Source organism: Eleutherodactylus coqui, chromosome 6 (assembly GCF_035609145.1).
Source record: "Eleutherodactylus coqui strain aEleCoq1 chromosome 6, aEleCoq1.hap1, whole genome shotgun sequence".
NCBI lineage: Eukaryota > Metazoa > Chordata > Amphibia > Anura > Eleutherodactylidae > Eleutherodactylus > Eleutherodactylus coqui.
In genome coordinates this window covers 107,963,781-108,207,573 of record NC_089842.1, presented here as the reverse complement: position 1 = coordinate 108,207,573, position 243,793 = coordinate 107,963,781, and the positions used below count along the sequence as shown (strand labels likewise).

The following is a 243,793-nucleotide window of genomic DNA, read 5'->3' as shown; positions in this document are numbered from 1 at the left end:
CATGAACAAGGAATTTAGAATTTGCAGTACTATAGCAATCCTCCACGTAGAAGAGTGGTTGAAACTGCGCTGCGGGTCATAGAATAGTAAGAAAACAAAGTAAACACTATTCCAAAAATAGTAGAAAAATGGCTGACAAATGCCCCTTGACACAATATAAAGTAGATTTCTGTTCTTGCTAATACGGGTCACAGATTGATGACTTGCCGAGTGATCCTGCGCTACAAATCCAGCAATTATCCTATTTCCTGGTAGCAGATTTTTTGCTGTGCCAAGAGGGCGAACATTTAATGTGACAACAGTCGGCAATCAGCAGTTCTCTCCTCTTATTCATACGTCCAAGCCTTATAAATGAAAATAGAAAGGAGTATAAATAGAAAAATACATTTAAATTGTAAATAAACCACAATGAATAAGGTCTGGCCAAGCTCATTACTAGTAATCAGGCCGCATTGTCAGCTTAGCAGAGCTGAACAAGCACTCGTGAGATCCGTAACACAGACTATTTAAATATCAATAGATGTCATTAACATGAGAGGCGATCTGCGCATTTCATGATTGCACAGAACGCTCTTAATCACAGTTTCTTAAGTTTTCCCAACTTTTGGTTTGAAAATATTTTAAACACTTCCTAAATACTAACATATAAAGCAAGTCATGCTGCAAGTTTGCAGCTCCTGGTGGCCTAGTGGTTGAAGCTGAATGTTTAGTTGCACAATGGTGTAGTTGGCCTAGTTACATCCAGCCCACAGTTGCCTATTCTTTTTTGGCCCCGCTGCTAGTACTTAGTGATTTAGAATCCTGGTGGCCTAGTGTTTTTTTTTTCTCCACCAGTAATGGTTTAGTTATTCTGCATCCTATCGTTAGGCTAAGTGTTCAGGTGGTCTAGTGCTTTATAATCCAGCCCTATTGACCTTGCAGTTAAGAGTGCGGTTCCTGCTGGCCCCATAAATTTTCTACATATTCCATGTAATCTGTTTGCTTATTGTGCAATTAATCATAGCTTAATGATTTAGTATCTACTCCCTTGTGTTCCTGAGGATAGTTGTCCAGCTCCAAGTGGCTACTAAAACTCAGGCTAATAAGGAAGATGGAACAATACCTCTGCAACGCCACCTATTGGATGGCAGCATTCCTTCAAATCAATGTACGACTCTTTAAACAAGTCTTTAAAAACAGTGACTGGGAACAGGAAACCAAGCCAGAAACCATGGTATTGTTCCATCTTCCTTATTTGTATATACCATATTACCCAGGGGAGCATGCATGGCCTTATAAGTCTCCTCACCCCTTCTGGGTGCTCTCCTTAAGGAGAGATGGCACTCCTTCAGACCTAAAACTCAGGCGGTTACTGACTTCCAAAATTTATATTTCACTGGGTCATGGGCTTTGTTTAGATGCAATGATCCTTATGATCTGTAAAAGCTTATTTAGACGGGACGAATATGCCCGACACTCGTCCCCGCACATACTAGCTCTTGTGCTGCTGCACGGGAGCTAGTATCACTGGCTTACAGCGGGGCGGCTGGAAGAGATTTCTCTCCTTGCACTTCCCCGCTCCTCTCATTGACTTAACATAGCGGCTGTTATTTAAACTGAGCGATCAGTGATCAGCTCATCGTCCATCGTTTATGTTGCATAAATCTCCTGCAGCCTCCCCGCCCCCCTGCTGGCCGCTCTGTGAGTGAGGCAGCACTACTAGCTCTTGTGCAACAGCATGGGAGCGAGGACACACAGGGACGTGTGTTGGGCATCATTTGCCCGACATTCGTCCCATCTAAATGGACCCTTAGTGTAGTTGCTGTGAATCGATGTTGCCAAACACTATATACATGTACAGATATGTGGAGCCGACTCTGCAATGTGCCCTTCTGAATATGTTCACTGTGTTTAATAATATATATATTACACGCACACTCACACACCATAATCATTAGTCTCTCCAATTGAAAATAAAGGATTTATTGATAGGTATAAATTACATCTCTACATGTATATACAATAAATTAACATAAGCTGCTGGGCTCCAGGATAAAATGTACCGCCAGATATAGAGTTTGTCGGTCCCCATTTATGGACTGCTTTACTGGCAGCTACAAGTCGATATTACCTATTAGTACATAACAGAAGAACATAGAAGAACCAGCTGACGTAAGAGCGGTTGTCCAGTGTCCAGCAGTGAGCTTATTTACAAACACCTCGCCCCTGTCTGTATCACCACATCTTGGTGGGATAGTACGCCCCCTATATAAACAGGTTTTCCTAGAATAGCTTCCAGCTGAGGTCAGTGATCCTCCACCGTCTCCAAGTAACAGATACAGAGATGATCCTTACTCATGAGTAGCAAAGAGTCTTCTCCCAGTGGGTGCCAGGTCAGTGACAGTACATTAAACGTACCTGGAGAAAGGGACACAAGCACCAAAATAGTCAGCTTCTGAAAGTGAAGTTCAGTGACATGTATGTAGCGAAGTGTGAAGAGGCTGCAGTGCTTGCAGGAGAGCCGCAAACCCTTTCAATCAGCTGATCGCCATGGGCCCTGAGCGGTGGACCCGCATTGGTCAGGCACAGATGGCCAATCCTGAGGGTAGGCCATTAAATTTTTTAAAGGTTAGATAACCCCTTTAAATATGCATGTATAATGCCATAGGGGAATGGGTAAGCGGCTGCTAGAAATTTCTGAAGGCGCTTAGTCCCTGCAGAGGCAAAAAAAATTAAAAAGTGTGATAAAATGCAATATGCTGAAGTGTTTAAACCTCATTTCCCAGATGTAATGTAATGTTTATGACTCACTTTACTGTCAGTATGAAAAAACAGGCAGCATCTTCCAGACTACAGTGGCTGCTATCAGAGGAGAATAGATTGCAACAGAAAAAGGATTTTAGTTCTCACCAGTAATGGGGTTACCATTTGAAAGCACAGCCCCCTACCTTGGGCTATCCTATAGATCACCGTGCTGCTGTGTTTATCTTCTGCATGGCATCCTCGTTCCTGTGACAACCTCTACCTCCTCACATTGATTGGGCGATGATAGATAGGGTTAAATGACAGGTGGTGTCCCGATTGGAAGCCAGGGCCTCTCCTACTAGGTTGGGGGGGGGGGGGAATAATTAAGGCTTAATGAACCACCAGGTCAGTCATTAGCTCTAAGTCCACCATCAGGGCTGACGGTTCTGCTGCCCTTTAATTTATTATTTACTTTTGTGGCTTGGGGGATTCTACTCTGGGCTACTATGAACATACCCTTAGAGAATCTATCTACCTAGGGAGTGTTACCTTTAGGTTATACAGAATATTACATCTTATGTCAGCGTGTTCAGAACATACTATAGGTGTCTTTGTATTAGTTATGGAGGCCGTGATTAGCCAGTATTCTAGGATTAATTATTGCACCTAGGGTATTTATTATAGGAATATAGTGATTGATACAGTTCCTGATGAATTAAAATGTCCAAAGAAACATGTTGAACCTTGAACCAAAATCTATCATAAATAATATGTACTTCTAATTGAAACTAGGCATAAATCATTATCTGAATCGTTAATGCAAACCATAAACATGATCAATATCTAGACAAGAGCAGGAAAAGTTATATGTATCTTATTAAGCACTCAAACAGGCCGAATACATGCAGGACAAATGAGTGGACTCTTCATTTGAAGGTTCGAATTAAAAACGGAATTCTCAAACTGATTGGAGGCTTGCCCTTACATGTTGGTGAAGCAGTAAGTTAACTTGAATTCCGTGCTACTATACCCGATTCACAATTATGCACATAGAGAGAAACTGCAATTAGTGCCTTTTCCAAACAGGACCTGGTAAATTGCGCACTGATCAGCGCGGAATTTGCAATTTGTTATCACAAGTTCCATTTTTCTGCAATGTCCTCTATGTACTGCGCATATTTATGCGCGGAAAGGTGATGAGTGCCTGGAGTAGGCCTGCCACAGTTTGTTGTCCACTGTGGCTCGCCACCTCTTACCGACCATCCCATAGCCATTAATCCAGTGATCACGTGTGTACAGCACTCGTTTACAGCCCAGAATTTGACTTTGAATACTCTGCCTGTTGCTGTAGAGATGTCCCCGAAGGGGATTGTGATTCCACTATAGTGGTCCATTATCGGGAATACAGAATAGAGGTTTGTTAGTCTTTAACCCTGAGTTTTTAATTGAAACTTAATAAAGGTTATATTTTAGGGATCTACTCTGTGAAAATATACTAGACCCCCCTCTGCCTCACTGAATCTTCCCACCAATAACATTAAAAGCATATCCATTTGATTGGTCAGTGTTTCTCAACTCCAGTCCTCATGGAGCCCCAACAGGTCATGTTTTTAGGATATTCTATAGTAAGAACACCCGTGGCAATGTCTGACGATAATTACATCACTTGTGCAATACTGAGGAAATCCCAAAAACATGACCTGTTGGGGGTCCCCGACGACAGGAGAAACACTGGGATAGGTCATGAAGGTCTGAGTACTGGGGCCCCACTAGTATTCACCATACAGCATCTGGTTGGGAGCGGTGGTGTAATGGGATGTATGAAACTTAAAAGGCTGCTGCTCTCTACCAAACAACGCGGCACCTTCATTATCAGTATGAATGAGGGTCCAACTGTTGTGCCCTCAGACATTGGCTTAAGCATTTTATTGTTACTGGTGGGAAATCCACGGAATGTTGGATAATAATCAATATGGTTGCAATAACAGGTTGCGCTAGATTTGCCACCCAATTATACCAAACTGATGGTGATCCGTTTAGTTGTATCCAATCTTCGGTCACTTTATGGAACGATGTTCTCCACGCATTTGTGTCTTTTACAGCTTCTCTCAGTTCCGCGATTGACATGTTTGTGGTGGCCTTGATTGTATCTAGCCATCTTGCTCTTTGTCATCCTGATCTTCTCTTTCCACTGACTACCAAATATTACCAAAATACCAAACTAGTAACTTTCAAACCTGCCTATTTAGGAAGGGATATATTCTTTGCATAGTCTGGAAAACTCAGCAAAGTAATAGCAGCTATATTGGTTGGTGCCCAGCTTTCCCATAATAGACAGCTTGATGGGACGCCCTAACAAATTTGTAAACTAATATTTCCTTGTTTCTAAGCAGGATGTTCTGGCTCTATTGTATTGGCCTCGCTACGGTCAGCTGGCTACAAGATCTGGGTGAAGCTGGTCTGGGTGGTAGGTTTTGGCTTGTGGGCAGAGAGATCTGGGGGCTCGTTGCTGAAATGGACAGCGCCAATTGTGAGAGTCATCTATGTTTACACGAAGGGATCACTCACCTTCCACAGGGACTTGGACTGAAACGCAGCTGGTCGGAGACCACAGATACACTTTGCTATTTCCAGTGCATATGGCAAGCCGTGGTTGGACTGGGTCCCAATGAAAAGTGCGGACAGGCGATGTCTGCTCCAGCACCACTGATAACCTCATCTTCTGAATGTCCCATATCCACACACAGCACGGCATGTTATCTACGGGACATCAGTCAACACAAAAAAGTGTTTAATTAGAACCCTTCAGATAGTCTCAGGTACAGCCAGCGCCTCATTATAACACTGTAGCCCAATGCCTCCATCACACAGAAGCACCCTCTCAAAATGTAGGGGAGCTCTTACCTGTCCAGTCTATCGGGTTTCTAACACAGGAGATGTGGTGTGGCCCATCAGAAGACTGGAGCTAAGGCCTAGATTCATCTTGCATCCTTGGCAAGCTAACAGCTGAGCTATAACACGTCCCATGGCACAAGAGGGATCCATGTGCCCAATGACTGAATGCACTGCGTCAGCAGGAGCGGCTGCAGATGGGAGTTCTACAGCAATAACTGCACAGCAATTTTACTCGTTAGTTTCCATATTCATCAGTTTTATCTAACTGAAACTAATGAGTAAAAACACTTTGGAGCTGCTGTTGCTGTAAACTTCCATTTGCATACAGTGATGCCCGCCACTCAGTTGCTTACCTCCATGCACATACGCTACACTCCCCGAAATATGAAAAATTATTTTTTGGAATATATTTCCCCTCTCCGCAACAGGATGCTGGACGTAATCTACAGTCGCTTTTGTGTTCTATCCCTCCGTTTTGTGACCTGTGCTGAGTTAATGACATATACCTCTACACATATGAAATTTGTGTCCCATTTTCCATTGTCTATGTAGAGTAATTTTTCATGATTCTATAATATTTGTGCATAGTTTTGTTTTAATCTTGTAACGTTACATTTTTTGCTTACAATCCCATCAGGGGACTTAAAAAAAAAAAAAAGTCAACATAACATACTTCGTATATAAATGTTAAAGTGTTGTAACAGCAGCACCACATAAAATAACTCCACTATACTTAAGGAGTACTCGCCGTGCGCGCCCACATACTGTCATAGGTCTATATGACTGTTCATGTAAAATACACAAGCATCTGCTAGGGCATACCAAGGTAGGTACTACTGTCAGACAGAGCTAGGCTAAGTTGCGTTGTTGGGGCTGACAGGAATAAGACCATAGGAGCGTCAGGTGCAGAACAGCCAGGAACGGACTTTTCTTTCTGCCACACTCATTCTCCTGACCACGTTGGCACTGCTGTGGGGTTTGCATAATCAGGAATGACCATCATACACAGAACCCTGAAGAAAGGGGTTAATGCTGCACAATACGGTTACAGATTTCACCACTGCTACTCTTTTCAGATTTGGCAACAGAAATACTTTTAAGTTTTGAAAACTGTCAATAAACAAAAATATTTTGTACCATTTTTGGTGGCCAAGTATCGATTGTCAGGACTGAAGGCCAGCATCCCGATCCCAAGTTCTGGATTTGCACGGTCAGTGTCTGGTTTAATGGTGCGTAATGTCACTGGCCCCTCTACAAGCTCATCTGTGGAGAGAGTCAACCGCATTAGTGATATTACGCAGTGAGAAACATTCCAGACCAGCGGTATTCCAAGTTTGAAATACGAATAGTCTGGAAATATATCAATTACAATCATGCAGGAACCCAATATTCTCCATCATACAACTGATGGAACAGCTTGCAGTAATAAGTCACACGGGATGATTGATTATTGCCAGGCTTCTTTATGTCTTTTCAGCTGTAATAGCCTTAGGGATAGGTTTACACAGAGCAGAAATGCTGCACAGTGTCCACATCAAATTCCACAGCGGTGCGGATTTTGACTCAAAACCAGCTGCATTGCTGCGGTTAATTTCAGAAGATACAAGCACTCACCTCTGAAGTCTTCAGAGGCTGCGCTTCCTTCACCTGTCTGCCCAAACAAGGCGCAGCGCCGATGGTCAGGTGATGCAGAAGTGACAAGCAGTGTTGCACTCACTACAGGCCGCCAGGTGAAGGAAGCGCTGACAGACGAAGACTTTGGAAGGGAGTGCTGTATCTTCTGAAAGCTGCAGGTACAGATTCTGATACGGTTTTGGATGCGGTAATGCTGCGGAATTTCCGCTGTGCGACATCTAAACATAACCTTAAGAGAGGTTTTCAGAGCAAATACTTTTGATAACCTATCCTCAGGATAGGCCATCAGCAGTTGATTAGCTGGAATCCGGCACACGGGACCTTGACCAATCAGCTGTTCAGGTGCCCGCTGGGAACTGCAAAAACATACAGTAACATGCTGTAGGTTCTTAATAACCGCTGCACATTATCCTATAAGTGACAGAACGCTGAAATTAGCATATCCATCACTACTTTATGCTGCCCTAAGTGAGGACAGCACAAAGTACAGGACTGACTCCATTTAACGGTGTATGTATCTGTACCCGTTAACAATGGCAGGAGAGCTGGCAAAAAAAGATATTCCCAAATGAAAGAGCAATAATGGTAGAATTCACCTCCTAGGAGTTACTGTATAATCTGCTCACCACTTACATTTACTGTGGACAGTAAACAAACTACTGGGGGTCCCTCGTGGAGGAGGAAAGGTGAGCTGGCTAGGCTCAACACTTTGGCATTTATCCACTTCTCGGTAAACCATCTAGAAGGAAAACAAAAATGCAAAGGTAAGTTAAAAAAAAGTGTAAAGTAAAGAAAAACTTTATATGAATTTTAAATATTACATGCTAAAGTGTTCAGCAACTTCTAATGATTTGCAGTTCTAGAAACACTCCAGGTTGTTCATCAAAGTATCACAGACCTCTGCTGTGAAGAATCCAGTTCTATCCAGGCAGTGTATTCTGCACTTTTCTTTCAGCCTCAAGGTCACATGACCAGCACTCTGACAACACTCTGTGTCCTGCAGTTAATGTGGCAGATTTATAACAACTGTCTAAAAAACAAAACTGCCTTGCTCACAGCAGCTAATCACATCATAGTTCTCATATTATATTATGCTTCTGAAATTGAAAGCTGTACTGGGATTAGTTGCTGTGAGCAAGGCAATTTTTATTTATTTTTTTTAGACAGTTGTTATAAATCGGCCCCATTAACTGCAGGACAGAGAATGTTGTCAGAGTGCTGGTCATGTGACCTGAAGGTCAGAAGAAGAGTGCAGAATACCCAGCCCGGAGAGGACAGACTGGATTCTTCACAGCATAAGTCACTGATACTGTGATGGATAAACTGGACTGCTGCTTTGAGAATTTTCAATTCATGCATATAAGGAACATTTAAAAATCTTGCTGCCTTTGAGCTATCATATTGTAGTATACACTGGAAGCAATTATACATACAATAATTAGATGCTATCACTGACAGATGGGAGGAGCTAAACTGTTGTACGTTTCCAGTACAATTTACTTTCTCTTTTTTGCCAGTAGAAGAGCAAGTTTGGATGTGATTGGAGAAAACCTGTAATAACTCGAAATCTGTTTAAACATAGCAACCTTTTAACCTTATTTAAAATTAAATTCTAAAATAGTGCTGAAAGGGAAAAAATACATTTAACTCTCTACCAGGTTTCTTAAATATTCTGCAATGCCTACCCACAAAACTGACACGGAAGAAAGTTCTGTGCGTCTATTACAGTACAATGTGATTGTTCTCAGTAAGAGAAACCAAGTTATCCTGTAGGTATGATACCCTTTAATGATCAACAAAAACACATGATGTTATAGCGAGCTCTTAGATCTCTCAGGATTAGAGATGAGCGAGCACGCTCGGATAAAGCAGTTACTAGAGCGAGCATCGCTCTTCTCGAGTAACTGCTTACTGGTCCGAGCGTGCTCGGGGGGTGGCGGGGGTGAGCGGTGGGCGACGAGGGGTAGCGAGAGAGAGAAAGATCTCTGTCTCCCCCGCGCTACCCGACGCTCACCCCGCCCCCCCAAGCACGCTCAGACCAGAAAGCAGCTACTCGAGAAGAGCGGTGCTCGCTCGAGTAACTGCTTTATCCGAGCGTGCTCACTCATCTCTACTGATGACCTATCTTCAGGCATTGTGAAATAAATCTGGATGGGACATGTGTGTATGTGTATATATTATACATACATACACACACAAAAAGGCACAGATATAGCAAGACTGATTTGCACTTAAAAAAAAAATACCAGACAAGTAAATACTTTACCCCTTAGTGACCACACTTTTTTGCTTCTTCCCCCCCCCCCCCCCCCATTTTCGTTTATTTCCTCGCTCCCGTTTAAAAAGTAGTAACTCCTTTATTTATCCATCGACGTCGCTGTTTGAGGGCTTGTTTTTTATGGGACGAGTTGTATTTTTTAATGGTACTATTTAATGTACCATATAATGTACTGAAAACTTTTTAAAAATTCTAAGTGGAGAGAAATGGAAAAAAAATATGACATTCCACCATCTTTTAGTGCGTCTTGTTTCTACGGCGCACAAACTGCAACAAAAATGACATGATAACTTTATTCTATGGGTCAGTACGATTACTACGATACCAAATGTGTAGGTTTTTTTTTTTAGCCGTACTACTTGTATATTTTTTTAAAGATATTTAATTTTTTGAAATTATTTTCGGTCTCCAACTTCTGCGCACAATAACTTTTTTATTTTTCTGTTTATATAGTTGTGTGAGGGCTCATTTTGTGAGGTACGTCCTGCAGTTTCCGTTGGTACCATTTTGGAATACATAGGACTTTTTGATCGCTTTTTCTTAGATTTTTCTTGGCAACAGCGCATTTCTGGCGGGTTTTTTTCCAGACGACGTTCACCGTGCGCGGTAAATAATGCATTACTTTGTTAGATCGGACTTTTACAAATGCAGCGATACCAAATATGTATTTCTGTTTTATTATTTAGATTTTTTTTATAGTAAATATAGCAAAAGGGTTTTTTCTTTGCACTTTTATTACTTTAAAAAAAAGAAAAATAAATAAATAGTTAATAAAACTTTATTGTTCTTATTTTAACTTTTTTTTTCAGTCCTCCTGGGGGACCACGACTAGTGATGCTTAGATCGTTGATGCAGTATGATTTATTGTCATAGCATTACATCATACTGCATTCTGACAGGCAGCATATCAAGCCACCCCACGGGGATGGCTCGATAGGCATTCTGCCATGACAGCCCTGGGGTCTTTCAGAAGTACCCCGGCTGCCATGACACCCACACGGCTCTCCCAATCTCACCACAGGGGGGCCATACGGGACCCCCAAACACTGTTTGGGGGATTTAAATGCCGCTGTCAGATTTGACAGCATCATTTAAAGGGTTAATAGTCCCGGATCGGCCGTGCGGCCAAACAGGGCTGTTGCCCACATGTGTCAGCTGTAATAAATAACGTCATCTCCCTCCATACACGTCCTGCAACGGGGAGGACGTAAAAAGACTATAGCATGGTCACTAAGGGGTTAATTAGTCCCCTGGTAAGAAACGTGGCAGTTTTATGATTTCTACATTGGTGTTGGGGGGAGGGGAGTCACAGGCCTGTGTCACATCTCACCTTCAGACCGGCAAATGAGGAAGATGAAACAATACCTCTGCAGTGCCACCTGTTAGATGGCAGCATTCCTTCAAATCAATATAGGACTGTTTACCAAGTCTTTAAAACAATGATTGGGAATAGCACCCCTTCTGGGTGCTCTCCTTGGCGAGAGATAATGCCATTCCCCCAGGTGTCTCCACACACCTTTCATATTCTCCACTGATGCAAGAACTACGCTCCGAAGTTCATTCCATTATTGAGGGTATTAAAAATGGCCATAAATTTATACTCCCAAATTTTTCTGTGACGCTGTGACTTGAAGTTGCCCTTCAGTATGATAACTCTCATACGTTCCATGTTGTGTCTGTGACTAGAAAGATGTTGTGCCACAGGTAATTCAGCCTTTTCCTCTCTAATTGTGTGGCAATAAGATCTCATCCTGGCTGTCAGTTTTTAGCCCCCCAACAGGACATTCACTGGACAGGATCAGGTACACAACATTGGGCATGGAACATGTGAATGTCCCTGGGATCTTATAGTCCTGCTGTGTGTTGGGGATCCGTATCCTGTCCGCAGTCAGTATATGTGAGCAGGTCTTACAGCTCCTTACATTACAGGGATACATTCCTTGTGTCATAGGGCAATGCACTCCTGATTATAAAGTTCCTCAAGTTTGGACGTTGCCTGTAACACAAAAAGGGAGGGTCTGGGAATATGGTTTTCAGATGGTCATCCTTGTGTAGGGTATGATGGATTTCTTTGCAGTTTTCCTCAGTACTTCTAGCTGTAAATTTATAGTTCATTACTAGATGCACATGTTTGTTTTTTTTCCCTCCGTGTAGTGAAGTAGTTGATTCCTGGGTATCCTGGTGGCTCTGGTGAATTGGTCATCAATTGAGGTGGGACGGTAGCCGTGATTTAAAAATGTCTTTTTGAGATTGTGTAAATGTTCATCCCTGTCTGTTGGGTTGGAGCAGATCCAGTTGTATCTGTTGGCCTGGCTGTAGACTATGGACTTTTTAAATGTGCTTAGGATGAGAACTAAAGTATGTGGGCCGATGAATTGGTTTTCGGTATAGGGATGTCTGTATGGAGTTGTTAGAATTTTTTATGGTGGTGTCCAAAGAGTTGTTTTCGGTATACGAGTAGCTTAAGGTCACTTTTATGGTGGGGTGGAATGCATTGAATCTCTCATGGGATTTTATAAGTTCTTGTTCAGTGTTGGTCCAGATGATTATGATGTCATCAATGTAGCGGAAGTAGGCCAGTGGATTGCTGGAGCAGGAGGCCAGAAAGTCACTCTCCAGTTTTGCCATGGAAAGGTTGGCATATTGCGGTGCCATTTTACTGCCCATGGCAGTTCTGGTGAGTTGCAGGAATATCTCTTTGCCAAAGGAGAAATAATTATGTGTGAGGTTGAATCTTGTGTGAGTTGTAACACGGATTCAGAGGCGACCCCATTGGCCTCAAGGTGTGCCTGCCAGGCAGTCAGTCCATCTTTGTGTGGGATGTTAGAATATAAGGATTTCACATGCATTGTGGCTAGGATGGCATCATCAGGGAGGGGACCTCTGCTTGATAGTTTGTTCAGTAGGTCCATGGTGTCCTGCAAGTAGCTGGTTGTATTCCTCACCAGTGGTTTGAGGACACCTTCTACCCGGAAATTCCTTCAGTGAGGGTTCCCACACCTGAGATAATTGGCCTCCCTGGGTTGCCAGCTTTGTGTAGTTTGGTAAGCATATAGAATACTTTAACCCAAGAGTTCTCCAGTATCAAGTCCAAAGGTTTTGTGGAGCCCACAAACAGGTTTCTGATGACCCTTCTCAATTCCCCCACAAATTTTTGAGTCAGGTCTTGATCTGAGTACAATAATTTCCAAGCTGTGAATCTCCAGCTGTTATGAAACTACAACTGCCGGTATGCACTGCACTTGCCAGCAGGAGTAGTTTCTCACCTGATATAGAGCCATAGGTTGGAGATGACTGTTCTAGTAAAAGATGTTCCTATCCCAACATAGGTCACTAGTCATTCATCCCTTGCGTCCCAAAGGCTTAAAGGGGTTGTCCCGCGCCGAAACAGGTTTTTTTTTTTTTCAATAGCCCCCCCGTTTGGCGCGAGACAACCCCAATGCAGGGATAAAAAAAAAAAAAAAAGACCAGATAGTACTTACCCGAATTCCCGCGGTCCGGCGTCTTCATACTTACCTTGTGAAGATGGCCGCCGGGATCTTCACCCTTGGTGGACCGCAGGGCTTCTGTGCGGTCCATTGCCGATTCCAGCCTCCTGATTGGCTGGAATCGGCACACGTGACGGGGTGGAGCTACGAGGAGCCGCTCTCCGGCACGAGCGGCCCCATTCAGCAAAGGAGAAGACCGGACTGCGCAAGCGCGTCTAATCGGGCGATTAGACGCTGAATATTAGACGGCACCATGGAGACGGGGACGCCAGCAACGGAACAGGTAAGTGAATAACTTCTGTATGGCTCATAATTAATGCACGATGTATATTACAAAGTGCATTAATATGGCCATACAGAAGTGCTTACCCCCACTTTGTTTCGCGGGACAACCCCTTTAATGAGCCAGCATAATAGAAGTGTTCCCATGATACTTACAGTCTTTGTGTTGGAGATTGTAGCTGCATGCACCAGTTCTTTGATTGGTTTCCATGTCACATGGTTGAGGATTCGAACCTAATAAAGAAAAGCAAATTGATAAAGCATATACAACGGTAAACTAAAGGACTGTAAAGTTCACTTACATACCTTCTCATCATAGCTGCCAATGGTCAGAAACTGACTGCTGGGACTCCACGCGACTGATTTAATGCCCAATGACCACTCATAGGCAGAGTAACTGGACAGCAAGCGTCCATCTAGCGAGTATAGCAATACCTTGTACTAACAGAGAAGTGCAGGGTCATTATTAGATGGCACATGCTTATATTCTCCACATCAGAGGACTGGACAGTCACTCAGTATAAGAAAGGTCACCATACCTCTAGGCAAGTGTCCCATACAGCCAGCACACAGCCATTTGGAGCCCAGTCTATACCAGTCAAGTCCTGAGTATCAGTCTCAAAATGCTGCAATGAAACCAAGAAAGAGTTAAAACCCATAACCATATAGCTCAGCTGTATCTCCTAATCACGATCCCTAAAATACTTCCCCCCTATGTACAAGAATGTAACTACTATAATACTGCCACCTATCCCATGAACAGGTGCTATAATACTGCCCTCTTTAATTCTATACTACCATGTTTCCCCCGATTAGCCCTCCCCAAAAAATAAGCCCCATCTACACTACATGAAAGGAAAAAAAAATTACCCCTCAGGCGGTGTCCTGGTCCCTCACGCTGTGTTGCGCCACTCCTCGGCGCTGAGAAAGCAATCTCTTCCTGGTAACATGGGTTGAATACCCCGCCTCCAGCAAGAGATTGCTGTCATTGGCTCAGGACTGTGGTGTCAGCCAATCACAGCCATTCAACCCAGCGTGAGGGAGCAGGACGCCGCCTGTGAGCCAAGTATTAAGACACCCCCCCCCCCAAAAAAAAGACACTGTGCCTCTTTTGGGGCAAAAATAAATATAAGACAGTATAAGTATAAGTGACTACCGTAGTAATACTATTAAAATTTACAAGTCAAATAGAAGCTGTCACCACGAAACAGTACTATAAACTAAGCTAGGTGCCATTTGGTTAGGTTTTTTTTTTTTTAATAGTCACCAGCGGAGACAGAAGGAATGGGAGTAAATGGCTGTTAAAAAAAGAAAGATATACCCCCAGGCTCCCAGGCTCCCCGTCACCCCGCTGACCAGTGCTGTAACTTAGTTTATGATGTCGTTGGGTGGTGACCGGTTGTGTAAGTAGTTGTAGAGTACATTATTGTTTTCCTACAGGGCAAGAACAAGTATAGCATATATACAGTAGTGTGTAATAAAACCGTGCTACGGTTGTCAGCCTTTATTTTATGGTCCTGTTTGTGTGTCATGGCAGAACATCGCTCACTTGTGTGTGAAACTGAACCCTGAAGTTGACCGTGTCTGAAGAGCAATCCCATCCTTCTAAATACATGTTGTGACAGCTGGGAGAGAGATGTGTTCGCTGTCCTCAGCAGTCCCCGCCACCAATACGGGAATGTGGAGCTCCCAGCAGATAGTTAATGTAGACCTCATAGAGGCCATCCGCCGCTTCTATGGAGCACAACATATATGACCATTATCGACAAATAGCATGTCGCCTGATAATTGGCCAGTGTGAATATGTTGGCGAACAACAAATGGATGAGCGTGTGTTTGTTTGTCAGAGGATTGGATCTGTCATGTGGTCGGCAGCACATCTTCTCATGTAAACAGGGAGGTGTGCTGCCAAGTCTGGGAACGAGAGTTTCTCCCAATGCCAGTGTTCCTCTGTCAGTAGTAACAACAGTAATGAGCTCTGATCAACATTCGATTTGTTGATCGGCGCTTGCTATAACAGGCAAATTCTTGACTTGCGTAAAAGACCCCTTGCTTACTGGCATTCACTCCAGCAGAGGATCGCTACTATGAGAGTGAGGCCTCTTTCACACGGGCGACAGTGATATCGCTGTGTTTTCCCACGGCAATATCACGATTTGGTGGGCTTAGAAAGTCGTGCAACTTTTTGGCGCTCTTTTGTTGGGATTTTCTGGGAGGATGGGGGCTTGAAATATAAGCCCTACCTCAAAAATAAGCTCTAGCTGCATCAAAAAAAACCAAAAACAATACATCACCTAACAGGCGGTCTCCGCTCCGCTGCACTTCTGCTACGGCAGTTCCGAGGCACTTGTTTTTAGTCTTCAGCCAGCGCTTCCTGGTCGGAGGGGGGTGGGCAAAAATCTAACCTCCAGGAAGCGCTGGCTCTGATTTGTTCTCAAGCGCTGCGGCTCAGGCAATCACTGTAGCGCCCAATGAACCAATCACAGCCATTCAATGTGATCGCTGTGATTGGTGGATCGAGCGTTGTATTGATTGGTTCAGCCTATCAGAGCCAGCACACTGAAGGCGGGACTTTGAACCCTGACCAGAGAAAAGCTGTCTGAAGGCTACAAACAAGTGCCGCAGAATTGCCGGAGGAGAAGTGCGGTGGAGTGGACAGTGGCCGTTAGGTGATGTATGGTTTGTTTTTACTGCAGATAGGGTTTATTTTAGGGACAAACAGTAGGACTTCCTACAGTAAAAATTGCATCGCACCCCATGAAAAACGCAATTTTAGGCGATGCAACACAAAGGAAGGGTCTATAGGGAAACATGGTCTACAAAACATTGCAAATCATGGCGGTATAGAGCATGACATGATTTTTTATTCTCACAATGTAGCGGCCTACAAATCATCACTAATGTGAAGGAACCCATTGGAAAGCACGGGCTTCACATACATGCGACTTTTAGCGCTGTCACATCATGAGAAAAATCACGCAATTTTGTTGTCTGTGTGAAAGCGTCCTGAACAATTGTTAGTCCTTTGCAGCACATCTCTAGGTTTACATGGGAAGATGTGCTAACGAGGTACAGTCATTTTTATCCCGGCACGAAAGAGCCAATCAGTCGATGAACGTGGATTTGTTTGTTCATCAGCTGATCAAAGGCATATTGGCAAACAAAAGTTAGGGCAAACGTTCGTGCCATGCAAAAAGGGCCTTAAGGTTGGGTGCCATGCCAGTATATCAGGGTCTGAGTGCCATAAAAGTTCAGTGTTGTTGTATTATGATCCCAACCCCTATAAATGCTCCGAAGGTGCAAGAAACACCTACAAGTTTCAGTGCAACTCCGCCTCCAGCTGACCTGGTTGCTAAATCTACCAGTGGGAGTGGCTAGGAAAAAGAACTTTACGTATATTTATTTTTACGTTTTGAGCATGCTCAGTGCAGACCACATGCTCCGGCTCTTCATCAATGAAGGAGCATTTCTTGAGCACGTTTTCTAGTTGTTCATGGTTAATGGAGCACACCCCACAGAGCATACTTGGATTGTGCAGGCTATGCTCCATCCAAAAGCAGGGTTCAAAGAGGAGCATGAAGATGGCGCCGCCAAGTGCAAAAATGCTTCAGCAGTTTATCCCCGACAGACAGTCGTGCAGCATGGAAACGGATGCAAAAGCCACAAGGGCGTACCTGACAAGTATAAAGCTAGTTCAAAGACCAGTGTCACGCCGGTGTCAGTTCATTTATGCACACCTTTGCGTAATTGGCGCTGCGTATTTGGGCACTCATATGTTTCACTGTACTGTTTGTGCACGCAAATTGTGTGCAAAAAAAAATTATATATGAGAGGCGGAGCTAATTCCCAGAACTTTAGCCCCACCCCTGTCGCGCCTCCTCTCATTGCAAAAAGTGCAGAGGGGTGGAGAGGAGGCAGCCTCCTCCCCCTGCAGAGAGACACGCCGTATATCCGCTGGGCGTGAAAACCAGACCGATATATGGTCGTCTGAATGCACCCCAAGTGTGAGGATTATAATTTATGGTGAGATCTGGTGGTCTAGAATGGAGGGGAATGAAGGAGATCCTCCCTCTACAAGGTGTTCATGATTGCATCAGCTGGAGCATGAGCGCTCTGCACTCCAGCAGGTCACATGACTCACTAAGATATCACAGATCACTCTGGGAGTAATCCAACAATACTGAAATCAATACGACTTTTCTTTGCTGCCCATAGCAACGGATCAGCTTTCATTTCTTATTCTGCTCTTTAAAAAAAAAAAGGAAAGAAAGCTGCAATGTGATTGGTTGCTATGGACAAAGTTTTTCTTTTGACAGTTGCAAAAAAAACTCTATCCTAATAACGGGTGTTAGGGCCCTTTAACACAGGACAATTATAGTTCAGATTTGCGCTGGATCGTGAGAATCTAAATAGTAAACTGCCAGCGACTGAACAATAATAATTTGTTCGCTTTTTTACTTATTCGGTTTCTGGAAGCATAAAAATCAAATCGACAATCGACCTATTTACTGTGAATGTCGTCAGGTGGCGAAAGTGATCTTTGGCGTACTCCGCCTCCATTCACTCAGCAATCATCAATCCTGTGTGAAAGCGCAGGAGTGATAATCATCCTGTTTAAAAGGAACTAAAACAAATGGGCTAGAAATCCCCTTTTATATTATAAAGCTGAATATCAGCGTGGTAATAACGTGTCTGATAACTCATCTCCAATACAGACCCGGAGGAAGCCCTGGCAGATACAAGAACATAAGTCCAAGCAGATACCACTGTCACGTCAGGTCAGGTTCAAATAAATTAAGCAATAATTTTAGTAAATAAGGAAATATTACTGGCTATACACTGAATGGCCTGCAGGTGTCGCTGAGGTCAGTGAGTAAAATAGACACCATCATAAGGGTGCCTTAAAACTGGCGATGAATTCGCACGATTTCCCAGCGCTGCGATAAACTGCAAAATTATGAAGCTAATGGCTTCCAATGGCTCACTTCACATGTGAGATCTTTTAACACTTGCCATGCATGAAAACAAAATTGCCTTCATTGGGGCCGTGGCAGCAGCGCCGATCCCATTGAAAGCAATGGGAGCTGATCACAATCCTCTGTCGCTGTTGTCACAGCAGTGGCAGGGGATTCCTTCAGCCCCACGGGGAGTCCCATCATCACTGAACACTGTGACAGCAGCAGCAGGGTGTTCAGTGATGAGGGGACTCCCCAGCGATACGCGATCCTCCGCCACTGCTGTGACAACAGTGGCAGGGGATTCCTTCATTCCTGCGGGGAGTCCCCTCATCACTGAACATCCTGCTGCTGCTGTCACAGTGTTCAGTGATGAGGGAATTCCCCGCGGGGATGAGGAAATCCCCTGCCGCTGCTGTAACAGCAGTGGCAGAGGATTGCGATCTTCTCCCATTGGTTTCAATGGGGCCGGAGCCGCTGCCGGCTGGGGTTGGCCCCATTGGGGCCAATCAGAGGAGGTCGCTATCTTCTGCCACGGCTGTGACAGCCATGGTACGAGATTCCTTCAGCCCTGGTGGGATGGGAGGCTGTTTCCCTGCGAAAACGCCTCGCATCCAGGGCTTTTCAGAAGGATTGCGAGAGCGATATCAGGCCGCGAATCACAGCCAGATATCGCCCTCGCCAGTGTACAGAAGGCCTTAAACAGATGCATGTATGATAAAGCCTAGACTAATAACTGTTAAGTTGCGCGATTTTGTTGCGTTGCTACAAATCGCATGTATGTGAAGCCCATGCTTTCCTATGGGTTACTTCACACCTGCGATGTTCTGTAGCATGCAACATCCAGACACAAAAACCTTGCGGGTCCCCCTATATGCGCGCAACTCATGAGGTTTTCTAGCCCATGTTTCCCTATGGAGCCTTCCTCTCTGTTGCATCGCATCACATGAAAATGCGATTTTTATGCAGCGCGATGCAACTTTGACAATAGGAAATCCTAATGTCAAAGCCGTAACCCAAGCCCTAGCTGCAGGAACAAAAAAAAAAAAAAAAGTATACATTACCTTAAAAGCGCTGTCATCTCTGGCGCATCTTCTCCCCGGCACTATTCGCCTTCATCTTTTCTGGCCAGGGATTGAAAAATCGCCACCTTCTGGAAGCGCTGCCTCTGATTGGCTGACGCTTAGCCAAATCACAGCAGGCGCTCAATGAACTAATCACAACTACTCATCAAGTGTTGGCTCTGATTAGCCCTAAAAATCCTCGCATGTGGTGCTACAAAGTGATGCGACTTTGTAGTGCTACTAAATCACTGTATCACCGCAAGAAACCGCACCGACGCGATTTTGCTGCGATTTTCTTGCAGCAATGCCGTGTCGCCCGTGTGAACAAGGCCTAACTAGTGCCCCACTACATCCACTGAATACCCCCCAGTGCACAAGTTCCCAAATCTTCGGGTGAGCGGGCTCCAACAAATACACTAACAGTAAACTAGTGTATATGATTTAAAAAAAAAAAAAAACAACCTTATTAGAGATGAGCGAGCACCAAAATGCTCGAGTGCTTGTTACTCGAGTCGAACTTTCAGTGACAAGAGTAAGACACCACCCCATCCCCCCCCCCCCCCCCCCCCCGCACTGTCAGCATAACGATCGTTCTCCTCTGCCACAGCTGATTGGCTCAGCTCAGCTGTCATTCAGCTGAGAGCTGCGCTGAGCCAATCAGAGGCAGCTCATTCAGCAGGCGGGGATTTTAAATCCCCAGCTGCTGAATACTACAGAGAGCAGTTCATGAGAGCTGCCAGTTGGCCGTGGCTGAACTCCGTCTGCCGGGACCAGGTGAGTATGTATGTATGTATGTATGTATATATATTATTTTTTTTTCACACATTTCTGGATGAATTGCAGGGAAGGGCTTATATTTTTAAACCCTTCCCGAAAATTCATCCCACGCTCGCCGGAAGCCCATTGCTTTCAATGGAGCCGGCTGTATTGCCGGCCCCATTGAATTCAATGGTCAGTGCTCGTCTCGAGTACCCTAATACTCGAACGAGCATCAAGCTCGGACGAGTATGCTCGCTCATCTCTAAACCTTATATGAATCCTTAACGCCCCCCCTTAAGGACATGGCCTATTTTGGCGTCAAAGACGCAACGATTTTTGCGTGATTTTCAAAAGCCATAACATTTTTATTATTCTGTCGACATGGCTTTATGAGGGCTTGTTCTTTATGTGGCGAACTGTAGTTTTTATTGGGCCATTTTTGGGTGCATATAATGTATTGTAAAAGGGAGAGAAAACAGATCAATTCTGCCATTGTTTTTTGTGGGGTTTTTTACAGCGTTAATCATGCAGCATAAATGACGGAATAAAAATTTATTTTAGGTTTTTCCATTTTTCCGCAATAAAAACCTTTTTTTTTTAATTACTTCTGTCCTGCAATTCCTTATCGCTTGTTATAGCGATCCTAGGCACTGGCGATGCAGGATGCCTGTAGCTGGCGTCCTGTTGTTGTAACACGACAGCCCTCCACGATTACATGCGCGGTTCCTCTGTGAATCCTTTATATGCTGCGATCTACATAGATCGCGCAGGGAAGGAGTTAACAGCAGGGGTCGCATGCACCCCCGCTGTTGCAGCGGGAGGCCGGCTATTGGTGACAGCCGGCTCCCGCTTCTGGATAACGCAGGATCTCTTCTGATCTCCCACTATCCTCAGGGCGTAACTGTATCCTGTTGCGTTAAGTACCACTCTGCCAGGACGTACAGTTACGTTCTGTGGTGTTAAGGGGTTGCCCACTTACCAGACCACATCCATTCAATGGCACTTACTGTAGTAAAATAAACTGATCAGTACTTACCGCTACTTCCCCGCCAGGATCCGGCGCCGCAGACCTACCATGATCCTGTTGTCTGTTGAGATCACCAGAAGTCAGGTGACCACTGCAGGCAATTCGATGCTGCGGAGTCACCGTTTCTTTTTCCTGGCATTGGCACAGACATCTTGGGTGCCATGATGCCAGGAGAGCTGGACAGCGACATCAGCTGTCACAACAGACATTGGGACTTCAGCGCTGGATGCCGGCGGTGGTCGAGGGGCAAGTATTACACTCTCTTATTTTCTTACAGTGAGTGCTATTCAAGGGATGTTGTCTTCTAACCAGACTACCCATTTAATGTCTCCTCTTCTACCAAGTTGCAAATTTTATTTCAGCCATTTCTGGGAAAGTTGAGTGATGTCCAATATGACAATATAGTCTAAACAGGCAGTTCACCATTCAGGAGTCTGGGAAAGCTGAGGGACATCAACTGTGAAAGCTGCACTGGATGTCACCCGGCTTTCCCAGATGCAGAACAGCAGCAGCGAGGAGATGAACAAGTGTAGTGAATGAACCACTGTCTCTGAGCTGTGTAATTGGCTGAGGCTGGTAACTTACGGACACATATTACATAGCAGCAGTGACAAGTCATACGGCCAGAGCCGCTTCACCCCAATTAATGTAATTGGCCTTCCATAATGGCCCTCTATGATGAATGTGCGCGGGTGGATGGAAAGGATGCTGCTATGTTTAGACACCTTGCTGACTGCCAGGGAAGAATCCAGGAAAGTCCCCTGAAAGCAGCGTAGTAAATTCTACAAACTAAGTACTCAACATACGTAGGTATTAAATGAACAGACGGGCACACAGCATGTGGACGCAGGCATTTCTCACCCTTAGAAGGCGCCAGTCATTGCACACAAATATGCTAATGTAATCTTTGCAGTCCCGTCTCTCTGCCAGAGCCATGTGCTGCCCATTGCTGGTGAAGGCCATGCCTGCAAAAACAGACTGTGGTTAGCACCGGCCGCTTATGTTCACATCGACATCGAGTAATAAAGTTGGAACCATACAAAACAAGCTGTCCGTAAAAGTGAAGCAATATACATCAGGGCCATGTAATTGTTGATAGATTTAACCCTGGAAGCCAATGCAGTTCTCTCAGGACGGTGATTTATTCACTTGCTTATCAAAAAAAAAAAATTATTATTTGTATAACGCCAACTTATTCCACAGCGCTTTCAGGCAAGAGTCTGGAAAAGGCAAAAAAAAACAGTTTTTAAAAAGTTTTTTTTTCTCCTTAACCCTTTCCAATCCACTGTCTGACGTCTGAAGACATTCTGATTGAAGGCTGTACAGCTACGATGTCGGAAGACGACCTGCAGGGTATTCTTACTGTATATTACTGGCCGCTTTGTTATCAGGGACCTCTCCAGCATGTCCCATACCCTGCAGTACTGCCTCTAGCCAGCAGTCGACACCATAGTATAATGACAGACAGAGAAAGCCACCTAGGAAACCCTGAATCCAAAATTGGATTGCAAAGGGTTAATAAAGTGATGGCATATCACTAGGACACTGCCATCATTCTACAATTGGTGGGGGTCTGCCCAATCCTAAAAAGGATGAGGGCACATCACAGTGCAGCTCCAATAGAAACATACGGGAATGCAACACTACATGCTTTAACAGCCCACCATCAGAATAGGCCACTAGAGTCGGGATGTTCACATGCATATTCCCATTCACTGACCGCAGCTGTTGACCTTTCAAATGCAGCTCACAGTTCTGCCAGCGGCATTTAAATGCCCGATCAGCAGTCATAGCCCCCAAGTGGCGACCTTGTGACGATAGTGTGAGGTGTCATTCCATTGTCATGGCAGCCCAAAGCCTTCTGAAGAACCCCAGGGTTGCCATGAATGACTGCCCATCAAGACGTGCCTGTGGCATGTCTTCACAGACTGCCTGTCAGAATACAGTAGAATGCAATACTATGGTACTGCATTATACTATATGAAAAAAAAAAAATCACATGATTGCAAGTTCAAGTCCCATTAGGGGACTTATTAAAAAGAAAAAAAAGTAAAAGCACAAGTTAAAAAAATACATATACATTACGGCAAAAAATAAAGAGGATTAAAAAAAGTAGAAAAAAAAAAAACATTTCCCATCATTAAAGAAGAAAAAAAGTGTGGTATTGCCGCATCCATAAAAATCCATTCTATCGAAATACTGCAGGGGTGAAAGTGGATACAGTAAATCAGAGCACTAGATGGGCTGACTTACCCTTCTGACACGCTTTTGGATACTTGATGTATGACACAGACTTTGCACTAAGTGACCACAATGTTATTCTGAGCTGTGAAATAAAACATACAAGTGTTAAATCAGATCTGCACCAGCGGGGCGCACATGCAAGAATTACCAAAACCGACGCACTGTAGCTCTAGCCAAGGATGCTGGACTAATATTTGGAAAGCTTATGTGTTGATGAAGGATAGTCAACCACCAGAAAGCTCCATCTTCCACAAATGCCTATTGTTCTAACACATCCAAAATAAAAAAAATGTGTGTTTACAGCTCCTATGCAGACCTATATGTCGCCATAGCAACAGACCACAAATAAACCCTGTACAGTCTCATCCTGCAGTCACATTGTCATAATCTGTCACCTAATACTGGTTAACTTGCTGAATGTCTGTTAGTAAGAAGTAGGGGACAGAAAAAGGGAGTATCACTGCAGGATCAGACTACACTCTTGTAGTCCCGGTCAAGACACTGCTGGCATATCAGTCACCCGGACATGCCACCAATCTCTGACCAATGGGGCTACGATGAAGTAATCTGCATTGATTTCAATGGGAGCCATGCCTGCAGTTACAAGCGCTGGCCACTGTGTATTTGCGGCGCTGACAGCATGCGCCCGCTCAGCTAAATGGTCAGGGTCCCAAGCAAGAGCCCAGCTGATTAACTATTGATGACCTATCCTGAGGATAGGTCATCAGTAGTATTTTCCATAGAAAACTTCCGGACTTCAATCTGTCAATCGGAATAATCCCTGGATTACCGATCCGTAATCAGGGACTATAACAAGTAATACTGTTTAACTTAAGAAAGGCATCCAGACCCCTTTTAAACTCTTAATGAATTTGCCATCACAACGTCCTCCCTCAGAGAGTTCCATAGTCTCACTGCTCTTACAGTAAAGAACCCCTTTCTATGTCGGTATAGAAACCTTTTTTCCTCTAGACGCAGAGGGCGCCCCCTTATTACAGTCACAGTCCTGGGTATAAATAGATGATGGGAGAGATCTCTGTATTGACCTTTGATAAACACCCAGTTTTCAATTTAGTCATACATTTCCAGGAGGAATAACAGAGGAACAAAACAATGCACAGTTCTAAGAAAAGATGCCCTAGAGTTGATATATTATGGAGAATAAAAAGATTGACTGAAATGGACATGGCAGGAGAATGGACAGGTCCTCTTTACTGATGCAGGAGTATATAATATATATCTCTTGGGTGGATTGTTATGGGTTGGAAGTAAATAAAATAAATTACAGAATTGACAAGGAAGTTTGAGTTTCCATGTATGAAGGTTATGTAGAATGACTGCACATTCGGGAATGTACTGAGGGAACTATTCTCAGCTCTTTGGGGAGCTCATGTAAGCGCCCACACTCTGCGCCCACTCCATGTGACCTCAGCAGCTGCATTGCTAGGATGCCGAGATTTAGGACAGACATATTAGCCATCATTTCCTGCCCATAAGGGAGCGCCATGGAAAGTGAAAATGGGTCCAAGACTGTGGGAACCCTTAAAAGGTCCCCCTTCCTTGAAAAAAAAGATAGGCAATTTTTTTTTTTTTCCTTTTAACATGGGCAGCTTATGTTCACCCAACCCAGGTTCTCAGAGCTCCAGATCAACTGCTGAGGTCTGTGATTGGCGGGGTGAATAGGATGAGAGCGTATTGGCCACTTCATGTTTTTGGGTTTTTTGCTTAACATGGGTGGCTTAAGAAAAGAAAAAAATTAAAATTCTTGGAAAACTCCTTTAAAGAGATTTCAAGCATTGCTTTAAAAGACAGACGAGAACAAAATCAGAAGAGGATTGTGGATTTTCTCCCATTGTTTTCTATGAGGAAACCTCATATGGAGTGCACCTAGCAAGTGCAATGTGATGACATGCCTAAAGATAAGGCTGCGAAAGTGCGTCGAAAAAAGAAAAATCGCTCATGTGTATGATCCGATTCAAAAGAACTGGGTTCATATTCGTGCGAGATTTGTGCATCTTGCAGTCTTGTCCACAGGTCTGGCATTACATTTCACCAATATTCAGCAAATAAATAGATAATCTATGTCATGGTCAAGTGTGGCACGGACCCTATTCTCTGCACCTGCACGACCCCTATAAGATTTCTTTATTGCAACTGAACCAAAAGTAGTAAACTGAAAAAAATAAATGGCATCTGTTCAGAAAACCAAAAAACAAGTCCCCAAAACATCTTATCTCCCCCCTTCAAGTCAATGGTTAGCGGTCTGAAAATAAATGTTACAATATGTACACATCTTGTCATTTTGTGCATTATCCAATAAAGAAAACATAGATTTTTATATTCAAAATACTTTTACAAAAATAAATAAAATTTTAAAAAAGTTAAAAAAAATATACAAAATCTGTTGAAAAAAAAATCATTAAAACATAAGAGGGAAAATTTACCCAGAATCAAAAAGGATATTGAAGAGCTGAAAATTCCACCCAGCCCCATGAAATTCCAGGTACGGCGATATAATAACCATTGTCTCCTAAGGAGACTTCCAGCTGCTGTTTTAGAGGGAAAAAAAGCTGTAAAAGAAAGCCAATGAGCGTCTAAAATAAGAATGTCAAACAGCTGAGAAATATAAAAGTATTGAGACGGTAATGTGATGAACAGCCCCTGCCATTGATACAACACCACCGCGTCGACGCGCCTTTGACAGTCGGCGGCAGGTGTAAGTGCCGGGTGATTTTCACCGTACAAGAATCACTTCTCCAGAACCCGTCTTCTCAAGTGACTGTCAGATTGTGTCCCAGACTTGACTGGGTCACAGGGGCCCTTTACATAGCTGCGTCTGTCAGCACGGGATTTCAGTGGATTAGATCCCTGCACATTCCTCGACACAAAGCATCTCAGTCAATGCAAGCCCTTGGCAATTACAATGGCTTCTTATTCTTCGCCTCCTACACGTGGGGTACCAGTGATGTTTTGCACAGCAGGTTAATTACCGGCTTCTATGAGGGATGGAGAACGTCCAACTTCATTTCACGCTTAAATCGGTGGCTGTCACTAATACATTAACAGTAAGCGGGGTCTGCAGCGGGCATCGCATTGCCAACATCTGCTCCGTTATCTGGGGCAATTGCTCAATTTGCTGCATGACATACGGGCGCTTTAGCTTGTTAAATCATCAGATAGGAGGTGGTGGAAGAGTACACTAAAGAATATGCTCTCTTCACAAAGTACCCCTTTACCTGGGAAGGCTGGGTGATGCTAGGCACTAGGGAAAGGGTACAAGATAGAAGCCTTCGACACAACAAGAAACATGTAGACCCCCTCCCTTGATACAACTTTGAGGAGAGGTCATGCAAAAACTATTCCTATCCATTTGTAGAAGTAAAAAGGTCACTGAAACACCTTTTGGCGCCAGCCTAACCCCTCTTCTGGCACAAGGCACCCTAACCACTCAAGGGATGAGATTTGGAATGATTTTTTCCACCCTTGTATATGTACTTTGCCACCTGAATATACATAAACTGATTAAGTTGAGTTTATTCACATCTGTGTATTTTTAACACGATTTTCAGGCGTGTGAAAAGATATGCAGCACGTTCTATTTGGTGCGTATCATCCCCCCCCCCCCCCACCCAAAAAAAAAAAAAAATACACCATAGAAGTGAATGGGCTAGTGCAACTACTCAGTGAATAAGAAGAACCTGAGTATTAACTGCGTATTTGTGCATCACAACAATAGACCCTTCTGATTTTGTTATTGCACGATTAAAGACGCTGGGCATTTCAGTGCGCAAAAACACAGCAGAAGGTCCAAGATACGCAGGGAATAGGAGTCCGTGAATACACTGCGTATTCTGGGATCGAAAACTGTGTATGCTCGTGTGAATGAGCCCTAACATAGCAGCCAGTCAAATGAATGGAAAACTGTAATAAAAGTGAATACGCGTTACTCCAGAGCATTAGACACACTTCTAAGATGTTTATATCCTGCAATGAAACACAGGGACCATGGCTATGCTCATTCCTCATGGTACAACCTGACATGCCAACAGAGAGCCATGTTTATGCTGAGATTGGTGGGTCTTTGGCTACATTGACAGAACTCTCCCTATTTGTGTAGAGCCAATCTACCAATGCTGTGTGTGAAGAAGCAAGCAGAGAGCCAAATCCAAAACTTCTCCCTGTTCCCGACTCCCAAGTTTTTTAGGACTCCAATATTGATTACCTATTTAGGATAGGTCACCAAAACCAGATCAGTGGGAGTCCGCCACTTGGGACCCAGCCAATCAGCTCCTTGAAGAAGCCGGTGGCAACATGTTGATTAGTCATGTTGCCCGAGAGTACCACAGTACCATTAACCCTTTTCAATCCAATTTGTATCCTGGTTTTCCTAGAGGGCTTATTCTTTTTCTGCCGTTATACAATGGTGCGATATGCTGGCTAAAGCCAGTACTGCATGAGAGGCTGGCAATTTACAATAAGAGAACCCCGATGGACGCCTTCCAACTTTAGAGCTATACAGCCTTAAATTATAATGTCTTAAGAGATGACTGGCAGGGGTTCCAAGGACGGACCTCCACTGATCACACACTGATATCCCTCCCCAAGGATATGTCATCAATACTGGAAGTCCTGAAAAACTTTAAGCCATGTTTTCGCTGAAGCTCCCCAGTATTTCAGAATTAGGCATCTTCATTACAGAGTGCTACGTTTATCAGGATTTCATGCTGGTTCAGGTAGCAAGAATCTCATGGAAGGTTCCCTGGGAATGAAACCTGTCAGGTCCCTGATCATCTGCAGACTGCGGGCACTATAGTATAGAGGCATACCTGCTGATTTCAGCGCCTTTCACTAAAGCCAGGTGCACATACGCAGAATATGCTGTACCAATCTCCCATAGGAGGCCAAGATGCCACTCACACGACTTGCGAGAAAAATTGCAGCATGTTCTATCTTGGCGCGTATTACACACGCATACACGCCTAGATAGTACATGGCAATGGACGGCACGCAGCCAGTATGCAATGCGCATATCTCTCGCAGCCTGCATGCTGCAAGATACATTTGTGTGAGCACGGCCTTATATTGATCAGTTCAGCGGTGTTGAAAAACTAACATTTCAAAGTGTGCAGAGGGGAGTCCAATTCGACTCATTAATATATAATGCTCTCTCCGGCCTACTGCACTCCCTGCTGCTGATTGACAGGTCTCTCCATATCACTGTGCATAGTGTGAGTCCTGACAATAAGCTGCAGGGCATGGAGGAACACAGGATAAAGCAGCTACTAGTAAAACAGCTACCCACACTGCACACTTTCAGCAGAGCTGATCAGTATAAGTGACAGACCGGGTCCGTCATTACTGTAGGTCTGCAGCCTGAGACTATTTAGGGTGATTACAGGGGATGACTTGTCGGATGGTCGTCCCAGGGATAATCGTTCCTGTGCTTTTAGACAGGAGTGATCATCACTATTGAATGTAGGTGGAGTGGAGCCGGGGATCGTTCATTAGTGAAGGATTGCCTGTTTAAATGGGCCAATGCTTTGTTCAGTTTTCTGCATTCCGAAACTAAACGACAAACAAATTGTTGTTTGTTGTTCAGCTGCTCCATGCATTTACCCGCAATGGACCCGCTGTGTGCCCAGTCACTCAGTCAGTCTCTCTCTCTCTCTGCCAGCCAGCCACATACTGCTGTAGACGTGCGCACGCTGACACGTCACAGCAGGAAGTGGTAATGCAGGGATGGGCCATAACATTTTCTTGAACACGGCGTGGTACTCGCTCGAATAACGAGCACCATCAAGTATGCCAATACTCGAATGAGCATCAAGCTCGGATGAGAATGTTCGCTCACCTCCAATAGGAAAGAACAAAAAAAATAAATTTTTAGGTCTTATTCACATGGGCAAGGTTGATTTTGGTAAGTGAAAAAACGGACCCTTCCACTACGAGTGTGTGCATTTTACATCAGTTTTTACGTTTTAAACGTATTAGCGTTTTCCACGTGTAATCCATTTCTCATGTGCATGAATAAAAAAAAAAAAATGGAAGGTGGCTGAATCCATGTAATTTAAAGCAACCATTGAAGTCAATGTGTGGATAAAAACACAAACAATGCATTCCCTTCATTATTATACCCATTGACTTCAATAGTCGGTTCTGGACCGAGAATCGCACCAGAATAGGTCATGTTGCAATTTTTTCTTCTTTTATACGGATGCTTGTTCTGTGAAGAAAAAGAGAACACACACACACTTTACCGTGTCCGAGTTCTGCCCTTTAGCCCTATGGATTATTATTATTAAAGATCATTCGCTGTCAGATATTTAAATGGGTTTTTTGACTTGATGCAACATACAAATATACATTTTTTTTATATTTTATTTTTATTTATTTTTTCCTTTTTAAATCCCTCCCAATATTTAATTAAAGATAATACTTTGTAGTCAATGAAGGTTTACATCCAGATGTTGAGAGGAAAAAAAAAAAAAAAAGCAAAATCACCGTCCTGCTTAGGTTTTGCTACCACAATCATAGTGCTTGTTAGAAGAGAAAAAGGATATACTGTATATAGCCATCATGGAGGTAACATCACCGCTTTGGTCAGTGATCGGCTGCTGATGTGTAAACCGAGTGGAATCTTTAAGATATATTGCATATTTTGTTATTTCTGCCATCTTGAACCCAATTTCAAACCCCGCAACAAAACCGATTTATACTGCGTTACTGGAAATGTGACAAATGCTCACAAAAAAATTGGTTAATGTTGAAAAAAAAAAAAAAAGTTCTATCCATCTCTCAATAAAATGATCTACGGCCGCAAACAAGCAAACATAAGAGGCCATTAAACTTTAAAGACGTTCTGGCACTAGACATAGTGAGACTTGCCAAAATCTAACTGTATAAATCAATATACAAGTAGCTGTGCGTTTGAACAATTCGATTTGGGTTATAAATCTGTCAGGTTACTAAGGCGGCTCAGATCGAATGCTGAACCCAGAAGATCAGCTAAGACACACTGTCCTGACGAGTATCTTGTACCAGTGGACAGGTGCTCCTTTACAGCCCTGGCAATTAATGAGACATTGTCATCACCGGGTACGGCTCATCTAAAAATGTTGTCCTGGGTTATCCGAGGTGATTGCAAAACATTTCTATTGCACAACAGTAAGTTAAAAAAAGATCAGGGGGAATTAATGACTTTCATCACGGCTCTAGTCAACAAAGTCTTAATTAAAAGAAGGTTACTTGGATATAAAATCTATGCAGTATTGTGAAAGTTTTAGGCAGGTGTGGACAAAACGCTGCAAAGTAGGAATTCAAAAATAGAAGCGTTAATAGTCTATTTTTGTCTAAAAAAGGGGGGGGGGAAGTAAGAAAAAAAAAAAGGTACTCTAAATAAAATCAAGATTTGGTGTGAGCACTAGAGATGAGCGAGCACACTCGGTAAAGGCAGTTACTCGAGCAAGCATCGCTCTTCTTGAGTAATTGCATACTTGTCCGAGCAAATGCGGAGGGGGTGGCGGCGGGTGGGAGAGTGAGAGAGATCTCTCTCTCTCTCTCTCTCTCTCTCTCTCTCTCACCCGCCCCCCCCGCATTTGCTCGGACGAGTATGCAGTTACTCAGTTACTCGAGAAGAGCGATGCTCGCTTGAGTAACTGCCTTTACAGAGCGTGCTCGCTCATCTCTAGTGACCACTCTTTACCTTCAAAACCGCATCAGTTCTTCTAGGTACACTTGCACACAGTTTTTGAAGGGACATGACAGGGACGGTGTTCCAAACATCTTGGAAAACTAACCCCAGATCTTCTCTGGATGTTGGCTTGCTCAAATCCTTCTGTCTCTTTATGTAATCCCAGAGAGTGTCGATAATGATGAGATCAGGGCTTTGTGGGGCCGTATCATCACTTTCAGCACTCCCTGTTCTTTACTCTGAAGATACTTCTTAATGACACTGGCTGTATATTTGGGGCTTTTGCCCTGCTGCGGGATAAATTTGAAGCCAGACGCCTCCTTGATAGTATTGCATAATGGATAAGTATCTTCCTGTATTGCGCAGCATTGAGGACACCATTAATCTTCAACAAATGGAGTTTGGGAGTTGGTCAAGTGCAGCCCCAAACTTGCAAGGAACCATCACCACACTTGAGTGTTGCCTGCAGACACTATTGTACCGCTCCCTGCCCTTCCATGAACAAACTGCTATTTGCTAAAGCCAAAATATTTCAGATTTTGACGCAACAGTCCAGAGCAACTGCTGCCATTTTTCTGTGCCCCAGTTCCTATGCTTTTGTGCACAATTGAGTCACTTGGCCTTGTTTCTACACCAAAAGGTATGGGTGTTTGGCTGCAATTCTTCTATGTAGATGACTTTTGGTCAGACTTTTCCGACCAGTAGATGGATGTACCTGGGTCCCACTGGTTTTGTTCAGTTGATGGCACTGCTGGACATCTTCCAATTTTAAAGGGAAGCAAGCATGATAGGTCTCATCTGCTGTACCAGCTTTCCTTGGCCAATCTATAGTCCTCAGTGTTGCCCGTTAATTTGTGCTTCTGCCAAAGAGCTTGAACAGCACATCTTGAAACCCCAGTCTGCTTTGAAATCTTTGCCTGGAAGAGACCTTGCTGGTGTAGGAGAACTACCTTGTGAATTGTTGCTGTGTTCAGACTTGCCATGGTCTATGACTTATGACATGAAACGGTCTTCCACAACCTCACCTTTGCAACAGAGTTTTGCTGTTCCCCACACAGTTTTAAAGGGATATTCCAGTTATAAAGTAATTTTTAAATTTTTTTACCCATCCACTGGATGGGTGAAAACTGATATATCAGTAGGGGTTCAACCACTAGGACCTCAACTGATCCTAAAAAAGGTGGGACCCATGTCCTCTCTATTTCACTGTTGAAGATGCAGGCTCCCATTTCTATAGTGTAGTGGGGAAGTGGAGCCGCAGGTCGCACATGCACAGCAGCGGCTCCATTCCTCTCAATGGTGCAGATACATAGCGGAGCGTTGCACTCAGCTTTTTTCTGTCTCCCACGTAGAAATGACTATAGCAGCACCAGTCCAGTCATTTCTATGGGGCACACAGAGATAGAAGTGATAGCGTTGTGCTCAGCTATTTTAAAGACATTTTTCACACAGACCTACAACTTTTGCACAGTACTGTCGATCATACAGAAATCCTAGGGCCAATAGCAAAACTCAGAATGGGCCTCATTCAGAGCTCCACTAAACACACTGTACTTTAATTCCAGTTAACGTCCACCATTCTGTACTTAGTAAATAAATCTTGACATATGACATTAAAGGCTGCACGTAGCCACCACTATGGGGAGCTCTATGCATATGGATTTATAAACCTAGGATGAAACTAATAGATGCTGGATAAATCTGCACACAGCAATCTCTCCCAAGGGGCAGCTGCAGGGAGCTGGTCTCACTACCAACACAGGCCGTAACGAAGTTGTACATCTATAGCTAGAGACACATTTCAAAAGCTTTTTGGGGGGAGCTAGTGTGGAATTTCATAGAGTAAGCACCAGGGTCTCCTTCACATTAACAATCAAATGTCATGCTCTAGGGGGTGGTGTTAGCTTGGAGATTTCTGCAATTCGAAAGGATTCAGAGCTAGATAATGACCGTGATTGCATAAAATTAAAGGGCCACTCTAGGTAAAATATTTTCCATACCCGCACCCCTCACTTGATTACCTGTCACACTCTGTAGGTCTTTTCTGTGTATTGCAGTCTCCTGTCTGATGCTTATCTGGCACCACCTTATTGAGTTTTTTTGTTTCACTTTCACATCAGTTCCATGGTGCATCAGCACAGCGTTCGCTAGAGACCATTTCTGCCTGCTGGAGGGGACAGCCTAATTATCATTACTCAGCTAAATAACCTACAGATCATACTGTAAGTATAAAGTCAGTAGGATGAGCTGTGATCTCCTCTATTATAACTGTGTGATCATCATCAGTAATTGTGATAGAAGTGTCGGTGTCCCCCTCTAGGCAGTTTTTGTTCATCATTTTACATTCTTAAGCCAATGATGATTATTTTATATGCTGGCTGAAGCTGAATTAAAAAAAGGCAACAATTCTCGTTAATCGTTCAGTATAAATGTGAGCCAACAGCTAAACGATGATTGTTCACGTTTGTATGTTTAAAATATTGTTTTTTTTAACGATAACGGTTACGTCTAAACAGCATTAGTAAGTAGTTACCGGTAACACTCCATACCACCAGGCTCCTGTGCTTGCTTAAGCGACCCATCCCATCACTGTCTCACTCCCGAAGGCTTCTTTCCCACAAGCGTATATCGGCCGCCGTTTTCACGGCCAGCCAATATACACTACGTTGGGAGAGATTAAACTGGTGAACTGACACACAAATCAAACGTTTGTGCGCCCGTTCAGATGGCATGGTTCCCGTCGCATATACGCCGAGACTACCATGCAGTCACCCCCTTCCCCTCCCCATCGCAGGCTCACCTCTGCTCTCCTCCCCGCGCGTTCTTTGTAATGGGAGGGGCAGGGCTAAGCGCCGACCCGCCTCCTCCCATTGATGGCAAACGTTTGTGCGCCCGTTCAGATGGCATGGTTCCCGGCGCATATACGCCGAGACTACCATGCAGTCACCCCCTTCCCCTCCCCATCGCAGGCTCACCTCTGCTCTCCTCCCCGCGCGTTCTTTGTAATGGGAGGGGCAGGGCTAAGCGCCGACCCGCCTCCTCCCATTGATGGCTATGGACAAGGGGCGGGGAAAGGGCAGGAGCTTAGCTCCACCCACATCCCACCCCTTGTCCACAGCCAGCAATGGGAGGAGCTGGGACGACGCTTAGCTCCGCCACCGTCCCTAAACTCCCTCCCATCTCTGGCCGCTGTCATGGGCTCCCATAGGAGCCCATGCAGCGCCCGACGTATTCCGGCACAAAAGATTTTGGACCCGACATAAAAATGCCCGGCGCTATATTGGCCAGCCGGGTGCTTTTACGTCTCAGGAATACAGCTATGTAATCTGATGCATTGGAACCCAATGCATCAGATCACAGCATATATCAACTGGCTGTAAAAACGGACGGCTGATATACGCTCGTGGAAAAGAGTCCCTAATAGGATGCAAATTAATGGTATGTTATGACCCCATAAAAGAGCCTGCAAACGAGGAGTGAGAAAGTGATAACTACTGTACACTTGAAGAAACATCATGTATCGGGTTCCAGAGGTTTAAGGCACTAATTCCCTCTAATGTCTGCCTAAAGGAGCTACCATCTTAAGAGTCAGAGTCAAGTGTGGGATGATTCTTGGCTGTGCGGGAATTATCTTCTCATGTTTACATCTTCTTATAAATCACCCTTTACCCTCAAACGTCTTCCTGGGGACTTTAAGTCATCTGAATGAGGGCGTTCCATTAGTGCGGGGCAATAGCTCCCTGTGGACACTGGAGGGTAAGCATTCTGCAGGGACGGACATGGTCTCACCAGCTGTCTGTAAGCAGTTCAATTTGCAACCTGTTTACAGCTGGAGAGTAAATCTATCCTTACACAGATGCTATTTTGGCAAAACCTTAATGAAATCTTCTGGGGGTCGTTCTGAGTTCTGACGGCTGGTCAGAAATACATGCCACCCACACGAGCACGTGCTGCCAGGGATCTGCGGCCGGCCGGACAGGTAACTGATCACTGACGTGTCTGACAATTGGACTTCACTCCAGCAACTGGGAAATTCCTGACCACGGATAATGGCCCATAAATAACACAAAGGCCTAATATGAGAAGACATTAAGTTGAGTCTTTAACTCCTGAAGAACATGGCAATTTTTTTATTTTAACTCTCTATTAAATATCAACATACGTAGTGGTGTGAAGTCTTGTATTTAAGTAATAGGATTTTTTTTTTGTGGGATGTATTGTAGTTCAATCAAGCATCATTTTGAGATGCATATAAATTGGCATTTAATGTATATAAACTTGAAGTATTCCAACTGCAGACAGGTGTTAGATTAGTAGGGACTTGAACACTGGAAACAGTGATCGCTAGAAAAAAGGTAGAGTTGTCCTTCCCCCTCCCCCCGCACCAACATGGGGTACGTTTATCTAAGATTGGTGCCTCTAAAGGCCCTTTTAGACAACAATTATTGCTCAAAAGCCGTCTTTTGAGCAATAATCGTATCTAACTGCACGGACATCGTGATCGACCAGTCGCTGATCGTTTTCTTGCAGCATGCTGAAAGTGAACGATGAGCCTTACCAGGAGTTCACAGCGGGATACAGCTGATATTGTTTCAGCTGTATCCCGCTCCCTGAACAAGGTGGGGTATAAAGAACACAGCGGTCGAGCTGTGTTCTGCATACCCCACACGGAGCGCACAGCTGTATACCAGCTGAGCGCTCCATGAACAGCCGGGGTATGAAGAACACAACGCTCCAGCTGTGTTCTGCGTACCCTGCTCAGCTGTATAACAGCCGAGCACTCCGAGCAGAGAACAGCTGGATGCAGAAGACAAGCAGCATGTAAAACCCCACTTACTGAAATCTACGGCAGGTAAAACCCGCTGTAATTTTGTTTTAAGACAGTTTCTGAGTAAATTATAGTGAATTTAACAGGCTGCACCCCCTTCCACTAATCCCCGACATCTTTTTAAAAAATTCTCAAGGAAGTGTAAAATGCAGAAAAGTCGCCAATATTTAAGATGGCGGGACTTGCACAAAGATTTGCGAATTAATACCAAAATTCTGGCATACATTTTCCAGAGGAGCATGAATGGCCTTATAAGTCACCTCACGCACCTTCTAGGTGTTGTCCTTAAGGAGTAATGATACCCCTCTCGACTCATGGCAACAAGGAAATGTTAGAATGGCATGGTGGTCTAGCTTGCATACTGTTGCTCAATTCAAACAGTGGAGGAGGTCACCGAGGTCTGTGATTGGCTGCAACAGTTTGTAACTTCAGTATGTGAAGAAACGTAGTAGATATCAATGCAGTACGAAACCCCATTCACAAGTAACAGATTTTTCCGTTGTGAATGTGAGAGAATGCTGAGACTGTCCATTATACTTTGTATCTGCAGTTATTTACCACAGATTTTAGCCTCTGGGGTGCAAAAAAAGCAAAATCCACAACACATCCTCTGCAAAAACTTTATGTTGCATTTAGCCTGTACCACCGAATGCCTCCAATCCCCCAGGAAGTCAGAACTGGGGAGTCAAAGTTGTAAAGTTGGAGTCCGAATTAAATATACCGACCTCAACTTCAAAACAAAATAATTCTAGGTTAATATATAATATATGATGCCTAATGTTACCATTTTACTACATCATTTATTAATTATCATACATGAGTCATTTATGAGGGATTCGGAACTGGATTCAGAGTGTGAAGAATATACTGGAGTTGAGTCGGAAGCTTGGCTTACTAACAGCTCTGCAGGAACTTCACTGCAAACTTAAGGAGCTGTTGAAAAGTTCTGAACCATCAGATAAATTCCTGTTAATCCGGTATGGAACTTTATCATACAATTATCAAATTTCCAAGCCATATGCTTCCAGATTAAAGGCATTTTACGGCATGCACGCTCTTCTTATAGCCAGTGACATTTTCTACAACCTAATAGTTGGCCCAGAAGTAAAATTTTGATTCAGCGAGCAAAATGATCTTCTCGGGTTTCATAATTAGTGCAAATCCTGCTGTACAAGTCGCGGCACAACACGGGGGACGTCTCTCATCGCCGCTTAGTCTAAAGCTCCCAATATGCCACCAGAGAACCATCAAATTATAGGGAACAGAGCTGCGCAAAACAAAAGTAGTGATGACATGTGGGATCCTATGGAGCTACTGCACTCTCTCTGTCCTAACGGGGGCTGCTGTTTTCTATATCATATGGAGACACATGAAGGAAAAAAAAAAAATTTACTGCCTGCTGTCGCGCCGCCAGCTTCACCTTATGTGACCAGCAGGCTACATGTCAGCACCGGGGCCTAGTTACACTGCTCAGTGTACACATGCACCTAATTGATTCGGCTGAAACGTACTCAACATGTTCTTTCCCATCAACCCGAACAAGTGGCAGAATTCATACGTTTGGTGGATTTAGACCAATTAATTGTTTTATAGGATGGAAAATTGCTCTGAGGAGCAGACTAGCCAGTTGTTGATATACAAGACTTCCCAGGACCTGTTGTAAAAGAAGTAACCAAATGTAACACTTCATCTCTCCTAGGTTCTGGATGAACGTCCCCCGGAAAGTGAGAATCATGAGATATACTGCACAGTAGTAAAGAGGACCTTCAATGGGAATATTCCACTGCAGAAGGACAACTACAATGTGTCAGTGGCGGCAATGCTTTACCAGAATGATTTTCGTGTTGTCCTAGAGAAGTTGTAGGATATTAGCAAAGAATGTCTGCCTCCTTCAAGTAACAGAACCAATGTAGTCCACAGGACTTGGCTGATATTGCAGTTTGGCCATGATCACTTCAATGGTTCTGAGCTGCAATTCCAGATATAGCCAAAGGACATGGGTGCGCTATTTCTGGATACGATCCCGTTAAAGGGAACCTGGCACCTCCAAAACAGCACCATAAACTAAGTTATGGTGTTATTCAGGAAGGTGATGGGAAGCTGGGGATGTATTCTTTATACTCACCTAGTTCCCCATTCCTGCAGTGTCCCCCCGGTTAAGTCTGTGCACGGCCCAAAGATTATTTTTTTTAAAGGCTTGATAACTCCTTTGTGTACAGCATCATGTGAATGAGATCACAGCATGCATGTGTGAGCGAATAAACTATTACTAGTTCCATACAGGTTTCCAGAATGGTCTGTGTATGGACCAAACTGAGATGGATATGGTCTTCCAAAGCATGGTAGTCAAGCTCTTTAATTTTGGGGGTAATTAATTGTAAACATCTCTCTCAAATGATGCGGGTCTGAGTGCTAGACTGACCCCCGTCATGGTCTCAATGAATGGGCAAAAGCACACACTCTCCTCTGTTCTTTTTAAGCTCTTCTTAAAAGGGATTGTCCGAAGGAGTTATTCTGAATCCACAGAAGAGGGGATAACTTTCTGTTGGATGAGAGACCAACCTCTAGGATCTCCACATATTCCGAAGGCCCCTAAAGAAATGCTACAGTAATCATCGTGCACACTTTCACCTCATTCATTTTAGTAGGACTGTTGGAGATAAAGAACTTAAATTCAACCATCTCTGGTAGTCCCGATTTAATGAATGGAGTGACATCGCACCTGCACAACCACTGCTCCATTCCCTAAGGGCCTTCGGAACTCCCAGCAGTTGGACCGATTAAAGAGTTATTCCCTGTTCTGTGGGTAGAAGAGGATTTCTTGTGGTGAGACAGCCCTTTATAAGCCTTGTGTGGCGCAGAGTGTTAAGGCAGAAGTATGCAGTCTTGAGCTCTCACTCATGACCTCAAGGTTGCAAGTTCAATTCCTGTTTTGTTCAGGTAGCTGGCTAAGGTTATAAAATTACCTAAGTTTGCACTATACAAACAAGATTTTTTTTTTTTTTGTAATTTACGTGGCATAGAAAGTTTATAGAGGTGGATAAAAGGTGATCAAAGCTAAAGGAAAGAGAGATGGTACAATGCCTCTACAACACCACTTATTAGATGGCAGCATTGTTGCAAGTCAATTTCAGTACTTTTCGCAAGATAATAAGGGACAAAACCCCGAAACAGCATGTGTGAGTGGTTATCGTTTCCTTCTGGTGAAGACTCTGGCTTTGGGTTATATCCCCAGTAGAGATGAGCGAGCGTACTCGGCCACACCCCTTTTTCACCCGAGCGCCGCGATTTTCGAGTACTTCCGTACTCGGGCGAAAAGATTTGGGGGGCGCCGTGGGTGAGTGGGGGGGGTTGCAGCGGGGAGTGGGGGGGGGGGGAAGGAGAGAGAGGGCTCCCCCCTGTTCCCCGCTGCTACCCCCCGCTCCGCCACGCCTCCCCCTGCCCCTTGAATCTTTTCACCAGAGTACGGAAGTACTCGAAAATCGCGGTGCTTGATCGAGTAATTACTCAAAATGAGTATATTCGCTCATCTCTAATCCCCAGTCATTGTTACTAGGCCTGTTCCATCTCACATTTACATATTTAAATTTCCCAGAGGAGCATGCATGGCCTTACAAGTCTCCTCACACCTACTAGGTGCTCTCCCTAAGGAGAAACCAAACCCTTCCTGACAGAGCCAAAACAGCTCAGCAAGTTCACCACTGCCATCTCAACACCAAACAAAAGTTCTGACAAGTCAACAACCGTATGAAAGGGGTTTACTCACCGTAAGTAGTAATGGCATCTTGCTAAGATATACTAATACAAATACCTAAACCCACCTCAAACTGCACTGTTTTAGAAAAAAGGGGTAACTTCACTTTACTGAGTCATTGCCCATGGTGGAGACACTCCTTTAATGCTACCAAATAAATAATGAAGCTTTCTTCCAAGACTGGAGCATTACAAGTGCCCGGAGTGACGTCCTATAGGATGGGCTATTAAATAAGGAATAGCATAGCACTGAACTTCCGTCTCGGGAACTCGATATCTTTGAGCCCACTGGGATTTATTTTCAGAACGGGAGTGAGGGAGGCAGACATCAACATTTGATACCAAGTGGAGGAGGCATCAGCCCACGCTTACATGAAACTCTGTTGTGTTGAGAATGTGACGGCCATCTGGACTCCAGCAGGACGACACCAGCCCTGCCGACCCTTCGTCGATCTTACAGTGCCAGTCAGGCTGCTCCAGAGACCAGACCTGGGGGGAGAAGAAAGGGAGATACATTACAGTGTGGACTACGGGAAGGAGAACCTTGTGAAGGATGAAGGACTGGCGCTGGATCCCGCTGCAGAAGTAAGTGCTACGATAGTCGCAATAAGCTGCATTCCAAGCACCGGCAGCTGGAACATCCATTAATTCCGCATGGTAATTGTGCAGCATTCCAGGTCTAATTGATGCTAGTTTTTCTGTTGCTCTCCACATCATAACTTTATTGACCCTGACTCACATCGGAGACAGAAACATGCATTTCAGCCATTGATGGTATAAAAGTGTAAATCAAAAAATAGTTATTCTTTGTAAGCAGTCATGCTGATTGGTAAAAACTGATATTTTTGTAAAGGGATGGAAAAATCCTAGGAGTGTAGTGAGCACAGAAACTTACTACCCGTTTATGGGGCTACGGCCAGACTTGGTGTAAGAGAGTGGCAATTCTGCCGCAAAATTTCCGAAATTAGATTCATTCTATACATTGAAAGGGTGAAATATGCTGCAAAAGTCTGCAACTTTTCTTTTTAAGACGAGCATGCTGCGGATCCGAGAACCCGCAATATGTAGATATCTCTGTGCGAACTTTTCAGATGCGTGCGGTTTTGAAAACTCTTCCACATAAAGGGGCTATTTTCTATAGATTTCTATGGAAGTTCTTGTTGACAACTCATGAGACTGTACAGCATCTCCTGCGCTAAAGGGGTTTTCCCGCGTTACCTATGGATAATATATGCCCGATTGGCGTTATCTAGTAGTTAGGACCCCTGATGCCTAGAATAAAGGGGACATGGCACTGAAAAAAAGCACTGAGGCGCCTTCAATTTTTCCAAAACCATCAGTAGCAGCGGTGTTGGGAACTGCAACACTGTGCCATTCAAATCGAATATCGGTAAGGGCACGGTTTCGGGAAAGTAAGCTAAAAGGCCATAAGTGGGGGTCCCAGTGGTCAGACACTGACGGCTTATCTAATTTATAAAATAGCCATGCCTTTAACATGAGGCCCAACGAACATACAGATTACCAACTCGACAATAGATGTATGTTTGGAATCCTTCCTATTGCTCCAAAAATCTGATTTAGGCCACCTACACATGAGTAATATCGTGCTCGCCAGCATGCGTTTTTACATGGATGCGAGGCGTTTTACTGGAACAACACCATCCATCACTTCTGTGAAGTAGCGATCCTCCAGCGCAACTTTCAGGCGCATTAGATGATTGGCAAGTGTTTCCTATTGTTATCCATTGAAACATTACATCGCGCTCGCGTGCAATGCGTTATACAGTCCCATAGAAAACAATAGGTAATGCTTTCCAAGGAATGTGAAAACATAGAACACGCAGCGATTTATTTCCCACACTGCATTGTGGTGAGGGAAAACATTGCATATATATATATATTTCTTTTTTTTTTATATCACACACACTCCATTTGACAGAAAGAAGTTCATATTTGCGTGAGTCGTGTTTGTTTTTGACAATTAGCTCCCTTCACGCGAGCATATTGCGCTTGCAATAGAGAGTTCAACCCATTGATTTCAATAGGTTCATTCACATGCAGGTATTTTCATGCGCATTTTTGTCGAGTGTCAAAAAAAAAAAAATGCAGCATGCTGTATTTTTTTATGCATTTGCGCACCCAAAGTCCCCATCGAAGTCAATGGGGATGCGGAAATGAGTGTAAAATATGCTAGGAGATTGTGAAACACTGTGTAATTGCAGAGGAAAACACATCTGGAACTCATTAGACTAAGTAGCAACCATTGAGCCCGTTTGCAAATGAACATACCTTGCAGACGCAAAAAGCACAGTTAGATATCCTGAGTGTGCTCAAAAAGCAATGCTCATGCTGTAAACACACATACACCGGTGTGATGTTATTGATCAACAATCCAGGCCACACAATCATTTATACATCACATATCAAACTTCTTCTGTTCCTGGCGGGCATTACTCACCGCGGCCGGTACAAGTGCAGAATATTACGGCGCATAATAAAATGACTGCACATTACAGTGTAATCAGAGGCCAACTACTAGCCAATGAAAAAAATCCAACTATGTTCAAGATCTCTGCTTGTCATCAGTGAATGGAAATATGGATTTAAAAAAAGAAAAAACTACTCATCCATAAGCAGTGCAGCGAGATTTTTCAATCTGCAATATGTGAATTTCCAGTGTGGAGACGTTCTGGACTTGTTGTGGGTTTTCAGCATGGAGTTCAATGGGGAGGTCAAAATCTGCTGCAGTTTGCAAGCAGCGCAACAGCAAAATCCGCAAGTGTGGACTTTAAGAGCAATTTTTAACATATATTTTTTGCATAATCCACAGGAAAATCAGCAACGGCAAGGAGATTTGTGTGTTTTGAGATGCACAAATATGAACCCCATGCATGTCCTATTTTTTCACGTTCCTCAGAACGCATCGGCCATTGTTTTCAGTGGCGCAGTCGAACACATTGCATGCCGCGTGATGTGAGGTTTCCCACTGAAATAGATGGGAAACGCTTGCTGATCTTCCAGAGGGTGTAAAACAAGCGCCGGAAGATCGTAATTTCATAGAAGTGATACGAGGCGTTTTTGCATAAAACGCACGTTGACAAGCGCGATATCAGCCCAGGTTTCTTGGCCCAATATTGCTCTCTCCGCTTTGTAAGTAATCTTAGGTTATATTCAAACAGCGCAATTCACTGCAGTATTTTCTGTGTAAATTTTGCTTAAAAAAAAAATACATGTCAAAATCCGCAGTTTTAATGTGGTTTTCGGCGTAAATCCACACAAATTCAGGCAAATTCTAAGTATGCATGCGGAGTTCCAACATGGAAATGCAATTTTTCGCATCGGAATTCTACTCTCGCATTTTGCACTTAGTCAGGGCAAGTTCTATATGCGGATCCGTGCCAAAAAGACAGCTTTTAGAGGTGGAGCTCGCCATGGAAAATTCTGCCACGTGAAGATACCCGTAGTGTAACATATAGCTGTCTCAGCTGGACAGGATCAGGAGAGGTTTTCAGCTTGTGGATGTAATCTATGAATTCCATTCACTGCCAGCAAGCAGGTAACTTACATCAAATAGAATACCTATTGAGTAGCAGCAACTGGAAGGATATTCTGATTTGAACATAACTAAAAAGCCGCCATGTATCAAACTTTTTCAAAAGAGTGACCCTTTGGCAAACATGGCCATACCCTTAAGATAGCTGAATGCTCGCTACGGTTTCCGTACCCACCATACACATGCATGCTAGATTCGGCCAAGCGTGCATGTGTCCTCTGTAGGAAGAGAGGAATAAGCCGCGGCCGGACACCTCTGCTAACACTTTATCCCCATGAGAAAAAAAAAAAAGGAAAGATCAGGAAGGTTGAAATTCAACCAATTTATTGAAATTCTGCCCCAATATCTGCAGCTGGGGAAAAGTTCGGACACTTCCATGCATGTTAGATGCCTAGTCCACCAAATCTGCCTAATGTGTATGGTCACCTTGAGATAAGAGGACTACTGTGGTAGCTTTTCAGACTCTTGAAGTTGTCAGCAGAAAAGCCTTGAGACAGTCTTACGCAGTCATCAGTGGCCAAGAATCAACGGGCTGGTGTAAACGGATAACATGTCCTAACAGATGAGACAGTCTTATCACAAGTAGTTCTAAACAACTGTGCACATACACCCGCAATACTGCTCAGAATACAGTGCAACACGTTTGGAGGGTTGGTGCAGCTTTAACCTGTCAATAGCTATGAGCCCCATAAACTGCGTCATGGGGCTCAATAGTGTGAGAATAGGGAGCTCGGCTAGCTACGCTATGGAGCTCAAAAGGTGAGGGAACTTGGAGTCCAGGAAGAGCTTTCATACTCACCAGGTCAAAAGGTTTGGTACTGTGTTAGCCAGTAGAGCAAATGTGATGGTTTTCTCACTGCGAACAAAGTAAGTATGAAACACCGCTTCCTGGACTCCCAGATCCCTCACCTTTAAGCCCCGTATTTTATAAGGCACAAAGGTGAGGACAGGTTCCCTTTAAACACGCTAGAGGAGGTTGTCAGCCGACACCCCACTGCTTGTGAAAACAAGTAGGACTCAACTATCCAGGGAGCAAAGTGTCCCTTTATCTTCTGATCACAGACCATCTGCTCCCAATGCAGACACTATAGGGCTGGTTTCCCACATGGTGTATTCCCAGAGGAAAATCTCAGGATTTGGCCGCAGCAAAAAAAAAAAAAAAAAACACGAGAATTCCGCCGGGAAAGCGCCGCTTCAAAACCCACTGCACTTAAGCACGGGTTTTGGAGTGGCTTGGCCACACGCTTTTCTATTGCGGCCAGCGCTCCCATAGAGGGGAGCGCGGCCGCAACGGAAAAAAAAAAGAAGAATGGGCTTGCTGCGGTCGGGAAATCTGCTCCACAACACCGGCTTTGCCACAACGGATTTGCCACCCCATGTGGCAAACCCCAGGATTAGTGGCCGCAGGCAGATTTGCCACGGCGAAATTCCAGACGGAATTTCAGCGACAAATCTGCCATGCATGAACCCAGTCTAAGAGTCACTCAAGGATATAGTAAAGGCAAGACTTAGGCTGGATTCAGACAGGACGGAAATCCCGTGGAAATCTCACGGTTTGGCCGCACAGAAAAACGCAAGATTTCTGTGGGATAAGTGCTGCAGTTTGCCGCGGGTTTTGGAGTGGTTTGGCTACCAGCATTTTGTTGTGGATTTCTCTCCCCATAGAGAGGCATGAGGCCGCGGCAGGAAAAAAAAAGAAAACATTTTATATATAATAAATTCTGTGCCTCAGTACAGCTTTGCGACAACGGTTTGCAAAATCTCGTCCACATGGCTGGCTAATCCCGGGATTAGGAGCCATGGGTGGATTTGCCGCACAGAATTTCCACGGCAAATCCATCCTGTGTGAACCCAGCCTTATAGAAGAACTGTCACAAGATAAAGTCAGTGGGGCCGGCTGCATGACTCTGCAGCAACACTGCCTCTATCCCAGTTTTTGTTTCCCCCTCAATCAAGTCTGACATCCCAGGTCACCAAGTGAGCGATGGGGGACCGCCCACTTGACACACGAGTCGACTTGAAAGACCCCGCCTGAGTGAAAGGAAGCGAATAAGAAACAAGAGCAGGGGTAGGTAGTGAAACCGCAACTGCAGGGCCATGCAGCTAGCCCCACTGACTTATCCAATGACAGAACCTCTTTAAGGGCCACACTGCTTGTGAGAGCACTGCATCTCCATCATCCAAAAGGTCAACCTGATGCTTCCAAGAAGAAATATGGAGTCACACCCCCTTGTAGAGATACACCAAAAGGTCATGCTCCAGACACAATTTTTTTTTTTTTTTTTTAACTCTGGTTAAAGGCGATTTCAGATGTTGACAGCTAAAAGGGTATTCTGGAACTCTTTATTTTTTTTCTATTGAATGACCAACAGGTCATCAATAAATGATTGGTGGTGATCAGCCGCTCGGATGACCGCCGATCAGCTGATTCCGATGGCTGCTGTCACAGAAGTCAGCGAAGGAAGCAGACAGCACTGACCATAGTACAGTGGACTAAGTTGTTACTGCAGGCACAGCTCTTATGGAATACAACGGGAGCTGCTTCAGCAATACCAATCCGGGCCGCAGCGCTATGGGCAGTGCTGACAGCAGCCACGGGAATCAACAGGGATCCAAGCACCAGGTCCATGTCTTATTAATAGAAAAGATAAAGACCCAGAATACCCCGTTAAGCTTAATCAATGCATAAGGAAAAATTCTGCAACTTTGGAATAGCTCTCTCCATTTTCAGAAGCTCTGCTTGCTGTCAGTAAATGACAATGTTTTTGCTGACATCAAGCAGCAGAAAACCCATCCTGATCACATCCAAATGACACATTTCATTACGGCACACACTAGCCGTAAATGCAAATTGTGCCTGAGGGTCTCAGGTGCAACTCACATTGGACTGCACACTGACAGCACTCCGTTTGCTGTCTTGTACACAAGGACACAGTACGTTGGCATGTCCCATGTCTTGTTCATGAAACGGACAGGAATAGTACAAGCGACAAGATTTTCAGCCCCCATGTGTATAACACTAAAGGCTATAATGAGGTCTGTGCTATCTGTAGTATTACACAGACAGCAAAAAGCCCTATATAGAGCTGCGCTCATGCAAATCTGGTATGATCAAAAAAGGCTTTTCAGCATTTGGATGTAAAAAAAAAAAAAAAAAAATATTTATATGTATATATAATATTAATAATAAGTTCTAATTCACTGACAGCTTCCATAGATCTTGAAAGTGCTAAGGAACTAAATATCTCTACTCACAGTCAGTCAATAAGAACTTTCATTGCATCTGCGCTGGTCTTATGATGAACACAGTCCATTACAAGACAGAACCCCGATAACTGGCCTATGTTATCTGGACAGAATAAAGGGGGTGACCAGTCTAAGGCCTCATGTCCACTAGCTAAATGGAATTGCGGATTCTGCAGTGGATTTTGCCCATAGGGAATCATTGGCCATCCGCGATTAGAGATGAGCGAGCACCAAAATGCTCGGGTGCTCGTTACTCGAGTCGAACTTTCAGTGATGCTCGAGAGTTCGTTTCGAGTAACGAACCCCATTGAAGTCAATGGGGGACTCGAGCATTTTTGTATATGACTGGTGCTCCGCTAAGGTTTTCATTTGTGAAAATCTTAGCAAATCACCAAAGTCATGTAAAAAACACAGAAATGGATAAGGCAGGCGAGGAGCAACATGCAGGGCTGCATTTCGGGCTCCGAGGTCTCACTATTAAGCCACAATAGTGGCAAGAGTGAGACCCCCCCCCACACACACACACACACACTGTCAGCACAACGATCATTCTCCTCTGCCACAGCTGTAACAGCTGTGGCAGAGAAGAACGATGTTAGCCCATTGAATTCAATGGAGCCGGCAATACAGCCGACTCCATTGAAAGCAATGGGCTGCCGGCGAGCGCGGGATGAATTTTCGGGAAGGGCTTAAAAATATAAGCCCTTACCTGAAAAAGAAAGATTTTAGTGCAAAAAAGAATAAAAATGCAGGCATTCTCTTCAATGGAGCCGCTGCTGCTGCCGGCGACTCCATTGAAGACAATGGTCCGCTGGCACACCTGAATTCTTTTCCAGGGAAGGACTTTACATATAAGCCATTCCCTGGAAATGAATTAAAAGTGATTTAAAAAACAAAAAAAATAGATACTCACCTCCCTTCAGCTGCTGGGGCACAGCCACGTCTTCTCCTGCTGTCCCCTGCACTGTGGTGCTGAACTGCTGTCATTCAGCTGAGAGCTGCCCGAGCCAATCAGAGGCAGCATTCACTCACCCATTCATGAATGGGTATGAGTGAGATCTGCCTCTGATTGGTCAGGCTGTGACCAATCAGAGGCAGCTCATTCAGCAGGCGGGGATTTTAAATCCCCGGCTGCTGAATACTACTCACAGCTGTTCAGAGCAGTTCAGGAGAACTGCCAGCTGGCGGCAGCTGAACTCTGTCTGCCGGGACCAGGTGAGTATATATATATATTTTTTATTTTTACACATTTCTGGATGAATTGCAGGGAAGGGCTTATATATTTAAGCCCTTCCCGAAAATTCATTGTGCGATCGCCAGCAGCCCATTGCTTTCAATGGAGCCGGCTGTATTGCCAGCTCCATTGAGTTCAATGGGCTAACATCGTTCTGCCGGGACAAGGTGAGTATATTTTTTTTTTTTTACTTTTTACACATTTTAGGATGATTTTCAGGTAAGGGCTTATATTTTTAAGCCCTTCCTGAAAATTCATCCCGCGCTAGCCGGCAGCCCATTGCTTTCAATGGAGCCGGCTGTATTGCCGGCTCCATTGAATTCAATGGTCAGTGCTCGTTTAATCGAGACAAGCACCGCGTGGTGCTCGTCTCGAGTAACGAGCATCTCGAGCACCCTAATACTCGAACGAGCATCAAGCTTGGACGAGTATGCCCGCTCATCTCTATCTGCGATCCATTAAATTGATTTTTGCACCCGCAGATGGCATTTTAAAAGAATTGCGTTTTTCACGCGTGGGAGAAAAACGCGGCATGCTCCATTTTGGCGCGGATTCCGCGCAGATCGGCAACATTGCTATCACATTGATAGCAGTGTGTGCGGATACCTGCATGCAAAAAAAAAATGCCATTTAAAGCAAATCCGCAGCGGAAATCCGCGGCAGATTCTGGGCGGATTGTATTTTTCGGGTGGACATGAGGCCTTAGTTTTACAAGTTCTCCACCGTTTCCCCATTTCGGTGAAGCCAAGCCGTTTAATGCCCCTCTGGCCCCTACCAGCGCACCACTCCATTTTTATTATATGCAGTGGTTACAAATTGTGGAACAGGACAAGAGATGCCCATCCGCAACCTCTGATGAAAGCCACTATGCATGCACTCGTTTCCTCTGTGCTTGCACAGGGTCCTGACAGTCTGGAAACTAGTGCATGCGGGGTTTATCATCTAAACCCCTGCAATATCCACTGACAGCAGACACTGAATGGCTGCAAGTACAGATTGGGAATACTGAGGAAATGATGCAGAACACATCAGAAAGTTGCAGAACTTTCTTTATACCAATTATATATATCTATATCTCTTTCTTGCGCCCACTGGAGCAGGGAGAAGCAGCGCCGGCCATCCCCGAGCACAGAGGCAAGCGCTGTTGGTTGCGTATGAAGAGTTTTAGTGTCCCCCCAGCACACACCTGTACAATCCCCCTCTTGTACATGGCACACAGGATGAACATGGAGTCTGCGGACCACCCGACATGCTGGATCTGATCCAGGCAGGTGTAGAGCTGGAGGATCTGTAAGGTGTTCACATCGCGGATGACCAGTCTGTACTGCACACAGGAGGCCTGGGGACGAGAGAGCACAAACATCAGTAGCCATTGAACATGAAGGGAAACATTTTGGTTGACATTCAAAGGTTCAAAACCCATTCAGAGCAAATACTTCTCACCGCTGAGGATTTGCTACAATTACATGTAGACAACCCTCTGTGAGCTGAACGTAAATATCAGCAGTATAAGGGCATGAGCACACGTGGCATGAAATAGTGCAGCACAGTGCACTAGTAGGAGAATGCCACAAATACCGTCCCGCCACGACGCATCGGTGACGTGCCGTCCCGCTCACTGCAGAGCTTTCATTTCCGTTTTGAAAGGATCCTTTTATTTTTTTTGTTTATGAAATGGGTGGCAAGAAGGAAGGCAAGCGGTAGTTGGTGTTTTTTAATAAATCCAGTAGTCGGATCAATTTTTTTTAAAAAAAGACACTTTGTATCACTTGGTTTCTGTTTCCATCCATTTGTAACCGCCCCATTTCGCAGTCCTTTCTCTTTCTAACGTTCTGTGAGCTTGTTTAAAACACATTAATCAGATATCAAAACCAGAATGGAGTGGTTTTTGGATTTGTTTCCCTCGCCCATTGACTATAACAGAGGGGAGGTTTACTTGTTTTGGTTTGTTTGTTTTTTTTCACAGAAAATGCAAGGTCCTTAGATGGAACTGTTGTTTGCCACTCCGCTACTTTTCAGATGGAACTGCTAGATGGAAGAAAAAAAAGAGTGCAGATGTGAAAGAGCCCTAAAATGTAGCAGTCTGAAGTCCTATCTGTATAGTGCACAGAGGACTGTCTAAACTGGATGCAATTGTAGCAAACCCTCAGCTGTGAGAAGTATTAGGACTTTACAAATATTCAGCTTTTGGATTCACTGGCAGCAAGCAGGGGTCTTGAAAATGACAAACTGAAATGTAAAGTAATCTACAAAGTTGTATAATTTCCCATCAGTTATTTTGCTTTAACCAATTAACTTCCAGCTGTTATTTAGTGCCATGTACAGTGTGCATATGGGATGCCAAAGTAGCTTCAGGCTAAGGCCTCTTTCACACGGGCGACAGGGATATCGCATCTGTGTTCTGTGCAATGTCTCTGCGGGTTTTTTTGCAGTGACATCACGATTCTGTGGCGCTCTTTTGCCAGGATTTTCGGGGGTAGGGGGAGGGGGGCTGAAATATAAGCCTTACCCTGAAAATAGGCCCTAGCGGCATAAAAACCCAAAACATTACCTAACAGGCGCTGTCTGCTCCGCCACACTTCACCAGCAGTTCCGCCGCACTTGTCTCTAGTCTTCAACCGCAGCTACTTGGTCAAGGGGTTCAAACATCCCGCCTCCAAGAAGCACAGGCTCTGACTGGTTCTCCAGCACCGCAGCTCAGCCAATCACTGCAGCGCTCGATGAACCAATCACAGCCATTCAATGTGAACTGCGGCGGAGCGGACAGCGCCTCTTAGGTGATGTATTGTTTTGGGGTTTGTTAATGTAGCTTGGGCTTATTTTAGGGGAAACAGTAGGACTTCCTACTGTTTAAGTTGCACCGTGCGAAAACCGTGTTTTCATGCCGCGCGATGCAACACAAAGGAAGGCTCCATAGGGAAACATGGGGTACAAACAATGCAAATGCAACATTGAGCAACCCGTGATTTTTTTCCCGGCAATGTAGCAGCCTACAAAACATCACCAATGTGAGGGAACCCGTTGGAAAGCATTCACATACATGGGATTTGTAGCGCTGTCGCGTCACGTGGAGAAAAAGAAAACGCACGATTTTGTCACCCGGGTCACACAGGCAATTGTGATTTTTGTCCATGAAAGATTGAACATTTTTCACGTTTTTTCGGCAGTTCCCGGTTCTGTTTTGTAGTTCCCGTTGTAACATACGTTAAAAACTCATTGTACTCACATGCCATTGCAATGTGTTTTTTTTGGGGGGGGGGGGGGCTAACCCTTCCATGGCCAACTATGGCCCATCTTCGCACATATAGAACGAGCAGCAATTTTTCAAACTCAGCCTATCAGTCCAAGAGAACAATTGCTCGAGTGAATTACCCTTTACGGGTTCTTTTACTGCGCGACTTCTGTCCATCTCGGAATCAGACAGAAAAAAAAACCTAAACGTAGTGGCCTGTGTGAATACAGCCGTAACGCTCATTCACAGGGCCGTATGCGTAAGACGCGGCGTGTATTCAGCAGCCTTTTACTGCGGTGTGAGCCGGCTATTGTGCATGACAATGTATCTCCCGCACGCCCTCCTGCGCGGTGTCACCAGCTCCTGCTCTGTCGCTTAGCGCCTGGTATAAGGTTCTGCACATAGGCAGTGTATTGCATACGTACAGCGCTATATACGCACCCAAAGAGAACAATAGGGCGGTGCGTGCAAAATAGAAGATGCTGCATGTCTTATACGCAAGGGGGGGGGGGGGGGGCGAAAGACAATGTATCTGAATTGCTGTTACATACAGCGTACTATGTGTGTGTAATTTGCCCGTAGGCGTATCTTCTATATGTTGAATACAGGCGGATTAAATGATATTGGGGTTTTCAGACGGGCATTTTTTTAACATGTAAAGAAAATTTAAAAAAAAAAAAAATAATAATAGACCAAATCACATTTTAGTCTTCATCACGGACCAAAGCAGAAGTCATCCATTGGGCCTTCTTGCATTTTTTGGGGGCGCATGTAGAAACACAGGGAAACCGATTTGACAAACGTAAAGAATTGTGCACACGCCAAAACCGCAACTACACAGTGCGTTTACACGGATCAAAACTGCGTCCACCACTATGACTACTCGTAAGTGGATGTATACAGCAGCCCATCTGGGTCCCGCTAAGGGCAGCACTTAATGAACTACAATTCCCATGATCCTCGCGGCTGTCAGCAGTCATTGTAATCCAATTGTCCGGCCAACTGCACACCTAGCTGTGAATATACTACACAGGTCAAGCAACACAAGCCGAAACCTGATACACCTGTGCTGCCGGCAAACAGCCGTGGTACCACAAGTGCCAGCGTTCCACCTAGAGCATGCTGGGATATGTAGTTCGGCCGCAGCTGCACAGCGCACTCACCAAGTATTTCCCATTGGGGGAGAACTTGCACAGCTGGTTGGAAAGCTTGAACACTTCGGAGAAATTCATGATGCTCGCTCTCATCAGTTACACGGCAGCAGCCGGCTCCATGTCTAGAGCGGGGGGCGGAGCACGGTGACGTCACCGGCTACGGAAGGGACGTTAGTGGGCGTCCGAGTGCGTCTAGGGGAGGTATCAGCATTGTAAAAGGCGTGGCTACACAGGTTAGTCAAGGGAAACGTGAGGCAGACTTGTTTTGATTAACATAAAAATAGGCGTGGATAGAGGCGAGTTCTCTAGGGGGCGGGGCCACGCGCATAGATTGATACCAGAAACAACGAGGGGCGGGTCTAGCTCTCGGAGGCGGGCTGTAGAGGCGGGAATGTGGGCTGCGAGGAGAGGCGGGAAGTGGGGCGGGAGCGCGGCCCGGGCTTCTTCCCGGTGTCTCCTGTCACATCTGGGGCGGCAGTTTAGTTGCCACTAATTAACAGGACGACGCGGTGCAGAAGACGCGCAGAAATAAGTGTTTAGTAATGACGTAGCCGAGACTGGTGCGGTTGCGCGTGCTGCTGCCCCCTCGCCTGTCATTAACCCCTTAACGACCAGAGGCTGTCTAACACACCTAGTGGCTTTATGGCCGGCTGACAGAATCATTTTTGTTGCTTTTTTTTTTCTTGTGTGACAGAACAATTTTTTAAAACTTTTTTCACTGACATTTTTTTAAATATTTTTTTGATTTTTTTTTAGTGATAATGTGTACAAAAAGTAAAAATAAAAAGTTTTTGTCAACTTTTTTGGTTCGCCTAAAAAAAGTCTATTTGCATTAAATTAAAGTACAGCAGTGTGTTCGCCATGTTTTGTGTGGTGAGGGCGGACCGGCCTATATGTGCAGCGCATGCTTCTAAACAGGGTCACCATGCCACACAGTGCCCAGTTATAAGCACCATATAGTGCGCCCAACAATAGTGCCACATGTTGGTAAGTAGCACTTTCATACAGTTGCCTAAATAATGCTCTAAGGGCCCCCAACACCATACACTGCAGATATAGCACATGGTGTCACACGGTGCCTAGTTCCCTGAGGCCAGGCCACAGCTATATAATAATAGCCCTTACATAATAGACTATAGAATACCAATAAGAGCAGTGCTGTGAGCCCCACATAATGAATGATAGTAATCAATGTGAATCAGCCAATCCAAACAATCAATCAGGTTGTGAATCCAGCAGAAGTGTTGTGGAATATAGATATATGCCGCAGGGGGGTTGTAGTTCACCCGTAGTTTGCACAAGGAGGCAGGACCTTTTATGACGTCACCATCATATGATCAGGGGCGGAGCATGTAAGTCATTCACTCCAGATGAGTGAAACCGTCATGTGATCACGGGCGGAGCATAACGGTGATGTGATCACAGGTCCTTCATCTCCACTGCTGTGCTGCTTCTGATCACTGTTGCATGTGGTGAACAATGTATGTAGCAGTACTGTGTTTGTGACGTGCATGTAGCAGAGCTGTGTGTGTGTGACCTGCATGTAGCAGAGCTGTGTGATGCATTGTTCCACCAGAAACACTGGTACTATAATTTCCTATTAATTACTAGTTCCACCCTAACGAGCACCAATCAATAAGATTGACACTTTTTTAAAAGACCTTCACACAGGCTGACAAGCTGTGCGTTGCAGATAATCATTAATACAATAGCTTACCCCCAGTATAGCAGTATTGTCTGCAGCGCAGTATGTTCACACGGGCAGATGTGCTGCTGAAAACAATCATTTTTTACGTTGCAAAAAAGATGCTATTAGCTGATGAACAAATATTTGTGCTCATCAGCTGATGGGGTTCCAGCTTCACATGGCCTGATAATCAGACAAATAAACATTCCTACCAACATTGCTGCCTGATCATCCACTTGTGTAAATGTGCCTTTGGCCTACATCAGACCCATCGCAGGCGAAAATCACATCAATGAAGAACAGCCGCGATCGAGTCCCCAGTTTAATTAGCATTTTCTCGTCCATTCACATGAGTGAAAAATACGCTGCAGCGTGGAATTCCAGGAGGTAAACTCCTTACCCCTCCCCTTTTTTAGCTCCCATAGGAGTCTTATGGAGCTTCCAGCATTTTTCATCAAAAGATAGATCAAGACTAGAGATGAGCGAACGTACTCGGATAAGCACTACTCGTCCGAGTAATGTGCCTTATCCGAGTACCGCTGTACTCGTGCTGTAAGATTCGGGACGCGCTGCGGAGCCGGGAGCTGCAGGGGAGAGCGGGGAGGAACGGAGGGGAGATCTTTCTCTCCTTCTCTCCTGGCCGCTCTGCCCCGCTCCGACTCACCTGTCAGCAGCGGAGCGCCCCGAATCTTTCAGCACGAGTACAGCGGTACTCGGATAAGGCACATTACTCGGACGAGTAGTGCTTATCCGAGTACGTTCGCTCATCTCTAATCAAGACTCATCTTTTGACGCAGTGTTAAAAATCGCTGATCAAAATCTGATCGAGGACTTTTTTGCTGCCCAATCAGACCAATATCTAAATTGTTGTAAGACTGCCTTCACATTTACGAGAAAATTGCGTGATTTTTGAGTGATGAGAAAATGCTGATCCGTGAAATCCATGCTTTTCAATGACTTCACTTCCATTTGCGCTGTTTTCTATCATGTGATGCTGCACGATTTATAAATCGCTGCCTGCCCTATCTGTCTGTGTTTTGCAATTTTTTCTCGCCCATGTCTCCCTATGGAGCCTCCGATTAATTGCAACGCAGAAACTTGTGATGTTCGTGCGATGCGTTTTTAACATTAGCAACACCTGTTATTCTCTATCCTGCGGGAAAAACGCCGGCTGCTGCGATGCAGGATATTTTTCCAGGATAAAGCATCATGGATGCTCAAACATTGCATGAACAAAAATGCGATATTGCTGCGATTTTCTTGCGGCAATATTACGCTTGCCAGTGTGAAGGAGCCCTCAAGGCCAATTGATCTGATTGAAATCTATCTCATTTCCAGAGAACTGATCTGACATGCTTAAAAATATGTCTCCCAATCACAATGATTGGAGCGTGTAAACAGTATCTGAAAACTATCTGGAAGACAAGTCCATTACAGAGAATAGAAAGGTTTAAGGAAGATGAGAATGATTAACCTTACAATATCCGCGTGTAAATGGTCAACTCTGACGAATTTCATCATTTGTAAGATCAGTCAGAAATCTCTTCTATAAACCCAAAACTCCTTTCACAAATTTTGTAAACAAACTTTTCTATTTGCTGGGATCGATTGTTTTGTAGCCATAGACAATAATTATCAGCATATCGGATGAAAACATTCTAAGAACCCCTCTGCACATGACCAAAGGTCCACAGGGAACATTCGCAGTCGGATTTCAGTCGGTTTTTAGAGAAGGTTCATAGTTGAGCTACAGTAAATTTGCCCAAAAGATGGAATATCATAAAAGTTTTGAGTTGTTCTCAAATGTTTCTATTTATGTATTACTGTATACAATGCAGTAATAATCATCAGTTCAATCCCCATCATCAGGCTGCATTTACAAGGGCGAATGCGATATCACTACGTAAAACTCAGACCGATATCCTTCTCGTAAACCTGCGATTGTGATGCATTTTGTGAGAAAAACGTATCCTATAGTATCATTGCTCATGTGACTTTTACTTGCATTTTCACACATGAAAAAAACATATCACACTTGCACTCAGTGGGGTTTTTTGTCCACTATATCAAATCATGAACAATTCCTGAATAAAAATAGAGCATGCCATGTAAAAAAATCGTGTTTTCCATCCGATTTTTGGACCAAAAAAAAAAAAAAATCGGTCCAAAAATGAGACAGAAATAGCACCTATTCATTTTTTTTATTATGAGGAATAGTCTGAATAAAAAACATCACCTCATGTCCTATTCAGGTCTGATTTTCAGATGAAAATAGCACATGTCAATGTGAAGTGTTCAGCTCATCAGACAGCGCACAGAAAGGATGCCCCAAATCTTGGGTCCAACTTTTAAAATCCCTATGTACATGTATTTCTAGTATTTGTTTTCTCTGGGTATTCATTTTTTTTAAATTTTCTTGCATTTGTATCTATTTTGTTATTCGAGTATATTGTTATTTATTATCAGTGCATGATACATTTTATAACTGTTTGGAAGCTTTTGCTACAAAATGCAACCTCAAAGAGGTTAATGGGCTATAGAAGTAAACCTTTGTATGGCACTGACTAACATATATGTTTGTATGTATTATATACTGTATATGTTATATATTATATAACACATGCAGGTTTCTCATTTTATTACACAGCAAAAAATAGTATGCATATAGCCTGTGTGTGCCTATATTATAAATTTGTATACATAATATAAGAGAAATAAATGTAAATTTAGAATAAAATTGATACTATTAACATGTACAATGAAAATTGAAATACAAAACCATATGTAGCTATGTCAGATATCATTTTTGCTATAAAATGAAAAAATATATATATATTCTAAATTGCATATTTAAATTTAATAACCCAACTTCTATTAGTAAAGGAGAATACAAATATTATATTCAGTAATTCCATGGGATATTTAATGTATTACAACTACTAGAATTTTTTTTTGGCATAAATACGTTATTAAATATATTTAATGTTAAAAGCATTAATTGTTCAAAATATACCAGCCATACAGATACAAACAGACAGTTATTTAGAAACAAATTCATAGTTATATATCCATACACAATAGATAGATAGATAGATAGATAATCAGATATATAGATATGTGATGGTTGGATAGATAGATATTAAATAGATATGAGATAGATAGATAGATAGATATGTGATAGATAGATAGATATGAGATAGATAGATAGATATGAGATAGATAGATAGATATGAGATAGATAGATAGATAATCAGATATATAGATATGTGATGGTTGGATAGATAGATATTAAATAGATATGAGATAGATAGATATATATGTGATAGATAGATAGATATGAGATAGATAGATAGATAATCAGATATATAGATATGTGATGGTTGGATAGATAGATATTAAATAGATATGAGATAGATAGATAGATAGATAGATATGTGATAGATAGATAGATATGAGATAGATAGATAGATAGATATGAGATAGATAGATAGATAATCAGATATATAGATATGTGATGGTTGGATAGATAGATATTAAATAGATAGATATGTGATGGTTGGATAGATAGGTGGATAGATATGAGCTAGATAGATAGATACATAGATATCAGATATATAGATATGTGATGGTTGGATAGATATTAGATAGATCGATAGATGATAGATTGGACGAGAGAAGAATAATTTATAAACCAACATATTCTGAATAACAATAGTAATATAAAGATGACAATGCTGAAATGCCCGTATTTATCTGTGCTCCTTGATAATGATTCCCAGTTGTATCCACCTCAAGCAATGAAGCATTTGGTAGAAGTAGTAGGTGCAGATCGTGATGCCTTTCAGTGGACGGGATATCGGCAACTTTAGATCGAGCAATACTCAGGCAATGAATCAAACATATATATAGAGAGAGAGGGTTATAACGCTTCTTCACGCTATTCGCAGCCCGGCAGGCGTTAGTACATAACTGCATTGATAGTTGCCCAAATAAACACGAAATCGGCCGCCAGTTGCGATACAATCGGGAAAGTACCGCGATTCTCATGCGATTTTCTTTTGGGACAAAAATGATGAAGGCGACCTCGCAGAAACATATGATTGTGGAGGGCACAAGTCCCCGGTCTTCTCCGGGCTCCTGGAGAAGTTTGCAGCCAAGTTCTCTCCCGGGGCTCCAGGGTTTGCCCTCCCCCTGCTTGCCTTGGCTTTGCCCCTTTTCTGCCTTTACCTTCCCGCCTGGTATGAGCTGAGAGGCGCCTTGTGCCAGGTCCCCCTCCCCCTTTTTTGCTTCCTGGCAGCTCTGTCACCTTCATCCCTTGTCTCAACCCTGTAATCTGAGCAATCCCACCCACTCCAGTCACCTCCTATGCCGCGCATCTCATTCCCAAGCAAAGCTTGCAACGGCCAGACAGGTGTCACCTACTAAATGGAGACAAGAAGGGGTTAAAGGGACACTTTCTGGGGACTACACAAGCTCCCTGCAAGGGACAGCTGCCCAAGACCTGGACCCCTGGATAAGTGGAAAGAGTGTGGTGTTTTGGCTTCTTTTGCCCTGCAGATTTCCCCCCTGCCAAGCCACTTTCATGCCAGTGACACTGATCAGGCAGAGGATTGTGCAGGGCACCATAAGGACAGACTGGGATTTAAGGTACTGCACTGATGTTATATGTGATTATAAGGCATGCATCAATAATGGTCATGACTTGTACCAATGTCCTAGCATGAATCTGAATTTATGATCCTGGTATAGGACTGCTTATTGTTTTCTGTATAGCGTTTCCTTGGGTGCTGCTGAGTAGCAACTAATGTGCAAGAATTCCTCAGCTGATGATGGTTATCCTTTCGTGAGCTGTATTGAACCTGTAGATATTTCTGTATTATGGATATGTAGCCATATGAAGCCTGTCACATGTGAGGCACAAAACTGTGATGAATTATTTGATACACAGTACATACCAGAGTTGTGGAATTGTTTGTTTTGTTAGTTGTTACTTTTGTTTATGTTGTGGTGTGCAGAAAGTTGTTACTGCTTGATATATAAGAGGGTCTTAAAGTTGCAGCTCACCTTTCATTTATAGTGGTAGGTCATGCCAGCATGCTTTTGAAAAAGCAACTTGAGCCTCATAATTTCTGTAGGACAGATTGCTACTGTGTGTCAGTTTTTAATCATCAGAAGACACAAATATGAGCAGCCCAAAGAGTGTTAAAAGCTTCTCCGACGGGACCTTCGACACTGCCAGAATTAGCCCACAGGATGCACCGCAACACGTGGTGAATTTTGCACCAAATTGAAAGTGTCATATCTGCCTGCAATTCTGCATTCGCAGTTAAACCTGCAAATTTGGGTACGGAATTCTGCAGCTGCTTTGTCTCGCGGTGCGTCCTGGCAGAATAATTCCACCGCCGTGAAACATCCCTAAGAAAACATCTGAATGGAGACCCCGAGTCGTGACACTGTGGTGGAGGATGTGGTTGTGTTTGGTTTTTTATAACTGCAGTGTCTATGTGTATGCCAACAGCTATAGGGATCTCATTCAGAAGAATGAAAGTGCATTCACACAGCGCAGTTTGGATACAGTAAAAACTGCATAAAAAAATAATTTCAGAAAAAGTGTGTTTTTGCCATTATTTTCAAACCACACATTTTTTCCTAATGCGTGACTGCACTCTCAGGGACCTTTCACACAGAACAGAATTACTCTGCAACACATGGCGGAACTTGCCAGTCCGCAGCAAAATCCTTATCTCTAAGGGCTTCTTTAGATGGCCGTGATTTTGGAGCTTTTTGCGGCCATGAAAATCACGGCCGCAAAAAGTGATTTCAATGGTTTCGTTTTGACTAGCAGGATTCTCATGCGATATTACTACGCAGTAGAAAAAAAAGACCTTGCCCTATTGTTCTCGCACATATTTTTTCTACGTGCGAGAAAAGATAGGGCAGGACCTATCTACCTGCTTTTTTTTAAACTTGCATTCAATAGTGCAGAGTTTGAATAGTCAAAGAAGATTATTGGCTCATGTGCAAATACGCTCTGTAGCCACAAGTGTATTTGCACATGCACCCATGTGATTAAGCCCCAAATGTGGATTTTGATGCAGATTTGCAGGCGGAAAGAATGAAGCCATTTTCAATTCCACATCAAAATCTACATGCAAGAATACATTCACACTCCCAAAACTCACATGAGATTTGTGCGTTGCAAGACACACAAAACGTGTGCGAATATGAACTCCATTCTTTTGAATGGAGTCATACACATGACTGATGTTTTCCCTCACAGCGATGCTACAAGGTAAAAAATTGCTGCATGTCCTATTTCTTTAGCGTTCCTCGGAACACTTCGCCCATGGTTTTCAATGGGACCTTAAAGACATTGCATGGCTCTCGCATGCCACGTGATGTGCAAACGAGTGCGATGCGATGCTTCCCAGTGAAATCAATGAGGAACACTTGCGATCCGCTATCGCATGTGAAACACGAACGTGAAGATCGGAATTTCATAGAAGCGATGCGAGGTGTTTTTGCATGGAAAAAACATGTAACCACGCTCCCATTTATTGAAATGAGTAGTTGTGCAAATGCACAGGAAAATAAAGCATGCTGCATATTTCTTTGCGCAAACAGAATGCCTGCGCAAAATACACTTACATGAGCAAACCCATTGAATTCAATACACAAATATGTTCTTGTGAAATAAAAAAATAAAAGTAGAGAAGCAGGGAACGATTTGTTTTACGCACGTGAAAACCACTTGCAAAACAGACAAAAGTCACATGTGAAAAATCGCTAAAACTCTGAAGAATCGCAGAAAAAAAAACCGGACCAATTTCTTAATTAAAAACATGTATATAGTCTTAGGCTAAGTTCACAGGGGTGAAACAACATTCGCATAACGGGGAAAAACGAAACGACTGATTTCAATGGATTTCAGTGGTTTCATTTTCACTATCTCTTTTCTCAGCCATTAATACTACGGTCAAGAAAAGACAGGACTTGCCCTATCCTTCCTGCACACAGCGAATACTACGTGCGGGAAAGATAGGGCAGGATTTATTTGCCTGCGTTTTTTTTTCAAGCTCCTGCGCAATGGTGTGGAGTTTGAACGGCAGGAGGAAAAACCATTTTTAGGCGCAACTATGCTCCATACCAGCGAGTGTAGCTGTGCCTACGCCCGTATGAGACCGCCCTTGTTTCCACAGCAGAGAGATATACGGTGTCCTTGTCTGCAGGGGGAGGATGGAAGAGCCAGGAACAGGAACTGAGCTCCCGACCCTTCCCTGCCCCTCGCCACTATTTGCAATAGGAGGGGCTGGGCGGGGGTGGAGCTAAGCAGCGGTACTTAGCTCCACACCTGTCTTGCCCCCTCCTATTGCAAATAGTGGCGAGGGGCGGAGAGGGGGCAGGAGCTCAGTTCCTGCTCCTGGCTCTTCCATACTTCTCCCCCTGCAGACAAGGACACCGTATATCGGCCGGGCGTGAAAACCCAGCCGATATACGGTCGTCTAAATAAGCCCTTAGGCCGGGTTAACACAGGCGAGATTGTGATGTGAGATGTAGAAATCTCACACGAATATGAACCCCATTCCTTTGAATGGGGTCATACACATGAGCAATGTTTTCCCAAATCGGGTGCATGTCCTATCTTTGGGCATTCCCTGACAACACCTCACCCATTATTTTCAATGAGAAACACTTGCTGAAAGTGACACCAGAGGATCGCTGCTTCCTTGAAGTGATGGTAGAAGTTTTTGACACAAAAACAGCTCACGTTGGCGGAACATTGCACATTCCGAAGCGCGATATCGGGCCCACTATCGCGATTGGCTGTGTGAAATTAACCTTACGTTGTGTTCCCACATTCTGGCTTCTGGCTGAGACTCCGCCAGTGAAAGCGAATCTTGTCGATAAGGTTAGCAAAGTCCTGTGTTCCCTGTATGTGGGAACGCACTCTTAAATGCTCAAAGTTTTAGCAAAGTGAATGTCAAAAGCAACGTGCCGCGCTCCAATGAATTATTTGCCAGCCTTGTAACATTTTGCCTCCCAGTGCGTTTAATCCTAATGGGAAACACTTGGAGCTGAGTAAGAGCAAGTTGCATTTTGTTACTATGGTTGTCTCCATGGATGCTAATATAGCCAAGTGAGAGAGTAGGACACAGGTGAGGCCATGCCAAATACAAGGGCTTTAGGAACCGGCTCTACCAGTACTAACGACTGGCTGCAAAAACTCTGTCCTTCTATGGATGGTGCTACATGCTTGCTGTCACTGAATAGTTCTTCACTCTGTATAAGTCATACAAGTGTTAGTTTTACCATGAACCTCTGTACAGATTGCTGTAGCATAAATGCTGCTGTCTTCAGACAAATCTACTTCACTGGGCCTCATATTAAAACTGTTTAATAGTAAGACTGACCTTACTACCCACAGCAACCAATTGGAGCTCAGCTTTCATTTTATCAGGGCAGGTTGAGAAATGAAATCTAGGGTGTGATTGGTTGGCATAGGCAAGAAAGACAGTTAATGTTTAGACAGTTTTGGTAAATGAGACCCAATTGTTTCTTTTTTAATGCCTGTGTCATACTCCACCATCTCTATACCTTCATTAGGCATTACACAGTGGTGGTGTTCCTTTAAAGCATACTTGTCTTTTTCAGGTGTCTGTTCAGAATTAGCTGTTATGTATGTGTACATGAGGAGTAGCACGACTTGGGGCCTTTATATAATTTGTATTCTACATTTTTCGCCACTTTTCCCCTTTGCAGCCTATATCCTAATTTTTAGTTTTCCTTGAGCTACCGGTAGTGGATGGGTACTACTATGCGGAATCCAACCCTGGCAGGATTGGCATCTGCTCGTACCTGCTTGCTTTTCCTTCTTTCTGTACTGCAGATGGTCCACACGGCTCGCTGTCAGACATGCGCAGTACAGATTTTTTTTTTTTTAACTCCCGCTTATCCTGCGGACTTTGCGGCACATCTGCAATGTCAATTGCAGATAAGCCGCGGGTCGGACAGCTTCCATTGACTCCACAGGAAAATGGAGCATACTACGATTTTTTTTTTCCCTCTGCAAGCGGAAACCGCAATTGTTTTCCACTCATGTGCATGAAAAATCACTTTTTCATAGTATGCTATGGGCGGTATTTGCTGCAAAACCCAGTGGTGGACGCCCGCACCCGATTCCGCAGCAAAAATCCGCCCATGTGCAGACGGCCTTATTTTGACAAGACACAGTACAATAGTTACTGGAGACTAAGACCGCTCTCACACAAGCATTAACAAGTATTGCGCAGTAACAAAGCAAGGAAGCTGATGAGGTCACAGGTTTTCTTTCTCCCATGCGGGTGGCATAGTAACCTGCATAAAAACGCAGTATTTGGGCTTATTAAGATGGCCATATTTACGCAGGGATTTCAGCACGTAAAAAAAACAACAAATCGACCATAAAATGCAACCATGCTAGGAATAGCACCTACGCATCCGTTTTCGGTCGCCGGTTCTATACGTCGCGTTCAAAGATACGACTTGATATGCAGCAATATCCCATGGACTTGTACGGCAGCTGGAAAAAAGGGAGGAAGAGGGAGTTACCCTGCGTACGACACTGGGAAAAGAAGGCAGCTGTATTTAAGCATTTTTAGTCAAAACTTAAAGGATTTCTGCCAATCGCAGGTTTCTATTACTTCAGCGTATTATTTAATATTCACACAGCAGCTCCTGGGTGAACGGCATGAAATACGTGAATAAAGATCGTTACTCGATCGTGTCATATCTTCATTCATGCAATTATACGGGGCGAATGTAAAAACGCATGTGGTCGTGTGAAGGAGGCCCTACATGTACGATTGCGTGTTTACTTTTTTTTTCACGCACCCCATTCTTTTCAATGGGCTATGTAGTGCCTGAAATACACACTACAATGCTGTTGAATACGCTACACGAAAACGCTAGTGTGAGAGACGCCATTTAAATGCATGGAGCCTTAGTGCTGTGTATTACGTGCACGTGAAAAACAAGCATTATACATTGTAAAACACCCGCTTGTGTGATACAAGACGTGCTAGAACTGAGCGGTCAGATGCCATCATGGGTGGTCTAATTGTTTAACCCTTACCTGCAAATGGGAAATCCATTCTGACCTTTTCAATTGAGTATTTTTTACACGTTATGTGGTCGGCAATATAAAACAGCTGAGATAAAAATATGAATGTGTTCAATTAACAGCATAAAAGAAAGAGTAAATAAAACTGACCCCCATCAATCCCAAGAATCCCGTGTCCTCCCTATTCCACAGTTCAAGTTACAGTCCCCTTTTCCATAGTGTAGTGGGGACTGGAGCCGCTGGTTGCACATGCGTAGTAGCAGCTCCATTCCTCTGAGTGGCGCAGGCAGATAGCCGAGCGCTGCGCTCGACTGCCTATCTGCCCCACTGAGATGCATGAAACGACACAGCTCCATTCATTTCAATAGGGCAGGCAGAAATAGAAAAGTGCTATGCTTGACCATCTCTGTCTGCCCCACTCAAATGAATGGAGCGTGCCATTGAGAGGGGAAATTCTGCGAGGGGATCTCAGCCAAAAAAAAAACGCTGCAAAAACCTGCGGATTTTGACAAACCTTTTGAGGCTTTTCCGTGAATCCCACCTCCATATTGCGCTCACCACCATGTGAAATTCCTGTGAATGCGAGGCGTCTTCATGTGGGATGCAGGGATCTTCCGGATAGAAGAGATGCTGCCACTGGCCCCATTGAACACAATGGGCAGTGCAATGCGTGAGCATGTGGAAAGATAGAACGGGCTGCAATTTGTTGCGGTGCCATGCAGGAAAACCTCACTCATGTGTATGCCCCCATTCAAAAGATTTGTCTCGCAACGCACAAATCTTGCGCAATATTATCCCCCGTGTGAAGCTGGCCTTAGGCCAATTTTAGCCACATGTCCTTAGTAAGAATTAGTATTATGAATGTATGTTATCAGTATTTCATCACTGGCTGATCTGTATTTGCCTTTGTAGAAAATAATAGCAATGAATGCAAATACAGAGACAAAGATGGGCAAAGTAGGGCATGCTTCATTCTTAAAACACGGCTGTGAAAATTACGGACACGCGAATAAATACATAAATTTACATTAGACACATATTACATAATGGACCGAATATATAGTAAAATTACTCTCATCTGAAAGCAGCCATTAAAGGTTGTTCGGGTGTGGATGACAGAAGCTCGGCCCGCACAATACACAGTTGGAGATGGCTGTTACTGCAGTGAGAACACCAATCCCAGCTGTTAACCCCTTACATGCAACCACCAGTGTTGATTATTGCATCTAAAGGGTCCACGGAGGGAAGACGCCTGCTTTGTGATGTCATTGGCCCTCCACCATGTCATCGCAACCAGATGAGAGACAGTGGTATCTAAGTCTGTTCTGACCTGTCATCACTATGATTAGCGGTAATGCATTGTAGTACAGAAGTACTGCAATATATTATCAGTGCCATCATAGCATTGCAGGTTAAAATCCCCTACAAGGATGTAAAAAATACTAAAAGAGGTAAAAAAAATTTAAAAATAAAAAACCATGTTTGTCGTCACAACAATAATGAACCATGTAATGAATTGGACACCCTTTTTATCCTGCAAAGCAAATACTGCCACCCAAGTGATAAAAAAAACCATATGTACCCTAAAATGGTATTAATAAAAACTGCAGCTCATCATCCGAAAAACAAGTCCTCAGAAAGCTCCGTCGATGGAAATATAAAAAGGTCATGGGACTTTGGATGCAGCCATGCAAAAAAATAGGATTTTTATTGTGCAAAAAAACCTAAAAAAAGAAACTAATTTTGTTAGTTGAAATCGTTCCAACCCACAGAAAAGAATTATCATGTCATTTATGCTGCATGGACACCCCTGCAAAAAATAAAAAATAATGCCAGAATTGATGGGTACTTTTCTCCCTAAAATACAGCTTGTCATGCAAAAAACAGGCCCTCATACGACCATGTCAATGGAAAAATAAACAAATTATGGCTTTTGCAAAGCTGAGATGAAAATCCTCCGAAAACCATTGTACCCGTAACCCTTTCCAAGCCACTGTCTGACGTCTTCAGACATTCTGATTGAAGGCTATACAGCTCCAATGTCGGAAGACGACCGGGGTATTCTTACTGTATATTACTGGCCACTTTGCTGTCTGAGCCCTCTCCAGCATGTCACATACCGCAGCACTGGCTCTAGCCAGCAGATGGCGCCACTGTATAATGGCAGAAAGAGAAAAACCCCTAGGAAACCCTGAATGCAAAATTGGATGGCAAAGGGTTAAGTCCAAAATAGGTTAAAGGAGACCTGTTATCAACTCTGAGCCCCATAAATTCACTTCAATGGGACTTCACATTCAGTGCCAGCTGCAGCCACTGCGCGATGTGTGGAACTGTCTGCGTCCGGTACAGACAGCTTTGTACTGACTGGTCGAACCTAGGGATCAGCTGGTTGGCATGAATACCCGCAAATCTGCCACTGATGACCTACTAAAATTTCGGATAACACCTTTTTAAGGTAACTGCACTGCAGTTATGTGACCTTTGTCACAGACACTGAGCTGTGTACCCCTTTCTACTGCTCCAGAGAGGCTCACTTTCTTTGTATTGCAAGAGGAGCAGCAATCCTGTGTAATTGCTTGTGTTTTTCATAAACTCAGTCATAGAATTAAAAAAAACAAACTATGTTATATGGCTCAAAAATGAGGGAACGGGGAGTCGGTGTGCTGGGTTTATTACTCACAAGTACCCCGTTCAAGCACTCTGTCCGTGCAAAGTTGGTGCGCACACAGTGTGACTTTTCAGATGGCCCTGCGTACGGTACACACTCTCTATGGGAGAGCATGAAATGCAGAGATGGACTTCACAAGATTTGTTTGTAGCCTGTAACTGGAAGCATGTAAGCTCTACAAAATGGTAGTGCAATGTGACATAAATTTGTGTATTTCAGAAGTATATGATTTCCCAGTGACAACCTGTAATCCCATTTGTCCCCAGGAGAGAATGTGCCCTAATTTCCTGTGTACCAGTAAATACACTTATTTGTCTTCCTTGCACTATACCCATGGTACACGGGAACATCTTGTTCTGTATCTTTTACATCTTGAAATTCAATTCTCTTTGTTGGCGTGGCGGTGCATGGTGAAATTAATTGTGTATCTGGTGGTTCTCAGTGTGGAGGTAACATCCAGGGAATCGGTGCCAGGGGAGGCACATATGCACTGAAGCAGGTGTTCTGCTGTTTTCTCAACTCAGTCATTTTGTGAATGTTTCTATGGAAGACTAAGCAATAATATAGGCATGATTAAGTTTTCATATGTAAGAAGGAGTCCTTAAAGGGGTTGTCCGCATATTTGACAACCCCCACCACCACCTTTAATTGGGCTGTTTTGGGTAAAATAATCACCACTCTATAATTACCCTTCCGCCACAGCCGGGATCCAGCACTGCAGCCCCGCTGTGGTCCTGGTGTGTGCTGTGAGAGCTACCGTCACACTGAAGTCAGCTTACCGCTGCAGCCAATCACGGACTGTGGCATCACCACTCCATCTCCTGGCATCAGTGCAGCCTCTGATTGTCTGTAGCGGTCACCTGACTCGTATCACAATAAACGCTGGGACCACAGCGGGGCTACAGTGCTGGATCCTGGCAGAAGTGGAGGGATAAGTAGAACTTAATTTATTATGTTACTGCAAGCAGACCTATTAAAGGGTGGGTTGTCCAGTAACCGGACAGCTCCTTTAAAAGTTTACATACAGTATTTATAGTATTTTATCATGTAAAATCAAAATACACATTTACATTTTTACGAAACATTAACATCAATGCAGCAGGAAATATTCTTAAAAGGGTTCTCTGAAGCAAAACATTTTTCATACCAAGTCAGAGTGCTGGAAATACTTTAAAATAGCCATACTCTCCTCGCCGGATCCCCTGCCACTCCCATTCTGCCTGCGCCTGGTCCCCTGCTGGTATTCATTCCAGCTGCAACTAGCCAGTGATGACATCACCAACACCCGGGGCATGTGATCGCCTGCAGCCAGTCACCAGGTCACTTTGGCTTGTGATTAGCTTCAGCGCTCACATGTCCTGTTGTCAGAATGTCGTCACTGCTGCAGCAGGAAGTGAAGAGCAGTGACAAATTGGCATCATTGGAACATGAGAAGTGAGGGCTTGGGTGAGTTGAGCATTGCTATTTTTATGTCTTCCCACCATTCTGCCCTAGCTTGAATTTGGTTTTCACCCTGCATAATCCTAATGTGAAACATATCATTGCCATCATGCCTCAGTAGCATTCTCTTTACCTGGAGATAAACTTTCTCTTGTGCTTGGGTTACCCTCTGCTGAACACTCCTATTTTGTATGAGCTGCCAACAAGACTGCGGATAGGGAAGGGACAATTGCTCTGCGAATATTGCTGAATTTCCAAGTCCGTGTAATTCTTGTCTTGAGAAACTAAATTTCTGTACAAGCAAAAACCACTGTGATACTGCCACCATTTTTCAAAGATTTATCCACTATAATACTGCTAAAGAACATAACAGCTATAATACAGCCTCCTATGTACAGGAATATAACTACTATAATACTGCCTCCTATGTACAGGAATATAACTACTATAATACTGCCTCCTATGTACAGGAATATAACTACTATTAAACTGCCCCCTATGTACAAGAATATAACTACTCTAATACTGCTCCCTAAGTACAAGAATATAACTACTATAATACTGCCCCTATGTACAAGAATATAACTACTATAATACTACCCCCTATGTACAAGAATATAACTACTATAATACTGTCCCCTATGTACAAGAATATAACTACTATAATACTGTCCTCTATGTACAAGAATATAACTACTATAATACTGCTCCCTATGTACAAGAATATAACTACTATAATACTGCCTCCTATGTACAAGAATATAACTACTATAATACTACCCCCTATGTACAAGAATATAACTACTATAATACTGCCCCCTATGTACAAGAATATAACTTCTATAATACTGTCCTCTATGTACAAGAATATAATTACTATAATACTGCCCCCTATGTACAAGAATATAATTACTATAATACTGCTCCCTATGTACAAGTAGATAACTACTATAATACTGTCCCTATGTACAAGTAGATAACTACTATAATACTGCTCCCTATGTACAAGAATATAACTACTATAATACTGTCTGCTATGCACAAGAATATACCTACTATAATACTGCCCTCCTATGTACAAGAATATAACTACTATAATACTGCCTCCTATGTAGAAGAATATAACTACTATAATACTGCTCCCTATATACAAGAATATAACTACTATAATACTGCTCCCTATGTACAAGAATATAACTACTATAATACTGCCCCCTATGTACAAGAATATAACTACTATAATACCGCCTCCTATGTACAAGAATATAACTACTATAATACTGCCCCCTATGTACAAGAATATAACTACTATAATACTGCCCCTATGTACAAGAATATAACTACTATAATACTGTTCGCTATGCACAAGAATATACCTACTATAATACTGCCTCCTATGTACAAGAATATAACTACTATAATACTGCCCCCTATGTACAAGAATATAACTACTATAATACTGCCTGCTGTGTACAAGAATATAACTACTATGATACTGCCTCCTATGTACAAGAATATAACTACTATAATACTGCCCCCTATGTACAAGAATATAACTACTATAATACTGCCCCCTATGTACAAGAATATAACTACTATGATACTGCCTCCTATGTACAAGAATATAACTACTATAATACTGCCCTCTATGTACAAGAATATAACTACTATAATACTGCCCCTATGTAGAAGATCATAACTACTATAATACTGCCCCCTATGTACAAGAATATGACTACTATAATACTGCCTCCTATGTACAAGAATATAACTACTATAATACTGCCCCCTATGTCCAAGAATATAATTACTATAATACTGCTCCCTATGTACAAGTAGATAACTACTATAATACTGTCCCTATGTACAAGTAGATAACTACTATAATACTGCTCCCTATGTACAAGAATATAACTACTATAATACTGTCTGCTATGCACAAGAATATACCTACTATAATACTGCCCTCCTATGTACAAGAATATAACTACTATAATACTGTCTGCTATGCACAAGAATATACCTACTATAATACTGCCCTCCTATGTACAAGAATATAACTACTATAATACTGCCTCCTATGTAGAAGAATATAACTACTATAATACTGCTCCCTATATACAAGAATATAACTACTATAATACTGCCCCCTATGTACAAGAATATAACTACTATAATACCGCCTCCTATGTACAAGAATATAACTACTATAATACTGCCCCCTATGTACAAGAATATAACTACTATAATACTGCCCCTATGTACAAGAATATAACTACTATAATACTGTTCGCTATGCACAAGAATATACCTACTATAATACTGCCTCCTATGTACAAGAATATAACTACTATAATACTGCCCCCTATGTACAAGAATATAACTACTATAATACTGCCTGCTGTGTACAAGAATATAACTACTATGATACTGCCTCCTATGTACAAGAATATAACTACTATAATACTGCCCCCTATGTACAAGAATATAACTACTATGATACTGCCCCCTATGTACAAGAATATAACTACTATAATACTGCCCCCTATGTACAAGAATATAACTACTATGATACTGCCTCCTATGTACAAGAATATAACTACTATAATACTGCCCTCTATGTACAAGAATATAACTACTATAATACTGCCCCTATGTAGAAGATCATAACTACTATAATACTGCCCCCTATGTACAAGAATATGACTACTATAATACTGCCTCCTATGTACAAGAATATAACTACTATAATACTGCCCCCTATGTACAAGAATATAACTACTATAATACTGCCCCCTATGTACAAGAATATAACTACTATAATACTGCCCCTATGTACAAGAATATAGCTACTATAATCCTGTCTATTGATCTGATCAGCAGGAGATCAAGGCCTCTTGTCCACGGGCGATATGTCACTGTGTTATCTGTGGCAATAATTCGGCCTCGGGTAACGCAGTGAACGCTTTCCGCAGACTTAACTATGGAAAGCGCAGCCCGACGTCTACGAGCGGAGAATCGTAGCAATTGTCGATCAGTGTGAAACATTTTTTTAAAAAGTAGGAAAAAAATGTCAGAATAGTGGGGTTTTTTTTTGCTCATCCTGTTATAAGTAAGTTAATAAAATATTTAAATGTTAAACTATATTAAACCCCAAATTGCATATCAGAAATTGTAACAAATCATGCAAATAACTAGATCCCATAGTGCTTTGTTGATTAAAAGAGAAAACATTAGTTTAAGAATGGATGATAATAATATTTGGTCCAGTCCTGAAGACAAAAACATGGCCTGGAAGGTTAAAAAGGCAAATCAATTATTTATATATATATATATATACCTGTGTGTAAAATAAATAAATGAAATTCCCCCTTCCATCCCGGTCGGTAACACTGTATGATTAGACCTTCATTTATATTTTTATTTCCACACATTTTCATCCCAGTAGTCCTAACTGTGTCAACACAACAGTGCGGTAATTGACGATCTCCTCTCCTATTTTTTTCTTTCCCTTGCACAAACGTGCCCCAACATGCATTGTCTCCCATAATTTCTACTCTCAGACAATATTCAGACTAATTATTTCTCTACAGTTTGAAAGCCTCCAACTTGTTATCATTTCTATAGTCTTGGGGGAAAGTGCAAATTAAGAAGACGATGTGGTAAACAAAGGGCTAATTGGCTTACAGGTAAAATATATCATTGGACAAAAAACAAGATGTTAGATTGTCGTATCAAGAATTATAATTGTGAAAACTGGACCATATATTACTGATTATATGGGATGATGGAACATGGAGGACAACTAAAAGGAGGGGTCGTTTGTGTGCCATTTAAAGAATATGTATCGGTACCAACAAAAATTCCCAATTACTTCTTAGGCAAGTGTAGATATACAATATATTAGGTTAATACAGGCAGAAATGTAGAGTCTAACCTGCATATTTTGTGTCTTCTTCAAGAAAGATAAATGGAAAAACTCATCCTGGTCTGTTGTCGGAGTGTCTTGTGTGCTCTGAGCCAAATAGATGTCCCCTTCTGTTTCCCAGTAAGAGAAAAGAAATAGTCTTGTAGATATGATTAGAGATGAGCGAGTATACTCGCTAAGGCACATTACTCGAGCAAGTAGTGCCTTAGCCGAGTATCTCCCCACTCGTCTCTAAAGAGTCGGGGGCCGGCGAGGGGGCGGGGAGGAGGAACGGAGGGGAGATCTCTCTCTCCCTCTCTCCCCCCTGCTCCCCGCCGCAACTCACCTCTCACCCGCGCTGGCCCCCGAATCTTTAGAGACGAGTGGGGAGATACTCAACTAAGGCACTACTCGCTCCAGTAATGTGCCTTAGCGAGTATACTCGCTCATCTCTAGATATGAACTTTTAATGCCTTACAAAAAGAATGTTACAGCAAGCTTTCTAAACTACTTCAGGTGCTTTAGGCTTCATCAAGAAACCTAAGTAGTTTCAACAACTTGCTGTAACATAATTTCTTGTTCTTAGCCATTAAGATCATCATATCTTCAAGACTATTTTGTGTCTCTTACTGAGAGCAATCACATTTTGGTACCATAGTGCTAAACCTGCTTTCTCTCATGCTGTACCACTGCTGAGCATCAGTTGCCTCCTCCTTCTCACCTCTCCGCCCTCTACTTACTGTATCTAGATGGATAGGCAACGGGGCCAAATGCTATAGATGTTTCCCACCCTGTTATACATGGGGACTTTGAGGGCCATCAGCAGCCAACAAAATCTTAGTGCGATAAAAAACTTGTTTTGTCCCTTATTGGCTGCAGCTGGAGAGCTGATTTGATTGCCTTTTTGGCTCACTTATGTGATGCCATTAGTCCCAATTGAGCTAGTGGTGGGACAAATTACCCATACTAGATATCTTATAGATCTGCAAGTGAGACTCTCACCTTCTCGAGGTACCAGGTTGTAAGCCAGGTATTTCCTATTGGATTCCAGAAAGTGCTTCCAGAGAATGTAAGCTCATTATGACTGTGCACCCACCTACCACACCCATAATATATTTATGTGGCCATACATGACAAAACATTACAGGCACTCATATAGATATTTGGGCCACTACAGGCTTTCTCATAGGTTTCGAGGATACAAATCAATGACTTGTCAAATCATGTGACTCCTTCACTGTACCTACCGACTTACTGAAGATGTTCGCCCGCCCACCTGCCCTACTAACTATAGGCAAATCTTGCATTTTAATCTATCTTATTAAAAATGCCTTTGTCCTATGTATAAATGTCAAAAATGTGCCAATTAAAGGGGTTCTTCAGTTTTCACAAATGTAGATATCCTTCAAAGAAAACTGATGTTTGGGTGAGTCTTCCATAGATAGTCTGAGAAGCCATTAAATACGTATATACTTGTTTCTTAACAAGTAGTCTACTGAACTTGATAAACACCTGGTCAAAGGCCTGCTGTTAAAGAAATAGTATTTTATTAAAAGTCAGGAAAAACACAAAAATACTTCTGTATTGTTGCTATGACCCGAGATCATTTCCCAGACATTGACTTGTCGTGATTTGACTTGAACTTGTTATATGATTCAGCTTTTAGAAATTGTGCAGTCATCATGTGTCTGCACTGATGTCTTCTAAAGTCTTTCCTTCCGCAGCTTGTAGATGGCTCAAGACGCCAGTCACGCTAATTGTTTAGAGAAATGCAAGGTGTTCTGAGATGACTGCTCAGGTTAATTCCCAAGGGCACCACAGCGTGGTTTACACTATGTAAATGACTTTCGCTTACTATTTCATGACGTCAAACAATATTAATATTCCACGGATAACTGACTACAAATGTAATATTATCATATATGTCTTGCGGTCTATGTGAGTTTGATAGTACAATAGCTAAGATCAAGGGTGGTACAAGCTCTACAAGCACCCAGTGCAAACCCGGGAAAAAAGTGCTCCCAGCCATACTGGTATCAGTACAAACTAGTAGCGATATAATATTCCCAGCCACATAGTATCCATATAAGACTAGCCATACTGCCCACGTAATAGTATCAATCATAGTACCAATGTATACCCTAAAAGTATTATCCAAAGTGCTCTTAAATGCGTACTAGCCATAGTATCCGACAGAAGCACCGTGTGATAGCCCTGTCGACCCTTTTAGGAATGAGCATACTGGTGCATTAGATTACAGCAAGACTGATGACTACCTGCTTGACTTGACCTTGACCCCCCTAATCATAGCTATGATGTGCACCAATTTGCAGGTTAGTAAAAAGAAAAAGGTTTGATACTGTGTTAGGCTGGGCTGACATGATCTTATGTACTTGCCTGCTGTGCTAGAATCACTCACACAGTACTTGCTGCGTACCACCAATCCCCATGCCCTGTCTTGGCGTCCTTGTATGCGTAAGACGCGCCAAGATAGAGCGTGCTGTGATTTATTTTGCATTAGTAATACTCACACAAAAAAAGCAGGTGTCAGTGGCGCAATAAAAATGAATGGGCTATTGGCATCGCGTGCTGCATACGGGAAAATTGCACATGTGACTCACAATGGCCTTAGGCAGTAGAACAAAATGTTATTGCTTTCAGTAAGCAAAACATAATAATCTTGTAGACATAATGCCTAGCAAAAACAAATGATGTTCTAGCAAGCTTTCAAGGCTACTTATTAGCTGTTGTAACCTCAAAAGCTTTCTGTAACATCATTTCTTTTTGGTAGTCCTTTAGAGGCATCATGTCTACAAGATTATTTTGTTTCTCTTACTGAAAGCAATAACATTTGATATTAATATTACTGTTAGTTTGCCACAGGGCCCCATAGCAGTGACAACCCCTACCTCTAATGCGTAATATTTTCCACCAGACAACAGGCAACGTCTACACATACGATGGCGCAAAGTGAGTGACAAAAGCTGAATCTCTTTATTCCTGCCACGACCAGCATTGGCAATGACCAGTTTTCAGAACTGCTGGTGGTACATAGTTGGGGATACAAGCAGATCTAAAGAAGCTCCAGGGCATGGATTATGTGAAGGCCCACTCCCATACTGTCAAAATAATACTGCCATATAGTGCTTCCATAACAGTAGTAACTCTAAGTGGGTTATAGATATTGAGCTCTGGGTGATGGAGGTCATTTTGCCCTTCCTATAATGGAGGATCCCCACCACTCTGTAGCCATAGCATGTATGCAAGTAATATGGCCACTGTCCCCCCACACTGGGGAAGACATAAAGGGTAAACTTTAGAGATGAGCGAGTATACTCGGTAAAGGCAATTGCTCGAGCGAGCATTGCCTTTATCGAGTACCTGCCCGCTCGAGATGAAAGGTTCAGGTGCCGGTGCGGGGAAGCGGTGAGTAGCGGAAGTCAGCAGGGGGGAGCGGGGGGGGGGGGGGGGGGGGGAGAGAGATCTCCCCACTCTCCCCCGCAGCTCCCTGCCCGCCGCCGGCACCCGAACCTTTCATCTCGAGCAGGCAAGTACTTGCTAAAGGCAATGCTCGCTCGAGCAATTGCCTTTAGCGAGAATACTCGCTCATCACTTGTATTTCTTTATTTTACATGTGGCTTCTTTAAGAAAAAGACATAAGGAGAGCAGATAGGGGACATTTTTGCCTGACTTTCAGAATGTTTCTACAACTGATGAATTAAAATGGATAACAAGTCTGGTTTAACCCTTTAAAGACCAGGGTCTTTCTGTTCCAAATGACACTTTTTAGCAAATCTTTACCCATGTAGTGGTTTTATGGCCTAATTTTTTTTTCTCCTTGCCTGACAAAATTATTTTTGTAGCATTTTTTTCATCACATACAGGGCTGTTTTCGCACCTTTATTCACTGAAACTTTTTTTCCGTCTGTTTATCTTATTAGGAATAAAATGTACAAAAAGCAAAAAAAAAAAGTTTTTAAAATTTCTATTTCTTTATTTTTAAAATTGTTATATTTACATTAAAATAAAAGTACAGAAAGGGGTTTGTCATTTTACCTTGGAAGTTTTGATTTATAATTTGTATAATCTCGGATTACAGGGGGGATATGGTGACAGCTTCTGTTAGCGGTTGGTTGTTTTCTATTTTTCATATATATTTTTATTTTATTCTGTAATTTTTTTAAACTTATTTTTGTAACTTTATTTTTAAAATCTATGCCCCCCATGATGTCATACAAGACCTTTGGGGGACATTCACACTGTATTTTTTTTTCTATTTCACACTTTTCCACTACAACGGAATCATCCATAGGAGCCTAAGTTGGAGAAGAAACCATCCCCCTAGTGTGAAAGTAGTCACTCACAGAGCTGGTCAGGGGTCTTCTAAGAATCTGCAGCTTTGACATGATCACCGGGTCCCATGCAGAAAACGGCAGTGCTGCTTCCTGCATTCTCTACATAGTGCTTGCTAAGTGCTATATAGCTTGCACAGGATAGGTGGTTAAAAAATGCTTCTGCCTTCTCCTCCGGGTCTTGGCTGTCTCTGGTGGCCAAAAATCCAACCATCTCCTGCTAGGTTGAAGGAACTTTATTTCCATGCCGTATATTTACTGTTGGCCGGCAGTAAAGCCCAGGACCACACACTGTAAATTTACGGTCCTAGATCCTAAAAGGGTTAGTGATTCTTTACACATGAAGGTGCAGTATGCTAAATGGACATGGAAAGTGGTAGCTATCTTAAAGTATGTCAGAGTGGCTATCACCAGTAATTCAATGTCTGCAGTGGTAAACTGGTACTAATAAGTGGGCTGAAACCAGTAATATACAGCATAGAGTTGTGACAGAAGTAGTCTGGCAGAGACTGAGGGTTGTAGTAGAACCACGTTGCAGCAGTTTACTGAATTCCACAGGTTTATAACTTCACACTTTCTCAGTATACAATTATTTTCAATATTCGTCAGCTGTACAATGGCAGTAGGGTAGCGTGGGTGATCTGGGGATACATTTAATCCATTGTAGGATGTAGGCAAATGTCTGAACCACCTCACCACAGCCACAGCTTTGTGTAGGACCCTTCTGGACCACTACAAAAGGGCAATAGATTAGAGTAACAGTGCAGCAAATGACAAGATAATGTGCTAGTGTTTACATTGGTCTAATAGCAGGCATGATGCAAGGTGTGTTGGTTTAAAGCTTTGTTATACATGGACCTGTTCTTTTGCTGGAGCTGCATTAAAAGATTCCCCAATTTGTTATGCAATGCTTAATTACCTAAGGTTGTGACTAGCCTATATTGCTGTGCTCCTACAAAGAATCAGAAATGAGTATATGTGAGCAGTCTTCTGTGACATGAAATCCCCAAAAGGGAAACTAAGGGCCCCTGCCCACGGATGGATATTTGCTGCGAAATCCGTGGTGGGCGCCGCGCCGTGGATCCGCAGCAAATAGCGCCGACAGCATGCTATAGGAAATAGATGCTTCCTGCACACTTGCGGAAACCAATTGCGGTTTCTGCAAGCTGAGGATAAATTACAGCATGCTGCATTTTTCCGTGGATTCCGCGCGGACAGCTTCCATTGAAGTCAATAGAAGCCGTCCGATCTGCGTCCCTTATGCGATGTAGTTGCGGAATGGTCGCGGATGATGTGGGAAAAGCAGGAGTTTAAAAAAAAAAATCTGTACTGCACATGTCCGACGGTGAGCAGTGCGGACCATCCGCAGTACAGATCAAAAGAGAAGACAGCAGGGATGCGAGGACGCCGCTGCTGGCAGAGCCAGATTCCACATGCGGAATCCGGCTCTGCTGTGTTCAGGGGGCCTTAGGACGCTTGCCCCTTATTGCCCCTCCATGTGTATAGAATCACTTTAAGCTGGACCTGGCAGCAGTTTTAGTTTCTCAGTTAAAGAAACACTCTGACAGTCAGGCTGAACATCTCCAGTCTGCTCTATCTGCATCTTTCTATTCTATAGGAAGCCACATTGAAAATATACACAGCTAATGTTTGTGTTAGTATTTAGATCAACATTCAATAACATTGTAACTGTGGACATCTGTGTATATTGAGATGTATCTATATATATAAAATTGAATGTATGCGTGTCTGTGTGTCTGTCTGTTTGTGTGTCTGTCTGTTTGTCCTTTATGCGCTACTACACCATTCATCCAATCGCCATGAAACTTTGGGAAGTTGTTGAGTACACTCCTGGGAAGATTATAGGCATAGTACAACTATCCTACGATAAATGGCACGCGTGCGAGCATCGTCGACAGTTACACCCCCCCCCCCCCCACACACACACGTAGATCGTTCGATTTCCATCACTGCAACTAATTCTCTCACTTTCCAGTGTCATAGAAACTTGAAATTTGGCACGAGCATTGATTATGTCATAAATAGAAAACGCTTATGGGTCCCAACTCGATTATTCAATTCTATGCGCAAAAGAATTAGCGTCCAAATTTTACGTACGGAATGTAATTTTCTCACATAGAAACATGAAATTTGGCACGGGCATTGATTATGTCATAAATAGGAAAAGCTAATGGGTCCCAAGTCGATTATTCAATTCTAAGCGCCAAAGAATTAGCGTCCAAATTTTACGTACGGAATCTAATTCTCTCACTTCCTGATATATATAAATGAATGTATGTCTGTCTGTCTGTCCTTTATGCGCTACTACACCATTCATCCAATTGCCATGAGACTTTGGGAAGTTGCTGAGTACACTCCTGGGAAGATTACTGGCATAGTACAACTATCCTGCGAGCATCGTCGACAATTATGCCCCCCAGGCAAAGATCGTTTGATTTCCATCTCAAGCACGAAAGCAAAAGGCATTACGACCAACATTGATGAGTGTTCAACCAGAAAATGATGCATCCGCCGAACGTTTCGCAAGACAATTGCTGGATATTGAGAATGCTGAGGTAAAATGTAAGCTGTGCTGTGATTGGTTGCTATTTCTTATACTGCTGAGGTAACATGAAAGCTGTGCTGTGATTGGTGGCTACTTCTTATACTACTGAGGTTGCATGAAAGCTGTGCTGCGATTCGTTGTTATATATTATACCACTGAGGTAACATGAAAGCTGCGCTGTGATTGGTTGCTATATATAATACCGCAGAGGTAACATGAAAGCTGCGCTGTGATTGGTTGCTATTTTTTATATTGCTGAGGCAGAATAAAAGTTGCGCTGTGATTGGTTGTTATTTCTCTTACTGCTGAGGTAAGATGAAAGCTGCGCTGTGATTGGTTGTTATATATTATACCACTGAGGTAACATGAAAGCTGCGCTGTGATTGGTTGTTATATATTATACCACTGAGGTAACATGAAAGCTGCGCTGTGATTGGTTGTTATCTAGATATATAAAAACGAATGAATGTATGTCTGTCTGTCTTCGCAGCAACACGCGACGGGTAAGCTAGTAGTCAATACAATGTTACACAGAACTTGGTCTATGGATACAAATTTGCTTCATAAATTTTGCTGTAACCTGAGATGTTTGAATTGATTTGTTGGAATCTCGATGAACATTTAAAACAAGTAATAACATATAACTTTTGTGTACCATTTGGATAGTTCATGAGCCTTGGGGTTTGGGGAAGGAGGTGCACATACGAAAAAATGCTAGCAATACAAAACGGAAAACTAGACGTCTTCACTGTCAAATGGAACGTATGGCTGAATTAATATACCCCATCAATTTAAATTCAACTTTTACCCAGTAAATGAGTTCTGATCAATGAGATCGGCTCGTCTACTGGGCCTTTACACTGGCAGATTCAGACTCTGGCCCCATGCACATGGTCGGAAATTCTGCGGCGGGATTTCCCGCAGAATTTCCGCCAGTGCCCGCCTGCATAGGGTTGCATTTCAAAACGCAATCCTAGGCAGACGGCCATGATTTGTGAAAATACATGTGGAAAACAAATCGCGGCAGGCTCTATTTTTTGTGCGGGTCTCGCAGAGGCCCGCACAGAAATGTCACTCCCGGCGCCCCGGCTCTGCTCTGCGCATGCTCCGGCTGACCGGCAGCCGGCACATCACAGAGCCAGAGCCGCGGGAGAAGGTGAGAGCCACACTGGTCCCTGCAGGGGCGCGGGTCGGGTCCCGCTGCGAGATTTCTCGCAGGGGATCCAACCCGGCCATCTGCAGGCGGCCTCTCTTAGGGGGATGAACAATTATTCACATGATTGTTCGTCTCCATAGAGCTGTTATTGTCTGACTGTGCATGTCCATGTTTATATGGGGAGATGTACAGCCAAACAGTGAACATTTTTAGGTTTGCATAAACAAGGCGATCAGCCAACAAATGTGCATTTACTAAAGTAGACCTGTCAGGAGAGCTGAAAGATCCTCTTTAAAGAACTTTTGTCATCTCATCTGTACAGCAAACTGGTGATTAGGCCTCTTGCACATCTGCGTCGGAAGTTCTGTTTGGAGCCTCTGGCGCACACAGGGCCCAACGATTATCGCTCAAAATTTGCTGAAAAGACATCTTTTGAGCGATAATCGCTGTGTCCATTTACACGGCAAGATGATTGCTCAAAATTCGCTCAAACACCAGTTTGAGTGACAGTTTTAAACGTTCACTTTTCATAAGTGAGTAAATGAAGGCTCACGCTGTATGCAGAAGACAAGCGGGACCACTATCTTCTGCATATAGCTGTTGTCTTCTCAGAGCGCTCAGCTGGTGTACAGCTGAGCGCTCTGAGCAGGGTATGCAGAACACAGTTGGAGCGCTGTCTTCCTCATACTCCTGCTGCGTTCACGGAGTGTTCAGCTTGTATACAGCTAAGTGCTCCAAGCAGGTTATACAGAACATAGCTGGAGCCCTGTCTTCTGCATACTCCTGCTGTATTCACTGATTGCTCAGCTGATTTACAGCTGAGCGCTTTGAGCGGGGTATACAGAAGACAGCTGGACTGCTTGTCTTCTGCATACTTCTGTTCTGTTCTCGGAGCGGGATACCAGCTGAAACAATAGTATCAGCAGTATCCCACTGAGAACTCAGCGCGTGGTCCTGATAAGACTCCGCTTTCTGAAAGACAACGATGAGCGAATCATTAACGAAAAGTGCATTTAAACCAAAAAATTCTCGCTCAAAAGACGGCTTTGAGCAAATCTTAAGCGAGAATCGTTGGGTCTAAATGGGCCTAAAATCCTAGCCGAAAGAGCACAGCATGCTATTTTATTTCATCCAGGAACATTTTGGCTGGTATGCTGACAGATGGATGGACCCGCGTATGCAGATGTGCATGTTTGCCCACCTCTCATAGCCCTTTGGTGCACAAATACAAACAAAACAGAGCAGGTCCTACTTTTTGCACCCGCAAGAACCGGGCACACATAAAAAAAAGAAATGAGAATGAACCCATTGAAATCAATGGGTTCTATTCTCCTCGTTTTGCGCACTAAAACACGCTCATCTGAGGGAGCCCTTACTTTTCAGATGGTAAAAGTAGAACATGTGTTTATTTAAAACCCGTATAATAAGCCCTTTCACACGCAGGAAAGTCGGCCACTTGAAGCAAGTGCTGCAACCTTAAGGGTAATAGTTTTTGTGTTTTCTTTTTCTTCTAAAGTTGGCATGTGCATTGCAGCTCCGCAGCTGCTTCTAAGCCAAGAATAACACTCCCAGTTTGTGTGTGCGCACTGTTCCAGGAAAGGGCACACAATCCAAGGCACACACTCACCTATCCGTCAGTCTGTCCACGGCATTGCCTAGGAGACGGGGACGCTACATGGCCCTTCGGCAGGGAAGGCTCTTTCACAAGAACCTGCCGCTCCTCTCCGTAAGAAGTCTCAGCAGGTTTACAAACTACTGCAGAGCAGGTAGGGCCTCATGTTTGCACCGGCTGGACGTCTTCTTGTGATCCAGCATAAGGGACAATTTGATTAATTGTAGATACATGGTTTAGCTTGTGTGCTACAAAAATAATTACACACACATACAATTCCACAGGGCAATAAACATCAGAATTTCCTCTCTTCTGCAGTGTTCTCAGATCTTATGAAGATTTCATAGCTTATCCCTTTAAATTCAAAACATGATCTGGACCTAGGGTGTAAGTGTAGGGGGTGCAGGGGGTGCGATCGCACCTGGGCCCAGGAGCCCATAAAGTCTCTTTTCCCCATATTGCAAACCAATACTATCAATGAAGCTTTATAGTTGGGGGCCCATTTGCAGTTTTTGCACTGGGGCCCAGCAGCTTCAAGTTTTGCCTCTGATCTGGACTATAATTCTGTGAGATGTCTGCAAGTTGTTAAAAAGTTTATTTAATTGTTATCAGAATTGGGTAATAGCAGGAATATCAATGGAGCATCTTCAGCTTGGGCTCACATCTCAAGGAGGTCCTTAGTTGTAGTCAGGTGTGTTGATGCTTGTTCATCTACCGCACATCCCATACATTAAAGGAGAGATTTATTTTATTTTATTTTTTTTTTGGGGGGGGGGGGGGGGGGGTTAACCCCTGTGGGTTGGTTCCCTTTGTTCATTGATAGATGGTATATATCTGAACTACCCTTAATTCTTTCCATAAGCCCTGTAGCAGATCATGCTATGCACTTTGTTGTTACTGGTTCAGAACCAATATGGTCGCCATTGATGCTGCTGTAAGGGTTGTTACCCAGCTTTAAAGGAATCCTGAGCCACAAATCTACCTGATCATGGAGTAATATGCTTTGTCATCCCTGAATAACCATCTTTTGGATCAGCAATCCGCCAAAGCTGTCAACCACATTGGCAGCTATAAACTACTTCCGGTACTGGAACCATTATTTCTTTTGCGCTAGCAAAATAGGAGAAACATTTTTTTTGGACTAAGGTATAGGTGCGACTTCTCTAACGCCAGCTGTTATTTCTTGGGAAAACTATGTCAGGTCACATGAATGGCCAGCTATGTAATATAAAGGCCAGGTGTGCTAAGTGGAGAGCACTTCTTACAAAGAGGCTGTCCATTCATAGAAGGGGTCCACAGTCACAGCCAGTGCGGTATACGATGTGCACTACTGATAATTATTTAATGGTTATTGGAGATGTTGTGTTAGTATGGTATATAGATTAAGTGGCGGGAAACAAACATTTCCGGAAAATTTGAAGCAATTTCTCCCTATAGTCCATTTTCAGCAGTAGACGAGTAAATACGGGAGGAGCGTCAGGTGCCTGGTGCTATATTTTAAAGAGCTGCAGTGATATATCAGATTGTTATAAAGTGATGGATCCTCTGTGTGAGTCTACCTTGTGTTATAACTACTTTGCACTGTATGATCTGATGATACATAACAAAAATGACAACAGCCCAGAACACTGACAGTGCGACTATCTCCCATGGGTGAATGAGTATAGTCATAGAGCCCTTTCCTCTATATAAACACCAGCTACCAAGACTGAAACTGAATTAAAGACAAAATAAAGTTGAATCTGTCACTTTAACATTAAGAGAAGTGGAAGTCTCCAAACGTCCTTAAAACTTTCAGCATTTTGATGACAAATAAGGTCACGTGGTCTGTGACAGTGCCACCCACTCGTTAATATAAATGGAGAGTTACTGGCGCCCTAAAAATAAGCCGTGCCACTGAGTGGGGTATTTCCAACCACAGAGAGACGATCTAGAATAAAACAAGTGGAAGAGGGGTAAGTTTATAATTTATTACTTTCTTGCTGGACGGATAGATAAAGATTTCCCAGGGTACTCGGTTGTATTGAGGGCAGTCAGTAAAGTCCACCACGTGAAAGCCTGGAAGCCATGTCCTTACTGAATTGGAATGTTAGTACCATACGTATAGGACCATATTCCTGAAAAATCCGCATATATATATATATATATATATATATCTCGTAGAGATGTAGCAGAGCTGAATTTGCTATAATCTCTCTTTACTGCATTCGCTTTACATGCAGTCTTATGGAAAAGCACATATGAGTTGTCAGTTCTGCAACATCTGTATATGTCCAGAGTCATACTATTACTGGGTATCATGTCTTCACATGTATGTGTGATATACGACACGTGGTGCATTACAAGATAAGATATACAGTTCTCTTGTCTGTAGGTGAATGAAGCACTAATACTCTGAATTACAGTCTATGGAGTGAGAGCACGTGGTGGCAGTAGGGCGGTCACTTCTAACAAAAGAAGTAGAGTTCCTTGTGAGATGGTGTTCCTTAGCTTCCTGTGCCTTCTCCATGCTAAAGCAAGCTCTTCTGGTCTATGGCGGTTTATCTGAGGGGGGATTCTCAATATATTGCATCATAAACCAGTGATGGGCTGATTTTAACCCAGTTTGCCGGAGGAGAACAGGCCTCACATGTGGGGACTCTCCTAGTTGAAACTAATGGGAGATGCAGAAAATGAAACATATTTGATACCAGGCCTTGCCCTCCGCCATCGCTGCTTGTAAACACACAAGTAGAGCATATGTGTTATCTGTGGGTTTACCTAGGACCAGTGGTTAACTGGGGACAGCAATCCCGTTTTCAGGGGCCCATATACCTTACATAACGGTTGACGACACCCCTCTCCCCATGCGCATGTACGCTGGGCTCAGCTCAGGGTGCATGTGCTCTGCATGAGAAAATGGGAATAAGACAACTCTTGCAGTGGCTTATCTCCCATGAGAACAAAGGATTGGCATATTAAAATCCAACTGCTCAATCCTTTTTTTTTGATGACTGGGGAGAGTCAGAACATCCCCAAACACATTAGATGGTTGACTTGGGAGAGGAGATGGATTACTATGTAGCTGATGACCGTGCATACTCTAGGGTCTTATGTGTGGTGCAGGATACAATGTATTTGCTATAATAGTTGAGTTGGTGTAGTCAATGCATTATCGAGTCCCTTTATTGTTTTAGTACTGATATTATTATATAGGAGAGAAAAAGAGTGCACCGAAAGGATGCATTGGGAACAATCAGAAGAACTGGAAATGGATAGAGATGACCGCAATGACATCACACGTATATAGAGTTAATGGAAAACTCAGATATGACCCTATTTCAATGGGAAATATTTCAGTTGTCGCTTTCAAGATGGCGGGAGGATGTATCATAGGTAGTAGATATAACCATATAGTCTAATATATAATGATAGTGATGAGATGAGGACGCATTTAGGGGCTCCTGACGCTTGTCCTCTGCTCATTGACAGACCTCTGTCTCACATATTACTTCTGTTGCATGGCTGCTGATTATATATATACGTGTGTGTATGTATGTATGTATACATTTGACTACATACATACAAAGTTACAATTATCATTTCTCTATGTAGATAGTTGTTGTCTCATTGTGAGAATAGGAAGAAAGAACTGCACAAAACGACCTTAAACCAGGATACGTCTGTGTAATGAAGGAGGTCACATGACCACCACGCTCGCCAGATCTCTTAATTTAACCAAAACTCCAGCAAAATGATCTTTCCTTTTTTTTTCATGTGGAACATCTTCTGTGGATTGCGGGCAGAGACGGGTTTTTTTGGCACAGGGATGGTCACTTTATTGGTTGGCATCGCAGTTGATGAAACATCAGATAAAGATCTTGCACGGTCAGCTAAACTGCATGGAGGAACTTTCGCCATTTTCATAACGTGCTTAGTTTTTTTTTGTTTTTTTCCCTTCTTAAACGCCAGGCGCCATTTTAGAGGTGGTGTTCAGGACATTGCTAGTGGTAGCAGTACTGTGCCCAAAATGGTTGCCTGAATTAGTTTTGAAGGGATGTGTGTTTGGCTGAACTTTCCATGATGCTTCATGCCGAGATCAGAACAAAAGCAATAACTATATATTTTCACATATTGCTACATACATTCATTCATTCAGTAACGGCATATGGCTTTGCCTAATTAAAGGGCCACTGCATGTAAAGTCGTAGTCTATGATACAGCAGAGCTGCTGCTATCGGTTTTGTCTAGATCATAAAAGTATCTTCAGCTTCTGGAGATAGAAGAGAAAGTAATCATCATGAGGGCAGAGAGTTTTTTTGACTTCCTCTTTACTCCCATTGCTGAACACTACATTTCTCCTACCTTTGGCAAGAAATGGCTGATAACAGGAAACAATAGCTTGTATTCAACTGCATAGTAAATGAAGAGAAAATGCTATTCTCGTTTAGGCTAATTTCACAAGGACGAGTGCAGTATTAGGTCGTGAAACTCGGCCGAATATCATGCTCGCCGATGTGCGAAGTTGCCGCGAATGCAACAGATATTTGTGTTAATGCCATGCAATGCTTTGCCGGCCCCATTGAATACAATGGGCGATGTGAGGGAACTAGTGATGAGCGAGCATACTCGCTAAGGGCAATTGTTCGAGCGAGCATTGCCCTTAGCGAGTACCTGCCAGCTCGAGAGAAAAGGTTCGGCTGCCGGCGCGCGACAGGTGAGTTGCGGCAGTGAGCAGGGGGAGCGGGGGGGGGGGGGGGGAGAGAGATCTCCCCTCCGTTCCTCCCCGCTCTCCCCTGCCGCCGGCAGCCGAACCTTTTCTCTCGAGCTGGCAGGTACTCGCTAAGGGGAATGCTCGATCGAGTAATTGCCCTTAGCGAGTATGCTCGCTCATCACTAGAGGGAACGCTCAAAGATAGGACATGCTGCGATTTTATTTTTTAATTTTTTTCCTGTGATGCGGGAAAAAAATAGCTCATGTATATGACCCCATATTCGTGCAAGATTTGTAGATCTCGCAACGCACAAATCTTGTGCGATTTTTCTCGGCCGCATAAAATCGGCTTAAGTGTCCCTCTAATGTAAACAGATTTCATCGAAGGCCAATTTTGGAATAACCAGCAAAACAATGAATCCCACGCACATGACCGACCATATTACAGTACGCTATTTGCGCTGTGAGCCCATATATGGAGGTATACGATCAGTGACGTTCCATTGTATGCCACATTACAGAGGTGCTCTTATGTAGACGCGTTGCTCTTCGAGGCACCTTATGGGGTGCCTAAGAATTTGTAATGCAGACCTGTTGGGACTCCCTGTGCCACCTTACAGGGTTCACACTTGCAATTTCGCAGATTCAGATTGTGACATCTTAATACAAATATATATTTACAGGTTACCAAAATGTTCCTGTTCTTGTTGCTATTAGCATGGTATACATAATGTATCGGACGTCCCTGCAGCTGCTATGCTGCCCTGGACATTGGGGGTGCAGCTAATTAAGAGACCATGCTATAGTGGCAGCTGTACTTACTTTTAGTTATTAAGTTCCTGATTACATGTCATTTTATGGTCACTTTTGCCTACTCATCCTTTCTAAAAATGTTAAAGTAACAATCCAAGCAAATTTACAGAGTTATACCCAGAGTAGGTCCTGAGGGGGCAGCACATGACACAGGGTATCAAAGACCACCAAATAGAGAGCCCGTATGTCACCATTCTGGTAACCCAGTACTGACTCGCTGTCCCACCCCTGCCAAAGCAGCAGGCTTTTTTGCTAGAAAGGGGTCTTCACTAATGCAGCTCAACGTAGTTTGCCGCCATGTCAGCCTAGCAGCCGCCATCTGGTCATCACTGGAATGGCAGGCAGGAAGACCCCCACTCCTCCAATGTGGTGGTACACGCTTGCTTGATTCCAGCCATGAGGTCATCCACAGCCACCTTGCACTGTACCGGCCTTTACTTCTAGGCCACTTTTTAAAACACTTACTGTGGTGTCAGCCACAGCTGGCCCTTACTCACAGCCATTGCACTACTGGCTTTTCTTAATCTGCTGACCATATCTTCATCTGCGCCGCAGCCACTGCACTGACCTTTTACACAGACCACTTTTGCTTTTGGGTCTCTGCTGTCACACCACCAGAGTAGGCCCCGTGTCCCTCTAAATCAATTGCATCATTTTAATTAAGCTAAATTGTAATACCAAACACAGCCCCATGGACAAGAGGGGGCGCTGTTTCTTACGATTCCTTTAAAAAAAATCCCCACAGTACTTTAATTCATGTTATTTGTGTTTATAATGCAGTTGTATGCCTAATGGCATTAGAGAGTACCTGAAAAGTGTTAATCCTTGGCAGTGAAATGGAATGTGAGTCTCTAGGGGGGGTTAAGCAGCATATAATTACAAGTATGATTTAATTTGAGTTATGTTATAATATTTGCCGGCATATCCGCTTAGCTGAATGTGTTCATAGGTCACACTTGTATTCTGTCTTATACAGCTAAAGTTTATGCTCTCTGCTATATTTTTAAAGTCTGAGGCTTATAAAAGTGCAGCAGAGTTATAAGACATATTAAAGCAACTCTTAGATTCTTGGAGAAAATTTGTCTATGGACCAGAAGGGTGGATTTATATTACCCGAAGCTATCCTTCCTCCCAGTTTGCCAGTCGTTCTACCTTCCAAGATGGTCACAACAGATCTTAGACCACCTGAAGCGCAGTAGGCACTGGCGGTGCATCGGTAGTCTAAGACACTACACACTGCTCTGATTGGCCAGCGCCATTCAGGAGAACATCACTGGGCCATCAGAAAGCAGCATGCAGAGTCTGACTACCAATGCACAGTGTGCATGGGGTAGTGACAAGACAGAACACTGCAGAGCGGCGCCCAGGAAGAGGCACCAGGTAATATAACTCCACCCCCCCCCCCCCCCATCCCCTTCAAAATTTGTCCCTGGCACCGGAGGGCCACTTTATAGCACATATAGGGGTAAGTGTTTATGGAGATGTGTAATATAAAGTATTGGTCATGTGGCAGGAATATTTCTGTGCTTCCTGTCCAACATCCCATTGAAGAACACTTTTATTAGCCTTTCTGCAGCCTCAAATGGGTGATAACAGGGAGCAATACAGTATTCAGATGTACTTCAAATGTAAAAAAGAATTTAGGCTTGGTGTCCCCTTAAGCTGAATGTGGAAAAAAAAAGACAATTGATACGCCCTTAAGAGTTTTGGCCTCTTCTCGCAATGAATGATCCACGTGATCTGTGACACTTTCATATCCTGTAGATGTAGAGCACTGAGTAATCAGTCATAATAGTGTACAGTCAAATACAAATACACACAAAGTTGTGTACCAACTATCGCTGTTTTTAGGACCTGCCCTAAATCCAAAAGCCTCTGTTCGTTTTTTTTGTTTCCATTGTTGGAGCTCTGAATACATGTGAATGTATAAATGTGCTACATTGCTACAGGAGTAGTCAGTTTATTCCCTGACTGCTGGGATAACCTAGGCCATGTAAACTCACCGGGATCCCCATCTCTCCGGGTAAGATGGTTGGCACATGAAGGGATTTTACTCCAGCACACTGGATTCTAGTTCATATCCGACCTCAGTCAGTTTTATTTACTCTCCACAGCAATTCAGACAATGCAGTGCAATACAAAAAAAACTGAAGTCCGAGGCCCATCTGACTAAGGCCTAACGTTTCAGCTCTTCTAGATGAAGAAGGTGCAGGCCTATTACCAGCCACCTCAAAACCCCACATGGCTTTGTTACCACCCTTCCTGGTGTTCCCGGCTACCTGGGGCACGTGTTGCCTATTCTTCCCAGACCGGAGCTCTTTCTGAAGGGCTGGTGACTCATTAAACAGCCCAAGATTTGGACAGTCCTTCGTAGATGGGTTGGTGTAGAGTCAGCCCATCTCTCCACCAGCTAGCTATGGCAATCTCGGCCCTTTTTCCTGGGTTACATAGAGAAATCCCTCTTTCTCCACTACTTACATCCCAGATTCCTAGATTTTGGCACTTTATGATACAATTGTGCCAATTTATTAGCTGCACTGCTACATTGTATGATAATATACACCGTGTGTATTATTTCATGATACATGTTTATTTTATATGTTTAAGGGAGACACATAATGTTTTCCTGAATAAGGCCGCCTGCACACGAGCGTTCCGGATTACGCCAGTGGATTTTCACGCGCGGGAGACCTGCGTATGGCACCTAATAAATGTGCTTGCGGGTAGGTGCGGATGTGTGAAAAATCACGCGCGGATATATGTGGATGTGCTGCGGAAAAACCAGCAGCCGCCCCATTTAGTTAACCCAACACCTAGAGAACTGCCTATTCCTTGAAAAACAGCATAAAAACCACCAGCTTGCTGGTGTCTGGTGTCTGGTGGCTGCAGGCTGGTGGCTGGTGGCTGGTGACTGGTGACTGGTGGCTGCAGACTGGTGGATGAGGTGACTGTAAGGGCAGTGGTGCGGCTGAAACTTGCCTGTGGAGCTTTGTGCTGTTTGCTGGATGCCTCCTACCACGCCTACTTCCTCCAATGTCATAGCAACCAGTGCCTTCATCCGCAGCTGCACCGCGGATGCACTGCGTGAAAAAACGTGTCCATTCACTTGTATTGGAGTCTCCATGCACAAAATCCGACCCAAATTAGAACATGCCGCGTTTTTTTACTAGTGCGTGAAAATCCGCGATGCAAATCCGTCCGTCTGGGGACAACTGCGGAACCCCTATAGAAGTATATTGGCTGCGGCCAGGCGCGGACAATGCGCTGGAAATACTGCGGCGGAAATTCCGCTCGTGTGCAGGTGCCCTAACTTGAATATTTCGGGTCCTGGCGCAGCATCTCAATTGGTCCTAGTAGAAAAGAAAAACCTTTCCATAAAATATAGACTTGTTTTTTTGCATTTTTGGACCATTGTCTTGCTGCCATTACATATCCTAAATAACTATTTCAACCGTGCTCATACAAATGTTTTATGGCAACAGCTTATATTTGTAAGCCCCTTTCTGCAGGGCATCAGTCCAAACCTGTCATAAACACCCATTAGAATAGGCCATCAATACCAGATAGGTGGGAGTTCTTCTTCCAACACCCCCACTGTTCAGCTGACTTTGGGGCTATGGTGAACCCTGGTTCCTTCGGTCCATTGATCAGTGAGTCAAACCCGCATCTCTCTGGGTCACCTATTCTGTGTTACATTCTGGAACAGCTCTATTAATCTGTCTCACCAAGTCCTTGGCCCCTTTTTGGCATGGGCTTGGGTAGGTAGGCACCATATGCAAGGGATCTGCATATGTAAAGCCAACCTCAGGCAGTTGCTTTATATGCAATTTTACTAATGTAACAAAACCGTAGGAATTCCCGCTGTACATATCTTCTGAGTACAGCTGTGAAGTCATATGTTTCAGCTTGTATGTGTGGTGAGGGTCGGTCAGTCCAGTACTGATATGACTCTTACATACCAGTGGTGCCTGTTGAGAAGTTTGCAGTAATTGTCATTTCCTAGAATGCAGAGTTAACATCAAGGGTGTGCAAATCTTATCAGGATCCTTGCCATACACAGCGATAACATCTGCCAGTTTTATCTTGCAGTTGATCAGCGGTCAGTCATCAGTCTGATTTACTGGCAGCGAATAAAAATACCCGGGTATATAGAATACTCACACTTTTATGAGCCGCTGCTTTACATGTAGTGTAGCTGTAAAATGGGAGAATACATACATCTTGTAATCATATTTGCCAAACCTCTGCTATGTACATAGAAACTATGGCCTGGCAGGTAGTCGGCATGGCCAACATGGCTCTGTGTCCCGGTATCTTGTATATATTAAGGGTGGGTTCACACATAACAGAATTGCTGTGGACTTTCGGCTGCGGAATGCGAGCTGACATACCGCACCAATGTACAGTACAATGTAAGTGAATGACGTTTTAACAAACCCCAATTCATTTACTGCGGAGTAAATCAGCAGCAGAAGATCCCCTTGGAATTCATTTATTGTAATGTAGTGAGTGAATTTCTCTTTGAAAATCTGCACCAAAACACATAAAAATGTGCATGTAAATTTTGGTGTGAATTTACTCTGCGATCTGTGATTATACCCTTTCCACACAGAAATTCTGCCGGCATTCTTAAGCCTGAGACTAAGCAGCAAAGTGGACGAGATTTGCAAAAATCTCGCCCACACGCTGCAGACAAGCTGTGCGGAAACTGACATGAGGCGCGGAATTCAAATCTGTCAATTGTATCACCATTTCCGCTGTGGGTTCTCTATGGGGAGAGATTCCTGCAGCGGAATACAGGTAGACAAGCAATATACTGTATGTCCTTCAGGATAAGCCAGAAGTCTCAGATCGTTGGGGGTTCCATGCTCAGGACCCCCACTAATCAACTGTTTTTAAAGTGAAAAGTGAGCACAGGACTTTGGTGAGAACCATGGCTGTTTCAGTGCTTACCAGGTACAGCGCAATTTCCATATTATAAGAGAAAAGGGTTTTCCGGTTTCATTTAAGTGAAGCTCAATCATTATAAAAAGAGGAATTAAGCGATTTGCTAATATGCTTTGTGTTATAATTGTCAGCTGTTTTCAAGGTCTTTACTTTTTGACATTGAATAGGAACACTTTCGTTTCTACCCAGAGTCTGAAAGCTTTAGGCGCCATTCACTTGGGGCAGTTTGATTGCAATAAAAACCATACCAAAAAGTGTTTTGGTGAAACCATATGTGTTTTTACTATGTTTGTAGTAAAATGTGGCAAAAAACACATGCAGTTTTGCAAATGCACTTTTTGCAACCAAACTCCCCCGTGTGAATGGAGCCATATACACCTAGACCTGCTAAAAGCTGATCATATCTAGGCTAGAGATCTGTGGCCAGCATTGGTCAGGAAATGCTGAGGGTTGTGCTTCCAGACAATGTTGGACTGGGGTGCCTAGGGCCCACCAGTAAGATTAATACTTGGGGCCCACTGTACAGCTACATGAAAATATTACCTGATCACTGCACTCTCCATATACATCAATGGAAAAGTGGCTGCATTTGTGTGCTACCTAGTCTCCACTGAAGCACATGGAGAACAGGCAAGGATTGGGGGACCCCAGAGGCGTAACTTGAAGTTCCTGGGCCCCAATGCAAAACCTGTAACAGGGCGCCCAGCTATAATGCTTTACTCATAGTACTGGGCTCCCTATATGGAGAAGAGAGGTCTTATGGGCCCCCTGAGGGTCCTGGGCCCAGGTGCAAACGCATCCCCTGCATCCTCTATAGTTACACCAGTGGTGGACTCCATTCACTTGATAGGTGAGGATTCCATAGGTGGTGGTCATGGCATATCTTGTATAAGGTGAGCTCACACATAACAGCATGGCTGGTAAATGCACCGACATTGAGCTTTATTGTTTGCGTTTGACCTCAGCCTTGAGGCTGCATTCACATTTTGCTTTTTTGGTGCATTGCTTGTGTGTTTCTGAAATGCACCAAAAGAAATGTTAAATAAGCATTTAAAAAAAACGTCCTTTTTCCAAAAAACGCTTGCTTTGTTGAAAGCTGTATGTTTTCTAGAAGCTGCATGAAGTTTTTAAAAAGGTATGCAGTTTTTTGCTCCTATTTATGAATGAAAAATGCACACAAAAAACGCTACATGTGAACACAGCCTAACAAGGTTCTTTGTAGCCCTGAGGATTTGCAGCTGTCAGAGCATGCTGGGAGTTATAGTTCCCTATAGAGGGCGAAGCGATGACCATAACCTGAAAATGAATGCATTTTAATTACCTAATAGGAGAGGGGTCACCCATGCAGAGTAGCCTGCTTCTGTCCTGAAGGCCCTCTCAATGGCCTCCTGACTGACTCTTGCATTGGACTAGGGTCACTAGCTATGTGAGTTGGTAATATGCTCTCATGCAGTTCCAGATCGCAGGCGGTAGCTAGAAGCTGCAAGACGTTTGGTGATAGGGGTTCCTGCTGCAACATCAAGAAGGCAGGGCCCAGAAGGTAGAAAGGGAGGATAAAGGCCGGTCCATCAGTGCGCAATGATGTCCTCTAAACTAGCCAATGCATATATATATTTATTATACAGCTGTATACAGTAAATAGGCAGCATACACCATCTCAGCCAATCTATATGCACTACAGCTGGGGGAAGGGGGGGGGTCCCACTAATGCTCAGCACCCACCAGGGGTTTCACCTGTTCCCTTGTGGGCCCATCCCAGCCTGCTTCCACAACAGCTCAGTAATAAAGAGGGTAAGGAGTTGTGGCTTTTATATGCAAGGTATCAAACTTTATTTGGAATTCCAATTCAGTTGTTTTGATACCTTGTTAAAAAATATTAACTTTTCTAAAAGTTCTATAAATATATCTGTCTTTGAATGCATCATACAAAGTGCAGAAGCTGAGCGGTGAGTTTAATCTTTGTCTTGTTTGTTTATGATGGTAGAAATAAAAATTACATGTAGTTCTCATATTGGCCTGATGATGGCAGTGTTGTACAGAGTCTTTTAAGAACAGTTTTTAATTCTTGGTTTACGTATTTCATGTTCTTGTCATAGACTGTCAGTATTTTTCAATAATTCACCTACGATACGATTCTATCATACTATAGTTTATATATTATACTTTATTATACTATATACATACAGCACTGCACCTCCCAACATCACCAAAACATAGTCCCTTTCATATGGGACGGAATATTCCGCAATACAGTGTGGAGGAATACGCTGTCCCTGCATTCTGCACCAAAATCCGCGGATTTTGATGCAGAATTGCTGGCAGGATTCTTCTATTTTCAATTCCAAACCAAAATCCACACGTTAGCAGTACGGATTTTGGAGCTGAATATTCCGCAGGGCGGCAGTGCAGAATATTCCATCCTGTGTAAAAGGTCCATTATACTCTATACATAGAACACTACACCTCCCAATATGGTATGGCTGCTGGACATGATCACAGTACAGTCCTAGTATACTATATTCATAGTATACTACAACTCCCACCGTGGCCATAATACAATTCTGTAATATTCCAAACACACATATGCCTCAAATCGTGCAACGTTTCCAATCCTGAGACTCTCTGGTAACATCAGAAACAATTGACAAGTCTGATCACATATGTATTGTGTGTGTTCCTAGTGTATACAGCCATCAGACTAGGAATTACCGGGGCACCCAGCAGGGCACTGACTTGTAGTCACCGTAACCGAGAGTGTCGTCAAATCTTCCAATCAGAGCCCTCTTGGCAGACTATCATTCGCTTGAATGTAGGATATGAAGGCAATAAAGTGATACATTATGGCCAGCAATGGACAGGTCTAGGCTTGCAGGTCTTGGCACATATTAAGGATGGGAAGTGCAACTTCTAATTCAGTCTTCCACAGGCTGAAGACCCCTTGAGGCTTCACTGATGTCTGAGCTGAGAAGAGCGTCCATGAAGGAAGTGGTAGCACTTTAATGTAATTGACTCCTGCAGACTTATACATACACTCTCCTAATCACTGTGGAGCTGTGTGAGATTTCCCAGCATGCCTTGCTGCCAGCTGACTACTCCATGGGAATACATTTAATATTAAAACTCACCAGTAATCCTAAATGATAAAGCAGAGGGTTTACTAATGTGTAATTATATCCCCTTGATTCCTGTTATTGTATGTTACGTATTTTATAGATCGATCGATCTATCTATCTCATATCTATCTATCTATCTCATATCTATCTATCTATCTATCTATCTATCTATCTATCTATCTATCTATCTATCTATCTATCTATCTATCTCATATCTATCTATCTATCTATCTATCTATCTATCTATCTATCTATCTATCTATCTATCTATCTCACATCTATCTATCTATCTATCTCACATCTATCTATCTATCTATCTCACATCTATCTATCTATCTATCTCACATCTATCTATCTATCTATCTCACATCTATCTATCTATCTATCTATCTATCTATCTATCTATCTATGTATCTCATATCTATCTATCTATCTATCTATCTATCTATCTATCTATCTATCTATCTATCTATCTCATATCTATCTATCTGTCTATCTCATATCTATCTATGTATCTCATATCTATCTTATATCTATAGGCCTGGCTCACACGGGCAGATTTGAATTGCGGAATCCGCAATTGGCACTCACGCGGGTGATACGCAGTAATATGCACCCATTGAAAGGCATGAACATTCACAGCTTCGCTTAGACGTGTGGATGGGAATTGCGGTTCCCGTGAATGAAAATCGCAGCATGTTCTATTTTTGTGTGGATTTTGCATGGACGGCCCCCATTGAAGTCAGTGGATGCGAGTGTTCCGTCGCCCATATGCAATTAACATTGTGCATAAGTGGTGTAAATGCTCGCAACTTCAATAGAAAAGCCGGAATGCCGACTGGAGCGTATCGTCTGCGCAGAAGAAAGCTTTCTTCCACGCGGGTGACATGCTGTGCATAGCATACATCTGCGATCATTTGCAATCATTTTCTGCAAATGATCACAGGTCTTCCCCTGTGGAAATCCGAATGCGGAATCCGACCCACCCATATGAGCCCGGCATGGGCGTAACTATAGAGGATGCAGGGGATGCGGTGGCACCCAGGCCCAGGAGCCTTAGGGGGCCCACAAGGCCTAGCTTCTCCATATAGTAAGTCTAGTAGTATGAATAAAGCTTTATAGTTGGGGGCCCTGTTACAGATTTTGCATTGGGGCCCAGAAGCTTCAAGTTACGCCTCTGGAGCCCAGCCTAAAGGTTATATATATACTTTTGACATAGTGACTTTGGCTGTGACAGGGTTCGTATGACCAAAGATTGCTATGTAGCCCTACCAGCTTGCACTCCCACTGCAGTCAATGAGGTCATGATGTGAATCACAAGTTACCATGATGGTAACCTTTAGATTGCAAAAAAAAAAAAAGAATTTTTTGAGATCTGTAGGTTGCAGCAACTTGTGAGTCGCTCTGCAACCCTATTGACTTTAATGGAAGTATGATGTTGCAGGAGTACACAGCAAGTTTTGGTCAAGTTGTCATGTAACACAAGCCTCAGACTGAAATCTTCATTCCATCAGTTATTTTCAGCCCCCCAATATGCAGTAAGCTGAATGTGTCCCTGCCAGTAATACATGCTGGTTGTGAGGTCTGTATGGCATCCACCGGCCTATGGAGGGTGCTAGCTAACTGCAGGGGGTTTCTGGATTACCTGGCTGGGTCCCACTCTACCTTTCGCCTCTTGGACCTTGGAGAAGGATTGTTCCCACCCTCCCTCTCTTCTGTCTCTTTGCTCAGTGATTTATGGTCAGCTGTTTGTGCGGTTTGCTCAAATTTGTATTTCTTTTGTCATTCTTCCAGAAGTGTGGCTTATTGAGTTACAAGTCACAGCTGGCGGTTTGTGAAAATAAATATGATGGAAATGCCGCTGCGAAGGCCAACTTGCCTGCTGGGAGTCCTGTGGCTGGCATACGGCTTCCAGCGATGTCGGAGTTAATGCTTAAATAAACAGGTTTTAATAGAGTTATACATGTTTAAAAGAAGATGTCTAATAAAAACTGTGGCCGCCATCCTCCAGCATGAAAGAACATTAATGTGTTTGAGTGTTTTTGTTGGGAATGGGAGGGGTTCGTTGCTGGGTATACACCTGGGGCAGATGCCCCATCCCGTTAAAGGGGTTTCCATCTGCCTGCAGCCTGTGTATACAAGTATCATAGAAAGGGAAATATAAAAACAAACAATCACTAAAAACGGCCATTTAATTACATATACAGGGCAGACATGTGCACCACCTCAACATGCAGGCTGCCAAACTACCAAATGAGGGAGGCAGTTACACCTGTGGAGGACACCGATGAGACAGCCACTCACACAGCCTCCTAATATAGAGGGGGGGAGTTGATTGATGTATACTCCTTCAGGGCTTATTCCCACGAGCGTATATTGGCCGGCGTTTTCATGGCCGGACGCTATACGCTATCATCTGGGACATATAAATCTACCGTTTGTGCGCCCATTCGCACAGCATGGGCCCCGGCGCATATACGCCGAGTTCACCATGCTGTTGCCCCTTTCTCCTCCCCCTCGCAGGCTCACCTATGCTCTCCTCCCCGCTTGTGGACAAGGGGTGGGACGGAGGTGGAGCTAGGCTCCACCTCGCCCCCTCCCATTGCAAAGAACGAGTGGGGAGGAGAGCAGAGGTGAGCCTGTGAGTGGGGAGGAAAGCTGGTGCTACCATGAGCTCCCATGGGAGTCTATGCAGCGGTCTATGTATTCTGACCCAAAAGATAGTTCCAGGACTATCTCTTGGGCCGACGTAAAAACGCACGGTGCTATATTGGCCGGCCAGGCGCTTTTACGTCTCAGGAATATGGCCATGTGATCTAATGCTTTGGAATCCAATGCATCAGATCACAGCATATATCGGCCGGCCGTAAAAACAATATACGCTCGTGGGAATAAAGCCTCACAGAGTAGATACAAGGTGTTGAGGTGGTGCACATAGCACCCTGTGTATACAGGATTATGCTGCATTCTTGAATGCGTTTCCTCTTAGGACCCTCTTTACATGGAAATTTTACACATATTTTCGAAAAATTGTTCAAACGAGCGATAATCATTCAGTGTAAACACAGACAACAACAAATCACTTTTCGTTCATCGTTCATTTTATACAAGCATAAAAATCACCATTGGCTCATTCACTAATTGTTCCATTTAACCCTTTCCAATCCATTTATTTTTTCTCATCTATTCTCCCCAGCTCCAAATAAATTGGAGCTGGGGAGAATGGATGAGAAAAAATACATTTTCCCTTCACCTTCCTGAACTGACAGAGTTCAGGAGGGTGCAGGTGCTCACTACACTGTGGGGGGAATGCCGAAGTAATACTTCCGCATTCTCCCTTCTTCGTCCCGGCTCGGCGATCATGTGACCGCTGGGGTCAGGTGGCCGGACAGGTAAGCAGGTCCCCCCACGGTGCAGGCTCCCGGCTCGGCGTTCATGTGACCGCTGGGGGTCAGGTAACACTGGTGGTCACATGATCGCCGGCCGGAATCTCCGTGCATTGCATAGCGCTAATTGAGCGCTATGTAATGTGTAAAGGAGAAGGCAGAAAGGGTTAAAAACCCTTTCTGCCTTCTCCTCGGGGATCCTTGATGAGGATCAGTGCAGGAGTGCATCTGTACCCGATGTGTCTGATGATAGGGTGCAGATGCACTCCTGCACTGCAGTGTCGGGCCTGTCCCGACATCGGAGCTGTGGAGGGAAATGATAATGTCGGGGCAGGTCCGACATTGGATTAGAAAGGGTTAAATACTAATCATTCAGTCGTTCTCATTCACTTATACAGCCAGTGTGAATGAGTGAATGATTTCTTGTTTGAATGAACCAACAATGTATCTGCCTGTATAAACAGGCTGCCCAAGCGAATTCTGACATCGATCGTTCAAATGATAAATAATTTGTAAAGGGACCCATAGAATTGACTTCTATTCAGCAGTCATGTGCGTTGGCCTCTCTCTTTACACTTATGCACAGCTTTTGTAATTCACCACCACTGCTCACAGATTTCATTTCATGTCTTTCCTCTCTAGCTATACTGTGATACACTAGAGTCTATGTGATCTGCCCTCTCTTAAGAGTTGGATGCTTTTCTTCCATCTCCACATGGATTTTCCATGTACAACCTCCTACTCCTCCCTGCTGCTATTTCTTACATTTAGATAAAAGAGGGGTAGAGCAGTGAGTCAACACAGCCAGCCACTATGGATCTATGTCAGAAGCAGCAGGACAGTCAGCTATGTGAAGGAGTTACACAGGCTGAACAGCAATAAAATGGTAGAATATATTTAAAGAGGTTAAGCCATGATTAAAAACTATCCCCTATCCACAGCTTAGGGATAACTTTCAGATTGGTGGGGGCCAAAGAATGGTGCTTCGGAGTCCTTAGGTGAGGGTAGCTGCACATATGGTTAGGGGATAACTTTTAATCATTGCACAGCCTCTTTATGAAGACTGTTACGAAAGTTGCTTCATTTTTTTTTATTAAGGAAGCAAATGAACAATAAACAATCATTGCAATGGTGTCCATAGCCCTGTGATACTTGTGCTATGTCCTCCGTCCCACAATTGGGATAGGCTAATGTGTATTGTAGTCTCTGGGGGGTCAGGGGCCTACCTGTAGCTCAGATTACAGAGTCCTTCAAGGGGACCCCAGCATCCACGTCATCTTCCCAGCTCACAAACAGACACTCGGTCACTGTCTTGTCTGCTGCTAAAGCTAACCGCTCCTCCTTCCGGTTCCCTAGCCCTATCTCATCACTACAACAAGCAACAGAGCTCACATCCATCACCTCTTACTGACTTTTTTGTGGTATTTGGATTTTTCCTGGGTGCTGGGGTGGCACATGCTGTAGACTCTCTCTACCTCTGACCTGACTCACTCTCTGGCTTCAGGTACATGGGGAAATTTGGGCCTGCGGATTCTCCATGCAGAATCCCGCATCGGGTCCCTCCTTTCCCGCAGACATGAGGCCAGAAAATTGATTATGGTTACCTCTCCGGACGCTGCTGGTCTCCCCTCCGTCGTGGCCGGATCTTCTTTATTCGGCCCGGTGGATGTGCTCAGCACGCTGGCAGTGTACCACGTGCATGCGCTGTGCACACTTTTTTTTTTGAACTCCTGCTTTCCCACGGTTCGCGGCACGGACCTGACGGCTTTCATAGGCTTAAATGGAAGCCGCGGGAGCCGTCTGTGCGGGAAAACCGCAGGTGGTTTCCTGCGCATGCGATTTGCGCGCCAGGGAAAAATGACATTTGCAGGTATTTAATTACCTGCGGGTGTCCAATGATTCCCTATGGGCACGGATCACACATGCGGGAGACCTGCGCGGTTTTAGTAATTCAATTTTGCCCTTGGACATTTGGCCCCTCTCTGCCAGGGGCCAAGCACCATCCTGCAATTTATACCACACCCTGGTTACCGAGATAACATGGATCTTTTGGCATGTTGCACCGGAGACTAGTTGCCTGTACAGTTCTTGAATATCGAGGACTGCATATTGCTGGAAACTCAGCTGATTTAAAGAAAAATACCTAATAAAGTATATTCATGGAATCGGGCTTCCTGGCACTGGTACATGGGCGTTCACATAGAGCAGCATGAGCCTATTGGCGAATTCCCTTTTAATGTGCTATATAAGAGTGATCCTGGTTGCACTTGGGAGAGATGAACTGACTTACATGACTCCCCTGCTAAAATTTGGAATGGATTCGTGATATTTGGGATTTGTGACGGCAAGAAAGTTGTTTCAAGACATCAATGTTGCATGCACCTTGGTCTTTCAGTAAACTATTGCTGATGCTTTTTGAACATTTCATACTGTAATCTTACTGGTTATGCTGGCAGTTTATACAGCTATACAAAGTTATTACTTGTTTTTATATAGTTGTATGCTTTAGATAATCACTTTTTAGAAGCACCACCACTGAAAATAAGTAGATCACATGATGTTTTACTTATGGCATTCCCAGTGATCATCTGTAATTTGCTGAACAACCTGGCAGTAAGGGTATGTCCACATGAGGCAGATTTACTGCAGAGCCCACAGCTCAAAATCCGGATGTAAAATCACACTATTTGCTGCGTTTTTATGCAGAATTAGCCCACATTAAAAAAGCACCACATTTCATTTGAAAAGGTAGAATCCCCAATGAAAATCCAGTTCTATAATTGATATGCTGCAGATTTGAATTCTGCACTGCAGTCAATTTCCACAGATAAAATTTTGAAAGTCTCATACATTTTTCTGCTATTGTGAATGCTGCGGATATTCTGTGCGAAATGTCCACGCAGAAAATCCTCAGTAAATCCACCCCATGTGGATATACCCCAAGTGTTCAATTCTCCTACAGCAGCACTACGCAGCTCCTGTAACACACAGTCCTGTTGTCTCCTCCCGAGATTCACTCCTTGTGGCCAGTCTGTGGGCCCGCTAAAATGTTCCTTAAAGGGGTTGTACCAGAATTACAAGTTATCGCCTATTCACAGGATAGGGAATAACGTGGTAATTGGTGGGGTCACACCACTGAGACCCCCGCTAATCCCAGAAGAAGACACCCATGCCCTGCTCTGACCGTTGTTGTGGGGATCGCTTCTCCCCCGATAGTGAGATCACTGTGAATGGAGTACTGGTTGGGGCTGATGGAAGAACCCAGCGGGTGCTGCTTGGATATCTCAGCAGTTTCATTGACAGGGAATGGGGTACTAGTGCGCTTTCGTGACTATTATGCCATTCAGTCTCCTCCTCACTGTGGTGGGTACAGTAATTCTACAGTAGGGAGGGCAGGGACCCCTGATCTCGAGATCGGCGGGTGTCTTAGCAGTGAGACCCCCCCCCCCTCCACCAATCAAGTTATCCCCTATCCTGTGGATAAGGGATAACTTGCAATTTTGGCATAACCCCTTTAAGAGAACAGTTGCACTACATGTGAAATCACAATAACTTATTAGTGATGTAATTGTGCTCCACTAAGGTTTTTATATACTATATTGTTATCACATAGGGTGGTTAGTTGTAGCCCAGTTTAAAATTTAGCTAGAGCAAAGAGTGACTGCAAACACTGTCTCTGCCTTTGGACGACCCAACACTTTTTTATATTACATGGTTATTCTTTTTGTTTCACTAGGCACTGAATAATGCTTCATTTTCCCTGTGGTGGTGCTGTGGGGAAATTGAACACTTACTGTCATATCTATCTACCGTGTTTCCCCGAAAATACGGTAGATAATTTTTGCCTCCAAAGAGGCACTAGGTCTTATTTTCAGGGGATGTCTTATTATACTTGCCTAGCAGGCTCGGTCCAGGTTCCTCCCACTCTTCTTCATAGCTCCGGCATGCGCTTCCTGCAGTCCTCGGTGCTCGTACAACATCACTTCCTGGTTGTTCATAAATCCCACCTCTACAATGAGATGGCTGTTGATTGGTTCCTTGACTACTGCTCAGCCAACCAATGACTGTGAGAAGCACCCGCTCTGGAGCTATGAAGAGGAGCAGGATGCACTTGGACCAAGCCTAGTGTAGCTAGGCCTTATTTTTAGGGTAGGGCTTATATTTCAAGCCTCCCCAAAAATCTAGCTAGGGTTTATTTTCGGTATCTATCTACTTATCTAATATCTATCTCTGTCTGTCTGACCTTTTATTTCATATATTTGTCTTCTCTTTTTGCACTTAGGCCTTGCAACAATAATTGCCAATCAACAATACTAAACAATAATTTGAGTTGCGTTGCTGTTGGATCTGATGCAATATAACGTTTCCAGTGCAATCTGTAATCCATGTAACTGTCTTTCACAGAGTAATATATCCTTTGTCTGATTCCCCCTCGGTGAAGATGTCTAATTCTTCCCCTGCTGATGAAGGGACGACATTTGAGCACCTCTGGAGTACCCTGTAAGTCCCAGCAGTGGCATGTTGCTATGTCTTTGTACAAGTTTGTTGCTGATGTAGGAAAGCATAGGATTCAGATACTAACAGGTGCTTTCCTATAAGGGGTTTGAAGGTAACAGTTGCATCAGGCCTTGGTGTCTGATGGGGCGCCGGGACTTCTCTGGCAAATAAGGAGACTCACTACTATAAATGGCACTTGCTAGGTGGGCGCCTTGTTACAAATCGTGCATTGCATCCCAGGAGCTACAAGTCACATCTCCGGCTGTAACTTCTGCTTGGTTGATGACTAGTCTTCCCACAGATGGGCAGTCCCTTCACTCATGTAGCGCTACTTGTGCGGCACATCATGGCACGACCGCTGTGCCCACCTATGGTATACTGTACTGTGACTACTATGATTTAGAAATCTGCAATCCAGTTATCCAGTGTCCCGTCATGACAGCAGATATCTCTGTACTGTACTGCAATGGCTCCCCCTAGCAATGTTATTGAATACACACATGTAGCAGAGTTGAATTTGGCACCCAACGCTCTGGTATTGCATTGTTAATGTGAAATTCCACCTCTGATTTACATTCCCGCTCTGGCAAATATAAAATAGGGGATTTTTTTTTAAATAATCGAAAATTGCCTTTCTGCTATTTTCACTAACCGAACTTCATGTTTACCCCATGCACTAGAGAATGGAAACCGTCAACATGCAGAATACTGTAGCTGCTGCAGATGCTCTTTATTATGGCTTAATTTTAGTCTAATTTATGTGTAAATGCCTTGGGCAGCCAAAAGCTTGATGCTGATTAACACAGCAATACCCAAGTAGTGTTTCATCTATGAAAACCTAATATTTGGGGTGGGTATTCATGTGTTATCAGGGCTGCAGGAAGGCGCATCAGTGAGTCAAGCAGATCCTATGCCCAGTCATGGCGAGACCTCCCGATATCAGATTCAACCAGGACATCAGATACACCAGCAGCAGCTTGCTGACAGTTTCCACTTAGCAACAGAAGCATTTTTTCCTACTTTGCAGAGTAAGGCTGCTCTCACACAGGTGTTTTTTTAACTGCGTTTAGTTGGCGTTTAAAAAGCCCGCTAAAAACTCTGTACTGAGCCTCCATGTATTTCAATGGGGCTTTACGTACCTTAAGGCTTCCTACACATAGCCAAGCGCAATATCGGGCTGTAAAACTTAGTCCGCTCTCGTGCACGTGCGATCTACCATCGGATTCGAGGTGTTTTTCTGTAAAAGAAAAAAAAGGCCTCCCATCACTTTGATGAGGTTGTGATCCTATGACGCAGTTCTCAGACGCTCGGGAGGATTGTCAAGTGTTTTTCATTGTTTTCAATGGGAGACCTTGCATCGCACTTGCGTGCACATCACACGTGTGCAATGTGTTCTCTGGTTCCACTGAAAACAATGGGCAATGTGTTCCGAGGAAACAACCAAAGATAGGACATGTCACTCATGCATTAGGCCACTGGTGTAACTATAGGGGAGGCGGTACACCCGGGCTCAGGACCCTTAGGGGGCCCATAAGGCCTCTCTTCTCCATATAGGGAGCCCAGTACTATGAATAAAGCATTATAGTTGGCAGCCCTGTTACAGGTTTTGCATTGGGGCCCAGGAGCTTCAAGTTACGCCTCTGTATTAGACCCCGTTCAAAAGAATGGGGTTCATAGTCTTGAGAGATTTGTGCATCCTGCAACGCAAAAATGTGCGAATTTCTCAACTGCAACAGCGATATCGCCACGAGAAAATTGCCACAATATATTGCAACTGTGTTCTGTGCAATATCGCTGCATTTTCTTGCGGCAATATCGTGACTTTGTAGCGCTCTTTTTCCAGGAATGTTTTTGGGTGGGGTGGAAGGGGGGCTTGAAATATTAGCCCCAAAATAAGCCCTAGCTACATTAAAAAAAACAACAACAAAACAATATATTACCTATCAGGCGCTGTCCACTCTGCCGGACTTGTTTGTAGCCTTCAGCCGCCTCTTCCTGATCAGGGGGTTCATAAATCCAGCTTCCAAAAACCGCTGGCTCTGATTGGCTGAGCCACGGCGCTCGAGAAACAATCACTGCGGTGCTTGATGAACCAATCACAGGCATTCAATTCAATTAGAGCCAGCGCTTCCTAGAGGGGGGATTTATGAACCTCCTGACCAGGAAGCAGCAGCTGAAGACTACAAACAAGTGCGACGGAACTGCTGGTGGAGAAGTGCGGCGGAGCGGACAGCACCTGTTAGGTGATGTATTGTTTAGTTTTTTTTTTTAAGTAGCTAGGGCTTATTTTAGGGAAAACAGTAGGACTTCCTACTGTAAAAGTTGCATCATACCGCACGAAAACTGTGATTCCGTAGAGATGCGATGCAACACAAAGGAAGGCTCTATAGGGAAACATGGGCTACAAAACATCGAATTCGCGGCGGTATAGAGCATGACATGATTTTTTTTTTCTTGCAATGTAACAGCCTACAAAACATCACTAATGTGAAGAAACCCATTGGAAAGCACGGGCTTCACATACATGCAATTTGTAACACTGTGGCATCGCGAGAAAACTGCGCGATTTTGTCGCCCGTGTGAAAGCGGCCGTACTCTGAGGTATTCAGCCTAGAAAAATTGGTACTCCGGGAGAATATTATGCCTCTGGGGAGCATAACCAGAATAAAAATGTTATAAAAGTATATTGAGGCTCTTCAATTTGTATTGCATCAACTGTCAGGGGATGATGGGACTTGTAGTGTCACACCTGCTGTGACCTGTAGCATTATAATGACATGTCAGTTGGGAACTCATGTTTCACTTCTTCTGTCTATCAGGGAACCTGACAGTAATTATTTCGATCTGCCTCAGTCAAGTCACTCAAACAACTCGGAGGTTTCCAATCAGTCCGAAGTGAACATGAATGCCTATCAGATGAGGAACATGAATGAGTCCATCATGGTGAGTGTGCAGCAGGACAATAGTTCCAGGATGACTAATGCATGTTGAAGCCATTCTAACTTGAGACCATAACTTTATGGAAAACCTGAAAAAAAATACAAAATGAAGATGAAATAAAATGAAGCAGACAATTAATACAGATAAAGCCATCCTTACAAAGGAGAGTCAGAAAGACGTCCTGCAAGCTATAAATCATGTACCAGAAAGATGACACAGCTCATCCTGGTCCAGATAAAGGGCAGTACAGAACATGTAGTACTACACTGTACTGTAGAGAGGCGCTACTAGACAGCCATGTAGTACTACACTGTACTGTAGAGAGGCGCTACTAGACAGCCATGTAGTACTATACTGTACTGTAGGGAGGCGCTACTAGACAGCCATGTAGTACTATACTGTACTGTAGAGAGGCGCTACTAGACAGCCATGTAGTACTACACTGTACTGTAGAGAGGCGCTAATAGACAGCCATGTAGTACTACACTGTACTGTAGAGAGGCGCTACTAGACAGCCATGTAGTACTACACTGTACTGTAGAGAGGCGCTACTAGACAGCCATGTAGTACTATACTGTACTGTAGGGAGGTGCTACTAGACAGCCATGTAGTACTACACTGTACTGTAGAGAGGTGCTACTAGACAGCCATGTAGTACTACACTGTACCGTAGAGAGGCGCTACTAGACAGCCATGTAGTACTACACTGTACCGTAGAGAGGCGCTACTAGACAGCCATGTAGTACTACACTGTACTGTAGAGAGGCGCTACTAGACAGCCATGTAGTACTACACTGTACCGTAGAGAGGCGCTACTAGACAGCCATGTAGTACTATACTGTACTGTAGAGAGGTGCTACTAGACAGCCATGTACTACTACACTGTACTGTAGAGAGGTGCTACCAGACAGCCATGTAGTACTACACTGTACTGTAGAGAGGCGCTACTAGACAGCCATGTAGTACTACACTGTACTGTAGAGATGCGCTACTAGACAGCCATGTAGTACTACACTGTACTGTAGAGAGGCGCTACTAGACAGCCATGCAGTACTATACTGTACTGTAGAGAGGCGCTACTAGACAGCCATGTACTACTACACTGTACTGTAGAGAGGTGCTACTAGACAGCCATGTAGTACTACACTGTACTGTAGAGAGGCGCTACTAGACAGCCATGTAGTACTACACTGTACTGTAGAGATGCGCTACTAGACAGCCATGTAGTACTACACTGTACTGTAGAGAGGCGCTACTAGACAGCCATGCAGTACTATACTGTACTGTAGAGAGGCGCTACTAGACAGCCATGTAGTACTACACTGTACTGTAGAGAAGCGCTACTAGACAGCCATGTAGTACTACACTGTACTGTAGAGAGGCGTTACTAGACAGCCATGTAGTACTATACTGTACTGTAGAGAGGCGCTAATAGACAGCCATGTAGTACTACACTGTACTGTAGAGAGGCGCTACTAGACAGCCATGTAGTACTACACTGTACTGTAGAGAGGGGCTACTAGACAGCCATGTAGTACTATACTGTACTGTAGAGAGGCGCTGCTAGACAGCCATGTAGTACTATACTGTACTGTAGAGAGGCGCTGCTAGACAGCCATGTAGTACTATACTGTACTGTAGAGAGGCGCTACTAGACAGCCATGCAGTGCTATACTGTACTGTAGAGAGGCGCTACTAGACAGCCATGCAGTACTATACTGTACTGTAAAGAGGCGCTACTAGACAGCCATGTAGTACTATACTGTACTGTAGAGAGGCGCTACTAGACAGCCATGCAGTGCTATACTGTACTGTAGAGAGGCACTACTAAACAGCCATGTAGTACTACACTGTACTGTAGAGAGGCGCTACTAGACAGCCATGTAGTACTACACTGTACTGTAGAGAGGTGCTACTAGACAGCTATGTAGTACTATACTGTACTGTAGAGAGGCGCTACTAGACAGCCATGTAGTACTACATTGTACTGTAGAGAGGAGCTACTAGACAGCCATGTAGTACTACACTGTACCGTAGAGAGGCGTTACAAGACAGCCATGTAGTACTATACTGTACTGTAGAGAGGCGCTACTAGACAGCCATGTAGTACTATACTGTACTGTAGAGAGGCACTACTAGACAGCCATGTAGTACTATACTGTACTGTAGAGAGGCGCTACTAGACAGCCATGTAGTACTATACTGTACTGTAGAGAGGCGCTACTAGACAGCCTTGCAGTACCATACTGTACTGTACAGAGGCGCTACTAGACAGCCATGCAGTACTATATTGTACTGTATAGGCGCTACTAGACAGCCATGTAGTACTATACTGTACAGTAGAGAGGCGCTACTAGACAGCCTTGCAGTACCATACTGTACTGTAGAGAGGCGCTACTAGACAGCCATGTTATGCTATACGGTACTGTAGAGAGGCGCTACTAGACAGCCATGTAGTACTATACTGTACTGTAGAGAGGCGCTACTAGACAGCCATGTAGTACTACACTGTACCGTAGAGAGGCGATACTAGACAGTCATGTAGTACTACACTGTACTGTAGAGAGGCGCTACTAGACAGCCATGTAGTACTACACTGTACCGTAGAGAGGCGCTACTAGACAGCCATGTAGTACTACACTGTACTGTAGAGAGGTGCTATTAGACAGCCATGTACTACTACACTGTACTGTAGAGAGGTGCTACCAGACAGCCATGTAGTACTACACTGTACTGTAGAGAGGCGCTACTAGACAGCCATGTAGTACTACACTGTACTGTAGAGATGCGCTACTAGACAGCCATGTAGTACTACACTGTACTGTAGAGAGGCGCTACTAGACAGCCATGCAGTACTATACTGTACTGTAGAGAGGCGCTACTAGACAGCCATGTAGTACTACACTGTACTGTAGAGAGGTGCTACTAGACAGCCATGTAGTACTACACTGTACTGTAGAGAGGCGCTACTAGACAGCCATGTAGTACTACACTGTACTGTAGAGATGCGCTACTAGACAGCCATGTAGTACTATACTGTACTGTAGAGAGGCGCTACTAGACAGCCATGTAGTACTATACTGTACTGTAGAGAGGCGCTACTAGACAGCCTTGCAGTACCATACTGTCCTGTACAGAGGCACTACTAGACAGCCATGCAGTACTATATTGTACTGTAGAGGCGCTACTAGACAGCCATGTAGTACTACACTGTACTGTAGAGAGGCGCTACTAGACAGCCATGTAGTACTACACTGTACTGTAGAGAGGCGCTACTAGACAGCCATGCAGTACCATACTGTACTGTAGAGAAGCACTACTAGACAGCCATGTAGTACTACACTGTACTGTAGAGAGGCGCTACTAGACAGCCATGTAGTACTACACTGTACCGTAGAGAGGCGCTACTAGACAGCCATGTAGTACTACACTGTACTGTAGAGAGGCGCTACTAGACAGCCATGTAGTACTACACTGTACTGTAGAGAGGTCCTACTAGACAGCCATGTACTACTACACTGTACTGTAGAGAGGTGCTACCAGACAGCCATGTAGTACTACACTGTACTGTAGAGAGGCGCTACTAGACAGCCATGCAGTGCTATACTGTACTGTAGAGAGGCGCTACTAGACAGCCATGCAGTACTATACTGTACTGTAAAGAGGCGCTACTAGACAGCCATGTAGTACTATACTGTATTGTAGAGAGGCGCTACTAGACAGCCATGTAGTACTACACTGTACTGTAGAGAGGCGCTACTAGACAGCCATGCAGTGCTATACTGTACTGTAGAGAGGCACTACTAAACAGCCATGTAGTACTACACTGTACTGTAGAGAGGCGCTACTAGACAGCCATGTAGTACTATACTGTACTGTAGAGAGGCGCTACTAGACAGCCTTGCAGTACCATACTGTACTGTAGAGAGGCGCTACTAGACAGCCATGTTATGCTATACGGTACTGTAGAGAGGCGCTACTAGACAGCCATGTAGTACTATACTGTACTGTAGAGAGGCGCTACTAGACAGCCTTGCAGTACCATACTGTACTGTAGAGAGGCGCTACTAGACAGCCATGTTATGCTATACGGTACTGCAGAGAGGTGCTACTAGACAGCCATGTAGTACTACATTATACTGTAGAGAGCTGCTACTAGACAGCCATGTAGTACTATACTGTACTGTAGAGAGGTGCTACTAGACAGCCATGTAGTACTACATTGTACTGTAGAGAGGTGCTACTAGACAGCCATGTAGTACTACACTGTACTGTAGAGAGGCGCTACTAGACTGTCATGTAGTACTATACTGTACTCTAGAGAGGCACTACTAGACAGCTATGTAGTACTATACTCTACTGTAAAGAGGCGCTACTAGACAGCCATGTAGTACTGTACTGTAGAGAGGCACTACTAGACAGCCATGTAGTACTATACTGTACTGTAGAGAGGCGATATTAGACAGCTATGTAGTACTATACTGTACTGTAGAGAGGCGCTACTAGACAGCCATGTAGTGCTATACTGTACTGTAGAGGCGCTACTAGACAGCCATGTAGTACTATACTGTACTGTAGAGAGGCGCTGCTAGACAGCCATGTAGTACTACACTGTACTGTAGAGAGGCGCTACTAGACAACCATGCAGTACTATACTGTACTGTAGAGAGGCGCTACTAGACAGCCATGTAGTACTATACTGTACTGTAGAGAGGCGCTACTAGACAGCCATGTAGTACTATACTGTACTGTAGAGAGGCGCTACTAGACAGCCATGTAGTACTATACTGTACTGTAGAGAGGTGCTACTAGGCTGCCATGTAGTACTATACTGTACTTTAGAGAGGCGCTACTAGACAGTCATGTAGTACTCTACTGTACTGTAGAGAGGTTCTACTAGATAGCCATGTAGTACTATACTGTACTGTAGGGAGGTGCTACTAGACAGCCATGTAGAACTATACTTTACTGTAAAGAGGTGTTAGTAGACAGCCATGTTATGCAATACTGTAGTGTAGAGAGGCGCTACTAGACAGCCATGTAGTGCTATACTGTACTGTAGAGAGGCGTTACTAGACTGTCATGTAGTACTACACTGTACTGTAGAGAGGAGCTACTAGACAGCCATGTTATGCTATACTGTACTGTAGAGAGGCGCTACCAGACAGCCATGTAGTACTATACTGTACTGTAGAGAGGCGCTACTAGACAGCCATGTAGTACTATACTGTACTGTAGAGAGGCGATATTAGACAGCTATGTAGTACTATACTGTACTGTAGAGAGGCGCTACTAGACAGCCATGTAGTACTATACTGTACTGTAGAGAGGCGATATTAGACAGCCATGTAGTACTATACTGTACTGTAGAGAGGCGCTACTAGACAGCCATGCAGTACTATACTGTACTGTAGAGAGGCGCTACTAGACAGCCAATCAGTGCATGGACTTCAGTAATTCAGAGTTTTTGCCAGTGAAATATCCACACTGATCGGTTAGATTTTCCAGTGAAGTGCACATTTTCTAGATCCAAACTTTCTGCGAGGCCTCACTAACTATGAACACAGGTAATTAAATACTACTTTTGATCTTTGCTCAGGTGTCCAATTACTTTTGGTAGGATAGTTTATATATCTATGTATATGATTGCTGTACTTCATATGTATATACAGAACTTTGCAAAGGTTTTAAGCAGGTGTGAAAAAATGCTGCAAAGTAAGAATGCTTTAAAAAATAGAAGTGTCAATATTTAATTGTTGTCAATTAACAAAATGCAAAAGAGAAATCGAAATCAAATCAATCTTTGGTGTGACCATCCTTTACCTTTAAAACAGCATTAGACATGAGCGAGCGTACTTGCTTAGGCAAATTACTCGAGCAAGTATTGTCATTTTCGAGTACATGTCTGCTCGTGTCGAAAGATTCGGGGGCGGTCGGGGGGCGGCGGGGGAGAGCAGGGAGGAACAGGGGGGAGGTCTCTCTCCCCCCTGCTCCCCCATGCTCACTCCCGCAACTCACCGCTCACCCTCGCCGGTCCCCGAATCTTTTGGCATGAGCAGGCATGTACTGGAAAATGGCAATACTCACTTGAGTAATTTGCCTTAGCGAGTACGCACGCTCATCTCAAAACAGCATCAGTTTTTCTAAGACACTTGCACACAGTTTTTGAAAGGACTCAGCAGGAAGGTTGTTCCAAGCATCTTTGAGAATAAAGCACAGATCTTCTGTGGATGTAGGCTTGCTTAAATCCCTCTGTCTCTTCATGTAATCCGAGACAGACTGAATGATGTTGGGATCAGGGCTCTGTGAGGCCATATCATCACTTCCAGGACTCCTTGTTCTTCTTTACAGTGGATATAGTTGTTAATGACATTGGCTGGATGTTTGGGGTTGTTGTCTTGCTGCAGAATAAATTTGCAGACAAACAGATGCCTCCCTGATGGTGCTGCATGATGGAGAAGTATCTGCCTGTGTTTCTCAGCATTGAGGACACCAGTAAAACTGACCAAATCTCCAACTCCATTTGCTTGAAATGCAGCCCCAAAATTACAAGGAAGCTGCACGCTTCCCTGCTGCCTCACTCATTATTGTAGGCTCTTCAGCCCTTCAGTGAACAAACTGCCTTCTGTTAGAATCAAATATTTCAAGTTCTGAATCAACAGTCCAGAGCACGTGGCCACTTTTTTGCACCCCAGATCCTATGTTCTCATGCATAGTTGAGTCACTTGAACTTGTTTCTTTGTCAAAGCTATGGTATAAACTATGACATAAAACTGTCTTTCATAACCTCACCTTTATAGCAGAGTTTGTCTGTTCCTCACCCAGTTTTAAGCCTCGTACACAGCTGGTTTTTTTTTTCAGTTACTTTCTGTATTTCAACCTGCAAATATATCATTATCACCAGTTTGGTAGAATTTGGTAATCATACACCTGATCCTACAGAATCCCTGTTTGTGTAAATGTACCTAGAAACATTTTCAAACCGCATCTGTGGAGCTATTTGCCCCTGGCCAGGGTAAGCCATTTATGGACTGTGATAATTCTATATTACGTGCACAATATTAAGGCCCCCCTAGTCGTAGGGTACGGATTGAGTTATCGTGTTAATCAAACCTTAGTAAACTGTTTTCATTGTATCCAAATAATACTGTTGCATGCTGTTGCTATATTATTCCTTATAGTCCATTCAGTAAAGCATTGCTTGTGCAGCTGAACTGGGGTACGACCACTCCAGAAACAGCGTCAGATTCCATAACTGCGACCCATTTCATATTAACTGGCATCATAGCTCAACACTGAGGGCTGATGCCAGTAGTACGGCACCTGCCTGCTGAGGCTACTATTAGCTGCTGGCAGCTTATAAGCGAAGACGGACAGGGACTAATAGAGCATCCAGGCTGGATGGCAACGGGATTGAACAGATGAGTTGTGTTTTTCTGTTGCATAACGTGCAGCTCTTTTTATTTCTTTTTGTTCTGAAACCAGATAACCTCTTTACACTTTGGAAGATGTTTGCACCATCTGGAATAGCGTAGGATATGAATTATTCCGCATTTTATAATACAATTTTAGTGCAGTACTGACGGTGTTTTTATCATATTTAATAATAGTTAATAAGAGATAATGATCCAACTGGTTCCTCTTGTATTCTTGTTGCTGTGTCGCGTTACCTACAATACACAAATAAGGAAGATGGAATAATGCCTCTGCAGCGCCACCTATTGGAAGGCAGTATTCCTGCAAGTCAATTGCAGACTCTTTAGACAAGCCTTATAACAATGATTGGGAATTGAAAGCCAAGCCAGATTCCAAACACAAACAGTTGTTTCAGGGTTTTTGCCCCTCATTAGTGTGCAGTAGGTTTCTGGCTTGGCTAGTGAGATGGAACAATACCTCTGCAGCGCCACCTATTGCAAGGCAGCATTCCTGCAAGTCAATGTTGACTCTTTACACAAGCCTTATAACAATGACTGGGAATGAAAACCAAGCCTACATCACAGGCCTCTCAGTAGCCAAGTCAACAACCTACTGCACATTGATGAGGCGCAACCCCCCAAAAAAGCTGTCTGTGTATGGATTCTGGCTTGGTTTTCAATTCCTAGTTATTGTTCTAAGGCTTGTATAAAGAGTCTAACATTGACTTGACTCCCAGTAGGTGGCGCTGCAGAGGTATTGTTCCATCTTCCTTATTTGCATTATTACCCAGAGCAGTATGAATGGCCATATAAGTCCCCTCACTCACCTCCTAGGTATATTGTCACACACCTTCTAGGTGCTCTCCTTGAGTAGAAATTATACCCTTCCTGAACTATAGTACACAAGACACAGACTACCCCTAAAGGCTGCTACTGGGTACTACATGCGTATGATCATCATTATTTATCTCATTCCTTTTTTTAATCAATAATCTTTAAACTAGGGCTAAATTACATCTTAAATTACACAATCGCAACTAGAAATGAGTGACATTGCTCGATTTGCTTCATTTTCTCCTGTTTGGGATGAGTTATTTAAAGGGGTTGCCAAGTTGCAAAATATTGGTTACCTATTTGACAGCTCCGTTGCCTCTGCAGTTGCAAGCCTTGGTTTTACAGGTAAAGTTCCCATTGAAATGAGTGGTCTGTAATACCAAGCTTGGCCACTGCAATGGGAACAGAGCTGTCTGCTTACTTCAGAAATAAGCCCAGTGAATGAGTACACTGGCCCAGAGAACAGCTGATCAGCGAGGATCCTGGTCAGTCTATTAATCATGGTTTATTCTAAAGATAGGCCATCAAGAGCTTGCAATTGGACTTCCCCTTTAATTCTAAAAAAAAAATCACCAAACAAATACGTTTTCTTAATTGAATCTTTCTCTTGTTTTGTTTTAAGTTTATTAAAAAATTAATCTGCTCCTGGGAAAGTTGGGTGGATGCTAATATGGCCACTGTAACAGCTACAACATTTGTTCTTATCCACCTTTCCGAGGCTCTTGGATGACAAATGTGTCTAGAAACATAGTATTACATCCTCTAATCCATATGTGATAATGACCAGACAGATTTGCCATTCTGGAATATAGGCAAGCTGGATGAGAAATAATGTGGAAGCAGTGATGGCAGCCATACTTGTTGTTACCCTGCTTTCCAAGAATCGGATATGATGGCTACATAGAGTTTGTAGCAGCCTGATAGAGGAGTACTGAAGGGCTCCTGTTTAGCTGGGTTTCTTCTTTACCTTAGAGGGAGTTAGAAGCAGGGCAGGCCTTTGTCCGAGCATGAAGACTGTTTGCAGAGATTTCCACAGTAATTCCAGAATACTTGAGAGAAGTTTGTGCCGTAACACGCAGAGCTGGCACCCTCACCTGTACAGCCATATCTCATCACACTAGAATGAGACCCGCTCTGTGATGTGGCTCCGCACGGACTTGCTGGGAGTTGAATGTGAACACGTTCATTGCATTTTTCTTTTCCAATTTAATTCTAAGAATTTAATGTGAGCCGCTTTCCAAAAAATGAGAAGTAGCATATAAACACATTTTCCCTATTGAAGTAATTTGATTAACCCATTAAGGACCAGGCTGTTTTGTACCTTAACGACCAGACCCTTTTTAGGGATTTTACCCATATGGTGGTTTAACTGCCCTGTTTATTTTCCTTCAGCTGCCAAAATTATTTTTGCTGCAGTTTTTCTTCCGTGACATATAGGGCGATATTTTTAATATCTTTTTTACTGACTTTTTTAAAATGTTTTTTTAGTTTTATTAGGGACAAAAAGCTAAAAAAAAATGATTTTTTTTTCTTTTACATTTGATAGTTTTATTTTTTAATTAATATATATGCTATAATAAAGTATGGGAACGTGTTCCTCATTTTGTTTTGGACGTTTAGATATATAATGTGTATGGTTTTGGATTATAGGGCGCATACGGCGACGGTTTTGGTTGCGGTCGGCTTTGGGCTTTTATCTTTCTTATTATATATTTTAATTTTATTCTGTAATTTTATTTTACTTATTTATGTAACTATTCTTTTTATCCTAGCAGACCCTGGCCAGCTCTGCCAGTGACTAATGTCACTACAGGGGATGTTTTCCCTGTAACTGGGGCTCCTATGGATGCCCCAGCTACAGTGGGAAAGTGTCAAATAAAAAAACAACATGTGAATGTCCCCCAGAGGTGTTATATGACATCATAATTGACATAGATGTCCTTGTATCTGTGCTGTAGTAGGGAATCCTGGTGGTCACGTGACTGTCAGCTCACTTTTTAGTATATACATTCACTTTTTAGTATACAGCACTCATTGAACGCTGTGTTCTCGGGAAAGGAGAAGGCAGAAAGGGTTCAAACTAGTGATGAGCGAGCATACTCGCTAAGGGCAATTGCTCGAGCGAGCATTGCCCTTAGGGAGTACCTGCCCGCTCGAGAGAAAAGGTTTGGGTGCCGGCGGCGGCGGGCAGGGAGCTGCGGGGGAGAGCGGGGAGGAACGGAGGGGAGATCTCTCTCTGCCTCTCTCCCCCCCCACTCCCTCCTGCTGACTGCCACTACTCACCGCTCCCCCGCGCCGGCACCCGAACCTTTTCTCTCGAGCAGGCAGGTACTCGCTAAGGGCAATGCTCGCTCGAGTAATTGCCCTTAGCGAGTATGCTCGCTCATCTCTATTTAAAACCCCTCCTGCCTTCTTCTCTGGGTTATCAGCTGTGACTAACAGCTGGCAACCCAACATGCTCCTGCTTGATTGCAGAAGCAGGAGCTTTAAACCCACGCCATATTTTTACAATTGGCTGGGTTTAAAGCCCAGGACCAAGTGCCGTGAACTTATAGTGCTTGGTCCTAAAAAGATTAAACAGACAGAGCAATGGGGCTGCTGTCTTTAAAAAACATTGCCACCCTGTATTGCAGGTTATGTATGGTATTGAATGAACAATGCTTTTTTGAGTGCGCATCTGTGTACTTTACTGTACTTTTTCTGTACACAGGAGAAATGCAAACCAGAAAGCAACTACTCTGCAAACACTCCCATGCAAGGACTGGTTGGTAACCACAACAGATGCACAGAAAAAGGGAGTAGGTCCAGCGTAAGATAAAAACTCTCTCTTAATTGAAAGATCCAGACATAGAAGAACAAGCAGCATGTGCTGTCTTACATGTTTCAGGCATGACGGTACATGCTTCTTGTTCCTCTATGTCTGGGCTTATTCACACGGGCGTTTACAATGCATCAGTTCACAAGGGCGTTTACCACGGCGTAGAAGTGCCCAACCGGGTGCTTTCACGCCGATGACGGCAGCTGGATAGACTGCTATAGGAGCCTGTGCTAGCTGCCAGAAAAGGGAGGTGGGAGGGAGTTTAGCAGTTTACCCCTTCTCTTCTCCTCTCTGCCCCTTGCCGCTGTTTGCAATGGGAGGGACTGGAGCTAAGCTCCGCCCACTCCTATTGTTGGCTGCAGACAAGGGGAAGGGGTGAGAGCTTAGCTCTGCCCCGCCCCCTACGATTGCAAATTGCCATAGAGAGGAGCTGACCCGGGGAGAGAAGGGGGAATGTCTCCCCAGGCCCCACAGCATTGCAGCCTTGGCGCATATGCACCCGCCTCCTTGCCGCTCTTTTTAACGGCGCCAGCAAGTGCACGTGAACTGCTTACAGCCGTATACATAGGCCCTTAATCTGTATTTTGAGAGTTTTTATCCCATGCTGGACTACTCCCTTTACCTGTTCTGTGTGCAAAGTATGTGCATTTGCTCACGACAAAAAATAGGCACCGATTGAAATCGCTAAGTCGTCTAATGAGTTCTAGATGTGTTATTTTTCCTGCATAGTTATGCAGTGTTGCACGAATCTCCTTGCACAATGTGTATTTGCACATCCCCATTGACTTCTATGGGGACTCTTGCAAATGCACAGGAAAGTGGAGCATGCTGCATTTTTTTGGTGCAATCAAACTGCTCAGGAAAAATCTGTGCATGTGAAGCAGGCTTAACCACAGGGTATTAAATGCTATTCCTGATTCTATACCAGCTGTGTACTATCACCCATGGGAGCTGCAGGGGTACCCATGCCAGATGGCACCCAGCAAATCCACTTATGCAGCATAACGTGACCGAGAGATATAAGGCTGTATAATTGAGCAGAATTTCCACTGATCCGGAGAAAGTTAGATGACCCTCCCTATTTAGGGAGCATTAATAATGGCACTTAGGATAACCACAACCTAAATATAATGTAAACGCTGCTGGCAACAATCTGCCCCTTTTTGTATATTTTTAAGCGTTCCATAACATAAATAAGACCGATTTGACTACATTAGCAAGCATACTTGGCCACATGTCGGTTCCAGCCTCCTGTTGTGAGGGTGTTGGGACCTCGCCTGGCGTGTAACTGGAGCAGCCCCTCTCACCGCTCCGCTTCCTAACTCCTGGAAGGCTTTTGTTGCTAGTACCAGCAAAAGTAATGCAGAAGGATCAGATGGAGGGTGAAATACTAATTATAGGCCAAGCCAAGCCTTTGATGGTAGCTTTATAACACCCTCAGCTGTGACATTTTTACTGTGACGCCATATGAGGGATTTAAGAAAGCTTCAAAGACAGTGCAAACAGTTCTCCAGTCTGCACAATGCCAAGTGGGGCTGGTTAGTTATCACTCATGTTTCATAGATGCAAATGGGTTTATCAAATCCTCCGTTCACATTGTGGGGAGATATATGAAAATGTCTAATAAGAAAACGCTGTCATTGTTGCCGATAGCAGCCAATCACTCTGCAACTGTCACTTCTTTTAATGCTCTTAAGAAACAAAAGCTGCAGAGTGATTGGTTGCTATCGGCAACAAGGAAAGCTTTTCTAAAGCTAAGGCTTCTTTTACATTGTGTTCTGCCATCCAGCATCGGTTCTATCTTAGCTTTCCGTCTTCAATGCAGAGAATAGCATAGAGACAGAGACCTGGTTCAGTGTTGACCTCTTTGGTCTCCGTTTCACCTGATCTCCGTGCCTGTTAGTCTTTTTAGTTAGATAGAAAAGTCCCATCTCCGTCTCCTATACGGAGCACTATGGTTCTGTCCGCCGTCCAGGTTTCTGTCTCTATACAGTTATCGGCATAGAAGATGGAAATCTGAGATGAAACAAACACTGGATGACAGAACATAATGCAAGAAGTCTAACATGTACTTTATTGCAGGTATTGTACAATACAAATGAGTTGCTGAATTTAAGGGGTATTCCGGTCATTTACTCTTGATGACCTACCTCAAAATAAGTCATCAATTGTTGATTGGCAGGGGGTTTGGAGCTCAGGATCTCTGCCAATCAGCTGATCCTCCAGCCCACTGTCAGTGCAGCAGGGTTAGACGTCCACATCCGTGGTCAGAGCCAGAAGTGTATTAGAAGGCTTCACTTCTATTGAAATCAATGGGACGATGCCTTCTATAACACTTCTGGCTCTGTGTAAGCTGTAACATTAAAAAGAAGAACACATTCACCTTCCCTGCTCTCTCATCGCTTTCATTTCCCATTCGCCTGGTCCCTGCTTATCTTCACTTTAGAGTTCAGGGAGCTGCCGATGACATCACCAACACCAGGGCCATGTGACTGCTGCAGTGACTTATCAGCTCCCTTCAGCTGGAGTTTAGCTGCAGGAGTCACATGACTTGGTGCTGTGACATCTTTGCTCCACACCCAGAGGGTGCATGCAGAACAAAAGTGACAAGGAGCGGGGAATGTAAGTTTATCTTCTTTTATACTGCGACTGCACACTGAGCCATTTAAAAGACAAAAACCTTCTCAAATAAACCCTTTAAACTCAAACATTGCACATGTTAAATGCATGCGCGCACATAGTTACACCCATTACATATATTTGTATCTCCTGTAGAGCGGTCTCATCCCACCAGTAGAGAGGAGCAGGCTGGACCTGCTACCTGCTGTCTGCACTCCCTCTCTCTCTCCCTATTCTGTCTGTCCTGATAGCTGATGTCTGGATCAAGTTACAATGGCCCCCAGCTGCTGTAACCTTGTGCAGTACAGATACCCCGTTTCCCCTAAAATAAAACCTACCCTGAAAATAAGCCCTAGTATGATTCATTGTCCAATCTTTTTATGAAGGTTTTTCATGAAACAGACAAACAAACATACCAAGCCTCGCAGGACCTCAAAAATATAATAAGTAGCATACATAATGGCTAAACCGTTATAACTTCCACATCCTGCAGGACAGAGTATGATATGCCATCAAAGCAAGTTTAAGCTTAACTTATCATCTGTCTAGCCCTCTATTGTATTCAGGTAAACCGATACAAGTAAGTTATGTCTTTGCAGGTGTGTCTCTACACAAACAAAAGATACGTTTTTTTCGTAAAAAAATATTTATATGTAAGATAAAAGACCTCAAAACTCACTGGTTATTACTGAGGGAACAGAGGGGGAAAATAATTCAAATATAGGAAGTGAATTAGAAAGTAATGTAAGGGAAGGAGGGATAGACATTTATGTAGGGTTTAGACAAAGGGGTATTACGTGGGACCGTGGGAAAGGATAAGACGCAAGAGGAGAGGTGGACGATGAGTAGCACTACACCAGAATGTATCCAAAACATGTTCTTGATCCGGACCCAATATCATCACAGGCTCCTTCCTTCCAAGAGATCATACATTAGGAAAACAGGGTCTCAAACTCCGCAGAGGACATAAACTCAACCCATGGCTGCCAAAGAGTAAAAAATTTATCAGATACCCCGTTGCCTTCGCCTTAGCATGATTTTTCAGGATTTTCGGTGAGGCATGAAATACAAGCCCTTCCCTGAAAATAAGCCTTGGTTACAGTTCATAAAAAGTCAATAGGAATGCTTTAGGTGCGTGAAAAAAGGCTGTAAAAACTAAATTACTGCATTTTTACATTGCTTTTCACGCAGGTTATCCAAGTCCCTTACCTAGTAAACTTGGTTCAGATCCTTCCTACTACTCTCCAGAACGCATATTATCAATTTCTGCAACACCTCTGCCCTATTTAGCAATTCCAGCAACTAGACTGGTTCTGATTCACAATTTCAGCAACCTGATTGGTTGTTTGGGTTGGCTGATTCAACCTGATTGGTTGTTAGGGCAGAAGTGTTGCAGAATTTGATAATATGCCTCCAGAACCCTGGCGTGGTTCCTGCAGTCCACGGCTCAGGCAATCAATGCAGCTCTCTAAGGACCAATAACAGCCATCGCTTTGTGGAGGCGGGATTTATGGCACCTGTAACCATGACGTGATCCTATGTTGGCTGCCGAAGGCTTAGTCAGTGTTTTTACTGCTCAGAGTACGCAGTAACAAAGCCAATAACAAAGGTCTGAGAGCTCGTGTGAACGACAATAAGGGTTAGAAGTGCCGGGCTCTCACACACATATCGAGTAGTCCTGCTGTCATCAAAATAAGACATGCCCTGAAAATAAGCTCTAGGGCTTCTTTTGGAGCAAAAGTTAATATAAGTCCCTGTTTTATTTTCGGTGAAACAGGGTAGATGAGTGAGGAGGTGAGGAGAAAAGCAAGTATCATGTCCTGCACCTCCTTCCACATCCCTACCTGACAGTGCCTGGCAAGTGCCCCAGCTGCCCCTTTTGCTATGCCTCTGCCTGCATAGAGTAGTGTTATGATCTGCCCTGTCCTCCTCCTTGGGTGAAACGGTGAAGGATCCAACAGAGGAAGAATTTACTTTTACGGGCATGAGGCAGACCAATATAATGCTCCTTGGAGGCTGATCATGAAATCATTCTTCAGAATAATCAGGCCAGGAGGGATGCAAAGACGTCCACATCATGAACCCAAATAATATCTCAGGGGAGCATTCCTAACCTCTGGCTCCACAAACAAATATGTCTCTTGGCTTACAAGCTGGTGACAGATACAGATACTGTACTAATGGCACCAAGATGTCACAGCAGTACTAATATAGGACTCCAGAGTTAGTATTATGTTGGCCCCAAGCTAAGAACCAAGTTGAGCACTATATCACTATTCTAGAATAGAGGATCATGGTGATATCTGTGGAGTTAGACTTAAACCCCTACTCCACTCAAATCCGAAAAATGTATGACTGCAGTAAACAATATCCTTCTCCCCATACTCACAGGGCGCCATGGGCTCAAATATTGGGAGCGATTTGTTTGGATCCCCATATTATTTATTTGCTTTGGCTTTCTCGCTATCTTCCTATGATATGGAGGAAATTCTGTAGTCACTAACAATAGAGCAGTTTTTCGCCCGGCCGAGTGAAACAATTCCATGGTGACCACTCTGTTCCCTCCATATCCTGGTCAGCACAAGGATAGCTAAAGCAGATCAGCAGTGTAAGGAATACACCAAAGGGTCCTTTTACATGGATCGAGTGATCGATGAGTCGTTCGCTTTAAAATGCCGTCTAATTACACGTGCACATAATCATTTACATTTTTTCATCATTCGCTCGTTCATTCAATCATTCGTCTTTCGGGTGACTGCGCCAGGGAATGGGAACAACCGAACGATGGCTTTTTACATGGAACGACTTTCAAATGACTTAACAATGACTTTTATGCCAGCATAAAATGAATGGTGAACAATGCATGAACGAACTATCATTCAATCACTGGCCATGTTTACACTGAACGATTATCATTCAACTTTGTATGATCCAACACATTTTTTTAACAATACAATAATTGTTCCGTGTAGAAGGGTCCAAACGGCTACTCGTATGTTGGCTTCTTGAGTGTAGTAAAAGGTGGGGGGTTTGAATGTCAGGGTTAACTACATTCACACCTGATGTAAGCTTGGGGTGGAGTTTCTCCCCACCTGTTATATTCGGAAGTGACTCTCCGCCTAGTTCAAAAATCAATCTGTAGAATTTTTGAAGAAAAAAAACTACAAGGCATTTCCGCATTGATACAAGCATTTTATTTGTCTTTATACTGTACCAAAGCAGGTTAATGCCTTAGCAAATGAAGAATGTCAACGGATTAATACCTGTTAACCCAGAGAATTAGCCAACAGCTTTCATATGTTATGAAGTTAGACTTTGTGTCCCCATAATCTTGGCTTGGAGATGAGACCTATTGATGTTTCCTTAACGATGGAGACAAGTAAACAAGTCCCAAACCTTCTATCATTAATACCTAGTTTGTATACCATGGATAACACATTTGTGTTTCAGTTGTAGTTTGATTTGTATTACGTCTAACCTACTGGCATGCAGAATCCAGCTTTACAGACTTAAAATGCATTGCTTTCCGTAGTATTAAAAATGTAGACCCGTCTTTCCCCCCCTCTCTGGGTACATAGTATAGTCCAATACAACACTGGGCAAGCCTGGGCCTGCCTGGTGGTTTAATGAATAGTCATGAGGAAAGGGGGTGGACTCAAGTTTGTTGTTGGATGCAGCTAGTTGACAGAACCAAGGGAGATGAAGAAAAAAAAGAAAAAACTAACAAACTGCTTCCATGTACCACAGCATCCTCCAGGACATATGCACGGTGCCGTATACCTGTGCACTGTCTACATGTTGCATTTCTTACCTAGTCTCCATTGCATCCTACTGACCTCATGACTACTCTGCTGGGACATTTGCCTTCTGCATTTGTATTCCAGGAAGACTAAGATGCTGTATATAGGTGACCCCATGCAGCCATATACGGTAGGTTAATTTGGTTGTTGACCTGCATATTTAAAAAAAACTAATTTTAGAAAATGGCAAAATGCGTTTGAGCCAACCACAAGTGTCTGTCTCATTGTACAGTGTGCTTTTCACACCTGTTGCCATTTAGAGTCTTCCATGCGTGAGATTAGGAAAGAAGGGGCTTCTTTTGGGAACGATATAGTCTGACAGTCGTGAAATTAAGTGGAGTTCAGAAATGTGCTCAACTATGTACTTTACCTGATAATGAGCTTTGTATTTGCTTGTTTCCGTTGCAGTCTTACTGATTTCATGATAGTAGAACCATGTAATATGAATTACCCAAACTAGAAGTACATTTTCACCCAATTTATCAAGATAGAACCTCAAAGTCTTAATAGTGATGGGGATATAAAATTACAGTCACGGTAAATCATTGCCGTGCTGAGACTCATTTGAGTTGTGTTCTATAGAGTAGTTCAGTCTTCAGATATTATATGCATTGAACTAAGGATCTGATTTATTTTTCAGGCTATTTTTTTAAACTTTTGTCTAATAAAGCAATATTCGTCTGTCCTTAAGAAATGGTGGTTCCATTTTAGGAGCTTATAAAAAGTTTTAGAATTTTTGGGAACTTATTATCATTTGAGTTTTGAAAAGTAAAGAATGCAGTAATCTGCTTCATAAGAAATCAAGCAATTCATTATTGCTGTCCCTCATTATTATACTTGTTATTAGTATTAGAAGACCATTTTAACAAACTGAATAACAACAAAACATTTAAAATGGAACTCATTTTTTATTTTAATTATTAAAAAAGATACGACAGAGTATATTGGCAAAGTTTTAGCCAGGTGTAGAAATAAATGCTGCAAAGTAAGAATGCTTTCAAAAATAGAAGTGTTAATGTTTTATTAATTGACAAAAAAACTATTAAGTGAAGGAACAAAAGAGAAATCTAAATCAAATCAATATTTGGAGTGACTACTCTTTGCCTTTAAAACAGCATCCGTTCTTCTCGGTACACTTGCACACAGTTTTTGAAGTAACTCAGCAGGGAGCTTGTGCTAAACATCCTGGAGAACTATCCCCTGTGGATGTAGACTTGCTCAAATCCTTCTTTCTCTTCATGTAATCCAAGTCAGACTGGATGATGAGATCAGGCTCTGTGGGGGACATATAATCACTTCCAGGACTCCTTGGTCTTCCTTACAGTGAAGATAGGTTTTTAATGACGTTGTATGTTTGGGGTTGTTTTCCTGCTAAATTTGGAGTCCATGAGACGCCTGCTATTTTTGAAATAAATTTTATAATAAATAAGCTTTAGAAAAGCATACACGTTACTAATTATTTGTTTTTCTTTGTTTAATATTTACATATAAAACACGAGCTATTTTTTACCCTGTTACATCTGCCCACAGCTCAGACTTGTCTCTTATATGCCTGTCACACAGCTGTTTCATGTACTTCCCACAGATGCTGCACCTAGCAGTAACCTGCGAACTCCTCCACCCATCAGTGTCCCCTGGGGGCCCCCACTGGGAGCCATGAAATTTAGTCTTTTCATAGTCAATTAAAACAAAATATAAAAGTTCTAAACTTAATGAGTGTTATTTCTTATCCACCCTTCCCCCCACCCCCCTACACATAGTCCAAGTTTTGGTCTAATTAAATATTTTGTAGGCAACATTAAGGGGGTGATGCTCTGTAATGGAATCAGACCTTTTTTGTTGGTATGATTATTAATAAGAGTGTAAATACCATAGAGTCAGGCCATGTAACTGCTATGAGACCCCCTCGTTGCAGGTTTGTTTTATCCACATGTTAATGGGCGGTAAGAACTTGCAAAAAGCGGATGTGGTCTTCACTGGTGCTACAATGTTAGAAAACATGAAAAGTCTGTGGAGGGGATAGAGAGGTCAGGACCTCCTATCCCAAGTGGTTAGTGGTGTCAATCAGCATCTAAAAGGGGCCTAATGCTTATCTTTGCTTTGAGACCTCCAGTCCTTGAATACATTATTTGTTATAGTTACATATATAATCTATGACTTTACTAAAAGTATTGTAGGTAATGAAGATGATCAATACCCACAGAAAGAGAAGGGTATCCAGGCTTCAAATATGAGCACATGTCAAGACACGTTTCAGAGTTTTTGGTGGCCCTTTGTTGGTAAAGACCATATGTAGTATTTATTGAACTTGAGGAAGGGGCACTACTAGTCCTGAAATGGTTTATTTTATGAGATTTTTAATGAAGTTTTCCATCGTACCATCTGAAATTCTTGGTGGGCACCCATCTGCAAGGATGTACGAACGTTGGCAGCATTAGCAGCTAGATGATTGTGACAAACCTACTATAGAGTTGTGTCTATGTTAGCCCAACTCCTACAGGTGAGGATCCTTTCTATATCATTAATGCTCTGAATGCCCTATGTTGCATTGTTTTCTTCTGTTTTGGATTTTAACCCTGTATATACTACCAATACTTACAAGATACATTCATATTACCCTTGACTTAGTACTTTCCAGCCTTGGCAGAATTCATGTAGCCTTACAAAGCTGAATTTTAGGTTTCACCTTAAAAAAGTTGAAGGGCCAAGGGAAAGAATGATGAAAATCCACTTATTTGCATTTTTAAACTGTCATCTTGTAGAATGTGCTAGTGAAGGCAGATAAATGAAATAATGGCCATAGTCAATTTCACAGCTGTACAAAAAACACAGTTGCTGGAAGAGGGATTGGCAACAGGACATAGTCAAAACTTACAATATGTTTTTACATCCATTGTACCTGTGCCAGAATCCTTTTCACATTCGAAGCATAAGGGAATGACCTTACGATGCAATGCGTACAGTGAACCTTAAACTCACAGTACATAATTCCAATGATGTTGGAACATTGAATAATTTGTACTCTACTCCTCTCCTCTCACATGTGGACAAATACAATGATTTGAAGGCCAATGGGATACCACGATTCCCAACAATATGTCACAATCGGTCATACTTCCTAATGATGATAAAGGAAAAGATATAAAATAGTTTTCTTTTTATGATCTCGATTTCAGCCACGATTACCGGCAGGTATTACAGTGTTCAAAATTCCCTTGGACCATATACTGCAGGCTTGGGCAGTTGTGAGACGTTCAAATTAAAATTCTCAATTTTCAGTAAAAGTGGAATTTGATTGTTTTTTCTCAGAGTCCTTCAGTTATAATATGAAATCATTAATTTGTATAAGTTGCCCGAATCCATGTCAGAAGAGAATTATAATAATATGGAACTTTTCACTGACTAAATCAACCAGAGTTTATAGGTTATTAGGCCAGGATTAGGCAACACACCATTGTGCTACGGTCACTTGGTTAACAATTGCGTAGCGGTCGTTTGCTGGAATTTTAGTACAGGTCAGTGTTATCTGACTGTTGGATGACAGCTGTTACACACAGGAGTCAATGAAAGTCTTTCAGCATTTCTATTGACTTCTATGTTCAGATTCACACAAAGGTTGCTATTTTGATGCTTCCGTCTCCCTTCGTGGAAGATGTTTGTCTAAACTGTAGTATAGCAGCTCTACCGTATCCTGGCATTCTGTCATACTGTATTTTAATACTCGTGAAGCTAGTGATATCCTTGCCTCTCACGGTGTTTTGACTTGTCAGGATTTCCTAACAATACAAACAGTAACTTTTTGATTTTCAAATGGAATTTGTTTAGAAAAGTTTGCCTGCTGGGTATGTTTTACATGAATGGAGTCATTGTCTTTGACTCCAATTAGGAGATATGTATTAACACAGCTAATAACATTAATTCTTGTGGTCAGTAAGAATGTCAATTAATGTGTTTGAACAACCCAAACTTCAAATGCCTGCTTGCAGGAACAACTCACAAGGATTTCATAGTTTAAGATCCAGGACACATAAATGTACATCTCCTATATCAATCCTTATTTAGGATGTTGAGATATTAAAGGGTAACTTCAGTTTGAAGTTGTTTTCCAGAATGTACTGAGACTCTCGTTAGGTGATTCCCTATGGTCTGTGATCACTGGTGCAGCTGAAGGGAATACCTTCAACAATGACATTAAAATTGCGGAACTGCTGTTAACAACTCTCTAATGCATAACTGCAATTTAAATTTCTCTTCCTATTGGAATGCCCTCCTTTTAGATCAGGATATCTGTTTGAGGTTATACCAAAATTAATGGACACAATTGATATAAAAACTAATAGGAACAATTGTGTGCACTAAACACCAATTGGGGGCAAAAGATGCAAGAGCGACCTACCGGAGTCTTCCTGTTTCTAAGGAGCTAGAGAGTTAGGCCAGGCTCACATAAACGGTTTGGAATCCACACACAGGATGCCTGCAGCGGATTCCGGCTGTGAGCCCAGCCTGTCACCCTGTGTACCTGATTTTTCTGTATTGCGGATGACTGGGCGGCTTGCTGTTATGCGCAGTACAGTTTGTTTCTTGTTCTTCATTGTTTGAATTTCCCACACCGTCGCTAAGCGATGACGCAGCTAACCGCAGCCCATACACAATGTTGACTTCAATGGAGGCTGTCTGCGGCAAAACAGTTTGCTGCGACTTTTCTTCTACTTGCAGAATACGCAATTCATATCTGTGAATGTGAAGGAAATATTGAAAGTTCATGCCTTTCAATGCCTGCGCTTTGCCGTTGATCCTCCTTGCGAGCAGCAATCGCGGATCCCGCAATTAGAATCCCTCCGTGTGAGACCCCTTTCAGTGGTGTCTCTCATGTGATCCTTCTTAACTATTTGCATGACCAAAGCAGCTTACAGGATGCATATATATGGCAAGATTAATCCAGTCCCTAATTTGCACTTTGAGCATCATTTTAACTAATTCAATTGCACCCCATAGTTCAGCATTGTTAGAAGAATGTACACGATATCATAATGTTCGGGTAACATTTCCTTTAGGCCGCCTGCACACGAGCGGAAATCCCGCCGCTGAAAGTTTGCATAGGAGTGCATTAAAATACGCACTCCTATGCAGACGGCCGCGGCATGTCCTAATTTTCTGCGGGGCACGCACTCACCTGGCCGCCGGCTCCGGTCTGCGCATGCGCCGGCTGCGCGGCAGCCGGCACATGAAAGAGCCGGGGCCGCCAGGCGCGGGTGAGTACGCGCTCGTCCTTGCAGGCGCTTGGGTCGGATCGCGCGGCGAGAATTCTCGCTGCCGGATCCGACCCGCTCGTCTGCAGGCGGCCTTAGGGTGCTTCACATGTAGCTGATTTGTTGCAGATTTTTCACAACTGAAAATTTCCTCAAGAAATCTGCACCATCAAAATCGGTACCATTTGGTGTGGATCTGCAGCCGCTGTCACTCCCTTTCATTTTGAATTCAAGTGAAAGGGTGAAATCTGCTGCTGATCCGCACCAAAACCCATTTCAAAATCTGCACCAAAAAGTTTGGATTTTGGTGCAGATTTGCAGCAGATTTTTCCACTGCAGAAAATCCACAGCAAATCCGCCACATTTCAACATCCACTTGGGAAGGTCCTAAATGGTCTACATTGTAAAGTTGTCAATAAACCACTACTCCCCTACTTGTGTCTGTCCAGCTTCTGTAAACTACAACACTCACTATGCCATGGCAGATGACCTGCCACAAGTTGTATTTCACACCGGCTGGAAAGCCACAGGTTGAGGATCTGCATTTACCATCATCTTCCAAACAACCAGTTTAAAAATATTTGGGCACAACCGGATGCCGCTCATCTTCATCCCTCGGTAGACAGGTCATGTACGTTTGTCCAGGCTGCAGGTTAATGTTAATGAGTGTTGATAGCAAGAGGTGGCATACAACATCCATCCTACAACAGTGACCTGATGTTTACTAGTATCTTTGACTTATGGATCATATCCTTTTTTGGATAGCAAAATAGCAATTTTCTGCATTTCTATGATGTGACAAATGGCGAAAGATTTCAAATTGCGTCCAAGACTTACAACTATCATTCATTACCCTCTTGATCCTATAATGAGAAATTGCTCAGTAAAGGCCCATTTACACGTAACGATTATCGCTCAAAATTCATGCATTTGAGCAACAATTGTTCAGCGTAAACGTGAAACAAAATCCCTCGCTATTCTATCGCTAGCTTATCGTTGCGTGTAAACGCTCCCCGATCAGCACTTCACTTAGAAGGTGACTTGCTGAGCAAGAAGCTAGCAAAATATTTAATTAGGCCAGAACTTGTACACGGTAGGGGTTGAGGGGGTGGCTTAGAAATAAGTCAGAAGAAATAACACTCATTTAGTTCATAATTTTTATATTTAGTTTTAATTGACTATTAAAAGACTAGATTTCACCCCTCCCAATAAGGGAGCCTTGGGGATATGTTTGGTAATTATGCTCTTTTCCTATGACATCGGGAAATAACAGCCTCAAGCTGGTAGTTGGACAAGAGACCTGCTGATAAGTGAGTTGCAGTAACCCAAAAACATTAGTTGGTGTCAGATCCATTGTCAGATGTATGCCCTTGCTACGAGCACCTTCCCCTAAGAAGAGTGGTACAGCAGCGAATTGAGAAGAAGGCTATGACCAGAAAGTGGGTCTGCAACATGGGCCAAATCAGTCGAGACTGTAACTGGAGCTTTGGTCAACATGTTCAAAAGCTAGGGACAGAAGGAGGCCACCTACCAAGCACCAAGTGACTGGGAAGAATTGTCTTGGGAAATTGAGTAGGCCATCACCTTGAGGACCATTGGCATCACCAGTTGCAGTAATGTAAGCACTGACCCTCTCCTGATGGAGAAAATTGATTCTGTTTCTTTAAATATTGTAAAAAGGGTAAAAACTGTCACTAAGTGGCTGAATCAGGAAACTCCTTCCATTCCAGTGTTTTGCTTTGTTGAATAAAAAGTCAGAAACCTTTCCTTGCCTCTTGTGCCTTACTATCTGCGAATACCCAGGAGGTCCCTGCCCCTCCCTGTCCACCCTGACTTTACATACTTAAATACTCGAGACGTGTCCAAGTGGATTTTATTAACTGCTGTGATGTAAAATGATCAGGCTCTTACTATCCATTATCTGACTGCTTACTAAAAGTACTATTGTATCATTTGTCGCCTTAAAGAGACAGGTCCTATAATTACATGCACTTGAATTGGTAAGGACTGAGCAGAATTTGCTCAAGAAAAAAGTAAATACACCCTTAAAACAAATATCCTCAAATCAATAGCCTGTACCATTCATCAGAAACATAAAGGAATAGGTGATGCAACCCATTACCAGCTATAAGTGGCAATTGTTTGCAATATGTATGGCAGTAAAAGTTGTTCCATCAGCTGGAATATGGGAATTCTTTATAGCAGTCATAGCTCTGATACAGAGCTCTGTATCCTCTGCATAGACCTAGTGTTGAAGGGGTATTCCAGGACATTTTAAACTTTTGCTATGGATGATGGACAAGTCATTAATAGATGATTGGTGGGAACTGATTATCTATTGAAGACCTATCAGTCATGAATAGCAAAAGTTAAAAATGTCCTGGAATACCCCTTTCAATGTTAAAATTCTAGCTGCCTGCAGACACCACTAGGGGGAGCTTACTGAAGAATTTGTTTTTGAGTTCACTAGGAGCCATATCATTCTGTATACTCTAAGCTCCCCCTAGTGGTGCCAGTAGGCCAATGACTGACATGTATGAATATCACAAGTAAGATATTTTTTAGGACATTCCAAAAATATTCTCACCGCAACACTTATAGTATCATGGTTACAAGGTAAGACCTTTCCACACAGGGCAATGTGAATGTATCGTAACTAAGATTGCTAAGAAAAAATGAGGGTGATAGTAGGATATTTACATGTTCTCAGTATGACGTATGTTCTGATAATGGAAAACTGTAGCTTTCCTCAAATTAAGAAAAAATCTTTATAGACTCCAAGACTTTTAGTAGGTTTAAACAAGTCAGCAAAGAGGGAGCCTAACAGGACACACATAACCCAGTATATCGGTTTTTCTCAGAGTGTTCCTTTAAAAGCATAGAAAAATGTAAAGGCTGCTAACAGAGAACAATAGTGCGTGCTCTTGAATTTCGTCAAGGAATGAAAACATTTAGGGCTTCTTCACACGACCGTATTTGTGCATTTTTTTGTGTGTAAAATATACACCCGCAATGCGCATACAATATGACCCATTGATATCAATGGATTCGTTCTCATGAGCGTGTTATACACGTGCATTTCATGCGCCTGCAAAGGAATAGGTCCTGCTCTATCTGTGTATTGTGCAGCAAAGGCCCCCACAGAAGACTACGCAACGGGATGTGTGAAACATTGCGCAAAACTGGGGAAAAGAACACATCTGGACCTCATTAGGCTAAATAGCCTATTAATCCATGGAAGGGGTGTGTCGCACGAGTGGGAATTGGGCCTAAATGCACAAAAAGTACAGTAATATTGCAAAGATAAGCACATATGCAAAGATAAACACAAATCAACCCTATCAACCTTGTTTATAGCCAAATACGTTGTGCTGAGGCGAGTGTATTCGTGCATCACTTGTGTGAAGCCACTATTATATATAAGATTTTGAATGACCTTCAACTAATGGAAATAGGGATAGGCTGCTGGACTCCATAGTATATACGCTGGGAGGGAGTCTGGTTTTTGAATAGGGCTAAGCAGTCCTAAGGGTCCATGGTGTGGAAGCTCAAAAACTCTAGTTAGTATTTCCCTCTATATACTTCAAAAGCTTGGAGGACTCGACTCGTGTGATACTTGAGGTAATATCCTGGTAACAGTGAAAGCCCCATGACAATAAATACAACAAAAAAAGCCTCAGTCTGATGGATAATGACTAGCAGATCCCAGGTGGCCTATTCCACATGATTAAAAACAATAACATATGACAAATGTCTCTGCCACGGCGATTGTATCTTTTTGTCTTATGTTTTGTTTCAGGGTTGCAACATCATAGATTATTAGAGTTGGAAGGGACCTCCAGGATCATCAGGTCCGACCCCCTGCTCAGTGTAGAATTCACTAAGTCATCCCAAACAGATATTTGTCCAACCTTTGTTTGAACACTTCCATTGAAGGGGAACTCACCACCTCCCATGGTAACCTGTTCCACTCATTGATCACCCTCACTGTCACAAAGTTTTTTCTAATATCTAATCTGTGTCTCCTCCCTTTCAGTTTCATCCCATTGCTTCTAGTCTTTCCTTGTGCAAATGAGAATAGGGCTGATCCCTCTGCACTGTGACAGCCCTTCAGATATTTGTAGACGGCTATTAAGTCTCCTCTCAGCCTTCTTTTTTGCAAGCTAAACATTCCCAGATCCTTTAACCATTCCTCATAGGAGATGATTTGACGATTTATCCTCAGGATAGGTCATCAGTAGTTGACTGGCTGGGGTCTGTCGCTCAGGATCCCGACTGATCAGCTGATTGTGTGCCCACTGATGGCTCCACAATTACACAGGGGTCAGAGCAGAAGTCTAGTAGTGGCAGGGGCTTGTAAATGCACGAGCGGCTCTCATTGAAATCAACGCGAGTCGTGACTGAAATTACAGCAGCTTGCGTTGATTTCAATGAGAGCCGTGTTTGCAGTTACAAGTGCCGACACTTGTGTCATTGCGGCGCTGTCAGCAGCACAATCAGCTGATCGGTCGGGGTCCCAAGCGATGGACCCCCAGCTAGTCAGCTATAGATGACCTATCCTGAGGATAGGTTGTCAATAGTATTTTCCCCAGAAAACCCCTTTAACTCACTTAAAAATTGTTGGCAGAAACACATCTGAAAACTTTTTTGGGCAAGGCCATGTCTACCATTGTGTAGCATCCCCTCTTCTTTTTACAACAGTCTGTAAATGTCTGGGAAGTGAAGAGACCAATTGCTGGAGTTTTGGGAGAGGAATGTTGTCGCCTCTTGTCTGATGTAGGATTCTAGCAGCTCAACAGTTCTGGGTCGTTTTTCACAGATTTTATGGTTCATAATGCACCAAATGTTTTCTATTGGTGAGAGGTTTGGACTGCAGACGGCCGGTTCAGCCCCTGGACTCCTCTTCTGTGAAGCCATACTATTGTGATGAATGCAGTATGTGGTTTAGCATTGTCGTACAGGAATATGCAAGGCCTTCCCTGAAAGAGATGTTGCCTGGATGGGAACATAGGATGTTCTAAAACCTCTACATACTGTTCAGCATTGATAGTGCCTTTCATGATGCTTACGCATCTTAAAGGGGTTGTCCCGCGCCGAAACGGCTTTTTTTTTTTCAATAGGCCCCCCCGTTCGGCGCGAGACAAACACAAGGGATGGGTTAAAAAAAAAAAAAGTTTAGTACTTACCCGAATACCCGCTCTGCAGCGACTTCTTACTTACCTTACCAAGATGGCCGCTTGGATCTTCACCCACGATGCACCGCGGGTCTTTTCCCATGGTGCACCGTGGGCTCTGTGCGGTCCATTGCCGATTCCAGCCTCCTGATTGGCTGGAATCGGCACACGTGACGGGGCGGAGCTACGCGATGACGCGTAGAAGGGGGCGGAGCCAGAACACCGCTCGTGCCGAGACCCAAGAGAAGGGAGAAGACCCTTCTGCGCAAGCGCGTCTAATCAGGAGATTAGACGCTGAAATTAGACGGCACCATGGAGACGGGGTCGCCAGCAACGGAGCAGGTAAGTGAATAACTTCTGTATGGCTCATATTTAATGCACGATGTATATTACAAAGTGCATTAATATGGCCATACAGAAGTGCTGAACCCCACTTGCTTTCTCGGGACAACCCCTTTAAGCATCCACTATTGACTGTCAGCCTTGTCCCTCGTGCACATGAATTTCCCCAGATTCTCTGAATCTTTTGATGATATTATGTATTGCAGATGGTGGGATATACAAGGTTTTCACAATTTTACGCAGTCTTCTGTTGAGGAGCACTTTTCTGAAATTGTTCTACAATTTTAGACCTCTTTGCTCTTGAGAAACTCTGCCTCTCTAACATGCTCTTTTTTAATACAGTCATGTGACTTAGTATAAAATTTACCCTCCAGCTGTTTTTCATTAGTAACACTCACTTTTCCAGCCTTTTGTTAACCCTGCCCCAACTTTTCTGTCATGTGTTGCTGCCATTAATTTCTAAAGTGTTTTTTTTTTTAAATGAAATGGAAAAAAGTCTCATTTTCACCCTCTGATATGTGTTCTGTGTTCTATTGTGAATACAATCTGGTTATATGAGAGTTCCAAATCATTGCACTTTTTTCTTTAAATTTCTTTACATTTTTCACACCGTCCCAACTTTTTTGAAATTGGCATTATATGTGTGAAACTGAAAGTGGATCTTAGATCTGCAGCATGATCAGAAAAGTCCTGGTATGGTACACTTTGTGCTTCTCTGGGCACTGTAGTCCATTCATTCTAAATTAATAAATGGAATGGGTGGACTACAATACCCAGAAAGGTTTTCAAAATTGGGTTTATTTAGTTTAGAAAAAATTCAGCTGAGAGGCAACCTAATGGCTATGTACAGTGTAAATATATTGTTGTCAGTCATTTAGTCGTTCACAACCCTTGGCGTGAACGACAAAGCGGCTAACAACAACATATTTACACTGTACATAGCCATTAGGTTGCCTCTCAGCTGAATTTTTTCTAAACTAAATAAACCCAATTTTGAAAACCTCTCTGGGTATTGTAGTCCACCCATTCCATTTATTAATTTACAGTGTAAATATATCAGGGCACAATACAGAGATCGCTCCCATCATCTCTTTATACCCAGGACTGTGACTGTAACTAGAGGGCATCCTCTATATCTAGAGGAAAGAAGGTTTCTACACAGACATAGAAGGGGGTTCTTTACTGTAAGAGCAGTGAGACTATGGAACTCTCTGCCTGAGGATGTGGTGATGGGGAACTCACTAAGAGAGCTCAAGAGGGGCCTGGACGCCTTTCCTGAGTGTAATAATATTACACGTTATAGTCACTGATTACTTTAAAAGTGTTGTTAATTCAGGGATTATTCTGATTGCCAGATTTGGAATTGAGAAGGAATTTTTTCCCACTAAAATGAGGAAAATTGGCTTCTACCTCATGGGGTTTTTTGCCTTCCTCTATATCAACATTGGGGACTAATAGACTGAATTGGATGGTCATATGCCTTTTTCAACCGTACATACTATGTTACTATGTTTGTATCTGCTAGAGAATGGTGGACCTTACAGGATCGTAGACCTTGTAAATGCAAAGATTCACAAAGTGTGCAACCGTATAAGTCTATGGTTCCATTTTCGTAAAAGTTTGCATTTGCAGTTTATCCACAGTAACATGCATCTGCATTCATAAATTTCACTTTGCTTTGGATATCTTGTCTTCCCTTATTTGCTGCGGACCTTGTAGATGTTACTCAGAGGTTAATGTTGTAGATGTTAAATGATTCTGAACCTTGTAGCTATTATATGATGGTGGACCCTGTATATGTCACTCATTGGTGGTATATTTCATTCTTAGCATGACAGTTGATGTTATAGCACTTCATGAGGTTAGGAGGTATAAACCTTCACTGCCACACACACACATAAATGCACATGTATAAACTTATGAAAGTACTTTAATAATACATAACAACTAGATCCCACAGCACCCTTACTGGACACAGGTGACACTCAGGAATGAAACTTTGGAGTCACCTAGGGCCATGGTGTTAATTACATTATGAGTATGCACAAGGGGCCAGTCGCAGGCAGATGAGCACGTTAAAGCATCTCACACCTCAGTCATCAAAAATCATTTATCCTTCTGAGTTGGAAAAAGTGACTAAATATTTATCTGAGCAATGGTAGGATGACTAGAAGATACAGCGTTTCTAACCGTTACCTAGTTCTTACTGATACGTACTGCAAATTAGGGATCTACAAGCTGTGCCGGAAGAGCATAGTACTACATCTTAGAATTGAATTAGAACCAGGTAATAAGGTAAAGTCCCCTGATGCAAGCACCGAGTCATGACGGACTGCTCGGGTGATGACACATTGTGACGTTTTCTTGGCAGACTGTTTTTGTGGGGTGGTTTGCCATTGCCTTCCCCAGTCATCTTCACCCCCCACCAAGCTGGGTATTAATTTTACCGGCCTCGGAGGTATGAGAGGCTGAGTCAACCTTGAGCTGGCTACCTGAATCGTGGCAATAAGTGACCCCCAATTAGGGGCATCTACAAGATGTCCATAGTTCATTTTTAATCTGTCTGTGAATATCAGATAAATTGGCATTTTTCCCCCAGATAAATAAAACATTCAGCTGTGTCATACACAGTGGTAGCCACTTTTATAACCACAGAGCATATGGAAATGGGTGGTGTAAACTGGATAACTGTTTAAATGGGGTCGTTGAGTCTTATGAAAATGCAGTTTAAGGCCTTAGTCAGACGGGCGATTTTTCGCGCGATTTGCGCATGCGCATGTGTCCGGCGATTTTTTAAAAACCATTGCTTTGCAATGGTATCGGACACTTGAGCGCTTTTTATGCGCTCGTCCGATAAATTAGAGAACAGAAATCGCAGATCGCACCTATCTGCGATCTGCGATTCCTGTTCTCTTCTCTATATGCGCTCAATGAATTCATGAATGGGTGTGAGTCAGACCTGCCTCTGATTGGCTCAGCGCTGAGCCAATCAGGGGGCAGGTCTGACTCACACCCCCTTCACACCCACTGCAGGCCGGCCGCGCGGAACTCCGGCTGCCGGGAGCAGGTGAGTATATATATTTTTTTTATTTTAACACTTTTCTGGATGAATTGCAGGGAAGGGCTTATATATTTAAGCCCTTCCCGACAATTCATCCCACACTCGCCCGCAGCGCATTGCTTTCAATGGAGCCGGCTGTATTGCCGGCTCCATTGAATGCAATGCGCTGGACAGCTCCGGCCCGTTTCTAATGAAACGCGGCTAGGAGCAGATTTTCGGGCGATTTTCGGGCATCGGTCACGCGATTTGCGGATGCGCATCCGTCTGACTAAGGCCTAAATATTGTAAAATGAGATGCTGTGTGACGTAGCAAGAAGAGATCAGAAAAATCCTGAGCAATTGACACAAAATGTACTAATTACAGCTTAAGGCTGGGCTCACACGGCCAGATTTGAATTGTGCATTCCATGATTGACATCCATTCGGACGATAAGTGGTAATACGCGGGCATTGAAAGGTATGAACTTTCACCGGTTCACGCAGACGTGCAGCTAGGAATTGCGGATTCTGTGAGTAGAAGAAAAATCGCAGCGTGCTCTATTTTAGCGCAGATTCAATGCGGGCAGTCTCCATTGAAGTCAATGGATGCGAGTGTTCGGTCGCCCTCATGCAATTAACTTTGCGTATGAGTGGCGAAAAAGCTTTCTACTTCGTAGGACAATAGATAGAAAAGCTGGAATGCCTATGAATGCCGGCTGGAGAGAAGCGAGAGATATTTCTTCCACACGGACCATACGCTGTGCATTGCATCCACGATCTTCCGTGACCATTCGTAATTACTTTCTGCAATTATTGCTGGTCTTCCGCTGTGGAAATCCACATGCGGAATCCGACTCGTTCATGTAAACCCAGCCGTAGGCTGGGTTCACACAGGGCGGATTTGCTGCGGTTTTGCCGCAGCAGATCCGCCCGCGGCAAAACCGCCCGCGGCCGCTAATCTCGGGATTAGCCAGCCATGTGGACGAGGTTTCTCAGAAACCTCGTCCACACGGGATGGCTAATCCGCTGCGGTAAATCCGGCTGAAACCGCGGCTGCGGCCGCCGCAGCCGCGGTTTCAGAAGAAGCAGAATGTCCATTCTCTTTTTCATTCCGCTGCGGCCGCGCTCTCCTCTACGGGAGCGCTGGCCGCAGCGAAAGAGCGAGTGGCTGGCCACTTCAAAGCCGCCGCGGCTTAAACCGCGGCGGTTCTCCCGGCGGAAATCTCGTGGTTTTTGCTGCGGCCAAACCGCGAGATTTCCGACGGGAATCCGCCCCGTGTGAACCCAGGCTTAGGGTGTAGATCTGCAGCAGATCTCCCCCTTTTCAATTGAATTCAAATTGAAGTGGTGAAATCTGCGACAAAATCCGCAACCATTCAGCAACATATAAATACACACTTATGTACATTAGAATCCAAATAACCTCATTCGGTCTACACCATGAGCCTGATACGGCAATATGAGGTCATCGTGAACCAGGTGAAATGAGTTTTGTAACATGGATCCTCCACATTTGCAGCTTTCACTCAATCTCCCTTTCTGAGGCTGATTTGCAGTTCAGAGCTTACAAGGCAATTAATATTTAGTAGAATTGAGGTTATTTGAGGAGTTGAAATAGATTGTGGTTTCATGATGTCATCAGCGTCACCACAACGTCATCATTTTTTCCCAACAGTCCAGTAACAAAAAATGCTGTTTGTTTTCCATTAACTTTTATTGAGTCTTAAAAGATTTTTAAACATCAAAGAAAAAAAAGGAGAATGAAAACTTAGATTAAATGAACACAATAAAAACTAAAAGGTACAAGTTACATTCAGTAACCTGGTTACATATTGAAAGGTAAATATTTGTAGCCAAAAAAGTGCAAACAGAAAAACCCTTGTGAATATATTGGAGCTGAAAATTACTTACAATGTAGTGAGATCTTTAGAACACGCCGATGGATATTATGGAGTTATTACAGTACCTCCCCCCAACCTGGAGATTTCATAACTAAACCCTCATGTAACAGCCCATGTGGTGCCCAGAAGGGTTGTCGCCTCCTTTCTGTCTACTCAGACATATTCTGTACCTGGAAAGCTGGCCATCACTACAGTGCCACAAGGTTTGCTGAAACCCAGTTATCTCAGAGTCATGAATAGAAGATCTTCTTAGTTTGACTACATGGGGGAGTAGTGATTAAAAATACCCCGCTTGCCCAAATGCAGATGCACCTGGACAATTCAATGACTTACAGTTTAATTAATGGCAATTGTCCACTAGTGTTATCTTGACTACCTCTAACAATTTAAGGATGACCATAGGACACAGCCATAAGAATGTTACATGTCACTTTCGAGGTGCATGAGTTGCACACTCACGTTTACACAAGTTTACCTCTTTTTGTTGAGATGTTTTTAAATGACTCAAAAATATTCCACTTTTTTAATTTTGCATATTGCTCTGCTGATCCTACAGAAAATGCTACATTCCTGTTGTAATAGGGAATTAGGATTGATGGGCCATACAATAGTCAATCCATTCTCTTATTTGCCCTTTCTCTTCAGTTTTGTGACTACATTCCTATAGGCACTTACACCAATAAACAAAGTGCACTCTCCTCTAATCCGTCGTCATTGCCTGTCAATGTACTGCTAAGAACACACATTATTCTGGGTAGGTAATTCAATCTCATTGATGTCTGGAGATCATAACCCTTGGTGTGACTATTCTTCTTGTCATGACCATGTCATGGGAAAGAATGTGTCCTGTTAAAAAATAAACACGTTGTAGACTCTTCACTTGAAACTGTGATGCATTTACTTTATGGATGTTAGTAGCCATCACCTTTAGTTATCCACATAGGTGAGGCTATTTGCACAGTGACCAACAAAGATTCTCAAAATAAAGGAACTGCAATGGGGGCGTAATTCACCCAACCCCTTTGCAGTTTTCAGAATTTATGGAACTCTGCAGAAGATGCATTAGTCCTAAAGACCCACTCATTGAAAACAACAGTTCTTCCCCCAAATCCTTGTACGGATATTCCAGTTGAATGATGGCTGTAGACTTCTGTAAGTTGGAAATTCCAACACAGGACATATTCCAGACACTTATCGGCTTCAATGATGCTTTATAATACAGGACAATTGAAGACAGTGGTTTCTGAAGCACGGAAGAAGTCTCCAGCCACTGTCAAAGTGGTAGTAACAAATGCCGATGCGCACGCCATAGAACATGAACTTTAATGGGGACATCTTCTGCTATGTTCAAATCGTATTGTACATCAGAAGTTTAGTAAAATATCAATTTCAGTCCTCAGCATCCATTATCCATTACATTGTTATGGCAAAATTGTACCAATATGCAACTGTATATTGTTTTCAAGTCATTTTTGGATGCAGTGGCAGTGCAGCTCCGTGCTGTACCACTAGCAAAACATGTCTACCCAACCTTCCAGAATGTAATTAGCTTTGTTTTCTTAAAATGGTTACCCGGATTAGAAATCCTATTGTGAAGTACCATATTCGTGAATGCTCGGGTAACAATAAGGAGGGAGGGGTCCTCATTTGGGACCTCACCAATTAGCTGGACATCACAAAATGATTACAAATAATCTTTTTTTGGATGCAAAACATCACATTGAAAGCTCATGCAGCACGTAGTGCCTCATTTCGTCTGTGGTGGCACTGTAGGGTATTTGGACTATTTCAGCACGGTTGCTCCACTAGATTAGGTTGATGACTATGGGTTTAAACAGTGGGACAACCTGTGATCTGCTTACTATTAGTGGACTATTTTGCGAAAAAAATAGTATGTAAAAAGTGGACAACTCCAGTGAGAAACCAAAACATGAACATATGAACATAACCTAATGCCAGCCACTAGAAGTCGTCAGCTGGCATCTGTCACAGTACCTTATAGAAACCAAAGACATCCTAGAAACAGATAAATAGAAGATGAAATATCCTAATTTCTGGGTAATTTTAGCTGTTAAAGGGTAAATGCCTCTGTAAGTTGTACTTTTTTATTAATATGATGTACTGTGCATAGTCTTTCCCAGTCTATTGACTCCCTAAGGTTGCAACTTGAACTGAATATCCTTGAGATATTCCTTTACTAGAGCGTGCTCACAACAAAACCTGTCAGTCTATCCTCTAACAAGTGTTGACTTGTTACCTGAAAGGTAAAAGAAAAAAAACACCCTCAGGAAATTTTTCGAATGACTCCAAGACTCCAAAGCGAGTAAGTCCTTTAAGAGTCCTGTAACAAGATCCTTTAAATGCTAAGATGCCGCTGATGCTTCAACCCTTCTTACCTGTGTGTTCTTTTTTTCCCTCCTCCCCTTTTCTCCTTGTCTGCAGTCTCAATTCAGTTTGCTGAATAACACCATGGATCAGAGTATCGGAAGCAGAGCAGCCTCCACCAGTCCGTACAACCCTGACCACAACTCGAATGTCCCCACACATTCTCCCTACTCTCAGCCCAGCTCCACCTTTGATGCCATGTCTCCAGCACCAGTCATCCCATCTAACACTGACTACCCAGGACCCCACAGCTTTGAAGTGACGTTCCAGCAATCCAGCACTGCTAAATCAGCGACATGGACTGTAAGTTACTCACCTCTTTACTATCCATATTGAAAAGGATGATGCATGTTGTATCGTTGCAGACTAGTGGAAACTTTTTAAAACTGGTTCTGACAACATTGACACTTTTCAGAAGGGTGGCGCTACTAAAGGGAAAGTCAATTTTGACAGATGAAATGCTATAGGTCATAGTCTATGGATCTTATGTGCACATATTGTACAGGACACATTTTGGGACATTTCGGAGACAATTTGCCCATCTTTAGAGTTCTAATTCTACCTAGGTTATATCTGATCCCCATTGGATAGAATTTATTGCAATCTTTGTATATGAAACTTTATTAATATTTATATACTGCGGGTGGCTTCAATATTTGTATATTTTTTGGGTCAAAGTTTGTATAAAGAAAGGTTGTTGAAACAAGCGCATAAAGATGCACATGAAGGTGGTACAGGTGTAGAGGTTCCAGTCAGGGCCCTGCTACTTTTAGGGCCCCAAACCCATCATGAAGGAACCGCAGTCCCTAAATGTCCTACACGATGGCTTGAAGGAGAAGGGGTCCTGATGAAGATTGAGCATTGGGCCCGTGAGTTTCACCTACACCTACAGAGATGCTCTGTATGGAAACGGTGAGTTCTATGTAGCTATCCGAAGATCAGCTCTCGGCCAAATTACTACAGGGTATATATTCTTAGCCACAGTTACATTCTTTTAATCCAGTTTTTGGTAGTCCAGGACAGAACCATAGAACAAATCTGACCAGATGCAGGGTCTTAAAGAGTTGTACTTTTTTAACTCTTCATGCATTTGATTCAACTAATCTTATTATAGTAACTTGGGGGACTCCTGTTAAGTAACAAAAATTAGTTATTGACAAATTATACACAGATGCTACCAATCTGTGTAACGATGTAGCAGAGCTAGATTTAGCATGTGGTGAAACTCATTGTGGCACCACCATCGCTGGTTTTACTTTGGACTGCAGAAAGACGCAATGCATAGTTTTAGTTGTTGGCTCTGATGAGGGAACTAGGAAAAATAACAATAAACAATAGATGACCTGAACATCCATTGAGGGTTTTTTAAAAAAAAACAAAACTAAACACACTTATAAACAGCAGTTTTGGCAAACTATGCAAGCTTATTAAGACCATCAATGCCAACCCTTGCCCCGGGGTGTTGGGGATCACCATACCTCTGTTGAAGGTATGGTCATCCCCAACACCCTGGTGAGATGAAGGTGAGGTTTGCCAGAAGAGTCCAAACTGTGCTAGTTGGCAATATCTTTGGTGCAAGTCATGTTGCCTAAACAAAATGCAATTATTAGCAAACTTTAAACAATTACCTAACCTTGTCGTTTATGTGCTTAGATGTTTGAAATTAGGGAGGGTCTTTTTTCCTTTAGGATGCTCCTATATGGATTATGGGAACAGAGTTTTATTCAATGGGTCCATATTCAGTCTATAAAACATATACCCTGAAGGCATGTAAAAAATGTGCTCAGGTGCTTGAGCCTTTATCTGTATCCCTACCAAGTAAATATACAGATATATAAGCTCCTGATCGGGGGCTAACTAGAAAAGGCTTTCACATGTGGCATGAGCATTTAACAGCTCCATGTGAAAGTTATGGCAAGAACTCACTTTACTACAGAGTTGCACTTAAGAAAAACTGCAACTGTGCCCTTAGCTCATGGGCTCAGCCAATAACAGCCAGCGCTGGATGCACCAATCACAGCCATTTATTGAATGGCTGTGATTGGCTCATCGAGCGCTTGCTCCGATTGGCTGAGCCAGCACTTGATTAACCAGTCAGAGCAGTCTCTTACTGGAGGCAGCGTCTTCAAGACCTGTAACTAGCAAAAGATGCTCTATCGGCAATGACAAGTGCCTTCCCAGAGCTCCGGAGAGCAGCGGCAGGGACCCGGACGGTGCCAGCTAGGTAAGTATTGATTTTCTTTTTTTTAGGTAGCACGGCTAGTGCTTGCATTTAGTGCTGTCAAAAATATGGTAGCAAGTTGTGCCACATTTTCAGATGAACTGAAACCATTGCCCATTCATTTCAATGGGCGATGCACAACTGAAAGCAACCACAGATAGAACATGCAGAGCGCAGTGTTGAAGACATATCATTTTGACGCTTGTGTGAACAGCCCCATTAAAATGAATGGGAGCGTTGTACAGCGTTTAGCACAGCGCTGAAAAGGCAGCACTAAATGCTGTACAAAAACGTTTGTGTGAGGGAAGCCTTACCCTTACAGGTTTAGGAATAGCATAATAAACAGTTTAGGACTGATATGTTATGTTACCCCAGACCAGCCCTCAAAATTCATTCAGATTTCAAACCAGACCCCTTAATTCCTTTAAGTCCCTAGCCCAGACCCAAAAATTAATTCAGACTGCAAACCAAACCCTTTAATTCATTCAGACCCCAGACCCTAAAATTCATTGACCTTAAACCAGACCACTAACTTCATTCAAGCCCTAGAACAGATACCTAAATTATCTAACCCCAGGTCATACGCTGAAATTGTCAGATCTCAGACTAGAACAAAAAAATATTTAGACACCAGACCAGACTTGAATATGCTTACCAGTCTCGAGTCTACTTAGTCCTCTTCACTTCTAGTCGCCATCTCTCTGAAACACCTAACTTAGGCCAGTGTGAGAAAGTTGCATGCACTGTGACACATAAAGTCCTGACACTGGACAACATCAGTACTATATTCTGGGCTCTGCAGATGATGGCCATAAGTAGGCTAGTGTTAGGACATTGTGTGTCGGGCTGGGCCGGTCCAGATCTCTCAAAAATTGCTGCTCCCTATGGATACTATAAGTGTATGAAAAAGGGAATGATGAGGTTTTACAATGCTTTCCCCATGACCTTCCAGCATATAAGGATATCATACAGCCCATAAGTGAGCAAAAATACATGACTTGTGTCACCTATTGTTTTGTGGTCTTGGGCACACATTTGTTGGAAGGTGACATCATATGACATCACAACGAGTCATTCCCTGTGTCTATAGAGATTGCATGGCTGTATTCTTCAGTTTACGCACCTGCTATGCAATGGATGTTACTGAAATAGCTAAACCTACTGTACTAATAAAAGGGAACATCTACTTTTGCCCTTGATGTTAGTACTTGTCTTTGTAACCCAGAAACTTCTTAAGCCTCAAATAACCCAATACCTGGCCTGGACAGCGGATAGCTCTGTAGTTAGCACATGGATATTATGTATATATGATGGGCCTTTCACATGACCCAATTATCCAGCATGGTCATTCACCTAAACGTTTGCTTCCCTGGTCATCAGGCCGTGTAAAAGGGACAATGATCAGCTGAGAAATGCGCAAAAACGTTCTTTAGCTGACTGGCTTCTAAATGCAAGCATAAAAATGCTGGCTGGTCAGCTGCACATCTCCTTATGTAAGCGGAGGGATGTGCGGCCAACAAATGATAGCTATATGGGAAGAATCATTATACTAACCACAGTTTGTCCTCATACTGCAGATCATTTGCCCATTTATGCAAGAGGAACGAGCGCTGCCTGACATGCCCATTGCTGGGCAGCACTCATTAGCATGGGCAGACCTCTACACGTATGGAACTACCTTTAAGGACCATTTACATGGGTCAATTATAGGGCCTGAATATTCCTACAAACATCCGCCCAACAATCAAGCCGTGTAAAAAAGCGAATGATCAGTCAACGACTGAGCAAACGCTCCTATCTGTTCATGTAAGCAGGTAGATGTGCAGTCGATCAATGATAGCTGTATGGGGATGAAAGATCGTGTTAACAATCGGTCATGCCCCTACAGCGGATAATACACGGCGATAATAAGCACTGACTGACGTGCTAATTTTTGGTCAGTGGTCATTAGTAGGGCAGATTATCTGCCGTGTAAAAGGACCATTAATCATCGATTCTTCTTGATGGTTTACACAGTACGGCCAATGGATGTTTGTTTCTTCTCATTGAGGTTAACAGTTACCTGCTCCACTGATTTGTGTTTGCCTGCCTAAGGCAGGGTTGACATGAGGAGAATCCCACTTCAAAGACCATGACATCATATAGCGAAGACTCTGAGCCTAGAATGGTTTTCTTTGTGTTAGAACAATATGGACAAAATGCACTCCGGATGCCTCCGTATAGTCGAGATTTATTTCACTGGTTAGAAAGATCAACAAGCTGAAAACAAGTAAAGTCATCATCCTATTATAATCCTCCTAGCTGCGGTATATCAGTTTCATGAAGAGCTGGGTGACAACCAACATGGCAGGCGGTAAAGAATGACAGAACTTCTCATTCCATTTTCCTAGGCTTCCGAATAGCAGAAGTGCTAATTGTATAATAATATATCTCCCGCTACTATATTATGGGACGGATTATAGGAGAGGCAAATGGAGCAAATTCCGCGGGGCTTTTATGATGCTCATCTGTAGCCATGGGCAATGCCCACCAAAGAATCACCAGTCTCTTTGGTATTATTTAGCCCTGTGTTGCTTAAGCATATGAGCTTGTCATTGTTATTATGGTGATATTTCTCTGCTCTTCTCAGTTTCTCATTTTCCAAGGCAAGGAGCTACACAAAATGTCTTTCTCAGGGGCTCCTGCAGCGCATCTTCCTGACTTATTGCTATACAGCTAAACAGATTGGACCATGTTGATTGCAACATTGCCAAATTGCACATTGCACAGGGTTATTAGAGGAAGCCAAGGGATAGTAGTTAAAGGAACCCTCTGGGCAAACGTACACTGTAAACTGTGTTGTTCCAAGTGCAGAGTGTGGATCTCACTAGCCAAGCCAGAATCTTGCATACTGCATACTGATGAGGGGCAAAAACCCCCAAACAGCTGTCTGTGTATGGATTCTGACTTGGTGTTCAAGGCTCGTATAAAGAGTTTAACATTGACTTGCAGGAATGCTGCCTTCCAATAGGTGGCGCTGCAGAGGTTTTGTTCCATTTTTCTTATTTGCATATTTCCCAGAGGAAATTCTCCTCACTCACCTCCTAGCTGCTCTCCTTAAGGAGAGATGATACCCTTCCCAACAGGGATTCAAGAACACCGAAAGGGAAACCCTGTAGTCCTAACAATGTGTACACACTTTTATGGGAGGGTTAGAGGGTTATATGCTGACGTAGCATATACACTGACTATTATCTACGTTATTACGTGTGGAAAATACACAGCATAATACAGTACTAGCAAAGTGGATGAGATTTAAAGTAATCTCATCCATATGGTGCGGATATCACCCCGATCATTCAAAGGGGTGAAATCTGCAGTAAATCTGCAGATTTTGCAGCGGATTAATTGTAGACTTTTCTGCAATGCATCACATGTGGAAGAACCCTTAAAGATTCAGTATTTGTTTAATAGCAATAGTTGATTTTCCCACTTGAATTTACCCATTACACAATTCTCCATAATTCTATTCACTGCAGTACTCTGTCAAGTAGAAGGTGTCTATAGTATTATTCCTGAGCTTCCTGATTCATTAATACGATGCAAGAATTAGTAACACACAGAGTGAGAGTGGCGTGGGTGTTCAGAGCATTGGGAAACGGGTGCATGTGCCCAGATCTTCTGGTGCAAGTCATGTTCCCTTATATCTGAAACCTATACCAGTGCTCCATAGCGCCCCAGCTATCCTTACAGTCTACCAACAGCCTGAAAGGGCATAAGAGCCAGTGGAAAGCTGGATGACAACCTTCATAGGCAATGTAATGTCTGTAGAGATGAGCAAGCACCCAAATGCTCGGGCCCGCGTTATTCGCATCGGGCTTTTCGTAAAATTCGAGTAACAAACCCCATTGACTACAGTGGGAGACTTGAGCATTTTTGTATGTGGGACACCGGGTGCTGAGCTTTTTTTTTTTTCCCTTGGTTCGTGTTCTCTCTCTCTCCTGCCCCAAAAATTTGCCATTGACGTGCGCGCTGCGTCACGGCGGGGAGGGGCCAAAACAGGCACGTCACAGCAGGGAGGAGCCAAAAACTGGGGCGGGGTTGAACACAGCTTGATGCTCGTTCGAGTAACGAGCACCATCGAGTATGCTAATGCTCGAACGAGCATCAAGCTCGGCAGAGTACGTTCGCTCAACTTTAAATGTCTGCTATTAGTGGTTGTCACTCTGCAGAACTCATTAGCTGGAGCATGTTTTCAAAGAGAGAAATTGAAGGCAGACAGAAGCAAGGGCACACACAGAGACGCTGCTGCTGAAAGCTTGAGTAAATTTTCCCCAGTGCTGGATTCACAGCTATACTTCTCAGTACTGCTGTATAATGTCCTCCATGCTGCTACTGATTCTCAGTGAGTTCTATAGAGAGATAGGGAAGCAGGATCTCCTCTTTTCTGTGTGTAGGCTGTTCATGAGAGACATTATAACATATTTCCTGCTCCTCTTCTCCATAGACTTCTGTGTAACAGCATGTAACATGGTCTCTAAGTGAAGCTGAAGAACAGTCTCCTCTCTGAATACTGATTATATGAATGAATTCAGAGTGAGTAAATAGTTTAGAAGGTAGGAAGAGGAGGGAGGATATGTGGAGACCAATGCATTTTTCTCTAATAAGATATATTATAAAGTTTGCTATCTGTGTTTATACTGTTGATTAATACAAATTTGTTTCTAGTCTGTTTCTACACTTTAAGCCTTTTATGATAGGTATTATACTTAAAAGCTGCCACACACATTAGATAGAATTAGGTTGATGGATGCAGGAAATATACATGTATATTACACACACGGTGGCTGAATGCTCCAAAGGTTATGGTTTAAATGTGTTGGATTTGCCATTGGCAAATCTGATACTGTACCTGTTTGCTGCAGCATCCATGGCAGACATCCAAGGGTAATACTTGGTTTTCTGTTGTAGATGTGCAGTTTGATGTGCTGCACATCCACTCACGGATCGGCCTCATCCAGTAGGGCATACCTGTGTAAAGCTACTCCACTAGTTTTCAATAAAAAAATTAGTGGGAATAAGTAGCATGCTACCCACAGATTCTTGTTTTGCTGTGGAGCAGATAAAAATCTGCTCAGAAGAGAAGTTTTCCAAATTGTGTGAAAAGTGTTTTAGAAACCCCACTTGTGGTGGGTGGTGGTATTGCGACTCAGATTCAGGATAGGATGCAGCAGAAGGTATTGCAACAAATATACAATATTTATTTAAGGACAAGCTAATGCAAGAGAATAACAGTATAATAACAAGTAATCAGTGCTAGTAAATGACCTTGTACTTACAACAGTCAAATAGATCCTAGGATCAGTAATACTCTCTATGCACAATACAAAATAACAATAGTGCGGAAAGCAGTATGAATAATGCTGCAAGGAGATCAGTTGTGTCAACCAGAAATCCAAATTACACTGTTCAAACTTTGAGGAGTTGACACTCTACTACTAGTAAGGGTGGTTTCACATCTGCTTCAGAACTTCTAACCGGAGGTTCAGTCGCAGATCTGGCTGAAAAGTACTGCATGCAACACTTTTTCTTCTGTCCAAAAGCTGGCCAGCTGTGCATAAAGTGGGCGAACCCCATTATAGTCAATGGGGTCCTCCCAGAGCTGTTCGATTCTGTCCAGCTACGGAACCGTTTGGCTGTGGTGATTCCCCTTTGCTGCTCCCCAAATGGAGTAGGAATGCGTAATCCCCAGCACAGATTTGAAACCACCCTAACAGTCTACTTGAAAAACGGTGTTCAAATCCCAGCCAATATGTCTCCGTTGGGCAGGCTTGCGTCCCTGTGGCATTATCTCAGTTTGTAATTGTAAACCAAATAGAACACTTCCTGGCCTATGTAACAGGCCTGTTGTTTCACTGTTTTAGTCTGAAAGAATGTGCATGCCTATTGTCAAATTGAGGCCAGACTCACTTACAATTCTGTTGTGCAGGAGTCAGCACAACTACTAACCTAGGCTAGTCCAAAGTCAGAAATGCAACTCTACCATGGTTTAAATAAAATCCTTGTTACTGTGCAGATTCTTTCACTAGAGTGGGGGCTGTGGACACAGACTCTCTCGTTCAGCTTCAGCTAATCTCCAATACTTGGTTCAGCAGATGTGGGCCCATCTGCGAGTGTGGTCTCCTGCAGACTATTGCAGCTTCGTTTGATCAGCTCTGGCAGCACCTCCAGGTTACTACTATACACCTTGCACTCTCCAGATTGGGGCTGTAGGATAGCTGCTTTCTCCCTCTTCCAGTCTCTGGTTCCTCCGCGCAGTGCTCACTATGCACTCCAAGCAGTGCTCTCATGTCCAGGTTCTGCTGTCCTGCTGCTTCTCTTATTTTTTACCTTCTAATGCTGTTCTCTGCCTTTCCCTCGCAGGCAGCACCTCCCCTCACTCTGCATCAGTCCCTGCACACACTGTGATGCAGCAAAAATTCTCTTTTACTGGCCAGCTCATAGCCAATCAACAAGTGGAGTATGCTCAGTTCAGTTTGGAGGGACCATGTAGGCGCTCCATTGTGAAGTCCAGTATACCCTGAGCACTAACACACTTTACAAAGGTGGCATTAAATCCTTACGGGTGAATTCCTTACAAACTCACATATAGGTAATACAGGTTTGTAGTAGGTTTTATGCAGAATTCAATATGGAATCTGTACTGACATCTGGATAACAATCTGAAGGTATGAGCTGTGCTAAACTGGGGGCAAAGTAATAGAAAACGCCCAACTCTGGGATGCTTATTGCCCATGGGTGAGGGAAAGCCATTGCACAACTGCACAGTATGGTGTTCCCTGCTCTGTGCCCTGAGGGGAGATCCTGTTGCTGATTACTTTCTCCCAGACGACTGCTGAACTTCCTTAGGCACTTTTTGGCTTTACAATCCTCACCACATCTTCTTCCCTTGTTGTCTCCTGAATATCGTCTCTCTTCTGTTTTCCTCTTCTTCTTGCCCTGGAAAATTTCTCCTTTTTCACCGTTATCTTCTTCCTCCCGCCGCCGCACTGAAAAGGTTTCACCCCCTCTCTCTCCTGATTGGCCATGCTCTCATCCCTCTAGCATCTCACTACATTGGTCCCCTGCTCTATCCAGCGGGAACAGGAGGGGTCTGGATTGGATGCTGCCAGTTTCCCACAACCTCCCTGGAATCAGCTGCATCCTATTGCAAGAGGAGTAAATTCTTTGACCCCCTTGCACATGCGCTAGGCTAAATCAGGCTACACCAGTAGCGGATTATCATATAGGCCCTGTGCAGTCGACTGTATGATGATTCACCACTTAGTATTCCAGATCAGCTCTTATACAGTAGAATCACAATCTACTTCTTTCCACTGATTATACCGCTAGTTATTCAAATAAGTGTCCTACCTGCTTTTCCTCGTATATGTTTGGGCGGTAAATCATTCTTGAAGCTAATGTGGAAGGAAGATGCTGCAAACATTGTAAATTAGATTTTGGCACCTCGGCTGTGTGTAGTCTCTCTCCGGAGCGGCTTGAGATTCTTGGCATACATGATAGCACATGCAGACCTGCGATCTATGAGGATGGGATGCTGCACAGTTGCTGGGACTTGTACAGTGGTGACTGCTTATTCTTAAGATGGTTTTATGCTAATCTTTCTAAATACAGTGCAAACAACTCCTTGCTTTATGATTTCACGGTCTGGTCACTTTCAAAGAAAGGCCAAGGGATGAAATCTGCAAATCCTTGAAGATTATACAGAGATGTACAGAGGATCTCGCTACAATAACATATATAATGGAGTTAGAAAATAGGACATAGACAATTATGAAAATGGTAAAGTAGATGGATGGATGGCTTGCAGGGGGTCCATGTTGGGACTTGGGTGTTATACTCAGCATGGCTAAATGAACACTGAGCTCTTTGTTATGCCCCTTATACATGGGATGAGAATCTCATGATTCTTGTGTGAAGATGCTGGTGACGTCACCACCAGCTCGCTCGCACTCGGCCACAATTATCGGTGCGGTACATTCCGATGTCAAACACTGAAGACCAGTAATTAAACTGCATGATAAGTGCCCGAGCTGATGCCGATTTGTATGCCGTGTGAAATTGAACGACAAACAAGAACGAGTCAAGTTTGACTGAAGGACGATTTTCAGTTCTGCTTGAAAACCATTGTTCGGCAGAACAGCTGATAAGCAGGACAGTACACTGTCTGTTGTCCATGGTGCTGAATTCTTCACAGGGAGCCTGTGGCTGAACAAAGAAGCTAATTGCAGAGCTCAGACCTCCTGCTGAGTTCTGTAACAGCTCCCAGAAGCTCATTTGCATGCAAATGAAGCTAATACAGTACTTTATGCAAATCGATTGCTGATCTTTCAATCTTTTGAAAGATATCTGTCTGTATAAATGGGCCTTTAGATTTTTTTTAAATCTTCAGATATTAGACAGATATCAGACAGATAGATTAGATTAGATAGAAGTAATCTAGCTAGCTACTGGGCCTTGCAAAAGTATTCACCCCCGCTAGATTCACATGGACGTATTTGCGTGTGCAATAAGTAAAGACTAGAGCCCATTGATTTCAATGGGTTCGTTCACATGCACTTGCTTTTCCAGTTGCCGGGAAAAAAAACACAGCATGCTTTATTTTTTTTGCGCATTTGCACATCAGAGGTCTCCATAGAAGTTAATGAGGGATGCACAAATGCATCATTTCTCTGGAAAGTCTCTGGACTTATTAGCCATTACAATTGGTGCATATTTGTTTGCTGCGCATAAATCAATATGTCTTGCGGACACAAAAAGTACAGTAAAATACGCAAAAAAGCAGTGTTCATTTCACAAAAATGCTACGGTCATGCAAGTGCAAATACGCATACGCTCATATGAAGCAGGCCGGTGTCACACGGGCATTTTTTTTTTTGGACACACCAAATTCATGTGAATGAACCTATTGAAACAAATGGGTTCTATTCACTTAGTATTGCACATGCAAATATCTACCTAGCTACATACCTAACCATCTACCTACCTATTCTTTCTATCTGCAGACATCCCCGGGGACTGGTTACTGGGCATGTTTCAGGATCTGCAGCCAGAGCTGATCTGCAAACCCTGACAATAGTTGAGATGCTTTGGGCCTCTTGCCCTTGGGGGGTATAATTACAGATTTGTGCGCTGGGACAACACAGCAGGTGCAAGGCAGTTTGTCAGCTTGTAGACAGATCTATTGTGTGCAGAGACCTGCGTGCGGCGTACGAAAGGAGCCGGCATCGGGAGGCTATGGTTTCATCATTCTATATACTGACCTGTATCCGAGGATCATGCCATAGAAACACCACAGAAAAACCCTTCTGCAGTTATTATGTACGGTTGGTCCACATATACCATCCATACTACTATTATAAATGCCCAGGTAACTCCGTCTGTTCGTTACCTGTTCACGGCTGAACTGCTGAAGCCATTGTGATGAAATTTGGCAGGGAGATAGCTTGCATCTTGTGGAAGGACATAGGCCATGTTTTATCCTGAAAATGTATGGAGTTCTCTAGGGAGCACGACAAGGCAGATTTATTTGGTGGTGCGCAGGCGCATCTTCACGCCGGAGCCGTACCATAAGGCGAGGCGGAGGGTAAGGGGGTGCACATCATAAGCTATGCCTACACAAATACGGACAGACGTCCTTGCCGCACGTATGCGATTACTAAGTGCAGCGAAGTGGAAGGGGTGCACATCATAAGCTAGGCCACCCCAAACAGGCAGACACGTTAAGGCAGACGTCGTTGCTGCACATATGCGATTATTAAGCTAGCAGGGATACCTGGCGTTGCCTGGGATTAAAATTTGAACGAAAGACACATTAACATGGATTATGATTTTTTTTTTAAATCTGTGTTGCCCATAGCAACCAATCACAGCACAGCTTTCATGTTACCTCAGCAGTATAAGAAATACAAACCAATCACAGTGCAGCTTTAATTTTACCTCAGCTGTGTAAGAAATGAAAGTTGTTCTAGCAACCAATCACAGCGCAGCTTTTTATTTTACCTCAGCAGTATAAGAAATACCAACCAATCACAGCACAGCTCTCATCTTACCTCAGCAGTATAAGAAATACAAACCAATCACAGTGCAGCTTTCATGTTACCTCAGCAGTATAAGAAATACAAACCAATCACAGCGCAGCTTTCATGTTACCTCAGCAGTATAAGAAATACCAACCAATCACAGCACAGCTTTCATTTTACCTCAGCAGTATAACAAATAGCAACCAATCACAGCGTAGCTTTAATTTTACCTCATCTGTGTAAGAAATGAAAGCTGAGTTCTAGCAACCAATCGCAGCGCAGCTTTTATCTTACCTCAGCAGTATAAGAAATAGCAACCAATCACAGCGCAGCTTTTATCTTACCTCAGCAGTATAAGAAATAGCAACCAATCACAGCGCAGCTTTTATCTTACCTCAGCAGTATAAGAAATAGCAACTAATCACAGCACAGCTTTTATGTTACCTCAACAGTATAAATATATATAAATATTTCAACTTTTTACATTTCAATATACAGCAAAACACAGATTAGATTTAAAAAATACAAATTCCACACAGACGAAGTCGCAGGTAACAAGCTAGTATGATAATTTATTTGCAAGTTCCAAATATAGAATATTTCCCTCCCTATATGGCAAAATGTTGTACAAGATCTTCCTTTTTAGGGCGCCCACCCACTGGCGATTTTTTTTTCCTTGCGTTTTGCGTTTTTTCTGCAGAGCAATTAGAATTGAATGTACTCCTGTCCACTGGCGTTTTGCGTTGCGTTTTTTAACATAGGAACTGTCAGTTGCATATGTGTCCTTATTTTTCTCCTAATGCACCCATGAAAGTCAATGGAAATTAATGGAAAAGCCGCGAAAACGCCGCGAAAACGCGGCAAAAAACGCCGCGAAAAACGCGGCGTTTTTCACGCACGAAAATCGCAAACGCCAGTGGGTGGGCGCCCTTAGTTATAGGAACCCAACATGCACCATCTTTAGTAAATTTGGAGCAGCAATTCCCATTTTTAGCACCATTTGCACAATACATGTAATTATACATAAACCTATTGTAGCGCAATGCCCAGTAATCACGCCCGCAGATGTGAAGCCATTGGTTCTAATGGTTTCGTATTTACTGCTGTGCGCGAGAAAAAATAGGCCCTGCCCAATCTTTTTCGCAGGTAGTTTTTGGACATGTGAGAAAAGATAGGGCAGGAGCCATATAATTTACTTTTTTGCCAGTGTGCAATAGCGCAACGTTTAAAAGCCTTTTAACAGATTCATACGCAATTACACTCCGTAGCGGCAAGCATATTTGTGCATGCGCCCATCTGAAAAAGTCCTTAACAGCACCAACATATTCTGCAGCACGGTTAAGTGTAATAATCAATTGATGGAAACAGTAGGGGTGAGGGTCCTGCTCCAACGAGCTTACATACTACAAGTAATGGGGTGATACAGAAGGTAAAGGGGCTGGAGATGTGCATGGTATGGCGAGGTGGAGAGTGTCGGATGCTATTCACACAAACAATGGTCAGACACAAGCCGTGTGGTGGCTGAATTGGTATGACTGCAGGGTCAGTTGATTGCGGCTAGCTGGGATTGCAGTCAGAAGGACAGGGAGCATGTTATGAGGAGGAGTAAAGAGGGTTTATTTTAGGGGACATGGTATTCCCCTCCGAAGAGGTGCGTTTTTAGAGCACGCCTGAAGTTTTGTGTGTCAGTGATTGCCTGGATAGTTTTGAGTTGCGCGTTCCAGAGGAATTGTGCTGCTCTGGAGAAGTCTTGGAGGCGGGAATGAGAGGTTCAAATTAAAGGGGCACTCAGTCTGATTTCGTTAGTGGACCGGAGGGTGCGGGCTGGGTGGTGGATTGCAATGATGGAGGCAATGTGGGGCTTTTTTTAGCAGTGGGGATATGATGGCGTGTTTGAAAGAAAAGCAAAAGATGCCAGAGGTCAGAGAGAGGTTGAATATAGTGGTGAGATGGGAGATAACCACTGGGGAAAGGGACCGGAGGAGGTGTGAGGGGAGAGGGTCGCTAGCACAGGTAGTGGGGTGAGCAGAGAAAAGCAATCTGGAGACTTCTTCTGTCGTTGGTCTGAGTACAGAGAGTGAGCAGGGGCTGTTACTGACAAGACTAGGGTCAGGGCTAGTCTGGGATTGGGAGGTTATTTCCTGACGGATGTTGTCGATTTTCTTTTTGAAGTAAGCAGCCAGCTCTTCAGCACTGAGATCCGTCATGGGGGGCTGCGGTTTAGGGCTGAGAAGGGAGTGAAAAGTATCAAAGAGTCATTTAGGGTTGTGCGATAGTGAGGAGATGAGAGAGGTGAAGTAGACTTGTTTGGCATGGTGGAGGGCGAGGTTGTAGGTTCTGAGCATGAATTTGTAATGGAGAAAGTCTGCAAACTTTTGTGACTTTTTCCACAGCACATCTAGAGCACTGCTGGATGAAGCACATTTGAGGCGTGAGCCAGTGTTGCTGAGGTCTACATCGGTAGGTTTGGGTAACGGGTGGTGCCGCTTCATCCAGGGCATGTTTGAGAGTGGTGTTGAAATGTGTGGCAGTAATGGGGCAGGAGAGGAGAGAGATAGGGGACAGTGAGGATTGTAGGGACTCAACATAGTTTTGGGTGTGAACGGTCTGAAGGCTCCTGTACGCACGGTAGGTAGGTCGGTCTGGAGAGATGCTAGGGAGCGTGACAGAGAAAGAGAGGAGGTTATGGTCCGAGAGTGGGAGAGGGAAGTTAGTGAAGTGGGAACAGAGCAGAGATGGAGAAAGAACAGATCAAGAGTATTGTCATCCTTGTGAGTGGGAGAGGCTGTGAGTTGTGAGAGACCAAGGGAGGAGGTGAGCGATAGAAGCTGAGAGGCAGATAGTGTCATTTGTGGGGATATTCAAATCACCTAAGATGATGGTTGGAATTTGCATTGAATATGCATGTACCGGCATTATGCGTATTCACTGTGTATTTATGCAGTCCCATTGACTTCAATGGGCCAGTTTAGTCTGTAATATAGACCAAAATAGGACATGCTGCAATTTTTTTTCACGTGCCTAAATACACGTGTGAAAAGTGCAGTTCTGAATACCCCAATGCAAATCAATGAATACCCCAATGCAAACGCTCCCAAAAATACGTATGTAATACGGAGTGTATATACGCTCATCCATGTGGATAAGTTTTTATTTTCAGAAAAGTTTTATTGGCAGTGGTCTCTCCACTGAGACCACCACCTATCCGAGAACAGGAGTCCCATGACCCCCTGTTCTTCTAACTGTTGGCTCACTGCACCTCCTACAGTGAAGATGAGATTGAATGAAGCGGTGGTCGAGCATGCACGGTGCTGCTGCATTTATCTTCAATGGGGCTGCCGGAGAGAGCTGAGTGCTTTTACTCGGTAATTTTTATCAGCCGCCTTGAAATGAATGGAGCAGCACCACCACATGCTTGACTGCTGCTCCATTCACTCTTATCTTCACCATGGGGGGTGCAGTGAGAAGGAAGGGGCCAGGGAGAACCCGGCACAGTTGACCTCTTCGACTCACACCTCTATTCCAGCTGAGCTCCATGTCAAACTTCTAAGCATGCTTTTTCTAAAACATACAAGGGCCGAATGGACATATCTGTCTCCGGTTCATGCTGCCAATGGTTGGGGGCAGCATGAACCTGGTGACCGGTTCACTTTAAGCAAGCAGGACTTGCCTATGGCCAGCACACCAATATCCTTTCAGGATAGCACCAAACAAGGTAAAATTATTCATGCTGGTTACTGAACCCTTCAGATATGTACAGCAATTCCTGCATTATTTCCAGGATCTGTCGTAACAGATTCGCTCAAGCCAGTTAACGGTATTTGCGGTTTGCAAGATCCTACATGTCAGAGTCGGATGACAGACACATTATTATCACCGCCGTGGTGCTATCTTGTCCGAACCTGTCCCAGGACACAAATACAGCTGCCTGGTAGGAGTGCAAAAAGAATTAACAGCCTGCGGCTCCATCCCTCTCTCCAGAGCTTCTTGGTGGCTTTTGCTTGGATCTAATGATTACACTGAAAGGCAAGTTGAGTTTAGTCCTCTTTGCACAGACTGGAATGTATGGTGGGAGGGGGGTGATGGGTGGGAAAATGTAATTGTTTGGGCAAATCATTTCCTTTCAAGAAAAAAAAAATAACCCAAAACAGACAAGTTCAGACAGTGGCTGAAGATAACTGCAATGTTATCAGCTCCCAATGTGTTAGGACACATCAGCTAGCGGATCCACAGAAACCCGGTCAGCTCAGGCTCCATGTTTTTGTAGGGTTGAAAGTGAAGTTTGTGTTGAGCTAATGCATATTGATAATTGCACTCAAGTGTCAGGAAACTGGAGACGCTCTGAACTTGTCAGCCGATGGTGGAGTCACGTATGATGAGGGTAGACCTCAAAGACCAGCCGTACACGTACAGGCGCTCCACCTCTTATCTTGTAGTTAGGCTTTCATTTCATCATGCCAGCCCTGTATCTAAATACCCTGACCAAGGAGGAGCGGCTTTTCAGTGCCACCTCCAAAGCATTTTTGTATTATGCTACAAATTCCTTTAATCTAGCATTACTTGTTGGATCATCTAATATTCTGGATTATCAGAAAGTCATAGAAAAGTACATAAAAGCTAATTGAGAGTCGGTCATAAATGAGATTGCTGTCAGATATATGCTCATTCTGAGTGGATTATTTGCCGTATAAAACAAGAACCGGACAGGCTGGAGGATAGTTGGCAGACCCCATACACATGAGATCATAGCCAATCATGTTGCTATTGCGGGGGGTTTCTGATGACTTGAGGGTGATCAATAAGTGGAACAGGTTGCCATTAGAAAAGGTGAGTTGTCGTTCAATAGAAGTCTTCAAACAAAGGCTGGACAAATATCTGTCTGGGATGATTTAGTGACTCCTGCACGGAGCAGGGGGTTGGACCCGATGACCCTAGAGGTCCCTTCCAACTCTACCATTCTGTGATTTCATGAATTTGTGGTCAACTTTAGGGTAGAAACCTCCAAGACGTCAGCCTGGAATGTTATTATATTGTATTTATAGTTCACCATAATTTATATATTTTTACAGAATCCAAACGCTTTTACTCGTTCTACAAAATACAAAGCATAGGTTTACCTTTGTGACCCACAGCTATCAGGAGAACGGGGGTTATAGTATGTGAGGCTGAAAAAAGACATATCCAGTTCAGCCTATTAACCCCCAATGTTTATCCAGAAGAAGGCAATAAAACCCCAATGAGGTAGAAGCCAATTTTGCCCAAATTAAGGGAAAAAAATTCCTTCCTGACTCCAATCTGGCAATCGGAAAAAAGCCCCGGATCACCGACCCTTCTGAAGTTATTAATGATTACAACATATAATATTGTATCGCTCAAGAAAGACATCCAGGCCCCTCTTGAACTCTGGGGACCCTATCTGCCCTACTTTCTATACAGTTCAATGAAGAGGTCTGGAAGTCCCAGAAAACCCTTTAATGATGGGAACACCCCTACACAGCATACTTTAGGATTATGTGACTTAGAGAATGTGCTGAATTATACATGAACTACATCTGTTTGATTAGAATGACAAGTCCCAGCATTTGATTGACTATAACTAGAACGCTACCTATTATACTCCCCTCATATTTCCTATTTGTACAGTAAGCGTTTAGTTATCTACATCATATAATTTGGCACCCATTGCATCCTGTTAATGCTGGAATAAAGGAATTTCGTCTGTGCTCCCCACATCACATCCCTGGTTACCTCTGATGATATTGCTGAGGATGGGGAGTTGTCGGGACTTGATGAGGTTGCCAGCACAGACATGTTGTCTTGGGGTTGTGCGGTGTGTATCTCCTGCAGGCTACACTACTCCTGCTCAGCAGAGCTTTAGCCGTGTCATAACATGGCATAATGACTGCATGACTTACCTCAGAGCTCCCCATAATACACGGCTCCTCTCCTGGAAAGTTTTATATCTCAGACATGTCCAGGATTGTCGGGAATGTCTACAGGAAAAGGGTCCATTGACAAGACCTGACAGCCTGGCAGCACCTGGACAGGAAGAAAATCCCCGAAAACTCCCCAACACCTATACACCAGAGACCCAATAACTCTACATAGTCGTAGATTATTCCGCTGATACTTGTACCTGGGAAAGTTCAGTTGTAACAATATGGCCACCATCATAGTCCCCACAAGGAAATCTTCCAGCTTTCCCAGCATCCTGAATGGCAAAATTACAATATGGTTTTATTATAGCTCCTACATGGGTTATCTTCCAGCTCAACAATTTGGTCCCAGTACAGTTTTCATATATTTATCTCCAAACTTACCTAGAGTCCTGAGAGGTAGATTTACAATATGGTGCCATTAAGTTCCCACATGGGTACTTCCTGGCTTCTCCAGAGTCCTAAATGGTAATTTTACAAAATCGGCTCATTACAGCTCCCACGGTTATCTCCAGACTCTCCCAGAGTCCTGAATGGCAATGATTCATCCATTAACCTTGTATATATTTGCCATTCAAGAATGCTCCACAATACAGTAAAATCCCTTCAATGCATCATTAAGGGTGGTTTCACATCTGTGTTGGAACCTTCGGTTGGAGGTTTCATCGCAGATCCGGCACAAAATACAAGAAGGAAAAACACTAAAAGCCGGACAACTAAGCGGAAACTAAAGGACTCCATTATAGTCAATGGGGTCTGTTCGGTGCTGTTCAGTTTTGTCATAAAACAGAGCTATTCGGACAAGCAATTCCCCTTTCCTGCTCCATGGATGGATGTGAAAGCACCCTAACCGTACCAAAATAGTGCCAGATTAGCAAAAATTTTGAAGTATTAGAAGGGTATAAGAATTCGGCTTCTACTACCCAGCAGTGGAATTTCTGGATTCTTGGATGCCGCCTAAAGACGTTTTTTTTAAACCTGCAAGCTTCATGAGTTTTTATGCTCTCACAATAATAAACCTATATATACAGGGTGAGGCAAAAGTCTGGGCACACTTATTTAACTGGTGTAAAGAGAAAATTGACTTTCAATGTGTGAAAGTATTAATTTGGAGAGAGGCTGCATTTTTTGGTGGAGGAGATGTTTTTGACGGTCATTTTAAACTCTGCCATATTAAATTCAGCTCTGTTTTTTTCAAATTGGAAGGGGGTCAAGTAATATATCAGTCTTTGCTAGAATTTACTCAAAAACACACTGTAACTCGGTTTTGCCCTATCTTTACTTGTTTAGGAGCTAGCTGAGGGCAAAGTTTCACAAAGCGCTTTACATGACGTGTTTGGTATGTCCACCATTCTACCAGATACACATGGTTAAACGTTTTATCCAGTCTTCATAAACATGCTGAAGAACTGCAAGTGATATTTCTTCACAGCACTGAAGGATTTGCCTTTTTAGGTGAACCATATTGCATATTTTTTCCATCTACACAAGGGACTTTAGATGGCGCAAGAGATAAAAGTCCAATTAAGTCTGACGACCTTGTCAGTCATTCTGCTGGACCCTTATACAAAATCTAGTGCCCACGGAATTGCACATCGACCCATCTATGTACAACAAAGTGCGGAGGTGCGCCATCCTGTTGAAGTAATGTTCTTATTGAGCGCAGTTGGGAATATGGTATTGTGTAAGGGTGCGGGCAGACGAGTGTAGGCGTATTTACGTTCGCACGAGCGCAACGTATAATCGCCCGAGCGATCGTTTTTCACCGATCACGACCAGAGCTAGAAAGCGTATTTTCGTTTGTTCCTACTTTGCAAACGGTCTTTTCGGCAATCGAATATGCGTTGGCGCGTATTTCGGTCGCATATGTTCCGGTTTTTTTCGAATTGCCGTTTTTACGCACTGTAAAATCGCCTATGTGAACGAATACATTCGAAACCAATGCCTCAGATGGTCACGTATATACGTTTGGTCGCAAAAACGCGCCGTTTATGCGCTCGTCTGCCCGCACCCTAACATTCAGAAGTATTTACCACATTAAGTGATCCATTAATGAAAAAAGGCCCTGGATGTCAGACACAATTCACCAACTTTGACCTCACTTAGCTCCTAAACAAGCAAAGATATGGCAAAACAAACACGTCCAGTATGTTTCTGAGTAAATTTGAGTAAATTAGCAAAGACTGATATATCACTTGACCCCCCACCCATTTGAAAAGCCTTACCTGATCTCAATATGGCAGAGTTTAAAATGGCCACTAAAACATCTCCTCCACAAAAAAAAAATGACTGCCTCCCTCCCAATTATTACTTTCACATATTGGAAGTCTAATTTTTTTTTATTACACCAGTTAAATGGGTGTGTCCAGACTTTTGCCGCACCCTGTATAATAAAGTGCCATCATAAGCACTTCATTTCGAAATATGAATAGGTTATAAAAAGGCCTAATAAGGGACCTTTTCCAGGGGACAGAATTAGGCGCAATGGAACTGACCTTAATTCTGCCTGCAATTCTGCATCAAATTCCACATTTAGAGTATATTCACACATAGTGGGAAATTCTGCAGTAAAATAACAGAGTCAGCTGATTTCATCTTGCTGCTCCTCTCATCTCCCATCCCTCACTGCAGCGCATAGAGCCCTTACATCCCTTGCCTGGCTACCGCTACTAAGCGCTGGGGCTACCAGTCAGGTGATGTGGAATGGGCAGATCTATTGGTACGGGAGATATATAGACGACATCCTCCTTATTTGGCAGGATTTCCCCAATGTGGTTTCTGATTTTGTTTCCTATCTCAGTAATAATAGTTTTGGTGCCTCTAACCTTTCTGTAACATTCTGTCTCTCTCTTTTCTTGATGTCTTCAGTATTAGAGACCCTTTATCAAAGAGAATTAACACTAAACTGACTGAGCCTCCTCTGACAACTCCCTATTACAGGCAATTCCCTCGTGTGGTTAAAAACCTCCCAATAGGAGAGTTTATTAGAGCCAAAGGGCATTGGAAGGAGAATCTAATCCAGAGTATTGTGTTTTGTCTGACAGGTTGCACCTCTGCGGTTACCACAACAGGATTATAAATAGGGCCAAAATATAGCGCATCAAAACCAGATAGGACTATTTGGCGCAATCTCAACGACAGTCCAGACAACCCCAGACACACCTGATACTTTTTACTACTAGTTTTAGGGCTAATTCATGCAAACACATTTGCGCAACATATTGTGCATGCAAAATTTGCAATGCACAATGAAGAGAACTAGAGATGAGCGAACGTACTCGTCCGAGCTTGATATTCGTGCGAATATTAGGGTGTTCGGGATGCTCGTTACTCGTAACGAGTACCACGCGGTGTTCCGGTTACTTTCAGTTTCCTCTCTGAGATGTTAGCGCGCTTTTCTGGCCAATTGAAAGACAGGGAAGGCATTACAACTTCCCCCTGTGACGTTCAAGCCCTATACCACCCCCCTGCTGTGAGTGGCTGGGGCGATCAGATGTCACCCGAGTATAAAAGTCGGCCCCTCCCGCGGCTCGCCTCAGATGCCTTGTGAGTTAGCTGAGGGACAGTGGTATCGTGCTGGAGCTGCTGTAGGGAGAGCGTTAGGAGTTAGTGTAGGCTTCAAGAACCCCAACGGTCCTTCTCAGGGCCACATCTATCCGTGTGCAGTACTGTGGAGGGTGCTGTTAGCAGTGTTGCACAAATTTTTTTTTTTCAAAATCGGCAGTCTGCAGAGCATTGCGCCTTGCAGTAATAGTCCAGGGATAGAAGTGGTGGTTAGGCAGGGAGAGTGTTAGTGAGTGTAGGCTTCAAGAACCCCAACGGTCCTTCTTAGGGCCACATCTATCCGTGTGCAGTACTGTGCAGGCTGCTGTTAGCAGTGTTGCATATTTTTTTTTTTCAAAATCGGCAGTCTGCAGAGCATTGCGCCTTGCAGTAATAGTCCAGGGATAGAAGTGGTGGTTAGGCAGGGAGAGTGTTAGTGAGTGTAGGCTTCAAGAACCCCAACGGTCCTTCTTAGGGCCACATCTATCCGTGTGCAGTACTGTGCAGGCTGCTGTTAGCAGTGTTGCATATTTTTTTCTTTTCAAAATCGGCAGTCTGCAGAGCATTGCGCCTTGCAGTAATAGTCCAGGGATAGAAGTGGTGGTTAGGCAGGGAGAGTGTTAGTGAGTGTAGGCTTCAAGAACCCCAACGGTCCTTCTTAGGGCCACATCTATCCGTGTGCAGTACTGTGCAGGCTGCTGTTAGCAGTGTTGCATATTTTTTTCTTTTCAAAATCGGCTGTCTGCAGAGCATTGCGCCTTGCAGTAATACTACAGGGAGAGAATTGTGTAGGCAGGGCCAGAAGACATATATTATTGATTGAATATAGTCAGTGGGCCCTCCGTTTCCAAAAAAGGGAAAAATTGTATTTGTCCTGCAGTCTTGCGCCAATTTATTTCCTGCCTGGGAAAAGTAACCGCTGTGCTGCACTTCATATAACTGCATTTCTGTGCAACACATATCTTATCTGATTGAATATAGTCAGTGGGCCCTCCGTTTCCCAAAAAGGGAAACATTCTATTTGTCCTGCAGGCTTGCGCCAATTTATTTGCTGCCTGTGAAAAGTAACCGCTGTGCTGCACTTCATATAACTGCATTTCTGTGCAACACATATCTTATCTGATTGAATATAGTCAGTGGGCCTTTTCTTTTTTAAAAAAAGGAAACATTCTATGTGCCCTGCCTCTGTCAGTCCTCAGCGTTCTGTGTACGTGTGTGGTGGGTGGAGATAGTAAACAAATCATACACAGCCAGCTACGTTTAACAGCAGGCTTGCGCCAATTTATTTCCTGCCTGGGAAATCAAATCACTGGTAATACACCATGCTGAGGGGTAGGGGTAGGCCTATAGGACGTGGACGCGGGCGAGGACGCGGAGGCCCAAGTCAGGGTGTGGGCACAGGCCGAGCCAGTGCGGTGGCCAGGGGTAGAGGCAGGGCCAGACCGAATAATCCACCAACTGTTTCCCAAAGTGCCCCCTCGCGCCATGCCACCCTGCACAGGTCAAGGTGCTCTACGGTGTGGCAGTTTTTCACAGAGACGCCTGACGACCGACGAACAGTGGTGTGCAACCTTTGTCGCACCAAGATCAGCTGGGGAGGCACCACCAACAGCATGCGCAGGCATATGATGGCCAAGCACCCCACAAGGTGGGACGATGCCCGTTCACCGCCTCCGGTTTGCACCACTGCCTCTCCCCCTGTGCCCCAACCTGCCACTGAGATCCAACCCCCCTCTGAGGACACAGGCACTACCGTCTCCTGGCCTGCACCCACACCCTCACCTCCGCTGTCCTCGGCCCCATCCAGCAATGTCTCTCAGCGTAGCGTCCAGACGTCGCTAGCGCCACAGTTTGAGCGCAAGCACAAGTACGACGCCACGCACCCGCACGCTCAAGCGTTAAACGTGCACATTGCAAAATTGATCAGCCTAGAGATGCTGCCGTATAGGCTTGTGGAAACGGAGGCTTTCAAAAGCATGATGGCGGCGGCGGCCCCGCGCTATCGGTTCCCAGTCGCCACTACTTTTCCCGATGTGCCGTCCCAGGCCTGCACGACCACGTCTCCCGCAACATTGTACGCGCCCTCACCAACGCGGTTACTGCCAAGGTCCACTTAACAACAGACACGTGGACAAGCACAGGCGGGCAGGGCCACTATATCTCCCTGACGGCACATTGGGTGAATTTAGTGGAGGCTGGGACAGAGTCAGAGCCGGGGACCGCTCACGTCCTACCCACCCCCCGAATTGCGTGCCCCAGCTCGGTGGTGGTATCTGCGGGGGTGTATGCTTCCTCCACTAAACCACCCTCCTCCTCCTCCTACGCAACCTCTGTCTCGCAATCAAGATGTGTCAGCAGCAGCACGTCGCCAGCAGTCGGTGTCACGCGGCGTGGCAGCACAGTGGTGGGCAAGCGTCAGCAGGCCGTGCTGAAACTACTCAGCTTAGGAGAGAAGAGGCACACGGCCCACGAACTGCTGCAGGGTCTGACAGAGCAGACCGACCGCTGGCTTGCGCCGCTGAGCCTCCAACCGGGCATGGTCGTGTGTGACAACGGCCGTAAGCTGGTGGCGGCTCTGCAGCTCGGCAGCCTCACGCACGTGCCATGCCTGGCCCATGTGTTTAATTTGGTGGTTCAGCGCTTTCTGAAAAGCTACCCCCACTTGTCATACCTGCTCGGAAAGGTGCGCCGGATCTGTGCACATTTCCGCAAATCTCACACGCACGCTGCCACCCTGCGGACCCTGCAACATCGGTTTAATCTGCCAGTGCACCGACTGCTGTGCGACGTGCCCACACAGTGGAACTCTACGCTCCACATGTTGGCCAGACTCTATGAGCAGCGTAGAGCTATAGTGAAATACCAACTCCAACTTGCGCGGCGCAGTGGGAGTCAGCCTCCTCAATTATTTACAGAAGAGTGGGCCTGGTTGGCAGCCATCTGCCAGGTCCTTGGAAAATTTGAGGAGTCTACCCAGGTGGTGAGCGGCGATGCTGCAATCATTAGCGTAACCATTCCTCTGCTATGCATCTTGAGAAGTTCCCTGCAAAGCATAAAGGCAGACGCTTTGCGCTCGGAAACAGAGCCGGGGGAAGACAGTATGTCGCTGGATAGTCAGAGCACCCTCCTGTCTATATCTCAGCGCGTTCAGGAGGAGGAGGAGGAGCATGAGGAGGATGAGGAGGAGGGGGAAGAGACCGCTTGGCCCACTGCTGACGGTACCCATGCTGCTTGCCTGTCATCCTTTCAGCGTGTATGGCCTGAGGAGGAGGAAGAGGAGGAGGAGGAGGAGGATCCTGAAAGTGATCTTCCTAGTGAAGACAGCCATGTGTTGCGTACAGGTACCCTGGCACACATGGCTGACTTCATGTTAGGATGCCTTTCTCGTGACCCTCGCGTTACACGCATTCTGGCCACTACGGATTACTGGGTGTACACACTGCTCGATCCACGGTATAAGGAGAGCCTTTGCACTCTCATTCCCGAAGAGGAAAGGGGTTCGAGAATGATGCTATACCACAGGGCGCTGGTGGACAAACTGATGGTAAACTTCCCATCCGACAGCGCTAGTGGCAGAAGGCGCAGTTCCGAGGGCCAGGTAGCAGGGGAGGCGCAGAGATCAGGCAGCATGTACAGCGCAGGCAGGGGAACATTCTCCAAGGCCTTTGCCAGCTTTATGGCTCCCCAGCAAGACTGTGTCACCGCTCCCCAGTCAAGGCTGAGTCGGCGGGAGCACTGTAAAAGGATGGTGAGGGAGTACGTAGCCGATCGCACGACCGTCCTCCGTGACGCCTCTGCCACCTACAACTACTGGGTGTCGAAGCTGGACACGTGGCCTGAACTCGCGCTGTATGCCCTGGAGGTGCTTGCTTGTCCTGCGGCTAGCGTCTTGTCAGAGAGTGTGTTTAGTGTGGCTGGGGGAATCATCACGGATAAGCGTACCCACCTGTCAACCGACAGTGCCGACAGGCTAACACTCATCAAGATGAACAAAGCCTGGATTTCCCCAGACTTCTCTTCTCCACCAGCGGACAGCAGCGATACCTAAGCAATACGTAGGCTGCACCCGCGGATGGAAGCATCGTTCTCTCTCACCATCCAAAACGGGGACATTTCTGCTTCATCAATCTGTGTATAATATTCCTCCTCCTCCTCCTCCTCCTGCTCCTCCTCCTGAAACCTCACGTAATCACGCCGAACGGGCAATTTTTCTTAGGGCCACAAGGCTCACTCATATAATTTTTCTAAACAATTTTTATACGTTTCAATGCTCTTAAAAGCGTTGAAACTTTAACTTGAACCAATTTTTCGTTAAACTGGGCTGCCTCCAGGCCTAGTTACCACTTAAGCCACATTAACCAAAGTGATTAATGGGTTTCACCTGCCCTCTTGGTTGGCCATGGCCAATTTTTTGGATGTACATTAGTACTGTTGATACAGCAATTTTTGTGGGCCCTCGCCTACAGTGTAATCAAATGAATTTTTAGCCCACCTGCATTACAGCTGACGTTACATCCGCTGTGTTGGGCAATGCAATGGGATATATTTATGTACCGCCGGTGGCTTCCTGGCACCCACCCATGCTGTGGGTCCACAGAGAATTATAAATGCATCTGTTTCCACATCTAAAGAACCCCAGTCAGACTGGGGCATGCAGTGTGGGCCGAAGCCCACCTGCATTAAGCACGACATTACTACCTCAGCTGTGTTGGGCAATGCAATGGGATATTTTTATGTACCGCCGGTGGGTTCCAGGGAGCCACCGATGCTGTGGGTCCACAGGGACTTCACAATAGGGAGTTGTACCTGCCTGTGTCTATGAATTAAAAACCGCATTCTGACTGGGGCATGCAGACACCTTGACAGAATGAATAGTGTGTGGCACATAGGTTCCCCATTGCTATGCCCACGTGTGCAGCTCCTGATGGCGGTGGCACAGGATTATATTTCTCATTGCTTCTGTACAGCATTGTGGGCTATCGCCCCGCCCCTTTTAAAGAGGGTCGCTGCCTAGCCGTGCCAACCCTCTGCAGTGTGTGCCTGCTTTTCCTCTGGCAGACGCACTTATAAATAGACATGAGTGTGGCGTGGCATGAGGGCAGCTGAAGGCTGGGCAGGGACAATTTGGTGTACGCTGTGGACACTGTCGTGCGGGGGGGGGGGTTGGGCAGCATGTAACCCAGGAGAAGTGGCAGCGGAGTGTCATGCAGGCAGTGATTGTGCTTTGTTGGAGGTAGTGTGGTGCTTAGCTAAGGTATGCATTGCTAATGAGGGCTTTTCAGAAGTAAAAGTTGTTGGGGGGGGGGGGGCACTCTTGCCGGTATTGTGGCTTAATAGTGGGACCTGGGAACTTGAGATGCAGCCCAACATGTAGCCCCTCGCCTGCCCTATCCGTTGCTGTGTCGTTCCCATCACTTTCTTGAATTGCCCAGATTTTCACACATGAAAACCTTAGCGAGCATCGGCGAAATACAAAAATGCTCGGGTCGCCCATTGACTTCAATGGGGTTCGTTACTCGAAACGAACGCTCGAGCATCGCGAAAATTTCGTCCCGAGTAACGAGCACCCGAGCATTTTGGTGCTCGCTCATCTCTAAAGAGAACCCATTGACATAAATGGCTTCGCTCACATGAGCGTATTTGGCACGCGCATTTCGTTTGCGCAAAAAAATACACAGCAAGCTCTATTTTTCTGCAAATTGCGCACGGACATAGCACCTATTAAACTAATTTAACTTAATTGCCCATTAAAATCAATGGGAGCATGCTTTTATGCATGTGCAAATACGCATGACATACACTTGCCAAAAATACAGTAAGACACACACAGGCGCACGTAAAAACGCAATGCCCATTGTACAAATATGCGACGGAAATGTGCTTAAGCTTGTTTAAAGTCGGCCTGAGGCACCGCGTTCTTGCGCATCGGGCTTTGCATATTTGCGCACAACTGTGGTTTTTGCTGTACTTTTTGCGTGTGCAAGTCTTGCGGGATTGCATGCACAAAAATATGCACCGATGCTCCCAGACATTGATATGGCCAAATTCGTTAATGAGTGCCAGATGCTTGCTTTTCCTGTACATTTGCGCAAGAAAATAGAGCATGCTGCGGGGTTTTTGCCCAGCTATATTATGCAAGCAAAATACGTGCCTATGAACAAACCCATTGATTGGGTTCTATTTTCTGCATATTGCGTGCTCAAATATGCCCATGTAAAGGGGCCCTTGGGGCATATTAAGGCTCTTTTGGCCCCTTCACATGGGCGTATTTGCTTAAAGAAAATAGAACCCATGGATTTCATTGGGTTTGTTCACAAGCGTGTATTTTGCATGCATAAATGTGCCGCGCAAAATAAACGCAGCTTGCACTATTTTCTTACTGTGCGTGTTTTTAACCTTTCTATGGATATATTCTAGTAAAGATTCATTTTTGATGAGAAAGCTGGAGTTTATACATTGCTTTTTCCACATTGCATTCCTGAGAAGCAGGCTTGGCGTTGTCCTCCGTGCGCTTCTCTTAATGGAGGTTGGCAGTTTGGCATAACCATGTGGATTAAGATCTTGGTGAGCTGTATTTTACCTTCCTCTATGCCTTTTACCTTCTGTATGGAATCATATGTACACTTTGTGGACGTCCCCATACTTTATCCTGGTGCTTCATTTCCGACATGCTGCACTTTGTATCAGATGTCGTTGTGTTGTCTGGATTCCTGTAGTCACATCCAACAGCAAAGTGTCTGGTGAAAATATAGCTTCCATCTTCCTGCAATGTCTTCAGGTCCCAGATAAAGTCTTAAGTGTCCGCCCAGCTGTTACCTCCAGGGCCTGAGGCCAGGATAACACTGCAGGGGCAAATGGCCAATTACACATCAATTAGCTGCTATTACATGTGATGTGTAGACCGAAAGCAGATTGAAAACCGAAAGAGAAATAGGAGAAATGCAGAAGCTACCTGTAGTGGCAGGGGACAGATGTAGCAGAGCCAAGTTTGTTATGATAATGCAGTAAGCTTAGATCTTAGAGCGCCTACCTACTAGTGATATGTTTTCTTGCAATGCGAGTGATTATGAAACCAATGATTTTCAATGGTTTCATACTCGTTTGCGATTTTTCACTCAAGCCTCGCAGCGCAAAAAAAAAAATCTGCAATATCGCTCATTGTATTCAATGGGGCCGGCGGCAGCAGCGCCAGCCCCATTGAAAACATAGGGAGGGCATCACGGACTTCTGCCACAGCTATGACCACTAGGGCAGGGGATTCCTTCATCCCCGTAGGGACCGCGATGCTTTTCCGCTATGCTTTTCCAGTGCAAGCACTGCTCTAGCCCCATTGAAAGCAATGGGTTGCAAGCAACCCCCGCAGCAATGATTTTCGAGAAAGGTCTTGAAATATAAGCCCTTCCATGAAAATCATCCCTAGCTGTAAAAAAAGGTAAAAGAACATTTTTTTTTACTCTGGCTCGTCTTTCTGGCCCCAGCAGTTGTCTTCTGGAGGCCAGAGATTGAAAAATCCCCGCCTCCAGAAAGCACTATCTCTGATTGGCTGAGCGCTATGACCAATCAGAGGCAGCGCCCAACCGTCATTAAATGACAGCTGAGTGCTCCCTGTCATTGCTCACAGCAATCAGCCAATCAGAGGCAGCGCTTTCTGTTGGTGGGGATTTTTTAAACCCCGGTCTCCAGAAGACGACTGCCGGGGCCAGAGAAAAGAGCCGGACGGCTCTTCTAGGTGAGTAAAAAATTTTCCTTTTACCTTTTTAACAGCTAGGGTTGATTTTCATGGAAGGGCTTATATATCCCCAAAAATCATTGCTGCGGGGGTTGCATGCAACACATTGCTTTCAATCGGGTCACAGCAGCGCCGGCCCCATTGAAAGCAATAGGATAGCATCGTGGACATCTGCTACAGCTGTGGCAGAGGATTCCTTCGTCTCCATGGGGATGAAGGAATCCCCTGCCATAGCTGTCACAGCTGTGGCAAAAGTCCGCGATGTACTCCTTATGTTTTCAATGGGGCTGGCGCTGCTGCCGCTGGCCCTGTTAAAAATGATGGGTGATAGTGCAGATTTTTCCTTCACGCTACGAGGCTTGAGTGAAAAATCGCAAATGAGTATGAAACCATTGAAAATCATTGGTTTCATAATCATGCGTTTTCACTCGCTCTTGCATCGCAAGAAAACATATCGCTAGGGGGTAGGAGCCCTTATGTAAATCGGTGCGTCTTTGTAAACATGCCTTGTGGGTGCAAAAAGTATAGTAAAATACGTTGATATGCACGCAAAAAGGCATAGTTCATTCCACAAATACACATATGTTCGTGTGAAGGTGACCGTTTATCATCTATATTTGTTCACTTTTTTGTTCAAGGTTCAACTATTTGCTCTTTATATAATCAGGCAGAAATATGGAGGATAAAACAGGAATAAATATGCAGTGTGAACCATATAAACAAGAACATGTGGCTTTAACATAGCTCTCTGGGCTAAAAACAGTAGCCGTATGATTCTATTTGAACTTGCTGTATATTAACAAACACGACATGCACCTAAAAACAACATAATGGAAATGTAAAGAAAAGTATTTATTAGGTATGGATTGATGTATTGATTACATTTTTAAGGAAAAAAGGATTAAACCGGATCTGTAAGGCTACATTCAAATAAGAATAGTATCCCTATGTGGGGGTACCGTCTCAGGGCCTCACCTGATTGGCTGGACCCAGCTTCCAGATAGAACATTGCACAGAATAGTAGTTGACAACGCGATTCTGTATGGCCAGCATGATGGAATAGAATGGAAATCTGCTAAAACAGAGAGCGAGGCTAGTTCCACATGGGTGATTGCAATTTTGCCGCAAGAAAATTATGTCTCTTTTCTTGCGATTTTTTTTAAATTTTTTTTTGCACATCAGCGCTGATTTTTTTTTTGCTAAATCATCACTACCGGTCACGTTATTCTGGCAAATTTTTATTGCATGATTTTGCTGCGTTTTTTTTATTTTAGTGAAAGTCATTAGGACTTTCTAATGTTAAAAATGCATCTTAGAAAAATTCGAAAGTTTGTGTTTTGTGATTTTTGTGCGATGCGTTTTTAAGATTAGAATGTCCTATTGACATCCGCGTTAAAGAAATGCAGCGATATCGCGATCACAAGTGTGAGGGCACCCTTAACTGCTGATAGGGGTTAATTTAGGGACAAACAGTAGGATTTTCTACTGTAAAAGTTGCATCGCACTGCACAAAAACAGCATTTTCATGCAATGCAGCACAAAGGAAGGCTCCATAGGGGAACGTGGGCAACAAAACCTAGTAAATTGCGGCAATATTCAGCATTCTGCAATTTTTTTTTCTCACAATGTAGCAGTCTACAAAACATCGCTAGTGTGAAGGAACCCATTGGAAAGCACGGGCTTCACAGACATGCGTGTGAAAGCGGCCTAAATCTCGCAGGTTTGATTGTCATTTTAATGTCAGCAGCCCACAGGTCTGTCCAGGCTTCTATCTGGATGCTGCTTTCAGACATCCAAATGAAGACCTGGAAAGAAACCCTTAGAAAGGGTTCCAAGTGCAGTGTGAATGAGCACTTAGGGTTACTGTCCACGGACGATCCTGCATTGCGTTACTCACAGCGATAAGCCGTCCGCGAGTAACGCAGTGCACGCTTTTTATAGCGTTGCTATGGAAAGTGCAGCCCCCTGTCCACGAGCGGAGAATCATAGCGATTCTCCGCTTGCGGGACTCAAATTGCGGCATGCCACGATTCTCCGCGGTGAGCCTATCTGTCAGTTCTCTCCCCTGCAGTGGAATATCGCTAGCGATATTCCGCCTCGCCCGTGGACACAGGGCCTCAGACTCCAGTCATATAAAGTTACACTAAGCAAACTGACACTTCACCTATACCTCCTCACCTGAGGTCCCAGAATGCTCGACCCTGTCCGATTACAGTCTGGGTGCTGATCACTGAATTGTCCTGCTGCACTAAGCATAGGTCAGCAGAATTCTGGAGGCAGCTTTGGATGGGACACATCACACGTATGTTCGCTGCATGTTCAGTATTATGAGGGTTTAAGCCTTAAAATCCTATATCCATAAGTGAGGCACTACAGACGCAGGATGATACATTCTCTGACCCCTGTATCAATCCTTACAGTCCATTGTATGAACACTATAAGGACCTTCTTGTGTCCTTTGCGCATCATTATTATCCAGTTCCTTCAGACTTGCCCTGGCAGGATCTGTGTGATGAAGCAGGGAATGTCTCTGCTCCAGGTGAATATTTGGGATCATCTATAAGATGATGTACTTGTCCTAACCCGTCACCGATAATCCTTAATGCAATATAATGTTCAGGAACAGTTCTCAGCATTCGCAGTTCTTCGTAGAGTCGTAATGAAGGAGTCAGAAGGGTGTAGAGACAATGTCTGGAATAAACTCCGTCCATTCATGGAGACGGAGCTAAGGCTAAGTTCACACTAGCAGTTTTTGTTTCCATCTAGCCGTTCCATCGTGGGAGCAGCGGAACAGAAAGAGAACGCTTCAGTGTTTGTGCCCATAGAAGTGCATTGGAAGTGAAGGCCTTCCGTTTCAACCCAACTGTCAGTTTTCAATCACCGTTCTGTTTTCAGACTGCTGCGCTTTGATTCCAGTTCAAAAACAAGAACCAAGACAGATTGCAAAATTCAGGTTTTTTTTCAACATTGCTATCAATGAAAGATATCCGTATGCTTCCATTTTTCATTTAGCGGCTCCCACAACAGTACAGCTACATGGAAACGAAAAAACTCTTGTGCGACCTGCCCTAAGCCGACTTCACGCAGGTGTCTTTGTGCACGCAAAGTTTGTGTGTGCATTACATAGAAAATAGAATCCATTGATTTCAATGGGTATGTTCACTGGCACTTATTTTTCCTGCGGATCTCTGTAAGGGCTTATTCAGATGACCGTATATCAGCTGAGTTTTCACGCCGGCCGATATACGGTGTCCCTCTCTGCAGGGGGAGGATGCTGGAAGGGGCCGGGAGCAGTGCTCTGAGCTCCCGCCCCCTCTCCGCCCCTCGCCACTAGTTGGAACTCTGGAACTCCTTAGACCAATTAATCATTTTAATTGGAGCGTCTTTGTTTGCCGCAGGCAAATGACCATGCCTTGTAAAAAGTACAGTAAAATATGTGGATGCGCACGCAAAAAAAGGCATCATTCATTGTGCAAATACGCATTCGCTCATGTGAAGGGGGCCTGAGTGAGGAGCAGAAACATCTGAGGAGTGACTTGTATTTAAAGGCGAGGTTCACTATATAAACAACTTTTTTAAAGTGGATGCCGGCCTTTGTAGTCACTAGTTTTTATTACTCTAATGATTTTCATGTAGGAAATGAAGCAACTTTGAAACTATTCCTCATTAGAAAATCTCCTATCAGTTTGTGTATACAGCTCCTATGCTGACCCATGTGTCTCCATTAGAGATGAGCGAACGTACTCGTTTCGAGTAATTACTCGATCAAGTACCGCTATTTTCGAGTACTTCAGTACTCGGGTGAAAAGATTCGGGGGGCGCCGGGGGGCGGGGGGAGGCATGGTGGAGCGGGGGGTAGCAGCGGGGAACAGGGGGGAGCCCTCTCTCTCTCCCTCTCCCCCCCCCACTCCCCGCTGCAACCCCCCACTCACCCACGGCGCCCCCCGAATCTTTTCGCCCGAGTACGGAAGTACTCGAAAATCGCGGTACTCAGGCGAAAAGGGGGCGTGGCCGAGTACACTCGCTCATCTCTAGTCTCCATAGTTTCAGACTAGAAACAAACTGTGTGTGGTCCTATCCTGCAGACTTATTCACTTTGGTTCTCAAATATAAATAATTAAATCCCTAATTTATTGAGGTCCCATGATTCACCATATTCAGCAGCCATCCTCTCTATCCTAGGAGGAGCTTAGCTGCGGTACGATTATGTGGACATAACAATGGACACCTATAAGGCTGGGTTCACACGGGGCGGAATTGTAGCGGAATTTCCGTGCGGGATGTCTGCACGGCTATTCCGCCCACGGCTTCTAATCCCAGGATTAGCCAGCAAAGTGGATGAGATTTTGCAAAAATCGTGTCCACACACTGCAACCAATCCGTTGCGGCCTATCTGTGTGGAAATGGACATGTGGCGCAGAAAACAAAGACGCAGCATGTCAATTCTTTTTTTTTTTCCGCAGCGGCCTCTCTCCTCCCTATGGGGAGAAAAAGCCGCAGCGGAATGTCAAAGGAGATACTGCTCCAAAACCTGCGGGTTTTGAAGCTGCGCTTTTCCAGTGGAATTCTCGCGGTTTTTCGATGCAGACATTCCATGAGAATTCTGCTGGAAATCCGTCCTGTGTGACCACAGCCTAAAGAGAAAAGTTGACGAAGGTCGGATTTACATGGCTGTATGTGTGTTGTGCCTAAAGATACGGCTGTGTAAATGGGCCATTAATTAACATTGTGTGGGAAAACTAGATGATGGAGTTATGAGCCACAGCTTGCTACAATGTAGAAACCATTCATTTATAGAGCATGCACAGGATGGCCACTGATGACAGGAGTTCCCCTTTAATTCCAGAACTTGTAAATTGCTTTAATGACAGCCTTCCAGAATGTGTCCTATCTTCTCTGATGCTTACATTTCTGTTTCTTTCAGTACTCCCCTTTGTTGAAGAAACTCTACTGCCAGATTGCTAAGACATGTCCTATCCAAATCAAAGTATCCAGCCCACCTCCACCTGGCACAGTAATTCGGGCCATGCCAGTCTATAAAAAAGCAGAACATGTGACGGAAGTTGTGAAGCGCTGTCCCAACCACGAGTTAGGACGAGATTTTAATGATGGTAAGAGGCAGCTGGTTTTAAAGAGGTTGTTCCAATTCTAGCTTTTTTGCTGCAGGAAGCAGACAGCTCCATACATTGCACAGTGGTCAGGGTTGGTACTGCAGGCTCAGTTCCATTCATTGCAATAGGACTCAGCCTGCTGTGTCAACCTGGACCACTGCACAATGTACGAAGCTGTCTGCTTCCTGCAGTAAGATAACTAGAAGTGGGACAACCCCTTTGAAGGACACTATACATAGGGATGTGTGAGTAGATAAGACCAGTAGGGGGCAATGAAGCGGGATTACTATGTTGCAAAAATCAAACAGATTTCAAAAGACAGAAAAGTTTGAACAGGAAGTATTGAGTACTTGTACAGAGCTCCAAGGGCCCCTTGGTTTTGGGAACGGAGTTGTAGTGTTCTTACTGATCCCATCCTTTCATGTGTGTACCTGGCGTGCTTTCACACATATCGGAATTGGCCACGACATGCAGGGCAATTTGCCACCATGGAAATCTGCATGTCTAAATGCTGATTTTTTTTTAATGCGGGATTGTCAAAACAATTAGGCCATTTTCAATTGCACATCACAATCCATACGTTAGACACCAATGAAGGTACATGTGAAATCACCCCTGGAGAAGCTGCACTGCGACATGTGGGCACATAACTGTAGGTGGTGATGCTGATTATTTGTTGCATGACATTTCAGAATTTGTGATTTGATTGTAAGGAACGTGTGACCACATGCCAGATCCTCCGCACTGATCCTCTGAGTTTTGTGATGTCTTCTACCACAATGGAGATGAATCCCCATCTCTAATACCTGTATGGAGAAAACATTCTCTGTCATTTAAATCAGCAGTGTCCTGTAATGAGGGGGTTTTGTGACCTTCTGTGGTGGATCAGTGGAAGCATCTGTATTGAGCTTGCAACTTTGGGTCCTCAAAAAGCACAATTTATTGCATTGCTCTGCAACCTGTGATACTACAAGTCCCATCATGCAGCTGTTAGGACACCTTCGCATGGGCCATATCTGCTGCGGGCTTTCTGCAACAGGAAACCTGCAGCAAATACACAATGTCCAAATACGCACCTGAATCATGTGGATTTGGCTTTGAATTCATTTGTGGATCTACTGTGGATTTCTAGGGCTGAAATCCGCAGTATAAATAGGCATATTATTTTTGAAATCTCCTCCACATGCCTAATACTGTAAATACTGCAAAATTCTGTGTAGAGACGGCCTTGAGAGTACCTGCACTTTCACCTTGGAGCGCTTCTGCTATGTCGGCCCATTTTCAGCTCTTTCTGGCAGCTGAAGATGGCTGCATGAAGCCCCATATAGCCCTTATATAACACTACAAGGGGTCGTCTTCAGCTACCGGAAGGAGGCGAAAACAGACGACAAAGCAGAAGCGCTCCGAAGGTGAAAGTGCAAGTGCTCTATAACGGCAGCTGCAGTTTCACTACAACTGGAGGGCACAGGCTGCAGACCACTGGTTGATGGATGTGAATGTTTTTCAGATTTCTATCGGATTTTTTTTCCATTTCTCACCTTTTTTCAAGCTCTCCACTTACCAACATTGAATGGTGGATGTTGGTTACATTGAATTCTGAAAGCCCCCAAATGTTGATTGAAATGTTTCTAGTTATAGGCAGCAAACAGAGATCTTGAAAAACTCAGGGTGCATCAAAAAGTTGCAAAACTTGTCCTTGTAATGTGATTAAGGGGTTGTCTGAGAGTAATAAAAAGTCTCTGTTATTCTTTCAGAAAGATCTACTTCCCTGGGAATGAGCAGCAGTGCCAACTCATAGACTCCAGTGGCTGGCGCTTCTGGGCGACAGTAGACCCCTTCCTTCTACTAATAGACATCCCCTTTAAGCTTTATAGTCTCTGAAAAAATGCATATTCAGGCTAAGGTAACATTAGTGTAGTCTACATAGTTAGGGCTCGTTCACATCGGCGCTAGCGGTTTCTGTTCTTCCCACTCTGGGAAGACTGGAAGCATCATATGACAGATCCTAATGACACTGAAAGGGCCCTATTAACTATAATACGATCCTTTTGATGTCCACCCAGCCATCCAGCCTTTTGCCGGATTTGACAAGATGCAGTACCATTTTGTCCTTTTTTTTTTTAGCAGAAATCTGCAACAAACATCCAATGCTGATATGATTAAGCCCTTGTTGAGTTTCCAAAAAGAAAGTTTAACATGGTCTTGGAATAGCTGCACTACACAGTGCCACCTTGTGGTCACTGTATGCATTAAAGCAGATTTTTTTTTATGTTGCAGGTCAAGCAGCACCAGCAAGTCATTTAATTCGCGTGGAGGGCAATAATTTGTCCCAATATGTGGATGATCCTGTTACTGGCAGACAAAGCGTGATGGTGCCCTATGAGCCACCACAGGTAAATTTCCTGTCACTGCCTGTGTATATAGCTGATGTTGTCCATATTCCTATATACCGTTCTTATCTACATTAATCCGTTAGCTATATTATGTCTGAAGCCTGTATTCTGTAAGTGTTTTCCAGCAGATGCTTGTCATTTTTGGAATAATGAAAGGTTGTACGATTTTCTAATATACTTTTTGTATCAATTGCTCACGGTTTTCCAGATCTCTGCTTGCTGTCATTTAATAGGAACCTTCACTATTAATTTCTCATGGATGAAATCGGTCCTGGTCATGCGATGAACTCACAGATGCATGGCTGCTTTCAAGTCCTAACTTTGATAACTTTACTGTAACAAGTCATGCATTTGTGAGTTCATCACATGACCAGGACAGGTTTTATACATGGTAAGTAAACAGTGAAGGACCCTATTAAATTATAGCAAGCAGAGATCATGAAAACTGTAAGGAAATGGTACAAGAAGGCTATAGGAAATATTGTATATCTGTTGATCTGATGTGTATTGTGGCAGTAAATTGTCCATTTTCGGCTCTTTTAGGTTGGCACCGAGTTTACCACAATCCTTTATAATTTTATGTGTAACAGCAGTTGTGTTGGAGGAATGAACAGGCGACCCATTCTGATTATTATAACCCTGGAGAACAGAGAGTGAGTGACCTTAATTATATCAATATCAGACCGCACTATACTTCACCATCTGTTGTCATTTGGTCCCCTACCAAGAGTCCTTGTAGCCCTCTATACAGTGTGCAGGGGTCTCCTCATTATTGTCATCATTGCATACCTCCCAACTCTCAAACAAGAAGGAACTTTCAAGGAAAAGGTCTTTCTTGGATGCAGCAATTCTTTTTTTACATTGCCACTTTTTATATTAAGCAACACCCTTTGTGTCCCTTTACAGTAACAGCGCCCCTTAGTGAACCCCCTTATTTTATAATAGTAAGACATCTTTCACAACACAGCAGACTCAGATACAGCTGCTCAGCCAAGCCCCAGTACATGGGCTCCAACCAGGGGCATAACTAAAGGCTCAGGGGCCCTGATGCAAAAGGTGAGCTGGGCCCCCCCTCTATCTGTATCTGTACCCGTACCCATACCTAAACCATGCTGCACAGAGACATAACTTGAAGCTTCTGGGCCCCAAGGCAAAACCTGTAACAGGGCCCCCAACTATAATGCTTTATTCATAGTACTGGGCTCCCTATATGGAGAAGAGAGGCCTTAAGGGCCCCCTAAGGCTCCTGGGCCCGGGTGCAACCGCATACCCTGCACCCTCTATAGTTATGCCCCTGGCTCCAACCTGTTCATCCATACCAAAAAAAAATAAAAAATCTCATGCAAACATATATAGAACATAGGAATCCCATAGAGCTGCTAACCATGTCAGGTATGAATCTTGTATACAACATAATTATGCCAAGCAACAAGCCCAGTCCTTGTTTGCACATTTAAGAAGTTAGCTTCTGCTTATACCTAAAGTGCCTGTCCATAAGTATTGTATTGCTTTGCAGTGGACAAGTCCTCGGACGAAGATCATTTGAAGGTCGGATTTGTGCTTGTCCAGGAAGAGACCGGAAAGCAGATGAAGATCATTTCCGGGAACAAGCGGCGTTGAATGAAACCGCAGCCAAAAATGGCAACGCCAACAAGCGCAGTGAGTGTACGATAAGTATATTTCAATCCATCTTTATTGCTCTCTCTCTGCTGCCCTCTAGAGCTATCTAGAAGCATTACACGTCAGCAAAATCATATGCTGAGAATCGGGCAATAAAATGGTTTTGCACGCTTCAGCTCATTTACTTTTCTTTCAAAGAACACAAAAGGAACGCTTATGTCATTCTGCGCCCTTCCGACCCCGCACGGGGCAGATCACAGTTCTTCTAATACATTTTATCTTGTCCATAATTTCTGATCACAGTTTAATGGGACATACTTTTTTCCGTCTGCAGTTTCCTTGTTTCTGTTAAATGACTATGGATTTATCATTAAAATAATTCTTCTTTATCAGCAGCTTGTAAGCAGAGTCCTCAGGGAGTTCCAGCTCTTGGTACAAACATCAAGAAAAGGCGCCATGGGGAAGAGGACATCTACTATGTTCCGGTGAGTAAAGGTGCAACGTATGCATGTTAGTAAAGGTGTGTTATATACAGGTCAGCAAAAGTATGCTATACATATCCGTGAAGATGTACTATATACATGTCAGTAAATATGAACTACGGACATATCAATATATGACTGTATGCTACATACATGTCAGTAAATGTAGAAGAATATGCAGCACACCAATTCAAAGATCCTTTTATTGACACTCATGCAAGGTATGCTCAAAAATATATTATTAGTGTTTCTTAATTCTAAGCTGAAACATTGCACCACTGTCAGTAAAAGGATCTTGGTATTAGAATAATGCCCATGTGGCTTTTTTATGTATGCTACAAAAATTGTGCCCAAGTGTAGTTGGGTTTGCGCCATCCTATATCCTAGCAAGCGCTGCTCTGTTTTGTACTAGGTACATGTCAGTAAAGGTGTAGTGTGTATGTCCCTAATGGCATTCCACTATGTATGTGTCAGTAAATATGCACTATGGGGCACATTTATGACACTTTTTTGCCAGTTTTTAAAAAAGCAGCAAATTTTTGCACAAGCGGGTATTTGCACACAACTTTGCAACTCTTCTTCTTTCTGTGCTGTTCCAGGCACTTTTTTAAAAGAGAGGGGAAGTGTCTGAGGGGCAGACTTACTATTGCAAACATGGCTGGTTTCATGACAAGGGAGAATTTATCAAGGCTATGCAGTAATTTTCTATTGTCAAAAAGTCACAAAACTTTTGCGCAAGTAGGGTTTTTGTAAAAAGATTTTGCAACATTTTGTATGCCCCTCACTCCACTTATCCATAGGGTCTGGAAGAGGGGGGGTGGGGTTTGACAGATTTAAGAAATGCGACTTTTAAAAAAATTCACAAAAGTTGACACGATCTTACTCCAGCAGCTTTTCTAGACCTAATATAAGATGCGACTAATTTATCATCCGCATGTTGATAAATTCCCCCCACTGTACCACAAAACTGTCTTCCATGCCTTGCATCACTTTTTGTGTCTTGCCCGCTAAGGCGGCATTTATTAACAGTCATGGCCAAAACTCTGTAGGAAATGGAGCGTGGAATAATTGTGACATTGTGAGCCGAAAATGTACCGAAATTGGGCTGCAAAAAGGGGCGTAAACTAGAGATGAGCGAGCGTACTCGGAAAAGCACTACTCGCTCGAGTAATTTGCTTTATCCGAGTATTGCTGTGCTCGTCCCTGAAGATTCGGGTGCCGGCACGGAGCGGGGAGCTGCAGGGGAGAGCGGGGAGGAACGGAGGTAAGATCTTTCTCTCCCTCTCGCTCTCCCCTGCTCCCCGCTGCGACTCACCTGTCAGCCGCAGCGGCACCCGAATCTTCAGGGACGAGCACAGCGATACTCGGATAAAGCAAATTACTCGAGCGAGTAGTGCTTTTCCGAGTACGCTCGCTCATCTCTAGTTTACGCCCCTTTTTGCAGCCCAATTTCGGTACATTTTCGGCTCACAATTATTCCACGCTCCATTTCACCTGTCAGCCGCAGCGGCACCCGAATCTTCAGGGACGAGCACAGCGATACTCGGATAAAGCAAATTACTCGAGCGAGTAGTGCTTTTCCGAGTACGCTCGCTCATCTCTAGCGTAAACGTAACCAACTAGTAGGTGGCATAAAGTTAAACCAAGTTTTCTAACGATGTGGCAAATCTATCATCCAGCAGTCACTGTGATAAATCTGGTGCATTTGAGGACTGTCTAGTCTACATTTGCCCTTTCTAAAACGCACCAAAAGATGGCGGAATTTCGTAGTTTTTTTTTTTCATTTTACTCCACTTAGAACTTTTTAAAAGTTTTTCAGTACATTATATGGTACGCTAAATAGGACCACTGAAAAATACAACTCGTCCCACAAAAAACAAGCCCTCATACCGCTGTGTTGATGGATAGATTAAGGCTGAACGACTGAATGATTGGTGTTTAACAATTAGTGAATGAGCCAACGATAAGCAAACAATTATCATTCATCATTCAATTACTGGCCGTGTTTACGCTAAATGACTATCATTGATTTTTGCTTTTTCAAACGATTTTTTGAACGCTAATCGTTCCGTGTAAAAGGGCCTTAACTTTTGAGAGAGTTAGTAAATCCACCCACTGTGCTGTATGTATCTATGCTGTTGATGGACGTCATGCCCAGTTTCCTATGTATTGTCTCACATGCACACGTTGTTATGTGATCTTTGGCTTCCCCTATTTTTTACAGTATTACCTGTGTTTTAGGTTCGTGGTCGAGAGAACTTTGAAATCTTAATGAAGATAAAGGAGAGTCTGGAGTTGGTGGAGTTGGTGCCGCAACAGTTGGTGGACTCCTACCGACAGCAACAGCAGCAGCTGCTCCAGAGACAGTAAGACGGCCATTATTTATGTAGGATGGGGCGGACTGACCACTAAATAGTGATGTCACTGAATATGAGCCATTATCCAGATAGGCCAGCCCTATCTCTCTTTCCAATAAGTTGTGTGAACTTGTCCATAGCCATTTAAGTAAAAGGTGGAGAAGGGCACAAAGCGCTGACTTTCCTGTCCCATGATGTGGTGTAATGGTGGGAACCCACACAAGCATGGAGCCCTCTGTTATCTGTCGCCATAGATTCTCTTCTGCTCTATATATGCTCATTTAGAAGGGTGTGAAAAACTAACAGTGGAATGGATGTAAATGTTCTACAGAGACGGGGTCCCTATACCAGATGAGGGAGTGTCAGTGGGAGAACTGATACATAACGACTCCAGACATATGAGATGTCTGTGTACAGCTTAAGGGGTTCTATCAGAATTACAGGTTATCCCCTAGGATAGAGGATAGCTTGCTGATTGGGGGACCCCCACCGATCTGAAGAACAGGGGTGCCCCCCCCAGCAGTGAGAAGGCTGAATTGGAAAGCTGCCGATTCATTTATTTTCAATGGACTGCGGAGACAGATGAGAGGCAAACGCATGGGTGTTTCCGTTAACCCCACTGAAAAGAATGGAGAACCTGCATGCTCAGGCAATACTCTGTGCATTCTGACATCATTGTGGGTGGAAGAAGCATCCCCGCAGTGACAGGCAGAGGGGGATATGGGAACCACCAATCTGCGAGTTACCTTGTGATAGGGCATAACTTGTAGTTCTGGTACAACCTCTTTAAGACGCAGCAAGAAGTCGTCTTCTGTAGTAACATCATGTTTTCGTTTCCAGCGCCCATCTACAGTCACAGTCGTCCTATGGTCCTGTCATCTCCCCAATGAATAAAGTCCACGGAGGGATCAGCAAACTGCCATCTGTTAACCAGCTTGTGGGGCAACCCAATCAACACAGCGCAAACACAGCACCAGGGATGATACCAATGGGTAGGACTACTTATTACACCCTCTTACAGCCCATATATGGTGAAATGTCTGCTTCACAAAATCTCTCGCCCATTTACATCACACAAGTCATTGCAGAAACACGATGAGTCTCCATGTGTCATACGGTTGTCATTGTCATTTCCTTCTCAGGCTCTGGTATGCTGAACAACCACTCCATGCAAGCCAATGGGGAGATGAATGGCGCCCACTCTTCACAGTCTATGGTATCGGGGTCACACTGCACCCCTCCACCCCCCTACAATGCGGACCCCAGCCTTGTCAGGTACGCCTGCTGGTCTGTTGGTAATCCATTGGTTAGCTGTCACCCCTCCCTTGCATGAATCTAATGTAGTTGTATCTTCTGTGTACTAACCAGATGTAGAGGAACCTCACATCTACCCAACGCTGAGTGCAGTAATAATCATGTTCATACAACACATGATAAACTTCATACAACTTCTTATAACACCTCACAAAATGAATAGACAATAAAAGTATGTCTCGGTCAACACTGATTGCAGTGTCAGCTGTCATATGCCTCACTGACAAGGGGAAGGGTAACACCCAGTTGTCAATTCATTCCTACATTTCCATGAGGGTTATCAGAGGAACCTTACGATGTAGAGTCTTAAGAAAATATGCTCCATTTTATGGGCAATACAAGTGTCAGGAAAGCGGCCAGGTCATCTGTAACTGTGGTGTCCCTACTGAATTGCACCCCTTAAAAAAATAAGTTTTCAAATGTTTTCAAACCTATAAAAAAAATCGTCTGAGGGAGGGGGGAAGAGAAGGAGACCTAAACATCTTTAATGGGGTTATGGTTATCCAGCAACAAAAGTTTGTGAAATCTTCTCAGCCTGTTGTACCAACTTAAAAGACTACTTATTTTCGCCTCACCCAATCCTAATGTATCGCCAACAATAGGGACATCCAAACACTGCAGCCAATCACCGGCTCTCCTCTGCCAGTGAGTCGCTGCAGCGGTCACATGACCTGTTTCGGCAGGATATAGAGCAACGGGAAATGATGGTGGCGGGGGATTCGGTGGGTAAGTATTCCTACGGTGCCTTTGTTTGTACGGCAGGTTGAGCAGCTTTCACTATAATTTTATATACCTTTGTACATATTCTGAGTAGTAAAATTTGCAACAGACCATCCAAGCTGACAAGTGCCATGGAGCCTGAAATATCACACAAATGTCCCCCATGGGTACAAAACCCATTAGCTGGATGCCAGGTAAGACTAAATAGAAAAGGGTTCTTATAAAGGCCTGATCTATGGAGGTCTGGAAACTGGAACCCCCTGTGAACCAAAAAAAATCAATCCCAAGCATCAAAGAAGTGACATAGTAACATAGTATGTTAGGCCAAAAAGACACCCGGCCATCCAGTTCAGCCTATTATCCTGCAATGTTGATCCAGAGGAAGGCAAAAATAAAACCCAATGAGTTAGAAGCTAATTAGTTTTTATGGAAGTTATTAGGAGTTAGTGGAAATAGCCGCCACGTAATACTACATTTTCTCTGTAGAGGTCGCTACAGCAGATCTGTATGACTGGCCGCAGCTTACCCCTCAGATGGAAACTCCTATTTATTAAAGTAGTCAGGCTAGCACAATGAAAGGGCCACAATGCTCCATCGCCCTCATACAAGTATACAAGTCAGGCAACTCTCAATACATTTACATTTTTTAACAGATTTTGGCTCCGTTGAGGCTTTCTGTCTCCCTGTTCCATTTTTGGAGCAAAGAGAATGGAATTAAACTGATCAGTTTTTTCCCCATTGATTTCACTGTGGTTTTTAACGATGGAACACGAACAGAAAGCTTTTGGTTGCTTCTGTTCCATTTGGTCTAGTTTTTTTTAAACGGAACAAATAGCGCAGCCTGCAGCACTATTCCATTTAAGAAAAACAGAAAGCAGGTTTATTGTAAGAGATGTATGCCGGTGAAATTGGTGTCTATCACAATATTTGCATTGTACAATGTTTGTAAGGATAAAGTCTCTAATAAAAAAATACAGAAACCAAATAGAAAAAAGCAAGCTGAAAGCTTCCCATTTGCGTTCTGTTTTTAAAAACCCTATTGAAATCAATGAGGGAAAAAAGGATACGTTTAATAAAACAGAACAGAGACAAAAAGCCTGAATAGAGCTAAAACGCAAGTAAGAATGAACCCTAACATGTTGATGTAGCAGTGCTGAGTTTATCATTTGCCAAAATGCATTTGATATTTTGAGGGGCAAACACCCCGAAACAGCTGTCTGTGTATGGTTTTCTGGCTTGGCTTTCTATTCCCAATCATTGATTTAAAGACTTGTTTAAAGAGTCGTACATTGACTTGCAGGAATGCTGCTGCAGAGGTATTGTTCTATCTTCCTTATTTGCATATATTACCCAGAGGAGCGTGCATGGCCTTATAAGTGTCCTCACTCACCTCCTAGGTGTCTCCACACTCCTTCTGGTGCTCTCCTTGGGGAGAGATGATGCCCCTCCCAACCTACTCACCTCCTAGGTGTTTCCACACCCCTTCTGGGTGCTCTCCTTAAGGAGAGACGACACCCCTTCCGACCCATATCAGTATGTGACGGACCCCTGAAGTCAGCGTTCCTGTCACTAGACTGTGCTGCCCACAGCCAGGGCACCATAAAGAACTGATCGATTCCCTTTAGATCAGAGGGTTCTTGTCATTCTCTCACACGGAGTTCAATGACAAATTCATTTCTGCTACAACCCGGCTACAGGATGTGACCAATATCCTGAGAAGATTTCTTCAATTGATAATTATTATAAGATCACACATACACTATCACACATACTGCACTTAGTAGTGATTACTACTCTATAAGCTCAGTAATGACATTTGTAATATCACATACATCCTCAGGCCATTGATTCTGTATCGCATTATTACTAAAACTTGCCAACATGTTGCCAAAATAGACACTTACTGACTTTAGTTACTATATAAACGAGCAGTAGATGAGCGACTGGAGAGGGGTAGGGGACCACAGGGCAAAAATGGCACTGTATGTGTATATATGTGTATGTGTGCAAATTATATATATATATATATATATATATATATATATATATATATATATATATATATATATATATATATATATATATATATATATTATAATATATATACTCCCTTTTTTGATGTCACCTACTGCTTACATATAGTCACAACACTCCATTGCCACCTTTAACCCTCACGTGGTGTCATGGGGTCTATCTGACCCCAGCCTTCTTTACTGCAGTCCTGCACTTTGAAACTGGTACCTCCCAAGGGTTAAACACCATATTACTGTTTACATATGCATAGTTCTTAGTTACAGTCTTTATTATACTTCAGAGCCACACTCATTGTTCTGTTGATGAAGTCACTGTGTACATACATTACATTGCTTATCATGTACTGTCCAGCCTGTATTGTACTCCAGAGCTGCAATCACAATTATGCTAATTGATAGAAGAAACTGTCAGGGTCAGTACAAGAAAAGTAATGTAATATATATACATACTAACTTCACCAGCAGAAGTATAATGCAGGATGTAACTCAAGATCAGTACAAGATAAGTAATATATGTACACAGAGACTCTGCGGGCAGAATTGTGAGCGCAGCTCTAGAGTAAAATACAGCATGTAACACAAAATCAGTACAGCATAAGTAATGTCATGTATATATACAGTAACTCCACCTGCAGGATGGAGTGTAAATCAGGACCAGTACAAGATAAGTAATGTAAAGTAGATACACAGTGAGTCGACCAGCAGGATAGTGAGTGCAGCTCTGATGTATAATACATGATATCACTTAAGCCCCATTTACACGCAATGATTATCGCTTAAAATTCATCCAAACGACGGCTTTTAAGCGATAGCTGTTGTGTGTAAATGCGCGTCCATCGTGCACTTTTTGTTCATCGCTGACTTCAGGTCAGCATAAAAGTCGTCGTCCCTGATAAGAGGGACGGCATGCTGTGCTCTCCGCGGGCAGCTCTGATAGCATTGTATGCAGCCAACACCCTGTGGCAGAACAAAGCAGGTGTATTTAGAGAACAGACCACCTGCTGTTCTCTAAATATATGCAAATAAAGCTAGTTACCTACTAATGGGACGATTAGCCCATTAGTAGCTAAAAGCCCATTTAGACAGGACGAATGCTGGGCAAACGATGCCAGATACTCGTCCCGGCACATACTGGCTCTCATGCTGCTGCACGGGAGCTAGTATCATTAGCTCACAGTGGGGTGACAGGAGGAGATTTCTCTCGCTGTCCTCCGCCCCACTCCATTGACTTAATATAGCGGCCATTCAATACTGAACGGCTGCTATTTACACTGAACGATCAGCAATAAACGATAAACGATGAGCAGATCGCTGACCGTTCAGTGTAAATAGCAGCATTGAACGGCCGCTATGTTAAGTCAATGGAGAGGGGCAGGGGAGCGCGAGGAGAGAAATCTCCTGCAGCCGCCTGCCCCGCCCCCCCTGCTGGCCGCTCTACTAGCAGGAGCACGGGAGTGAGGACACACAGGCACGAGTATCGGGCATCGCTTGCCCAACATTCTACCCATGTAAATGGGCCTTAAAGCAAAATGATTACTGAAAATGGCTAGTTTCTGACAAATTTTGAGTGATCATCTTTGCATGTAAATGGGGCTTTAGATGCAGTCTAAGATAACTATTGCTATATATATATATATATATATATATATATATATATATATAATATGCATACACACACACACAAAGTTTTCTGTAGATTAATTTTATATGTAGACTGTCTAATGGTACCCATGGTTGACACAGCCTTTATACACAAGGCAGTCAGGGATATGGGGAACGTTTTAATCTAATAGGATATCCTGATGAATAGTTTGTGCAAACAGTGATGATCTCCATTGCAACCAATCAAATGTTTCTTTCCACAATAGCCTTACACTCTTAGAGGTTGCAACTGGCTACCGCATCTTTTCTGCACTTCCCTTTGCGCACGTTTTTCCAGCAGTGCTCTTGATTGGTACAGACAACTCTATGAGCTTCATGACCTGTTGTGAGAACCAATGGTGTGTCTGTTAGTTAATTCTGCTTTATTTTTTTTTCCAAATCTTTTGTTTCTGCAGTTTTTTGACAGGACTGGGGTGTCCAAACTGCATCGAGTATTTCACATCACAAGGTTTACAGAATATATACCACCTGCAGAACCTAACTATGGAGGTAAATGTGCGGAGGGAAATCCTCTTTTGATCAGGGATCTCACAACCAGATAAAACATCACCTGGCCTAAGGCAAATTCACATGCAACATAGTGCTGAGCTGCTGCAAGCATTCACCATCTAAGATACGAGAGATGTCTCCCCATCCTCAATAGGTAGTGAGACATTTGCTCATCCTCAGATCCCATTCATTCTAGAAGACAGAAAGATCTTAAAGAGATTTTTGAGGGCCTAAGATCTCCTGCTACCCCTACTTGTATGCCTATCAACTGTCCTACAGTCCTACTAAGAGATTGTGTATGACCAGCTGTGAATAGAAGTGTTGACTGGTTGCTGTGGATCAGCTGTGCACCTAAAAGACCTTTTCGTAAATGGCTCTTAAAGGGACACTCCAGAAAAGATTTTCACTCTATATAATGCTTAGTGCGGGGTCTGAAGTGGTGGAGTGTAGCACAGGGATTCAAAGACCACCCAAGAAAGAGAATTCCTTCAGCCCTATACTAAGCATAAGACAGTGGATGAGTTTTGCTCTGAGTGTTCCTTCCATACATGGGAAGACCCTAGGCAAACTATTATATCATTTTACATTCTAATTTCTCTTCTGTTTTCTTCACTTCCACTTATTACCCCTTAACTCCATTACTGGCTACAGTCTCCATGTTGTTAAAAGAGAGCAGAACATTCAGTCACATTTCGGAATTTGATGGCACCTGTCAGGGCTAGTTCACCAATGATCACTTAGAGGGCAAGTCCACTTTGAAGGTTGTTGCCTAGCTCTTTGCAGTCTCACTGACTACTATTACTCTGCAGGATGGTATGAAAGGGGTTGCCCGGTTACTGCCTTAAAAAACGTACTTAGGCATCCTCTACCATGGGGATCCAACGATGTTGCCATACCATTCTTCCATTGATTGTTGTGGAAGATGACATCAGCGGAAGTCACCTGACCACTGCAGCCAATCAGAAGATACATCAGCTGCTCTCCTGTCATGGATGTCATCTTCAACAACAATCACCGAGAGGATGGCCGGTCAACACTGCTGGATCTCCGTGGCAGAGGACGGGTAAGTACTGCTCTGTTTACTATTTAAAGGCAGTTGGAGCTATTGAGAAATGTCCAGTTACCAGATAACCCCTATTTAAGGCTTTGTTCACATCTGAGTTGGGGGATCTATTCAGGACAGATCTAGTTCAAACTTACATGTTATGCTATTTAATTCAGGAAAATGCTGGACACATGGCAGAAGCCCAATAGACCCCATTACAGTCAGTGGGGTCTGTTGGGTGTTGTTTGTTCATAGGACGGATCTGTTTGAAGATGGGATTCCATTTTCCTCTCCCCATGACGGAAGCCTTAAGCACAGATGTGAACACCAGTGGTTAGTGGGAGCACTAGGCTAATGTAATTCTAGGAGAGGCATATATAGAGAAGGAGATAACGGCAAACTTCATAAAAACAAGAGCTGTGGGTGGTTAGTCTAACATTCTCAGTTAGGCTCTCATTTCTAGTTCATTCCTTATTCACCCTCCATTGATTACCACAGTACTATACTGTAAGATGGCTGATAAGAGCATCTCAGCACATTGTCTGTCTTCACCTGTCTCTTCAACATCTGCATTTATTCACAATTTTCCAGAAAGTGAATTCAAGGCTTATAACAGTTAAGCTGCCCTACACATTCACCAACTGTTGAACAAACGATCGCTTGTCTAACAGCTGCCCCAAACACATGAACATTCTGATCTGCCAAACAGCTGTATGTTTAGGGAGGTAAGCTGCAACCAGATCACTCTAATGCCGGGTTATCTCCTGTGGAACCTAAGGATTGGATGCTGAAATTCAACATTCCTGATCCTGCCTTCCCTGACATCATCTGTCCAGATCTGTTATAAGTGGGTTCGGACAACTAAAGTCGAACATGTATGGAGACCCTTTGTTACTTTTGGCCCAACATTCTGTGATGATTAATGTCTTAATATATCATTACAGAGCTCCTAATCCTGTGCACAAAATTCATTTTTGAATTTGCACCACAATGTTGGAATCAAAAAGACACCAGTTACAGCACACACATTTGCAAGGTTTAGCGGGAAGGATGAGGTCTCACATTTACTATAAATTATACCAGAAAACAGTATAACTTATAGCACAAATATGGATTCCAAATAGGACACTGAGGCAGCCGAGGATGCACCAAACACAATAAATTTGGTTTGCCTTACTCTAAGGTATTTTCAATATAGACTTATGTAATAGTGGTATACAAATCTCCTCTATAGCGTTAAATAAAATATTGTCTGTCAACAGCCACCACTATTCCCCTAGGGGGAGCTTAGTGGCATTACTTATTAGTAATGTGTAGTGAGCTCCCCCTAGTGGTGGCTGCAGGCAGACCGAATTTCATTAAAACTGGCATTTCCTACAGCAGTCTTAATAAGAGGTTTGCTAGAGTATGATGAGTCAAATTTATTAAGAGGCGCACACCGCTTTATAGATTTGGGGAATCTTTGACTGTCTATGTGCCATAAAATTACATCTATGCCCGCTACAAGTGGGCATAGATTTGCAGTATAATTTACTTGAATGTGCTTGCAAATAAAAGTAGTGATTTCATTGATTGTTGCTTCTCCACATTTTAGTTGGATTTTGGATGTTGTCCCACTCCTTTAACAAAACTGAATCACATCAGTATTTATCACAACATTGTATTTATGTATTCTTTACGTTGCTTAGTCAATACTTTTTTTTTTTTTAAACTTTTCTACACACATTAGCTCAGTGACTGTAGCATTAATCCAAGCTGGTCTTATATCTCGGCGTTACATCATGCTTGTTACACATAACCAACAAACTGCAATTCAATCTTCCAATGCAAATTAGAAAATAGAACATTGGTTGCTATAAGCAACAAGTAAACTTTTTCTCCATGAATTTTGATGCCAGTGTGCTCACCTTTCATACTGACCATCTCTTTGTGTATGGTAGTATTCAGCATGTAACCCTTAAGAAAATGATCTCTTAGACATAACTCATTCATAACTAGAGTTTTCCTCTATCTTCTCCATTTGCAAGAAAACTGATAGTAAGAATGATCAAAGGTTCCTTCCTAGAGTCCACTTATGTTTGTGAATGGAGACGGGCGTGCCAGAACCACTACTGGGCGGTTCCACTGACGATGATCATTCCTGTGTAAAGGCACAGCAATGATTTTTACTGGGACAACCTGTTGGACATCTGCTCCCAAAAGGTCGTCCCGTGTAAAGGGGCCCTTAAGAAAGTAAAGTGCATACAGTAATATTCAGCATTACAGGAAGATTTACAATGTGGCCTATTGTAACTATAGTTGGGTAACAGTGCAGTTCTTTTTTAATTGTTTTTGTGCTGTGTAGATGGGCAACCCCACATCTATGGGCAGGGACAATACGAGGTAGGGTTTAAAGTAGCTCTTCAGGCCAAAACCAGCACTTTACCAGCTGTTATGCCCCCTTCCTTTGCAGACATGCCCATACTGGTGTGGAGGGGGCATGAATTATTTTAGTAAGTAACATTGGAAGCGTTACATAGAAGAGATAGGAAGTACTTCAAAGAATTAGATCTGCTTGATACCACAAAGTAAGATTCTTCATTTCTCTGAGAGAAAGGTTGAAAAGGTGTTCAATGTTCACAGGATCTCAGAATATTTTATCAGTGTTAGTGGGACATCTGGCTTTCCTTTGCTTGTTACCATCCATGAAAAGTTAGATTGAATCCTTTGCTTTTCATTACCATAAACATGGGTGAATGTGTCTTGCTTTGAGTCAATGTAGTTTAGTGAATGTTGAACAAATTGCCTTGTTCACATTAGTAGGTGTAATGAGTGGGGGTTTGGATGCACTTAAAATCCAGTTTATGAAGACTATTATCTAGTAGTACTATGATCCTTCAAAGTAACACAATCCAGCTCAGTTTCGTTACATTTTTGACCTTTCGAATAGCTTGACTATAGCCACACAAATCTACCTGCATAGAGATTCACATAGTCTTCTCCTTGACCTCCTCTGTGTACATCTTCACTTTCCCTCATACTCTTTTAAGTAATTCTAATTAATTTATTAGATGTTTTTGGAATATTCCAGACCCTTCTTAAGATATTCCGTCTGTTCTTGCAGGATCTTGGAGCACTGAAGATTCCTGAACACTATAAAGGCTTGATATGGAGAGGTATCCAAGAGCTGAACAAAAGCCATGACTATGGAGCCCAACAGCTGATCCGATCCAGCAGCAATGCTTCTACCATTTCCATAGGCAGCTCTGGTGAGCTCCAGCGCCAGCGTGTTATGGAGGCTGTACATTTTCGAGTTCGACACACCATCACCATTCCCAACAGGAATGGAGCTGATGATTGGGCAGACTTTGGATTTGATTTACCTGACTGCAAGGCGCGAAAACAGTCTATAAAAGAAGAGTTTGCAGAGTCTGATATTAACTAATAGATTGAGAAGTGAGATGACGTTAATTAAAATTACACTTATTTTCTCGACTTGATAAAGCCAAAAGTGAGTAATTCCATTCAGAAGCCAAGAAGAGAGTTCTACGAGTAGTAGCTTTGCTTTGGTCTTATCTGTTGGGTTTCACAGTAGGGTCACTGATGAGGAGATGATCCAAGTACATGAATGCTTCTTTCATCTGTAGGTTTTTAGTTTTTTTGTTTTTTTTTTAAAGAATGAACCAAGTGAAGATTTTTAGTTTGTTCCCCATAATGGATACATCTCTCTAGGCAACCACCATTGAGGAGCTCTTGGTTTATCTTGGACATCTCTGTGGCTTCACATAAACTGGGGAGCTCTCCATATCCCAAGATGTCTGCCCGTAGATGACAAAGACAAGTCTTGAAAGGGTACAAAATGGAGGACCTCCCTTCCCAATGAACTGCCAAAAAAGTATTCACACCGGTGTCTGTTCATTGTTTCGTTAAAGACATTTCTGACGGCTTTTTGAGAACATGTTTTGACAAAACATGTGAGATCTAAAGACCTGCACCGAAGAGGGTGTTTTTATCGAAAAAAAAACTCTATAGAACTGGGTTCAGCCAATTCAGCTGCGTTTTAGGGGCATAAATATCTGTAATTTATGGCTGTAACCTACTGTGTAAATATTTCCTGTCTTCTCAGTCCCATAATATTCTCGTGTTATTTATCTGTAATATAAACTATCCATGGTTTGTAGAGTATTAGCGAGTAGCCCAGTGTATGGGGTGTGCAGTGCCCTACACTGTGTGGGTAGGAAATAAAGCTCTATACCTTTGTATGCTGTATCATTCATTCACAAGCTGTGCGCTATTTGACTTGTTGAGTTATTTAATTTTGCCGAATTCTTTGATTATGAAGATGATGGACGTTAAATACTTGGCTTTACGGGCAATAAAATCAGTTTTGATATTTGTGAGTGGATATAATGAACTGGGAGAAAATAATAATTGTCTGTTGTGGTTGTGTAGCTGTATCCTTAGGACACAATTTGCTGCGTTATACAGTTTTTACCTGGAAACCACTTCATGGTGTGTCCACCCGTTATATAAAACGAAAAGCAAGGTTTGGTACGGTGTTAGCCAGTAGAGCAAAATGTGATTGTTCTCAGTAAGAGAAACCAAGTAATCTTGTAGATATGATACGTTTTAATGGCTAACAAAAATACATGATGTTATAGCGAGCTTTCGGACCTCTCATCAGGAGAACCAAAACCTCTCTATAACATCATGTATTTTCGTTAGCCATTAAAAGGTATCATATCTACAAGATTACTTGGTTTCTCTTACTGAGATCAATCACACCCGTTATGTGAATTGATATTTTCCAAATTACTCTTCGGCCCCAGGCAACCCATGTTGTATTTTTTCAGGTACAATCACAAGGTCTTGTGTGTCTTTTATATTTCTTTAGGTATACTTGTATATATCAACAGATCCTAAAAAGCTAAATTCACATATTACCAGCTATTTCTCTAAACAGGGTGTCTGCTTTTATATATCTCCTTTTAGGAAAAAGTTCTTCAGGTAATAGATTGGTGGGCTCTAGTCAGACAGAAACACTTTATCATCCCCATGTCCCAAACAACAAAATTGTGGGTCTCTTAAAAATGCCATACAGCTTAGATTAAGATCATCAGAACCAGCCAATTGTGGGAGAATTCTTTTGTTCTGAAAGGAAATATAATCTGTTGCCAGAGAAGTCTCTGCAGTGTACTACCCTCAGAACACATGCACCTTCGACTCGAGCTGCATGCGCGTGGAGAGCTTCAGAGGAATAGCTATTGGCCAAATACTCAGTAATTTCAAGGAGTTGTACAACATAGGATAAGCATGGCTGCTTTGTTCCCATACCTGTAGACAGGTATGTCACTGTTTCTGGGGAAAAACATGGCCATGTTTTTCTAATAACATACCAACCCTTTCATTTCCCAAACAATAGGGGTCTTTTTTACACCTCCACTGATCATAATTTTATTGCATATCTAATATATTTATTAATGGAAACTAAACTAAGTTTGTACACATCTCCTCTAACTTCTAACTAACTACGTACGAACTTCCGAGGCTAAAAGAAATTGTGGTAATATAGTAATACATTAGTTGCTTAAAGGGAACATGTAACCAAGTTATGGTGCTGTTAGGTGAGGTGACAGGAAGCTAGGTGGTAAATTTTTTTTTATACTCACCCATTTCCTGGCTCAAGCCGTTGAAATCAGTGTGCCGGATGAACATCTGACGCTTCTAAGAGTCCTGTGCGTGTGCTCTCCCATAGACTTGTATATGAAAGGGAGCGCATGGGACTCTAAAGAGTCAGATTTTCATCCAGCGTGCAGACTTCAGCGTCAGGAGCCAGAAACAAGGAAGTGGGTGAGTATAAAGAATACAGCACCCAACTTCCTGTCACCTCGCTCATCGGCACCCACTGTAAATGCATGCCCTGATTGAACAACAAATGAGATTTTGGTCGCATTTCGGTTGTCATTCAGTTAAAGAGCCCTTAGTTTAAGGTTCTTTAGGCAGGTGACAGGTTCCCTTTATTTTCTGCTATAGAATTATGTATGTATCATGTTGGAGAAAATGTCTCAGATGTGCAACATGTGTAAAAACTTAAATGCCCCCCATTATGGTGTCTGGTTGTGACACCCAGGCCAGTAGGGCCTGGTGTTGGTTTCCCCTTTTATGCCCTTTAGTTTGATCCTTGGGCCAATTCTCTACCTCTTTTGCCGACCATGCAGTTCCTCTATGGAGGAATGTCCGGCTTATGCTCTTTCTACTAAGTGGCAAAAGAGATGGTGCGATCAGAGCTGGGGCCCCACAGCAGTCGCATGGTCTGCCTACATGGGGAGTACAACCTGTAGGCTTATTTTACAAGTTCAGATCCTATAAGGAGCCGTTTTATACAAACATAATAGGCCTCAACGATAAAGACTTACAAAACATCTAATAGCAACCAAGTAACCATTCCAGTGCATTTTGGAAATGAAATCTTGATTGGATAACTGTATAACGTGTTGTTATGGGCATCAAGGCCTCTTTATCCTCAGCAGCATATCATACAAGAGGCCCATTTTGTGAGGGGGGGGGGGGTGACATGGGGGACCTATAAAAATGTTGCTGTTGCTCATAGCAACCAGGGGGTTTTATATGACTAAAGTATACTGAATTTTTTCCCATAAAACTATATATGAGCCTACTTCGCTCCTCCTGCTCTATAACATGCTGCCTGCACATTGGACACCAAGTTCAAGATGACAGGTTCCCTTGAAAAGTAAAAGTAGTGATCTGCTGGAGCATCACAGCCACATATTACACGAGACAATCGTTTTTGCGCTGTTTTATGTATAAATGTAAACCTATTTTGCTGTGGCCCCAACAGCAGTGCGGAAGCCGAACTGCTGGAATCTAATTGCCTCTTATGATTAACTGATCCACTTCTTGCCTGCACCAGTTCTTCTACACGAGGGCCACAGTTTTGAGATCACAATATTTATATAACACATATTACATCATATGCATAATCTATAAACTTGGCCTTGTATAAAAAAGACTATACAAACAGGAGAGTTGTCCAACGCGACCAATCAGAACAGCTCTTTTATTTTACCATTACCTTAAGTAATGAAAGAAATGATGTGGTTGGCTGCTATGAGTAACTCTCTCCCTCTTCTGTATTATCTTGTATAGGAGGCCCTGTGCTGCAGACATTTGGTTAGTAAACACTTTAGCCCACACAATGGCCACCCTTACCGTACCTGTGTATACAGTATGGACATTGCTTTTCTCTGACATATTTGCCTGTCTACTTTATAATATAGCATTTTTTTATGTATATTTTGCTTCATATACCTTGCGGGCGAGGATATTTTATACACATTATATGCAACTGTGCAGCTTTGTAATCCCATGTGACCACAGCGTCAATGTAAAACACGTGCAACTGAATTTATTCAACATATATTGGGGGAGATTTACCAAACTTAATGCTTCAGAAGCCTGTGGCTTACATGACTTCACAACATTTATTGTGTGTTTTGGACACCTTTTGCTCTCCGCTTGTTGCTTGAGATGCGACTTGCACCAAACTTTTGGTGTAAAGTAAGCCAACCAATTGGTGGTGTAAATTTATAGAAGTGTCTACAGATGCGCCAAATTGATCATCCAGCATTTGCTACTGTGATAACCGGTGTGATAAATGACATTGTGAACTTGCTGCATGCAGCCAATTGCCATGTCCTGAGTGTATGTGTGTGTAATACGCACCAAGACAGAAAATGCTGTAGTCTTTTTTACACGCATATTTTGCGCAACTCATGTGAGTGGCCACCTCTGTACATAGAATACACTATACCAATAAGCTCATGTGAGACGGCCCTTAGTTTTAATTACGATTAGTAAACCTGCCCTAGGTGATAAAAGGACTCTTATGAAATGCATGCTGCCCAAGCCACAGTCAGCATATACCGCAGACAGGGATGCCTATTGCCCCGTCTACATTTCATTCTGACACACTGCAACATTTTAGAAAAAAACATTCTTTGAAGCCTGACTTGACATAGGAGCTCTGAGTCACGGGGCGGACTGTGGCAGCTTCTCCCTGCCCACCTTATGTAGAGTGACAGTTCTCTCCCTTTTTGTGTATAGGGAGAGAGCGGTACTAGATAATGCGAGCAGAGAGAGGCCAACGCGGCCCCCCCGTGACTCAGAGCTCCCATCCCAGGTCAAACATTAGTGTATCATTACTGAAACGCCACAGCACTCCAGAATAAAACATATTCCCATTTCTCAGGGTTTTCAAGATCTCCGCTTGCTGAGGGCATTCTTGTTTACACCCCGAAGTCCAAAACGTGTCCTGAGCTAGCACTCCACAAAGATGAGGGTTTGCTGTAGTTGTATCCAGTGTAGACAATCCTCTGGCTAATGTATTGCTACCAATATGGATACAATGTAGCAAATTAAGGACAGGAGAGATTTGTTGTGTTCACAGACAGCAAGTAGTGAACGTCAGAAATTATACAATGAAACAGTCCCAGGCATCAATGGTATAAATCTTCAAAACTAATAATTAGGAAACACTATCACACCTATCATCTACTGTAATTGCAACCGACAAACGGATTTCTATCCCTGTCGCCTATTATTTTGTATGGTATTAGGAGGGCGCTCCAGACGGAATCCAATACACAATGTGAGCAGCAAAAATATAAAAACAATAGAACTTACCCGGTGAATAGTGAGGTCTATCAGAACCCCACTATCACCTCCATATCCAAGTGGGCCTGTAATAATATATATATACTCCTGTATATATACTCTGCAGCAATGATGACACTTGCTTCACCAATCCAGGGGGCTAGGTCCAGAGAGCTGCTGATATTGTGGGTCCTATTTTCAGATAGGACCCACTGTAGAAAAAATCATAAAGTTCCCTTGATTAATATACTCCCTGTAAGTAGCGCTGATATATTTTTTGGCACTTATGTGCAACACTTTATGCCTATTATTTCGTGGTCACTTTGGGGGCGCTAGTGTTTTCGTGTGGATGAGCTTTCAATGTTAGGGTGTTGTAAAGCACTTTATTGCTTTAAGAGCTTTCTGTTCATGACGCTTATGACGGGCAGTATTAGTGCACAGACTGCAGACCTGCTTGTAAATACTGTAATCTGTACAATGTAACATTCATGGGAAAACAAAAATTGTATTTTTGTTGTGATTCTTGTTTTTTTTTCTATGTCATAATAAAAAAAAAAAGCTCAAATAATCCTCATGTTGTGGTAAATACTAATTTGGATCAATAGTAGCGGATTAAATTGCTTACAGAGCGCGTCTCCAATTTACAGGCATAGCAATCATTACTATTAGAGATGAGCGAACGTACTCGGATAAGCACTACTCGTCCGAGTAATGTGCCTTATCCGAGTACCGCTGTGCTCGTGCTGAAAGATTCGGGGCGCTCCGCTGCTGACAGGTGAGTCGCTGCGGGGAGCGGGGCAGAGCGGGTGGGAGAGGAGAAAAAGATCTCCCCTCCGTTCCTCCCCGCTCTCCCCTGCAGCTCCCCGCTCCGCAGCGCGTCCCGAATCTTTCAGCACGAGTACAGCGGTACTCGGATAAGGCACATTACTCGGACGAGTAGTGCTTATCCGAGTACGTTCGCTCATCTCTAATTACTATGCATTGTGATAAGTATAATGCAGTTATATGGGAACTTTACTTTTAATAAACTTGTGCTTATATGACAGTCAATGTGAAAACTAGCAAGAAACATTTACCTAAAATGATGTTTTGGTGCTGAAAAATCCCCCAAATGTGGTGGCTACTTCCTTCTAATTTGCTGTCCACTGCCTGTTGTGATGTGAAACCTGTCTCTAGTAACAGATACACTGTAATAGATAACAGGAATTGTGAGATGCTGTCTTAGTCTGCCAATAGAAGTTTGGGTGATTGTGATTTTGTGTCTTTATTCATGGGAATTTTGAGTGCCAAGTGATGCTTTTTGTTTTTTTTAGAATCTCGCATCGCAGCAGCCAGCGATAAAATTGTGCGATTTTTTTGCGAGTCAATAGGACTCTCTAATGTTAACATCACATCGCAATGCAAGTTTGTGTGCTGCGATGTCATAAAAAGAAGCCTCCCTAGGGAAACATAGGAGATTAAAAGTTATATTAGACTTACTGGTAATCCTTTTTTCGGGAAGTTACGACAGCACCAGCTGAGATTATCTTTCCCTGATAGGACAGGAAGTATACCAAGAAGTTTTAGGCTGGGTTCAAACAGGATGGATTTGCCGCGAAAATTCTGTGCAGCAAATCCGCCCATGGCTCCTAATTCCAGGATTAGCCAGCCATGTGGATGAGATTTCGCAAAACCTCGTCCACACAGGTCGGCCAATCCGTCGCTGCACTGACAGCCGCAGCATGTCAATTCTTTTTTTTTTCTGTTGCGGCCTCTCTCCTTTCTATAGGGAGAGAAAGCTGCAATGGAATGCCGGTAGCCGAGCCGCTCCAAAACCCGGGTTTTGAAACCGTGCTTATCCCGCAGTTTTTTTGTGCGGCCAAATGGTGAGATTTCAGTCCCATGGGAACCTAGCCTTAAACTCCCCCCATCCCTTTCTTAGTATTTGCAACGAAACCCTGTAAGGAGGTAGGAGTGTATACTTAAATTAAACATATTTTCTCCATTTTGAGAAAAACTTGAAAAAAAAAAAAACTGAAAATTTTCAAATGTGGGGGAATATACTTGTGCTGTCATGGAGACTTCCCGAAAAAGGGATTACCGGTACATCTAATCTAACTTTCCCTATAGTCTCCAGTTGAGAAATACCAGAGAAAACAAAATATTCTAGGAAGGGGAGGGGGGACTACAGCAGTTAAAACCTTGCGTCTAAAGGCTAAGTCCTCGTTTGTCCGAACATCCAACCTATAATGTTTAATAGATGTATATGGTCTTTTTCACACTGCGGCCCTGCATATTTGGTCCAGGGAAGCCTGCTATGGCCAAGAAACCGACCTTGCCCTCGTGGAATGAGCTTTAAGATTTTTGGGACTGGTTTATTTAGCACCTTATAGGCCTCAGAGATGGCTGCCCAAAACCACCTACCTATCGAACTTTTTGCCTCTATTGCTCCCCTGAAATTGCAAAAACAAATTCCAAAATTTCAAAAACTGACCAGTAGAGGAGATATATTGCAACACTGCCCTTCTTACGTCTAGGCAAGGATATGCCTGTTCCTTTTCAAGCCTATTACAGAATGATTTGAACACTATTTTTTGCCTGTGTCTCTAAAAAAAAGGTGACAGAACTGATAAAGCCCGCAACTCACCAACCTTCCGAGCTGCCATGATGCCTACCAAAAACACGGTTTTCCAAGTTAGAAGCTAAATAGGAGTGGCATTTATCGGTTCAAATGAAGGACCTGCCAAAACTGAGAGAACCATATTCAGATCCCAAGGAGAAACTGAACTAAGGATTTTAGGTCTTAAACGCTCGGCTGTTCTCAGGATCCTCGCGATCCAGCTGACTTCTAATAGTTGTGTCAAGAAATACACAAAGCACTAAAACCTGAACTCTAAGGGTATTGTGTGAAAGCCCCAAATCTAACCAGTCTTGTAAAAAATCTAATATTACAGCTAGGGATGAAACTTCCAAATGCCCAGTCTCGCACCAAGAAGAAAATTTCTTCCAAACCTTGGAATAAATATTATTAGTAGTCCGCTTTCTACTGGCTAATAAAGTGTCCACTACTTTATGGGAAAATCCCTTATCTAAGAGGAGAGATTTTTCAATAACCAAGCTGCGAGGTGTAGCGCTTCTACCACTTGGTAAGACAGGGGTCCCCGAGTTAGGAGGTCCCTGTGGGGAGGCAGGAATATCAGATCACTGATACTCAAATCGCTCTTAATTCCCTATAGTTGGACAAGCGTGCAGCTATTTGGGAATCCCAAGTTCCCTGCAGGGTCAGGTCTGCTACTTGCACTCCCCACCTGGTTTTGCTAGCATCTGTTGTGACAGATATAGCGGGTTCCCGTGACCAAGAGGTACCCTTGCTCAGGTTTCTCTGTAGGGTCCACCAGCGCAGGGACTCTAACTTGGACGGACAGGCTCACCTTCTTGTCTAGGGAGGTCTGCCATTTGTCCCACCTGGCAAGGATGAACCGTTGTAGCTGTCGGGTATGGGCCTGTGCCCATGGGACTATTTGTATGCAGGCTGTCAACAGGCCCAACACTTCTATTGTTTCTCTGATGGACACAGTAGTGGCCCGACATAGGGAGGTTACGGATTGAATAAGGTCTTTACTTCTGGATGGTGGAAGCCGCGATTCCTGAATGCGGGAGTCTAGGAGTACACCTAAATATGTTTTCTGTGTACCCGGAATCAGATCGGACTTTTGTTCATTTATTAGCCACCCTAAATCATTCAGGGTAGACAGGACTACGAACAGGTCTGCACATATGGCTTCTGTTGTTCTTGATACCAACAGAAAATCATCCAATTATGGAAATATGAGAATCTGATTTCGCCTAAAATAAGCTATTATTTCTATCACTATCTTCATGAAGACTCTAGGAGCAGTCAAGATAACGAAGGGTAGAGCCATAAACTGATAGTGATAGATTGTGTCACCGTCCTGCGAACGAACCTCAGATATTTGTGGTGAACTGCGGCTATTGTGACATGCGTGATATTATGCGTCCTTAAGGTCTATAGTGCACATGACGCTGTTGGGATCTCTTAGTGATACGATGGACCTCTTGTAAGAAATACATTTGTTTAAAGCTTTGAGGTTGAAGATGGTTTTGATTAGAGATGAGCGAGCGTACTCGGAAAAGCACTACTCGCTCGAGTAATTTGCTTTATCCGAGTATCGCTGTGCTCATCCCTGAAGATTCGGGTGCCGGCACGGAGCGGGGAGCTGCAGGGGAGAGCGGGGAGGAATGGAGGGGAGGTCTTTCTCTCCCTCTCTCCCGCCCGCTCTCCCCTGCTCCCAGCTGCGACTCACCTGTCAGCCGCAGCGGCACCCAAATCTTCAGACCCGAGCACAGCGATACTCGGATAAAGCACATTACTCGAGCGAGTAGTGCTTTTCCGAGTACGCTCGCTCATCTCTAGTTTTGATAGTCGTTTGGTTTTTTTGATCAAGAAGAGGGGGGAATAGAATCCCTCATCCCTTTCGTGTTCGGGAACCTGCATAATGACTCCTAGGTCCTTAAGCTCTTGGATGCCCTTTAGCAGATTTTTCTGTTCTTGTGGGGACCCTGAGGAGGCTAGAAAAAATCTCTTCAGAGGTAGGGAATCAAATTCAATTCGATACCCGGTTTCAATTATCTAAAGTACCCAGGGGTTGGATGTTATCCCCTGCCACTGGACCAGGTAACGTGCTAGTCTACCCCCTGTTGAGTCAAATATGGGTTCAGCTTCCTTACCCCAACCTCCCTTGGGGTACGAGCATCTTCCCGTCTTTTCTTTCCCTCTGATTTCTGGAGGTGGCTGCCGTGTCCTTCTTGGAAAGGATGGCTTCCTATAGGATTTCCTATCTGGAAGGGTCTTGCTTTTGTCTCCTACTTTCTCAAGTATCCAAGACAGGCCTGAACATATATTCTCCTTCAAAAGGAATGGCGCAGAGTTTATTTTTAGACGTTACGTCTGCTGCCCACGTTTTTAACCATAACGCTCTTCTTGCAGTATTACTGAGAACCGCGATTTTTGCACCGTATCGAACGGTTTCTGCTGACGTGTCTGCTAGAAAAGCGGTGGCCATTTTCAGAAGGGGAAGACAGCTGGCTAACTCTTCCTTGGGAGCCCGGTCTTTAATTGAGGTTTCCATTCTATTCAACCATAAGACCATAGATCTGGCTACTGATGTTGCTGCAATATTAGCTTCGATGGTAAAGGACGTCGCTTCCCAGGTCTTCCTCATCAGACCATCGACCTTTTTGTCCATCGGGTCCGAGAGCTGAGATGCGTTCTCGAAGGGTAGAAGAGTTTTCTTGGCCACCTTAGCGATCTGTATGTCGACCTTTGGGGTCTCTCTATACAGGCGGACATCTTCGGGAGCAAACGCTAGCAGGTTCCTAATTTCTTTTGAGACGGACAGTCTCTTCTCAGGTTCTTGCCATTTGTCCGCAATAATTTGTTGCAGGGTCTGATTAACAGGAAACATGGTTTTCCTTCTTGACCGGAGGCCCCCGAACATTTCGTCCTAGACTGTCCTGGGTGGGTGGTCTTCTTCGATCTGCATAGTTTCCCTCACTGCTTTTATGAGGTGCCCTATGTCGTCTGAGGAAAAATAGTACTTTTTCTCATCCTCTGGTAATAATGGCGGATCTTCTAGTTCTCCCTCTGATAGGGGTTCCAGGGACTCACCGGAGATAGAGCTCACCGACTCCGCCTGCCTTGACCTTTTAGGGGCCCGTGAGGGACCGGGTTGAGGGTGAGAGAGAGAGATGCCATGGAGGCCAGCAATTCCTCTTTGATCATGCACCTTATATCGGTTTTAAACGCCGCCCTTTCCTCCGCTAGGATCTTCCCAGTGCACTCTTCACATAGGGTTTTTTTTTTAGTTATCCTCTAGTCTTTTGCTACAGATAACGCCCTTTTTGGATTTTTCCCTTGCCTCCGCTTTAGCCTTCGGACATTCCTTATCCATCTAACCCATACAAGAAAATGGGGGAGAGGGGAAGAAGGGAACATATATGCATTCAATCAATACAAATGGCAAGTTTGCATATTCCATTGTTTGGCATATAGCCACTCATGGTTTGTAGGGTATCTGCTTCTCCATCTCGTGCTGAGCTGGCTGGTGTAGACATGCTGAGGCACTTCTGGCAGCTGCAGGGTAACTTCTGTAGGAGTAGAGCCTGCTTCATGGAGAAATTTGTTTGAATTTGGCACCATTTCCAGGACCAGGGAGGCCGCAGCTGCCGTTCCCCTGCCAGGCGGAACTACATAATCGCGGCAGCCGGAAGATGCCGACCCGATCAAGGAGACCTGCGCTACATCGGCAGCTTACAGCTCCATGGCGGTGCAGGTCAGGGATGCAAGGACTGCAATGGTATGCCGCCCCGACCTCTTCCCTCCAGGGGATCTTCGGCACTGTGCGCCTCCAGTAAGTGGATCTTTCCCTGGAGCTTGAATCTGGCCACCGTAGGGACAGGAAGACACTGAGGAATAAAGGAAAGGGAGGTGCTTTTAAGAGCTCTTCCTGTCCCTACCAAGGTCAGAGGGCAACCTCCATTGTAAATGGGGCCGTCGGGATGACGACCTGGAAAAAGAAAAATTGCATATCGCAGAAAGATAGAGCCTCGATTTTTTTTGTTCTCACAGCATTACATCAGTGAAAACATTGCTAATGGGAAGGAAACCATTGTTTTCATAAATCTGCTTTTTTTTTTACTCATTCTCGCATCACATGATTTTATCGCCTGTGTGAAACCACCCTTATAGACGCTAGTAGTGTTTACTGTATCACAGCTATCACAGCTACTGAAACACTGCTCAGTATAGCTGTACAACTTGCTCCATAATACTGTAGTATGATGGTGTACTACAGAGATAAAGACAGAAAATATCCTGCTTTGCTATGTGCAGTGTATATGAGACATCTTAACAGCAGTCTCCATCCACCAGCTCAGGGAAGACTGAGAATTGGAGAAGAAGCCTGCAGAGAGAAAAACTGGTGAAAAAGGTCATATACAAGTCATAGCCATAATTAGTGCTACCAATACTACTCATGTACAAACACGGCAGCTTATTCTTAAAAGTCATATAAAAGTGTGAATAAACTAAGTTATAACACGTTAAATATCAAGTTAATGTTTAATACATCTGTACACCTATAAATCAGTACTGCTCTACTTGAATAGGAGCGATCCCTATAAGAAAACACTTTATGTGCATAACCATTTGGATGATTTGGGGTCTTACATAATGTCCCTTTGAAAAGATGGAAACAGAAAATAGAGTAGGAAGTCTTGTCATGGGGGCACTGAAGCAAAACAGATGCAGGCTTCAAGCACGTCTAATGTAGAAAAAGGGAGAATAACTCAGTTCACCAGACTCTCTTATAGTTTGAATAGATTATTTACTTGAGGAGGATCCATTCTTCCATACAACAAAAGGCAGTTGCACACGCTGTATTTTTACATGACAATCACACATACTAATGACAGGTGACCACAGGCTGCACTGCAATTGTTCTATCTTACTGACATTAAAGGGGTTTTCCTATTACTTAAAAAATGCTCCACAACCACTCTGTCCTTCCTGGATGCTGCTGACCGGGACATGCGACTGCTGCAGCCAATCACTGCCTATAGAAGGTCCCTGCTCCCTGCTCTCACATGTCCTGGTCAGCAGCAACCAGGAAGGACAGAGTGGTTGTGGAGCAATTTTTAATTCATGGGAAAACTCCTTTAAGTACATAATAAATCATGTTCTTCTGTTCCGAACCAGATGAGCAATGGGCAGGGCTCCACTAAAATGACACAACTTTTTCTACAGATGGAACAGAGCAGAATTTGTCTTTAGAGGTTGGAGTATTCGGGCTTCAGTTTTCCTGCTCAATTAGAAAAACAGAATCCCTGCCCAAATAGATCCATCCTATGATGGAATCAAATGGTGCCAAACAGACCCCACTGACGATAATGGGATCCATCCAATTTCCGTTATGCCAGATCTGTGCCAAAGGCCCCAAGCAGATGTAAAAGTAGCCTTAAGTATATCTTCACTAGTGTAACTACATTAGTACAGTACCTTTACACCATCTATATTTATTGTTTTTGCTTTCCCCTTAATGGTATGTTCCCATATAGTGAATAAGCCGCGGAATATCCACAGCATGTAGCAAAGTGAATGCATATTGCTGCCAGTTCTGGCTGCCTGGTTGCCAGCTGACATCCAGTGAGTGACCACTATTTCAGCACATGTAGCCCTGTTGTGACGGCCTGCTATATAGTAGACTGCTTCTCTGTATGACGAAGACTTGTTTTACCAAATAACAAATGAAGGCCATAGTTGGGAAGATTTGCCCCCTTACCACCCCTAATCCAACTAGCATTAAGACAAACCTGTTTAAACCAATGGAGCAAATTTCCATTGCTCAGGAACTATCATCTACGTACCAAACACATAATGATAATGGTTTAACATACCACATGCATTATGTCTATGGCCTCTAGATCTGTACCATAATATACGCTGATATGTTATCCATATCATACGTCCCCCATTTTCTGGAATTCTGGATGAGATTCTCTCCCACCTTTGAAAACTAAAAATCCACCTCTTCAGCCAAGCCTCCAGGCTGCAGTCCTTCTGCTGCCACTACACTACCCTATGAGCAGCTTCTCCCCCTGGCTACTGTCTCCTTCCCAGTTTCCTAGGGGCTTATTCACACGAACGCAGTTGAGATGCGTATTACGCGTTGAAAAAGTGTGCATGCAATACAAAGTGAATAGAAACCACTGATTTCAATGGGTTTGGTCATGTGCATTTTTTTGCACGCGGATATTGGTCGCACTAAAAAAAAAACACCACAGCATGTCCTATTTTCGTAAATAGAACATTAAACTAATTAAACTTAATTGCCCGTTGAAATTAATGGGAGCATGCTCGTGTGTTTTTTATGCTCCAAATACGCATGGCATGAGTGCACAAAAAAAAAAAATCTAGTAAATCATGCAAATACGCATGTATCTATGCTTAAGCCCATGTGACATTATATTATAGACAGTAGGTCCTCGTGGGCATGGTTCTGTTATGTACTGTAAACCCTTTTCATGTGTACAGCGCCCTGGAATCAATGACGCTTTAAAATAAATAAAAACAATATAATACAGCAGCCAGTTTTGAAGGGAAACGGTCAGCATTTCTCGACATGTAAAACCGTCCCATACCTTACCAACATGTCGGTGAAGTTTAGCGCTTTCCAAATCTGCTGCTTCTATAAGGCGGCAGTATGCCTTGGAAAATCATTTTTTAAAAAGTTTCCACGCCGTATGCTAATGGAGACGCTCCGTCCAATGGGAGGGCTGCACCATATCTTCTGCTGGGAAATTTTCTAAACTCCACACCCTATGCCAGTGCAAAGTGGATGACATCTGTGACGTGATCCACAGAAGGGACGAAGTCTTGCGACATTGTTGGCTAGTGCATGCACAAATGACAGGAGTAAAATCTTGCGAATGCAGTGCACGGACCAGTGCATACGCAAGATTATACTCGTCCTGAGAATCGCCTGTCCGGTCATTTGCATCGGAAGGCCACGTCATGATACTTCGTCCATCCTGTGGATGACCTTGCAGGAGTAGTCTACTATGTGATGGCAGAGGAGGCAGTCCAACTGCCCATCAGAGACTGGCGCGTAGTCATTAGTATACGTTATAGGAACTTTTTAAAATGCAATTTTCCAAGGTATACCTTGGAACCTTTATTGGAACCTTGAATACCTGCCACCTTTACTTATACAAGCAGCAGAATTGGAAAGGGCTAAACTTCCCTGGCATATTGGTAGGGTATGGACAGTTTTACATGCTGGAAACTGCTGACAGGCTCCCTTTGAGAAAAAAAACAAAAACAAAAGATTAAAAAGAGTAGATAATTGCCATGCACCCTTTTTAAGATCTTCAAATGAATAGGGGATCCCCTATTTAGGTCCTCAGTTCTTGGTCACAGCAGACAACAGTTATAAAAAGCGTCTCTTAAAGCCCATTTACACAGAGCAATGATTGCTCAACAAAAAAACGCTCAAACAACAGTTTGAGTGACAGTTTTGAGCGATCATCTTTGCATAACTCTAAGTAGCTAATTAGCTACTTAAGAGTTATGCAGGCGGAGAGGTATACCGCCGAGATAGCTCAAGCTTGGAGAACAATGCAGCTGTTTTGAATATGCAAACAGCTGCATTGTTCTTGCTGCTTTCAGCTGGTGTCCTGCTGAGAACTGCCAGCGGGATACCAGCTGAAAGAATGCTATCAGCACCGCCCGCTGAGATATCAGCGGACAGCACTGATAAGGCTCATTGCTAATTTCTAGCTGGCTAATAATAAGCAATGACAGTGCGTTTAGACACAATGATTATCGCTCAAAAGACAATAATCGTTGTGTCTAAATGGGCCTTCACTCTAGAAGACTGGCCCTGTGTTGGATATAGGTAGCCCATTGAGGTGAGTAAAACTTTCTGTAATGCTCAATTTCTCCTCTTGTTGCACTGCAGGAAAACTGAACACTTCCTGCCAGGTTTCCCGAAAGATTACAACTGATCACTAAGGGTCCCTGCAGAGGACACTTTGTAATCACTTTATGGTCAAGAGACTCTTCTAAAACGTAGGGATTGTCCAAAGGAGAGAAACTCTGTAAAGACTAAGGGCATCTATGGAAATACAAATATGATTAGTTTACCTGTGACGCTTCATGAATGCTGGAGCAAGGCACTGACGTTACTCTGCCCTGTAACAAGGCACTTTGTGTTTAAGCATTTGTAAATGTGGCGGGGGCACATATGGATCCAATGCGATATGGGGATTAAAGGGTCACAATCACAATTGCATCCTCATACCTAAGTGAGAGGGGCGTACAGATTTAATCCCTATAATAAATCAGTGCTGAAAGTTACAAGTCGGAGGCTCGTCTGCCTTTATGTAAACAAGTCCTGTTGAGACCCCAACAATTAAACCTTATAGGGACACTTGTAAGGACTTCTATAACAATCACACAAAGCCATTCAAGCATCTAGATATTGATGTAAATAGGGCTTTTAAACCTCATTTTGTTCTAATAAATATCTGAAATGTCACAGTACAGGTCGGCACCAGTGGCAATGATCATATAATCACAGATGAAGCTACCTTAAAAAGTGCACCCACCACTTACCACAGCATAAAAGATTTAGAGGGTCTTCTAATGTTTTATATAAGGCTCCGGCGCCATTTCCCCCATCTCCCACACACATTTTGAAAAAGAAAATCTCAGCAATCTGTTGCATCATTAAATGGAATTATTTAAATAGGAGCTGCATACACAATCTCAGGCAGCTGAGATTGTGTATGTTTGGGGGCAGCATAGAGGAGTGGAGGTCTGCACTAACAAAATGGAGAATCAGAAACTTATCTGATATATTAGGAAAACTCCAAATCAATGTCTCTGGATCAGAGGAACCCATCAAAGCCACGTGTAGTAATATGTATGAGCGCTCACTAAGCTGGTCAAGTCTAGAACATATCAATTCAAAAATTATTGCCAAACTTACTGATATACTGATACAAAACCCAAGGGCAGGTATAGAACCACATCCCTCAGCATGCAGATTTGTAAGTGGTTACATGGAGGAGCATGGCACAGATGCAAAATACGGATGAACAATCACTCACATACTCACTCTATGATTTGTTTGTAATGTTAGTGTAGAGACAAGGACCCTTGACGTGGGTTGTGAGCTTGCATCTTTTGGGCAAAATATTAACCAATACCTTGTATTAATAATTTTTGCAGCAGGCAGTCTGGCTTTAGATGCTGGGGGAGCCGGGGTGTCTGTGCAGTGTGGTTCACTTTTGAGGTGCAAACCGCCGGGCTGAATCAAATGTGTCGTCATTAATAGGTTGTAAGGTGCACAACAGGTATCAATGGGTGCTGACATTCTTTGTATGCCTCATCTATGTGCAAGCATATACTAAGCAGCCATTCCCATCCATTTACCTTAGTTATGTTCATCAGTACCTTGACCCTATGCAATGCTCCTCCATACAGCAATATGACTGTCTACATGCGGAGGGTGCGGTATTTATACCTGCCTTACACATTTTTTTGTTCAGTACATCAGTAAGTTTGGCTGCTAAGAAAGATTTTTCAAGTCCAAAACATGACTGTCTCCATCCTCGCACTTACCATCATGGAGTTACAAATGAAAATGGTGCCAACATATAGAAGGGTGAACATGGAGGGTCGGTTATTATGGAGCCCTCATATAAAAAGGAATGACAGTCACTAATAAAGAGAGATAGAGCAGAATCTTTATACTTCATAAATAATGTATACATTATATACAGCTCATATATAGGCTACAAGTAATGACGGGCTCAGTGCTCACCGCCGGTCTGATAAATGTTCTTATCTGTATCTATAGGAGGACACACAATCTACAGTAAAACCATAAGAAAAGATAATATATGCCTGACACTACCGGGCAGTAATAGTAATGGGAATTTTTGGTCTTTCAGATGCATAGCATAAACGCCCGGTTCCTACGGAGACACAGAAGTACAAATAACAGAGCTTTAGTATGTATGGATGAGTTCTGGCTGGAGGTGGCTGATGAGTGTGATGGCTGTTAATTGTGGTTTAAAGTGGACCCGTCAGATCATGTACTGGTTCATTACTAAATAAATCCCCAAGTGCAATTTGCGTTAGATTTGGGGGTTGTCATTTTCCCCCGGAGAGGCAACAAGAAGAGGCTGGTGCTTCCCTTCTCAAAACAGAAGTGGTGACTATGGAGGTTGTCACTTCCCCCATAAGGGAGTCACATCTATAAGGGTCACTTCAACTTCGGAACACATTAGTGATAACAGTAGAGGCTGTCCCCCCTCTTCCCCCACAAAGGTGTGGTAGCAATAATTTAATTAGAAATTCTCCCCTACAACAAAGCAATAAATAACGGAGAAGGAGCTTCTATCCATGGAAGACGAGCTTGTCAAATGTGTAATGTGCAAGTACAGATATAAAAAAAGGTCTTATAGAAAGGTCTTCAGACATGTACAGTGATAATCTGCTGTATGTATCAGTGCAGTAGTTTGGGAGTAACTTGAATTTCATTAGTAGCAGCCAGACACAGAACTAGTCCTGGATATTCATGAGCTGCAGCTAGCCCGTCTACTCCGCCCTCCAGACAATGTTTGACTGCTGTCTGCTTATACTGTGCATAGAGAGATAGCTGTCAATCAGTGACTGGAGGGCGAGTCAGGTGGAGCTAGCTGAGCTCATGAATATGGAGGAATACTTCCTGTGGTCCTCTATGTTTATGATAAGATTCAAGATTCCTCCCAAACTGCTGCACAGATACACACAGCAGACATATCACTGTAATCACTGTGATTGTCACTATGTTATGCTACCCTCAGAGATGGCTGCAAAAAGATAGCGACAACTTCTCTTTAATGGGTGTCAAACTACTGTACATATTGCAAAGTTGGCAGGGTCAGAACCATCTATAGCCAAAAGAGCAATTTTATGTTAATGAGGTCAAGCCAGTCTGATTAATTCAACGTGAAGATTAAGAGACTGTAATCGCTGACCTTGTAATTGAAGTTAAAGGGTTTGAAAGAATTTGTATTGTAATAAGGTGCAACAGACCTGGAGAAAGGCCAGAACCACTTTAAAGGTCCAAGTATAAAGCTCAAGCTAAAGGTCAGTACTCCTATAAAAAAAACCAGATCTAGGTAAAGGCCCGGACTAGTCTAAAGGTCCAAGTTTAGTTAAAGGTCAAGTCCCATTTGAAGGTCCAAATGTAAGTTTCATATGTAGAAAGATCTTATACAATACAGGTGTTGCCTGCCCACCCCTCTTCCCCGCTGGAACAAAGAGTTTTCTACTTAAAGCAGGGGAAATGGGATTACATGGCTCTATGCTTAAGCAAGAGGAGATCCCAATAAATTGGAACAATGGAGGGCGAGGGGGGTGTTCTAGGTTTCTAAATCGTGTTCTTTTCTATATCCTGCTCATGTGAGCAATCCCATTCCAGAATTGTCTCAGCATCTCTTCTATTCTATTCTGGGAAAGCTGGCTAACAATCAATATGGCTATTACAGCTCCCATAACTCAGCTTTCCTGAGAAAAAAAAAAACAAAAAAACATGTGGTTTTCCCACAAAGAGGTGCGGACATATTGATTACCATCCAGCTTTCCCTGGCACAGACAGAACTTGATGAACAAATTTTTTAACATGGAAGAGAAGGAACACAGCCTCTTTTTTCTTAAAGCAAAGGTCCCCTTTGAAGAAGTTTTTAGCAAGTCTAAACGTTGGTTCGGAATAATAATTATGGTGGTCAAGATGTGTTTTTTTTTCTGAAGAGCTCCAAATTCCTTGCATAGGTGTCAAAGTAAAATAATTTAATCTGACTGCTTTGAAACTACTACTAAAATGATATTTAGGTACTTATTGCATACAGTTTATACATTGAACCCTTTCCAATCCTGTGTTGGACCTTGTCCAACATGAAGACTGTCCTGCACAGCTCCGCTGACGAATGAGGTCCAACACATGTATATACAATGTCCCAGGGAGCGCTCCAGCACACGTACTTACTGTTAGCAGTCCCCGCACTGTAACACCGGAGGCAACCCAGCGCGATGACGATGTATTACGCCATCACGCCGGCGGTGTATTCTTGTAGTGCAGTGCTATAAATTCTCAGCGCTGCAGATTCAAAATTTTGGGGAGGAAAGATGGAGAGAGAAGGAGATATTCAAAGGTGGATTATGGAGGAGAGTTATAGTGAAGGAGATTTCAGTGATGCAAGGGACCATGAAGAAGATGTTGCAGTTTTCAGTGATAATACTTCCAGTGATGCTGAAAGTAGTGATGAAGTAGCAGCCATAATTTGCTACCTGCTACAGGTAACTAGAAGGAATATGGTGATGATGATCTTATATAGTTCCCGTACATAACGACACAGCAGGGATTCACCCTTCCACAAAGTGTTCATCCAAAAGCGGAGATGGAATATTTCCAGCAGTTTTTCGACAATGAATTTTTGCGAAATTGTGGCTGCTACAAATCTGTATGCAGCAGAAAAAATCCAAAAGGTGACTCCACCACCAAAATACTCAATGTGGCACTCCTAGGAGGAGGTTTCGCCAGAAGTGAAAGCGTTCTTTGGAGTCCTGCTAAACATGGCCGCAGTTAGTGGACTACTTTACCAACAAATTTGCTAGACAAAATAGCATTCTTCAAGGAGGTTTTCTTCAGTCTCCGTTTCCTACAAATATTTTGGATGCTGCATTTAGTTCCTCCTGATGCTGTGCAAGGGAGTGCGTGTACCCGAGGAGGCCAGGAGAAGAACATCAGAGATCGCATCAATAAGAAATGTAAAGAACTGTATACCCGGGAAGTGGGTACAGATTAGGGCACAGTAGTCTTCAAAAGGAAGGTTTTAGGTCAAGACAATCCAAGGAAGCCTACCGAGTGGGGGTCTACAAATTATTTGCCAATGCGATTCAGAAAAAGGCTATATATTTTCGCACATTCCCGATTATGGCAAGATGGCAAGACCGCCACAGAAAGACTTATTCGGCCCGATTTGCCATTTTTGTCTCGGATTGTGGTTCATTTAGTGAAGGCCAAACAAGTGGTACAGGCCATCACATCTTCACCGACAGGTTCTACAGAAGCCCTCAACTTGCTTAGGAATTGCATGACAATAAAATGCACATTACTGAACAGTTATGGCTTCTAGGAAGGATTTTCCTAGTGAACTGAAAAAGAAAAAAAATCTCCAGGAATTTCAAGTATATTCCTATCAATGCGACAAGAAAATGTCATGCCTCTCATTCTAAGACAAGAGGACAGTGACGGTGCCGAGGACATTCTTTAACCCGCAAACACAGTTGGTGACTGGTTATCTGAAGAAACAGACAGTCTAAATTGAAAAACCCACCATTATTTTAGACTACACAAAGTTTTTGGGAGGACAGCGGACAGAGCTGATCAGTACTGTGGATGTACCAGAGCTACCTCCTTTACTCCATAGATACGAAGGAGAGGGGCCAAAAAGCTGACCCATATTTCATACAAAAAAAAAAATCATCAATCAGCTTGTGGGCAATGTGAGGAACACAAATACGAGAAAGAGACCATCAATGTTGGATGCTGAGGAAAGACTAAATGAGAAGATGCATTTCCTAATGCAAAATTTAAAAAAAAATCCACCAAGGATTGCATAGCTTGCTGCAGAAGAAAGGAGGAAGAAGAGGAACCAGTTTCTGCTGTGAGACATGCAGTCGGAAGCCTGGACTTCATCCTGGAGAGTGCTTTAATCCCTCAACACTACAGAAAATACAGTTACGTCCTGTAGGTATGGAGAGGGATCAAGGGTTGACCATATTCCATACAATGCGGGTGTCGGCAGCTTCTTACAGCCAACACCCACCTGAAACAGCTCTGATAAGCCATGCTGCTCATTGAAGCCGTTACCCTTTAAATGCCCCAACCAATATTCGGGGATCCCGTACGGCCCCCTGAGATGAGATCATGGGTTGCTGTGCAGTTGTCATGGCAGCCAGGGTCCTACTGAGAAGCCCCAGGGCTATCATGGCAGAATGAAAGCATATAAATTTTGTATCTTGATAATCGTACTGACATATAGAAAAAAGTAATCAGGTCACTTTTGTTGCAGTTTGTGCGCCGTAGAAACAAGACGCACCACATCAAAAGATGACTGAATTTTTTTCCCTATTTCACTGCATTTAGAATTTTTGAAAAGTTTTTCAGTACATTATATAGCACCATTGAAAAATAGCACCTGTCCCACAAAAAACAAGCCCTCAGACAGCATAGTGTAGTGACAGATACGCTAATTTAAGTGGTCTGTCACTTAACAGGTTCCTCTGTATTACTCTATATAGAGAGAATCCTGTCAATCAGCAACTGATGGGTGAGGTGAATGCATGTAACCATGCACATCATTGCACTCCTTGTTGAGTTACTGGCCACATGCTGCAAAGTTTAGCACGAAAATACTCAAAAGTGACTTCACATTGACTCCTAAGTGACAGACCACTGTCACTACACAATATGCTGCTATCAAGGGACCTGACAGGTTCCCTTAAACTAAATAATACAACAGTATGCAATAGGCTCCTAAACAACCTCTAGTAGTAACTGCAGCCTCTCAAATGGTGTTAGTTAAATATGTCTATGCAGGAGAACTTAGCACAAACTTTTGGACCCATTTAAATAAAAATAGTGTTAAAGGGTGAACTATTACTTTAAGGGGAAGCACTCATGTCATATACCCTCCATGTTTCACTATGCAGACCTTGTGTAAGGCCTCACGCACATTGGCAGATTTGCATTGCGGAATCCAAAGCAGGCTTCCGCCTCTGGATTCTGCAGCAATACCGCCCATATCATGCTATGGAAAAGTGATTTTTCATGTACATGGTTGGAAACCAATCGCGGTTTCTGCTCACGGAGGAAAAATCTAAGCATGCTCCATTTTTGCACGGATTCCACGCATTAAAGGAGATGTCCCGCGCCGAAACGGGTTTTTTTTTTTTTTAAACCCCCCCCCCGTTCGGCGCGAGACAACTCCGATGCAGGGGTTAAAAAAACCACCCGCACAGCGCTTACCTGAATCCCGGCGGTCCGGCGTCTTCATACTCACCTGCTGAAGATGGCCGCCGGGATCCTCTGTCTTCATGGACCGCAGGGCTTCTGTGCGGTCCATTGCCGATTCCAGCCTCCTGATTGGCTGGAATCGGCACGTGACGGGGCGGAGCTACACGGAGCTACACGGAGCCCCATAGAGAAGAGGAGAAGACCCGGACTGCGCAAGCGCGGCTAATTTGGCCATCGGAGGGCGAAAATTAGTCGGCACCATGGAGACGAGGACGCTAGCAACGGAGCAGGTAAGTATAAAACTTTTTATAACTTCTGTATGGCTCATAATTAATGCACAATGTACATTACAAAGTGCATTATTATGGCCATGCAGAAGTGTATAGACCCACTTGCTGCCTCGGGACAACCCCTTTAAAGTCAATGGAAGCCGTCCGATCCACGGCCCTTCCGCAATCGTCATTGCGGAAAAACAGGAGTTTTTAAAAAATTCGTACTGCGCATGTCCGACGGCGTGCCGAGCAGACCCTCCGTAGTACAGATTAAAGAAAAGAAGAGCAGGGACGTGCGGACACTGCTGCTGCCAGCGTCGGATTCCGCATGCAGAATCCGACCTGACCGTGTGCGTGAGGCCTAAGGCATACATTGTGCTTTAGGCTCGAGATGCAGGACCCATGTAATGCACCTTCAACAGGAGCAGCAAACATTTCATCTAGGTGCAAGACATCATCCAACCTGTTTTACCACCTTGGACCTAGAAGAAAATACCTGTGCTAAGCAAGATGAGAGGAAAGTGTTCATGTGTTAGCTAGTAACAGCATTTCCATACGATGGGCCCCTGATTCACATGTGGTGCCCCAAGCCTCTGAAGTCTGTAGTTAACTATTCAATCACTTTCCAAAATGGCCACCTCCGATGTACGACAGGTGAGCATGTCCACATCATACATGAATTTCTTTGTTTCACTTTTTATGGTTCCAGCAGACAACGATCACCCTCATGAAGAAAAGCAAAATGGAAGATTACATAAGAAAGAACAGGAAGGCCATGACTATCAAGGCAGTTACACATAGAAAGTCAAGTGCAAGTTAGCATTTCTAGAGATCACACGGGAAGAACCGCAATACATGGGGGAAAGTATGATGAGCGTTAAGCCGACGTTCTGCCCCTGGAAGTAAACCTTGGGGCAGTGGCTCCAGCATCATATAACCTCAGTCTTGATAATGGATACATCCACGGCTTCATTAGCCAAGTCTACAGCAGAGCCGCTTTGACAGGACTGCTCCGCGGCTGCTGCCACCTGGAGTGCGCAGACATACTGCCCTTTGGTAATAACTGGATGTGATATACCTGCAAAATAAAAGCACATCGAGTTCTGTAACCTTCACTGTGGGTACATTATTGTGACAACTGCAAATGCAATTAAAATGGTCAGCACGTCTTACAAATTAATGAAATCTGCAGTTGAACATACACCATGGCTGCAACAATACAGTACGAGCAAAGTGTAGGAAGCGCAGACTGAATGTTGCTGTAGCATTTGTGGGGGCGAGTCTGTCAGCGTAGGGACCCATCTACATAAGGTCACCTTGACGTGGCAGATGGGCTTACATATTTTGACCAAAATGTGCTCGGTATTGTGATAACTGGAAGGGTCTGTGGTCATAACTGATACAGGACAATTCATTTGTTTTTATTCTACACCAATTGGACTACATGTGAAAGCACCTGTGTACATGACTTCTCTTGTACGGATTCCGAGTAACATCCTGTGTTATATGCCACAGCTGCACACATTATTCTGCTGGTATGCACTTGGACTTCCCATACCCAGGCTTTCCTCTGGCAGTTCTGAGCCTTGGCCAGACCTCGTTCTCTCATACTCTGTGGTCTATTAGCCTGATGAAGGGTAACCATACCCTTGAGGAGCTGTACTGCTTGACACAAGTGTATTTAGACCTATTCTGTTGTGCAGTCAAATACATAACAGGCCGAGTTACATCCTGTATAATATATACTCCAGAGCTGCACTCACTGTTCTGCTGGTGAAGTCACTGTGTACATACATTACTTATCCTGTACTGATCCTGAGTTACATCCTGCATTATACTCCAGAGCTGCACTCACTGTTCTGCTGGTGGAGTCACTGTGTACATACATTACATTACTTATCCTTACTGAGACTGAGTTACATTGTGTATTACCCTCCAGGGCAGCACTCACTGTTCCGCTGGTGGAGTCACTGTCTACATACATTACATATCCTATCCCAATCCTGAGATATAATCCAGAACTGAATTCACAATTGTGTTGCGTTATGACTGTAACAAGTCTGATGTGAAGATCAGTTTCCAGAATATAAACTCTTAGAGAAAGCTCTATATGGACACCAAATAAACAGGGGATTTTGGGAGAATTCAGCTCTGAAGCCTGCAGTATTTTATAAGTAGTAATGGAGTATAATACAGGCTGTAACGCATGATATAAAATATGCAAATTATATGTGTAAACTGGAAAATTGTGTGTGCAGCACAGTAGATACGTCACATAAGGCAGTGATCGTGGGGTGCAGGGACTTACTACACTACTGTCAGACGCTCACCTATTTGAAATAGCTGAAAACACAGAATAGATTTTCTCTGATGTGAAGCTGGCCATATATATTAACCCTTTCCAATCCACTGTCTGACGTCTAAAGACATTATGATTTAAGGCTGTACAGCTCAGATGTTGGAAGACGTCCGTCCAGGTTCTCTTACTGTATATTGCCAGCCTCTCTGCTGACGGAGCCTATCCAATGTGTCAACTCATGCAGTACTGGCTTTAGCCAGCATATAGCGCCGTTGTAGAACGGCAGAAAAAGAGTAAGCTCCCTAGAAAAACCAGGATACAAATTGGATTGGAAACGGTAAAGTATATATCAGTCAAACCCATCGATTTCAGTGGGTCTCCCAACTCTCCACCAACAGCAGCTGTCGAGGGAGAGATTTCATCTTATCTGGTGCGAAGGAGAGAAGTCAGCGACAAAGCAATCCAGCAGCGGTTCCCTCTCTACATTCACAATGCATGCACATTAGGCCAAACTCAGCATGCATGTATATGGGGGGGGGGGGGGGGGAGGGATAGGTAGGTGACAGCTATGTAACGTGTATCATATACTTCAGAAGGGCTGTCTGGCCTGTAGGTTGAGCCAGCAGTAGAGGAGCTTCATCTAAAGTAGTAATAGTGTAGAAGTAATAACTGGTGTAGAATTCTTTGTTGGCCAATGAGCATATTAAAGGTGATCAGTTGTATCAAGCACAGATAAGAGCCTCACACATAAAGGGAGTCCCCACTGACCTTTGATGGTACGTATAAAATGTCGGAAGAGATCTTTGTAGGCTTCTCTGTATCTTTCGTTGTGTGTTTGAGAGGGCGTCGGGAAAGATGAGCCATTCTCTATAATGCACAGCGGATTCTGATTGTCCAAACGCAACGATCCTTGTAAGCCGTATAACTAGAAGGAAGAAGGTGGCAGAGATCAGTGATGTCACCCATGCCTAACATGTTGATGACCAGGGCTCTGGACGCAGTCATTAAGCATCTGGGTCAGGTGACCATTACCATCCAGTAGCTTAAAGGGGTTGTCTCGCGGCAGCAAGTGGGGTTATACACTTCTGTATGGCCATATTAATGCACTTTGTAATGTACATCGTGCATTAAATATGAGCCATACAGAAGTTATTCACTTACCTGCTCCGTTGCTAGCGTCCCCGTCTCCATGGCTCCGTCTAATTTCGCTTTCTTCTGGCGTTTTTAGACGCGCTTGCGCTGTGCGGTCTTCTTCCTGGTGAATGGGGCCGCTCGTGCCGGAGAGCTGGTCCTCGTAGCTCCGCCCCATCACGTGTGCCGATTCCAGCCAATCAGGAGGCTGGAATCGGCAATGGACCGCACAGAGCCCACGGTGCACCATGGGAAAAGACCCGCGGTGCATCGTGGGTGAAGATCCCGGCGGCCATCTTGGTGAAGGAAGAAGAAGGAAGAAGTCGCAGAGTGGGGATTCGGGTAAGTAATAAATTTTTTTTTTTTTTTAACACATCCTTTGGGGTTGTCCTGCACCGAACGGGGGGGGGGGGGGGGGCCTATGGAAAAACAAAACAAAACCATTTCGGCGCGAGACAACCCCTTTAAATTGTAAAGGGTTGCAATGAACAACTAAGCATCCTAATTATCTGTTCCTTGGTTACATCTGTTTCTGGGATCCTGGATGACAACCTGTATGGCTGCAAGTGCAATTGCAAAAGGAATTGTCACCACGCTTTCTAAAACTCCTGAATGGCGAATGTGTCCAGTTAACTAGGCAGAGTTACTGCTCAGGAGCCTGGGAAAGCTGGGTATTGATTCCTATGGGAATTTTAATAATCATATAGGTTTCTGGGAAAGCTGTATGACAAAGAATTGTCTTTTTTTTTTTTTTTTAACATGATGACCCAAGGATTCATATACAACATATAACGGTGTTTTGCTTTGTCTTTCTTAGGGGTGTGTTCACACGTGGCAAATATTTAGCGCTAATGATTTTGGTGCAGATCCGCACTAAAATCTATGTCAAAATTTGCACTATTTGATGCAGTTTTGCAGAGTTCACCGTTTTTTAATTGAAGGGGTGGGAAAGTCTGCTGAGAATCTACAACAAAATCCGTACCAATGGTGTGGGTTTTGCCACAGATTTTAGTGCAGGTTTTCTACACCAACTCTGCTCCATGTTAACGCACCCCAAAACGACCTTCTGCTTCCAGACAAACCAAGATGGCCGCATGACTTCTCCGACTACTAACACATACGGTGGACTGGTAGTTTAAGACTTGCTCATTGCTCCGATTGGCCAGTGCCAATGAGTGGCACTGGCCAATCAGAGTAGCATGTTGCTTCTTCAGACTACCACAACCCCTACCAAAGCACAGTGTGCAGATCAAGAAGTCAGAGAGGTGGTGCAACCACGTTAGCTTATCCAGGACTGGAGGGGTCGCTTCACGTGCATGAGAAATGTTCTTTCAGCATTAGCATAAAGTTTTTGTAAGACATGTTGGGTTCATTCACTATTTCTGGAAACTATTTCAGCACTCTGATGGTCAGAGGTCACTATATAAAGTGCTCCACTTGTCCTCCATGAATCAATAAAGACTGAATCTGAAGACATACTGTGTTGGCAGAGCTGCTTTATTTGTGCCAATTCTGCCATGTACTCAATGCACCAATCATTAGGTGGTATTACCTCTAATCTCTGATCGCAGGATTTGGTGCAGTGCTGACTGACGTCCAGGTTCACAATAGCTCCACTAGGAAACTTCATGCTGATGTTGACCATGTCCATGTCCTTCAAAGTAGTCATGTCTGGGGCAGAAAGCAATTTTCATATTATTGTAAAACTTTAAAATGAGCAATCAGTACTTTCCAGTATCACTTCTGATAGACCCAATGATGAGGCTCAGCTCTGTAGGTATGCTCACACATGGCAGATTTGTTGCAGGAACTTCATACACAGATCAGTCATATTATTAAAATCACTTGCCTAATATTTTTTAGGTCTCCTTCTGCTGCCAAAACAACTCTTAACTTAGGCATGGACCCTCCAAGACCTTTGGTGGCTTCCTGTGGTGTCTGGCCCCAAGAGGTCAGCAGCAGATCCTTTAAAAGAGTTGTATCACAACAGGCTTTACCTGCAGAAAGCCCAGCCATGGCTCATCCCGAACTGTATAGTAGTGGTGGCCACCACTCCATTTATTCCTATAGGATTACCGGAGAGAGATGACTTGGTAAAACATGTCGTAACACAACCTCTTTAAGTCCTGCAAGATTCAAGGTGGGACATCCATGGATTGCAATTGCTTTCTCAGCACCCCCCATAGATGCTCGGGGGGTTATAAGTAATAATTACCTGAAAGCGCTGCGGAATAAGTTGGCGCACATATACTTACACACCCATTTTTTCAGCTTTCAGGGCATCAACTTCAATAAGTAACTATTCATTTGTTGTTTAATATATCCCAGCCCTTGAGAGGTGCCATTCTCAGGAGAAAATAAGTGTTATTCACTTCACCTTTCAATGGCTTTAATGGTTATGGCTGAACAGTGGACATACAGGGGGTGGACAATAATATGGAAACACTGTACAAAATGCCTTAAAAATCAGTCTCTAGGTGTCTTATTGAAATAGGATTTGTAATCCCATGTAACTTAAATAGAGGTAATATGACACAGATGTGAACATCTACCCGAGCAACAAGGTTCCATTGGTCAGGTGTTTGTGTGACTTAACTGCTGTTACCAGCTGGCTCCCAATACCACCTAGAGCAGAGCAAGAGGTGAAGTAAAAACAAATTTGGTGGGAAAGCTCTCAGCCACGCAAAGTCAAAAGGGAAGCTCAGTGCGAATGATTAAAATCTCATGCATTTCACACAGTATTTCTATATTTTTGTCCACCCCCTGTATATCTGAATAAGGTTTCTAAAAGTCCCTGCATATGCTGCAGAAACAACCTTGTTCACATGCACAAAAGTTTTTTCAGTTGCAGAAATGTCTACCCTGTTACATCAGAAACATTATCGAACTTATCAGCACACAGTGAGGCTGCGGTCACACGGGACGGCAATCTTGCAGAATGACCACACTAAAAAAAACACAAGATTTCCGCAGGTTAAACACAGTTTCAAAACCGACAGCTGCGAGTTTTGAAGTGGCTTCGCCAACCTGCATTTCCGCTGCAGCCATCTCTCCCCATAGAGAAGAGAGAGGTTGCTGCAGAAATGAAAAGAATTGCTATGAAGCGTCTCTGTTTTCCGAACCACGTGTCAGTTTCCGCGCAGCTTGGCCACTGCGTGTGGACAAGATTTCTGGACCAAAATTTAGTCCACTTTGTTGGTTAATCCCGGGATTAGGCGCCGTGAGTGGAATTGCCGTGTGGACATTCCACGGCAATTCCTTCCCGTGAAGCCAGGCTGAGGTGTTCCTTAAGCAGTAGGTATCTGCATAGCTCATTCCTTTACGGATAATGGGGGGAGACATAAGATAAGATGTGCTCTTCTATTTATGAAAAATACTGTCACCGCCCCATCGTGGGGTAATATGACAAGGAAAAGCCGAAATGTCTGTTTCTAGCATCCATGCGTTTGCTAAAGTGGAAAAAATAAAATCTATATACATTGATTGTGTGACTGTATTGACACATACCTGAACAGAAAGCATGTCCAAGAGAGAACACCGTGTTCGGCAGGCTAACGCCCAGCAACCAGAGGGCTATGTCTATATCATGTAATGCCGAGTTATAGAAAATACCTCCTGTTAGAGAACAAATCACAGATTATTGTTTCATTCACATTACTAGAGACATGAGATGGGTGTCAGGCTTACAGCAAATGATATGTCCCACAACGGATACATACAGTGGGGGATGCACTAATACTCTTCACATGGTCGCCCATCGCTCCGCAGTGAGGTATTCAACAATGTTTCTGAATGCCTCACTCTCTGTATACACAGTGCTCAATGAGTTATTATATATACAATGGAAGCAGCAACACCGCCACTGCTGCCACTGGTCCAAGCGATCACATGATGGCTGAGACAAGTGACAGATCAGCTGGGTCTAACTGGACCCAGCATAGTCTTGACTGTGGCAAATGACATTACTCATTAGGGTAGTTTTCCTCTGTAACTGGTGGTAATACACTCATTGTCAAAAAAGCCCCTAGAAGGAGTTGTTGGAATCGAATGAAACATTCTCTGTGTGATTGTAACGCTCATATAAGTGATTACAATATCAGAGCAAAAGGATCATTTACTGCAGAAAACTGACCCCTTGAGAGAGGCTCTAGTACCCTGTTGTACCGCCTCTGGCTTGTATACAAGATGTGATACAGACAGGGATGGAGGCTCTAGTACCCTGCTGTACTGCCTCTAGCTCGGATACAAGATGTGATACAGACAGGGATGGAGGCTCTAGTACCCTGTTGTACTGCCTCTAGCTTGGATATAACATGTACCAGGCACTTCACCAGGTTTAGTATAATCTAGTTTAAATAGAAGGACCATTCCAATTCATTATGCCCAAGTTCACACTAGATGATGCTACAGTCAGATCAGCTAGAGTTCATTTAGGTGGTCTGTCAATCAGCTATGCATCTCAATTCATTAGGCATAACATCAATTAATCCAATTCTGCCAGCACTGAAGGTTTACCACAGTATTTACATTAATTTGTGTTAAGGATAGTAATGCTAAATATTACATATTGATCCACAAGATTGGCGGATGACGTTTGTTTGCCACGACAGGCTGGGGCCTTATGAAGGATCCCTGGGCTGCCATGTAATTTTGCCTCAGGCAGGGTTTAATAAAATGTCTGTAAATGTACAATATAATGCAATACTGAAATATTACAGTATATGGAACATGTAATCAGACAATCATTAGTTCAAGTCCCCTATGGGGACTAAAAAAAGAGTAAGATTCATAAACTATTATCAATTAGTAAATAAAAAAAAAAATTCAAAGTTAAGAAAAAAACTTTTTCCAGTCGCCACATCAAAAAATAAAAACAATGGTATTGTTGCTTGTATAAAAGTTAAATTTATTACAAGATTACATTATTACTCCAGAAAGGTGAATGCAGTCAGAAAAAAAATATTCAGCATTATATTTTTAGTCACTCCATCTCCAGGAAAAACTACAGGTTGCCCCCCCCAAAAAAGATCCCTTACAGCTCCATCAATGGGACAATAAAAAAAAGTTATGCAGGCGGGGTGGGGGGGGGGGGGGGTGGTCAAAAGATAAGGACAATTTTTTATGTCTTTTTTCAAAAAAGGGTATTTTGTATCGCCATAATCGTACTGACCTACAAAGTAAAGATACCACCGCCCCCACCCCCCCCAAAAAAAAGAAATGGTAAAACCACGTGCTTAGTAATTTTTTTAAGGATTTCCAATACATTATATTGAATACTAAATGGCACCATTGAAAAAAAAAACCAACTGGTCCTTCAAAAAACAATGTTGTTATGTCGCCAAAAAAGTTATGATATTTGAAAGTGAGGATGGAAAGATGAAAATAAAAAAATTAAAACGATATGCAGTTAAGAGAGATTGGAGAAAACTAGGCCCAAAAAGCACAAAGTGTGAATCTGAAACTCTATCCATTTTCACCCGTATTTTCGGATTGGTCACAGAAAAAAAAAAACTGGCATTGATGCATCCAATTTTGTACAGAGCTGTAGAAGTGTACAGTGCCAAAGAGGGGCACTACAGATATATGCACTGACTAGGTTCTGTTCATACCATCACTCAGCTGCCACAGTAACTTTACCTGATGTCTTGATCTTGCTGACAGAAGAGCAGGGGAATGTGCGGCTGACGCTAGATAGTTTTTGTATTCGGCCCAGAGCATTTTTCTGCTGAACCTTTCTAAATAGGTATTTCAAGGCAGGGTCAAAGCGTCTGTGGAGACAACAAAAACCTTAAGACATTAAAAATGTGGTTTCCAAACCGTCTCTCTCCAACTGATGGGAGACTGTGCTGTAAGGCTGGGTTCACACGAGGCAGATTTGCCGCAGAAATTCCTCCCGGAATTTCACCGCGGCAAATCCACCTGTGGCCACTAATCCCGGGATTAGCCAGCCATGTGGATGAGATTTCTCAGAAATCTCGTCCACACAGGACGGCAAATCCGCCGCGGCAAAGCCGACACTGCGGCGCGGATTAGCCGGCCGCAGCATGCTCATTCTTTTTCTTCCTCCGCTGTGGCCACGCTCTCCTCTATGGCTGCAGCGGAAGAGCGAGCGGCTAGGCCGCTTCAAAACCTGCGGCCAAGTGCCGCGGGTTTTGAAGCAGCGCTTCTCGCAGCAGAAGTCTCGCGGTTTTTCGCTGCGGCCAAACAGCGAGATTTCCGCCGGGATTCCGCTGTGTGGGAAGCCAGGCTTAGGGCTTCTTAGGAGATGCAGTCTCCCAACAGCTTGAGAGCCACAGTTAATCCAAAAAACTTGAGATCAGCATTTAAAATGACAATGAATAAATCGCTTCTCTTGGTAACTGCAGGTAAGACGACCGAGTGGACGACTGCAGCAAAGCCCCATTCACGACTGTCATGATCTGGGGGGTCCCATCGATCAGATCCCCAACAATCACATATTAATACCAACTGCACTACGGCTTTTCACATCATTAGATCATGCACTTACTTGTAGAAGCCGCACACAAGAGGTTTCCCCTGCCTGTCAGCCTCATCAAAGCATGCTTCCACCGTCTGCCGGCTCGTACTCAGAAGCTTCTCACACAGCACGGCCTTCCCTTCAAAGAAACACACAGATCTGGGCAAATATTTGTCAATTCATTTTGCATTCAGATTCCACAATAGAAACAAATAAGTTACTAAAAAGTGTTATATAACCAGCAGCACATTATTATGTAACAGACTGAGTGTTATATATTATACACCGATCAGCCATAACACTAGGGTTATCCAGGCAGCACCCGCCTGGATGCAGCGGGGTTGACTGGAAGCACTGCTACGCCCCCTGTGAAGCAGCTGGCACTCAGTGAAGTCAATGGGACCCCAGGCTGCAATTACAAGCGCAGCTCCCATTAATTTCAATGAGATCTGCGCCTACAATTGCGAGTGCCCACCGCGACGCTGGGATCGGAGCAGTGCTTCTGCTCCAACCCCGGCATATCCTGGAGGGCACTGCCTGGATAACCCCTTTTAAACCAGTGACAGGTGACGTTAATAACACTGATCATCCGGGGCAGACATCAAAGTGGAAACATATTAGGCAGCAAGTGATCAGTCAGTTCTTGCAGTTGAGGTGTTAAAAGCAGGAAAAATGAGGAAGGGGAAGGACCTGAATGACCAACAAGGGCCAAACTGTAATGGCTAAAAAACTCAGTCAGGGCACCTACAAAAAGACAGGCCTTATGGGGTGTTTGATGCAAAGATGGTAGACTGTGGCCCAGTCTAATAAATTAGGTTTCATTTTACATCATATGGACATCCAAGTGTGAATTGCAGCCAATGTCTCGATGTCAGATATCAAAGGACACCATTAGAGGTCTTGTGGTGTCTACCCCTCATTGGCTCAGAGCTGTCTGGTAGCACTAGAGACCTACACAATATTAGGTGAGCGGTTTTAATGACATAGCTGATCCGTGCAGACGATGTGTGACATGAGGCGACACTGTGATCCTGATCCATTGCTCCATAGATGTGACAGAGGCTGCATTCACACAAACATATATCGGCTCAGTTTTCATGCCGAGCCGATATACGCCGTCCTCATCTGCAGGGGGGGGGGGGGGGGGGGGAATGGAAGAGCCTGGAGCAGGAACTGAGCTCCCGCCCCCTCTCTGCCTCCTCTCCGCCCCTCTGCACTATTTGCAATGAAAGGAAGTGGGACAGGGCGGGGCTAAGTTTCAAGAATTAGTCCCACCCCCGTTCCGCCTCTCCCCATTGCAAATAGTGCAGAGAGGTGGAGAGGAGGCAGAGAGGGGGCAGGAGCTCAGTTCCTGCTCCTGGCTCTTCCATCCTCCCCCCCCCCCCTGCAGATGAGGACGACGTATATCAGCTCGGCGTGAAAACCAAGCCGATATACGTTCGTGGGAATGCAGCCTAAAGAACATAGAACCAGGCTGAGTTGCTGCTGTGGTACCATCTCATGACGAGAACATAAATGACAACACATGTATAATAGATTGCCATCTGCTTACAAATTAAATCAGCCAAAGTTTGCTAAATTTACCAGACATGCCTCAAATGCAAACGGTGGTTGTGAAGGACACGCCTTGTTTTACAACAGCTAGAGAAATCGCAGACATTGTAAAGACTCAATACACAGTCAATAATGAGATGACAACCACACTGACCACTTACCAGCCTTCAATGTCTCCAGGGTCATGGCAGCTGCAAGTTCTGGTGGAGAACATATGACCACTCCAGACACTCTGCAAAGAAGAACATCAAAGAGATGACACCAAGGTATAAAGCAGACATACGGCGAGCAGCTACAGTAATAGCGGCATAACTACATTCTGGCTGCCTGCAGCCACCACCAGGGGGAGCATATAGACATACAGGTGGACAAAAGTTTATTCTAAAGCTCTGTGAAAGGAAGCAGGGAATTGGAGCTATGTTACAATTAAATGCAGCTTTTAGGCTATATTCACACAGATGATTTCAGGGAGTTCTGGCTAATTCCGAGACAGACAAAACTCACTTAAATAGCCCAATTCAAACAAGCGATTCTTCCCTCAAACTGATAGTCCAAGGTTGAAAAATTGTCACGTCCTATTTTTATACTATTCTCTTTGTAATCGCCCATTTTCTATGACAGCATAAAAAAAACAAATTGCGCTTCATGGCATGCGATTTGCATAGGAGTGTGAAAAACATACAGGGATATCCATTATCCAGGTTATCCTAAAGTAAGGCTGGGCAATTAATCAGAGGCATAATTCTAACTTTTGTTAAAATCATGAAATTGAGACTAGCCCTGCCCCCTATGGATGAGGCTAATTGGCGGTAAGTGGGGCATGCAGCATGCCAGGGAGCAGGACTGTGGTGACCGGAGAGAGGACAGTATATGCAGGCTGTGAGTGGGTGTGTGCACAGTACATGGGGAGATTGAGACGACTGGGGGCTGTGGAACCCCAGCTTACATGTATATATTGCTAAAGTTCATACGCCAGTCTTTTACATGAGGGAATCGCATATACAGCAGTGTCTTGATAAGTACTGACTATTAGAAATGCCCTTTCAATTCTGATAATCAGTAAATATTAAGGAATTGCTCTGTTGGGAATTTCCTTCTGTATAAAAAGAGTATACTGGTATTATTTTCTTGTTTAGCAACGAAAACTGAAAAAAAGAAAATTAGGATGAAAATCAAAAATTGAGGAGATTGAAAAATAAAAGTGGGATTTTTGTTTTTGGCCAAATTGTCCATCCCAAGCTATTTGCAAAAAATGAGTTTAGCCTTAAAGCACAGGGTACAAACTCACCTTTGGTCACTAAGGGCAATGTTTACATCCTGCTCCTGCAACACTCTTGTCTTAGACAAGAGTCCTTCACTAAAAGCTGTTTCCACTGCCAAACGTTGATTTTCCACAACATAGTACAGGTAGCAGCCATTTTCTTCTGCTATGCTCTGAAGCAAAGCCTGGCTGCCATGGCTCACCCCTATGATAGCCAAGCCAATGCTACTCTCCCGAGAACAGTCTCTACTGTAAAGTCCTCCCAGGACAATGCTGTTGGAAGCATCTGGGATAATATGCCTTTGGTTGGTGTGCTTGGAAGACATGGATGGGTTCTGTATGTGGATGGTTCCGAATGATGATAGCAGTGAGGAGGAGGTAGATGGTGCTGGATCTTCTCTTCCAGACATGATGTTAGTGGTGGAGCTGATGTTTGGGTGACCAGGAAGCGAGGACTGATGATAACGATGCTGTGGAGGTGAGGGCACCGGATTACCAGTATTGATGGTATTGCTGATCGAGTTGGTCTGCAATATATAGGAAGGCTGAGGATGAAGAGAGGAGTCCAGAGGCAGTGGGAAGTCTTCAACATGGTCGGCACCTCCTGTCGTTCTATGAAAAGGCAAGATAAAATTAGGTTTCCTGGGCTTTATACACATCTTTATCCAAAATACAAAGTCTTGATATGGCAGAAGCCAGAACAATACATGCAAATAATGCTTTGTATATACTCTGACCTGTACCAAGTTAGGCCGCCTGCAGACGGGCGGGTCGGATCTGGCTGCGAGTATTCTCGCCGCGGGACCCGACCCGAGCGCCTGCAGAGAGCAGCGCGTACTCACCCGCATCTCCGGCTGTTTGATGTGCCAACTTGCCGGGCAGCCGGCGCATGCGCAGACTGGAGCCGGAGGGCGGGCACTGATGTTTCTGTGCGGGGCTCTGCGAGCCCCACAGAGAAATAGAACTTGCTGCGGTTTGCTTGCCGCGCGAGATTTCGTGCGGGCAAACCGCTGCCGTCTGCCTAGGATTGCTTTTGCTAATGCAATCTTATGGCAGCTTCCAAGGGTGGAAATTCCGCGGAAATCCCGCCCGTCTGCAGGCGGCCTTACACTGCCTCTCATACTCCATTGACTTCCAAAGCTGCATTTGAAATTCTAATGATTTTGTTAAATCCTAGGCAGCTTGCATTAGCGCTATATATATAAGGGGGGCATGTATCTGCCAGTAAAGTAATAATACTCTTTATTTGTATTACATAGCGCTTGAGCCAGCTACGTGAACCATGTGGGGATTGGACCCATAACCTTCAGGTTGTGAGCGAGAGCTTACCACTGCATTTCTGCTGCCTTAACACTCTGCGCCACACGAAGCAATAGTGAAGTTAAAGAGTAAGTGCACTTTTGAGACACATCAAAAGTTTTGACCACTTGGGGTCCCACTGCTGAGACCCCCACTGATCACTAGGAGCGCTTATGCCCCTTTAGCTGTCTACGTTGCTTTTTGGCTCCTCTCAATAGCTGAAGACGGCCGCATAGAGATCTATAGAAGCTTTCAATACACCCCTATGCATCCATCTTCAACTGCCAGGTGAGCCGAAAAGTAAGGAACTTGGTCAAAAGGGAACAATGCAGCCCCCTCATTCAAGTGATCGGGGGGGGGAGGGGGGGTCTCAGCAGCAGGACCCCCACTGATCAAAACTTTTGACAAGTCAGAAGTTTGTGAAAAGTGCAGTTACTCTTTAAACAAGTTTTTCCATAGTTGTAAAGTATCCATGTTTGTAGACGACGACTGGACGCCATTCTATACTTACACCAGCACAGGGGCTCGGTTCCAGTCCTGTTTGATCAGCCTCCGGTTCCTATAGTGCCTTCCTGACGCCAAGTGCTCTAGAATGCGGTCCCGTCTCACCCGCATGGGCAGCTCACAGGACTTACAGTACAGAGTCTCCACCACCGAGGTCTCCCCCGTGTCATCGTGTTCAATGACGTGTCTCCTCACCGCCAAATCCGTGAACTCCGCCGCATAGTCGTGCAGCGTCTTCTTTTTCCTTCCCATGGCAATGAGACAAATCAAAGTCTAAAAAAGTCCAGCTGAAGGTACATAAGAGCCCCACGGATGTCGGCGCGGCGGCGGTCTCCTCCGGGGTGTTGCCTTCTCATACCTCAGATATGTATATGTATAGCTCACACTCAGGTCCAAAGTGAATCTAAAGTTCAGTATTTATTCTCTACTCACTGTCGCCCCCTATCTTTCCATTCGCCCTATGGTTACGTCATTACATTTACTCTCCTCCCTTTCATAAACCCCCCAACAGCTACATTTACAAACCTACACGTAGTAATAATCCTATAAGCCCCCGCGAACACATGGGAGGGGGCTAGTTCTTGTCTCCTACAGTATACAGGTAACTATGGTGGTACATGAGAGTTAACCCTACTATCCCCATTTATTCCTTAAATGGGGGTTAAACAGGATATGTATGGAGTGGGCAGCTAGATCGCCATTCAACACCTGCCTATATATACACTGCCCGTCTCCCTTACCCCACAGCTGTCTGTTACACAGATTATATACTGTACGGCCTGTCTACAGTCACCACCGGCCGGTGCAGCCTCTAATGTCTTCCCCCACACAACAGTTTAGGACTTCTAGACGAGTTTACTGCTCACAGATCCGGAAACGGAACGATCAATGAACCGGAAGTGAATGAGTATGATAGACGCGCGTAGTTCTCTATGGTGATAGAGTACATAGTTGCTGGCGGCATCTAGCGGCGGCGGGCCGCACTGCAGCGCTCTGTATGAAACGGACTGCACAGATGAGGATAATATACTGGTGGATTTGCTGTTTTTGGGTTATTATAGAAAACACAAATCTAAGTTGCATCTCAAAGTTTCAAATCCATTGGGCTGTAATGGCTAAATATTTAAGAAATGGCCTCACAAAGTGAGAATCTCAGACCTGCTGTGATATTAGCAGGCCTGTACAAAGCTCATGTCTGCTGTATGGACCCTTTAAGCTAGTTACACACGGGCAATCGGGATTTTTCAGGAAAAGTGGGGAAAAATCGTGCGTTCCAATGCTTTTTCTTGAAAAATCACACAATTTTTTTTATTGCAAAAGCCAATAGGGCTTTCTAATGTTAAAAAAACACATCGCACAGAAATCGCAAGTTTGTGCGTCGCAATGTGATAAAACGAAGGATCCTTAGGGAAACATGGGCAATGGGGAAAAAAAAAAAACGCAAAATGCAGAAAGATAGGACATGCTGCAATTTTTTTTTATCGCAGCATCACATGAGTGAAAACATTGCAAATGTGAAGAAAACAATTGAAAAGCATTAGTTTCATAATTCTGCGTTTTTACTAAAAAAAAATGGAATAAATCGGAAGTCAGTCAATTATAGCAGCGGATTGTCAGTGTGGATTCCACCTCTCCAAATGAAGGTGTGAATTCTGCATCAGAAGACACATCAAAATCCATACAAAATGGTGCTTAATGTGGGTTTTGCATTGTGGATCTGCTGCTGACACTCCATAGCAAATTCTGCCCCATGTGGATAGACCCACGCTGTCTGTCAGATACATGATGTGCGCAAAATCTTAGGTGATGATTTGGAGAGTCTATGAATAGCTCATATACAGTGTTTCTCCGAAAATAAGCCCTACCTTGATTTTCAGAGGGGGTTGAGGGCTTGAAATATAAGCCATCCCCCGAAAATAAGCCCTAGCTAAACTACATGAAAAAAACAGCAATAGTCACCTAGTCGGTGGGGTCTTAAGTCCCTTGCGCTGGTCTCCGGCCCTGCGACAGGCTGCCGTGTCCTCAGCGTAAAAAAAAAAGCCTCCAGAAAGCTAAAGCTGTGATTGGCTAACTCACGCAGCATCAGCCAATCACAGCCATTCAACATTAAATGGCTGTGATTGGCTGACGACACGTGAGTTAGCCAATCACAGCATTAGCTTTCTGGAGGCGGAGATTTCAAGCCCCGCATCCAGAAAGCAATGCTCTGTCGGGGACGAGGAGGGAGCGACAGCCTGCAGCAGTACCGCAGAATGCCGGGGGAGGTGAGTACTGCTTTTTTTTTTACATTTTTTTTTTTTGTATTGCTGGCGTATAAGACGACCCCCAACTGCAGAGCAGATTTTTCGGGGTTAAAAGGTCGTCTAATACGCCGGAATATACGGTAGGTGTTTTGTGCACCATTTGCTGGTTTTGCACCTGCTATTTTTTATATGAAATAAAGTGCTGCTTTTAAGGCGTTCCGCCTTTTCATCTCTCCTTTCTGGATACTTGATATTTTTTCATTCAGGCTGAAGCACCTTTGAGTTGGTGGTCAGTGGAGGTCGTCAATTGGTGAGTGTCGTTTGCCTTTTTTAAAAGTTGTCCCTTTTAAGCTAAGTCACATCCTTAATGTCCCCTCACAGTAATAGTACTGTTACGGTACTCTGATGCCCCCCGAGTGCCAGATGGGGTGCCCTGAACTTACCGCACCCCCTGTCCCTGCCTACTTGCCTCGACCTGGCTAACCCCAGGCGGACAACTGGGCGGCGGTCCCTACCCTGGCTAGGGACCTGGCGACAGCACTAGATGGACCTACTAACGGGGGACAGAGTACCAACAAGGAAAGGCAGATGGAGTGACCCAACAGACAATACCAAGCACAAGGCAAGCGGGGAAAGGAAGCTGACGAGCCAACTAGGGAACTGACTGAGACTACTGCAGACAGGACTAACTAGGAGCTGACAGAACCAGCTGGGGAACTGACTGAGAACTGCAGACAGGACTGACTAGGAGCTGACAGAACCAGCTAGGGAACTGACTGAGAACTGCAGACAGGACTGACTAGGAGCTGACAGAACCAGCTAGGGAACTGACTGAGAACTGCAGACAGGACTGACTAGGAGCTGACAGAACCAATAACTGGCAGTGAGCTCAGGTCACTGCCAGCCTTATGACTACAGAACTCCGCCCAGGGGCAGAGAGTGGAAGGAGCCAACTCCCCCACTCAAGGTACAAGAGAGACAGAGGAGTGCGGCCGGCACCCTACGGGCGGACACGCCCACGCCGCTGCACGCCGGCCGCCCCACGTCGCCGGGGAAGCCCCGACGTCAGAGCTCCAGGACGCCGGAGCAGCGCGCGCCGACCGCGGGACCCCGCGCCGCCCTGCACGGTAACAAGTACCTCTCAGTGACCTCCTCGCAGGGTTAGTATACCTCTAAATAATACCCACAGTGATAGTGATATCAGTGCAGTTGGCTCCAGTGATCACAAGTGATGTCTTCTCTGATTGGTGACAGACATTTTTGTTTTTGTTCTCTCTGGGCCCAGACCTTCATGAAGACTTATTCCATCTGCAACTCTTCTCTACACACTCCCCCATCTTGCCACTACACCCGATGCACCACTCAGTGCACCACCATAGTAAAAGCGCCTCTACTGTGGCCCCACAAAGTGATAGTGTCCCTTCTGTGGCCCCTATTAGTTACTGTAGCCCATCTGTGGCCGCTCTTAACTTCTGTGACTCTTCTTGGTCATAGTGACCCATGTGGCCTTACTTCTAGTGTCCACACTCTACTAACTTCTTTCAACTACATCCAGAGCCTTGAGGAATAAAACTGCTGTGTGCGGCGTGCTATCAGTTTCTATGAGAGTGCAGACAGGACTGCAGTTAGTGAAGGGGGGAACCTAGTGGCAATAGGGTGGGACAATGCATTGCTCTCCCGAGACAGCGGGACAGCTGTCCGAATCTAGGACTATCCCGCAAAATCAGTGATTATTGGGATCCATAGTTAATAGATTTGCTGTTATTCGCCTTGATATCATGCAATAAATACATCCAGATTATTCTTTTCAGTACAAAATTCTGGAAAAGAGCCAAAACGTGTCAAAACAGAGCAAACAGAATAGATCAGTTCCATCCAGTTTCTGTTTAGGGCTTCCATTTTCAGAGATTTAAACAGGAACCCTGATGGAGACCCTGGATGCAATAAAAGACAAGATTTGAATGGCTCCCTAATGATTTAGTCATAGATACCAGTTCCACACAGTGATAGTGATTACAGTGCAAGTACTTCCAGTGATCACAGGTGATACCTTCTCTGATTGGAGCAATCTGTTTTAGTTTTTCTTCTCTATCTGGGTGTAGACTGCTAAAAAGACTTCTTTCAGCCACGACTTGTCTCAGGACATTCTTCCCATCCTGCTGCCCCCAATGAACTTTGAGTATTAGTGACCCCACTGTAACCCCACAAAGTAATAGTGCCCTCTTTGTTCCCAAACGCTGTGCTTCCACAAAGTAATAGCGCCACCACGGTGCCCCCACAAAGTGATAATGCGCCATGTGTAGCTTCACTAATATCGACCCCTTTGTGGCCCCAAAAAGCAATAATGTCCCATCTGTTTCCCTACAGTTATAGTGCCCTCTCTGTTGCCCCACTTAGATATAGTATTTCATTTTTCCCTGCAGTTCATAGCTCTCCAGCAGGACTAGGAACATTTTCTTTACTCAACAGTAGTGCTGGACGCTGCGCTGCTCTATGCACAGATCCCTACCCCATCTTCTCTAAGAGTACAGTATGTGCAGATGAAGGAGTCAGGTTATGCGTTGCATATAGGACGACTTTCTGAGTGAAGAAGATGGTCCCACTGCCGCCAGAGTTTTGGGAGCAGGGCCCAACAAATTGTGAGTGGATGAGATCATTTAGCCCCGGCCCCCCTGGACCGTGTAGCAGCTTAATAATTTTCTACCAAAAGCTAATTTTGCTGCATAAAAATAAATACCGGCACAAACCTTTTGACGTAATTACCAGCTGTGCTGTTGGTTTGCTGGCTGGTTGGCAACCTACTTCTGCCCTATAGGGGTGCCTTAAAAGGACAATGTCACCACGGAATAGAACCATAAACTAAGAAAGTATGAACTCTGCATATATCAGCCCCAGGAGAGAAAGATATTGGGGTTAGATTGTTGTAGATCTGAGAAAGAGGTTGTCCTGAATCCATGTGAGACCTAGTGTTATCTAGTGTCATCTGATATGGACCACTCCAAGAGCTTCTCCGAACCTAGGCCTAGAGGGAAAGCGGAACTATGGAAGAATAGGGTTAGAGGGCCCTTCTTTCTAGATAGGATGTTTCTAACAACTAGCTAGTCCCAAATAGTGAGAAGGTCTGGGGTAAAGTGTTATTGTGGGATGGCCCTTTAAGGGACATATTGAAAATAATTGGATTGCTAAAGGTTGATGAATGCTTCCCAACAAGGTGGCGAACGTGTACACTGCCATCCTCCTGAGGATTTCACAGCCATGACAATGAAACTGCTCTGTGTCCCCTTTACAAAAACTACAGCCAGCCATCAATCTTGGGGAGATTTTACACATCTTGACGTCAGCAGTCAATCTATACTTTCATCAGAGACTTATTGATTGGGAAGTGGCAGCCAAAAGGCCATCAGTGCCGGCTCTCAGCATCGTGGACCAACATATTTACTGCTTCTGTAATAAAAGATTACATTTTTTTCTATGTACAATTAAAGGCAGACAGAATTCTGTTTATTGTAATGCTTCCAAATGGGAGGAATGATTAAACACTATCTCTGGGCAGGCAGAACGTTCCGAGAGAAGATTTCATTAACCTGACTGAATATGTGGACTAATATATTGACAATGAGGCTCAGTCTCGGACTGTCAAGGTCACTTTGCTGAAAGAAAAGACACTAAATACAATGTGAACCTTCCGTTCCGATGCTGAGAAATATGGAATAGGAAGCATTTGGTGCTCTTCAAACTTTGAACTTATTTGGGGGACTGCAAGGGGTGGGGGACAGTGTTGGTTTATACCTGGAAATAATGATGTAGGGGAGGTTCTGAGAAGTGTGCCGCACCCATTTATATAGGGCACACCCAAAACCTAAGTGACCCTCGCCACACGCAACAGACCATAACTCTCATCTATACATAATTTTAATGCTCCACCTACTTGCGGACTCACTTCACCAAAGGTACGTAAGGTACATTAAATACAGCCACACTAAATGCAGAACATCACTTCCATATTATAGCTTCTCTATTGTGCGTAGTGCCTCCATGAAGTGCCCCACTTCATTTGGCCCCAGCTCTCTCAATGTCCCCAGCATCTGCTCTCTGATCGCCAGGGCTCTCCCAGTCAACTCCTCCTGCCCTGCTTCCCCAACCTGGGACAGAGCTCCTGTCACAGTTCCTAATGGCCAGCGCCATGTGCTCTGCAGACTCTCACACTATCTCTACTGCAGAGCAGCCACAGCTGCTGCTTCTCTAGTCTGCTGCGTCACCTCACACTGCACTGTGGCGCAGCTATAAATGTTTTTATAGTCCTGTAGGTCTGCTAGTGACTTTGCAGGACCTGTGAGATGGGAGAGGGCTTAGCCCTTCACTATTTCCTATGGAGGGGCATACTCAAAGGCCCTTCTCCACATACACATCCTCTAGTAGGCTTCTACAAAATGGCACCATCTGGCGCTTGTACCATGGCACCTTGCGCCCTCTCTCTGTCACACCTCTCCGGCCATGGCTGGCGAAAGGGACCTCTATACAGCACTGCAGTGCTCACCAGACCAACGCTGGCAGGTGCAAGTGCCCTGTCTCCCAGCTGTCCCAAACCGGAGGGAGCATGGCTTACGGTGAAGTCATTGGCCGCAGATACCAAGCAGCTTTGCTTCTTACACTGTTAGGGGAGTACCCTTACACAGGTTCAGTAAAAAAAATACAGAAAACAAAGTGAGCCAATATCTATTGAATTAATCCACTAAATAGCGGCCTTATTCACCCTTCTTGCCCTTCTCATTCCCTTCTCTTTTGTTCAGCTCTGGGCACTGCTACACTGGTTTCTGACTCCTAATACTGGACAGCATGAAGACCCAGTGCACAAGAACAAGAGCCGGGACTGATGGGGAAAAATATATAGTCCAGTCTGGGGTATGAATAAAGTTAGAGGTCTGTGGTCTGAAATTAATATAGCGGGTCTGCTATATAGAGAGAGAGAGAGAGAGAGAGAGAGAGAGAAAGAGAAAGAGAGAGAAATATACTGGATAATTTAGGTGCCTGCGGTCAAAAATTAATTGTGGGGTTTGATATTAATTTAGTAATATATAATAAAATTATTCAGATATTATAATATACTGTATGATAACCAAATATATTTAGTCCCATGTTTTTATATACTGTGTTGACAAAAGTATTGGGCCCCCATCAACCCTGTTCTGTTAGGCAAAGGGGATATGTAAATCCGATATGTAAGTATTAGGTATAAAGGACACAGGCATATCCCAGTACAGAAACCATCAGAATGCTACGAGGTGTAGAGTTGACAGACTCCCAAGAGGGTCGGGTGGTGGGATGTCACCTGAGCAAGCAATCAGTATGGGACATCACTGCGCTTTTGGACCTTCAGAAGTCCACTGTTGGCAATGTTATTTGGAAATGAAAACCATCTGGTTGGTTTGCAGTGCCGCCACGTTCAAGGAGACCTTGTAAACTGACAAAACGTGGACAGCAAAGCCTATGATGAAGTCTTGCTAGCGCGAAGATTGACCATTGCACACACTGAAAGTTCAATACAACCCACTAGATTAGAATTGTACCCTTCATTATAGTTACATAATAAAACCTTATTGCTGTACATGCTGTTCACATGGTAACCCTTACATGTTCTTAGACGTTGCATGTCAAACACTTGTGCAGGTGGACATTTAAAATGAGCAAGAACCAATAGAATAAGAGCACATGACATAAATGCATAAAAGTCATAACAATGCACACACTTTATTTTCATTAAAAACTAGGCTACAAATGTGAAAAATGTAAACATCAATATCTGCATAATAAATCATCCGTATGACCTTTTGTAAATCCACAGTATTTGTAGAAAAAAGGATAAAGTAGATCAGCTCTTCCCAATAGAAATCCACAGGTGCACGATAAACCATGGCTACAATATACCATAGAAGCAGGAACCAAAGAGTGTCAACAGCACTCAAAATACATTTACTATCGGAGGTGTACATACCTATAATAAATACTCTAACCACATTAAATAATGCAAGGTTCTTGGTATATAATTTGATCAAATCATATTGGCCCATCTAGCAACGTCCAGGTGACCAAGCTTTCAGATGGGTCCAATAGGAGGGACAGAAGGTAAATGGGCAGCAGGAGTGCACAACCAGGTGGAGCAAGCCACAACCCCATAATATTTGTAGAAAAAAAAATTCCACCACTTGGTATTAGCGTTAGGACCCATGTGAAAGCTTGGTCACCTGGACGTTGGTAGATGGGCCAATGTAAATTGATCAAATTATATACCAAGAACCTTGCATTAGTTAATGTGGTTAGAGTATTTATTATAGGTATGTACCTCTGATAGTAAATGTATTTAGAGTGCTGTTGCCACTTTTTTGTGTCTGCTTCTTTTGTAAATCCAAATGCAGATCAATGCAGCCTCCATATTTCAGAGCAGTACTTTTCCTCACTGGTTTATTTACCCTGTCCAGACCAAAGAAACCAAAGACATTAAAGGGGTTGTCCCGCGAAAGCAAGTGGGGTTATACACTTCTGTATGGCCATATTAATGCACTTTGTAATATACATTGTGCATTAATTATGAGCCATACAGAAGTTATCAGAAGTTATTCACTTACCTGTTCCGTTGCTGGCGTCCTCGTCTCCATGGTGCCGTCTAATTTTCAGCGTCTAATCGCCGGATTAGACGCGCTTGCGCAGTCCGGTCTTCTTCTTTTCTGAATGGGGCCGCTCGTGCCGGAGAGCAGCTCCGTGTAGCTCCGCCCCGTCACGTGCCGATTCCAGCCAATCAGGAGGCTGGAATCGGCAATGGACCGCACAGAAGCCCTGCGGTCCACCGAGGGAGAAGATCCCGGCGGCCATCTTCAACCGGTAAGTAAGAAGTCACCGGAGCGCGGGGATTCAGGTAAGCGCTGTGCGGTTTTTTTTTTAAGTCCCTGCATCGGGTTTGTCTCGCGCCGAACGGGGGGGCTGTTGAAAAAAAACAAACCCGTTTCGGCGCGGGACAACCCCTTTAATTATTCCTATTATGTATCTCAATGAATTGTTTAGGGGTTGCAGACACACCTTCCATCTTCCATCAGGGATGGTCATTCTCATGATACGTAAGGGTGCAAAAACTGATCTCTCATATTACATGGATATTCCATAAATGTCTGATAAAGAACAGGCTTTCTATGCAGATCCCAAGGTACCTTTACATGGGCCGATGGTTGCCTGAATAATCACTCAAATGAGTGATTTCGAGCAACTATTGGGCTGTGTACACATGGCTGCAGATAGGGCACTGAGCGAGATGTTGCTCGGTTCTTGTTAGTCATTCATTTTCAGCTCTCTGAAAAGGAACACCTTCAGGGCGGCTTCTTCATCAGTTGAGTAGGAGTCACTGAAGGTTTGAGCAACTGTCTGCTTACAAAGAATGGAGGCTGGCAGGACGGAATGATCCCGCTCCCCCTTTATCAACTTGAACAACTATCGCTCATATGTAAAGCACAGAAGTGATTTAGATGAATCGGCTATGGCTATCGGGCGCTTATGCTCCCTATTGTGATCCATTGTAAAGGGACCTTCAGTCTTGCTTCTCTGCAGTCACGCTGTCTCCTCTCTTATCACTTGCTCAGCATTTCTTCTGACATCAGTGAAGACGCAGCAACTTCAGAAGCAGCCGCTCACTACACCAGGGTCCTTCCATATAGCCAGTGGAGCAGGGAGAGAAGCAAACTGGAACAATTACTGAGGTGGACATAGTATAGAAACAGCAGGTGGAGCTATTCTAACATTAGTCCTGGATTATAGGGATAGAAAAACATTTTTATAGACATGTAAATACAAAAATGTTTATAATGAAGGACTGCCGGAGCCAGAAGCACGCAGGGCTGGTAGGTGGAAGGCAGAATGATAGGGTTAATGGGGAGGAGGGGGTTAAAGGAAGATGTGGATGCTGGGAGAAAAGGATGAGGTGCCAGGAAGTGAGGAGAGAAAAATAGTGCGAAAAAGCAAGGAGGGGTCAGTGCAGCAGGAGGAAGAGAGGAAGCAAGAAGTCCCAGGAGCCAAGAAGAGTCCCACCCGCCCACCCAGAAAGAAGACCGGGGGGGGGGTGCACGAAGGGGGGGAATCTTTCGTCATGGCAGCGGAGGAGCGGGAGGGGTCCTTGGAGGCCGTGTAGAAGGACAGTGGAGGAAGGTGGGGGCAGCATAGCTCCTTCCCCCCCCCCCTTTTTATTTGGAATAAGTGGTCTGTCGCCTCTTGGGTTTACAGGGCGGAGCCCTGAAGGACGGGTGGAGTGGCTAGCCAGGGGTGGCTAGCCGGCCTCAAGGTCGGGAGGACGGCGTCCGGAGGCTAGTTGGTGGAATGTTTGGCCTCTCGAGTCTGCCGACTCGCGGCGGGAGGAATGATTAGGGAAATAGCGTTGCCTGAGTCAGCCAAGTTGCGACGGGTGACCGGGACAGCTATTTCCCGGGTTGTGTGAGACGGCAGGAATTTTCTTGGGAGGGCTCCAAGGACCTCTTCTCAGGTTTTTCTTTGGGGGTGTTATGTTTGATAATATTTTGAAAATGTTTTGAAAATGATTGAAAATGTTTACAAAGTTGTATTAATATTTTCTGTGTAATAAATGGCTGCTGTGGCCAAATTTTATCCAAATAGATGGTGTCGGTGGTCTTTACAGGTAACAGGAGATTGGAAATGGGGGGGGAAGGGGAGGGTCACAACGGCGACGACTCCGTTATACCCTGGTCATGGGCTGCATATAATACTTTCTGTGGGACAACTCATTTGACTTTTTTTTCATCACATCTTTTTATTCAAAAAGAAACATTGTATGTGTCATATACATACAAAAATTGCACTTTGTAGATAAGATTAATCGAAATGATACTGTTGATAACCGGGCATATAAAGTCTTCTAGTTTCTAACATTCTTGGATTAGTAACTCTTGATGTATGAATGAAAAATCTTGTAAATTTAACATAGATTTATGAAACCGAGGCGGTAGACGAGGGGGGGCAGTCTAAGGGGAGAGAGAGTGTAGGAGGGGAGGGTAGGGAGGACAGGGAACGTGGAGGGGGGCAGAGGCTTAGGGAAGGGGGACCTCATAACTCCTTTAACAATTTAACACAAGGACAACATCATAATTTAAGGTCTCTCTAAGAAACAAGTAGTTCTCGGCTTCCGGGATGAGACATTGTAGTTAGTTTTGCCCTTGTTACGTTATAAAAAAATTGAAGACATGGATTTGCATATACGGGAGCCCTCATTCACTGAACATGATGTCACCAGGCCATAAAGTTGGGAAATGTAGCAGATAAATCTTGTCGGACAAACCTGTTGAGTATATTAATGTTTGCACTTATAGTAGTTAAGTGATTCATTCAACGCACGGGTGGCAACGAGTGACTGCCAAAGACGCAGACTAATGAGAGGATATCATAACATCCAAAGTTATTGTATTAGATTTCTCCAATTATAAGATGATTCATCCCGTGCTGCATCTAATTTCCCTTCTCTCCGTGGTGCTCACCATAACCTCCCAGCTTCTTCATCTTCCTCTCCAGTCATAACCTTAGAATATTTAACTCTTTCTGTTTCTGTACATTACACTTCACCTGCAAAAAGAAACACTTCTCGAATGCACATTCTGGACCATTCCACTCCATCCCATATCAGCTTGTGAGACAATATCTTACATGAAATCTGCCCTTAACAGATGCACCAGGCTATGCAGCAATGGCAGGTCCTTCCTGTTGCAGTGCTAATATACACTCTTTGTTACAAAATGAATCAAGCATCTAGAAGGAGGTGTTAAATCTCAGGCAGATGTGTAGATCATTAGAGTTGTGGTGTGATTAGATGAACATCTTGCCACCTGAGGCTCTAAAAGTGGTTCCAAAAAGTCTCTCAGAGGCTCCTTGTGTGTCGTGACCTCTTCTTCCGCTTGTGTAGAGCTTGTTGACCACTAGACGCCTCTACGATGCAGAGAAGAGATTTCACCCAGTCAACAGAGTTTAAGAGGGGCGCATTATTGCAAAGTGAGAAGCTAGACGGTTGTGTCAATGAATTACCCCATTCTGTCCAGATTGTTAGGGACTTTTTACACAGGACGGAATAGGCCACATGACACACCGCAAGGCTACCTGCGGATTTTGATGCGGAATTGAAAATGGCTTAAAACTTGCTTGCAGTTCCACAGCAAAATCCACGGTTAGACCTGCGGATTTTAGTGTGGAATTCCACATCTTCAGATTTGGCTGCGTCTT

General features: G+C 43.7%; 3 protein-coding genes and 1 long non-coding RNA gene across 10 annotated transcripts; 1 reads left to right on the top strand and 3 right to left on the bottom strand.

Annotated features, from left to right (window-relative positions):
- Positions 1-1,946: 1,946 nt before the first annotated feature.
- Positions 1,947-52,184, bottom strand: WRAP73 (WD repeat containing, antisense to TP73). 2 transcript variants are annotated; one of them, XM_066607373.1, is made up of 12 exons: positions 52,051-52,184; positions 48,842-48,994; positions 39,995-40,111; positions 23,361-23,433; positions 21,969-22,072; positions 13,842-13,928; positions 13,609-13,743; positions 13,459-13,536; positions 7,888-7,993; positions 6,757-6,882; positions 5,293-5,484; positions 1,947-2,397 (listed from the first exon to the last, which is right to left on the bottom strand). In XM_066607373.1, the coding sequence occupies exons 1-12, from the start codon at positions 52,132-52,134 to the stop codon at positions 2,285-2,287; spliced, it is 1,368 nt and encodes a 455-aa protein (XP_066463470.1). In that variant the 5' UTR covers positions 52,135-52,184; the 3' UTR covers positions 1,947-2,284. The 2 variants fall into 2 exon arrangements, with proteins under 2 accessions (XP_066463470.1, XP_066463471.1); XM_066607374.1 differs by lacking the exon at positions 5,293-5,484.
- TP73 (tumor protein p73) lies at positions 39,945-194,804 on the top strand. 6 transcript variants are annotated; one of them, XM_066607369.1, is made up of 14 exons: positions 39,945-40,207; positions 102,885-102,980; positions 105,797-105,920; positions 141,552-141,797; positions 175,909-176,095; positions 178,373-178,488; positions 179,032-179,141; positions 180,005-180,153; positions 180,505-180,593; positions 182,832-182,956; positions 183,788-183,939; positions 184,090-184,222; positions 189,072-189,165; positions 193,314-194,804. In XM_066607369.1, exons 1-14 carry the CDS (start codon positions 40,176-40,178, stop codon positions 193,632-193,634), a joined length of 1,974 nt encoding a protein of 657 aa, XP_066463466.1. In that variant the 5' UTR covers positions 39,945-40,175; the 3' UTR covers positions 193,635-194,804. The 6 variants fall into 6 exon arrangements, with proteins under 6 accessions (XP_066463466.1, XP_066463465.1, XP_066463469.1 ...); XM_066607368.1 differs by lacking the exon at positions 39,945-40,207 and adding an exon at positions 58,162-58,375 and having other exon boundaries at positions 180,005-180,147; XM_066607367.1 differs by lacking the exon at positions 39,945-40,207 and adding an exon at positions 58,163-58,375 and having other exon boundaries at positions 180,005-180,147; positions 180,502-180,593.
- On the bottom strand, positions 105,263-119,462 carry LOC136632460 (uncharacterized). Its single transcript, XR_010793168.1, has 3 exons — positions 119,368-119,462; positions 112,710-112,797; positions 105,263-106,005 (listed from the first exon to the last, which is right to left on the bottom strand). It is a non-coding gene; the product is annotated as an uncharacterized lncRNA (long non-coding RNA).
- Positions 194,805-216,852: 22,048 nt separating the features above from the next.
- LOC136632456 (myo-inositol 2-dehydrogenase-like) lies at positions 216,853-232,162 on the bottom strand. The gene is made up of 9 exons (XM_066607365.1): positions 231,298-232,162; positions 229,515-230,099; positions 228,388-228,458; positions 226,703-226,811; positions 225,832-225,962; positions 223,702-223,809; positions 221,747-221,865; positions 219,832-219,988; positions 216,853-217,842 (listed from the first exon to the last, which is right to left on the bottom strand). Exons 1-9 carry the CDS (start codon positions 231,540-231,542, stop codon positions 217,694-217,696), a joined length of 1,674 nt encoding a protein of 557 aa, XP_066463462.1. The 5' UTR covers positions 231,543-232,162; the 3' UTR covers positions 216,853-217,693.
- Positions 232,163-243,793: the final 11,631 nt, after the last annotated feature.

Excerpts from the sequence above, each read along its gene's own strand:
- WRAP73 (XM_066607373.1), bottom strand. The coding sequence starts at position 52,134 with ATGAGAGCGAGCATCATGAATTTCTCCGAAGTGTTCAAGCTTTCCAAC. Across the intron at positions 22,073-23,360 it reads TCCAAAAGCGTGTCAGAAGG|GCATGGCCTTCACCAGCAAT; the intron begins GTAAGTCAGCCC and ends CTGTTTTTGCAG. Across the intron at positions 13,537-13,608 it reads TTGGCAGCTATGATGAGAAG|GTTCGAATCCTCAACCATGT; the intron begins GTATGTAAGTGA and ends TTTCTTTATTAG.
- TP73 (XM_066607366.1), top strand. The coding sequence starts at position 58,311 with ATGCCAGTGACACTGATCAGGCAGAGGATTGTGCAGGGCACCATAAGG. Across the intron at positions 102,981-105,796 it reads GAGCACCTCTGGAGTACCCT|GGAACCTGACAGTAATTATT; the intron begins GTAAGTCCCAGC and ends TCTGTCTATCAG. Across the intron at positions 179,142-180,004 it reads ATAACCCTGGAGAACAGAGA|TGGACAAGTCCTCGGACGAA; the intron begins GTGAGTGACCTT and ends ATTGCTTTGCAG.
- LOC136632456 (XM_066607365.1), bottom strand. The coding sequence starts at position 231,542 with ATGGGAAGGAAAAAGAAGACGCTGCACGACTATGCGGCGGAGTTCACG. Across the intron at positions 221,866-223,701 it reads TGGACATGCTTTCTGTTCAG|ACATGACTACTTTGAAGGAC; the intron begins GTATGTGTCAAT and ends TTTCTGCCCCAG. Across the intron at positions 219,989-221,746 it reads CCTGCGATCAGAGATTAGAG|TTATACGGCTTACAAGGATC; the intron begins GTAATACCACCT and ends TCTTCCTTCTAG.